The sequence below is a fragment of the Python bivittatus genome, unplaced genomic scaffold, assembly GCF_059951505.1.
Source record: "Python bivittatus isolate LINGU-HERP-01145 unplaced genomic scaffold, Pbiv_v1 ctg000270_np1212, whole genome shotgun sequence".
Classification (NCBI taxonomy): domain Eukaryota; kingdom Metazoa; phylum Chordata; class Lepidosauria; order Squamata; family Pythonidae; genus Python; species Python bivittatus.
The window spans coordinates 1,962,522-2,247,479 of NW_028277050.1; the positions used below are offsets into that span (position 1 = coordinate 1,962,522).

The following is a 284,958-nucleotide window of genomic DNA, read 5'->3' on the forward strand; positions in this document are numbered from 1 at the left end:
GGTAGTGTTAGGGCTTTCTATCTGAAAGCCTCCATTTTTGTTCCCAGCAATACATGACCCACTTATAATCATATTAGGTGTGCAAGGAGCCATCCTGCTTTTAATGCATGCCCAACATGCATAATAAGAAGTGGTGGCAACCGTGGTCATAAAATTTCCTGGAGCCAAATTTGACTAAGTGAACTTCTCCCACTGATACGTAGCAGAGGGTTTGCTGGCTTGCTTTGACCCAGAACTAGATTTACAGGAGGGTTTGGTGTGACACTCCATTCCTTTATGCCTTCTGTAATAAAGGGAGTTCAGCTGATTCACAAGATCTAAATTATTGGAAATATTGTCAACAGAAAAGAGCTAACATTTCACAGCCTTAGGGTTTTTCCTCTTTCTCCTTTGATCTCCACAGGGCCCAGGGGACTCCAAGTGAAGGCTGAAAACTAATCTGTCACGATGGGTGAAATAGAGCAGATGAAGCAGGAGACTGAGCAGCTGAAGAAGCAGATTGAGGTAATGCTGAGAACAAGAGGGAAATGGCTGAGACTGGGCAGTTTCCTCCACCTCAGATGAGGATAAAGGCTGCCTATGAAACCCTCGTTCATATTTCATCCATGAAATCATGAGCAGCCTTCTCGGCCTCAGCTCCCTACCTGCAGCCCTGAAAATGGTATCTCACACAATTATTTTAAAGATTATAATTCAGATAAAGCACATTAATCAGTGGTAGGTGAGATTAGACCTATAAGCACCATGTTCCTGAAGATACTTCCTTTGGGGCCTCCCAACCTCCCTCTGCAGCTCATCTGGCTGTCTTATTTTTAAAGGTAAAGCTTGCACACTGCAAGGCAAAAAGCCAGTATTATATTTCCACTATATCACTGTTAGGCACACGCCTTTGTTTATTTGTTTACCCAAGTTCCAAGAGCCAGATAGAACTTGAGACGAGGCTTTTTAGCTAACAGAAGTTTTATTGGCCAAGAAACATTCTGGATGGCTCATTCAACACCGTGGCAAAGTGTTGAGGAGAACCACATCTGGCAAAGCAAACAACAGAGATTTTATAGACGTTTACAAATGTAATCAGATCGTACATCCCCTCATGTCCATATAAGGGATTTTTGGGATGGTCTAAGGAGGAGTAAAGGTGGGCCCTAAAGAGGTGAATCTAAGTTTAACTTTTTTCTTCTGGTTACCATGTCAGTCCTTATCTCTTCTTTGTTCCTCTTTGGAATTTCAAGGTCTCTTCTGGCAACTTTCCTTTCCTGGCCCCAAGCTGATTTACAGCTTGCTTGGTTCAAAGACAGTCAGGCATCTAACGGCTAATTGCTTATTCGAAGACAATCAGGCATTCAACAAAGAGATAAGGTGGGGGGGAAGAAACGCTGTGCTCTTTACAAAGCAAGTTAACCCTTTATAAATAAGATAGAGTGCACTGTCACATGCATGTCCATACATTATGAGAGAGTATAAAATTGTGTATCAAAACAATGCCCTTCATCATAGAATGCCTCTGGGCTCACATGGGTTCCTTAGAAAACAAAATGGAGGTTGTTGCAATCTAGTGCTTTATTTATACCCTTCTACCCAGATACACACACACACACACACACACGAAAACGGAGGCGGAAGGAGCGACTGGAGGGTCTGAGGAAGTAATCAGTATTTTATTACTAGCTATACCCACCGTGGCAGCCACTTTGTGGTACCATATGGTCAAGGGTTCAGATGTGCTCATTAGCCTGAAAGGTTGTCTAGCCCAATGTGTATTTCCCATTTTGAATAGTAACAAGTATCCAGAATCAATATTATTTGGGCTTTCCTTAAATATTTTTACTGTATTTGAGTTGTATTTTTCTCTTTCTTCCCTAGTCCTGATAAACCAGTTAAATGGGCATATATGTCCCCAGAGGATACTGGGGTTGTAGTTTTCTCAACCTACAAGAAATCTACCTACTGAGAAATTTAGTTAGGATAAAAAACACTGCTAGACATTACCTGAATTCTGAGAATGGGGTTATTTGTTTCACAGCAAGGAAATGGGCTGCTCTGAAGACCTAGCTGTCTTTGGATTAGGAATATATTAAGCCCTTTCTGAAATTTCAACTTACAGTATATCCTAGAGAAAAAAAAAGTGAAAAACTCTTATAATTGGAAGTATTTAAAAAAGCATAGTATTTGTACCTCTGTAAGAAGTAAATCTGCTCACATCTGGCCTATAGTAAGAAGGCTTATGAGTAAATGGGCCCCACCACTGCTGGAAGTGATTTAACAAAATACAATGTTTCAGTTTAAATATTAAACTGTATGTACCTAAGATTTCTGCAGTTTTACACTGCTTATGTGCCTTGTAACTACAAAAAGAGTGAAATAGATGGAATCCTGGGTTTGAAAAACCCAAGTGTCTTCAAATCTTCAGCCAGTCCAGAAGTTAATTCAAGACCTTGGTCCAATTACATTTTCCCAGCCTAATCCTCCTCATAGGGCTGTTGTGAGAATAAATCATTTTAGCTACTTGGGAGGAAAGGTGGTGAAGAGATACACAATTTGGCAACAGGTGTGCTATGGATTGTTTTTTCAAGAATCCTGAGATAAGAGGAAATTGAACTGTTGGTTATTGAAGGCCAATTTCACCTAAGATTATACAGGAACCACAATTTGTGATGTGTCCTGCTTTCTTACTACACTTCCATTCCAAAAATCCAGGCATTTCCCCACATTCAGGACTGACTGTGAACTTTGACTGATCTCATGATGCTATTTCTTTCTGGGAGCAGACTTGATGTTTTCTGATTTTGTTCCAGCTTATTTGAAATCACAACAAAATATTACTTTCTTGGGAATTGCTACGGCTCTGCAAACCTTACAGACAGTTCATGTTTTCACTGGCAGGAACTGTTGCTTTACCCCACTTCTTAGCTGTTTGGCCCAAGTCATTATTCTCTCCCTGTACCCAGTTTACCATTCCTGCAGTCTGCCTCTTCCTAGATGCCTAGTTAAGAACTTATCCTCTTCCAGCCAAGGTAGCAATATGCAACTATTGTCACAGTTACTGCCAAAAGTGCATGGTAGTAAAATTGCCCATGTGCTATCATTTAGCCTTCCCAACTCACATGGGCTTTTAAAAGGCAGAATAATGGTGGCCAAGCAACTGGGAATTTGTGGGACTATTTTCAGTGCTTCTCAAGTCTTATTTGCAAACCATTAGACAAATGCACATCAGTGTATATACACAGTACTGAAAAACATGGTGGGGGGAGGGAGAGAAAACAATTACTTGTATTTTATTTTTGTAGGATTTGGGGTGAGGGTATTTTGTTACTCCAAGTCACTAATTAGTTGACATTCTTTCCACTCTCCTATTGATCAGCTGGAAGGAAAGAGGGTGAGTTCTGATAGAGTGGTGTTCTTTGCTCTTAAAGGTCAGGAGAAGTGAAGATGGTCACAGGTTAGTTTGAAACTACTTCATAAAGGATAGGGGGTAGAAATGCTGGGGTATAGAAATGTCATCTCTCTCCTTCTCTCTTTCAGGAAGCTCGAAAAGCTTGTGCTGACACTACACTTGCTCAGGTAGGAAATGCTAACAGTACATTACCCTGTTTGAATATAATTTGCCTGAGTGGGTAAGTCTGGCTTAAACTCAAGAGAGCAGCAGGTTCCCCAACTCACTTGATATGGCCCATTGGTGGAGGCCTTTTGGTAATAGGAGCTGCATTTCTTCTTTTCTGTACAGCTTGCTTCTGACATTGAAGTGGTTGGGCGCATACAGCTGCGGACACGGAGGACTCTGCGTGGACATCTGGCCAAGATCTATGCTTGTCACTGGTCCACAGATTCCAAGTAAGTAATGCTATAATGGTGTTTCTCAACCTTGGCAATTTTAAGAGGTGTGGACTTCAACTCCCAGAATTCCCCAGCCAGCAGGCAGGCTGGGGAATTCTGGAAGTTGAAGTCCACACCTCTTAAAGTTGCCAAGGTTGAGAGACACTGCTACGTACATAGAAAAAGGCAGGTGGCATTTTTCCTTGCTATCTTATTCCCTGAGTCCCTTCCCAGCAAGTCAGCCCAGCTACTCAGACAAATTACATAGCCAAAGGCTCTTGTTATCTGTGCTATCCAGAGAAGGGGAGAATCGCTGTCTGTTCTTTCCCATTTATCCCTTTTGAACACTTAGCAGCAAAATGGCTATACCAATCTCCTACAGATTATACTGCAGATTAACCACTTCTATGAATATAAAATAAGAAATGAAATCTCAGTGTAAAATAGCAACTTGGACTTGAATTTAATATGTTCTTATGTTGTTGCTAGATGTATAAAAGAACAGGACAGGGTTTTAATTTGTAAATAAATTTTGGGACAACTCATGCCTTTCATAAGGTCTTTTCCTTTAATTCTACTCATCTACAACTAAAATAAGGAATATTAATTAATTAATTAATTAATTGCATTTATATCTCAATTTTCCTGCAAGGAGCTCAAGGTAGCCTAACTCTTTTTGTGTGTACTCTTTCACATTCTATGGAGGCCCATGAAGATCTCCCATGCAATTTTCCTGGCTGCCCAGTTCAGGAAAATAATAGTACAGGCTCTAATGAACAGGGACATACAGTAGCTGTCTTTCTGCAAGAATCAGAGTCATGGGAATAAAGGTCTTCACTTCTCTTCAAGATCACCGTTTAGAACAGAAAAACAGCAATATTGCCCACATCAATGTCTATGGAAGGACTATAGTTAAAACTTCTTTCTTTCAGTGATCCTTAATCACTTAATTGAGGAATAAGGGAAGGGGAACAAAAAGTGAAAGAGAACAAGAAATAAGCCTGTGAGAATTGGCCTGTCCTAGCCTCTCCCACCATTACGCCACTCACCACCAAGCCCATATGCCTGTGGAGCCACCAAAGAGTTCATTCCAAAGAGATCAGCCCTCCACTTACAAAGTTGGCTACTCCTGGTGTCCTTTTCCATCATTTCAGTCACCCAACTACCTGGAAAGATTTATCAGAGTAAGAGATAGTGAAGAGCCTAAGATCATCTAGTAAGTTTCTTTCCAACTGTTTACAAAATGTACATGGTATATTTCATGATGTCTATACTGTAAATGTAAATTGTTATGATATAATAAGAGTAGCAGCAATATGAATAATTCTATATTCTGAACTATACCAAAGTGAAACATATACCCCCCCCCCCCACTTCTACTTTCCCATCCCTTGGCTATGAATACTGGACTGTCACTTTGTTATAAAATGGGGAAAAAATTCACCTTGAAGGTACTGGACCTCATATGAGAAGGCTGAGATTGGGCATGGGGTGGGTGGTGGACTTGGAGCAATTTGGCCTTCAGATCCCAGTTGAGCACCCATGCTAACACCCTTCCCTCTCTTATAGGCTCATGGTCAGTGCTTCACAAGATGGGAAACTCATTGTGTGGGACACCTATACAACCAACAAGGTAGGAGATATATAAGCAAATAGATGCTATGTCCACAGTCTGTTAGCAACGCTAGGAATGAAAAGTAGCTGCTAGCGTTTTGTCTCTGAGCCTGTTTCCTACTAGTGAAGCCTTTCCTACTAGTGTTTTTCTCGAAGTCCTTGATCACTTCTGACCAAGAAGGTAATGGTGGATTTCTGTTCTATCCTTTAATCCCAGGTTCATGCCATCCCTCTCCGGTCTTCTTGGGTCATGACCTGTGCCTATGCCCCATCAGGGAATTATGTGGCTTGTGGAGGTCTTGACAACATGTGCTCCATCTATAACCTCAAGAGTCGTGAAGGGAATGTGAAAGTGAGCAGGGAGCTCTCAGCTCACACAGGTGATCTTTTGCTTTAGGTCTTGGTGAAGCCTTAGCTGCACTCCATAAAACAAACCCAGGCAAAATACAGAATATTGCATCAGGGATAGCTGAGCAACTTTACAGCTTCCATTTAAAACAAACATGTTGTTATTGTTCTCCTGGTGAGGAATAAAAAAGAATTTGAGGATCTACACATTCTTGCTCCAACTGTGAAAAGTTGTTTGCAAGCTTATGGATGCTGAACTAAAATCTCAGAAGCCAAAGAGATTGCTGCATAGGATATCTGATGGCTCCATGTAACCAGCAGAAGCAGGCTAAAAGATAGTTATTTAAGTACTACTGTAATATCAGAATTATGCAAAATGAAAAATACTCCTTTTCTTATGCAGCATAATTAATATGTGCTGCAACAGTTTGACCCTGTTAGACCTGAGGAAGTGGACAGGGTCCTCCGGGCTGTAAATGCCACCACCTGTCAATTAGATCCATGCCCCTCCTGGCTGGTTAGGGCAGCTCAGGAGGTGACATGTGGGTGGGTCCAGGTGATGGTGAATTCATCCTTGAGAGAGGGAGTGTTTCCAGTGGCCTTTAAAGAGGTGCTGGTGCACCCCCTCCTCAAGAAACCATCACTGGATCCCACCGTACTGGACAATTTTCGTCCAGTCTCCCACCTTCCCTTTTTAGGGAAGGTGGTTGAGAAGGTGGTGGCGTTGCAGCTTCAGAGGATCCTGGATGAAACGGATTATCTGGACCCTTTCCACTCGGGTTTCAGGCCCGGATTTGGGACTGAAACAGCATTGGTTGCTCTCTTGGATGATCTCTGGGGGAGCGGGATGGGGGTAGTGTATCCATCCTTGCTCTTCTTGACCTCTCAGTGGCTTTTGATACCATCGACCATGGTATCCTTTTGGGTCGGCTTGGGGAGTTGGGGGTGGGTGACACAGTTTTGTGCTGGTTCACCTCCTTCCTCCAAGGCCGGTCCCAATCAGTGTTGATAGGGAGCGAGAGGTCCAGCCCGCGGCCCCTCCTTTGTGGGGTGCCGCAGAGTTCGGTACTCTCCCCGCTCCTTTTTAACATCTACATGAAACCACTGGGTGAGATCATCCACCACCATGGGATGAGGTATCATCAGTATGCAGATGATACCCAGTTATATATTTCCATCCCAGGTGATTTGAGTGATGCAGGCCTTTCACAGTGTCTGGAGGCTGTGGGGGTCTGGATGGGGAACAACAGGCTTCAGCTGAACCCTGGTAAGACGGAGTGGCTGTGGGCTGGGGGCTCCTCTGTATCCAGAAGTTTACCATCTTTGGTTCTGGATGGGGTCACACTACCCCAGACAGACCCAGTTCATAACCTGGGGGTCCTCCTGGACTCACGACTCCATCTCGAAGAGCAGGTGGCAGTCATGGCCAGGAGGGCCTTTGCTCAACTACGTGTTGTGTACCAGTTACGCCCTTTTCTGGATCAGGAGTCCAATCAGTCACTCAGGCCCTAGTCATCTCCCGTATAGACTATTGCAATGCGCTCTACAGGGGGATACCCTTGAAGAGTATCCGGAAGCTTCAGCTGGTTCAAAATGCAGCCGTGTGGGCAATTTTGGGTGCCCCAAGGATGGCACATGTTACACCTTCGCTACGTGAGCTGCATTGGGTCCCAGTCTGCTTCCGGGTCCAATTCAAGGTGTTGGTTATCACCTTTAAAGCTCTACATGGCATGGGACTGGGTTACCTGAGGGACCGTCTCACCCCCATTATATCTACCCATCCCACCCGGTCAGGCAGGGAGGGTATGCTGCGGATCCTGTTGATGAAAGAACGTCGACTGGCGGGGTCCAGAAAGAGAGCCTTCTCTGCCGTGGCCCCCGCCCTATGGAATACTCTCCCCCCAGAGGTGAGGCAGGCCCCAACTCTCTTGTCCTTCTGGAAAGCAGTCAAGACCTGGCTCTGCCAACTGGCATGGGGCGCAAAAAAGGACAACCAACCCTGGGGGTGGCTAGCACCCTGAAGATGCTCCCATGTGTTAACATCTTACTGGCATCAACATCTTGGAAGATATTGCTTGTGTATGTGTTTGGTTTTATTCTATTTTTACAGTATTTTATATTGTTTTATTGTATTTTAATATTTATTGCTGTTTTATTGTGAACCGCCCAGAGTCACTTTTTGTGAGATGGACGGTATCTAAATTTGAAATATATATATATATATATATATATATATATATATAAATAAATAAATAAATAAATAAATAAAATCCAGCTTCTGCTGACAGAAAAAAAAATCTTTGAAAAAGATAATAAAATATGTCCTGTGTTAGTCGTAGCCTCTTTCTTCCCTTCAACAATATTCCTATTCTCTTATTCCTGCTCTGCAGGCTACCTCTCCTGCTGTCGATTCCTGGATGACAATAACATTGTCACTAGCTCTGGGGACACCACCTGGTGAGTACATCTGTCCACTCATATGTGAGCTGGCCAACAGGCAACCATATGGGTACTCTACCAGGGAAAGATGTTGGCTCCTGTTTGTTTGTTTGTTTGTTTGTTTTTATTTCAGCACTGCCTAACTCAGTTGACTGCTCTTGTGCCCCAATCTAGTTTTAATACTCTTTAGCCTATCCCACCCTTCTCCCAAATTGAAGATCTTCAGATGTGCTCTACTCCCATCATCCTCAGCCAGGATGAGAAGGCCAGTCTGGGTTAGAGGAGGCAGCATCTACTGGGATAAGGAGAACCAGATGTCAGCATTTGATCCAGAACGTTAGGGTTTAACCAGACTCTGCTGGTGACGATGGGCTACAACGACTTCCTTGCCTCACCCATACTCTTCTTTTGAAGAGTATTCTAGCAACTGCGGTTTATTTTTTTTTTAAGTGTCATTTGCACACTCACTGCATGATGTCATCTCTATTTGGCCCTAAGGGATTCAATGGGAACAGCTGGTTTCATCAAGCTATGCAAACTCTCCCACTGCTACTTCCCTCTTACATCATCCCCTAGAACCGTGTTTCTCAACCTCAGCAACTTTAAGATATGTGGACTGGAGAATTCTGGGAGTTATCTGAAGTCCACATAAACTAAAGTTGCCAAGGCTGAGAAACACTGCCCTAGAAGGGTCTGCCAAACATAGAAACCCAACCCAGGCCCTGTGTTGTGAAAATCACTGAGGAGAAAGGTCTGCTGTGCTTTGCTGCATGAACAGGAAAAACTGGTGAAGAATGTTTAGCTCTGCTAGCTTCCACAGTCTTGTTGGGTTATTCTGCCTCTCAGTTGCTCACTCCCATTTGGTGCTGTCTGTGGGGTCTCAGACATCAACCCTGGTTCCATTATGTTGGTCTTCCAATGGTGGAGGAAGCCATTAAGAGATCTTTGCCTGCATTTGACCAAACCACATAATGAGAGGACAGTTAGGAGGCTGTTCTCCTAATTGTCCTCTCATTATGCAGTACTTTTTTTCCCCTGCATTCATAACAATTTCTTTATTAGATTATCTTTGAATGTAGCTGCCTAAATCTGTTAGTATTCCAAGCCTGTACTAGATGGGAAGATGATCAAACTAGCTTCCCACTGCAGTCTTCTTCTTCGCCTTACAGCATCCTCTGGGATATTGAAACAGGCCAGGCGAAGACCACATTCATAGGACACACTGGTGACTGCATGAGCCTGGCCGTCTCTCCAGACTTCAAGCTTTTCATTTCGGGAGCCTGCGATGCCACAGCCAAGCTGTGGGACCTCCGAGAAGGAACTTGCCGCCAGACATTTATAGGACATGAATCAGATATCAATGCCATTTCAGTAGGTTTCTGAAGCCATTCCTGGAACTGAGGGTGGAAGGTGGAAGTGGGCTGGAATGAAGGACCCTGAAACAGTGACAAAGGTTAGGGCAGAAATAATCTGCAGAAGAGAAGCAAATGATTTCTCTCTCTCTCTGTGCCTAGTTCTTCCCCAATGGGGATGCCATCTGCACTGGTTCTGATGATGCCTCTTGCCGCCTCTTTGACCTTCGGGCAGACCAAGAGCTAGTCACCTACGCTCACGAGAGCATTATTTGTGGAATTACCTCAGTCGCTTTCTCCCGCAGCGGGCGCCTCCTCCTGGCTGGATATGATGATTTTAATTGCAATATCTGGGATACTCTGAAAGCAGAGCGTGTGGGTGAGTTACAGCTACGGTTCTGAGGGTTTTCCTCTGACTTTTTATACGTTCACAGAAAAATGTGTACGGAGTAATGCATACCCCTTTGGGGGAAGATTTGCTGTGGTTTTTTTTAATCACAAAATGATATCGTCTAAAAATAGAAGAATGAGAGACTAAGCAAAATCAAACGTAACAGTTTCACTTATTCCAACATCAAAGTGTTCTTTTTTCCCGATCATTCTTTGCCCTTCAAGGCTGTGAAGTAGCACAGCTCAGTTCTACTCAGTTGTGGAGAATGGTGTGGGCATGGAGGCTGCATATTGCTCCTTTCTCACATCAGGAATGCAACACAAGTTACACACCACTGCAGACGGATTATGTCTTCACACATCCCCTCTCTGTACAGAGCCTTTGCTCTAGATAACTGTGCCATCAGAGGTCAGGTGAATGGCAGGTAAGAGCCACCTGTGCTTCCCAAAATTTTGAACTCTGCCCCAAGAGTTCTGCTAGGGTCAGGCAAAATGACTTTCCTGCAGACTAATCCACTGCCTCTCCAAAAATTGAGGATCTTTCTCTTTTTGTCACATTAATTCTTAGGGCTTTTTGATTTTCTGTTTTAAACATTACATTATCCATTTCAATCACCATAGCAGATCATGAACAAAGATTCCTATTATGGTTGGTCACACAGTCAGCCAGATGTTTAGACTGGATTTGGCATTTTTATCCACCTAGCAAGTCCTTCCCAAGGACCTGGGACAGGCAGATGTTGTTGTTTGATGGTGTTAAAGGTATCACCGCAGGATGTAACCTGTTCCAAGTAAAGCTGCCTTTTGCAATTGACTGATTGTATTATTGTTGTTGGTTTTGTTGTTATTATTATTATTATTATTATTATTATTTAAATCTACAGGCATCCTGTCTGGACATGACAATAGGGTGAGCTGTTTGGGAGTAACTGCAGATGGCATGGCTGTATCTACTGGCTCTTGGGACAGTTTCCTGAAAATTTGGAACTGAAGATGCCATGTGAGGAGAAGGGTGAATTTGGAGAGGCTTTTCCGACGTATCTTTGAGTACTACAGCTAAAATTTTTGTTCTATGCAGATATTGATTCACACTATATTTACCTCCCTAAGGAGAAGCTCAGGGAAAGAATCCACACAGGTCAATTCTTCTAATACTCTTTGATACCTTCCCCCAAACTCAGGGGTCCATTTCTGTGACTGCTTCAGGGTATGACATCAGCATGGTGGCAGTTCCTACTCATTCTACCTAAATTAAAGGCCCTCAAGAAATACCTAAATGCATCCCTTATTTCCCCTCCCCCAACTTATCTTCCATTTTATCCTCATGTCTACCCACAAGGACCTCAGACATATCCAATTATAGTTTGTCCTCAGATATGTCTTCAAGTGGTTTATCACACCAAGTATTCTACAATGAACTTTATTTACTTTTCTCTCAGATAATATATTAGCTGGTTGCTTTACTCTACACATTGCCTGGGGAGGAGTTTGCTGCCCCTATTTTGAGCCCTGGAGCCAGGAATGCTTAATGTAACCTTATTTATTGTCTACCTATAGTTATTCTTCTCATACCACTTAATTCCATATCTTTTATCCTTAACATTCCATCATTCTTTAGGCTCCTCCATCCAAGTCACTGCTTTATGATGTAATTATGATAAAGATGTTTTATAGCCCAGGCAAAATAAAAGTGACACATTGGATAGACTGGCTCAAGTTGCATTATTTGAGGTCAAGTTCTGGGGTTCAGGCTGAAACAGAATTGGGCCTGAACGAGGATATTGTTAAGGCACAACCAGGATGCAAAAATCTCAGAATTCAATAGTTTTAATGCAAGAATTAAGGATAAAGTACAGAACCTTAGAAACTGCAGTAGGAACCTCCAGCTGTCATTTATAAGTAAATCCATTAAGATGAATCTCTTTGAACATTTTGAATCTTCTTCCCCAGCTTTTTGCAGCCTGGACCGAGCTGCTGTTCATGAGATAAGATCCTGACAATCTCATCTCCCATCTGTTGGCTTTTATGTCTAACATTCTTCCTGTAACTTTCCCAGCCTTCTCACAATCTCTCTGATATATTACCATGGTGCCAGAGAATCTCAAACAGAGGATTAGATCATTTTAAGAGCAGATGAAGACATATCTTAATGTACTCACTCTTCTCTGGGTGGTAAGAAGTTCTAGAGGCACTGGTTTAGTTTCCTTTGGAATAGAGAACACTGGATAATGCCTTCTCTTTTTCTTTTATTCAGTCATATGGAAGCTTGACAGTATGTTTTAAATATCTGGTTAAAAGTATTCTTTCTAGTAAAGTTAGTCCCTTTAGTTCTATAGGATAATTTTCAATCTTTTTAGTAGAGGATCACAGAGAATAGGCTAATAGCCTATGGGTTTGCACCAGGGTTGCCTAATACCCCCTAAGGCTGTGCTTGAATTTCCAGAAGCATGCTTTATCAAATCTATTTTGGAGGTTGGGAAGAGCTGTCTACCCTTCACTAGAGAGACACCTTCTTCAAACTTTGATGGTTATATTCAGAAAGCAATGGGGTGGATTCACAGAACACTCTATGACATGATCATCATTTCCAAGCAAACTTTCACAGTAGCATGTGAACCAAAACTATGACTAATATTTTTTAAAAATGACATTTTCTGAAATTTGATTGACCCCATGATAGTCTTTTTGCAACTGTCTGAGACAGAGTGACAGTGACTTGCCTAAAGTCACCAATTGTTTGTGATTTTATGCAAGAATTGAAGAACTGCTTCCTGCTTCTCTTAAGCATGAATCAAAAGCCCATGTGCTACTTCTAACAGCGTCCCACTATCACTTGTTAGTTTGACTGTTGTCTCCCAATCACAAGTTTGTGGGAAGGTACCCCATTAGAAGACAGAAAGGACTGTCTCCTAACATTCATCTCACACTGTGCGATATTTGTAACTCCATGCAGCCAAGGACTTGATATGAATAGAAACAAAATATACCCCTCAGCCTAAATGAAAATATAGCATTCATTCAGAGAACTCAACACGGTTGGGTGGTACCTTTGATAGCCAGGAGCTATGCACTTGTCTCAACTTTGTATGCATTGCAGGATGCAGGATCATGTCTCAGAAAGTAGAACCCCCTCCCCCCCCCCCAAATATATAGGCTTTCATCTGGAAAAAGTTGTTTAAAGCATTAAAAATACAATCACGTTTAAGTTACTTGATATGCATCCCTTCTTTGCTTCTCTGCTGACATGCATATTATTAATTTATGTGTTACAACTTCAACACTAGCCTTGCACCAACTCATATGATTGCCCTGCATTATTCCATATTGCTCTGGTTCCCATGACCCCAAGTAACAAAAGGGCACAATTTATTCTATTGCCCAGAGACTCAAGGCAAATAGGATATTTGCCCACTGATTCCTCATTTCAGTCAGTGAGGCATATCAGCTAGCTATCACTTTTCTTTCCACATTCTGTTCTTCTGGATTGTGGATTTCCACATCCAGTATTAGCTTCTGCAAAGAACAGTTTCAGCCCCTCTCTCGCAAATATACTCTGGAAGAGTTTTCCAGCTGTACTGAAGGTTTAAAAATAATGCAGCAGGGAACCACAATCTCATTCTAAAGAGAGGTTTATTTTCCAGATACAGACATTTCAGACAAAGACTTTTTTTAAAAAAAGTAGTTACACAGAAGAATCTATACATGATAGAACCCAAATATGAAAACCAAAGACAGAGAAAAGTAGCAGGAGGGAAATGGGCAAGAAGCATATAGTCATGCCACTTCATGGTCTTCATGCTTGAGCCAGTCAAACCTCCATACTAAAGGCCAGTAATCCATGGAGCGCCTGAAGCTAATTTTCCACCCAACGACACTGTCGATTCTCCTTATTCATGGGATCCCAGCTACAGCTACCTGCTGTAAAGTTTAATCCAGAGCTTAAGGTTCCATCCTTTGGCTCTCCTTGATTGTCTGTCACTGATGAAGCCCTTTTACTCTGGAAAAAAAAGTGTCTTGTTAGGTTCAAGAAACACTAATATATTTGACTGTTCTGAGTGCAGCCAGACTTACAGGCTGTAAATTTCACAATATGATTAACTTGATTTACTCAAGTTTCCTGAATCTGCACAATGCAGAGGAAACTCATGGGCTGACTTCACCCAATACATGAAACTCAACTTTCAAGTGCAGCCACCCATTGGAACAGATAATTGTTACAAATTTTAAATTACATCTGTGCAACAAAAATGCCCATCAAGGCGCAAATCAAGAATACAGGTGTAAAAACATGTACATATACATCCTTTTGGTTTTCTCAAGAAACTGACATGCGAGATTTTATTGCATGCTAAAAATGGATTTTACTTTGTTCTTTAACACAATGAAGATTGATTGGAAAAAGAACTTCACTCTGACAAATAATCAATTACACAGCCCAAGAGACTCACAAACAGAATATTTTTATTAATTAATTGCCATTTATTTATTTTAAAGGGAAGATAAGGTGAGTTGGAAAGGCTAATCAACTTCTTACAAAGCTAGGAGATAAATTTATTTACTCTAAATGACAAGAAAACTAATTTATTCTGAGCACATCTACTATCTCTACTCACTATTTCTTTAATATTCTACAAATCTGAATATAGTTCTTGATCTGAAAAGTTTGGTCACACCTGAAGAACCGATGTTGAAAGTAATTCTCTGAAAGGCACTGGCAACAAAGCAGACATCATTAAGATAGAACCAAGTTGGGAAGGCAAAACAGGATGAGAAAGTACCAAGCAACCCATCCTGCTTACATTAAATTTGACTCTACCACTTTTCCAAATGCCTTGCTTTTCAGGAAAAAATGATAACTTGCTAAAAGCACCTTAAATAAAGCAGAGATTTGGGTGAGTCCTGAGTGGAATAATAACAATTCTCTTCCCATACGATCTGTTACCTGATGAGAAGCCAGGGAAATTGGAGAATTGTCATCGTGAAGGACACTAAGCGGGGAACGTCCAGTACCAGCTGGTATTGCCAGCATTTTGTTACTGACTCTGCGTCGTACTGGCTTGCTCCCTGGAGAGTAGGAGGGAAGAAAGAGAGTGCGTAGATTAATCACAGTATTTCTTATTTTTCAGAACAGAAGCTCAAGTACTAGGATACCTCCCACCTCTCCTTCCAAAGTAGGCATAGGTTTTTGTTATCCTTCTGTAGTAAAAACAACAAACATTAGAGGGTTTGGGTACATTTTGCTAATGTAGTCACAATATAATTACACTGCATTCCTTTTTCTCCTTAGCCACAACACAGTCCTCAAAGACTAAGCTGGCAAGAGGGATCACATACTCACAATGGCTGCTGAGACTATTACAGATAATCAACCTCGGTTCCAGTTTCCTGGGGACTGCAGATACTTTGCATAATGCAACCCGGTTCATGAGAGTTAGCAGCTTGGACTGCTGAGAATGTTATCACAAATATACATTTATATAGACTCATCAAATGTACTTGCTTTACTCAGATCACTGTTGCTTAGAGCGGGGTTCCTCAACCTTAGCAACTTTAAGATGGGTGGACTTCAACTCCCAGAATTCCCCAGCCAGCATGGGAATTCTGAGAGTTGAAGTCCACCCATCTTAAAATGGCTGAGGTTGAGGAACCCTGGCCTAGAGGACAGTGATGGAATAGCTGAACAGAACAACTACTGCTTTGGGCAATTAATCTCACCTGTAGGCTGAATGATGCAGGCAGGGTGAGTTGGTTTTGTTGCAGCTGCCACAGAAACCATGGAAAGCAACTGCTCATTTTTCCCCTCTTCTGCTTGCTGGGAACCCTCTGGGAAAATTTCCCCAGGAGAAATTGTGCTCCTTGCAGCCCTCTCCTCTATCCCAAAGGTGAGTTCAGATTTCTGATCTTGATGCTGAGATTCCTCTTGAGGTAGCTCTTCCTCTGTATTTCTTCCCATAAAGTTTTCACAGAACAGCTTCTCTGGGTAGTTTATGGTATCTGGACAGAAGACAGATTCCAAAACTGAAAACTTACACAACAGCACACACTAAAAGGAAATTTCAAAGACTGGAATATTTTCATCCCTGAGCCCTTTAATAGGGACTGCCTTAAATGGTGCATTAGTGCAGCCCTAGGATGTCATGGGACAGGTATAAGACAGTAGTGGCTGTTAAAATTTTGCATGTAATCTTCTCCCACCAGTCTGGGAATTCTTTTCCTACTCTTTGTGTATGGAAACTCTGCAAACATCACTGAAAGAAGAAGCTGCTGAGTATCCCCCCTTTTGCTCAAAACCTAGAGAAAGTCAAAAGTAGAAACCCTAGTAGATACCAGAGTCTCACACACAGAATACAAGTTCATGAACATGAGAATTTCACACTCCCAATAAGCACCCACCCAGCACCCCTCTTTCTTGCTCTGTGATGTCAAGAAGATGTATAGTACAAGAGAAAAGGTAGTGAGGAAAATCAAACAGAAGGCTGACCATTCAATCATCATTAACTGGAACCAAAACAGCATTGATCACACTCTTGGAGGATCTCTGGTGGCAGCGGGATGGGGATGGTGCATCCCTCCTCACTCTTCTTGACCTCTTAGTGGCTTTCGATACCATTGATCATGGTACCCTTCTGAACTGGCTCTGGGAGTTGGAGATGAGCGGCATGGTGTTGTGCTGGTTCTCTTCCTTCCTCCAGGGTTGGTTCCAGTCAGTGCTGATGGGGGTGCAGATCCTACTGGCGGCCCCTCCTTTGCAAGGGGCCACAGGATTCAGTACTCTCTCCCCTCCTGTTTAACATCTCCCCTCCAACAGTTTGGGGGGAGGTATCATCAGTACGGTGATGATACCCAGCTTTACAGCTCCACCCTAGGCCACCTGAGTGATGTTTTGGAGGTTCTGTGGGGGACCTGGATGGAGTGCAACAGACTTCAGCAAAACCCAAGGAAGACCGAGTGGCTCTGGGGTTTTGAATCTCTTGGTTCCGGGGACCTTCCATCCTTGCTTCTGGATGGGGTGGCACCGCTCCAGACAGACCTGGTGCGCAATCTGGGGGTCCTCCTGGATCTGCTGCCCCTGCTCAAAGAGCAAGTGGCAGCTGTGGCTAGGAGGATCTTTGCACAACTTCAGGTTATATGTCGGTTGTGCCTGTTCCTGGACTGGGGGGCCCTGCTCAAAGTCACACATGCCCTTGTGACCTCCAGACTGGACTACTGCGATGTGCTTTACATGGAGCTACTCTTGAAGAGTATTCAGCAGCTCCAACTGGTGCAGAATGCAGCAGCATGGGCAGTTACTGATGTCAGTGTGACACCACTGCTTCATGAGCTGCCTTGGCTTCCAGGTGCAATTCAAGGTGCTGGTTGTCATCTTTAAAGCTCTTCATGGCTTAGGACTGGGTTACTTATGGGACCATCTCTCCCCAATTGTTTCTATCCAAACTGCCAGGAAGGGCATGTTCCAGGTATTGTCAGCTAGAGAGTGTTGGCTGATGGGGCCCAGGAAAACCTTTTCTGCTATGGCACCTGCCCTTTGGAACATTATCCCCCTGAGATTAGATAGGCCCTGTCCCTGTTGGCCTTTTGTAAGGCTTTGAAAACTTGGCTTTATGCCCAAGCTTAGGGCCCTGGGTGTGGGAGAGAGCCCATCTCCTGGCTGTATGGAAGATTGGTTAGATAATGCCCGGCTGCTCTGTGTTTTATTTTTATTTTCATATTATGTGTTTTATGTATGCATTAAGCCACCCAGAGTCACATAAAAGTGAGATGAGTGGCTATATAAATCAAATAAATAAACAAACAAATGTAGGGTGAAAATTATCAAACGTGTTCACACAAAATGCTCATCATTGGTTAATTTAACTCATTGTTTTTGGTTTGCCTGACACATTAATCCATAAACTAACCACACCACTGGATTCATACAACATGCTAGGCTAAAATATGGTTAGTTTACTATTATTAGATTTTTATTCTGCATTTGGTCAATGCAAGGCAGTGTTAATACCTAATGCTCCCACCTCCTATTTCCTCACAACAACAACCCAGTGAGGTTGGTTGAGCTGAGAGACAGCGACTACCCCAAAGTCACCTAGCAGGCTTTCATGCCTAAGGGATGACTAGAACTTACAATCTCCTGCTTTCCAGTCCAGTTTATAGTTTGGAAAACTGTATTAAGACAGCTGAGATATAAGGGCACGCCATCAAGTGAATAGTAGACCCACCAGCACATTTATGGGAACAATGTTTTTTTTTAATTCATCCAGCTCAGCAAAGAGAAACAACAGCAAGCCTGGGAAAGTATGAGACTTTCCACATAGCAGTCCTCAGATTTAAAAGCAGATTAAGCCAGAAATATATCCCCACTTACCAGCTAACACAGCTTTTAGAGGGGTGCGTGAAATTCCTGGAGTTGGGGAACGAGGATCCCAGTTGTCATGTTGGCTTTTGGCTACCAAGTCCTTCTCTTTTGGAAAAGGTGTACTGTCTTTGGGGGAATTTTCTACCTAAAAACAAAGAAGAGTTTGGCTCAGCCTGTGCAAACAAAGTTAAAACAGCAGATCTATGGGAAAGGGAAGACGAAAAAGCAAGTCCTTCGGCCTGAAAGACAGGCTTCCAAGTCCCTGTACCTCAATGGGTGTTCTCAGGATCCCAGCGGTAGGTGATCTTGGGTCGCTGATGTGTCTCAGGTGTTTATTCAGCAAAGGTGTGCAGGTGGGCGTAGCTGGGAAACTCTCAGAAGCCCCCATGACAACTGTTAGGGAACGCAGGAATCCTGCAGAAACAAGAATCAGCCCGAAGTCTTACAATCCAAGGAAAAAGACAGCAAGACGCAGTGGAAGCCCCTGTTGTAGCAACTCAGACACTCTTCTACCTCTAGGGAGCAGCCATAAATTCGTCTCAACAACCTGCCCTCCTTCTTCCCACTCAATGCAAGCTTACATCCCCCGCAAAGCCACTCTCTCGCCTTTGTTGGACTCGCCCCAAGTTCACGCTCGCTTGGGCCGACTAGTGGTGATTCGAATCTCCCGCCTTCCCCCACCAGTCCCTCTACGACAGCCCTGATTGGAGCGAGTGGCTGCCAATCGCTCAGGCGGCTCTTCAGAAACTCTTTTCCCATGCTCATTTGAAAACGCGACATCCCGTTTGGTACCTTTCTGTCTCCCTGTCTTCTTTCAATTGGCTGGAAAGTAATTTCAGCTCCTCTATCTGATTTCTTATTGGATTATAATGCTGTCAATCCATTGGAAGGCCGAAACCACCGGCGTTACCTTATTGGCTAGTTCAGACAAATACAAACGCCCATCTCCCAACTTCTCATTTCGAAGACTAATAACATTGGGGCGGAGCTAAGAACATATCCAACGTTTCCATTTGCAGAACGGTTACCTACAATTCTGATTGGCTACAACGGCTGTCCATTTAAGAATAGACAGTGGAAGGACAAATCAAACAAAAATACCTTGCGTCCCTGAGGGTTTAAAGAGTAAACGCCTCCTTCCCTTTGTGTCCCCATTCATTGGCTGGAAAACCTTAGTGTATGTTGTCCTCTGATTGGTAGGGATTGACTGTGGGCGGTGTTGGAGAAAGCAGCTGTCATGGCGGAGCTGAGTGAGGCGCTACTTTCTGTGCTACCGTCTATCCGGGTGCCCAAGGCCGGGGACCGCGTCCATAAGGATGAGTGCGCCTTCTCTTTCGACACTCCGGTAAGGTCTCGTGTGAGAAAGACGGGATCTGGTGGGGATTCTGTTGTCTTCACAGTCTCCGACATACCGGGCGGGGAAGGTAATATGACCCGCGCAAGGCCTCACGGGACTTGTATTTTTCCAAGGAACGGCATCCACTTCAAATCCCCCATAAGGAACCAAGGTAACACTACAAATCCCAAGAGTTTCAGCGGCCAAATCGTTCTTTCGAAAAATACTTTGCTTTCTGGGGATTGTAGTTCTTCGGGATCACATCTCAAGAGGCCGGGCGGTGCTCTCATAGTCATCTTATTCCCTGGCCCGTATGCCTAGCCGTAGGGTCTCTCGGATACTGAGCTTTACTGTCCCATGATAGGGTAGCTTAAGTAGCACAAGGCGAGAGCAGCGTATGGCATGTTGGGCACTGTAGTTTTAGAGCCTGGCTCCCACTATGAGAATCTGCGAAAGGTTGTGCCCCGCCGCACTACTGAAGTCTCTGGAACTATCCAGGCATGCCTCGCGGAGCATGATGGGAAACGAAGTCCCTCTCCCGTTAGCTTCAGTGCCAGACCTTGCTCTCAGGAACTCCGAATCCCAAAGCCCTTTGGTGGAAGGGATGTGTCAGCCCTCTTGGTTTCGAATCACACATGAGCTGTACCATCTCGGTACCTCTCCATCTCCCGATTGTTCTTGTCTGCTTCTAATTTCAGGTTGTGTTATGAGTTCCCCACCCGGTTTCTTCTAATGTGTATGTGGGAATTGCTCCCATTGTTATGGGTAATGCTAGTGTATATAGCTGGTGTCCCCTGGCTGGGAGAGAAGCAATTCGGGACAGCCACGCCTTTCCCGAGGATGAAGCAAGCACGCTTGGTTAGGCTTCACACGAGTTTTAACGGAGGTTCACAGAGATTCATAAATGTGTGTGTATTTAGCAAATTTATATAGCCGCCCATCTCACCAAAAGCGACTCTGGGTGGTGTACAACAGTCAGATAAAAACACATACATAGAAACAACATAAAAAATATAAAAACCACATTAATAAATATCATAAAAACCAAGATACAAACCAGAGGGGAGGGAGAATAAAAATGGCCTTGCCAGTTTGCTTGGCTTGCTGATTCATTTATTCCTACTCTGCCTTTCTCCTAAGTCCTCTGTCATCCGTGAAGACAGCTGCCTTTTTCTTTTCTGGATATGAAGAGTGCAGAAACATCCTGTTTGTTGGGGGAGGGTTACCTTTCACAGAGTTCAGTATTAATTAGAATTCTGCTATCAGGATCAGTTGAGGGCACTGAATGGATTTTCTTTCCAGATAATAATTTTAAAACATTGATTGCTCCCTTTTTTGTTTTCTTTTGAAGTAGGCTGATCATTTGTCCTGTGGATTCAACGTGTCAGAGAGAGAGTGTATATTTTATGAACATTCACAATTTATATGGGGGCACTATAAATTCCTCTTGATAATATATACACAACAATGCTAGTTAGGAAAAGAGGAACATTTTCCTGCAAGAGTATGATGTTTTGACAACCCTACAATAGAAGTGCTGCTTTTATTAGAAATTTCTGCAACCTTCAAACCTATAACAAACACAATTTGTTAAAAGGTAGTGTAAGGAAGATAATGATTTAGAATAATTTCTTACAAGTGATAGGATCCTGCCTACCAGTTGGAGTGCTTCTGGTATAACTATAATATAGTCATAGTAATGCTGTATGCTCACAATCTATCCAAAGCAACTCTGATTTTGATTTAAAACAGTAAACAATCACCTCTTTTAAGGGACTAGGTGTATGCTCTTACAGAGGCAACCATATTTATTTTTAATTGAAGTTATTGTGTACCATAGTTCTGTTTAGCACAGGCATAGGTAGTGTGATGCCTGTGAACATTTTTCTTGCTACCTACCAGGTTCACTGATCTGTCTTGCCATTTTTCCTTCCAGGTGTCTTTTAATTAAAATGTATGGCAATGTCTCATACTGCTTTTATTTAAAGAAGTGCCTTTGGGTCTCACATGAACTTCATATGGAATTAGAAATGGTGGATGGCTCCCGCAGACCAGTGTCTAGTTTGGAAGGGAGTCCAATTGCTGAGGGGAAAAAAACAGACAAAAAATGGAGGAGTAGGGACCATGCTGAACAGAAGAGCAGGTTGCTTCAGAAGTGTGGGTGTTTTAAGATTAGCAGTGCCCACCATAGTAGCTTTTATGCTAGTGTGTGAATACTTCCTATGTTGTTATTTTGTGAGAGCATATGTGATACACCAGGGGTCCCCAGCCCCCAAGCTGCAGACCAGTACCGGTCCGTGGCCTGTTAGGAACTGGGCCACACAGGAGGTGAGCGGCAGGCGAGCAAGTGAAGCTTCATCTGTATTTACAGCCGCTCCCCATCACTCGCATTCCCGCCTGAGCTCCGTCTCCTGTCAGATCAGCGGCAGCATTAGATTCTCATAGGAGCGCCAACCCTACTGTGAATTGCGCATGCGAGGGATCTAGGTTGAATGCGCCTTGTGCGAATCTAATGCCTGATGATCTGAGGTGGAGCTGAGGCGGGGATGCTAGCACTGGGGAGTGGCTGCAAATACAGATTATCATTAGCAGAGAGGTTTGACTGCACAGAGCCCGTAATAAATCAGTCACTTGCAGACTCATATCAAAACCCTATCATGTAATGTGCTTGAATCATCCCGAAACTATCCCCACCCCGGTCCGTGGAAAAATTGTCTTCCACGAAACCGGTCCCTGGTGCCAAAAAGGTTAGAAACCGCTGTGATACACTCTCAGCATTTCAGCTGTGCTCAGTGGTCCTAACTACTTGCCGCCCACTGTTTAGCATTATTTCAGTACCTGTTCTGGCAGCTTATAAAAACTGAATATAGGATCTCAGATAACACCTGCTTCCCTGTCACAATATATTTTGTCCCATGGAGGAAGGATTGGGAAATATAACAAAGAAACAAGCAAACAAAAAATTATAATGTGTTCTCCAATGGGGTGTGGCCATACCACAATAAAAAGTTGACAAATAAGAAATAAATAGCAGTTAAAATTACACAAAAGGAATGAAATAAATATACATCATCATATATTTACAATCACAATGAAAATAACGCACAATCATAATAAAATCTTAAACCCACCTACCGTCTTACTTTGCGAATAAGATTTACAGTACTAATTTTCGGCTTTAGATGATTTTACAGTGCCTAATGACAGGAGGAGATGTTCAGAATATTTAGAATTGTGTCAACTGGCTTATTTTACTTTGATAATAGTTTTAGTTTACTGGATATTTCTGACATTCTGTTAAGCAAGTTGGGAAATCCTGTATTGTACTGTACTGTAGCTGCAGAACCCACTTCCCCTGTTCAGCCCCATCCATGGATTTTACTGAGAACAGATGCTAAGGCTGCTTCAAAATATCATGTACACGCAGTCTTTTGAAGTAAAGAACAGGTGATGTCTTAACTGTTTTCTGAGATAAATACTGTTTTATGGTTAATAAAACCAACTCAGGCTGCAAGATACAGGCAAGTATATCGCTACAGAATGAAGGCGAGATCTCTGTTAGCAATGCCGTTGTACTATGATGGGGAAACACTTTATAGAAAGCTCTTTCTCAGTATAAGACTGGGTTGCTAGCTTTGTCTTTTGCATTAGCTTAGGGTGAGTGTTTTGATGTTGGATGCTTTTTTAAAAAAATACTATAAATGGATATCATAGTATGAAGAAAAAGCTGTTCCATCTCTCTTGTGGTTCAGTTGCATTTCCTCAGCTTATTTGTAGGGTATTGCCACCACTTGATTTTATCCATATCAGCTATTGCTATTGCAGATGAGCAAAATCCTAGTCACCATCTGACATTGTTCAGAATTACTTTCCTTTTCCCTCCCTGTTAACTCAGTCTGTCTCATGAACAGTCATATTGTTGGTCAAAGCCAATAGCCATATAACATATTTATTCAGTTGAGGTGGAAGAAATGACCCACGTGTTGTACATTAGGGACATAGTTCTACACAAACCAACTTGAAATATGTCAGAAGTCTTGCATACAGGTTCAGGTGTTTTCTCTACATTGGGGTAGGGAACTTGTGCCCTTCAGATATTGAAACTCACAACCATACTAACCATTATAGCCACTGGGGATAAATGCTGGGAGTTGCAGTTCAGCAATGCTTGAAAGACCATAGTTTCCCCACATCTTTTCTAGATGGCAAAATGATACAGAAATGTGAATATTGCACTTGAGGTATGCTTCTGCTAAAATAAGTATTGCGCTTGTATGAAATATGTCATGGGCATCTAGAGTGGCCAAACAAGATCTGTGAACTGGATTACTGTAGTCACTTAGTTACTGGAAGAAAGAACACTAAGAATAGTTTATCTGGTGTAACTACAATAGCATTGATGCATAATTAAAATCGGGGAGCTGCAGAAAGAGGTTAGTAAATAGTAAAATTCATTTAATGAATCTATCTTCATATGAAATGATTATACAATGTGCCTATTGATAGGGGACCACTCGGACTCATTGCAACAAACTCTTTCATCCCCATTGCTGAGAACAGATTCAGTCAGTGGTGGGTGGGAGCATCAGGGAATACTTCCTGTCATCCTGAATGTCCAAACAAATTGTGGCCATAGCCAAAACAATCAGGAAAAAAATTTAAGTGGAAGTTTCTAGACTTCATGGCTGCAAACGTATATTTGAAGGTGTATTTTTCATCTTAACCTACTAAGATCTCAAAGGAAAGAGGTCTCACCAATACAAGATTCTCAGTGGGTAAGAGTGGAATTTCAGTGCCTGGCAGAGCTTGATAAAGTATGTACAAGGAGGGATTTTCATAAATTATGTTTATGAAATTATGTATTTGCATAATTTATTCAGGCCACAACTACATTATACACAGCCTTGAAAATTCGGTAATCCTGAGATTGGATGAGCTCCCTTTCTATTGAAGTAATGTCTTTTTTTGATTCTGCAGGAATCAGATGGAGGCTTATATATTTGTATGAACACATTCCTGGGATTTGGAAAGCAATATGTGGAGAAATATTATGAAAAAACAGGCCAGCGGGTCTATTTACATCTTAAGAAAACACGCAGATTGGTAAGAAGGGTAACCTTTTTGCCTTGGACAGAACTCTATTTAAATTTTAGAGCAGGGGAAGAAAGGTTGGGTCCAAATGAATGCTGCTATGTGCTTTCCTGCTGCCCAAGAGTCTGGACATTTGGAATGGCTGGCTGCTAATTAATTCTCTTTTGGTTCTTCTCTAGAAAGAAGAAGATAATAATTCCAGTGCTGGTGATCCTCCCCGGAAGAAACCAACCCGTCTAGCTATTGGTAAAGAATTAAATCTGCTCTTCTATTATGTTCTATTCTTGAACATAGATGGGCTCTAGTTTTCTTAAGACTGCAAGAAGATTTGAATTCATGTTCCCTCTTATGTTTTATCTGTACAGTACTAAGTTGGTGCAGAGTTTGCATAATTTGGTGTTTCCTTTAATTAGATTTCACAACACCCAGAGTTTATGATGCTGCTGCTGTTGCATATCTATTTTGATAGGTGTGGAAGGTGGATTTGACATCCCAGAGGAGAAATATGAATATGATGAACATGTCAAAATAGTTATTTTACCAGACCATTTGGATATCCCTCAGGATGGACTAGATGGTCTGCCAGATATGGTTAAGGACAGGGTAAGTTCTGTGTTTCATCTAGGAGAAAAAAATTATATGGTCTGGCTGGCTTTGCTTTAGAGGCAGAGTTGGGGTGATGGACCAGGCTTGAACATATGGGGAGATTTTTTGGCCAAATTGGTATGTGAGGCTTCAGATCTCTGTTGATAGTAGATGTTTTGGGCGGGGTTTGGTAGTCTCTGACTCTTCTTTTCTCCTTTGGCATTCCAGATTTCTAGTGCAATTGAAGCTATTCTGACAGCAGATTCTGCCTCCCGTAAACAGGAGGTGCAGGCTTGGGATGGGGAGGTTCGGCGTGTGTCCAGGCATGCCTTTTCACTTCAGCAGCTCGAGAATGGTGTGCGTATCCCTCCTTGGTGAGTTTGATGGTGTTCCTTAGCACTTTTTTCTTTTCTACATGTGGAGCTCCTTCATAACTTACTGTACTTTCCCTCCAGATTTTAATAGAAGCATATGAGCTGCTCCTTATGGTCACTCAACTGAGGATGTAGAGTGAAAGCCTGGAAATTTACCAAAAAGGAGTCAGACTTGAGAGTTGTTCAATGCATGATTGAGAGAAGATGTTTATAGTGCCTAACTGCTTCCATTGACAGCGGCTGGAAATGCAGCAAGTGTGACATGCGGGAGAACCTGTGGCTTAACATGACAGATGGCTCCATCTTGTGTGGACGGCGTTACTTTGATGGCAGTGGAGGCAACAACCATGCTGTAGAACATTACAGAGAAACTGGTTACCCCTTGGCTGTAAAGTTGGGAACCATCACTCCCGATGGAGCTGGTAAGACAGAACCTACTTGCAGCTGCAGCTGTTGAATATTTTCGTATTTCCAGTCAGACAATGCTGAATTTCTTTTCCCATCTTACACTCTGTGGCCACTGAGAGAGTCATTCCTTTCTGTTCAGCTGCACTGTGATCATAGGGATCTGGAAGAAGGAGGGAGAATAGTACAACTTTGCTGTCTAGGCTCAAATTCAGTCTTTCTGCCCTGGTTCATATTTCTCCCCACTTCCAACCCCAATCTCTTGCTTGCTTGTAAGGGAGGATCAATAAACCCACATAGTCATATTTTCCTGGGAGTGGTAGGCTTGTTAGGGCAGCTGGTTTGCTAAATGTGACAAACCTGGGTTCTTGGGAACAGGAAAGCCAGAGGTTTTGCTACTTGGGCTGGCCCACTTCTGAAGATGCTAGAAAAAGCACATGTATAAAATACATGTAATACACAATGTGCTCCCATACTAATATATATACAAAAATTCCCCTCTCACCCCTATGGGTGGTATGTGGCTTCCTCAAGCTCAGGTCCTCTACCAGAGGCTGGGAGTTTGAGGGTTCTGCGCAGTATCTTAGCTGTTCCTAGAGCTGCACTCTTCTGCACAGAGAGCTCTGAGGTTGTTCCTGGGATCTGCTGGAGCCCCTCTCCCAGCTTAGGAGTCAGCCCCAAGTGCTCCTACCACCACTGGGCCCACTTTGGCCTTCACTTTCCACATCCTCTCTAGTTCTTCCTTCAGGCCCTGGTACTTCTCCAGCTTCTCATACTCCTATATATATATACAGTGGTACCTCGGTTCATGAACTTAATTCGTTCCACGACTCTGGTCGCGAACCGAATTGGTTGTGAACCGAATCAAATTTTCCCATAAGGTTCAATGTAAATATGGTTAATCCGTTCTGAACCATATGTATTTTTTTTTAAAACCACAAAAATATGAAGCAAAGTACAGTACAGTACAGTATGAAGAGAGAGAACACTAACCTTGCTTGAGGCGACTTCTGGCGTGGAGGACAGGAAGGCAAGTGGGGAGGTGGTTATTGTTTGGAGGGAGAGTCCCCCTCCCTACAGGAAGCCACAACCACGTGTCACAGCAGGGAAAATGGCCGCGGGTCATGTTCGTCACCTGATGCAGAGTTCGCGAACAGAAGCAAAATTTTGCGAACGGTGCTGTTCGTGAACCGAATTGTTCGTGAACAGAAGCGTTCGTGAACCGAGGTATTACTGTACGTACGTACATATGTGTGTATGTATGTTTATATACACACACACACACATACACACACACATATATGTATGTATTAATATAATATAATACAATATAATAGATACACTAGACAAAAGCTAACTTTCAATATAAATACAGTGTAATATAACTGAGTTACTAACAGTTAAATCAGTTCATTTAAAAATAAAAATTAAGCATGTATACTAATATGCGTGGTTGGTTCTTTTACGTATCTTCAGATCAAGACTTTCTACAGGAGAAAGAGTAGTGAGGTCTTCAGACACTTGTCTGACTGAAAGAGAATGAGCAGAGATACATGAGAGACAATATCAGACACATTTTAAATGTTACTGATAAGATAAATTTTAGAAAAGTTAAAGTAGCCACCATTTTTCTTGATGCAGAAAAGGCTTTTGACAGTCTGGAATAGCCTCTCATGCTTGCAGTTTTGAAAAACATGAATGTGGCTTTTGTTTTTTTACTTGGATGCAGCATATTTATAAAGATCTAAAGCCAACATAATAGGAAATGGCTTTTTATTACAACAATGCACCATACCGAAGGGGACAAGAAAAGGTTGCCTCCTTTCCTCTTCTCTATTTTAATTGGCATTAGAGCCATCAGCAATGAAAATACATCAAGAAAAAAATTTCAGGAGTTAAACAGCAACTCAAGAACATTTGAAACTCTTACTTGACAAGAGTCCAGTTTACCTGATTGGTTTCATTATCTTGAAATGCATAGCATAGTATTAAAATAATTGTAAAAATCAAGGGGAATATTGAGAGACCTGCCTGAATTTGAAAATCCTATAATACAAAACTCTGGCCTTAGTTATTGAATGTGGATGTGTGACTCGTATGACTCAGAACCCGACCAGGTCAAATATTATATGATTAAATGGATGCAGAATTTGAATGCAACAATAGAGATGGAACAATGGGAATTTCAATTGAAGAACTTTGTATTTACTACGAACTTTATATTCAAGAGAAAATTGGTATCAGATGTTTTATCACTGGTATCTTACTCCAGTTTTGATTGCTAAAATGGATATTTTTTTTTAAAAAAATGCTGGAAATGCAATTAATGGATCAGATCATTTTTTCACAGGTAGAGGTGATGCTGTAGAGTGCAACAATTCTGGAAAACGATTCATAGTAGAATGAAACAAATCTTAAAAATTGAATTCTTATGTCAGTCTGTGATCTTTTTATTAGACTTTACTAAGCCATATGTTGCCTCAGAGTATACTAAATAAGCTTTGTATATGGTAACTGCTGCAAGGATATGACATGCTTCTTACTGGAAAGGTTGCCTGATCCCTTCAGTGGAAGAATGGCTAACCAAATTGTGGGAGTATGCTTTGATGTCTAGAATAACTGTGTACCTTAAAATACTCAGATTTGAATTCAGTCTAGAAACCATTCTTAGACTATAAACTAATACATGGTCCAAAATGTGGGTTTATCTATGCATAACATTTATATTTTAGTTTTATGAGTTATTTAAATCAGAGTAGATTCTAGTAATATGGATTGAACTGATTACAACATATAATTTTATTTGGTGATTTATATCATGGTAATTATGGTTCTTGATATTCATGTTTAGCTCAAGCTTAACAGTGATTCTTAGACATATCATGTTAAGAGACTAAGAATCACAACATGTTTAACTATTTACAACTAATGAATGATATATTGGAAACCTATAACCTCCGTGACATTTTTAAATCCCTGGTTTATTCATTTATATTATATATTGTAAATTCTTTATTCATGTTCCTTCTTATATTTGTTTATATATTTTCTTTAAAGTGTCCAATAAAAAGTAAACTCAAGAGAGGGAGAATGAGAATCCTTCCAGCCCAGTCTCTTTGCAATCATGAAAGCACTCCTTATCCATTTCCACTGTCCATCATTAGTTTCTTGGTCAACAATATATAATTCAAAAGAGCATCTACAAAAACAAATTAGTCTTCAAAAACAAAATTAATAGCTGCTGCCCCCAAAGTATTCACCAATAAAAAACATATCATATGGACCAATGCTTTATTTTGAGTGGGACCAATGCCAACAATTAGCTAAACCCACCCATTTCTTTCTTTAGAAGAGTATCCAAAATTAACAAAACAATATTTTTGCACTATCTGTAGTTTTAAATAGCTATAGGAGATCTAGATACACCACTAGTATTCTATAAGTATTTGTGTACCAGACAATCCAATTCTTTATTCCATACCTCCCTATATTTTGAAACATCTAATTTGATATATTCTAACAACTATGTATAAATAACTACTGTCAACTTACTGTTTTGTAAACAGTATGTTTAAAACTTGTAATGGTAGACATGATGTGGCACTTAAATCTGTCAGCATGTATGTAAATACCGAAAGATGTTTAAACTGAAGATACTTCCCCTCTACTTTTAACAAGTAACATTTAACACTGTAGTTTTTCAAATAACAAAAATTAATCCCCAAGATTAAATGTGGGAGGGCTGTAGGAACAGATTCCTGGCACTTCTGTATTTATCCTGCAAAATGCCATTTGGTCACCTTGGTTCTTGGGTGAATGATGGGGAGTTTAGGGGAAGTGGAATTGCTAGCGATGCAACGGCACTGAGACACAGGTTGTCAAATGTTGATTGATTTCTGCCATTGTTCCCTTCCTCTGTAGATGTCTACTCTTACGATGAGGATGATATGGTTCTAGACCCCAATCTGGCTGAGCACCTGGCTCATTTTGGGATTGATATGCTTAAAATGCAAAAGGTGAGAAGAGATAATAGAATGAAGGCTAGCTGTAGTGGATGCTGAATGAGCCTCATGGTAACTTATGGAACTGGGGCGGTTATCCATTATCTGCAAGTGGTATTACCACTGAGGATGGCTTCATCAGCTTCTATTAACTGTTTCTTCCTGTATTTTAAATTCTAGACTTTTTATTTAGGAATGTGAATTTCCAAGTAGGACAGAATGCAGAGAGCATTCAGATTTATGGTCATTGTTTATTGCCCTTTTTTAATCTTTCTGCTGAGAAATTATTTCAAAATTTTAGGCACACAATTCATCGGAATATTTTCTGTATCTCTCCTCCATGCAGACTGACAAGACAATGACCGAGCTAGAAATTGATATGAACCAGCGGATTGGAGAGTGGGAGTTAATTCAGGAGTCTGGGGTGCAGCTCAAACCACTCTATGGCCCTGGCTATACGGGTATCCGTAACCTTGGAAACAGTTGCTATCTCAACTCAGTAGTGCAGGTGTTGTTCAGCATACCAGACTTCCAGCGGAAGTAAGTAGGTCTCTATTGTCTGTAGCTGCAGAGAAAATAGAAATCTGCTTTCTAGTAGTCTAAATGGAAGCCACTTACATAGCAGTCAGAAACCACGGAGTGTCTTCTGTGCCTCAAAATGTCAAGATACACCATTTGTTTGCCCAGACCAGGTCTTTGCAATTTAAGGAGAACTGCATAAAAGTGATTAAGTACAAATTTTTAAGACCCTTTTTTGCAGCCAGCTTGAGCCCTGTCTCACTTCCTTAGCCTTTGAAATAGGCATCTATGTGAACTTTAAAACTCTATTATAGTGGTTTTATTGTCTCCCACATTGCTCTATATCCATCCATGAAGTATATTTGAACAAGAAAGACAAACGTGCCAAAACCAAAGAAAAATGACATTCATGAAGTGCCTTCTTGATTTGGTGCATAAATACAGCAAACATAGGAGAGCCTTTTTTAACATGAGAGACAAGTCAAGAAAGAGATTTTGTTATACTCTTCTGAGACCTTGATGTTTCTGTAAACTGCAAGTGACATTACTTGGATCCCAGACTCTGAATTCTGATCTTTCCAAGTGTGTAAAGCTGGCTGCTAAATTGTACTTTATTTCCTTCATAGGTATGTAGACAAAATAGAGAAAATATTCCAAAATGCTCCTGCAGATCCTACACAAGACTTCAGCACCCAGGTGTAAGTAGTGTCCTAAAGGGTTGAGCCTCCATCTCAGGGTACTAATGATGCTCTCTAACAGATGGGACTGTTCCCTATAGAGATACCCATCTGTCAGTTGGATTTTGCTCTGTTCTCATTTTTCCCAGTCCATTTTGTTTCCCTGTCAATTTGGATTTTTTTAAAAGGCACACACAAAGGTGCATTTTCCTACCCATTACAGTCTTTTGTTTTATGTAATATACACATTTTTGCAAGTAATATTTCCTCAATATAATTTTGGTGGGCACATGTTCCTTTGAAAGCTCTTTTTCAATTTTGAGTTACAGTGTAAGATTTAGAAGAGTGGATTATAGAATATAACTAATTTCTAGTTCAAAATGAGTTTGGGAAACCAGAACCAAACCAGTTTCTCACCATCCATACTTGTAGGTGAATTCACACCTCAAGATAATCCATCATGTTTTTTGGTTTTGCATTAATACATTGTATAATGCAAGTCATCAGGATTTGTAAATGGTAATCTTCATTATCAACTAGCCATTGAGGTTTATTCAACAAGCCATAGGTAAAAGAAGGCATGATTTAGCATAATATCATTATTTAACATTTAAGTATTCAAGTACTAGCAATCTGAATCCAGCAATGTATGTAGGCAAAGGCTGATTAGGCTGAAAAACACTCATAAAAATATTTTGTATGTTATAACTCAAAATGAAATGTCATCATGCATATTTCCTTAAAAAATTACCATCCCTTTGCTTATTTACTTTTCTCAAGCATATGTTTCCTGCATTTATATACTTCTACAAAATTTACTCCAGTAGGGTTCAATCTATCTATGTTCTGAGCTTTTTTCTCTCTAAACAAAAATGGAAAACATTACTTAACAATAACAAGCTGTTTAGATGTTCCACATGTTCTGTAGAGTGAAGTTTTAGAAATTCAACTGCCAAAATGAAATCTGAGATTTATTGGTATCTGTGTTTCTTAAAAAAAAAAAAAAAAAAAAAACTGAGTGAGGTGATCATCTTGTAGTTCCTTAGAGAGAAAACTAGCAAGTCTAGTGCAATAGAAAAGTGGACTACATCAGTTTTTATATTATACTGATTACCAAATTGCTTGAGATCCTTTGGAAATTGTTTGAGGCGTGGTAAGTCTTTCAGACTGGGATGGTTGTTTCTCTGGGTAAACTGGAGAGCTCCCTGGAGCTTCAGTGGACTGCAGTGTTCTTAGTCCCATCCTTACCGTCTATCTCAGAACTAATTTACATTTACCTGTTTTTCCAGAGCCAAGCTTGGTCATGGGCTTCTGTCTGGGGAATATTCAAAACCTGCTTCTTCAGGTGGAGAACAACAGTTGGACCAGAAGGTAGGGCTGAGGGATTAATTATCCTTGAGGATGGAAGTGGTGTTAACTATGGCTAACACTGACTGAGGGAAGAAGTTTCATTTTAGAGACTCATTTGAAATCTTCTGTTTTTTCAGGGCATACAAGACGGCATTGCGCCGCGTATGTTTAAATCTCTTGTTGGTAAAGGTCATCCAGAGTTTTCTACTAATCGGCAGCAAGATGCTCAAGAATTCTTCCTGCACTTCATTAACATGGTGGAGGTAACAAGGGTTTCATTGTTGGGTATTGTCTTTAGAATAGAAATAGGATGGTACTTACACTGATGACTTTGAAACGCTAGGACTTGTACAGAAGGCAAATGCTGACAGTGAAGGCTATTGACAGTGTTGCTAGTAAAATAAAATGTGGCTTGTTTATCTACAGGACAGCCTGTTTTAGGATCCCCTCTGGGGTTCAGAAAAAATAATTTTGGATGGTGAAATATCTGAAGAAAGCATAGCCATCCCACAGTGTATTTTATTCCAGAATAGATCCCTAAACTGTGTGTTGTGGCTAGCATGATGCGGTTCTTAGGAAAAGGTAGTGTGTAGCTCAGTAGGATTCCTTAGTGAAAAGTGTAACAGTCAGAGACAAGCTACTTTGGAAAACAGCTTGCATACTACTGCTTCTTTTCCCCTGAGATGTGCAGTGGTGGATAAATGTTGGATCAATACTGTATTAAGCTTGAGCATTTTCCAGGGTTAGAATAGCTGTATCAGGTGTTCCACTTTGCTCATGAGGCTTCAAGTGTTCCAATGTCTGTAATTATTTTTTAAAAATCTCCAAGCACTGGGGACTTGGAAGGTACTTTAGCTGATACAAGAGTTGCCTCCTGCTATTGGTTGAAGCTAGTGGCGGAGAGTAGGTCAAGAGACAATGCTACAAAGAAATTAGAATTCATGAGCATGTTGCTATCCATATATGTTCTCTGTGCATTGTATTTTGTTCAGGAAAGCCACTAAATAAATGCTCAAAATGTGTAAAAATAGACATAGCATAGGTCATTCCAGGTAATGTTATTAGGCAGTGTTGAAGGCCAGCATTGAAGTTTATCTTTTGTCATTTTTTCTTTGCTGAGATACTGTATGTTTTGTTGCTGTTTGTGCCAACAGCCTATAGAAATCATGCTTAACTTTGTTTCTATTTTTTTAATGATTCTGAGCCATTTTTTCCTGTAGGTTAGGTGGTAGATAGGATTTAGTATGAAATTAGAGAAGGGAGTACATTGTATACCACTTGAGCTCCTGGAGAAGGTGGAATATAACCAAAATAAATGAATAAATGAAGTATATATTTTTATAAATATATACTTCATTTATGTATATATACATATGCTTCATTATAAATAAATGAAGGTATATTTTTTCTTATTTTGAAATAGCCTTGTTTATATATTTTTACCTCCTGGATCATATGCATGGGAGTTGTTATGTTTTTGCTGCTCTAATTCCTTTCACTCCTTGTCAAATATTTTTCTTCCCCAGAGGAACTGCCGTAGCTCTGAAAACCCAAATGAGGTCTTTCGCTTCTTAGTGGAAGAGAAGCTCAAGTGCTTGGCCACAGAGAAAGTGAAATACACCCAGCGTGTTGATTACATTTTGCAGCTCCCAGTACCCATGGAAGCAGCCCTGAATAAAGGTTGGGCGTATTAGTGGGCAGTTACTGTTTCACCCATCCTTTTGAAACTTTTTTGGGGGGGGGGATTCCTTTGTTAAAACTGTGCTGGGGAAGTCTAGAGACCTTGTAGAAATGAATGTGTAAATGTGCTGATCGTCTCTTCCATACAGTATAAAACATGGCTGACGACCGCAGCAGCCATTCCTTTTCTCTTGCTCCACTTTAAAGCTAGAATTGTATATTAGACTAATTCATAATGTGGTCTGTTTCTTTATGGCTTAGCCTGTTCTAAGAACCTGACCATTGTGATTTAATCAATAAATGATAGCTAACCAACCATGCTTTGGTTCAATATGTGAACCAGACTGTTCCCCCATTATTATACCTTCAAACCACATAGTGCATTCCTTTTTTTATAATAATTTTTATTGAAAATTTTAATTACAATAGTAAAAACAAATACAAACTAAACTCAGAGAGAGAACAGGAAATAGAAAGAAAGAATAAAAAGTGCAAGGAAAGAAAAAAAAGAAAAAGTAAGATAAAGAAAAAGCGAAGAGAAGAAGTATTTAAAGAAGTGACTTCTGATCTTCATCACAACAAATATAAACAAACTTAATAACTCTTCACCCCCCCATAAACTTACAAATATCTCTTCTTTCCATAATGCATCCCTTATGTTCAGTTTATGCAAATCCATAAGTCTTCAACTTTTTAGTCCTGCTATTAGCAAAAAGTCTGTAAAGGGTTACTTTATAAAAACTTGTCCTATTTTAACCTTGGTCAAACAAACCAACTTCCTTTTGTTTCTAACAATCTTGATCTTTTAACTCATTCAGAGGTGGTCATAAGATTTGATCTCTCTTCAGTTTTTCTTTTTCCCATCTCAAAGGCTTCTTCGAGGCTTTAACAAACCTCTTTTGTAAATCCAATAAAAAGTAATTATTCAGGTCGTTCTCTTGGTTTATCATTTGTATTTCCACTTTAATTTTCAAAGCTTTAACCAACATCTTTTGTACATCCAGTAAAAAATCCTTATCTAGGCCATTCTCTTGGCTCGTCATTTGTGTTTCCACTTTAGCTACCTTCTCTGTCTTATAATCCACACTTCTCTATTTTATCATCCAGTATTTCTGGTTCTGATATTTCTACATCAGGCAAGATTTGTTTCACATCTGTCATTCCTTTGTTAACATCTTTTGGACATAGTCTATCCATAGAAGCAGACATCGTTGCTAGTTATTGTAGCTGCTATTTTCTGACCCTGTAATGGAAGGTATCTGTGAGGAGGAGACTGGTATGGGAGATCAAGGCTGTCAGGAGGGAGGTGGTGCATTCCAGAAAGGGGGACAAGGCAAGCGCTTTCTCAGTCCGCAGCAAGACCATGAGAAGAAGAAGAGGCTTAGACTAGCCCCTCCCTAGACTCTCACGGGGTATATCCTCTAGTTGCTGTAGTGTAGAGTTCATCTGGTGAGATTCTGTCTAGAGGGTGTAAGCAAATAAAGGAACTGGACTGGACTGAACTGTTTCATCGTTGTTCTTTGGCCGAGCCTGACAGATCCCATTCTTCAGAAGTCTCCTGGAGTGTTTCCAATGTCACGGTGTTTTCTGTCATTTTGTAAATTCAGTGCTAACTGAAAACAAAATGCAAGGTTTCACTGTTTTCTCCCTTTTCCTTATCTGTCTAGAATCTTTAGTCTCCTCTAGTGTCCAATTTCTGAAATCGTAAAGTCTCCAATTTCTGTTATGACTTAAGATAGCCAAAACATTTTAGTTTCCATGAAAAGTTTATTTATATAATTATTTCCAAAACTTGTAATAAAGTCTTAATATTCCACATTCATCTGGATCCTTAATTCTTTTATAACTTTCTTGAGTCAAAATCTTATTTCACTTTTTGCCATTTATTTCCAATTCTTTAAATTCCTAGGTGTGTAATTAATTTTTCTTTTGTTCAAGAATGACGGTAAACTCACCAGGTAGCTTTTTTAAACTTGTCATTCCGAAGATCTCTAATAGTCTTAAGGTAGTAAATAGGCAATTTCCGAAAGTGATTAGAAAGTGAGGTTAGTGAACTTGGTGTCCTTTAAAAGGCTCCGCCATGGTTGTGAGCATGATGGCTGTACCCCTCATCTCCCAGCACTCAAACCTGTGGAAGACCGCGGTCCTGTGGTCTCCTCGTGAGGAGCAGCCATCCGGAGCACATGTAATCTCCCATCCTCTCCTTACCCGGAGAGGTTCTGTAGAACTGGTATACTCACCATTTCTTTGGTCTTTGCCTCAGTCATTGTCTCCACTCGCTTGGAGACGGTTAGTTTGCCATGCCTGCCCGGAAGACTCCCCACTGCATAGCGCATTCCAAGAATATATTTGAACACCAGTTTACTGCAGAATTGTTGACATGCCCTTGCGCATGCAGGTCCTGTCTATGCCACAGGCAGGACAGCTGACACATAAGCAGGATTTGTCAGCAATGGACATTTCAGGAGAATTGCTTGCCAGACTTCTTTCCATGACTTGCAGCTCAACATGCTGCTGCTTCATATTGTACATCGACCTTCTTTCTGCAAACGACTTCGGAAGGAGTAGACCTTGTTCCCCTTTGCTTTCATTTGCAGATGAGTTGCTAGAATATGAAGAAAAGAAACGACAGGCAGAAGAAAAAAAGCAGCCACTGCCAGAACTGGTCCGTGCCAAGGTACCTTTCACCTCCTGTCTTGAGGCCTATGGAGCCCCAGAACAAGTTGACGACTTCTGGAGCACAGCCTTGCAAGCCAAGTCTGTGGCACTCAAGTGAGTGGAAAGAGCAGGGAGATGGGCTCGCCAGGAGGCAAGTATGGGTGTACAAGAAAAAAAAGTCAGGATTAAAATCAGCTTCTTGGGTAGAATTGATTTCTTTTCTAATGAAGCTTGTGTGCTTTTCATTCTAATACATTTTTTTATTTTTTTCCTGAATGAATGAAAATACCTGCCACGCTTCTGCCCATAACTGGGCTACTTGTCAGTCCACTGGCATAAAATCGCCATGGCATTCTATTATTCTCCCCAAGGAATCTGTCTCTGCCAACTTTCAGATAAAGAGGAAAAAAGTATTCTGCTTTCTCTGCCATTTGTAATAGATGCAAAAGGCATGGGGGTAAGCCATGTGAACTGGGCAGAAAGAGTCCACACCAAACTGGCTTGATGGAGGAGTAACAAACAGGTCCATTTGTCAGTTTTCAGAACAGGGGCGATAATTGAAAAGGGACAGCGAGGGGATCTGAGAAGCCACATGCTTCCAGAGTTAAAATTCTTGGACTAGCCCAAGTTGAATCTGTAGCTTAAATACATTTAAATAACTCTGAGTATAGTCTTGAAAACAAAACTTCAGAATGTAAAAAAAAAAAAAGGAAAACCTGCTTGGGCAAACCAAAGTGAGCAGGATTGTGAGCGAATAGAAACAGCATTATTTCATGTTAATTCGTTTTTTTTTAATTAGTTTCATAATAAATGAGTTTAATTCAATTTTATTTTTCGGTTTTCTAAAATAAATGAATCTACCCTCCCTTGTCTTATCATCTGCTTAGTTTTTTCCCCCTACATACTTATTTGGAAAAATAAGAGATTGTCATATCGACCTTTGTGTTGGGGGGTGGGGCATGTCCTGTTTAGTTTTGTCTAGCTGTAGCTTCTCCTGTGTAATTTCATTTAACGACATTTTGGTAATATGAGAATCTAGAAATATGTGGGAGATAAAGAATCATGCTAATGCTTCTTCTCTGATCCAGTTACTTTTAATTTATTTGTTTGGTTGTTTATTTTATTCAAATTTTATTCAACTGGATAGCTAACAACAGGTTAAAAAAACATACAAAATAACAACAAAAAACAACTAATATATAAAACTTATAATGACCACCAAGGTAAAATCCAATTCAGTAAACTAAAAATACCTCACGGGCTCCCATTTAACCTCGGATCCCCATGTCAGTCTGATACCACCACTTGGAACATGACAGCAGAACAGAACTCAGAATGTTTTGTTTACTCCATCCCTTTAGTTTTCACTCTAGTGCCACAAAAATCGTTAGGGTGGTAGTCCATGCTGAATACGCAAACACTCAATCTATAAAAAGGTTGGTCAATGGAATATAAAAAAATTATAGCAAACAGTGGAAGCAAGAAGAAGCATACATTTTGCATATTGTACTTAAATAGCCACCGAAAACTGAACTCAGCAAAAACCCCAAAACAGATTCAGTTTGGTGCAGCCTCATAAACAGCGTAAGTCCTTGACCATTGGCTTGAAGCTTTTTCTTAAAATACATTCAAACTACACATGTTTACATTTGGCAAGCTACTTGCACAGCTCAACAATAAGCAAAATAATATTGTGTCTGTAGTTGGCACCCTTTAAGCTCTACAGGATAGCAGTCACATTTGCAATACACATTCACAGTGCAGAGTTTTGCATCTGGCATCCAGCCTGAAAAAAATTGGACAAAATGTTTACATACCTATTTAAAAATGGTAATGAAGTTTGGTTACCAGGGAGGCATCAGTTATGTTCAAAATGGTTCTCCTTAATCTGAATATAGTATATGTTTAACAGACTCCTCCTTTCCCCCATTCCATTTTCACTCTTCCTTTCACCTAGCTGTATCTAGTGGCATCAGGGATGAAATCCAGGTCTACTGTTTTATTGACTAATGCACTTTTCAGGACTCCTTGGATAGGACAGTATTTTAAAAGCCAAGTATGTGAACCCAAAATAATATAAAACAATGTGTCCTATTTAGATCCAAATTTAGGATAAAACTTTAGGACTTGGAGTTTTTTGCTCCATGCTTCAGAATGTATGAAGCAGCCATATTGAGCCTAGAATATTCTAAGCTCAGAATGCTTTGTACAACCAGCCTATAAGAATTGGCCCCTTCCAGCCAATTGAAGATTTGATCCACAGAAACAAGAGGTCTTAGGTGGCATTCAGAATTGCTGGGACCCCTTAAGCTGGAAACTGTAAAGGACTTTTTCTGTATTCTCTTAAATGCAAATGAGACGCAACTTCAGTGTGTCAGTAATATCCTGATGTATTCATTACATCAAGTGTTTTATAATCTCTTCTATATGATTGCAAGCTTAGTATATACTTTTGCTTAATGTTTTAAAATTTGGAGCAATTAATGCAACTTTTACACCTTGGGTCCTACTTGGCCAAGTTCGCACCCTTGTATATACAACTTAGTTGTCCCTGAGCATCTGGGCTAGGAAAGTGTTCAGTGTAAAGGTTGAGGAATTTAACAAGAAGGCAATAACAAGTGCTTACTCCATTGCTAAATAAAGAGGACACCTGCTAGATCAGAAGCAGCGTGGGAGAGATTTGCACATTTTCAGTAAGTAGAAACAGGAGTAAGGGTTACAACAAATATGCTATTCTAGGGAATGAGCACATCTGGTTTAATAAGGTAATCCTGGCTTAATGATCATAATAAAAAAATTGGAAAATTGGTTGTTAAGTGGCGCAGTTACGCGAGTCACCACATGATCAGATCCAATTTTATGAACATTTTTACGACCGTTGTTAAGTGAATCACCATGGTTGTTCAGCGAATCATGTCATTAAGTGAATCTAGCTTCCCCGATGGACATTTTTGCCAGAATTTGCTTAACGGCTGCATAATTCGCTTAATGACCATCGTAAAAAAGGTTGCAAATTGCGATCACATGACCACGGGGGGGTGGTACTACGGTTTGCGATGGTTGTAAGTGCAAGTACAGGTTGTAAAGCACTTTTCCAAGGTCATCATAACTTTGAACCATCATTAAATGAATGGTTGTTAAGCAAGGACTACCTATATGCAGTTAATCCCAACTCTCCTGGTACTTTTTCCAAAGTAAGTTTTAAAAACAACACATTTCCATTAGAAATGCAGAAAATACTGTATAATCAAATCTGTAAATCTGATGTATTTCAAAAAAATGAAAAAGTTGAAGCTGCTTTTTAAAAAGTATTTGTAAAAACCTAAATATATCTGTACAGGAAGTGTAGATAATACAAACTAATAAGTATTAGCATACTAATAAACAGTATGCTACTATACTGTGCTCTGATTCTACCCACTGCAATCAGGCAAAGCTAACAAATCATGAGTAGCTCTCAGAACAAGCCAGAAGAAGAGCTGCTAATCAGAAGGTCAGAATTAAGCTTGAACTGTGGTCTGAATTGACGTGTAGTTCAATAAAAAGGGGAGCACTCAGAAGTACCCTAGACTAGGAAGTTGGTCAATAGAGTGTAATCCATCATGCCCAATTTTCCTTTAATACAAAGACCACCAACTGTTATCTTTAGTTTATTCAATTTTATTCATTTTATTGGTGTATCTTAACCATCCATGTTGATTTACATTGCCCTTGCAATTTGCTAGTTGTGCAGCTTACTGTCCTTATTTATTTGGTATGGAGGTGCATATACAGTATTTCCTGAATAACAAACAAAAAGTGGGGTGATTATGAGAAAGGAAAGAATTAAACCTGCAGTTACAGCTGTGTCTTGGAACATTTCTTGAGGAAGAACCATTTTCAGTTGGTTTTTCCTGAACTGTTGAGATAAAGTGCTTCAATGCTGCTTTCTCTTTTCAGAACAACCAGGTTTGCCTCCTTTCCAGATTATCTAGTGATCCAGATCAAGAAATTCACTTTTGGCCTAGATTGGGTACCCAAAAAACTTGGTAAGAGTGTCACTGAGAAATCATTGATGTTTTAGATTCTGGTGTGATTGCTGCTAATTCAAGCTTTCTGAGTCCAGTGCTTTACTGTGTATAAAGTGCTCATGAATTTCAAGTGCTGACTCAGTTATCTTCAAAGTTGCCTTGCTGGCTGGCAATATTATCTGCAGAAGCAAATAGGGGATGCTGAGGCTATGGGATAGTGGTTTGCCTAAAGTACCTGGAAGGTTGGTTGTCCACTCCACAGCATTTGTTCTTTAGAATACATCGTAACTTTGTTCTTTTCGTATCTGTAGATCATGTTCTTTAACAGACACAGTTCTTGCTAGCCAGTTCCTCTTGGCTTGGATGCAGTTCCTGATGTGCTCCCAGTATTTCTGTTTCTGTTGCTTGTGTTATCAGATGTGTCCATTGAAATGCCTGAAGAGCTGGACATCTCTGCACTTCAGGGGACAGGATTGCAACCTGAGGAGGAGGAGATGCCTGATATAGCACCCCCACTGGTGACACCAGATGAGCCCAAAGGTAGCCTGGGTTTCTATGGCAACGAGGACGACGACTCCTTCTGCTCCCCTCACTTCTCCTCTCCAACATGTTAGTGACTCTTCTCTGCTCTCCTCTCTTCTCTTCCTTGAGCATCACTCACTCACTCACTTATCCACCCACCCACCCCCTCCCTCCCTCCCTCCCTCTGTCTCGTGTCCTGTTACCTGCCTTAGTGCCTTTCCTCCTCCTGGCTTAGCCTGTCATTCTCTCATCTTACTACAGAATGGCCTTTGGGTCTTGTACCTGAGAATGTTTTCACCAGAACAGCTGTTGAATCAAGAAGATTTTAGTGATGGGGAGGGTAAAATGAAAACTCATCAACTGTATCCCTTGAGTATCTACTGATGATGCCTCTCTATTTATATCATTTTAAAATTTAATTTAACTTGGAATACTGCCAGTGCCTGAAGTCTCTTGGCAGGCAGAGAGACGGAGGCTCCCAAATCCTGTCTGTGATATATTTATATCAGGAGCCATGTTTCTGTCGCATTTTCTCTGATTGGGGCTATTTTATGAGGCTAGTGGAACTCAGAAGGTTCCAGAACATCTCATCAAGCTAAAGCCTTGGAGGAATATGCTGTTGTGAAATTCTATGTTTTAGGAAGCTTTTCAAATGAAAAAAATTGACAGTTTGAGTATCATTATAACCAGCTCTAGGAAGGAGGCAGTGGCAAACCATTTCTGAAATCTTGCCAAGAAAATTGCAGAGACTTGTCCAGGCAGTTGCCAGGAGTCAAAAACTGACTGAAAGGCACACACATAAGGCTGCTAGTGGGACTCGTGGATTATGTTTGACCTGATGGAGCACAACTGAGCCCTACTAATGTGTTATTTGTTTATTTCCTTTTGGTTTATTTACTCAATCCAAATCATAAAGACATTTGTTATCTTAGTATTACAATGTAAGTGAGAAAGAGGATTGATTGTACAGTAAGTTCATCTAGAATTGAGGGCATGGTTGCACTTTTCTTTCCTAACAGCTATTTGCTGTTAGGGTACAGCATTGGTATTAAATTTGGAAAATGTTAAGAATGCTAGCAGAAGCATGATCACATAAGGAACTAGTCAAAAGTGTTCTTCTTTGAGGATATTATAAATGTTTTTTTTCCTACTGCAGCCCCCATGTTGGATGAGTCTGTGGTTACTCAGTTAGTGGAGATGGGTTTTCCAATGGATGCCTGCCGCAAAGCTGTATATTACACAGGGAACAGTGGGGCTGAGGCAGCAATGAACTGGGTCATGTCCCACATGGATGATCCAGGTATGTTAACCAAATGGAACCTCATACTCAATCCCCATGGTCTAACTCCTGGCAAATGATAGTATCTTGGGGCACAATGTATAATCTATGAGTGAAATACAATTCAGAACGTGAACAAGTCAAAGATTGTAGGATTAAATGGATGCAAAATTTGAATATAGTTAGAGATGGAACAGTGGGAATTTGAATGGAAAAAAATATTAAGTTTACCTTGAAGATTAAACTTAGAACTGGTGTGTTTTATTGTTGGTACATTATTCCATGACTGCTAAAATGAGTAACTCCTTTTCCCCAAAATGCTGGAAAACAATGAACGTATTGGATCTTTCTTCCATATGTAGTGGCAATGTTGCAGAGCTCAACACTACTGGAATTTTTTTTTACCATAATTTTTATTAAAGTTTAAAAATACAAAGATAAAAAATGAATACAAACTAAGAAAAATATAAAAAGAAAAAGTACAGAGAAAAAGAGAAAGAAAAAAACATAGACAAGAAAAAAGATATATAAAGAAATGACTTCCCCATTCACCAAACAAGTACAGACAATTTCAATAACTTATTACCTTCTGTAACATTTCAACAAAAGATCTCTTCTTCCCATATCTCATCTCTTATCTATAAACAAATTATAAAGCCTTATCATTCAGCCCTAATCAGCAAAAGTCCATTAAGAGTTACTGGAAATAACAACATATATATTTTAACCTTAATCAAATAAATCAATTACATATTCCTTTCCTTTTAACGCAGTAACTTATCATTTTCTCTTAAAAAAACAAAACAAAAAAAAAAATCTTCCTCCCATATCTTATATCTTATCTATACACAAATCTTTAAAGCCTTATCATTCGAACCTAGTCAAGAAAAATCCATTCAGAGCTACCAGAAACAACATATTAAGAATCTTGATGTTTAATCCTTTCAAATACTGTCCCAAAAGTTAATTTCTTCTCATTTTCTCTTTATCTCCTCTCAGAAACTCCTTCACAAGTTTAACACATACCAGAACTAATGACATCTGTATTTTAACTTTAATCAAATATGCCTATTTTATAATCCTTTACTTTTAACACCATAACTTATTGCTTTCTCTGAAAATACAAAAAAAAATAAAAATCTCTTCTTCCCATATCTTACCTTTAAACAAATCTCTGAAGCCTCATCATTCAGTCTGGTCAAAAAAAACCCATTAAGAGCTACTGGAAAGAACATCATATATATTTTAACCTTGATCAAACAAGCCAACTTTATATTCCTTCTTTTTACTTTTAAAAATCTTGATGTTTATTCCCTATTTAGTGTCCCAGAAGCTGATTTCTTTTCATTTTCTCTTTGTCTTTTCTCAGGAACTCCTTCATGAGTATAACACATTTCTTTTGTAAGTCCAAGATAAGAGAGTTGTCCAAGTCACTCTTCTGATTTATTATTTGTGTATCCCTTTTGGTTATTAAAACATCAACCAGATTCATTTGTAAATCCAGTGTAACATCTTTTTCCATATCATTCTTGTAGCTTGTCATTTTCAAATCCAAATTCAAAACAGCCTGATTTTCAGTTGTATCCTATCTCCACTTTTAAACCCATTTTTATGGTAGCAGACAGTCTTAAAAGAAATTTCTGAGTGCATTGTTCCCAAATATCTTTGAATTCTTCTAAAGATAAAACACTTTTCTCCATTCTGTATTAGTGGGTCTCTTCTCCCTTAATTATAATCTTTAGTTCTTTCTGGTTGCCTCTAGTGTCCAGCCTTCAAAGTCTCCTCTTATCACGTTCGTCTGTAATCCACAACATTTTCCCATGGGAATATTTCTTACACTTAGATTCAAAATATTCATATATTTTTAATAGGATTTTAAACAACCCACAGGAAGGATTCTTATAATTAATTTCAAAATCTTATTTCCAATCCATCTAGCCCCTTAGTCTGTTTGTAACTTTCTGAAATCAATGTTCTAATCACCCTTTTGCTGTTTATTTCAGAATAATTTTTTTAAAGTTCTTAAACTTACATGAAGCTTCTTTTGCTGAGGATTGAAGGAGAATCACCCGGTGAGATGAAACTTGTCGTTCTGAAGGTTCTTAATGTCCAAAAGACAGTTAAGAAGCAATTTCCAAATGTAATTAAGAAAGGAAGTGGGCGAACCCAGTGTCAGTTTGAAGGCTCTGAACCACAGCCTGGGCAAAGCTGACTCTCCCTCGGCTCCCAGAGCTATTTTACGGTCTCCTTGCAGGGAGCTTCTGTATGGAGCACGTGTGGGCAATCTCAAGTCCTCCCCTTTATCTGGAAAGGGTTTTTGAGGTGCCAATCACTTCATCAGCCCTTGTTCTGCCATGGTTGTTGACTCTGCTGAAAGCAGAGCTGTCTTCAGTCTGCCATTCTTTCCCTGGAATTCAACACTATTAGAAATTAATTCATTACAGAATGAGGCATGTTTTGAAAGTTGTAATCCCATTTCAGCCTGAATTGCTTTTTTAAACCTCACTAAATCGTAGATTTCTTCAAAATACACTGGACTGGTGTTATATATGATAAAAGCTGCAAGGATCTTTATTGCAAAAGATCTTTGATCCCCTCTATGGAAGAATGATTAATTAAACTGAGAATATGCTTTGATGTCTAGAATAACTTCATATCTAGAAAGTAAATCTAATGTACAATTTAATCTTATTTGGATTTGTGCCACATTTCAAATTTGGGTTCTAAAGTTCATATTTGAATCTGACATACAATCTATACATTGTTTACAATATTTTTATATAATTTTTATTAAAGATTTTTAAAAAGAAAGCTAAAAACTAATACATACTAATATAAAGTAAGAAAAAGAAAAGAAAAAGAAATAAAAACTAAAAGTGCAAGAAAGAAAAAAGAAGTAGAAGAAAAATAGAAAAGAAAGAAAAAAATACAAAGAAATAGCTTTTAATTTTCTTTACAGCACTTATAATTATAAATTTATCTCTTAATCTATGGTTACAACATAACTCTCTTCTTTCTATAATCTGTCCTGTCTAATCATCAAAACCATAAATAACTTCATTTTTTTTTGTTTTACGCAAAAAGTTCATAAAGGGTTTCCAATCAGCAATAAATGTAGATATTGTCTTTTCTCTGATCAAAGAAGTCAATTTAGCCATCTCAGCAAGTTCCACCATCTTCACCAACCATTCCTCCATTGTGGGTAGTGCCAAATTTTTCCATATCTGTGCATACAATAATCTCGCTGCAGTTATCATGTACAAAAATAAAGTTCCATGACTTTTTTCCAACCGTTTGTCCATCAATCCCAAAAGAAAAACTTCTCGTCTCAATTGTATATTAATCTTTAAAATATTATTTACAATATTTTTCAATGTATTTATAGTTTTTCTTTTTCCTCTTGATTTTAATTGTGCTAATCAAATATTTTTAGAAATTAACATAAATTGATTAGAAATTGGGCATGAAATTTTAGATTTGCTGGTTATTCAAGATCTGTTAGTTATCTGCCTGCATTTTATTGATTATATTGGGGGGGTTTTCTTTCTCCCTTTTTACTATATTTTCTATATCTTTTAAATCAGTATTTGTATCAGTATTATTTCTTTTCCTTTTTCTTTGAAATTACAATAATAATAAATAAGAAAAGGATGGCAATATCTTGAAAAAAAAAAAAGGGGGAGGAGGAGACTATATGCATAGTTTGACCCTTTGTAAAGTATTGTTCTTGTTTTTCTTTAGATTTTGCAAATCCTCTAGTTCTTCCGGGATCCAGTGGGCCTGGTTCCACCATCACCTGCCCAGATCCCCCATCTGAAGATAGTGTGGCAACCATTGTCTCTATGGGCTTTTCCCGGGATCAGGCTATGAAAGCACTAAAAGCTACGGTGCGTTAAGAGAGAATGATTAGGCTTTAGAAAAACAGCTGTGGGGCTCCTGACTTGATTTTTTCTATCCTCTCATTTTTAGAATAACAGCCTTGAGCGGGCTGTGGACTGGATCTTCAGCCATATTGATGATCTAGATGCAGAAGCTGCCATGGACATCTCAGAGGGACGTTCAGCTGCAGAATCTATCTCTGAATCCATTCCCGTGGGGCCGAAAGTTCGTGATGGACCTGGAAGTAAGCTTGGAATGAAAAAAAAAAAAAAAGCTTGGTAGTTGAATAGCTTTATTTTTCCAATCCCGTAGCTCTTTTTAAGAATTCTTGTCTAATGTTACAGATGTCTGAGTGTTCTATTCTAGTCTTTCTTTCAGCTCAAAATTTGAAATATGCCCTCAGTGTTTGGGCTCAATGACACATTGCAGGATGATAAGCTATAGAGACACTATAGCTTGATAGTAGAGTATATGCTTCTCATATGTTCTTATCACATAATTAACTTAAGAGTTATATTCATAAGATATAAGAAGGATTTTGAAGCATTTATTAGACAGATTATGAAGGATTGGTCTATCAAGGTTTCTTACCCATGATATTGGCATACAACTTCCATGTTCATATGTGAATCCCTCTTGCTGAACAGAAAATGGAGGAGAATTATTGCCTTCTTGCTGCCCTTTCTTGGAAAGAAGGCATTAGTCTAAGTAGGTGTTGGTCTGATTCATTGGTCTGATATCTTTATGTAAGTTGGGCGTGTGTTTTTGTGCAACCACTTTCTAGGGGAATCTTTTTCCTTGATTCTCATGTATGTTTTCTACACTATCAATGGAGCTTTGCCTCCAATCTATACATATCAGTGGATCTCTTCAGTACAACTCTGTTTTCCTCCCAAGAGTTGTTGGGGAAGGCTCCACATGTTCATAATTCTGTCTTTTATTCCTTCAGAATACCAGCTTTTTGCTTTCATCAGTCACATGGGCACATCTACTATGTGTGGTCATTACGTCTGTCATATCAAGAAGGATAATAGGTAAGAAACGAACAAGGATGAGAGGATCTGGGAAGGCAAGTTACTTAACAGTAGTTACCGTTCCCTCTTCTGCAGTAGGATAGGTAATTGAAGGCAGGAATCTCCATCTGCCACTGTAAGAGAGACAAATGGGCTCCTGAGATTTCTGTGGCTTGCTTTTAAAACAGAGTTCTGCAACAAGAGAGCATAAATTATGTGAAGGGCAGTATATAAATTTACTTATTTTTGTTTCTTTGCTTCAAATAAGTAAAGTTTTTAATACATATTTTGATATAATTTATTCCACATTTGTTTGAAAGAGACTGTATGCAAGAGAGTGTTTTTAGCTCACTTCTGTAGCTTTAAGATTTTAGCAGGCTTTACCTATTCATAAGGATAGCTTTGCAACCTTAAGTGATTAAAAACAAGTTTTTAAAAAAAATAGGGTTGAGATCGAAGAATTCTATACCCAGTATTCTGATACTCTAGCAAAATTGCAATACAGGGTTCTTGTCTTGTTTTCTCTCCCTCTCCCCTGTCTCCCAGGTGGGTGATCTATAATGACCAGAAAGTTTGTGCCTCAGAGAAGCCCCCCAAAGATCTTGGGTACATCTACTTTTACCAGAGGATCCCCAGCTAGGACCTTCTCCTTCAGGGTGTGCAGCAAGAATCAGCTGATGTTGGGAGGACGGGAAATTACAGAGATGAAAATGAAGAAGAGGGACAACTTTCCATCCTTAGGTGTTCGTATACCACTGCTGCAGCCCCAGAGACAGGATTCCTTCACGTGGAAGCTGGAGTCTGGTGCCCCTGTGGACACTGATGGAGGGTTGGGGGGCTTGGGTGGATTTGAACCTCTGTGTAAAAGCAGGAAGAAAAATAGCATCTCACTGAACCAGTCATCCAAGGCTCATCCATGCACATGGTTTCTTCTTGGTGTAACTATAACACTCTGGGACAGTTTAGAGAATGGTGGGCATGAGAGGAAGCAGTTGAGTGTGTGTGGCTTTACGTACTAGATAGGATGGGTTCCCTCACCTGCCTGAAAACCATTCAGGAATAATCTGGCCATAAAGTAGAACCTGTTACTCATGTGCCTCTGAAATGCCAAAAACACACAGGATCAAATAAAAACCTTGTACCCTCCTTCAGTAATGGCTTGTTTGTATTGCTTCTAGTCCCTTCTGTTCTATGTCATAGACTATATAACTATATCATTCCTGGACTATTGTATTGCTGGGAAGAATGTGTACGTAAGCAAGAATATAACACATGATGCATTTTAGTAGAGGGTCATTCAGTAACTCCACGTTGCCATACTAGCACTTCAATGATACCCCCTTCTCTCCGTGCTTTTTCTAGCTTCCTCTTCCAAGGAAGAGATAAAAATCTATCCCTTGGAAGGTTCTATTGTTGCCTGAAGATGTCATGCTGTCTATGTATTGCTAAACTCCCCACCTTTTGCTTCCAAAGCTATATACAAATTACCAGTGGATCAATGTAAATGCAAAAATTCTTTTCACTGCAGAGATTCAGTGCCTTTATACAAAATGTACAATCCAAGGCTCCAGGGCAGTATTCTGTCTCAAAAGCCTTAAATGGAGTCTTCAAAAAAAATCCCAGACTGTTAACACAATTGTAATTCTTAAAGTGAGACAAAGGAAAAATATGAAATACATGAGAGTGATCTTTGTGACTGTCCCTACCCCCAGCTTTTTAGTGTATGGTACAAATATGCCATTGAAAAGTCCAAATGTGGTGGTCTGCACAAAAGTAGTTGTGCATCTCTGCCTTAATAATAAGGATCAAATGCACTAAGGTTGGTCTATTCCACTTGACAGCCCTATTTTGAGGATACATATTCAATTTGGCAGAATTTTAAAATTAAAAATCCATTAGAACATTTCCTGGATCGGCTCAGGGGAGGCAGAGGTTGTTCTTTATAAACAGATAAAGGTCCCCGGATTAGGAAATTTATTAAGATGAACCTTTGTACTTTTTTTGAAGTGGAACACACATATGTTGTACCTTTGTTTTTAGTAAAATGGGATGAAATTTGCATGTACTTTGGAGGCTTATGATGGAACAAAGAATGTGGGTTTTCACTGAAAATGACACAAGAGTTTAAAACCACACATCTTGGGCTTCATTTTCCCATAGATTAGCATAAAACCTCCCACACTTCACTTGTTTTCTGTTTTTCCCTCAGAATGGGATGAAATGTAACCTAAAGCATTATGAAAGCAGCCATATCTGCCAGTTTTCATTACAATTGATGTAGGTGTATAGAACTACGTATCTTAAAAATCTTGTGTTTAAAAATTGGGACATTTCCAAATGTTTCCTGTAGCCAACTAAAAATCTTTTCATTCCAGCTTTTAGATTTTGTTTTTCTTGCATGCATTTGAAACGTACCTCCAAATCAACCATGAAATACAGAAGAGAGAGATTAGGTTTTGGAATGCTTTTTATAGGTAAGTCTTGAAGATCCGGCTTTTTCCCCCCACATGGGGCCAGGAGAGAAATTGAGCCCTCATTGTTGACATATCGTGTCTTCAAGCAGCCACGTTTTGTTTAGCTGGTTTTGAAATATATGAGATAGGAGATAAGAGATGCACAATGTATGGGCTAGACCCTCCCAAGTCCAGATGGGAGATTCCACAGAAGGTCGTGGAGAATAATAGGGCTGAAACTTTGTTAACTACCCCAGACTTGCGTTAGTGAGATAAGCAGTCATATAAATCTATTTAAATAAATAAATGGAGATCAAAGGATGTATCTGGCCTGGAAGAGTAAGGAAGAAAAAAGTACTTACTGAAAGGTTGTCCCAGGTTTTGCATCTGTCATATTCACTGCTTTGTTATTTTGAATTTGCAAATAACTGCACATAAATAGTAAGTATGCATTCACATTTGCAGAAAGTTCTTGAGCTTAACTGTGTCCTATGCAGAGGTGGTATCAGTTCACTTAGGGGTTCAGTTGAAACACACTATTTGATTTGCATACAACTATATGAAGAGTTCTTCTTCTTCTCCTTAGCCAATAATCTTAAAAAAAAAACCCATTCTGTGTGCAAAAGAGGGGAAATGATGCTGTGGAAAATGTGAATCCTGCTCTTCCTCCCCACCGTGATATTTTGTGCCATGTAATGGCACGTAATCCCAGAAACATAAGAAAGAGCCCTTCCGAAGAGAGCAAGCATCTGTAAACGGACAAATGGAAAAGTGCAACTGCATCCATCCCCAACAGGCTTGTTTTTTTCCTATATGAAGAATGAACTCACCAGATGTATTCCCACCGTAGATGAATGAAATTCCTGAAATCCCTCCCACCAGGATCTCTAGCAGAATTTTTAAAAATCCATACTTGGGAAAACCAAGATTATCTTCAACTGCCTTTTTATGTGTCATTTCTAGATATGATGCCACTTTTCTGTGTTTCCCTAATTTGTATCAAAGGAGTAGGCTTAAGGTGACACTCCCAATATGTCAGAGATGAGAATTTCTCTCCCTCTCTGGAATTCCAAAGAAGCCTGTTAGAAGCACCGTAGACAAATATGCTGAATGGCTGAAATAATAAGTGCGGGAGTGTGTCTCGCGTAGGAGGAAGCAGTAGTTGGGATGCTTCGCATTGGTATACGCACGCACGTGTGCGCATACACACGGAGTGAGTAATGAATACGGATTTAAAAGTGCATCTCTCCTAGGCAGCAACAGATCAGAACCATATAAATGAAAGCTGCTTCTATTCTGCCTCAGTGTATAGCATCAATGAAATTCAGCAAACTTCCTCCAAAACGGCTAAATTATGGAAGTCAAATTCAGAAGAAAAAAAAAAAAACCTGGATTTTAAGGCAGGGATTTGAGCTGCGCATGCTCCTGAATTCAGACCCCTTCTACTCCAGGGCCGCCTTACAGAATATGCAATGCTGTCGCTCACAGTTTAACTAGTACAGCAAGCACGCATTTCAACAGAGGAACTACTTGGTTCTTCATAAACAAGTCGCCCGCTCAGGCTCGCTTCCCCAGACACAAAGCAGAACTCTCGCCATTACGCCACGGCAGGAAAACGCGGGCTCCGCCTCCCGCCTCGACTGGCCGAGCGAGAAGCCAGTCGTGGAAGCGCGCTCTTCGTGACGTCACTGGGGGGCGGGCTTTCCCGAGCTTTTATAAAAGCGCTTGGAGGAGGGCCGCGCTGCCGCTGCGCTCTTTGACCTTCTGGTCTCCTTTGAAACCTCTGAGCGTACGGCCCGGACGCCCCCATCATGGCACCGAGGAAATTCTTCGTCGGCGGGAACTGGAAAATGAATGGCGACAAGAAGAGCCTCGGGGACCTCATCCACACTCTCAACGAGGCTAAGGTCCCTGCAGAGACCGGTGAGGGGCGCTCCTGGCGCGGGAGGCTTCCTGCCGGCTGAATGGGAAGAGGAGGGAGTTGCCGTCCTTGGGGGGCCGCGAGCGCTGCGGAAAGGAGGCTCCCCCGCGTGAGCCCGGCCGGCCGGAAGCGCCGTGCGGCAGCAGCAGCCCCGTTTTCTTCGCTTGCACCCTGTCGCTGTCCCCCAATTTCAGGCGTACCGGCGGGGGCCTCGGGTGGGTTTCCTGGGCGCGGGGAAGGGGCCTCGCCTACCCCGAGAGCGCCTACCTGTCCCCTCTCGGATTGGCCGGGGAGGCGGCGTTGTCTTTCGGGCGGGCTATTGCTGAGCATCCCTCGCCTCGCAGAGGAGGTGCCCGCCGTTGCCGCGCTTCAGTGTGGAGCCCCTCCTCCTGTTGGTGTGGCTGCCTGCACGTACTCGCGAGCTGATCGGGCAGTCTCTTAGCGGAGTTGCACGAAGATGAATCAGCTGTCGGGGAAGGCAGGCTCGGGCTTGAAAGAGGGGCTATCTGTTTATTTCTTCGATTTATGTAGCCACCCACCTCGCAAAGCAACCATGGGTGAAAACTATATAAACCATTGTGTAAGTTTTGCTACATTGCTAGCTTTCGATCTCTTGCAGAAAATCAGGCTCTGCAGATCTTGGTGGGCCATGGGTCTCTGCTGCTTTTACATTTTTAGCCACTCATACAGAAGAGATGTTAGATTCAAGCACAAATATGAGGGACAATAAACTTAACTATTAAAGCTATATAATTTAAAGCCCTTTAAATAGGATACATGAATAACATATATAATCCACAATAACATTTCAAAGAGCCAGCTTAGAATATTATCTCCCTTGCTTCCTGTAATGGCAGTCCTATGATGACTAGGCCTATTTGCAGCCAGTTTGCCCGAATCACAGTAACGTCTGTGTTTAAAGAGAGTCCATCTGCTGTCTTTGGGAGTGAAGCAACAAGATAGGGATTGCCAAATTGGTCTGCTTATGAACCTCCCTTCAGTCCTTCCTGCTAAGTGAATCTAAGCAGTGTTTTAAGCGATCCTAAGTGAAACAGTTTGGTCAGCCGTCTTACAACAGTCATGCAGAGTAGCAAAAGAGGATGATACAACTGGTGTCTGTCTGCTGCCTCTTAACACCTGAGTCCTTTCCTTGCAGGAAGATAGCATCCTGGCATGTTGCAGAACAGGGACGAAGGTGTCTCTTAATGCTATTGGCATAACCCTCCCAGTAGGAATTCCTTGGGGAGCAGTGACTTGATAAAAAGTAATAGGCAGAGCCAAACTGCTCTGGCAAGTTTTCTGCTACCTCCATCAAATCAGAAAGGGCAAGGTGGATTGAGAAAGGATCACAGTTTCTGAAGTGGTATCCCGAAGGAAATGTCAAAGGCTGTGGAAGAGAGAGATTCCTAAAAATAGGTGCTAGGGTAGTGCTTAAAAATACCAGCTACTGTACTTGGAACTGGAAACTTTATCCCTATAGCCTGCTAAAGGTCAGGAGACGGGTTGAAGTACAAGAGATACAATTTATTGACCCAGATACTCCTTCTATTAATACCCTTTCTATATTGTGCTGCTGGCTTGATTTAGTTGGGTAAGCTACATTTGAATGGTTCTGTGTTTCCTGGTCTACATTACTAATGCTGTATTGAGCAGAATATCACTGCAGTATCACAAATAATGGGTAGTTTGTCCCTTTCCTATGTTTTTTTAGCCTGCTTTAAAAAAAACACTCAAGTATAGAATAAATATAGAAGAATCATTCACTGAAACAGAAGCACTCACCCCCAAAAATATTTTTCCTAAAATATTAGAAAAGGATCCCTTAAGACATACAGGAATGCCTATGTTAATTAGGAATGGTAGTTATTATCGTTCAATATTGTAAGGGGCTACTAGGCTTAACCCATGAGCTTACTTTTTTAATTTTTGACCTTCTTTCACTAAGTTTCCTTCTAGTTTTATAATTGCACGATACAAAGGTATGCAGCTACAGGCCATTTGCTCATCTAGCTAAGTGGTATCTGTTTTGATTGATGGTTATCCTTCAGGATCTTAAACAGAATGAAGTATTTTTCCCCAGCCCTAGTGCAACAATTCATTTAACTTCTTTCACTTGTCTGTAACTCCTTTCTGCACAAATGACAATCAAATTTATAGCCCTTCCAAAATGCAGCTGGCAAGTAGAGCCATACAGAACAACAAAAGCGTTGCTATAATTCTTCACTGCTAAGTACCTTTGTTTCTGTCTGCCTAAAAATTGTTAAGTGTACAGTTTTTAGGCAGACAAAAACAAAGGTAGTGACCACATGTGTAGTAGGGTGCATATAGCTTTTTAGTTGCTCAGACTGAAAACAGTAGAATGTAGTGTTTATGAAAAGGTTGCAAAGAAACATGTGTTTGATCAAAAAAATATTAAAAGATTGTTTAGAGTTCAGCATGAACAGGGCTTAGAAGTGGCTGATCAACATGCTATAATCCCTGCTTTCTAAAGATTTTTCCATAACATGTTCAAATGTGTTAATACTACTGTATTTGTAATAGATTTATATGCAGGTATTACCAGATGATAATTGTTTTCATGTTCTGATTAATATCACTTCCTAACTTCTTCAAACCAAGCCACTGTTAAATCTACAAGAATAGGCTAGGCTGGTATGAAACCTACATGAAAGCACCTCTGTCCAGTTCTGGCCTGTAACTGGCGGGCTGATGAGAGAAATGTGGGGAATATGTATTTGAACTACTGGTATGCACAAGATATGGATGTAACTCTTCTAAGTTGCTCCTCCACTTATTCTGTCTTGGCTACTTGAAAGTCCTTCCTATCTCAGTCTTAAATTGCCAGCCAACCTCCATGTAAAGACTGTTCCTGATGGCTTTTTCCACCTCCACCTCAAGCATGCAGCTTATGCATCTCCTGTACTAACAAATAGACTTCTGTGAATTTGCTTGAGAGACATCTGAATATGGTATTTTGTATAGCTGCTTTTCTCAATAGAGGATCTACTGTTGTATTGCAAATCGAGGTCATTTGAGTATATAGTATGCTTATGCACCAAATTGATTGAAACCCCTTTTTAGGATAATTTCAAAGAAGCTGTGATAATTAATATGCTGTGAGTAGAATAGATACAACAAAAATCTCTTCATCAGACTTCTCAAAGAGGAAAAGAGATAGGGCCCAAGCTTCAATCAAGTAGCATCCTGGTTACCCCCAGGCCAGCAGTATAGCAAAAATGTGACAGTAACTCTGTGCTTCTGTACAAAGGATGGTTGTACCTGTAGAAAGATGAGGGAGTGAACAGAGTTTCATTCAAATGAATGGATACAAGTACAGAGATTAGCATAGGGAGAGCAGCTTGTGCTGCTGCGATCTCATTCAATATATGAGGTTGCGGGGGTGGGGGAGGTTGGACCATCGTTTTCAAATCCCTGGATATATACAGGTGTTAAGGGGATATCAGTTCAAGTTGTATTGTCAAGCTGTAAATCAAATAGAACAGAAAACCTGGTGAGTGCTAAAGGATGTATTTATTCCTGTGTTGGTCAGTCATGATTGGGCTACTAAAGATGGGAGGGGAAAAAAAGCAATGAAGTAACTTGTTTTATGAAAGGGATGCTGGGATGTGAACAGAATTCAAGCTTAATAAACAGAATTAGAGCTTCAGACATTATTGGATGATATTTTTGGAGGTATTAGAAGATTAAATGAAAGCTTTGTTACATCACACTTAGATTTTTCATTGGTATTACAGGTGCTAGGACTAGCTGTAGCATATTCTGATTTAGTAGTCTTATGGGTTAGGCTGGACTGATAGTCTTACATCATGTTAAGCCATAATGCTCTGTTTGCATACCACAGCAGCTGAGTGCATAAAGCACCCTAAGCCTAAACAGACATTTATATTATAGAACAGTGCAATGTGTGAACCCAACCATTGACTTGAAATTCAGATCCAAGCTCTGGCTGTAAGGCCACATACGATCCTTGATCTAATTTCAAAAGTTTTCTGCAGGCCCTCCCCCTGTAGTCTGTTGTACAAAGATCAGGAAAAAAGGGGACAAGAGTGGCCCTACCCACTCCTGGTGGCGGTGCCTCTGCTGGTTCCAGTCCCTTGATTGATTGCCTTCAGACAAATATACTCAGTAACAAAGATGTTTAGTTTGCCTGTGCTTTAATTTGAATAGTAGTATCAGAGCATTAAGTGCAGGTGATGCTTTAGAACATAGAGCTCCATCAGTTATTAAGGTCAAGGGCCAATAAGGGATGGGATTTCTTGGCTCGCGTGTATCCTGTGAATATTATAACTGAGTACAGGATTTGGCTACAGCCTTTTCCTGCCTAGCGAATGAATGAGTCTAACTGTAAGGGCATTTTAGGTTTCTGCTTTATCCCAGATGTTCTTCTTTTTCTTGCCCCAGAGGTGGTTTGTGGTGCACCTTCCATCTACCTTGACTTTGCCCGTCAGAAGCTTGATGCTAAGATTGGGGTGGCTGCACAGAATTGTTACAAGTCATCTAAAGGAGCTTTCACAGGAGAAATCAGGTATGTCTGCCAGGACTTTCTTTTGGGCTAGGGAAGGCCGAAAGGTTTAGCTAGCAGTATGCTAAAAGGCCATTTTCTGCAATCTGCTTCCTTCATTTCCAGCCCAGCCATGATAAAAGATGTTGGTGTCACCTGGGTGATCTTAGGACACTCCGAGAGAAGGCATGTCTTTGGCGAGTCAGATGAGGTGGGTGATTTGCCTCTTTCAATTTTCTTTCCCTCTGCACTGCCATCTGTGAGAGGAGATGGGCGTTTTATACCCAAGATAAGTGCCAGGCTTTTATGGGTTCCTAACACTGTGTCTGCCTTTTTTCAGCTCATTGGACAGAAGGTGGCCCATGCCTTGTCTGAAGGGCTTGGGGTCATTGCTTGCATTGGGGAGAAACTTGATGAGCGAGAGGCTGGTATCACAGAGAAGGTGGTATTTGAACAGACCAAGGTTATTGCTGGTAAGAGGGAACTAAGGAAGGAGTTTCTCATCCCCCCTGCCCTTCCTGACATCTTCAGAAGAGCAAAGGCCTCTTATTTAAAAAAATGAAATTGCCACCAGCTAGGGAGATTGATAAACATAAAATATATAAATGTTTATTGCTGTAATAAAGGTAATTAGACAATAATTCTAGATTAGGCATAAATGTCATACAGGTCATGTTCAGAAAACTTTACATCTTAGTTAAAAGCCCTAGGCAAACCAGAGTATGTCCCTCATTGGGTTAGCTGCTGGATATACCGACGCCCCGTGTCAAAAGAAAGGGCTCCAGAGTTAAAGGCCCGATGCGATGGCTGATTTGTGATTACTTGGGGTAACTGTCCTTGAGTGTTTTGATTTGCACCACCCGTTTTCCGCCTTTGTTAGTAAGCCATGGAGATGCATGAAGGGAAGCTACAGCATAAGTGTTTACTTAAATGTTTATTGTCCTTGTTTTTGTTCCAAGACAACGTGAAGGACTGGAGTAAAGTGGTTCTTGCCTATGAGCCAGTTTGGGCCATTGGAACTGGTAAAACTGCAACTCCCCAGCAGGTATGGATGTTATTAGGGACACACTGGTTTAAAACTTTGGTTTTCTCTTGAGACACGCTATCTGGGGAGTCTCTAATCTGCACTTCAAGATGTCTGCTATGTGACAATTGTTGTTGTTGTTGTTTAGTCGTTAAGTCGTGTCCGACTCAGTTACTTAAATGCCCACTTTTTTTTTACCCACTTCCTGTTGCAGGCCCAGGAAGTTCATGAGAAGTTGAGGAACTGGCTGAAGACCCATGTTTCTGATGCTGTTGCACAGTCGACTCGAATCATCTATGGTGGTAAGTAGAATCTATTCTCATTGTTGCATAAAACTGATGTGGCAAGAGTTTGCCGTTTTGTCTACTGAATGCATAGCAAGCACCCAATTTTTGGTGTCTGTATATTGTTACTTGACTCATTCATCTTTGTAAACTATAGCCATGCATTGTGAGTATTGCTCAATGATATCCTGACCAGATGGATGACACCCCCCCCCCTCATCTGCACACTAATGATTAAAACTGGGGTGTGAAAAGTGCTTTTTAAAAGGAGATGAGATAGTTTTTATTGGGAAATATGCAGCTCAGAAGTGGTATACAGTAGGGCTGAACATGACTTCAAAAATGATTTGGAAGAAATGCTTCTGATCTCAGACAAGCACAGCACCTCTTTGGTATTTGTTAAAGCAACCCTGTTTCAGGTTAACGCAGCTCTTAAAACAGCATCATCTTGAAAACTTGGGGGAGAAAAATCTGGATGTTTTAATGAATAGAAGAATGCATGAAATGTGAAGCAGTTCTCTAAGTTATTTCTAAAGCATGACAGCCTAATGAATAGGTTTCTGATGAAGATTTATTTATTTAAAAGATTTACTAGGTTACCTATCCTATACAATGTAACACTGGGATGCCAAACCCATAAAATATATTAAGAAATACTCCCCTCCCCTATTAAAAACCATCATGCTCTAACCAAGCATCATAGCAGCCTCACACAAACTTCATGTGCTGGGTTCAATTCATGTCCTGGCCCAGAGTGGGGGGGAAAGCCAGGTCTTCACAGCCTTCCAGAAAGCCAGGAGGGGCCCTGTGGATCTCAGTGTGGAGGCTGTTTCTTAGGTTCACTGCTGCTACAAAGTAGGCCTTCCTCCTAGGTCCTGCCAGATGACATCATTTGATAGAGGGGACCTGAAGCATGCCCACCCTGTTGGATCTGGTGGGATGGGCAGATACCCTCAGGGAGAGACAAATAACCTGGCCCTGTGCCATTCAGGGTTTTAAAGATAATAACCAGCACCAGAAGGTAACTGAGAACCAGTGCAGTGCATGCGGTAGCAGTGTAACACAGGCAAACTTTGGAGCTGTCAGAACTGTGTGTGCCACTGCATTGTGGACCAGCTGAAGCTTCTGGATGGCCTTCAAGGGCAACCTCATATAGACTGCACTGCAGTATGTGTAGTCCTTGTTCACTGACCACTCATTCAGCAATCGTTTGGAGTTGCAGTGGCATTGAATGATACGACCGGTCCTCGAAGTTCTGGCCATTGTAATGTCCCTGCACTTGCATAATCGTGATTCAGGCGCTTGCCAACCAGCTCATACTTGTGATGGTTGCAGCATCCTGCAGTGATAGGATCACCATTTGTGACCTTCCCTGCCAGCTTCCCACAAGCAAAGTCAGTGAGGAAGCCAGCAGGGAAGGTTACAAGTCATTCTGGTAAGTCCTTCTGCCTTCTTTCGCACCACACCACGCCCTTTCTGTGCTCACACTGACCTGCACCCTCCTTCCCTTGGCCTCCCTCCATTTGCATGGACCCATGCCCTCCTTCCCTCGGCCTCCCTGTGTTCACGCCACACCACAGCACCCCCCTCGCCCAACTCACATGCAGCCTGCACTGGGCCTTCCAGGGCCTCCCCCACCACCCTGCGGCACCTCCACGCTCCTTACCTGGGACTCTCACCACTTCCTGCTTAATGACCCACACGTTTTGAGGTTACGACGACAACTGGGACCGCCTGGATTGCCATTGCTAAGTGATGTGGTCACATGACTTCACGCTTTACGACTACATTGCTTAGCGACAGCAATCCCAGTTCCAATAGCCATCATAACCTGAGGACTACCTGTACTCCAACTGGGAACTGACTAAAGCACGAGTGACCATGAGAAGGGCTTCTCAGTCCAGGAATCCACGCAATTGGGCACTAGATAGATTTATACAAAAGCCTCTCTAGCCACAGTTGCCACCTGCTCTTTAAACAGGAGCTGTGAGTTCAGGAGGATTCCTAAATTGTGCACCAGCTCTATCTGGGGGAGTGCTATCTCACTGAGAATTACAGAAGTCACATGTCCCAGAATTGTGTTTGTTAAAAGAAACAGGGTAGCACCTGATAAAGTAACTAATACTACATACAATGTTAGAATGAAAAACATATTTCCTCATGTTTGTAAATGCTAGAGTTAAAAAACACTTACACAGAATATAATAGATACTAGATTTAGGACCTATAAGTAGTAATCTTTTTCAATTTGTGAAAGGCAGTCGTTGGGGGGCGTTATTTTTTATATATAATAGGCATGTTATGCCTGTTGACAGCTTAACACAGCAATTAACTGTATTGAAATTTTCTTTATGGACCAGACATGGCACTAATAAATATTAGTATGAACTGGTGGGGAGGGGTGGCAAAAAAGGAGCCAAACAACTACACTGATCTTGAAGCACTGATCAAGAAGATACAATCTGAAGTGTAGATTTCATGTACTACTGTTGGTATTCTGTAGTACAGGCTTTCTAAAAATAACACAGATACATTGATGAGCATATTGCACACTTTCACTTTAATGGAAAAACTGCTTTAAGAGGACAGACTTTGGAGAATAGAGGAAAAAGGATGATTCGTCTTCCTCCACTGGGTAGGGGTCCTTCTGTAATAGAAAAACACTTGGGCAAGGAAAGGATTAGATATTCTCTGCCATCGCTACAGGTAGTCCTTGGCTTATGTCCATTTGTTCAGTGACCATTTCAAAGTTATGGCAGCACTGGAAAAATGGGCGTATGACCAGCCCCCAAACTTCCAGCCATCGTAGCACCCCTGTGATCACGTGATTACGATCTGGGCACTCTGGTGCCTGGTTTGCAATTAAGATGTCGCAGGGAGCTGCGGTCATGCGGTATGATAAGCAAAGTCAGTGGGGAAGCCAACAGGGAAGGTCACTCCCTCTGACAGCACACACCCCTGCCTGCCTGCGCACAGCCTTCCCTGGCCTCTCCCAACTCACATGTGGTCTGCGCTGGGCTTCCCAAGCCCTCTCCAAACTCAGACACAGCCTGTACCGGGCCTCCCCCAGCACCCCTGTGCTCCTTATCTGGGACCCCCACCACTTCCCACCTAACGACCTGCACGTCTTGGGGTTACAAAGGCTGCCGGGATTGCGGTCGCTAAGCGATGCAGTCATGTGATGTCACACTTTACGACTCCATTGCTTTGCAATGGCAATCCAGGTCCCAATTGCCATCATAACCCAAGCACTGGCTGTATATCTTTTTCAGGCAGCACTCTAGCACATGCCCGAGTGCAAGGCCCATTCATCTGATTATACTGTAAATTCCATCTTTCCCGAAGTCATTTTTGCTTTGCGTTGGGATTCTTTTAGGAACATTAGCTTTAAAAATCTAATGATAATTACATTAGATAATTGCATTTTCTGTTCTTACTTGCTGTATTTTTCTTTCTTTTTTTTAATGAGATTTTATTCTTTTCAGGTTCAGTTACTGGTGCCAACTGCAAAGAATTGGCCTCCCAGCATGATGTAGATGGCTTCCTTGTTGGTGGGGCTTCCCTGAAGCCTGAATTTGTAAACATCATCAATGCAAAACAGTGAAACCTACTCTAGAATCTGAAATTTTAAAAAGGGGGTGGAGGGAGAACCAACCCTAGTTGGAAGAGAAATACCGTAAAGATACACTGCACTCAAGTGAAATGGCCTCACCCTCGGTCCCTTTTCCCACCTTTGCTGTTAATCATTCAATTCTGCTGCTAAACATGGATGCCAATATATTCATATTGTGTTCCCTCATAAAAGCAATACTTCGCTTCCTCTGTACTTGTGAGTGGGACTTCCTGCCTTGCTTTTAGTCCCTATAAACTAGACAGAGGCCTGTTTTCTTTCCACTCTATAGTATCGCTCTAGAGGGCCACCTACCTTGGTAAGGAAGGGGTTCACTCATGGTTCATCTCATTTGGACTCAGTGCCTGGTGGCTTGTATTGCCTGTAAGTTGTATACTCCTTCCATGTCTCCTAGACCATCAGGAACAAAAATAAACAAATGGGAAGTACAGTGTGTCAGAACTATTGTTGCAATATGGGAGGAAAACATCTCAAAAGGGTATAGGCATACATAAATGTTCACACATTTCTAGAGAAAACATTGCTGTATTCTTATTCACTACTTCTATTCCAGTGAGTTAGCTCCACAAGGAATTGGAGCTGGGTATAAGATAAAAGAGTATGCTTAAGGGAAAATGTGCCTATAACACACTGAGGGCTCGGATTTCTCAAGATCTAATCAAGGCTCAATCCTTCCTTCCCTATGTCTGGCACATCAGTGGTTGCTAGTCAGTTCCTTACCACTGTTATGGAATGTCTTCAAGCTCCATCAAACAGGACCAGTTCTGTTTCTTCATCTTCCAAATTGCCCCTAACCTCAGAAGGCCAGGCAATTCTGTCAGTTATCGCTGCTCTCCCTGTGTTAAAAATGGAACTCTGCTTAAAAAGTGCCTCACGTCTGCCAAGAGTTACACTCAAGCATCATGAATTATTTGCAAGATGATTGTTAGAATTATGTAAAAGTCAAAAGGCATTCCCAGTTCTAAATGTTTTGTTGCCCTATTCTAAAATGAAGAATACAATATGGGATAGGATGGGAATATTTGCCATAGGCTGGTTTGTCCCTTTTTCTTTAAGTCTCTTGGCTTCCCATAAATGGTGCTGTAATGTTATACTGAGAACATGTCTAAAGTAAGTAATTTCATGTGTAAGCAACCATCCATGCTTATTGTGGATGTATATACAGGTTTACATTTATATCATTAGGCCACATTCAACTGGTTGGAAGTAGGGGTATGTCATCGCAACCAGAAGCAACCAGTTATAACCACAGATGAATAAGATAATTAAAAAAAAACCTGCAGACATGGAAAATAAAAATGAAATATAAAACCTGTTGCTTTAATTGTTTCAAGATTTAAGTTCTTTAAAATAAGAATTGTTTCTTCCAGGCAAAAAATATAGTTTGGAGAAATCTACAGCGGATCTTCATTCCCCATTTATTCTACCCCTGGCCACAGAACTTTTGCTAGAGGTAGAATGTGGATTGGTGAAGGGATGTGCGTGTATATTTTTTGCTTACTCCTTACTGAGATATAGTCATGGTCCAAATTGCCAGTCTAATTTCTAAATGTTGTATGATACACTCAAAACTAGGCAGAGTTGCAGTAGAAAATGTAACAGCTCAGGGTTGCCCTGGCAGTCCTTCAAGGTAGTCCATACAAGAACAGCAAACCATGAGTACTAATGCTACCTTTATTGTAAGGTTACAGTAATGGAATCTTGCAAGTCTGAAAGCACTTCTCCCCTCCTTTCCTCTTATTCTCCAGAAAACTAGGGAGGGTCTCTTCTGAGATACTTCCCATGCACTTTTTCCTTCTGTGGACTAAGATACCTTTTACATGGCAGTTGTCTAGGCTGTGGCTCTTCCTCCTGTCTCCCAAGGTCATTCCCACAAACCATTACATGCCCCTAACCTTCTCCTCACGTACATTTGAAAGCCTGTAGGACAGCATAACATGCAGATAGCAGAAGTGGTATCCTGTACTATTTTTTCATGACCCAACAAGGCAGTATTTGCTTATCCTGGAGCATTGCCCCTTTCCTCCTGGCAGGCAGAATCATCTGCAAAGGGCCTACAGTGAATTGCATGTTTCACTTTAAGACAAACATGATTAAGAGCTGGCTTTTATATTGCTAAAATTCAGAGATTAATCCAGCAACCCAAGGCTGTAGTTCCAGAACATTGTTCAAGTCTATTCTCTCCCACATGGCATCTGAAAACTGACCAAATGCTGCATATCTTTATGGCTATTAGTATCAGATTCAAGCCACCCTTTGTTTAAATTTAGCCAGAGTTCTTGAAAACCCCAAAAGTTTTGGGTTGTTTCTAAGAAAGCTGTCGACTAATTTTGGATTGTGGCTAAGTAGGAATTTCAGCCTGTATCTTCTATCAACATCTCCAAGTAGTTCCTGTGTTTTTGTAGGAAATAACTTGTTTGAACATCACAGGGGGAAATAAACTTACAGTACTCAATGGCTGGAAGCCCCATTGACTTCTTAATACCCTGTCTCATTTCTTCTTTTAAAAAAAAATTGTATTAAATATATTTTCAAACAATAAAAGACAAATTAAAAGAAAAAAATAATAAAGATAAAAGTACAGGGAAAAAAAACAAAAATCAGAAAAATAAGTGACTTAACTTTCTCTGCAACAGAAATTAACAAACTTATTATCTAACCTCCCTCATTAATATTACAAAAATCCCTCCAGCCCCTTGTTTAGTCCTTATTCCATCATCAGATTCATAATCACTTCACTTTTCTTTTCAGCAAAAAGTCCATAAAAGGTTTCCAGTCTTTTAAAAAGGTACTTACTGTTTTACCCCTGACCCACAGAGCTCAGTTTTTCTTCATTTCTGACAATCCTGACATCTTTACATCATCATTCCTCCATTGTTGTGCATATAAATCTTGTCTTTCATTTCTCATGCATATAGCAGAAATGTAAGCAAAAATATGTCAGTTATAGATATTCATTGAATTAAATGCTGAAATTGATAGCATTCAGGAGCTAATCCACAGGGTTAGTGATTAAAATCCTGGTAGAGGCAGCATTAGAAACTACTTTTAAGACACCCTGCCTTGTACAAATTTTATCAAGGTAACAAGGTGCTGGCTGGGGAATTCTGGGAGCTGAAGTCCACACATCTTAAAGTTGCCAAGTCTGAATAACACTGGTCTAGATGTTAGAGGTATGCATTTGTTCCACATCCAGATCAGGGGTATCGTCAAAAAATTAAAAGGTCCTGGTGCCACTTCTTGAACTCAGGCTGTGCTGTGATCCTGCCACATTCTTTGGACATTCTTTGGCTCCTGCCCCAGACCTGTTGAGTAGACCACAAAGAAGCTGGGAATACAGGCAGTGTGCTTCACACCTCAGTGTAGTTTTAATCCTTCAGAGAACAGGCTGCTGTGGTGCTGGATTTGTGTGGGGAGAGTTGCATGTGGGGAACTTTAGAAATGCAAGTCAGCTAAAGGATCTGTCAGTTCAATTTGTTGGATTCAGACTGCTCCATTAATACGTATGTGCATGTTCTGGAAAAAGTGAGATAACAACCCATGGCATTCTAAAAATTTCTCATGCCCTTTAAATATCTATTTCCTTTTTTTGTTTATTTTTGTGATTGTTCCACATGAAGAAAAACAAAGGCAAGTAGTACATTTCAGTAGTTAGATAGAAAAGTAGCTAGTGATAATTCCTTAAAATATTATAATTTAGATTATACACTCAGTGGTTGTTTTGTTTTTAACAAAAGTGCTACAAATTATTTCCTATATTTAACTCAGATTGGATCAGCTTTATTCACCAATCTAAGACTTGTTCTGCACTCATGTAATAAAATGCAGATCTGCATATTCATGCATCACATACCACTCCAGTTATTTGTCTAAAATAACACCCAAAGAGTTCAACCTGCTGGGTGATGGTTTTTTAAGTTAACATAATTAAGAGTTCGAACTTGAATATGTCCACCCAGTAATAAGCCCCACAGAGATCAATAGGATTTGCATATATAGGATTCCAGTATATATAGAAATATATGAAAAGGGCTAAGTGGAAGAAATTGGGTTATCTAACTATCTGGAACAAATAGTCTCTAACTGGGCATTCAAAAACACTCTTATTCTTAACCATAGCATTTACTAGATCAAAAGTGACACACATGATCAGGCAGGCATTTGAATTAGGGTATTTATCTACGCACTGCAAAGAATTTAAGAGGATATGAATGTGCCTGGATAGATATCTACATTCTGGAGCTATTAATCACAAGTGAATGGCATTTTTCTGGGGCAAGCCTTTTCCCTATTAATTTTGATTTGTTTTTCCCTACACATTGATTCTGTGAAGTAACAGTTTAGTCACATTCACAGAAAGAAATAGAGCAAGAGCTTTGCAGCCTTCAACTACTGCAGCACACTTAAAATAGTTGTAGCCTGATTTCTTAATATGTTCACACATAAGGGGAACGGTGTGGTTTCTAGAAACCCTGTAGCTGAATATTAAACAGATAAGTTATTTCATAAGTACCACTTTATTCAGCAGATTGCATAAAGGGAAGAATAGTGTGTTATATATTGGCAAACGTTTAGTTTGATCAATCCTATGCCTCATAATGATAGTATGTACAGGTAAGGATATATGACCTTGGACTTCAGACAGTATTACACACTGGCCATCAGAAGAACAAGGGCAAAGTTCATAAAAGAAGAATTGGAATTGACCATTTCCCAACTGAGTGCATGCTCATAGTAAGAGGAGACAAAGAAGAATATACTGAGATGAGATATGAAAGTCCTCTTGGCAAAAGAGATTGTATGGGATCTTAGCTTCTGCCAGGGAGGAGGAGATAATTTATTTATTTTTTTAAATTACTGGAACTCATTAAGACTGAAATAAATCTACAGTCTCAGTATGTACAGTAATTGGTAAGAACAAAAACTTTTACAGTATGAAATTATATAACCATGATTAGAGTAATCAGCATATAACCATGATTAGAGTAACCAACAACTTGCTGGGTTTACACAAGATACTAAATCATAAAACATGATGAGCAAACTGTAGTATGAGCTACCACATACAAGCCAACTACATTTTGATGTAACATGGTAAGTGAGCTCAGACTTACTCTTAAAATCCAATGCAACCCTAATCACAATGGACCTGTCCAGAATGTCACTCTAGTATTAAGAACCTTAATGCATAATGGAGTTGATTAAATTTTCATACTCCTTCAGGATTAAATCATGATCTCAGAAGCATCTTTGGTGGCGAGTGGTCTCAAGACATTCTACGTGGCTTTACAGAGCAGCCTGCCTGTTTCCCACTTTCCTTTGATGTCCCTCCATTTTACCATACCTAAAGTGTATCTTTGGAATGGGCCAACAGGATCCTTAACAGATAGCATTGTTTCCACACTGTCTTTCTGGAGATCTTATGTCTTATAGTAAATAACTCTTTTGTGAGTGTTGCCATCCACAGCCTACCAGTCCAAAAAGATTGCTTACCATGACTCATTAGTTGTGTTTACTGTGTATATGAAAAGTATTCAATGTTTTAAACCCTCTTTTAGACACAGAAAATTCACTAATGTAGTCTCTCCTTTAGAATCCATGCACAAAAGATTCCCAGCAGATTCTTTTTGTTCTCCAACCATGCTACACATTTTTTTTTTTAACTCTTGAGATGAATCTTCCATTTCATCAAGAGCTTCTAGATGGCAGTGGCCAGCCTTTACATCCCAAGGACTGGATAAAATGCCTAGTCAGCTCTCTAGAGTTACACCTGGAAGTGCCCAACATTTTATTTCCTTTGAGCTATATGTACTTAGCTGTTAGGAAGGATTTTTACTCGTGTTTGCAATTGGATCTGGCACACAGGTGTACCAGGTTCCGCAAGAGTGCAGTTACCTGTTGTGTATATGTAACTCTACTACATGTTTTATGTCTTCTGTTACTTCACTGACATGCCATTTGGGGCACTTGGCAAGATCCATTTTCATGTTAAAAGGGCAGGAGACAGACACCCTGTGATATTGTAGTGGAGGAATCCTCAAGATGCAGAAGTGTACACTACAGTCCATGGGCCATCAGCCACCACCAGGCTGATGTTTTTAGTCCCCAGACTATCCACCCTCCCCAGAAATTAGACTCCCTAATTTTAATGGCAAACAATCAGGAAATAGCTTTTTTTTTTTTTTACTTTTTGGCCAGAAAAACAGCATGTTTCTATTAGGAAGGCCCTCCCTCCCTGTTCCAAATGAACAAAATTAAGCCACAATTCTTTACCTGCCCATGTCAGTGATGTCACCATGTGATTTTTCACTTACTGTGGCCCTTGGCTGCTGTGAGAGGAGCAAAGCAAATGATTGGCTCTTGCTGGGCACATAGTTCCCAACCCACTTGCAATTTAATTAGCAACTGAGCTGGAGGAGATATTGGCCAGGAAGTGCTGCTTCAGTCAACTATGCTCTGTGCTGCACCAAACCCTCTGCATGCTGAAACCAAGAACAACTGCAATGATTTGTAGCCCAATGTGTGCATTATAAATTCATTAGACGCAGAGCCTCCTTCCTCACCCAACCCTCTGTGTCTAATTAAGTGCTCTTTATTTTACTCCTAATACAGGACACTTTTGCCAAGCGACAGGCATGTTAGAGAAGTCTATTGAGGTTATTTATTTACTTGATTCAGCTGAGTACTCAAGGTGGTTTTATGCATTACAATAAATGCAGAATACACAATTCAACAGCATTCATTAAAAGCAATACTAAAATGGATTAAAAGCCTGGCAAAAGTCCCTGTTGCAGTAAAAGCCACTCGAGCGCTGTGACTCCTTGGCTGCATTCGAAGGATTTGCTAGGCTGGTTCGGTCTGTGGTGTAAACTCCGACAGTTGGGGTGAAATCAGTCACTACAGCTTAGTATGTTCTGTCTACAGAGCCCCAGTTTATTATCACATAAGCCTTCATCGATGAGGGAGAGGCGATGGATCATGGTGAACCTCACTTGTCATGCATGTATAACAGAACTAGCCAGGCAGCCAAGGAATTTACTGGAGTCAAGTCAGAGGGAAATGAGACGGAGAAGGTGCAGGCAAAGAAAAGAACTGCAGAATAAATACAGTGACAGCATTAGTAAGAGATGATAATATCATGTTGGCATTACTGAGTAAATTTGACAAAAGTTCCGTGGTACGTAACTCAGTGACACAGAAATAAGTACATATGAAAAAGACTACTGTACCCTGAATGGAGAGCAAATGGGGAAAGGACACATGCGCCAGGATACCAGAAGCAAAGGAGAAAGCCGGATCAGCGTCCCACATCCACCCAAAGCCACAGCGTAGACATCCTGCTCTTTCTCTTTTGCATCCGATCACCTACCGTCGACCCCGCTCTGCTTTGCTCCTTCAGACTCTTTCCAGCCGTGCTTCTCAAGCTGAGCAACTTTAAGCCCGGCTGGAGAATTCTGGGAGTTGAAGTCCACGCCTCCTAAAGTTGCTCAGCTTGAGAAATGCGGCTTTAGAGGCTCCACTAGGACGCCTTATGCAAATCAGATGGCTCTTATCCAATCCGCTGCTCCCGCGCTTTCTTCCAGCCGGCCTTTGCCTGCAGCCGACTCCGCGGGGTGGGAAAAGCTGGCAGTCATTCGGCGGCTGTCGGAGCAACGACGCCCGTGAGGGACAGTGCCCGCCTCCTCCGTAGTGGCCCTAGCAACCGAGTAATCGACATTTAACTGCAAAGTCCTGCACCGGGTCAGCAGCTCGGAGTGGATTGTAGTTACCGTGTTAGGTACTGCTCCTTCTTTCTCCCGCGGCCCCAGTGGGAGAAAAGCAGATAATTGAAGAGTTGAAGGCAGCGCGAACTGGGCAGAAGGTGGAGCTACAGGGCTAGGGGTGGTCGCCTTGGAAGAACTCGAGAACAGGGACGTTAAAAGCACAGGTGGGCAAGTTATAGAATTTCAACCGGTGCAGCTTCCCCCCACGGTATGTAATAAATTGCATCTGTCCGTTTTCCCACTTTTAGGGGGAGCAGACGGGTGCAGGGCTTCTGTTTCTTCAAACACCCTTTTGCTGTTGGACTGTTGGAAACACGTCGCTGAAGCTCTTGTTAACGGTTTCATAACTGCATTCCTGTTTTGCAGCTGGCCTCACAGGAATTGTCACTTCAACCCCCCTAGTTGCTCTCCAATAGATTTTTCTGAGGCTTCTGACCAAGGTAAGATTCTAGTCCCCATGACAGCTGCCAGGAAGACGTTTTCGTTTTAAAATGTCTTCAAAAGGCTGGTATGCAAAAGGACCAGCTGAAATGCAGAAAATTTCCTAAAAGCATCTCCAGGCCACCTCCCATAATGGCATCCTGAGATGAGAACATTTTGCCCTTCACACCAGCACTGACACCAAATTCATATTCAACTGAAATGAGAAGACTCTGGCCAGTTGCTAAAATCCACTTTCAATCTATTTGTTATTTATAGCCTGAAAGCATTAACTTTGGAAAATGTCAGATGAGGAACCTGAAGATGCCAATGATACCGAAGAAGAAGTTGAAGAAAAGAAAGAAGAAGGGGAAGGGGAAGGGGAGGAAGAAGAGGAAGAGGTAAAGCATGTTAATATTTATTATCTTTTTTCAAAAAAATATATAAGGACAATTCCTTTATTTATTCATTTATGGAATTTATACAGCACCTCAGTCCAGGCAGGCAGTAGACAATTTGTTGAAGTTACATTAATACTAGAAAAAAAATTCCCTGCCCATTAAAATCAATGGGATTTAAAAGAACTTAATATAGCTCTTAATATAGCCTATGCAGGATGCTCTTTGCAAAAGATAAACAAGTTCCTTGCCTAAAGCAACTTCTGTTCTAAAATTTTTTTAAATAAATTCCTGAAAAAAAAAAAGAAACAGTGAAGAAGTTAACCCTTTATAGAAATAAAGTGTATGTATGTGGACAAGTAGAAACAGGTCTCAGAACACTTCTGAGTGAGATAACGGACCTTAATTTTAAATAAAATTGCCACGTTACAACCCATAGTTTAGTTTATTCATCTCCACCTGAACTTTTTGTCTCTACTCTCTCTCCCAAATCCCCAGCTTGTCTGCTGTAGTGAATATACTCCCACCACACACACACAAAGGAAAGACTGCAAAAGTGTAGAAGGGAGTGTGTGAGAAAAATAGCCATTGCCTCATCATTCACTCTACGGATACAAAAGGATTGCTGTGACTTGATAACATTTTCTTGTATCTTTTCTTGACTGTGCTCTCCGCCCCTCCCCAGCCCCAGGTTTCAAACCCTCTCACTGAGGAGATGTTGAAGGATGGCCTCTCACTTTTATGTAAAATTGGCAATGGCCTTGCTCACGCCTTTGTGAAGTTAGAGGTCAAAGAAAAGTAAGTATATAGATGTATCTAAGTCAAAACCTGATTCCATTTTCCAAGAGTTCTGTCGGCTTGCCACGGGCTGCTGATTTTTTACTCTACTTCCCGATGGAATAGAAATGTTCAGAGAAGGCACTGGAAAGCTGCCAACTGGGAAATAATATAATTTCCCTCCCTCATTTTGTGACAGAGAACTGACAGATATCACTCTCATCCAAAATTTCATCCATTTACGGTATGTAGACCTGTCAGACAACCTGCTCCGTGACCTCTCCCCATTGGCATTTCTCACACACTTGCTGTGGCTGAAAGTGGATAATAATCGGTTAATCAGCGCCATCATAGAAGAGTTGCCATACCTGCAGATTGCAAGCTTTGCCAACAACCACATCAAGGACTCTAATGGCATTGTGCACCCACGTTTGACCAGCCTTAACCTGAGAGGTGGGTGGGTATACATTCAAGGATTCCCCTGAACCTAGAGGAAAAGATCTCACTTTATGTTTTGTAGGAAAGGAATCCTGGACAAATTAATTCTCTTATAATTGCCTATTGTTCTGATATCCAGGTAATGCAATTGAGCTAATATCAGGACTGAATCCAAATATATTGTCAAATCTGCACACACTAGAGTTGCGAGGAAACGCTCTAAAGTCTACAGCTGGACTCTACTTGCCCAAGCTCAAAAACCTGTACCTGGTAAGAGAACTTGTCCTCAAACACCCTTGTCACTGTGTGTCAAAGTAGACATGGTAACTTCATAATTATACTGCAGAAAAACCTGAGAAACGCTGGTGGTATGGGAAGGTAGGGCACGTAAATGAAAATCTTCCCTTTTTTGCCTTATTAAAATCAATTTTTTCAAGTTGCTGTGGCTTCAAGGGAAGCCCCATCCCCAACAGAGATTTTCTTTGGAATGCAGATAGCTTCAGGGACACAATTTATGCTTGATTATGGCAGGGTAATATAGTTAAATAGAAGATGTGTTAAATTGCATACTCTGGTCTTTTGTATTTCAAAATGGATAAGATTTGAGCCATTAAAATGTAGAATTACGGTCCAATGTTAGTGCACAATCTCCCAGTCTTGACTCTGATTTCTATTGATGCACTGTGATGATTTTATAATGAGCTCAGAAGATCTGGATTCAGATTCCCATTCTAGCTCCCATGAAGCTCACTGAACAAAGCAGCCATATTCTCAGCAGTCTAACAGTGTTGTAGTGAGGATAAAAAAAAGGTGGGAGGACAGAAATCACACTGAGCTCCTTGAAGAAAGATACAGCATAATTGTGAAATTAAACTAACAACAACAAAATGCCAGTATTAAAATTGATCACTGGGGAATATAAAGGGGAGGAAACATTAGTGATGACTCAATTTGTGGCAAATCATGTGCCAAGAATGTGATTATGCTCTTGCATACTTATTCACATTAGGGCAATACTTTTATTACATTTTAGATCACAAAGATACACAAAGTGTCAAGATGTTCAGGTCTCTTAATTAGGCAAAATGTAACAAAAGGGTTTATGGGAGAGAGAGGCAAAATGCTGACTTGATTCTGAAGCCATAGAAGTAGAATTACTTCTACATTCCTACATTCCATCTATTCCTCAATTTTCCCCTAAACTGTTATAAAGCCAAGATGAACCTTTGGAAAAATATACCCCTAAAATTAATTAATTGCAAACAGATAACTAGTTTGTAGGGTCTCTTATTCCTCATTATTGGGTGAATGTACTCTCGATTGAAATCTAATATTCTGTTTTCTACAGCATACCATCCTCTTTTTTAGGCCCAGAATGCTATTTTTCACCTAGAGGACCTGGAAAATCTGGAGCAACTCACAACTCTACACCTACGTGACAATATGATTGAAGTGTTGGATGGCTTCTCAAACAACATGAAATCTCTTCAGTACCTCAACCTACGGTGGGTGGGCTTCTGTATAGAATGTCAAAGTCACCTTGGAAATAAAGAGTAAATGATATGAGAGGTTATGTTTAAACCAAGTCTTCACTGCAAATACCAGTCTTTGGGTTTTAAAAAAGCATTTCAGAACATTACTCCTATAACATTTGCTGTAATAGATCACAGCAACAGGGACAACCTTGCATGGTATAGTGGTTAAGTTATTGGACAAGAAATGGGGACACCAGATTCTAGTTTAACAATAATTCACTCTCTCTCAGCCCAACCTACCTCACAGGATTGTTGCATGGAAAAATAAGAGGGAGCTTTATATATGCCTTGAGTTCACCCCCCCCCCAAAAGGCAGGAGATGGGGCAAGGGCACAGAAGGGGCATCTGAATCATACAGCAAATATAAAAGTAATAATAAATGACATTTTTTTGTTCAAAATGAAATGTTAAGATCAATGAAATTCAAGAGATCAACTTGCCGTAATTCTCGTTTTGCATCTTAAAGCATAATCATAACATGTTCCCGCTAGTAACTTCTAACATATTCCTAGCATCACTCAGACATCATTGAGGCAATATGAAGCCTGTTCTCAGTACATTTACATCAGTACACCGACTGTTGGATGATTGTAGACAATGCTGTAGGTCACTAGTGGGATCTGATGTAAGATATTCTGGTGTGAAGATGAGAATGTTAGATTTATAGAAAATAAATAGCAGCAGCCAGCAGGTTTTTTAAGCTTCTAAAATATTTACCCTATCTGAATAGTGAGATTTGTAATTTAAACAGGTGCAGTTCACAATCATTATTTATTCATAGGTTGTTGTTGTTGTTGTTATTATTATTATTATTATTATTATTAATCAAAGCCTGTTCTGTGCATAGCTGTAATGGAAAGATTCTGACACCAGATGTCTTTCTGAAAGATTTTAAACAGGAACAGCTCAGAAAGAACTCTCTTCTTTTTTTAAAAAATATACCATTTATTCTTCACCTTTCTCTTTGGAATTATTGCTTCATTTAAATTATTATTTATTCTAATAGAGATATTTTGTAAGGCAGGTATCTCTTTCCCATTGCTACAGGGGAAATGCAGTTGTGCAAATCCAGGAACTGGAAAAGTTGCAAGTGCTACCTATGTTACGAGCCCTGATCATGTTAGACAATCCTTGTTCTGATGAGTCGGAATACCGTATAGAAGCCCTGGTACTCCTCCCACACCTTGAGCGCCTCGATAAAGATTTCTTTGAGGAAGAAGAACGGAATGAGGCTGCAGATATACGTCAGCGGCGAAAGGAAGAAGAGCTGGAATTAGAGAGAGAAAAAGAAAGAGAGAAGGAGCTTGAAGTGAGACAAGGAAAAATTAGGTTTTTTCTAATTAGAGGAATGAGCCCTCTAATTAATTAAATTAAATGATCCAGCCCCTATGTCTTTTGTTACAACTGCTTTACATATTCTCTTTTAAGTCCACAGTGGTGCTACGAGTGGACCACAACTGAGGGGTGGCATGGGGAGAATTTGTGGTGTCCCTTATGTTTTGAGCACTGGAGGTAGATGACGACTGTATGGATAACATGGATTCTCAACTATGTTGTTAAACTAATTTGATTTGCTGTTTTGATTTGCACTAATGGTGCATCTGGAGAACTCTCATTAACTAATACATTTTATATTACCTTAATCACTAACAATATTTCATTATGGCATAAATTTGTTGCAGTACAAATCTACTTTAATAGAAAACCTACATTTGATGAAGGGGACCTAGCCCACAAAAGTTTAATTTCATAGTAAATTATTTAGTCTTTAAAATTCTACAACATATTATGTTTTTCTGCAACATATTATGATTTTTCTGTGGAAATTTGTAAAAAAAAATGCAAAGTTGACAGAGGCACAGGTACAGAAAACTACCGTCCAATTTCAAAAATTACGAAGATACTGGAATTAAAAGATTCTGTTGATGGATGGGTAGAAATGTGGTTCTGCAATGTCACTAGCTCTAAAGGGGCCTTTGGAAAACAGAATAAATCATTCCGTAACAGAACTTCTGGACTGAAAGGAGGTAGCAGATGGTGCTGTCTGTACTACATAGCAGATTTACAGGAGCAGTTGTAAAAAAAAAAAAAAAAAGCATAGGAAACAAACATATTATTGGGAAACCACTGAAAATAAATCAGTAACTCCTAATGTCATTTTATAAAACTATGTGCAGCCACACTGAACAACGGGTTCAACCCTCTTTTCTGTAAAGAAGGCATTGGGGGTCTTTCTAAGTGAAGATGCCCCAGAAGTATACAAGGATGTGGGTTGAGTACAAAGAATCGACAGAGGTGATAAACAGTATGCTGAAAATAAAGCATGGTCAAGGAAGTTCTTCAGCACAGAATACATAATTGCCTATCGAATGCATAATTGCCTATCAAATACATTAAGATATGGAGACTGTCCCTATTTTACAAAATTTTGAAATTGTATTAAGGCAAATTTGTGGGAGATAGATGGATTATTCCATATTAGTCATGGTAACTGTCTTAACCAGTTTGTACACCTCTGATGTACAGATAAGTAAAACCATACCTGCTTAAAATACAGGTGCATTATCATTTATTATTTGTAAAATTCCCAATATGCCCTAGAATTGTACAAAAATAAAAGGCAAATAATTCTCTGGGAATATCTCCTTCATGGGCAATATCCAAATTAATAGGAGTTGATACTCTTGCTCATTTCAATTGAATTTGCCAAGGAGAATGCCCCTGAAGATTATGTTCCTCCTATCTACTCTCTGGGCTATTGTGGTAGTAGTAGTGGAAAATAACTCGCCCCTGATGCAGCCTTTATGCTTAGAGTGTGCCTGATGCTTTGCTACCTGAAAGATCCTCATCTGGAAAGACTCTGAGCTTGTTCTTTTTCCCCTTATTTTTCAGGAAGCAGAGGACACCACCCAAGAAGAGTTAACAGCCAAGTGACAAGTAGATGTCAGTTCCCAGGGAAGAGTAGGAGCTGTACGCTGCCTTCCAGAGTCTTCTTCCCTGTGTTGTTCAGCTCTGACCCAGATAGCACTAATCTTGGCATGTCACAAAGAAGGGTGTTGTATAGTTCCTGGATAGAAGCATAGTGGGTAGCATTTGTGGGTGGTTGTCTTTCTTTCAATAAGTTGTGATTGAAGCATTTGAATAAAAAAGAGTCTGGCGAAGCAAGGCAAAGCATGTTGCCTTTGGCATCCCATTTCTGCAGCACTATCCCCCCTCCCTTCCCCAGTCGCTCCATCCTCTACGTGCTGTTTGCAAAGCTCCCTAGAAATCCTGACTCATCGTCGGCTCTAGGTCACATGCTGCCATCCTGGCCCTATCAGGGGCGGCTCCATCCCACCACTGCTGCTGTTGCTGCTCATCCAGCTACTGGCTCAGAGGACACAGAAGCTCCCCTTCAAGTCCTGCATCTCTGAGCTCATCATCTAACTCCTCTTAGCAGCACTGCACTAGGAGGGTAAGTGCCGTCCCCTTGTCTCCACCCCCCCCACCCCCCGCAACTAGACCCTGGTTCTCAGCAATTACTTCCTTAAAATTGCTCCCTTAAGAGGCATTGAAAATAATGTCTTTGCCATTCTGGATTATTTTTTCATGTTATCTTCCTAACACATGACCTTCTGAGCTTTCTGTATCACCTTTAGCTGCTACAAATTCCTCTCTCTGGATCGTGTGTTTGTGATAGCTGATCAGGACACTGGAGTTGAGAGTTGGGGAGAAAAAAAGTGATGCAAATCCTTCCTTAACAGAGATGTGCAGGGAGTCTGGCAAGTCTTTGTCACCCTAGGGATCAAGCTGAGTTTTCCCATTACCACCATGTATAGGCAAGTATATGGTGCCATTGCAGACTGTACCACAACTATTATTGACAGAGTGTTATATCATACATTGGACTTCTGTGTTCCACTCTGGGATCCTGGAAGGAAAGTGATGGCAGCCTGATAATCTCTTACTGCACCATCTTAAGATAATGATGTGCTTTCCAGGGCAATGCTTTGGTGGCATCTGGGAGAAATGAAGGAGATGTAGGTGGGCTGCATGTTACCAGTGGCAGTGCCTTATCTGGAAAGACTGGAGCTGCAGTCCATGCAGACATAACCAACCTTCAAACAGCTTTCCATAGAAGCTTTTATCATCTTGATCCCTGTGGCTGTCTGGGGCTCCTCAGTTGTGTCTCCTTCTCCCCCTCCCCAGCCATTCCTTATCCCTGCTTATCTGAGCCTGACCTCCTTTCAGAACCAAGCTGCTCCTGCTGCCTCTGATTCTTCTCACTGCTGGTTTGGAAAGTATTTGTGTGGGAGAATGGGAAAGAGAGAGCAGGGATGGAAGGAACTGTAGAATGAGGATCAGTTGTGACGAGAGCAGGAAGACAGCTTGGATAAACCCAGTTTTTCTGGACCCAACCACCTTTGAAGGATGGGGTCAAAGCAGAAGATACACCAAACCACTCAAACGTTCTAACCTCACTCAGTACTGGAATGATTCAAATCTGCCAACAGGGTTGATGAATGGAGAATTCTAGATTGCTTGTAGTTTGGACTCTGCTAAAGAAATGCTGACACTGTTGGAATCCTCAGTATGGATGCCGATCAATATATGACAGAATGCAGAGGAGAAATAAATAGTCTCCTGATGCTTGAATAGAGAAGTTTCTGAGCTCCTAGTTGAATCTTGCCATCCCAGAGTGACAGTCTGGGATACCAGGTCAGAAGGTGATACAGCAAAGGGTAGGAGAGGAATATACTTGTAGGGGCTCCAGAAAATCCTAGCCTTAATGACTGAAACTCAAAGACACTGGAGGCTTTTCCTGCACAGTGACTGCTATTTTTATGGATTAAAATGAATGGGAGGCAAGAAAGCTTAATTCTGCCACAGCTTATATTGTATGCCTGGTCTTCTCATTTGCCTGTTCTGGGTCAGCCTTCATCCCCAGTGTCATTTCTCTCTCTCCTAGACCTATTGTGGCGTTCATTCCACTCTGTAGCCTGGCCTCTGCATCACTGTGGTGCAGGTAGAGAGATGTCCATAAATTTCTTCCTGATGACACCAAAAGGCAACATGGCTTCACCATTCTTATTCATTCTTCCTTTCAGATCACAGTCATTGCTAGAAAATTACAGTTTAGCACCAAGCAAGAAGGGGATGGTTGAGCAAGGAGGGAAGGAGACTTGGAAGGAGACTTCACTGGGAAGGAAGAGCTGAATTTTGCATTCCTTTTTGTACCTGCTTGCTTTCAAGGCTTTTGATAAGAATGGGTAGACTCCCTGCAAGACAGTAATACTGACGAAAGCAACTGGCTGTTTCTTTCCCTGAACACTTCATTTCTACCCTTGACATCTTATGTTCAGAATATCAGAGATGGTCAGAAGGCACATGACACAATCTTGTAGTGGCGTAAGAGCAGGCCTAGCTCTCTGTGATACCTGGATTGGAGACTTGAGAATTATGTGGGAGGTGTTCTGTGGTCCTTACAAAAAAATGCGTGCCTTTTTTAGGCATGAGCGCTCCTGTTTACTAGTACCTCTGGTCAAACACCTGCCTTGCATCTATAGCACATCAATTATTCAGATAAAATGCAACTAGCATGAGTGGTAAAGAAGACCTGTTTGGTCCCTTTTAAATTAGAAATAAGACATCCAGCAAGGACAAATTAATGTTTCCTTTATAGGAGGGCACTGATCCTGAGGAATTGCTTAGCTCTTCTAGTAATTTATTTGTACACATTTATTTACAATAACTATATTTGGCTCCTCCAAGGAGCTGAGAGAATAGTGGAACCTGTACAGATCTGCTCAAAAATAAAAATAGTTGAATTCAGTATGTCTTACTTCCAAACAAGTGTAATTAAAATTGCAGCCTGAAATGGCTAAAGAAAGAAACTCTGCTCTATAGCAAATAAATACTCACACTGAAAATAAGTTGTTAAATTTTTCACCTCCCCAGTAAAACTGCACATATTGGGACAGGAGGAATTGAGTCTTTATCAGAGGCAAGGCTATGAATATCTTGTCTATTCTATGGATGCAGAAGAAAAGGAGGAAATGCACACAGATCCCAGAGATAGCATTCATTAAGAAAGCAACTTTTTTCCCTAGTCTTTATTGTTCTAATTCTTAGCAGTTCAAAGCATGTACATCTTGTTCTGATCGCTCTCAGAATTCAGGAAAAACATTGCAGAGCTAAGGAGATGCCTGGCTCCTTGCTTCTTGAGAAGAAGCCATTGAGAACCAAATGTCTCAAATCGTAAACATGCTGAATAATGTACAATTATTCTTGGTATAGAATTTGGGATGCCTGGGAATATTTCAGTCCAAAGTACATACAATCCTGGTAAAGAGCATGCTCTGTTAAATGATGGTACAGATACACAACCACTCTGGGTACTATACAATAATGGCATTACCTGGAAAGGCAGCTGTTACCTCCACATCATTGCAATGAAGAAGTGTACATAGTATAAACTCAATCTGATGCCATTAAACTCAAGAATTATAAAACACAACAAAGGAGAGTATTATTTTTTCTTGTAAGGACGCTTCTACATATGACTTTGAAACTGCCTAGATGAGGGCCAAACTTACATTCTCGTGCCACCATCTGGTGCTAGGTAGCTGACCCAATTTACTTTCAGCTCACCTATGGCCCAGAAGAAACCAAAAATCTTGTGGTTCTCTGCAAGACACTCCAGATGTCTGCAGTTCTTGAAGATGGGTAGTTTCTCATTGATAAATACCCCCATCTTGTTCTCCCTCTCCAGCGTTTTTTAATGGGAACAATAGTTTTACACCATACAAATAGCATACAATATGGTTAGTAATATAATGGAGCAAAACTGTGGAAGATGAACAGTAGCAAGGTGAGACCCATCTGGGCCATACAACATCATTCATAGGAAAATCCTGATCAAATTCTACTTACCAAACCACTACTTTTCATATGGCATAGCTCCTCTTCCTTTTAATAGGATTTGTACAGGTGACTATCCTGAGTGGATTCCGGTGTGAAGGGCAAATCTGAATTTTCCATCTCTAATCCTCTCTGATATGTATCATTTTGGCTTAGTGCCATCTCTGATATTTTGGTCATGCCTCATACAGCATAATGCACCTTCATTTGTGAACTGCATGCATTTCTATGCTGCTAGAGTCCAGATATTTCACTGTTACTTCTTTGTTTATAAAAGTTGCACAGCACCGAGAGAGGAATTTTGACAAAGAATTTGCAGCTACTTCACCAAATTACAATTTCTACAATTCTTTGGAGAAATCACAGTGGCTAAATTTCTATTCCTTAGCTACTGGGGAACATGAACTGCAGGATACTATTGTGTTCAAATCCTACATTGAGGCTTCCCACAAGCATATAGCTGGCTACTGCGGGAACAGAGAACTTGGCACAACCATATTAGCTTTTAAATTAGTTTAAAATTTGCCTGGGTCCTATTATAGATGTGCCCTCAGTTTTAACACACTTCTCTTGCTTTGATAGGGAAGGGAAACATTTTGGAGGGCAAATTTTCCCAGTATGGAGAATTTATTGTGCTTTTTCAAGTTTTGGTTAGAAGTAGAAAGTGTCTTATCGATATCAGCCTCTGCCATGAGGCCTTAAGAACCTATCAATATGTGATCTGAGCAATTCATGACTAAATTTCCAGCTTTTTCTAAATCTTTTTCTAAAAGCAGTTGTAGGGTTGGAGGAGGTGGGGAATAGGAACGAGTTCACAGCAGGAGGAAGGAAATTATTTTTAAAGCCTTCTGAATCCTGAATTCAAATAAATCTACCCTCCCTGTCTTCAGTTGCCTATTGTTCTCTTTTCTGGGATGATATAAAAGTAGAAGAAAGGACATTCTACTAACAGAATAATATTTGGAAATATTAGCTGCAGTCAGTGATGAAGTAGAAATCAGCCATTTGTGGTAGACAACCAGCTGTCTGGTAAATCTTTGCATCTTTCCAGTCCTAAAAAAAAATGGTCTTTCCCACCATTGACTCAAAACACTATTCACCAGTACAGAAGAATATCAGCATGACATTTGCTCTACCCATTGCCAATCCCTATTCTGCCTTTGCATCTGTAACACATTACTGCCAGTCACCTGATTGCCCTCCAAGATGACAAAGCCTAACAGAATTCATGTAGTTTGAGGCTACCTTTGGATATGTCACAATAAGGTAAGAAATCCTACTTTAGCACCACGATCACTAACGACAACTTAAATTTGCCTCACTTATGAGCTAGGGGCAAGATGAAGACAATGTTATTGGGTCTAGCAGAAAAATAGATGTTGACAACACCTTTGTGCCATGGTGAGATGCAGAGGGAAATGCCCTCTGAAGAAAGCACAGTAGGGAGTTGAGGAAAGAGCAGGAATAGCTTAACCCTTTCCTTCCTGCCTTCCTGCCTTCCTTCTTCTTTCCCTGATGCCAAGATGGGACCTCCACCATTTCCATATCCAGACCAAAGGTCTCAAGGTTGGCAGTTCCATCTTGTTCTGCTGCAGATGGCAGAAGTCTAATTTAAGAAGCACAAGGCAGGCTGAATGACATTCCGCTGCTCCCCGTCTCTTGACGTTGGCGGCATGAAGTAGTTCCTTCCCCATATCTACCAGTAGGGCTCTGCCCCGTGACAGAGGATATAGCACCTTGCTCTATGCAAGGGATTCAGATCCATGTGGAGAGTGCAGGCCTCTGTCTTACTGTCATGGGACTGCAGCCCACAAAACAGGTGGGCACATATTATGGAGACAAGATGTTGGAAGGCAGGGCAGAAAAGAATGGGCACCTTAACTCTAGTGCCTCTTTGCACTGCTCCTTTTCTCCAAGGGGACAGACCGCCCCCACAAAAAAGCTTAAGTACCCCTAAGCACATATAAAATGTCTTTCCCTTGTGAAGAAATTGCTCTAGCCAAAGAGAATGCTACAAATCTGTGTGGCATACTTGGTTGTCTTAAGTGGGAGGACCCCCTCCCAAGTGCTGAACTGCTGGGAAAGAGACAGAGTCCTTAATTTGTGCCATTGCTCACAAAGGTGCAACTTCAGTGTGTCTGTTCAATGCCAGGAGCAAAACCCTGAAACATCTGAACAGACAGCCGTAAGGAGGTACAGACGGCATTTCTCTCCCAGGGAGTCCTTAAATGAAAGAATGAGAGAAAACACTTCTGGATGAGAGGGTCTTGTTACCAGAGAAGCAAATGACCTGCTGTAGCTTTTCCAAAATGAGATGGTAGGGAGTGAGTGTGTTCTACTTGGGCTGGCTGACTCATCTGCACAGCAGCTGCAAGATTGTGAGATACGCCTTCAGGCTAAATGCACCTTACAAAATTGCACCAGCTACTTTTAAGAGCCAGGGCTGTATGTCGTATTTGTATTCACAATGTAAGACTTTTATGGCATAACCAACTACCTCTGTTTCTCCTTCACACTTTTTACACTCCTTATACACTTAAATTCCATTCCTAGCTGAGGAGTCTTTTGATGGGAATAGAAATGTAAAAGATCAGAGGGTGAAGGTTTCAAAGCTAACTGTCTTCCATTCTCTTCTTGGACTCTCTGTCTTTATTCTCCCCCAGAAAATCCCGTTTCCACAATGTCTATTGAGGAGATTCGTGCTCGTGAGATCCTGGACTCTCGTGGGAATCCAACCGTTGAGGTGGATTTGCATACCTCAAAAGGTACAAATTGATAAGGGAGAAGTGGCTTGCATCTTCTTCTGCAGCCCATGCACTGAGCTAATGGATTTGTTCTACTGAAAGGGAGTGAGCTGGAAAGGCCAGGTGTCACCAACCCTAGATGACTGAAGCACTGAGCAGTACCTCCCTTTTCCTCCTGCCTCTAGCAAATGCCACACAGAGAATCTGGGCAATGCAGTTTTAGCTGTGCTCTCTTATTATTCCCACTGCTACAGCAGAGAGAGCAAGGAAAGGAAGATTCCTGCAATAGTGGGAATGTTTGAAGCAAAAAGTGATAAAACAAGAATGCTTACATTTACATACATTCTTAGATCTCTGGAATTGATCTGAAATTCATGGCTTTCATGCTTGGATGTTAGAAGTCAAGCTATTTCTTCTTTGGCCTGATGCTAATTTTGATGCTCAGGCCAGCCCATGTACCCATCAGATTGGCCAAGAGACACCAAGCCTACTCGAGCTTTCCTTCAAGCCCATAGGAATCTGGCAGAGGACTCTTAGTAATAGCAATCAAAAGACAAAAAGATGGAAGTGATGAAAAAACATAGAAAAGTAGGAGGATATTATTTATACTTCCAGTCAAATTTCATGAGCTTCCACTCAAATTTCATGAGCATGATACAGTAATAGTGTAAAAGCCTTACACTATTAGCAACTTAGATGAAATTTTCTGCCTCTACCTGTGCCATCAAGCCCTTCACATAACACTCCACCACTCATCTGGATGAAGAGAAGCAGAGATTACTTAGAGCAAAGGTAGGCAATGTGGTGCCTAGAGGCCTTAAGGAGCAATTTCACCAATTTGCCTTGTGATAAATTAGTGTTTTGTGATTGGCCATAGTCACTTAGGCAGCCATTTTGGGAACAGACAAGCCCTCCACAGCAGCCATTTTGTGACAGTGCCCATAACATGCCCATAAATTCCAAATGTGCCTACAGCCTAAAAAGATTGCCAGTCCCTGAGCCAGAGATAAAGATAAGAAACAGAAAGTAAAATGTCTGAAATAGGCATATGTAGTCACATAAAAAGGATAGTTATCTATAGAAGAGGTTAGAAAAGAAAGTAGAAAAGAAAGCCTGAAGGAAACCAGGACTAAGCTGATCCTCAGAACACCCTAGCATTCTGCAACTTCACAGCTGGAGGAGGGAGGAAGAGCCACAGAGGTGGACGATGCAGATTGGCAGGAGTTCTTATCAGCAGAGGACCATCCTAATCCCAAATCCCATTGAACTCCAGTGTCTTGAATTATAAAATAGAAATGTTACAATTTCAGCTGATTTGCAACCAAGTGAGAAGAAAATCATCTTGGTGATTTACAGAAAGCAAAATTATATGAACTCTAGAGCACCACCTGGAAGTGTACCAAAGCCCTCTATAAATGGGACCTCAGATTAAAAGAAATTAAAAGAAAGGAAGGGAAAGGAAGACAAGAATAGTAGTGAGAAAAACCAAACATAGTCTAGGTTTTGAAAAGAAGGAGAAATGGAATAACAGAATGAGAAAAAGGGAAGAAAGGAAGCAGAATATGATAGAAACAGTGCAGTGCTGTGCATGTTCATTTTTCCAACACCCCCCGCCCCCAACTATGATAAATAAGAATATAAAGAAAAGGAAGCAGAATAAGAAAATGCTCTTCAAACAAGTGATATGAAAGCTCTGCGTAAGAACCAAAATGAATGAAGTAGAAGATTGGGAGCTATAAAAACTAAATAAATAAGAAAAAGTAAGTAGAGGCCAAGCTGGTAAGTAGGAATGAATGAATGATTTTAAAGGAAAGAAAAAATGACCAAAGGCTTGAGTATATTTCTAAAGCCTATTTGCTGGTTGGTTAAGTTTATAAGATTCCTTTTCCAAAGACTCCAAAAGCCTGAGACAAACAGGGAGGAAGGCCTGTTTTCCAATTGCATCTTCTCAAAAGTATCTCTAAGGCATCTACTGGCCAGAGTCACAAAGAAAATGGTCCTTAGGTACTTATAAGGCTGCTAAAAGTGGCATAATTGATTCCTGGAAATAATAATTATTTTTTGATCTTGAGCCTTTATATGAGATCGGTACAGACTACTGCAGAAGCAATACATTTAACATCTTTTTTAAAATACAGACATTTTTACATTCATACTTTGCAAATGTTAGCCGGGACAGAGTTTAGGCAGGAACATTTGTTTAATGGGCCTAAAATGTTACATTGTGAAAGATATTCTCAAACCATTTTTAAAAGAAGACAGGTAGTTTGATACATGTTGAGTTATGTAGTTTAACAAATCATGACAATTACATTAATTACATGACAATTACATTAATGTAATGTAATTACATTTGCAACGTAGTTGTAGCCAATGACTACATGCTCACCATATGCCCAATTCTTTTTCAGTCAACGGCCATAACATTGGAAAATTGAAGCATGGCTATTTCTTACAGAGGAACTGGGTCAGTTATACTGACTGAATGATTTTCACTATGTACTTAAGAAATAAAGATACCCTTCAAGTTTTTTTTTTTTTTTTAAGAGGGCAGCTGTGTAACCAAAAGAGATAGTTCACTGCTTCGCTGGTTCAAACTATTATTATTAAACTACTGTTAAACTATTATGTCCATGAAAGTTTCCCATGTTCTGACTTCTTCTCAGGAATGTTCAGGGCAGCTGTACCAAGCGGCGCCTCCACTGGCATCTATGAAGCGTTGGAACTGCGGGACAATGATAAGTCCCGATTCCTTGGGAAAGGTAGGGGCATCCCAGCTTTTACTTACCAAACAATATGGAACAATTCTAGAGAGCGCTGGCTGTTTATGTGTACTGTGTGTCTGTGTGTACACATGGACTGCCACCTGCTTTTGGACTAGCAACAACAGCAGATGTTGTGGTGTAAAATTTCTGCAAGCTGAAGTGACTCAGAAAAGCTGATAGACTCACACGTGTCTCTGTGTTTATTTTTTCCTGTCTCTGTGTGACTCGGTGTCTTCTCCCTTTCTGTAGGGGTTCTGCAGGCAGTGGATCACATCAACAGCACTATTGCCCCTGCTCTTGTGAGCTCTGTAAGTTCCCCTTTATTCTTAATGTTGTCATATTCTGCTTGTATGCTCTCTCTTTTTCTTTTTCCTGGCACTTCCATACGAGGATTTTGGACTAGTTTGAAAGCAGCTCTGAATCTCTGGGCTCCCATGATATTGACAGCTCTGAAAACTGAATCGGATTCATTTTTGGCTTGGTGACGGGATAATTGAAATGTTGCAAAAGTAGGTGTGATGGTGGTGGTAGCTTGGCTTGGCTTGGCTTGGCTTGGTTGATTTTTGAGGAACAGACACTTCATTTCTCCATTAGAGGGAACTATTGCTTCATTTCTCCTCCTGAGCTTTGGGTCCTGTAAGGGAAACAGCTTGGCATTTTACCCTCAATAACTCAGGTAAAGTGAGTAGGATAAAATTACGAAGCACCAAGCAACTACTGTTTTCTTTCTTTCTTTCTTTCTTTCTTTCTTTCTTTCTTTCTTTCTTTCTTTCTTTCTTTCTTTCTTTCTTTCTTTCTTCCCTCCCTCCCTCCCTCCCTCCCTTCCTTCCTTCCTTCCTCTTCTCTCTTCTGTGAAGCAGGGGTAAAGAGTTTTATACTGCTTCTGAACCTGTAACATTTCAGGGCTGGGCGGTAGTTTTTGCTCATCATTCTTGGCATTGCAAGCTGAGAGAAGTGAAGACAACATGGATTGCATTCAAACTATTTCTGTAGATGTGGAGCATGAAAATGGTGGCAGTTGGAACTGCTTCCTCCCAGTCTTCCTCTCCCCTTTTTTTATTTACTGGCTGCTCAGGCATACCATGTTGTTAGGTGTATGAAAGACATAGGCATTACCAAAAAACAGAAGATCTTTTCCAGTGAAGTTCAATCATATAGTGAATGCTATGCTACAGGAATGAAATTTCAGTGAAACTGAAGGTAGTATACAAGGCAGTTTTATTCAGATTTCTTCAGTTTAAGAGATTAACCTTTTTTTCTTCAGGGCCTTTCGGTTGTAGAACAAGAGAAGATAGACAACCTCATGCTGGAACTGGATGGCACAGAGAATAAATGTAAACCCACCTTCTTTATTGATTAAAAAAATTGGGGAAAAGATCATGGAGGGAGGGAAAAGAGCAGCACAATCTGGTAAGACTAAGGCTGAACAGCTGACAATAGGGCAAGATGGGGGAACTGGAGTTTGAAATCTCAGCACTATTCCTTTTGATCCATATCCAAGAGCCAAGGTGAAGCAAAATCATGATTAATTGAAAGTAGGAGGTTTTTAGCAACACAGCCCACAAAAACCACTCCTTTCACATTATATTTTTCTGCTCCAGCAAGACGGCAAACTGAGACTAATAAATTGACAAAGATCCAAAAAGTAAAGCAGGAGAAGGAACTGAGACCAGCAAATAAACCCAGATTCCGAATGCAAGAGAAGGGATAGGGCTGAAGCGAGGCAGCACAACCCCCCCTCCTTAAATTCCTATATTTTCAGTTCTGCAAGAAATCTATTTATCGTTATGATAAACAGAGCCCAAGATCACAAATATAAGGTGGGAACAGGATGAAAAAGCAACACTTATTTGAAGCTTACTTGTCTAATCCCTCTATACTTTGTCCCAAAAGACACCATTACATCAAACATGCCATCATATTCTATCATTATCTATACTTCCTACATTAATCTATTCTTCCTTCTTAAGGCTGTCTACAGTTGGAGGCAAAACATTTATTTTTGTTTCTTTCTTATTTTATGTCCTTAAATACAAACATATACTGTATGCTATTTTGGGTTTGCTCTGGCGCCATCCATTTTCCCTTTTGACTCTACACATTTTTATCTGGCAACAGCAGTTTCTGTGTGCAGCTCTCACCGTGCCATGCGATGCTGAAAGTGATCTTGGTCCAAAAATAGATTCTTTCCCATGTTGGAGAATTAATGGGAAGAAGAATTCCTATTCAATTGAATGAGGCCGAATTCTAAATAGAGATACATAGAATTATTCTGCATTTCTTTTGATCTCTCACCCACGCATGAATCCCCTCAGTCCCTCTCACTGCAGTATAGCTGCTGAGGGAGCAAGGGAAATTTCTGGGAATTTCAAGAAAAAGAAAGGAGGAAAGGAGGAAAATCGAAAGAAATGAGTGAAGGAAAAGATGAGGAGAATGGGAAAAAAGGTAAGATTGAAAAGAAAAAGGAGGAAGGAATATGTATAATAATGAGTAAAAAGGGGGTGGACCCCTCCCACTTTACACACACGTTGGAATTAATGCAGTCTGTCTGTTGATTCTTTCCATTCTTCCTTAGCACACCCACTGTCTTGCTAGTCTTCTCCCTGCAAAGAGCACTGCAAACAGTTTATATCTGCATGATATAAAGCAACTGGGCAAACCCATATAAAGCTGCTTTGCTAAACTGATCTCTCTCTTTCTGGACACATGCTTCGAGGCTGGACTCCTTCTTATGGATTGTTTGTCTAGCAGTGCTTGGAGTGGAAATCAAATGTATTTTGGCAGGACCAGAAGCACAGACCTATCAGAATTGGCTTTGGAGATTCTTCATCAGTGTTTCTCAACCTTGGTTACTTGAAGATGTGTGGACTTCAACTATGCTGGCTGGGGAATTCTGGGAGTTGAAGTCCACACATCTTCAAGTGACCAAGGTTGAGAAACGTTATTCTACAGACTGGACCCAAAACAATACAGATACATGTATGAGTGTATATCCTGAGTAATTCAGGAGAATAAATAAGCCTACTCACAGGGGATGGGTCTTAGCAGCATCAGCCAGCAGAAGAGAGACCAACAGAATAAATTTCAGGTGATCTGTACATGAGGGGAAAATCCAGGGCACCAAGGGTGATCCCTAGTTGAAGAGCTCCAAACAAATGAACTGCTGCTGTTGCAGAGTATTCTTGAGTAGGAGGCCCAATGGAGAATGTTATGACAAAATTAAAAGCTATTATCAAAGCCATGCAGGGAGTCCCAGGCCAGATTAGTGGCAGATGCTATGGGGCAGCCAGATGTTGGTAAATCTTTGGGTCAGAGGTCTTTTGTTTTAATCTTTGATTATGCTATGTTCTAAGCAATTTTGAAATATTCACAGCTAAATTTGGAGCTAATGCCATCCTGGGTGTTTCCCTGGCTGTCTGCAAAGCTGCTGCTGCAGAGAAGGATGTCCCCCTGTACCGACATATTGCTGACCTGGCTGGAAATTCAGATCTCATTCTGCCAGTTCCTGTAAGAATCTGATGGTTTTCTTGATTTCACAAACATAAAACTGAGGTGTGGAGCAGAGAGTCAGGTGACAACAAACCGAACAAGGGTACAAAAGACCTGGATTTTCCCTTAATACAAGACACAACTTTATATTCCTTTGCATGCATGCTAGTTTTATTTCCATATTAAAAATATGAACTTTCAAAGCTGCTTATCTATAGCAGCTATCAACAAAAAGGAACTTGGTATTTTAGTTCTATGTAAAAACAAAGGACTTCTAACAAAATGTTCTCAGCATCTTTGTTCAATCACAGTTTCTAGGATATTTAGGGTTGGGAGAAGCCATTATAATTAAAACAGTTTCAAACCATCATTTACAGCCATTTTGTATGTGCTCTAATCCGCTTGTTGTTCTTGTTACTAAATTCTTCCAGGCTTTTAACGTGATCAATGGAGGTTCCCATGCTGGAAACAAATTGGCTATGCAAGAGTTTATGATTTTGCCTGTTGGAGCTGAAAGCTTCCGGGATGCCATGCGCATTGGTGCTGAAGTCTATCATAATCTCAAGAGTGTGATCAAAGACAAGTATGGTAAAGATGCCACCAATGTAGGAGATGAAGGGGGCTTTGCCCCAAATATCCTGGAGAACAGTGAAGGTGAGAAAAAAGTACAGTACTGAGAGATACAACACTTCTTCTGGTGGCTAGCAAAAGAACCTCATAACCCAAGAGGAAGAAATATTCTTCTACAGACCAGCTCATAAAGTAGATCCCATTGAGTTCATTAGGGGTTTACTTCTAGGAAAGTGCACTAAAAATTGTATTCCCAGCCTCTTACATACTCAGAAGTAGATCCTTTTTCTCCTACTCATTGGAATTTTTTTTCTTGATATGATAATTTTCCTTCCTTCCTTCCTTCCTTCCTTCCTTCCTTCCTTCCTTCCTTCCTTCCTTCCTTCCTTCCTTCCTTCCTTCCTTCCTTCCTTCCTTCCTTCCTTCCCAGCATAGCTTTATCTCATCTCCAATCCACTTCATGTTTATAAACAGAATGCCCTTAGGAGTACCAAAGTTCTGAGAAAAGGGAGTGCCTGAATGCAGGTTTTTAAGGCCAGAACCAGCAGCCTGAAGCAGATTAACAGCCAGAGAAAATTGACATAGTGCAATAGAATTGATACTGTATGATTCAACCTGCTGAGTCCTGACAATACCCTGACAGCTTCTTCAAGGACAGCCCTGTGTAAATGTATAACTGGCACTTAACCTGCAGAGGACTGGAACATAAGGATCTAGATCAGGTTATTTGAACACAGCATACCTGGTGGTGCTGGGAAAAATCTGTGTCCATATGTGTGTATTTTTATTTAAAGTATAGGAGAAAATACTTCATAAAATAATGAAAAAATACTTCAAAGAGAGAACTAATTTAAACCAAAAACATAACAACTAAACAAAGAGAAAGAGAGAGAGAGAGAGAGAGAGAGAGAGAGAGAGAGAGAGAATATCTACTGAGGGAAAGTACTGATTTAGGGATGGAATTCCATATAAAAGGCTGTGTTCTTTCCTGACCTTGAGATTACATGATCCATACTAGATCCCCAATAGCTAGTTTTCCTTCAGCATGAAATTGGCCAATTTTTTTAAAAAATGCATAGTTTGGCTCTGAAACTTAACTTTCAACATTTTCTTCAAACTCCCCTTAGCTTGGGAAGCCAAACTTCAAGTTACACAGAAATACACATAATAAAGGCTCAGTGGCTACTTCTTGGGAAAGCAACTTTGGGGGAGGAAATTCATACCAGAGAAACCACAGGAACTCTATGTTTAACCACCTTTCATCTGTTGTTTTATCATTGGAATCTACCTCCTGAAACATTCTTTCTTTAGTGAAGTTCCAAATGGGTAAGGTAAAGCTGCATCTGGAACTCCAGGGGGAAGGGTAGTATAGAGAACACAGGAGATGACCTTGACAGGAATATGCAAGAACCATTGCATAAACAAAGAGGGCTGGAACATTCTTTAAGTTCTAAGAAGCAAGATAGTATTCAGAAGTGACTCGGGCAGGCTCCTCCTTGATTCACTAGGGTATAAAAAGGAGGGAGGCAAAGCAGAATCAGGCTTGCAAGATTCTGTTATTGTAGCCAATCTCAATAAAGTGTAGTTCTAGTCTTCCTGTAGAGTTGATTTTCTGGTCTGGTACACCTGGTGGGGCTGACAGATGGCTAGGAGTAAAAAGGAAGTGTCCCATCCTTCACTTTCTTAACTACTCTGTTTCCTCTCTGAAGATGCTATGGGTTGTCTGGGTTTTCTTACATCAATCATGTGTAACACATTAAACATCTGTGTATTAGATTTACATCTGTTTTTCGTTTAAGAGCTCAAGATAGCATACCTAGCACTCCCTCCCCCAGATTTTCCCCCACTACAACAATTGTGTGACTGGTAGGTTGGGTTAAAAGAGGGCAACTGTTCCATAGTCACTCGATGAACTTCTCTGGCTGAGGGTGGCCTTGAACCTGGGTCTCTCTGGTGCCAGTCCACTAATTTGTGGGGTGGGAATTGCCCTTAATTGCTCTTTGAAAATCTCACTTAGAAGGGGTGTTCTAAATTCTTGAAAGACATATTCCCTTCCTAAGCAACCTGCCTCCATTTCTACCTCTCAGCTTTAGAACTACTCAAGGAAGCCATTGAGAAAGCTGGTTATACTGATAAGATTGTGATTGGCATGGATGTGGCTGCATCAGAGTTCTACAAAGATGGGAAGTATGACTTGGACTTCAAATCCCCTGATGATCCCAGCCGTTACATCTCTGCTGATGAATTGGGTGACCTCTATCAGAGCTTTGTACGGGACTATCCAGGTGAGTGACTATGGTTAAAGCCTTGCTACTGGAGCTAAAAACACTGAGACTTTCTCTATTTGCAATCTAGGGCGTATTGTAATTTTCTCATTTCCTTTTTTTTTTGCAGTGGTGTCCATTGAGGATCCTTTTGATCAGGATGACTGGGAAGCCTGGTCAAAGTTCACAGCTAATGTAGGGATTCAGATAGTGGGAGATGACTTGACAGTGACCAACCCCAAACGCATTGAGCGTGCGGTTGAGGAGAAGGCCTGCAACTGTCTCCTGCTTAAGGTCAACCAGATTGGATCAGTCACTGAAGCCATTCAAGCGTGAGTTCTCTTAAGCCACTCCACTCTCTGACAGCCCACGGGCTATCAAATACCTATTCACAGTTCCAAAGATTATCTGTCAGGAGGCAAATCCACTAAGTTTATTGTATTCACCCACAGCTGTAAACTGGCCCAAGAGAATGGCTGGGGAGTGATGGTGAGTCACCGATCAGGAGAGACTGAAGACACTTTCATTGCTGACCTGGTGGTAGGACTCTGTACTGGACAGGTAAGTTCTGGCTAGATGGAAATCATGTTGTTCTCCTCTTGGCAAGGGCTATGTAGAACATTGCCACTATGGAGACAGAATCTTCATAGACTGAATTGACTTGGTGTCTGATACAAAAGAACATTGTGGGAGAAAAATATACAAAAGTATTGTAAAAGTGTAGATATTTCAATAGATACACAAATTCTCAGTCACTCTAATAACCAGGAAGACAGTATGTGTAAGCAACTGCGAATGGTGGGGACTTAAATGCACTCCCAGCAGAACTGGGACCAAAATCAGGTGGAATATGGAACATATTCCTGTGAGCTGATTTTTATTCTTTCTTCCAATGTTTTCCATATCTACAGCCCTGTGTGATAGGTTGGGCTGAGAAATAGTGACCAGCCTAAAGTCACACAGTGAGATTTCATGGCTGAGGATAGGCTTGAACCTGGTACTCCTTAGTCCTAATCTAGCATCTTAAGCACTGTTTCTTTTTGTTCAGAAGAAAAGAATGATGATGTGGGTAAGGTAAAAGACTGGGAGAGAACAAGCAGTTCCATCAGGAGGGCTATACTCTTGGTCCTGAAACCTGGGGAGACATCCAGAAAAAGTGATAGATGATAAAAAGGGTAGAAACATGGCAGCAAATGGACTTGAGGTCAGCTCCTGGCATAGGAATAGCAGAATTGATGCCAGTAACCACAATATCCTACTTTAAAAGAATGCAGAAATGTGTCAGCTAGGCACACTGTGCAGTGAAGATCCAGTTGCACCCACCATCTCCATTTCTTCTGACATGCCTCTAGGCCAGTGTTTCTCAACCTTGGCAAGTTTAAGATGCGTGGACTTCAACTTCCAGAATTCTGGGAGTTGAAGTCTACCCATCTTAAACTTGCCAAGGTTGAGAAACACTGTTCTAGGCCATCTAACTTCGGGGGGGGGGCAGGGGGGAAGTAATCCATTTGCTTCCTGCTGCCCTAACAAGCTTAGGGCAGGAAGTTGGGAGGAGAGGAGAATAAACAGGCAAAGTGGTGGTAAGAAAAGAATGGGCCTTTTCTTCTCCCTCTCCCCACTTTTTTTAAACAAACCTTTTGCAGCAATTGGGCAGCTAACAAAAAAAAGTTTGTTTTAGATTTATTCCTCATCTCATAGACCTTTGATATCATGACAGAGCTCAGATAAGTACAGAAAACACGTACTCTTAGTGGGTTGCCTTTGCCCGTATTTGACATGTTTGTGTGAATCTCTATAAAATATTATGAAATTGACATTGACCTTTGCAGATAAAGACTGGAGCTCCATGTAGATCTGAGCGACTGGCCAAATATAATCAGCTAATGAGGTAAGAAATGTGAGGGAAGTGAAGTGTGTGCTCCTGTGTGTGTGAGAAAGAGAGTGAGTGAGTTTGGGGGAGGTAAGAACATCAACGTGCATCATTTTCCAGCAGGAGTCTGTCCCACTGGATTGGGCTAATATAACACAGAGGAACTTTTGTTTCTAGAGATTCATTGGATCCCATTGCCACTGTACAGCAATGCACAGCACAAACTTTTCTACATACACATGCTCTAGTGATTGACAACATCCTCAAAACAGCTTGGCATCCTCAATGTTACCTTTGTCTACATAACACCGGCCTTGCCTTGGCCCCAGGCCATCCCTAAAGCAGACTTGTCCTGCTGTTTCTTCATTGCTACAAACAGCCCCCAAATATAGAGAGCAGCCAAAGGAATAATGACTAGAGATCCTTATGTTGCAGGTCTTTCAGATGTCTCAACAAAGACTGAGTTCTTCTAAGGATCCCTCTGAAGGAGGGCTCTATGATGCAAACTGCAGGGAAGTTTAGAATCTCTTTCAGTTGCTATTCTAGGCCATATTCTTAGGGGAGTCCAGAGGGAGGCCTTCTAGTGGTACCCAACCAAACATTCTGCACTTCTGTTTTTCTCTCCTTACTGCATTTTTCATGGAAAACAAAAAGATGGAAAATTTGGGAGAGTGACAAAAGAAAGATGATGTGGAAACCCTACCATATGTGAAATTCCACAAATGAGTTAGGTCAATGAAAGGAAGCAAAAATCAGTGGCTGTATCTGCACTTGGCTCTCAAGTTTATCCATAAAACGATTTTGCTTTTCATACTGCTGAACGTGAATCCTTGAGCGTTTAGAAGTTTAATTTCCTCTGTACATCCAAGCAAAATTGTCAGCAATTACATGAGGCTGAACACACGTTCACCATCTGAAACGCTATATAATAGGTGCGTATACAGTGGAGTGCAAATGTTTGCCTGTGCATGTATGGCTTTGTGCACACTGGCTTCCATGTGAGTAAGAATTCTGTAGACATGTGGACGCCAATCCAGCTTTGCTACTACAGATGGTCATGTTGAATATGCAAGTGTCTGCAGCAGCCAACGTAACTGGACTGACATGGGCGGTGGTGGGGTGGTATGATTTGGAGTGCTCGTATGTTCCAAATAACAAATGGCTGAAAAGGGGTATGCCATATGAGAAGAATTTTATTAAGTGATATCAGTCATCAGTTGCAAATATATGTTTCCATGTAGACAGCTTTAGTAAGCCATATAGCAGTATTATAAGGTAGGCATATACAGTGGGATGAAAAGTATTCAACTTCTTTCAGATGTCTTGAATTTTTGCATATCTTTGAACGTTATCAGAGCTTCTTGTACGTCCAGCTGATATATAAAGGGAGGGCATGAAGAAGTAACACCAAAATGTGGTGCTTTTTTCATTTACTTCATGAAGTCATCCGACGTGCAATGTGCCAGTGTGAAAAATAATCACTCCCTGGTTCAATCAATTCAACTAAAGTGATCTGGTTGTATGAGTACTTTATTAAAGGGCTGATTTGGGCTAGTCCTGCCCTATATAAATCTCACCAATTTTGGCTCCCATAATCATGGTAAAATGCTCACCATACAGTTTCTAGAGGCACCTCATGCCCTGCTAAAAAGAAATTCCTGAAGGCTTCTGTAAAAAAACCCCAAAAACTTCTGCCTATCAGTCTAGAAAAGGTTATAAAATCATTTCTAAAGCTTTGGGGCTCCACCAACTCACAGGCAGAAAAATAGAGCTGATCTGCATGACTAGGTTCCTCTAGTTCAAGTAAGTTTCCTGAAGGCAGGAATGCACGATGTTTTCCTCTACCCACTACCTGCCCATCAGGAACGCTACCTGTCTCCTGCTACGTGTCAGGCAGTGCTTTTCAACCTGTCCCAGCTCAAGCAATGCTGTCCGGTTTGCCTTTTGCGTTAATGCCATTGTAGGCAAGCATCTCAAGTCCAATGAGCTATTCGGTGTGGGGGCAGGAACCCTGCCTTCCCTCCAATCATTGGTCACTACTTTTCCCAGCCAGTTTCTCATAGGCTGCCGGGCTGCTTGCCCCCTTCTGAAGTGCCCTCAGCCAAGGAACTTCTGTTTTTCTTCATTTAACCAATGGACAGCAGAAGTAGCGAATCACTGATTTCTTTCTTTTGATTTTTTCCCTTCATAAGCCTGGGAAAGGTGAGGAAAAAACAACAACATTACCAGTGGTGACTTTGGCTGTGGTATGATTGGTATGTGCAATTCCCATTGCTCATGCTTGAATGTACAGGGAGCCTTGATCCTGTTCTCCAAACTATACAAGAAAGAAAAAGAAAAAGAAAAAGAAAAAGAAAAAGAAAAAGAAAAAGAAAGAAAGAAAGAAAGAAAGAAAGAAAGAAAGAAAGAAAGAAAGAAAGAAAGAAAGAAAGAAAGAAAGAAAGAAAGAAAGGTGGGAGGGAGGGAAGGAAGGAGGGAGGGAGGGAAGCCAAGGTACTTGGCCTCATCCCTGGCTCGTAGTTGTACTATATCTCTGACTGCAAAACTTTGGCAGCCTTTCAACATTGTTCCTGGGCCTACCTCTCCTCCTTGCTTCTACTCCATGCAGCCATCTGACTACAGCATGTTGAATCCCATCAATTAATTATGAGTTTAGGCAGAAAGGAGCCAATGACGGAAAGAGAACAAGCTGGGCTGCTAGACTGGTGTAATGCTGGAATTGGTTTTTTTGCACTTTTTAAACAACCACCACCACCACAAATGGCAGTGTTTCCTTTTTGGGTGTGTGAATGTACCAGATAGGAAGATATGAGTAAGAGTGGGAGTCCACAGACAGAGGCTTGTACAAAAGATTTATCAGCGGAAATCACAAGTCCTCGAAGACCAACCCATGGAACGGGAAGCGATTAATGCTTTCTTTTCTGGCACAGGTAGTGGGGATAAAGAAGCAGGAGAATCAAGCAACAGGAGGTCATGGTAAGCATAGTCTGGACAGAACACCATGGCTAAAGTAGAAGAGGTTACAATCAAGAAATGCATTTCTTAAGCCAGCTTCATTTAAGCCAGTTTATGCACAGGAGTCCAGAGGTTTAAGGCCACTATGCAGAAAAACTGATAGTTGTGAAATAGAGAAGATTTGGAACAATAATTAATATTCACATGAGTGATTTTTCTGTCAAAAATCAGACTGAGAGCATAGCACAAAATCATCCAGGAGTGCCAAATAACACCAGGACAATAGCCTCTCTAACTATAGCCAAAACCAGTGTTCTTGATTTCATAATCAGAAGAGCCCAGAATAACATGAGCTTCATGGGAGAGTAGAATTGTCAGCAGACTCCACGGATGGGTCAAAACAGGCAAGATGGCACTTACAGCATTGTGACTGAAACCCCACTCTTTTGTACATGCATACAAAAGGGATGGGGCTTGAATTACGATGCCACAACTGCTATCTTGCCAATTTTGACCTCCCAGTGGATGCCTCAGAGCAAGGTGACAGTCATTGCTTGCTAAGAATATTGATGCTTGTGGAGGAATGTTCTGTGGACAGGTGAATTTAAAGGGGAACTTTTTAAAGTTACAAAGCTATCAGTATATCTGGTGGCAACTAAATATTCCAATACAAGCTGGCAACCTTGTATGAAGCACAGAGGTAGTGGTGTCATGGTTTGGAGATTTTGTTACTTCAGAACCTGAATGATTTGCCATCACTGAAGAAAGCATGGATTCTGCTTTGTGTCAGAGAAGAGTATCAGACAATCTATCAACCAAAGCTGAAGTAAAGTAGATGTTTGGTATCACTGAAAGTGATAGTAGAAAACTTGGCATCACTGTAGGACAGTGATACTAACCATAGAAACAAGTCTACAAAAGAGTGTATGAAGAAGAACAGAGTCAGTGTTTTGGAATAGCCAAATCAAAGTCCATAGCTAAATCCCATTGAAATATTGTGGCAGGATGCCTAAAATGAGCAGTTCATCCTACAAAAACCTCTAATGTTACTGACCTGCAGCAATTCACCATGGAGGAATGAGCCAATATACAGTACAGCAATATGAAAGACTGATCACCACTTACAGGAATTTTTTTCCCCCGGCACATCCTATGTAGGCCTATTTTATGAAATCAATGGAACAGTTACCAGACTTGGTTACTATTTGTTTCCCCAGATTCTCTTGATATATCAGACCCTCATTTTCTGATAACATTCAGTGACAACAACATGCAAAAATTCAAAAAATATAAACAGCAACATGTTTTTTTCCACATAACTGTATTCTCCTCACAGTTCAGTTACATTGCAGAACTGAGGGATGCCAAAGGCCATTAAGTGCTTTAAATGCAAAGACAAGACTTGAATGGAGACTGTTCCAGTTCATAGCCTGTTCTTTGATGGTACGCCATCATTCAGTGGATCCTACACAGTGAGGTTCTGACCTTAAATTTCAAGGGAAATTAACTTTTTTTGGATTGTATCCAATATGTGGCCTATACCCATAATGTGAGCTCCATTAACTATCTCTACGTCTGCATTCCACAGGATTGAGGAAGAACTTGGTGATGAAGCTCGCTTTGCTGGGCACAACTTCCGTAATCCAAGTGTCCTATAAATGCATCCTGGCATACTCTGAGCATGCCTGCTATTTCAGTGCACAGACTCTGAGTGCCCATTAGACCACATCTTCCATCGCCCTTGTTCCACCCTCTCCTGCTCCTGGTCTTCTCAGACCCACTCACTGGAATTACCCAAGATATGCAAAGACTGACGCTTCCCTTTGCCTGTCATGATGCAGTGCTGCAAGTCAGATTTGTGTGTGTTGCGCAGTGTCTGCTGTTTAGACCTGCTTGAGTCATCGTTATACCCAAGTACAAAATGGTGTCAGCATGTTTGCCTGGGTGTTTGGCCAGTATGTGCACATTTGAAGATTGTCTCTAAGTTGGAGTACAGGTTGTATTTGCTTATTGATACAAGACTGTGTTTTTGTGTTGTTGTCCCTTGCAATATCAGCATCTATGTTTTGCTCCCTGTGAGTTGTGTTTAAACCTGTGTGCTGCCAATTGTCAGTAACTGGTTGCTCTGTATGTGTGTGTGAGAGAGAGGGAGAGAGAGAACAAGAGTGAATGTATGTTCTTACCAGCCTCAAAATATAATTTAATGTTAAGCATTGTGTGTGTGTGTGTGTGTGTGTCTAGGTAGGTAGGTAGGTAGGTGGTATGGAAAAGAGATACAGAATCTGCATCTGGGGTTAGGCTCCATTTGATCCAAAAGTTGAGTTGCTTTATATTTTTCTGAACGTGAAAGGCAAGATGTGCTGCTATGATACACTGGATTACTGTGCCATGCTTTGTGGGGTGTTGTGGGTCAGTGCATTGTGGGCTTGTTCTTGCAACCAGCACTTTGCTCAGATCTCTCTCCCTCTCATTGCTGCCTGGATGTTTGGTCACATTCTACTCTCTGCCTCCTCATCCGTTTCCTTCTTGCTCTGCTATCATTTCTGCTTTAAGCACCAGAAGTTTCACCTTCAGCTGCCTCCTCACCCAATAACAAATAACAGAAGAAAAAAGAAAAGAGAAGAAAAACCAACATCCAGAAAAACAACCAACAAGCAAAACCTCAACTCAATTAAATTCTCTTTCAATCCTGAGTGTCCTGCCTCTGCTTGAATATCTGATATTTATTGTGGGAACTGAAAATGCTCTGAAAATGGAAGGGATGTGAGGTTGACGATTTCCAGGAATCTCAAGACACAAAGACTCAAGTTGGAGCTTGTTGGCAATACAGGTGGAGCTAGTGGGACCAGCAGAGGAAGGCTGGTCATGAGGAGAACCTGCCTGTACCTGTGCTTCAAAGGTGGAGCCTGCTAATCCCAGTATATGCAGGACAAATAAGTGAAAGACCTTACCAAGCCAAAGAGAAAATATTCTCTTCCCTCAGTTCTGCCTCCCTGTCCTACGATTGTTAGTTTTCCCTGCAAATCCTGAAAAGAAGGCCCACAAGATGTGGTGCTGGCTATCAGCTTGGCTGGCTTCAAAAAAAGAGTTGGACCAATTCATGGGAGATATGGGGGTCAGTGGCTATTAGCCTCGATGGCAATGTGACTACCTCTGAAGGCCATCTGCTGGGAGACTAGTGGGCTTCCTTGTGCACGTGGCTGACCACCATGATAACAGACTGATGGATTAGATGGGCCAGAGGTCTGATCCAGCAGGGTACTGCTTATGTTGTTATGTAAGGCTAAATTCCTGTGATAGTAACTTAGATCACAAGCCTTTGAGACCTTGAGGGATAAACGCAGCCTAAGGAAGTTGAGAGGGTTGGAATTATTAAAAAGAAAAAGTCCATTTCTGAGCGTGCTGGGGCCATTGACCTGTATAACTCAATACCACTTAAAGCCCAGAGCTGGAATCAAGTGCAAGACATTTAGGAGCAGATCACAGCTTGAATTTGCTTTAAACATTTCTATGAGTGTAATTCAATATTCCCCTTCAGAATTAGAAGTGATGGCTATTTTGACTGTAGCCAAGACAAAGTCCAGCTCTAAAAACAGTGTGCCCTTGCCTTAAAACACCTCAACAACAGGTCATAATTTTAAAAATCGGTGGCCCCCGGAGACTAAGAAATAGCCTTTTTCTTTTTAGTAATCCCAGAGCTCTCAACTTCTTTAGGTCTCAAGGGACTTGAGAATTTATTTCAATTTTCTCTTGGTGGCTTTGAACTTTATTTTTGGAAATGGCAGGTGGTGTAGCGCAATCATCTTCTGTTGCCTTTCCATTCCTCGGAAGCTCCCCTGACTGCCCATGTGTCCCAATCGGAAAAAGCCCTGGGGGAGATTGTCTCTTGGGATTAACCAAAGTGAGTCAAGCTAGGGAGACTGCAAAGTGCTGGACAGATGATTATACAGGGAAGGAAGGAGAGGACACACCCTGCAGAGATCTGATCTGATAAGTGGAGGAAGACACACTCCAGCATAAGCATTTCCCTGAATTTCTCTTCTTCTTGGAAATGATTTCTAAAGGAAGTTCTGCCATCAGGTTGAATGAGAACTGGTAGAAAAAATGCAGAACTTTCCTGCCCACACTAACTTGAATTTGACCTAATTTTTAAAATAGAAACATTGTTAAATGCGAAAACATTCTGTTATTTTTATCATTCAGTATGCCCCCTTTGATGTGTCTTTAAGCATCTACCAAGCAATCTGCAGAAAGAGAAAAACAAAAGAATCCTCAAAATGTCTTCCCTCCAAGAGATGTCTTGAGCTGAGTGTTGTTGCTTAGGAACAAAGCTGGGCCTGCAGTTTCTTTCAAGATCTCTTTTATCCAGAATAGCTTCCAATTCTGTCACTTTTGTGGAGGTGACTACTCATAAGGAATAGAAAAGGCCAATAGCCAATTTGTCGATTGGATACTAGTAAGTCACATTTGTTATATGTTAGTGAGAAAACTTTTTTTTAAAATGCCTTCGTTGAGTTGAACATATCCTATTCCTAGACTGAATACAGATTTTGGAATCAGTCACTCCAAGGTATACGTAGCTAAGATCCTTAAATATTTTAGCCAGTAGCAGTATATTGGAGAATAGGCAGTCGAGCACAAAGGAACCAAAAACTGGGTCCCAGCACCACAAAAGAGTGGAAAGGAAAGTTGGATCCATCTATAGAGAGGCAATGAAAATGTGCACATACTTGCAAATGAAGGTCAGGAATTGGGGAAAACATTCAATTACATATAAGATCAGAAGTCAGGCTGAGGGACTGCAGGCTGGAAATATGGAATAAACCCTCTAGGTCATGGCCAAGTGGACTCCAAGCCAGTGGGTTGTTTGGATAGGAAAAATATGACAGCAGAGACATGCTGGAGCCTGATAAAATAATACTAGTATGCTATTCCTCCATGTTTTATAACATCAAGAAACAGCACCAGCAAACAAAGAAGACTCTCCAGCTTGGACTTCAATGAGCACTGAAACTAGCTTTGTTGCTTGCTTTACAGGTGATTCAATAATATATGTTGCAAAAAGAATGGTCACAAATACAAATGGGGCTTGAAAAGAATTCAGACCAGTCCTTTGTATTGTTGAGGTTGCATCAGATAAGGCAATTAATTGAAGACTTGCATATATCTGAAGACACACACACACACGTACATTATATCTAGATATCATTTAATATCACAGAAATCTCATCAAAGTTATAGGAAAGCCCAATATAAAATACAATTGGTACTCTTGCAAGTCTAAAAATTCTGGAAGGATGGCTGAGTTTTGAACCTAAGGAGTCTCACTGATGGCATAGAGTTCCTTTTAAATCAATTTCAGCAAGCATCAAGAATAGCATTACACTCCATTAAAATTACATGATATAAATTGTAATTTTCTAGATGGTTTTAGGAGGAGTATAAATAAGTGGATAAATTTTACAGTCTCTAAGTTGGAGTTCTTTGTTGAAAGTGTTTGAAGAGAGTAGGAAAATTACCCCCAAATCTTTCACAATGAATCCCGCTGTCAGTTTCTTGGCTACATTTCCTAATGCATATAAATGGATAGGAATGGGATATAAAAACTAGAAACAGTTCTTCTTGTTAGTTGCTATCCTTGCTATTACAAAACTTTGGAAAATTAAAATTCATATTTTACTGGATCTGTGATATTCAAGTATGGGAAAATGCATTGTCAGAAAAGAATAACACAAAGGGTTATGCTCCAATGAAGGATAAATTTAACCAAATCTAGTCATCATATATTAATAATAATTTTCTTAACGGATTACTCTTGTCTGAACAAATGTTGTTTTGGATTTATTATGGATTATTAAATATGGATGACTGTGTTTTTCTCCCCAAGATTACAAATGTCTTATATATACTTCCAGTGATAATACACGCAATCACACACATCTTTCTATTGTTAATCTCTTGGTGTAAGTGCTGAATTTTAATTTTGTAAATATTTTCTAAAATTCTATTTTATGGTAAAATTTTGAGAGAGCATCACTTGGTATGGGCAGCTTTCTTACCAATTTTTAGACAGCTCTGACCATATTCTAATAATTTCATTAACCTTACTGAGAATAAATGTCACTAGGTTTTCATTAATACCTTCTTTAAAATGACTAATAAACTCTCCAAAAACATTAATAATTTCACCATTACAGTTTGCCTTCTCCCATCCTTCAGTATATATTCATACTAATTCAGCAACAAAACTCTGTGCAGAAGGAGATCAAGATTGCCTCATCAGGTGCTATGTACACAAAGAGTGTTGGAAGCAGGGTTTTCAGAAAATATGTTCTGTAACCAACACTTTAGCATTGCATGTGTAAGTCACTAAAGCTGGACAACATACATAACACTGAAGTGGTCAGCAAATGTTAAATTCAATGTATCCTTGATCTGAGCCAGCATGAGTCTTCTTTGGTGTACAAATGAGTTGCATATTTAGAACACATTTTCTACACATAACAGACATTTCCATTTGAAAGGTTCACTTTGGACTATGAAGTACGTTTGTAATTCAGTTATTGTAATCCACTGAACAAACATCTTGTTGCTTTCAAATCATGCTATCACAGTTGTGTCTGCTTAATCTTCCTCAATCATCCATACTCAAAAATTCTCTTCCCTCCTCTTCACATCTGTAACTCTCCATCACCTATATTCAGAAATGTCAGTGGATACAGAAAATGATCTTCAACAGTGGTTAAGAAAAATGAGGGCTCAGGGAGCTGTTGTGAAAAAAGAAGAGATATTAGCGAAAAGGAAGGGTTTTCTATGTGCATTCATAATGGGTTGACTGAAATGTTTATTTTCCTGCACTTTAAAATAAGTGCAAAGCCTATATTGGTATCAACCACAGTGCGTGGCATTTTCATTGTGTTATAATCCCCAATCCTATTTTGTTTTCCACATCACCAGACCCCAGATTCTCAGAGCCACCTGGCTTTATGCCAGGCACAGGGCCCCAACTTATTCTCTGTACAAATCCTTGAATGTAATCCTGAGAAACTCTCCAGACATTGCTGCCAAATTGTATTGTATAATGTGACAGAACAGAGACATTATTAAATATGTGGGGAGTAATCACACCAATTGTATTTAATTTAACTATGATTAAGTTGAAATTAAATTGAAACCCTACCAACTTTGCCCTTGCCCCACCCAAGTTTTGGCATGTGGCCCCCAACAGCCCTAAGAAACTGCAGACATAAAGATGTCACTGGCTCATTTTTGAACTAATATTGCCCAGTGGGCAATTCTGCTCTGTTTATAAGGTTTCACAAAGGGTAATAACAAGGAGCATTCTGGGAACTGTAGTTCAGAGAACCTTGTATAAAACTCCATTTTATTTCTGTCTCAGTCTTCTCGCTTCAAAATGTGATCCCTTCAACAGGTAAGGAAATGAGGAAGCGTCGTGGCAGAAGGCATGGGACCCTGTGCCTTCCACTAGAGGGCAGAGGCATGTAAGCACAAGGTCTTAAACATGACCTAATGAAAAAGGTGAAAGAGTTAATAAATGGATTGCTTTGTAATTGACAAACCTGAGAATAAGGGGGGTGGGCGGTGGGTGGGCGGTGGGTTTGAATAGTGTCCTAGAGAGGACTGCCAGCCTTTAGGGCCAACAGGCCAAATTTGAACAGTCCAAGCAGTTCCAATGGCTGTCGTTTTGAAAGAAACTAAGCTAAGGTGAGGTAACAAGTCAAAACAATCCATAGGGTTAAAGAGAAATGTTTAATACTGTTGTGGTATAATACTTGGGTATTCTTTGGCAATTTTTAGAACGGTTTTGCAGGCAATTATTTTTGCAACAGGGGTTCTTGTAAGGAGCAAAAGGCAACAACGGGTATAAGAGGGACAATTTCAAACGGTTCAAAATAGGGTTCCTTCCTGTAATACAAATGGATTTTCAGTTGTGCGCACATCTTTCTCTTCTCTCACTGTCCCCGTGGTTAAATAGGTTTTGTAGGCTTTTACAGAAGGCTAAACATGCTGTTAGCTCTGCTTGATCAGAGCAGATAATCAAAAATGAGGTAATCGCATGTACCAGAAAATGCAAGTCCTCCTTGACCTGCTCTTACTCTTACTCTTGAAAACTGTTTTATCTCCTAAAGCTTTTTGTGGAGCCTTTGGAAATGTAAAGGGGAAAGAGGAAGGTTGGGAGTGATTTGAATACTGTGAGAGTAATTATTACTTGCGATGTGATGCTCATCCTACTTTAGTATTTTGTAATTATTTAGGCTTTTGGATTGTCTAAACTCTGCAAAAGCTGTTTGATCACAGTCAACATTGGGACAATATTAATATATGTGCATATATCATGAAAATGTCTCTTTGAAAGCTGTTTCAGCATGTCTTCAAAACTATTGTGTCTCAGTCTGGCACGTGTACAGATAAACTGAAAGCACTCTTATTTGGAATTAGGTCCCTGAGTGGGTCATTTTCTTCAATAACTGCAGATTTATCATGTGGTATGTAAACAGGAAGATCAAATGCATCCTGAAGTCGATAACAGGAATGTGTTTTATTTTTAATGCAGGTGTTCTGGCAGAAGGAATTTTGATCGCAGGAATATTATTATTCAGAGTTTGTCTAAAACAGCATTGATAAATATTTAGATATGGCTTTTAGACACTTCCTGTAACCTGGAGAGTTTTAAATAATTAACATTATTCCTGCATTTTTCTACAACCATTTGCTCCAGATCTAGCAGCATCTAAGTTTGGTCTTAATGTTAATTCCACTTTACACACACTGATTATATGTATATATTTATGCATGCATGTACATGCACGTGCACACACACACAGAAATACACATAAACTAAATGTTCTTTAGCCGTTATTACACAGTTAATGTACAATAAAATAGAGTAAGGAGATGATAGTCCAAACACCTGAGGGACCTCAAGTTTTTCTGTGGATAAAATTAGAGTCACCCCATGTATGCTTTTTTATTGCCTCATGGGATGCAAATGTAACAACTAAAATCAACATTACATTAAGTGTGGGGTTATATTTAAAATTAAATTATTAAATACTATGATAATGACATCAAAAGGTCATTTGCTATGTTCACCTGGGAATACCGCGATTTTCATGGGAAGAAATGGTTATTTAAGGTGTTCTACAAGAAAACTACAGCAATACTAGAGTGAAAAGTGGTAGAAAAGCACAGTTCAACTGAAAGTAAATGTGACAGTGAACTGTCAGAACATTTTAAATACCTAATAGTGCCAAGTAGTGCATGTACACATGATTGTGTTCACACACACACACATACATGTTTTCCATCAATCTGCTTCTCTCTCTTTCTCTCCTTCCTTCCTGAACTCAAATTTGGAAACTTGTGAAGGCAAAAATCCATGTGAGAAAGTGTTTTTTATGCCACCATCTCTCCTGCTTCTCTTTTCTAAATGCCTCAGTCCTGAAACTTTACTTTTCTTTTTTTAGGGAGAGGATATATTAGCCAAGAATATATATTTTGCTCATTAGAGGCTTCTGAAAACTTTGTTTTTTGAACAAATTACCCAGAAGTAAATATACATTTTTAAATCTGAAGAGAAATGCAGTGTTACTGCTAACCACTTCCAGTTCTAAATGGGATTTAAACTAATTCAAAATAAAGAGGTATTCTAATACCATGATTACATCATTCTCAACCCTCAATTCTGCGCCTTCATTCTGCTCTTCTACAGATTTATTTATTTATTTATTTATTTATTTATTTATTTATTTATTTAATAGACTTGTCCCCGCCCATCTCCCCACAGTGGGGGACTCTGGCGGCTTACATGATTAAAAGTTATAAAAGAACCACACTTACAGAGATAAAAAGGCTAAAAAATCCAAGAGGCCGATAGAGGCCACACCAGGCTGCTAAGGGGCTAGCCAACCCCATTTCTGACATCCTCCTTCCCCGCCCCAGGCCAGATGGCAGAGCCAAGTCTTCAAATCCCTCCGAAAGGCCTGGAGTGAGGGGGCCTGTCTCACCCCCAGGGGCAAGATGTTCCAAGGGGCGGGGGCTACAGCAGAGAAGGCCCGCCTTCTGGACCCTGCTAATCGAAGTTCTTTTACTGTGGGGGTCCGGAGCATGCCTTCTCTGTGAGATCGGGTGGGACGGGTTAAAATCGTGGGGGCAAGGCAGTCCTTCAGGTTCCTGGTAGAACACATTCATTTCTAGCATTTTTTCCTCTTCACTGCATTTCTTGTGCCCTTTTTTTGTTTTCAGATTTTCTTTTTTTGTAGAGCAATATTATTTCCTGCCTCCTCCATTTTTTTCTCCTCATTGGAACTGTTTACAACTGAGCTTTTAATATCTCCTTCCTCAGGAATTCCCATCCATCTTGAGCTCCTTGAATTTATTATAACCTGCTTTTCTGAAATCCAAGACAATGTCATCTTTTGGGACCTCAAAAGCGTGCCTTCTCTGTAGCAATGCCTGCCTCTGGGATGAAGTTCTCCCCAAGATCAGATGGCACCCACTCTGCTGTTGTTCAGAAGAGTGGTGAAGACCTGGCTTTTGGTGAGAGAGAGTAACACCCCTCACTTCATTCCATCTGGTCTGTTACGCTTGCCATCTTCTATCTTTTATTGATTTTATTGTAATTTCTTTGATTGTTGTGAGCCAACCAGGGACGTTGGGAGGCATACAAAATTATTATTATTATTATTATTATTATTATTATTATTATTATTATTATTATGGTTGGTTGCACAGCCAGCCAGATGTTTAGACTGGATTTGGCATTTTTATCCACCTATCGAGTCCTCCCCAAGGACCTGGGATAGGCAGATGTGGTTGTTTGATGGTGTTAAAAGTATGATCATAGGATATAAGCTGTTCCAAGTAAAGCTGTCTTTTGCAGTTGACTGATGGTGACTTTGTCAATGCCAATGGTCTTCAAGTGGTGCTCCAGATGTTTTAGGATTGCACCTAAGGCACCTATAACTGTTGGTACTATCTTTGCTTTCTTTTGCCATAGTTGTTCTATTTCTGTTTGCAGGTCTTTTATACTGTATTTTGTGATTTTCTCCAGTTCTTTCTCTTCTCTTCTGCTGTCTCCAGGTATTGCAGTGTCCACTATCCAGACTTTTTTGTCTTTCTTATCAACAATTGTTAAGTCTGGGGTGTTGTGTGACAGGTGCTTGTCTGTTTGAATTCTAAAGTCCCAGAGCACTTTAGCTTCTTCATTTACTATTACTTTGTCTGTTTTGAGATCCCACCAGTTCTTGCTTGCAGGCAAATGGTATTTCTTGCAGTTATCCAAATGCACCATTGCTGCTACTTTGTCATGCCATTGTTTGTAGTCAGTCTGTGAGATCTTCTTGCAGCAACTAACTAGGTGGTCCACTGTTTCTTCAGCTTCTTTGCAGAGATGTCTGTTGCTGTCTTCTCAATTCTGGCTTTATATGAATTTTTTCATAAGGCTTAGTCTTGTGCAGCCAGAATTAGTCCCTCTCTTTCTTCAACTTTCCTGCTCTTAGCCATTGCCAGGTTTTGTTGTTATCTGCTTTGCCTGCTAGTGTTTTTTTGTGTACTGGCCATGTAAAACTTTGCCTTGCCATGTATCTTTCCTGTTTTCATTTGGTCTTTCTTATAGGCCAGTTTGGTCTGTTTGGTATTCAGTAAGCCTTCATGGTATACTAGCTTCAATGCATCTTCTTCACTTTCCTTCAGATATTTTTCCAATGCCCTTTTTTCTTCTTCAACTGTCTGGTGTACTTGCAACATTCCACGCCCACCTATGCTCCTTGGTAAGTAGAGTCTGTCAATGTCACTATGTGGATGAAGGGCATGATTCATTGTTGTTGTCATGATGATGATGATGATGATGAAGAAGAAGATGCATTTGAATACTCTCAGTTTAAGTGTCCCTTAAAATCTAGAACTTGAGCATTACGTGGTCATGTCAGTTTTCCTCAGTGTTTCTGCTATTTCTGCTAATTCAATAATTCTTCCTATTGAGTGATATCAACACTGCTGATCCTCTTATGTATTTCTGTACCCTCTTAAAAAGAAAATTGACAATAAGACAAATCAGGAATTATGTAGAGCTTGTTTCCCAGCAGATAGTAGAGTAATTAAAGTTTCCCCTTACTATTATTGCATGCTTCTATGAAAGATCTACAGTTTGCTTTAGGAAGGCATTATCTACATTTTGTCCTAAGCTAGGAGGGTGATAGTGAGCTCCAACAATATTGCTTTTATTTGTCCTTTCATTTAGTTTAACCCAGATACTCTCTACAAAGTTGCAAAATTCATTTATATGGATTTCTGAGCAGGAATTTATATTTTTAACATACTGTGTAACTCCTCTGTTGTTTCCTTTCCTTTGTACAAATGGTATCCTTCAGTTGCTGTATGCAATCATGGGATGTATATCATCAGATCTCCCTTACTAAATCATACTTGCCTTTCTGTATTTAGAGCTCAAACACATCATGTTTATTTCCCATTCTCTGAGCATTTGTATGGTGACAATGAAGGCCATGAACATAATGACCTAATTATCTTTTTGATTTTTATCTGAGTGATTTAAGGTGCCCAATTTCAGCAACACTCCAACTTTTTATAGTCCCAAGTCCTTATTTCATGGTTTTAATTTTTATTTCTCACCAGATTCAGTTTAAAGCCCTCCTAAACAAGTTTACCATGCTTTGGCCAAACACATTTTTTCTAGTCCCTGTGAGGTACAATTGTTCTCATGCCAGCACTCTATCAAGTTTATAATTCAGGCCATGGTCAGGAACCCAAATTTCTCCAATTGACCCCATTTGCATTGATCTACAGTATTTTCTTTCCATTTTCAGTCCTTTTTGGTAGAGTAGAAGGATGGATGAAATTCACGTGAGCCTTAAGTTTCTGTCTTCTGAGATGTTCAAAGTCTGGTGTTACAATTATTCTTTGTAGTATCATTTGTCCCCACATGTATCAGTGAGAAGGGATAATTTAGAGATTTACCATCATGTCTGCTATTCTGCATTATTTCTTTTTTTTCCCCTTTGAATGCTCAGAGCATTCACTGCTCAGACTCTTGTTAGCTCTCCCTCTTTACTCACTCAGTGACGTCACTCCCTGGAATCAATCTGCCTTCTATTCCTATTCCTATTACAGCAGGACACTGTCACCAATTACCCACAGTGTGCAATGACCAGCTCTCAGGACATATAGTACTTCTTGCAATCAGCAGTTATCCAGGACATAATCTTTTCAGCCCACAAAGCTCATTGCCATTTCCTCAGACTACACAGCTTCTTTAGTTACTCTTCTTTCCTCAGGGAAACTCCTGCTGGCTTTTTCTCTTTACTCACTTTGTCTCCTATATTTCATTTTCTTTTGACCCTTTCTTTAATTAATCTTCCCTCACTCCTTTCCCAAAATGGGTGAATTCTTCAGGATGTTCCAGGATGTTCCTCGAGACGTCTGTACCACGGGAATTGTATTGGCAAATGTGCCATTTGTTGGTCCATTTTGTATGGTTTGAGGTGGTGGTTCATGGTTATGAATGATGATGGGAGGCCTCAGGGATGCACAATTTTAGCTTGTTTTTCAGACTTTGGAGGTGGATTAAGGGTGGTAATAGGAGTGGTTTGCCTTTCTGAAACCCCATGCCCTTACTTTTGGGAAAAACTCACACACACTCAAAGGGAAAATATATGCTGCCTAATCTCAATTACTTTGTTACCAAATTTCATATGGCAGTCTGAGGTTATAAGAAAGATTGCTCATGGGCTGGCTATCTAATGTTGGTTTAGGACTAAAAAAGCAAATGAATCATACTTTCTGTTATATCTGACCAATCAGTTACACACTACTAAAGAGCTCTTGAAGGTGCCTGTTTTGCAGGCTATTCAGCAATCCAAATGAGGACTAGGTCTTGATATACAGTAGGTGCCTTGTCTTTAGAATTCCTTCCCTTTGCTGTCAGAGTTGTTGCAAATCTTATTCATTTATTTATCAATTTTATATGCTGTGTGACTTCTAACAACTCTGGGTGGCATATAATTTGTAATTTTGTAAAATCTTAGTATTAATTGAAAATCTATTTGTTTACCCCAAGTTTTGGCTTAATCTTTGCTACTGTGTTCCATCTCTTTGATTACTTGTTGCTGACTTGTTTTATGGTTTTAATCTGATAACATTTTATTTGGCTTCACTGTTATGTGAAGCCAAAGCCGCTCCCACATTGGGATGCATTTATAATAAAAAATAGATTTTAAATTGTATGAATAAATAAATAAAGTGCAGTTTATAAATTTACTAAATGTTAACATACAGTGGGGCAAAAAAGTATTTAGTCAGCCACCAATTGTGCAAGTTCTCCCACTTAAAAAGATGAGAGAGGCCTGTAATTTTCATCATAGGTATACCTCAACTATGAGAGACAAAATGGGGGAAAAAATCCAGAAAATCACATTGTCTGATTTTTAAAGAATTTATTTGCAAATCATGGTGGAAAATAAGTATTTGGTCACCTACAAACAAGCAAGATGTCTAGCTCTCACAGACCTGTAACTACTTCTTTAAGAGGCTCCTCTGTCCTCCACTCATTACCTGTAGTAATGGCACCCATTTGACCTTGTTATCAGTATAAAAGACACCTGTCCACAACCTCAAACAGTCACACTCCAAACTCCACTATGGCCAAGACCAAAGAGCTGTCGAAGGACACCAGAAACAAAATTGTAGACCTGCACCAGGCTGGGAAGACTGAATCTGCAATAGGCAAGCAGCTTGGTGTGAAGAAATCAACTGTGGGAGCAATAATTAGAAAATGGAAGACATACAAGACCACTGATAATCTCCCTCGATCTGGGGCTCCACGCAAGATCTCACCCTGTGGGGTCAAAATGAACACAAGAACGGTGAGCAAAAATCCCAGAACCACACGGGGGGACCTAGTGAATGACCTGCAGAGAGCTGGGACCAAAGTAACAAAGGCTACCATCAGTAACACACTATGCCGCCAGGGACTCAAATCCTGCAGTGCCAGATGTGTCCCCCTGCTTAAGCCAGTACATGTCTGGGCACGTCTGAAGTTTGCTAGAGAGCATTTGGATGATCCAGAAGAGGATTGGGAGAATGTCATATGGTCAGATGAAACCAAAGTAGAACGTTTTGGTCTAAACTCAACTCGTCGTGTTTGGAGGAGAGAGAATGCTGAGTTGCATCCAAAGAACACCATACCTACTGTGAAGCATGGGGGTGGAAACATCATGCTTTGGGGCTGTTTTTCTGCAAAGGGACCAGGACGACTGATCCGTGTAAAGGAAAGAATGAATGGGGCCATGTATCGTGAGATTTTGAGTGGACACCTCCTTCCATCAGCAAGGGCATTGAAGATGAAACGTGGTTGAGTCTTTCAGCATGACAATGATCCCAAACACATTACCCGGGCAACGAAGGAGTGGCTTCGTAAGAAGCATTTCAAGGTCCTGGAGTGGCCTAGCCAGTCTCCAGATCTCAACCCCATGGAAAACCTTTGGAGGGAGTTGAAAGTCCGTGTTGCCCAGCGACACCCCCAAAACATCACTGCTCTAGAGGAGATCTGCATGGAGGAATGGGCCAAAATACCAGCAACAGTGTGTGAAAACCCTGTGAAGACTTACAGAAAACGTTTGACCTCTGTCATTGCCAACAAAGGATATATAACAAAGTATTGAGATGAACTTTTGATATTGACCAAATACTTATTTTCCACCATGATTTGCAAATAAATTCTTTAAAAATCAGACAATGTGATTTTCTGGATTTTTTCCCCCATTTTGTCTCTCATAGTTGAGGTATACCTATGATGAAACTTACAGGCCTCTCTCATCTTTTTAAGTGGGAGAACCTGTACAATTGGTGGCTGACTAAATACTTTTTTGCCCCACTGTAAAGCATTGTGTATAAAAGTAGTTTCCTTAATTGTTCTATATTTATTGCCAGTCAGTTTAATTGGAGAATCTTATATAATAAAAGAAAAATAATCCATCCTCTCCATAATTCGATAAACATATTTTCCTTATCTCTAGTTATGCTTTTTTCTAAATTAAAAAGACTGAAACTTTTTATCCTTTATTTGTTGGAAGCAGAATATTAATCAAGGAAAACATGAAAAGTCTGAAATGATCTGGGTACAAAGCATAAAGTAAAAGAATTTGCTACTTTCCCATGTACTTTTTATTGGAAACTTGCTGTTACAAGAAATTAGCAACCAATTCGCTCAGGGCACAGCTATATGGACACTGGGTTTAACCTCCTGTAAAGGTGTCTAATTAACAGGTTGCAGGTGTGGAGATGCTCTGCACCTATGACCAGTCAGTCATAGTATTTCTGACACTAGACTAATGCTCTTTTGAAAGAGCACTAAAGCCATGTCCAAAAATAGCTTGGCTGACATGTTGCAGATACAGAAGTGATGTGTGCAATGAAGTGGGGGAAATGATTGATAACAAGCAAGCTCTGTCCTCAACTTGTGCTGCAAAAGAATGGCACTGTTGGCAGCAAGTGGCCATGGCCAGGGCATCTGGAGGTAGTTTCTGGAATAGCTTCTGCCACCACCACTCCAAACTAAAGACAACACATACACAGGCATACACACTAAAAAAGTATGGCTACACAAATCTCCTTGTTGGCAGAAGCAGTCAAAAGCCTATACAGTACCAATAGAAGAGAATATATGCAGCTCAGGGTTGAACTGTGGAGTCCTTGGGGTTCTCTGAGCTTGGTTGTTTTCTTGCAAACGTTTCATTACCCGACTAGGTAACATCTTCAGTGCTAGAATGGAGTGGGGTTTGCTCTCTGTTTACATACCTAACTCTAACCCTAACCCTAACCCTCTGTTGGTGGGGGTGCGGCTTTTTTTTTCTCCTTGGTAGTTCCTTGATTAGGATATTGTTTACTACTTGACTGTTTGTCTGGTGCTAATCTTGGTGTTAATCTCTGCTTATCTGGGTGATGATTGCTGGTGAGGAGATGTTCTGGTCTTTTGTCATCACCCAGATAATTAGAGATTAACACCAAGATTAACACCAGACAAACAATCAAGCAGTAAACAATGCCCTAATCAAGGAACTACCAAGGAGAGAAAAAAACCCTCACCCCCACCAACACTTGCAGGGCAAGCCACTGTATATAAACAGAGAGCAAACCCCACTCCATTCTAGCACTGAAGATGTTACCTAGCCGGGTAACAAAATGTTTGCAAGAAAACAGCCAAGCTCAGAGAACCCCAAGGACTCCACACCTATACGGTAGTGCTCTGATTAGTAACAGAATAGGTTAAACCTGTGTAAATAAGGAACCCAGGCAATATTTGAAAAAAACATATTTGGAAAGCACCATTGGGACACTCTGGAGAAGCCAGGTGTCTTGTCTGTCCTGTACCCCAAACCAAAATGATCATGGATGGTAGAGCCTAGCAACAGGAACATAGAGATAGCCACAGTAGCCTATGGTGGACAGATCCCAGGTTCTGACTGCATGAGTATTGTTGATTAATTGTGCTAGCACATGTCCATGGCAAACATTTTGTCAAGGAGGGAAAATGCTATTTTAACACTGGAACAGGTAAAGATGATTCTAAGCTGCCTCAACTGCAGCAACTTCATGAGGACTACAGTACATCATGTGGATAGGTTGCATGAAAATGGTTGCCAAGGCATGCTCATGCAGGAGCTAAGGGACCTGACAGTGAACCCACAGAAGCAGAGATTTGAAAAGCTATGCCAGAATAATACTAGTGTGACTCCAGTGCTGTAGCGTAATACCGGTAATTCTGTTGCAAACACTGATGGATATGCTGATACAAATATTCAGAGATTTAAGTTCTTAGTCCTGTATAAGGGCTGTCAATCCCATCAATAACAATGGAGTTGGCATCAGGATTTTCAGTACCGTAGAACCAAATTTGCTAACACACATATTTGAACATGGCTTAAATTGCTTGGGCTGAATTGGGAAATTGTCCTTGTAGATTATTAGGTGCTTATTAGCTGAACTAGGTCACTTCCCATTGGCAATGTGATTGTGGAATACAATATATGTCCTCTGGCTGGAGAAGATAATGATTTTACTAGATAATTTATGTGGTGAACATTATCTTTTTACACTGTTTGACTGCTGATAAATTGATTGGTGACAGTGTATATTTGACCAAGTTACATTGGTTACTTTTGAATGACATAAAGAGTACATCCTAGCAGAATGTTCACCTGCATACGTATCTTTGAGTTAAGGATTGTTTTTCATTGTACAGAACCATTTGTCACTGAACTATGTGCTGATTTTGGCGCAAAGTGCATCTCTACTGTCGGTTGTGAATTTGTCATTTCTAAAATGTGCTACTTTAAGACTTTCCTCATTAGCAATTTACAATATCATTGGAATGGTCTGCTGCTCCTGCTCACAAAGCAGTGATAATCTCCTGCTTGTTTGTTTGTTTGTTTAGAAAAGTTAATATGGCTGCCCATCTTAATTGCATAACTCTGGGTAACTAATGGTTGAGAGAGAGAGAGAGAGAGAGAGAGAGAACAACCAATAACCAAATGAAGTGAAAAAATCCAATGCAAAAACACACATAAGTCACCTTATCACAAATTCACAGACATGTGTATAAGGCTACCCAACATCCCAGCCCTATTGTCTGGGGGAAAAGCCAGGTTTTAGCAGCCTTCTGGAAGGCTGAAAGATTTTGGGCCCTCTGAATTTTGGGGGGAGGTTGTTCCATAGGGCAGGCACTATGACAGAGAAGGAACGCCTCCTCAGTCCTGCAAGATGAGACTGTTTAATAGAGGGGACTTAGACTATGCCACTCTATTGAATCTGATGTAATGGGCAGAAGCCCTTGGAGATAGGCAGTCCCATAAGTAAACTGGTCCATGCCATGACTTCAAAGGTGATAATCGGGACTTTGAATTGCACCCAGAAGCATATTGAAGTCAGTGTAGCTTGCACAGCAGTAGCATCACACAGTCAAATGGAGTGCCCAAACCTGCATGTGCTGCTGCATTCTGGACCAGTTGAAACTTCTGAGTGTTCTTCAAGGTCAGCCCCTGCTGCAGTAATCCAGCCAGGAAGTGACTAAGACATGAGTGTCATTGCCACTAGATAGACCAGACCAGGAAATCAATTCCACAGGAAGGCTAAAACTACTTTCATTGAGATTGGCTATAATATCAGAATCTTGCAAGTTTGATTGTGCTGTATCTCCTCCTCTTTCTTTTGGTTCAGTAAATTAGGGAGGTGTCTGCCTGAGCCGCTTCCAAAAGTTATCTCATTGTGGATTTAAAAAATACTTCAGCCCCTTTTGCCTAGGTAACTGAGCCCGCATATCTCCATCAAGGTCAGCTTCCTTACTCTACAATGAATGACGGCGAGCAGAGTGTCCCAGTCCAGGAACAGGCACAACTGGAAGACAAGAAAAATCTGTGCAAAGGCCCCTCTAGCCATGGCAGCCACCTGCTGTTTGAGTAGGAGCTATGAGTCTAGGAGGTGACATAGATAGTGCACCAACTTTGGGGGAGTGCAGACCCATCAAGAGTTGAAGATGAAAAATCACCCAGGGTCCCCCAAAACCCAGAGCCACTCAGTCTTGCCAGGCCCAAGTCATAACCTGTTCTCCCCATCCAGGCCCTCACAGCCTTCAGGTATCAGGTAAGAACTTTGACAGTATCGCTTGTATGGCCAGGGAGGGAAATATATAGCTGAGCGTCATCAGCATATTGATAGTAGTTTACTGTGTGCTGGCGGATGACTTCGCCCTGTGGTCTCATGTAGATGTTAAATAGGAGTGAAGAGAGAGTCGAGTCCTGAGGCACCCTGCATAACAGAGATCGAGGGTTGGACTTCTCTCCCCCTACCAACACTGACTGAAACTGACCTTGGAAGAAGGAGGAAAACTACTGTAAAACAGTGCCCCTTACTTCCAGCCCCAAAAGTGGTCCAGAAGGATACCATGTTCAATGATATTGAAAGTTGATGAGAGATCTAGGAGGGCAATGATGGATGTGCCCACTCCCATTGTGATCCCTCCAAAGGTCATCCACAAGCACCACCAGTGCTGTCTTGATACTAAAATCCAGCCTGGAACCCAACTGAAAAGGGTCCAGATAATCTACTTCTTTCAGGGCCCCCTGAAGCTGTGCATCTAACACCATCTGAATGACCCTCCCTAAAAAGGGAAAGTTGGAGACTGGATGAAAATTGTCCAGTACTCTGGGTCAAACAATGGCTTCTTGAGGAGGGGACAGACCACTGCCTCATTCAAAGCTGGTGAAACTATCCTCTCCTACAAAGAAGCATTCACCACCACTTGGATCCAACTAACATGCCATTTCCTGGCTGGCCTTGACAAACCAGGAAAGGGTATTGTTCCCAGACCATGATTTGCCCTGTATTATTTTGGTATTTTGTATACTACCAAACACCTAATTTTTTTTTCTCTTTAAGTCATTGTGGTTGGCTGCAACAACTTCATGGGAATAATTAATGGCACTTCCCATTTTTTTCCTGGAAGATGTTTGTATCTTAGAGAGATGATAGACATGCCATTGACTATTCATCAGCCAGAAATAATGTCAAAATATTCATCTCTCCATCTTTGAAGCAATGAATTTGATTAGCCAAGGAGAGTCAGGGCAGCAGGACACCTTATTTCTATAGCAAGGGTTGGGTGACACTAGTAAGGAAAGGCTCTTCATCTGCCTATCATGCTATTGTTATACCTTTACAATTCCATCGTAATATAATAGTAATGCTGTTAATTTTATTTTAATGCAATGGAAAGATTGCACCGTTACGTTTGTAATTATTCCACATCCAATTTTTTTTGGTTAGAGCAATAAACTTTAAAATCAACCTGTTACCCTAGAAAGTTCATTTTATATATCTTTATATGCTAGCATATTCCAATAGCAAGAACGTTAGTAGCATACAAAAAAGAAGTAAACTTTGCTACTAACCCTGTTTCTCCTCTCAGTAGCTTGGACTCCAATAACTAACACTCATTAATATGCAGTTAGGGCCAGCTATGGTGACACCTGCTTACTAACTTCTAGAAGAAGGGGCAGTCTGAAGAAGCAGTTTGAATTTGGGGGAAAAAGTGTTTTTTCCCAATCTATTGCCTTGGGGAAATCTGTTTGCTTTGGGGATCCTGTTATAGAGTCTAGTGACAAGCTTTCTTACTTTCTGTCAATTCAGCCTATAAACTTCTTAATAATATATACTAAAGGCACTATAAATCTAAAAAACGTGTAAGTTGCAACATGGAAACTGACCTAGGAATATATATACTTTATACCTTTATTTTTTAATGATGGGCAAGAATAGAACTCAGCAGGATGATGCTACACATGTTTTTAATGAATTTCTATCTTTTTGTTTACTCTGTTGTTAAAGATGTCACAGGTAGATTTCAGTCTGCTTTTATCAGTGAGTTCATTATGCTGACTATAGATAGCTCTTGCCATCTTCCTTTTTGTCATGAAGTTTACCATTTGTATAATACTAAGCTGTTGGTCATATCATCATAGATGGAAGTATTGGAACACACAATATATAACTTATATTCCTAATGTAGGGCCAAACTAAATATTACACACAGAAATATGTAATCACCTCACAACCCATTCTAAAAGCCACTTATTTATTTAATTATTAAGAACATTTATATATTGTCCTAATTTAATGACTCTAGCAGTGTGCAGAATAATCTCATATAAAAGTGATCTCTACCATGCATAATTACTATAACGGTAACTAAAATAAAACTCCTTCCCACTCATTAGGCATCAAGACCATCAATTGATTATGGTTGGTGTCAACTCTTAGTGACTACATAGATTTTCTCTGGGAGGATCTGTCTCCAACCTGGTCCTTTAAGTCTTCCAATGGTGCACCCGTTGCCACTGTTATTGAGATCAAGACCATCAAAGGCCCATTTAAAATCAGGAGCAAGGGAGCCAAGCATATCTCCAAGGGGCAGCATATTCCACAGCATCAGAATCAGGTCCACAGAAAACACCTGGCTTTGGACCCCTGCCCTTCTTACCTGACCTGGGACAAGACATTAAGCAGAGCCTCCCTGACCATCTGACAGGATAGGCAGAATCATTTTGATCAAGGTGGTCATTTTAGGACAAGGTCTTAAATTTAATAATGTGTTGGGTTTATAATCTTATGCAAGCAAAGTAAAAAGGGCCTAATGTAGTATTGGTCACAAAATGAAATCACAGTTTTAAGGTAGCTGACTAAGATTTTCAGTGATGAGGTTTCAGCGTCCTTCAAAGTTCCTCCCCTCTCCCTGTGAGCTTCAGTAGAAAAATAAATCAATGCATGTTAATAACATTTGGAATCTTTCTTAACTTGCATGGCTGCAGCTTTCAGCTTTTCTTTGTGTAAAAACTGAATTATCTTGGCATAAGTCCCACAGCTTAACCACAATGCCATGCTGAAGTAAGAGGCAGACTACTTCCAGAGATTCCCTATCTGTGGCTGCTTCCAGAAGAGCAATTGCCCTGCTTTCCTTGCCATTCCGGAAGAGCAATTGCCCTGCCATTTTACATCAGATCAGACATCATTGCCTTCCATTTGTAACTCCAGTCCATTTTCCTACCACTTCCATTTTTAATGAGGAAAAGAAGGAATAACAGCACAATGCCTTTTGATCAGTAGCACTAAGTGCCTGGGAGCATCCTTGGGATCATCCATCTGGAATTACCCTAAAAATTCTTCATAAACAGCTAACTCCTCTTTCAGGATCAATCAGCAGGAAACCTGTCCTTTTAAAGCAAAGCAGGAATATTCACATGAGTTGCCAGAGAAATGAGGCTCCAAAGAGATAGTCTCTGCAGAAGTTCCTGCAAAACCAGGCAGTTGGTTGGCACCATCATGCCTCAGTTGTGCTTGATGGAGCCCCATCTGGGACTCAAAGTACAGAGATTGCTGTACTGTAGCTCCACAGGGCTAGGACTTAGGGATATGCAAAGTGTTCCATGTACAAAGTGTTCTGTGCATGGAACTGCTAATTTTGGATGAGCTGTGGCCAACTCAAAACATGAATGTTTCTGCTGTTTTGGTCCATGCATAGTATGAAATGGGCAGAAGTGATTTGGGGTGGGGGATGCAGGGAAAAAAGCAAGGACATTGGTAACTGAGGGGAGACAGGGGAGAGAGGGACTGACAACTCTCGAAAATCAGGGCTGGGGCAATGAGATACTGGGATACGTTGTGCTGGGACATCAGTGGCAGTGTCTAAGAGAATCAAAAGTGTGTGGAAGATGGAGGTGGGTGGTCCAGAGAGGTTGGCCATGCTAGGAGCTGCTGAAGGGGAGAAAGGAAATAATACCATACTTACAACATCTGGATTTTTTTTAGTCCAAAACGTGGTACTCCTCGACATTCCTGTAAAAGGATTTAAAACTGGGGAAAGATATGAGAGAGCCAATAAGGAGAGACTTGGACAAGAGATTGTACCATCCAGAGATAGAAGCAACCATAAGAAACTCAAACCCTGCCTTGTTTTTGTTCAGTATAAGATGGGATAGAGGGAAACTTGGACAGGCTTTCAAGATTCTGTTATATATCCTATAATAATAAAATAGTATTTCTGGAATCCCCACAGTATTTGTTTCTTGACCTGAGCTACCTTGAAGAGCTGACAATTCCAGTATTCAGTCCTGCTGAACTGTGACTAGCCCTTAAACAGTCTGGCAGAACCTCCAGAACACAAGGTTTTTGTTCCAGGTTCCAAGCAAAATATTTTCCATTTTGTGTACACCTATTCTAGGCCTCCTTATGCAGTTGTTCCATTCCTGGCTTTTGGTTGGATACCTGTGGGTTAACAGATCCTTTGTGATATATTTGATAGTATCTTCTGTCTGCTGCTATAGCTGAGTGACTATTGAAGTGTAAAGGTCTTACACTTTAAAGGTAGTCCTCGCTTAACAACCCTAACCGGGACCACCAACTCCATTGCTAAGTGAAGCATTTGTTAAGCGAAACATCTTGTGACTGCCCTGCTTAGTGACGGCAGTTCCAGCAGTCCCAGTTGCGGTAGCTAAGCGAATCATTAAGCAAGACATCACTTGATTGCAATTTGCAACCTTCCTGTTGGCTTTCCCATTGACTTTGCTTGTCGGAAGCTGGCTGGGAAGGTTGCAAATGGTGATCATGTGACTGCAGGATGCTGCAACTGTCATAAATGCGTGACGGTTGCCAAATGCCCAAATCGTGACCTTGGGGATGCTGCAATGGTAGTAAGTGTGAGGATCTGTTATAAGTCACTTTTTTCAGCACCATTGTAACTTCCAACAGTTGCTAAACGAATGGTCGTTAAGCAAGAACTACCTGTATTTATATATTTATTTATCTGTGATCAATGACCAGCAAAATAAAAACACAGAAGCATTGACCAAATACAACAAACTTAGGTAGTATCAGTCATATACTACCTAAAAAGTTAAGAGTTAAAAAAAAGGATTAAATAAAATTGAAAACTTCATAATGTCACCACTCCAAGATTAGGACATCTTATGCCTTCTTATAGAAATCTCTGCAGATAAGAATGTAGCAACTCTTGGTGATAGTGGAGTTCTGATCTGAGGGTAGGAAATGAAGCTTCTCTCCCTCACAACACACGTTTTCTATTTCATTTTGTTTCATTTTATTTCAGTTACTTCTCTATTTCTATTTCTCTCATGTTTTGTTTTCTCATTTTTATTTTATTTAATCCCTTTTCCCCCTTTTTTTCCTTCTAAGTCTTAACTTTTTAGGTTGTCTTATAACTGATACACTACTTTTGTTGTATTTGGTCAATGTGCCTGTGGTTTTTTTTTTTTTATCTTGCTTGCCATTGCTGTAAATAAATCAATCAATCTGGAAGTTCTGATGGCCAGGGTTGCTTCATTTTGCTTTTTGTTTGTCCAAATTTTTATTCTGGAAATATGAAGGTTCTTGCCCAAGTTGTGTCAACTTCAAATCAAGATAAGCAGGCGATTAGAGTACTGGAATTATGAGGTTGCCCAGTCCAAGTGTACAGTGCAGCATGTTTTATTTGCTTGTTTATTTTTTGACTTTGCATACTTTCAGCTGCTTATGGTAGAAATGTATGGCATATGGATAAAAACATGTGTCAATAATTATTTAGTTATTGTTTATTTTTGTTGCCCATGTTCAGTCTTGATCTCTTGCTTCTAAGCTTGTTAAGTACATCATTTTTTTTTAACCATGATGAATTGGGTGCTAGGCATACCAGTACATTGATGAGGAGGGCTTAAATCAAGGAAATGGCAAAGACAGCTCTTTTTCCACCAAATACAGTGAAGCTTTGCTTTGAACCAGATTTTTGCGCATCATTGAAGGGCAGCAAATTGTCAATTATTTGATATTCATTTTAAAAGAGGAGCAAAGTGCGAGAGTCTGTATGTGGTTACAGTGGAGTATAAATATGATAAAAAAAGTAAGTTCTGGCAAGCCACAAAGAGTAAGTGATGTACAGATCCAAATACAGGTGTACCAAGCTCTTGTGATAATAGGTAACTCATTGCTGGGGATACTGGTGTCTGACTTTAGTACATTAACAAATTATCGTAAAATTTAATTGTTTAATTTTATTATTATTAAAAATAAATTAATAATTTAATACAGTATATGTGGAACAATTTCTTCTAAATCATAATTCAGTCTTTCTCAGGAGTTGTATTGTTTAATCTCTGGCTGATTTTGTTTTCCCTCCATGGAAATGAAGGTCCCAATTCATAGAATTCAAAATTTTAAAAATTGAGTTTTTAAGAAAAGAGGAACAACAGACGTTAGTGACTAGAAGTCTCCTTTTGAAGCACATAGGTTGATCAATTTCTTCTGATGCATAAGTATAATATTTAACTGGGAGTCATAGTTTCTCAGGTATGAAATATTAAGAGTTGAGCGATAGCAATGTTTTTCCAACAGAAGCACAAATTGGAAAAGTAGGGTGGACATCAATGCAACTGAGGAATTCAAACAGAAAAAAAGGAACTGAGATGTAAGCCCACATTTAGAGATTGTGACATTAGTTTCTGGTACCAACATATTTGTCAGGCAGATCTCTCGGCTTTCTGTACCCATCAGAAGGGAACGTACATCCCCACCAATATATACATATGGAAATCCTCCCTCTCTGTAGATGATTTTCAACATATGTTGGCCTTTACGCAAAACTGTAAAGACAGCAGGATATGTGGCCACCTGGTGTGGCAACAGGGACAGAGTTACTCTGTGGGACTTTACGATATTCCTTTTTCAAACGTTCCTCAAATGCATGGGGTGTGGGGGTGTTGCTGTCCTCTTTTGGGGCCCAAACCAAAGAAGTCCAAATGGTATCACTTCATTCACTGATTAACATGAGATACAATCTAGTAGGAGGTTTCCAATGCAACTACAGTATTTGGAAATGAAGGGTGCTTCCAGATGGAGAACTCCCAGTGTTACCAAAGTATGTTGTTTAGCTTTTCCATCTTTTCCTAATAAAAGGATGGGGGAGGGGTGGAAGAGAAAGAATAAACAGTAGGAAGACATAAAGTAGTAGTTATAGGTGGAAGGCAAAACAACCTGGATCCCTCCTCATACTTTAAACTCTGTGAATGAGCCAGAGTGATTGTACCATGAAAGCTTCATCTGGGAGCACAAGGTGTCCACAAGTTAGTTAGTAAACTAACGACGTTTACTGGGCTGATCATATGGGAACACCCCGGTCTCCTTCTGAGACTGGACTTCTTACATCCCCACCCTCACTAGCCTTGTAATGGTTGTTGCTTTTGCAAAATGTAGCCCTCTTTTCTCAAATTAACACTTCCATTGTAGAGATACAGCAGCTTATTTCCAGCTCTCAGAGCGCACTTACTTCTTTCTGGGAAAATGCTACAGTACAGTATTCTTCTAGCCAAGACAGGTGTAGAGCATGGCCACATACAAAAGCAATAATAGAATAGCGCAGTATCATTGGCACCTCCTTCCCAGGACCAGTTTGTAAACTTGTATTTTTACTTTGTAAGCTCATCTATATCTATATATCGATGGCTTTTTACTTAGCTGTGGAGTGCTTGACTAATCACCCAATGTTATTAAAAGAAAAAGAGTGAGAAAGAATCAGCCCCCTCCTTTCAGCTAACATTTAAATAATCTTTATAGAGTTTTAACAATATAATTTTAAAAGCAACTGACAGTGGTATAACTGCCACCAAAACAGCAAGAGTATTCACTCATGCACAACAACATGTACACTAGAGTAAGGCTTCAAATGAGGCTGAGATATCATATTGGAACTGATTGTGGCAAAGATAAATTTTGTATTGGGATGATGCCCAAGATGTTCTGCAGTTACATTCATTAAGTTTAAAATTCCCATTAATTTCACTGAGCCTTATGTAGAAGAAGTTTCTGGGGGATTGGGCATAAACCTTGCATTTAAATTTGAAAGTAAAGCAGAGTATCAACTTTTAGTAAGCTTCAGTTATGTGAACCAGAAGGCACTGTAACTTTTGTCTGTTTTCCTCTTGTAGGAAATATCTCTAGGCACCTCTAATAAATCATTGTGGTTAACACAGGCTTGGAGGAGAGAAGATATGGCTCCACAAGGTTCAAAGCAGAATTATTCTGTCCACTTTCAAACACTGCGTCTATGCAATGTATTTTTATAATTTTTAACCCTAGTGAAAAACTGATGGTTATTGCCATATACTGACCAATATGAGATCTAATTGTGGAATGAAAGTTTTATTTATGCTATAAATGTTAAATTAGATGCTTACTTGCACTGTTTTTGAAACAGTGTGAGGACGAATGACTATATTTTTAAAGAGGGCTGCTGTTAGAATTTGAGACTTCCTTGGAATCATGACATCTGATCATGAAAGGACCTTCTCGTTAATATCAGTATGTTGATAGTTTATTCAGTGGTGAGTGAATGCACCCTGTACATGTTCAGATGTGCTTGTGTTTATTAAGTAGCACTGTATTACACATTTCTAGTTAAGGATCTCAGATAGAGTGGGATGAAATTAAAAAGATGTGCAATGCTGGAGCATGACTAAGTGCTTTTACTGAAGATAACTCCCCCACCCCTCCATATATAAATTCAACGTGGCAATGGTTATGGCTGCTCCAAGGGAAAAAAAATTACACAGAAGACCCAACCAGAGTTTTCAATCACAAGCTAAAACACATGGCCAGCCACCTTTCCACAAGCTAAGCTTTTGTGCTGGGTGTCACCTGTGTTACCTTCATTCCAATTTAGTGGATGTTACTACTTGTTATTTTCTGCTACAGAATTTAGGCTGCTTGTCCTTTCTGCCCTTTGTATAACATGATCACTGGGTGTTCTTCTTTCCCCAACAGCCCCCCCTCCCCATTTCAACTTTCAATAGGTTTTGCTCTCAAATAATTCCATGCTTGCTTCGCTGGAGGAGGCTCCAATTGGGTTACATTACATTTTCTTCCATTCTTGCAAGGGCTCAGGGCCCTCTCTTGGCCTCCACACTAGTTCTTTCCCTTTGTGCCGTTGCCTGGTAACCAGGAAAAAAAGGGGGGATGGGACCGGCTCCAGGAGGGAAAGATGGAGAGAAGCAAAGTAAGGGGGGGGGTGGAGAGAGAAAGCAATTGAAGTGTGTGCAGTTTGTGTAATCCTTCAGGCAAGGCTCTGCATGTTGATTAGTTGCAGGCCGGTAAAACCAAAGACCAGGCATGGAGTCCTGACCTGTTTGCATGGAAGGCGCTGCACAAGCAAGTGATTGGAGGAATGCCACGGGGAGAACATGTGCAGGATGGCAGGCTATGGAGCAGGTGACTCAGTAGGGGGCACTCTCTCCCCTGAAAAGAAAGTTGACTCCATCATGATTCACAATGGCGCTTGAAGCAGTGCTATAGGTAGACTGCAGTTAAAAATCAATTGACATGTATTTGTTTTTATGCACACACACACAGAGATCATACATAAATCTTGGTCACATTTTTCACTTTATGGGATTTGGGAATTAGTAAAACAACCTGTTCTTCTATACTTTTAATTTGGGTGTCATATACTATATGCTTCTCTTCAACTTCCCTCTTTTTTTTCTCAGCACTTGGCATTAGGGGCCAAATGGAGCCACTTAGTGCTCATCCAGATGACCATGGTAATGTACTGTCCACCACCCTTGAGCTGGCAGAAAAGTATCCCTGCATAAATTGTGCTGCTTCCATTGCTAGTTCCTAATGTGCAACAGTAGTGGGGCTGGTGAAGAATGCTGTCCTTATGCATGTATTGCAGGCCAAATTAAGGGAAGTTTGGTGAATTTCCCTGACTTTGTTTCCCCTCCTGCCTGTTGGAGAGAAAACAACCACCAAAGACTATCTAACATGGGCAGAAGCGTGTGGTTGGGCAAGTATATGTTGAGCCACCTATGAAATTGCACAACTAGCCAGATGGGTGAAGCAGTAGGGAGCAGCTTCTGTGCTCCCATTTGATGCAACTCTGCCATGCCTGTGAACTGTCAGTTGGTCTATTTCTGAGCATGGGTGTAGCATTCTTCCAGGGCAGGGTGAAGCACAAGGTTAGCACAACAAGTTTTGCCAAGTGGTGCAAGAGAATGGCTATGAGTAACCAAGGAGTCCAGATCTGAACTTGTGGCTGATAGTGCTTGGTACAGCCAAAGCCAGGATGGAATAGGCAAAATGGCGCTGCCCAACTTTCCCCAAGATTCTGAAAACAGTAAAAATTACAGCTATGTGGATCCTCTTGTTGGCAGATGGAGCAGAAAACCTGAGATGTACCTACAGTGGTGACAACTTGCAACTCACAGTTGGCAGAAGCAGACTCTTCCCAGTTTAAATCAATCATCTCTGCAGCACGGACTTAGTCCTGTTCTTTAAATGTAGGTGTGAGTGCTCTCTCAAAAGAGTGCTAAACCTGTTTTTATAAGGAGAGCATGTAAGATCAAACAGATACAATGGAAAGCACCAGTCAGGTTTGTGCAGCCAGATGCCATGGTGGATGCCAGGTGTAGGTTTCTCCTGCAGCCCAAGCCAAATGGGGTTAGGGTTATGGAAGGGCAATTCCACCAACCAGAAAAGAGAGGGTTGCCCATTGATCCTAAAGTGGCAATAACTGGGCCGATCCCAGCCTTGACTGTGTCGGCAACCATATTGTTAGCGAAGCCCAATTATATGCATGGCCAAAATTATGTTGGGATCAGAGGGAAAACACTACCTTAAAACTGGAAAAACTAAGGATGACTTTAAGTGCCTCATCTGTGGGCTGGGGATGAGATGAGGACAATGGCATGAGGACATGGTAGAAAAAAGCAGTTACCAGGGCAGATTTGGGCTGTGACTAGGGAATATGTTAGAGGAGGAAAGATGTGGCAAGAGAAATCATAGTTGCTGAATCCTAACACAAAGTGAAGCTGCAAATAGTGGCATACTTACTAAACATACATTGAACACACAGTAAGAGTTACTCATACTTAGGCTTTTATTCTATTGGAGTAAAGCTCCATTGAAAGAGGAGCATAAGCTTTTTAAACTATGAAGTGTGCTTTACATGTATTTCATGTATTACATGTGTGTTAGCTATTAGTTGGGAATTGGTTCTTTTTGGGTAGGCACAAGCCTAGTATTTTGTTTTTCAACCCCATCCCATTTACAAATGGGAAACTGACATTGATCTGTTAGTGATCTCTTCCAATTCAAATCCATCTATTGACAAACTGTAGGCAAGGGCAATTTCATTGACTAGATATTCTCTGTAATTCTTGGCCTTGCTTTAAGCACCTTAAACACATAGGTATCCAAGCATCTCCCATTCCTTCTTTTGCAACCTCCAACTAGTCTTAAGTAGCACTACTATATGTAGACTTGCAGTAATCTAGATGACCACAACATGGAAGTAAAGTTTTCTGTATCTCTTTGCAACATCTAGTGAATATTCAGATTTTTGCAGCCCAGATATGATAGCCCTAGTATCATCACATTCTGTAATGGCCTTTGGAAAGAGCACAAGACCTGGCTTTAAAAAAAAAAAAAAAAGGACTAGCACTCCAATCAATTTAAACCAGGAAAGAAAACCACATTCTGGTAGTTGTTTGTTGCTGGTTCTATCCCAAATGAGGGCATGACAGATTTTCCATGGCTTGTGCCAATGGGAGGTGGGGTGTCATATGGTCATACTTTCTATTGATTTTATTTGGTGGGAAGAAACCATTTGGCCAACTGCAATACCATTTTGTGAACTCCATGGACTACTTCTGGTGCTGCCAGCTGTGGCTACTTGCTGCAATCACTGGCATTCCCTTGTGGCCCTTCTGATTTAGGAAATATAGGAGCTGAGCTAAAATTTAATAAGAATTCTGCCTGTTTCTTTTAGCCCAATTGATAGGTCAGAGGCACAGCCAAGGTGCATGGTGTGAATCAGGAGGCAGCACCTCTGATACTCCTAACAATCCCTCTACCACTTTTGTAACCAATTACTGTAGCTGGTCTATATCCGAACCATGCCTAGTGATCTTCTGGAAGAGCTCTAATCTCATGTCCAAAAATAGCCCAAGTGAGAAGGTCACATGCGCAGTAGAGGGTTGCAGGATGAAAAGGGAGGCAGCTCCCCAAACTCTATTTTACTTCATTCCATGTCCCTCCGCAGTATGAGAAACTCTCAACTGGGGCATTTTTTGGACATGAGTTTAGCGTTCTTCCAGAACAGCACTAGACACACATTAAACAAACAGGTCTAATATTCCTTCAGCAGTGTTCAGAAAGAGCCTGGCTGACAGGCCACAGGTACATACTACTTCTGGACAACTTGGCATACTATTTCTGGACCACAGCTTTCATGGTTTAACCCTCTCTCCAAAGCACCAGCTTAGCTCAGCCCCATCCCAGTCCACAATGTGATAAAGAGAAAGGTTTTGAGTTGTTTTTCCTGCTGGCAGGTGATACTCAATGGGAGGGAAATGAACAGCAATAATAACAACAGGGAGGAAAATGAAGCTGGGAAATCCACCAATCATTGCTCCTTAAATTACTCCCCATTTAAGGTGCAAGGACAGTGTTATCCTCAAGCCTTGTTGTTGGGGCAGAGTAGAGCTTGGCTGTTGATGCACTGCAATTTATGTCAGCATGCTTTTTTGGCAACTCAAGGATGGAAGAAATGCATGATAATACAACAGGGAAGAGCATCCCTCAGATTGCATGAGGGTTTCTTGTCTAAAACAGTGTAACCATCTTTGGAAAGATCTTCAAGTTTATGTGTAAGTCTGTCAGTCTCTCCTGTTTTCTACAGCAGTGGAGATAGCAGAAAAGCTGTGAGTTGGAGCCCTTGAGTTCTTGTCAGGAAGAAGGCAAAAATGGGGTAGCAGAGAATGAGTGAAGAGGAAAAGAGGGAGAGAGAAGAGATAGAATGGAATAGTATATGAAAAAGTGAGAAAAGATGAGATGATATATATTTCCAAGAAAGTGCATGAGTGCAGGGAGGGTATTATTTAAATTCAAGACCAAGGTACTTGAGATTAGAAGAAAAAGAATACTTCTCCATGGCCCTGGATGGAGTATATTCTCATTGCTCTCAATACTTGAAATAGGGTTACGAAATCTTGTCTGCAAAAATCCCAACAGCCACTAAATAAATTAAGCTCATATATTGAGGTTGTTTTCAAATTATTAACCATCACATACACCTTTGTTAGTATTTGCATTGTACTTCTGAAGCCCCAATTCTGGTGCAGGTATTGTATTTTGTGTCCTGCCTTTTGATGGGTTGGTCGTTTTACTGTGTCACAGCAGGTAGCTGCACTTTGCTGACCTCAGCTAACCCTGGAAAAGCTAAGTGGCATCAGACCTGGTTAGTCCTTGGAAAACTAGCAAATCTGAAGGTTATCAACTATACTGGGAAGTTGAGAAAACATTCTGTAAAAAGGCAGTGGCAAAGCCACTTATGTGCTCAAGGTGAATTACAAGAAAAACTAGCTGTCAGAATTACTTTCTGGAGGAGGATACTACAATTTGGCACAACAAATAATTAACAATTGTATGTTTGTTATCCAAAAAAAATCATGAAATGCCCTATACAGTGTTGGATAAGCAGATAGAGTTTGATGACTAAAATGCATTTTATTTTAGGTCGTAAGTAGAGGGGAAGGGATATTAAATTACTCTGGACCTTATGACCATCAGAAATCTTAGGATGCATGGATTCAAATAGTTATGTGACTATTGGAACCTACTATGTTAGATTATGACCTGGCTTAACATAAATTGCAACAGGAGAAATACTACCATACAAGCATATGAGAGGAACTGAGTCAAATCAAAGTACATTTGTTGCAAGGAAATAATTATTATATAGGTATTATGTAAATATACATATAATTTAAATATATATGTGAAAAACTGCAAGGTAAATTGGTGCAGATAGAGACAAATATTTCCATTTCATCTGTAGCTAAATTTACTCTATCAATACAGCTAACTGAAATGACTGAATTTTGAAGTTTCAGTTGCATCAATTCAAATTGAAATAGCACATTCAGTAAATCTCACAAGTTCAAAATAAGAACAGCAGGAAGCAAGCTGAGTTAAACTCTTTTTCTGGGATATGCCATTTATTTTACTTTGCAGAACATCTCTTTGATTATATTGGTTGACTGCAATAGCATTCAGAAATTACAATGCTATCTCAACTGGAACAATCCACTACAGGTAGTCCTCATTTAATGACCATTTGTTTAGTGACTGTTCAAAGTTACAGTGGTGCTAAACAAAAGAATTTATAACCAGTCCTCGCACTTACAACCATCGCAGCACCCCCGTGGTCACGTGATCGTGATCCAGGTGCTTGGCAACCAGCTTGCACTTATGATGGTTGCAGCATCCCGGGGTTGTATGATGCCATTTACGACCTTCCCAGCCGGCTTCTGGCAAGCAAAATCAATGGGGAACCACGTGATTTGCTTAATGACCATGTGATTCGCTTAATGACTGCTGCAAAAAAGTTTGTAAAATCGGGCACAATTCACTTAACAATCGCCCTGCTTAACAACAAATTTTCTGGTCCCTATTGTGGTTGTTAAGCAAGGACTACCTGTATCTCAAACTGAGGATTCTACCATTTAATTCCTCTGTATGTATAGCCCTTTTAAGAAGGGCTAGCAAATCTGGGCTGCAAAATTCCAGGTGACCACTAGAGAGATACAGAAAATTTCAGAGAGATACAAAGAGACCACTAGAGAGATTCAGAAATTTCTAGCCATCTGTCAAAAGTGCTGAGAGATGGCAGATGGCTTCCTACTAGCTAGTGATATTTAGCAAAGTGGAGAACAGTAAAATCTGAGGATTTAGTTAATAGTTTTGCTTAAAATGGACTGCATATCCAGATCAGGAGACCCTCCATTCAGTGACAAGCAGAATAGAGGCTTTAAGGGCAGAATAAGATGAGAAGGGGGTAGGAAATTTTACGAAGAGAACATTTTCTTCCAAATCAAGAACAGGTAGACAGCGTTCAGCTGAGCTATGGGGAAAAGCTTTTAGTCTACCAGCTGCACCACTTCCACTGTTCATGGTTTAGCAATTACAGTATAAAACAAAATTATGGATTGAGATAGATTGTAAACCATGTGGGAATATACACATATTATTAAGAGATACGTACATCACAGTGTTTGATTTATAGGTACATATATCAGAATTCATTTTCAACATTTGTGCAGCACTTTCAAGTACAGCTATGATATCTGGGCTGCCCAATAAAATAGAGCATCCATGGAAGAGTCTGGTTCTTCCCAACCTGTCACCAGCCAGCGGCTGCGAGGTAGCTGATCCATGAGGTATAGGAGGTGATGGATATAGTGGGAGAGACCATTGCTTTTCAACCTGCCATCTACTCAAGTCCACTGGACAATTGAAATGTGAACTCTGGGAGACTCTGAGAGCCAATCAGTCTAACTTCTAAAACATTATGGCCTTGGAGGAGAGTTCCCAAGGCCTGGAGGGGAGGGGAGGGAATATGTTTGAACTAGCTTGAAATGGCTGATAAGAGTTCCATCACTAACAACAAAATGCATCAAATTCTGCACATCTTGGAAGTATTTTGGTTTGCTGTTGGTTTAAGGGGAAATCACCAGTTTAATGCTGGAACAGCTAAGGAGAATTCAGATACAGTTTTGGGGGGAGGGGAAACAAAGATAGCATCATGGGGACATAGCAGAAAAAAGAGACTGGCAGGGCATGTTTGTCCTGTGTTTAGGTGCAAGTGAGGTGTAAACCTGCAAGACAGGCGGTATCAGCCTTGGTTCTCTATTTGTGAAATGGGATTTAACTCTTATTCCCAGAGCTGCTGTAAAAATAACATTATTTTCCCATAGTAGTGAGGCTGACAAATGGTGCTGTCCTTATTTAACGTAGGCTAAGGAAAGGCCCTGCCTTTTCTCCCCTGCCCACCAAGCACTGCCTGCTGGTGGGAAAAAACAACCACCAGTCACTCTAATATAAGCTGGGGCTTAGTAGGACAACTACATGGGTGCTAGGAACAGCATGTCTAGTCCCCTGTCATCTGATGAACAGGTAGCAGTGGAAGGCGCTAAGGTGGAACTGTAATGAAATGGAAGGAAGAAGCTCTCCAGATGCTCCTCACAAACCCTGCTCTGTGACTATAACCTATTGGTCAGGCCATTTCTGAATATGAGTAGTGTTCTTCTGGAAGAGGCTAAACCCATATTCAACAATAATTGAGCCGATAGTCACAAGAATGGGGCACAAACTGAAACAGGAGGAAGTAACTGATAATGAGGAAGCTTCATCCTGTATTAACACTGCTAGAGAATGTCAGTGCTTTTGGCACTGCCCACTTCTGACCTCATGGTGGCAGAATCCAGAAGTAACAGGACAGCCAATAGAGAACATGCTGTTATTACTGGCCCACCTATAATAAAAACATCATGGCACTTAAAGCTGCCAGGGCCAGAATGGAATACTGTAGTAGGCAAAATGACACTGCACCCCATCACTATACTGCATAAATAGCCATAGGAACTGCAGCCACGTGATACTGATCCCAAGATTGTTGACAGTTAGAGTGACATATGTAGCACTCATCTGTGAATCCTAGGAAATAAGAACAACAGTAAAACTATTAAAAGGTATGCCATGCTAAACTCCTTGTCAGCAGAAAAAGTGGAAAACCTGTAATGCAGACAGTGGTGATAAAATTAGCAAGACACAAGTGCCAGAACCTGGCTCTCTTTCCAGTTTAAATTGGAAACACTAAACGCTACTATTGTTCTTTGAAGATCTAGTGAAGGTCCAGTGGGGTTTTTTTTTCTCTCAAAAGAACAAGGAACCCATGTAAGACTTTACATGGGCCTTTGTGGAGGCCAGGTGTCCGATCTGACTTGCAGCCTAAGCCCAAATAACTATGGGAAAACAGGTCACGATGACTGAAAGGAAGAGGCTGTGCCCACAACAACCTAAAATAGCCAGTAAGAGCTGGTCTCAAATACTGACCGCATCAGCAATTAAATTGTTGGCAAAATATAATAGATCATATCAATGGAAAAATGTTTTGGGAGAAGGCATCGTCATGAGAGCATGGTAACAAAGAGTGGATACCAGGACATCTTTGTCCCATGGTTAGGGACATGTGTGGAGGAGCCCCAAGACAAAAGGTCTTATCTGCAAACTTCTGAACAACTACTGGATGGCAGGGACAACTTTTTGCTGTGGTCATTAGGATTTTTGCAGTCCAATTTTGGTAGCCCTAATTAAGCCTTTCTCTAGACATGTAGAATGAAAGGGTAGAATCCTGAGGAGAGAAGGTGGACTCAGGGGTGTGATTGGATGATCAAAGTTTTGCCCTTTTCTATGTGCATGCAACATGTGAAACACATGTTAAAAAAGGCCGGACTCTACCATTTTCCAGAACCTTTTATCAATTTCCCAGTCTAGTTGACAGCCTTAGGATTTGCTGGTTTTCCATTAATTTCTTGTTTAATGTTCCTTCTTCTTTTACACATTTTCCGTTAATTACATTCTTTATGCCTGACTTAGAGAAACTCTACCTTCTTATCCTGAATTTTATAGGGCCTTTCAAGATGGTCATGTTTTTGGAAAATAAATGTACAATTATTAATTATTTGTTGTGGCAAATCCTCCTCCAGAAAGTAATTCTGACAGCTACTTCATATGATCATTCACCTTGTCAAAAATATCGTTCTTCCCCCAGCTAGCCCTTGTTTTATGGCTGTCAAGTGAAATGTGATTAAGTATCATTGGTACTTACTGAATACAACTCATTGCTTGTAATGTTACATACTGTAAATAGTACTATCACACATGAGGTATGGTTTCATAATTGGTCATGTTGTTTTCACTAATGTGATTGTTTGCTAACATTCTATTATTAGAACATTTTATTATTATCACTGGGGGGTTGTCTTTTGCTTTAATTGTAATTATTTATAGTTTGTGAGTCACCTAGAGTTGTGCTTGCACTTGAGATGGTGTGTAATTGACTCAAATGGCTGAAGGATGGGAGCAGATTTCTTAATTCAGACTTTCTGAATTAACAGAATCAGAACAGTGGACCAACTAGTGCCCGTTCTTTATTTTTCTCTTATTCCATACTAATGAATGAAAGCTAGTCAGTCAAATATGTCCCAGAAGTGCTTGCCAGTGTCAAACTGTCCACACCCCTTTGGCACATCGACAAACTATTACCATCACATCTTAATAGTTGGCCGTGATAAAAGGAGACATAAAAATGCATTCTAAATTCATGGCTGAATTAGTTCAAGGTATCCATTCCCTTTACACTTTTGTGCCAGCCATCATTACTTCAGCAAAGGCTGGATTATTCGTTCCTTCCTCTTTGCCTCGATTTTAAAAAATCACGAATTTGCTCATGAATCCAGTTCCTTACGGGATCCGATCCGTCTCTTCCTTTTTTTAATTTTTTCCTCCCAGATTCTGTTGCTCCTGAGTCTTGCCTTGCCAAAAAAAGCTCCAGGCATCTCCCATTCCTTTGTACTGGGGATTGGGAGGGGAGAAGAAATTGGAGGAAAGCTGGAAAGAGAAAGGGGAGAGCGAAGGGGTAGGGGCTGGCGAGGAAGACGGGACCTCAATTCAGACCGCAGCTTTTCTGAGTGGCTGAAGCTCGCCGTAGACAAATTAATATTCTTCCCCCATTTTTAGCCTGTCTTCCTTGCCAGCTCCTTTCTTGTTCTCAGACATTTTAAGGGCCTACGTAGTTTCTCTTTAAATACCCGCCTCCCCGATTTCAGCGAATGCGCTGGAGAGGAGGGGGCGATAACAAAAACAGCCATTATTACTCGAAAGAGAAGGACTGGGGGCGAGAGCCCGTGCAGTTCCGATTTTTACACGGCTTCGAGAGATTTGGTGATAAATACATTAAAAGTAAGGGAGGCGATTCCCAAGTAAACACGCCTGAATGCAAGGGGACCTGCAAAACACAACGGCTGCTGGGTCCGGCTGTTTTCGCGCGCAAGGCAAATTTCACGGAGGCGAAGGCCTGGGGTGGCGGTGGGGGGGGGGAGGTTCATTTTTCCTTACGCCTCTCCTTCCCCACATTCGCCTCCATTTCTCTCCCGTGCCTTTAGGCCGCCTTGTTCACGATCAGTCCTGCCCCCACCCCTCGCCTTTTTAAAAGCGTTATATAATGTGTCCGGGCTTCTGCGTCCTCCCCACCATTTTCCTTTAAGGAGCCAAGACATTCTGGCCAGCGCCGTCGCCCGGTGCAATCGATGCGCTCTTGCGCGGGGGGCGTCGTTGGCAGAAGAGGGGCGGGGGAGGGGGAAGGGAAGAGAGGGGAGGGGGCTACTTGTGCGTCCTGAGCTCTTCGGAAATGGGAGGTGGCCAAGGCGGCAGGCGGCGGGAGGGCGCTGCGATGGGCGAACGCACAGGCACGGGCGGCGGCGCCTGAACCCGGGGGCGCTGGGGGGGGGACGCCGCTGACAGACACCGCTTGGATCGCGGCTCTATTTTCCCGCTCCCCAGTCTTTGAAGTCCCGGGGAGAAGAAGGAAGAGGAGGAGGAAAGGAAGGAGGAGTTGCTGGTTGCCACAGCTGGCTCTCTGAGTCTCTCCTCCACTCCTTCTCCTTCATTCCCCCCTTCATTCGACCTCCCTTCCGGAGCCCGGTAAGTGCAACTCCTGGTGCCTTCTCCCTCGCCTGCTCGGTATCCATTCTCTGCTCAAGGCAGTCCTCGATGGGGGGGCGGAGATCTGTTCTCCATCTCTGTGTACGAGGATTAGCTGAAGGGGAGGCGTGAGGGTGAGCCCGAGGAAGGAAAGGGGACTGTCAGAAAACTGGATGAGGTGGGCTTAATTAACACGACGCACCGGTGAGAAGGTTTGACCCCCTTCATGTCGTCCTATAAAGGCATTCGCACGCCGACACTCGCACAAATCTCTCGCTCTATCTGGGAGAAATACGACCTCCTCGTCCACATAGAGCGCTCTGCGGAAGACATGGGAGATCTTAGAAAATCCGAGGAGAGTATCTCGCGAACAGCTTCTTAAAGCAGGGGTGGCCAACTCCAGGGAGCCCTGCAGAACAAGTCCATCCCTACCTATCGTGGGGCCTCACAAAACAAGACACCTTCCATCTGTTTACTAGAACCTCAGTCAAGAGAAACTCCTGGCGCTGTAGAACCTGCTCGGTGGTATAAACGTCCGATGTCTGAAGCCCTCAATGCTCTTGGAGGCCATGTAGCTTCATAGAACCAGTAATCCAACCCTTAGAATATCTTTTCTAAAGATTTAGGTCTAACAGCCCTAGTCAAATGGTAGGGAGAAAGGGAGGGTAAGCTCTGATAGCTCACAAATCCCACAGGCTCCGTGGAACTTGCTAAAACCCTTGTGGAGCACATGATGAAACAGAAGACAGACACCCAAGCTTGGGAATGCATATGTGTTCTTCTCTAGGAAGGAGGTTTACTCTAGATTTGAATGAGGGTAGGATGGCCTCTCCGTCTCTGTTTCAGAAAGGTTTCTGGTTTCATAGAAGAGACACTGACTAGAATCACAGTGCAGACACTCCTCTCTAAAGCTATTTTCTGCTGTTTCTTTCCTCTTCATTTGCCTTTTGAAAGCCTAGCAGATACCTTCTCAACTCTGAATACTTAGCATATTATATAGCATGTTAGTATTCAGGTTATTTCACATATTGCAGCCCAGAGGAGCACACCAGTTTTCTTCTGAATTGCCTATTGCACGTAGAAGGTAAAGACTGTTGTTTCATAAGTGAATGAATGGCTAAGGTTAAATTTGAGCTATGAGTTTCCTGGCTCAGAGTCCATACTCTTCCCTAATAAACTACACAACCAAAAAGTTCCATCGTAGGGTAGAATGGACTGATATGATGATTCCCATTGTCTACTGACTCTTGGAAAGGTCACCTCCACAAAACCACAAGGAAGAGTCCACATTGCTCCAAAAGAAGTCAATGTCTCCACCTCTGGTCCCTTGAGCTCCTTCATTTTTCTCATAAAATAAGAACAGTTTTAACAAACCTGAGTAGGGGATGGGGGAGTAAATCTTCTACTAGGTCATAATAACTGTCAGATGGTATGTTCATCTTTAAAATGGTTGTGTATTTTATTCTCTTTGCTGTGTGTATCTGTGTCTAGATAGAGTACATTGTGCATGATGATCAGATCTGCTTTATGATCTGTTTCTCTATGTATTTTCTTGTTGCTCTTCTGCTTTTCTAGTAAAAACTTCCATGTTACAGCATAATTACAGCATAATTTAGAGAATGGTAGAGAGAAAAAACAGGGATGAGGTGAAACTAAAGGAAAACAAGGGAAGGAATAGAGCTAGTCAAATGTGTTTTGGTGCTTTAAGCAGAAAATCCAAATGATGCTCATCAGTGATGGTAAAAATATAATAATTAAGGATTGTTTGTGCTCTGATAATAGTTTGAACTCTATTACCCAAGTTGGAGTTCTTTACCTTTCCTTAATGGTGGTCTTGGTCTTTGGAATGGAGCATTTCAGTGGGTCCTCATAGAATCAAGGGATATAAGTATATGGATTTATTCCTGAGTTGATGCTGTATGGCAAAGAAACTAGAATAAAGGAGTAAGAGAAATTCAGACTTTTCATTGTACATGTTGGGAGCAACTGCCAGAGGGATGGAACTGAGCTAGGCTGTAGATATGCTGTGAGGTAAAGATTACTCAGTGAATTTTGGGTCCCAAAAAAGGATTTGCCCTGCTCTTATTCATTTCAATGGGATATGTGCAAGTGATTTCTCACTGGATTGTGTTATTGAGAGGGAGACTAGTGTAAGGATTTTCTGCCCTGTATATCAGAATGTCGTGGATGGATCCTGGTTGATCCATCCACGACAATATTGACTTCCCCAATTTTTTATTTAAGGAAATTTCCTCCTAACGGCGCAGGGTTGGGTTGGTTTCCTTTTCATTGGTTGCCTCTTACGATCCCTTCTGGTACCACTAGAGGTGCTCCTGGGTTAGTGGGATCATAGAGCTACCAATGGGAAGAAAAATCCCAAAACATTGTGCAGCTATTTCTATCTTAATGTGTTTTTTTGTGTAAGAAACAAGCCAGAGGTAGTCAGAAGACAGAAGAGCAGGTGGAGCTTGTAATGAAAACCACTCCCTTATCCTTTAAAATTCTGTGAACAAGGCAGATCAATTGTACAATAAAAGTCTTGCCTGGAAGCTTTATAGACACATGTAAGGAAATAATATTCAGGCTTTTAGTGTTCATATTTGAATTCTGTAAGCAAGAAAAAAGATCAAGAAAGCTAAGCTTTAGACATTTTGTACATTTGTAAAATACCAATTCCAAAAAGGATGAAAAATGCTAATCAGAATCAGTTGAGTGGATGGTAAGATCCATGTTTATCTAGAAGTGGCCTAACAATTTGTGATATGCCAAACATAGTTTGCCCACTGCCATATATGGTGATCTATAAATTTCATATTTGGATTTTCTAATTTAGACTATGAGAACAGAAGAGTTGCCAAGCACTTGCTTACAGTTCATAAGTCATACAGGTCAGAGTTAGAGAAGAAAAACAGGCAAGCCATCCAGAAGATATTATGGTTTCCTTTCTGAAATTTGTTCAAGAACAGAAATGTTGGCTATGCTAGAATAAACCATAGTTTTCCTCAGACCAAAGATGACTGACTGGATTTTTTCTTCATCTCAGGTTCTTCATGAATAAAGATTTTCCCCCCCATATGCCTTGTCACTGAGTAGTTCCCATTGTTCATTCAGTCTCCAGAAGGGCTTTAAGAAGTAAGAATGAAAAAGAATATGCCTTGATTTCTAGTAATTTTGGGAGTGTGTATGTTTATTTCATCTGGCCATAGTATGCTTTTTAATATATATAAATGAGCTGAAATATTTATAAAAGTTAGTGTTCGGTAATGTTAAAATTGTTGAGCTGGTAGCTTGGAGACTCAGGTTGAAGTCTGTCCTCAACCATGAAAGCTAACTTGGTGCTTTTGGGCCAGTTGTATGCTCTCAGCCTACCCTACTCTACAGGGTTGTTGATTTGGGGGAAAAAGTGAAAAAAAATGGATGTTTCTTTTTCTTAGTCTCTAGAAAAAAGGTAATTTTGTTGAATTTCCTCTTAATATTTTATTTTTTGTCTGTGTATCTGTTGGCCACTTCCCCCAAGGTCTGGAACAACCCAAACTCTTAAGAAATAGCGAAGGATGCAGAATAGTTGATAGTTGACAGAAGACTGGTGAAAAAAGAAAAGTTTTTTTTTGCTGGTGGAACCTCCTTTGTTGGAAAATTTCTCTCTCCTGGTGACGCTTGTTGAAATGTTGCTTCTAATTGTTCCAGGGTGAAAAATTTTGAAGTGCCATTTATACTCAGCAATATAATTTGTGTCAGTAAGACCAGTCTCAGCACACTTAGCTACTGTAGGAAGAGCATTGCTACATTTGTGTCAAACCATGTGTTTTATGTATACTACACCTCAGTCAGTCTCTGTCATCTTTAAACAATGGGACGCAATCTGGAATGAAGAATCACTTGTCTGAGGCCCTAGAATGAAGTACTATTGGTGGATCAGTGCCATATATAAGTGAAGACCTTGTATTATGAATATTGGAATATGAATGTTATTGTTCTAATTCAGGGGTAGGCAGTGAATGCTCTGGTTTAATATTTAAAAACATTAAAACAGGAAACTATATTCCAGAGAAGGCCAAACGTAATGGAGGCCCCAGGAGAATTTTGAGCTACCATACTGGCCACTAGTATATTATTGTTTTTTCTCTGATTACTGTATTCCAGTTGCACTGTAGTAGAAGCTCATTTCCTTTTGGGAAAAGAGTTCCACAAAAGTTGACTTAGAAATAAGTATCATTTATTTTCCTTTAGCTTCTTAAGACTAGTGATGCTTTTTGTATTCTCTATAATTTTTTCTACTTCTGAAGGAATGTTCATGCCTCAAATTAGTAATTCTTTCTTCAAAGTACCTTCAACGTGTATTGCATGATGCCTTCTTGAAAGGAAAAAGGGTATTATTGTGGCATTATTATTTATTTCTTGTTCACATTTTAATTTTATCTTATACAGTAGAGCCATTGCAATTCTTAAGACATCTCATAAAACAACATGAAAATCACAGTACAGGTATTTAAATTAACAGTCTCAAAGCCATTCTGAAAACAGTGTGGCATACAATTTATAAATTAGGTACAAAGTGGTGGTAGTAACATTATTTTATTTATTACATATGCTGTATTTTTTTCTTCCTAAAAGGAGCTAGGGGCAGTATATGTAATTTTATTCTCCAAACAATCCTATAAGGTAGATTAGGGAGAATAATTACTTCCTCAAGGTCACCCAATGAGCTTCATGACACGAATAACAATTTGAATTCCAGATTATTTCAAATACATTTTGAAATATATAATAAACAGATTTTAAGCAAAAAAAAAAAAAAAGGCAGAGGAAATTGGAACGCTGAATACAAGGGAAAGTTGATGTAACTGTTGAGCTGAGAGAAATAGAAATCCTTTAAAGAATATGTGTTTCACTTTGTGTGGAAAAGGTACATGGAACTAAATAATTTACATTGAGTTTAGGGTGAATTGTGATTTTCCAGATACACTGTATTTGAATTTCCCATTTCAAAAATCGTCTTCTAGAAATTATCTTGTCAGAGTGTGGCCACTTTGTATCGGGTAAATTTACCAAACAGCTAATTTTGCAGACCCTTGAGAATGCTTTATTAATCTATATTTGGGGTTGAAGGGCACTAAATGAAATGTAGGAATCCAGATGTACTTCATGACAGACTGCATGGAATCTCCCTTCACTGAAGACCAAATACCTCAAACTGAAAATCATTCTGACACCAGTACTTCTCCAGAACCCTTGCCTTTCAGTTTAATTTATATGAGGGCTGTACAACTAGTGACCCACTAAACTGAATGAAGCTTTTTCTGCTGCCTGCCTGCAACTGTGGGAACTTGTGTCCAAAATATGCCAAGGTGATTTGTTGGGTCACAAAGTGTGCCATTTTGATCTTAGTTATCTGATACTTTCATTGTCCCAAATCTTTTTGCTAGGCCCAACATGTCTTCAGGCATAGGCCCACCCCAATCAACTCTAGTATCAGTTTGTCTCCATACTAGAGTGGGTGGAGGGTGTAATTAACCCTAATTTCATCCCTCATGTTATCTGTGCATTTTAGTTCCTCACAACTCTTTCCTTCTAGCCAAGATAATTTTCGCTATTGGACCCCAGTTTTGCAATTATACCATCCTTTCTTTAAAAAAAAACCCAAAACATGGCAGTCTGTATTTATAAACTCAAATCTGGCATTGTCCTGCAATTTTGGCCTCAGAAACCACACAAATAGCACCTGGCTACAACATCCTGAATGAATGTGTAAAATAACAAATTTGTGTTAAGACAGGATGTGAAGGCAGCAACTACACATTTTCAAACTAAGCCCTCAATCCTACTACATTAAGTGTTGCCATGCTGCATATATTTAATCAATTACTCCAATGTGATGGCTCTGTACTGAATTGTGATGTGAAACCCATCTGTGCTATCTAATCTGCTTTGGCTCACGCACACATTCTTGTTTCTATGGCTCATGATGCCTACCCCTACCTATATCCCACACAGAATTTCTGATTGTGAATTTACAGTGGGATCCCGTAACCATGGAGCCATAAGTCCTAGGCACATTGGCTTGAAACAGTTTTCCATTCCTGTTAAAAAGGTTTCCTGCAGCAGCTTTCCAATTTCAGGGTTTCTTGGGACCTCAACGGGCATGTAATTACAGCCATAATGAATTTGCTATCAAAATGTAAAGTTACATTCAAGTTTCTTTTCATGGATTTATAGCATTGAGGAGGATATGCTTTAATAGCCTACAAATTTGGGGAAGAATCTTTTCCGTATGATTAGCTGTCGACATAGCTTTCTGGTATAGGCTTTGATTGCAACTCAAGAGCCTCCAAGTCAAATCTAGACACTCTTAACTTAATAAAGCAAATAAATAGAGGGGTTAGATTTTACTTTGAGCAATATGGTTTCACAACATGAGTCAGTGATGGCTTTAAAAACGGTAAAGCAAATTCATATAAATCAGATCTACTGTATCATAATTACCAGTCATAGATAAATGAAAGGTTTATACATAGAGAAAGTGCACCTCTGAACATCAGATGCTAAGGATAGGCGAAAATAAAGTAATATGGCCTTCTTGTTCTGCTTGTACTTTCCAGACATAAGTATCTTGCTCCTGATGGAAACGGAGTTAGCCTAGGTGTGCCTTGAACTAATACTGAAGCAGTTGTTGTGTTTAATGTTAAGATAGGGTTTGGGGAATAACTAAAGTTTCAAAATTAGAAAATATTTCTAAAATAATAAATGCTCATTAATATCCTTTTGAAACTATCTTGGCCAATTTCAAAGCAGGGTTAGATTTGGCTAGTACTTGAATAGGAAACCATCAGGAGACCATAAGTCTGTAGGTTAACTGGGCAGCAAAAATAAAAATAAAAATCCCACTTTCAAATTGTTGCCAGGAAAACTACATGGACATGTCTGTGAAGTTCTCAGAAGCTGAATTTGACTTGAAGAAGACCTTAGCTGCTCAGAGTTTTTAACATATGCTATAATATGTTATAATCCTGTCAAGTTAAATATTGATATTATCTCCAAGACAGATCAGCATTATCACATCCATTCCATATCACAAATGACCTACCAAATGAATTTGTGGTGTAGATAAATCTTGACTTAGGGATATTCCTTATAGCTACCAAAAGATAGAAGGCTCTCCTTGTTATATTAATGCTTGCATTCCTCTGCCATGCCAACCACGTTGGCACTGAATTGATGTTGCATAACATGGAGAAACATTTCATAGCCAGGAGAGCACACCAGCCCAGTGTTTGGATGTATTCTAGCATGCATCACAATTACTGAGACCTGTGCAGAAGCAAAGGTCTCACAGAAGTGTATACAATTGCCTACAATTTTACATGGTAGTATAGTACTCCATACAAAAAAGTTAACTGGAGAATTTGACTGGAAACCTTAGGCAAATAGAATGTGTAAGGTGAAAAGGTGTTTTGTAAGTTATAGGAAGTAAAACTGACATTAGAAATGGAACCTTATCTTTCTTGCTCAGTTCTAATCCTGTGTTGAATTTTTGAAGGTGTGCATTTTTAGTGTGAAAAAAGGAAATTTGGAGTGTGAGGGAGCATGAAATGTTTCACTGTCCACTTTTTTTTTTGCTGAGTACTACAAGAAGTAGCATGCTGTTGTGTACAATCTGTACCTGTTTTCATCTCTTAATGTTTTGCCTGGTGCAAGTGAATCATTCTTAAAGCATAGGCCTATGCATGTTTACTTAAATGTAATTGGGTTTGGTGGTGTTTCCTTCAAAGGGCCCTATGAGAAGTAAGGCAGGCTAGAAATAGTAAATTGAAGAGTGGTCATAGGATAGCACCCTCAGTTAATTTTTAATTGAATAAATTTATACTATCCTTCTATTTCAAATCTTCCAGGACTTTCTTTCAGGCAGCTGATATTAGGACATGCTTGTGGTTCAGTTCAGTTGGAGATTCTTTGGTGCAAGTTATATTAAAAGGAAATGGAGAAAAACTATACAGCAGTACTATTGTGCTCTAGTTAGACTCCATTTACATCAGTGAGACTTGTGCAGGAGAATTTCTTATTGTATTATGCTGTTGTTTATTGGATTATTTTGCAGATCCATTAGGTTGTAAATATTGAGGATCAATAATAAAAGTTTCATAGCTTAAATGAGCAGTATTCCACTTTTAAAATGAATTCTTCCCAAAGAATAACAAGCAACTTGCAAGATTCAACTGATGATCCTCCTGCTTCTTTAACTGTGTTATCAAAATTTAAAAAAAAAGGCAGAGAAAAATGTCTGTTCCAGAATTCACAAGGGATGGTAATTAGATCCATAAGTTCTGTATTTTAATCTGTATTTTATGATATAGAGTAATAATGAAGTAAGATTATTGGATTGCTTGAAGAGAAGTCAAATATAATACAGTAGGTGTTTTAAACTACAGATTTTTCATCTGATGTGACAGTTGTCTGGACTTTTAACATTTTGCCAGTAAAAAGATCTTGGAACCCTGAAAGCTTGCCGCTTTGTGTGAAATTTCCATTGGCCTAATAAAATCATTGCCTCCATAGGGGGGTCAGTATTACTAGAGTTCTCCCTGCACCTACAGACTTCAGCAAAATTGTGACCACTCTACAAGATAAGCATTTGTTTTCAGAATTCCTCATCCCATTCTCACTTTCTTTCATTTTAGCTATCCTGTATTGGCACTGATAGCTACTACTCTTTTACAAATATGTTACAATACATAATTGATTTTGTGTTATATTCAAGTGTTTATTGGAAAACAATTAATCAAAGACTCTTCAGCTTTATTTGAGTATCATCACTGTCTTGCACAAACAGCCTAATTGCTGAGTCTTTTTGTGCTTGGAAATCCCATCGTGGACAGCTTTACACTACCTCTGTCTTCATTCAGCCCTCCCTTAAAAACCATAATTGAAACCCTTGGTCTTCATCTGTTAGTCTTCAACCTCAGCAAAACCTAATTAGATAGAATTAGATGTGTCCATACTCATATCTTCTTCCTTCTTTTGCTTTTTGTCTTTGTCATTGTAAAAAAGCAGATTGCTGTTGTACCAAGTAGGAAAAGTCAATTGTAGTGAAATAGATAAATTATGCACCCTCAGAGGGAATACAGTTTCTGTCTGGTACTGTAAATCTTCTTTCTCCTGTGTATGATCTCACAGCTAAATGGCTAAATATTTTCCAAGTCACATAAAACCCCAGCACCAGCTATATTGGCATTAGGAAAGAAAGCCCAGATCCACATTGAGGTAACTTGACTAATACTAGACCAACTGAAGGTTCATGAATTAGGTCCAAATATCCCAGAGTTCTTCATTTGGCAATACGACATTATTAGAGCACTATCAATGTTGCCACGAAAGCTGTATGTGTGAAGTAATATCCAAATTGTTTGGGTCAACTTAAGTCATGTGAACACAAACCTCATTTTAAATGGCTTCATTGGTATAGTTGGATTTGACCCAAGCCACATAGGCAGCACTTCTCATAAGTAATATGCCATGTAAAAGTACTTAACTGTATCATAGCTCACCATATGATTAAATAAAAGAGTCAGAAAAGAGCATGAAAGGTCTTGGTTTGGGCAAACCTGGATCTTGCAATTGGTGCAAAAGCTTCATTCCCTTGATTCTGAGATACATTTGTGGACAATTTGAATGTCCATAAAGGTGCACCAGATTAATATTTATTGTTTTCTCTATCACAGGACTAACATGGTGTCTGTTGATGGAGTCAGGGTTATTTAGGAATTCACAAGGCTATATGTAACATGGATTAAACAAATGTTAAAGCAACTACTTTTTATTGAAATTGTGTATTCAGAATGGTATTGAACAAGGCAATATAATTAGTCTGCAAACGGCTGTTACAGTAAAAGCTGCAAAATAAACATGCAGAAACCATCATAATTAGACTGTCAGCATCTCTTGGTATTTTAAACCATTAATAGAGTTTAATGTTATCAATTCTGGAGAAAATGAATTCCAACTAAATATTCTGGTTTTCATCCATTACTGTAGAAATATGTCATTTGGTGATTTTTCAGAGAGAAGCTTTAATATGCTATCTAATATGCATTTTTAAGTTCTAAATAGTTTTATTGAAGAGTCTGAGGCATAGTAAGGAAAACGTTTAATTCATATAACATTTCTTAGCCTCTTATCCTTTTCTCTAACAAATTCTCTGTTTTTGAAATTGTCAGGAACTCATTGCATACCTGGATAAAGTTTCTTGCTGACTTTTTTCCTGAGGAGTGTAATTCTTTGAGGCTCATACCTCAGTCTCTCAAGGAATAGCAGCGTGGGAAAAGGTATAAAAGTTAATGTTTTCTTCTACCCGGACAAAGGAGAATGGGGACCCTACACCCAAAAGAATGAAGACTCGACAGAATAAAGATTCTGTAAGTACAGATTAATGGGGGTTAAGAAAATAAAAGTCCCTGGTGTTAGACCAGGTGGCTGTTGTTGGGCAACACCGAGGGAGAATACATTTAGAGGACAACAGAGGCATTATATAGAAATGTTGACAATCTTCAGAAATACATTGGGACTCCTAAATTTAAATAATTGGGGAACTACTGAATTGTGATCACTTCGTTCATGGGTACCTGATAATGGGGCCTGGGGGGTGGATTGCCATGGTTCAATCATGAAAACATGGTGGATGAGTTTTTCCAAGTGAGGAAAAGTTTCAAGACATTCTGGATTAATATGTATATATTTGATTGTGAGTGATTTATGGGTTCCAGATGGAAATAAGCATTAAAATGTCCTGTCCCTGTCATTTCCAGAATAGCAGAAGAAAAATAGTAAGAAAATAAAAAAGAGTAATTACAGAATTTTGATTAAGTAATCATTCACCTTTGAACTACAGATTTAATAAAATGAAAAGCATATTCTAGAGTTCAGTATAAATGAATTTTAAATATGAAAAATAATGCTATTTAGTAATTGCCACAAACAATAATTATTAATCATTCCTAGAAAGAAAGTTTTTAAAAAATATATATTTCTTATTCCTTTCATCTTGTATTAGTAGCCCTGAACTAAAATTACCTTAAAAAAGAAAGGAGTATGTCCTTAAATTTTTGCCATACTTATTTTATTAACAAACTTTGGGTTCCACCAATTAATGAATGGATGCTTTAGCCATCCTCAAATATTTTAGATCTTGCTATTTGGTCTCTTGGCACTGGAGAAGACTCTGGAGTTTATGGATTGGCCAGGTTTGATGACCTCCCTTACGGTACACCTAGAACGTGCAAAGACATATATTGTTAGATTCTGCAAGGAAAAGAGCAAGAGTGGGAAGGACACCTTCCAGGAAAGCTTCTCTGCCATTACTGATTTTTATATTGAGGAACTATGAGCACGTTTCATGAACCCCAAGGGTTCCTGGAACACAGGATCAAAACCAAACCTTTAATGTTAATCAACAATTTAAATCTGGTTAAAGTCGACAATTTAAGGTAATTTGTCCTTTTGGTTACTTTAGGCCATCCTATACAGCTTACAGTATAAACTTCCAAGCCTGTCCTTTGGAGTACTAACTACTTAACGATATACTGTTTTTGCAGTTTCACAAAGACAGCATAACCAGGAAATAACTCTACATGGATTGTAATCATATCTGCTCAGTTTAGCGGATCACTTGTTGTATGTTACCAAGACAGAGAAAGGAAAATATAGGGGATAAAAAATGTTCTACACTGAATCAGTGGAAAAATGTAAAGGGAGGAAGTGGTTGTTTGTAAGGCAGTTTGCATTTTTGATGCACTCTGGAGCTACAAAATTCCATGCAGGTATTTTTATTTTAAATCTACAGTACATGCAATGTACAGTATTTTGCTATTATTAATGTATATCCTAAAGTCTTCCACTTGCCTCACCCTGCAAAGAATGCTTTAGGTTGACAAACACTTGTAAAGACAAAATCATTGTAAACAGTAACACTGAATAGTTGTATCTAGAGATTGTGAATGCAGATATTGAGATTTTTTTTTATAGCTCTACATATAATGTAAATCAAAACTGAGAAAAGTCAGAGAAGTTCAGACTAGGAAACATGGAAGAATTGGAAGGAGATGTAAAAACCTGAAATAAATAATTGTCTGTTTTCTCAACAGATGTCAATGCGGAGTGGTCGAAAGAAGGAGACTCCAGGGCCCCGAGAGGAGCTCAGGACACGGGGTCGAGCATCTCCAGGTGGTGTCAGCACTTCCAGCAGCGATGGCAAAGCTGAGAAATCCCGACAAACTACCAAGGTAGATTTTTTTATTTATATATTACCCATTAAAGGTCATTTATACACAAAGGAAAATTGGTAATAATGCTATAGAAACCAATACATATTGCAATATATGTTTAGAGCTGCATTAAATATTCTCCAGTTTGGGTTTTTAATAGAAAACAGCAGTTTCAGCAAAGTAGAAAATTATCCTAAAAATGCTTAAGCTGTAAAACTGTTATTTCCCCTACCAGCTGATTCTTTAGCGCCATTTTTCCCTAGCTGTGGCTGATTCCTCCTTCCTGCATTTGATCATGAACAGGAAAACATCATCATGATTGCAGCCAATCAGATTTTGTTATTTCATGATATCACATACAGTAAGTGAGGGCAATAAGGACAAAGATAAATCAATACATGAGCAATAATTATCCCATATATGAAATGCCTTCTAACATTTGCAGCTGTTTGCAGGAACATTTATTAGAGTTTGAAGGTCCTTCCTCTTTAAGACAATTATTGTTTATTTATTAATCTACATAGCCTTCACCATCACTTGCCCTAATTTGCCCTAAATCTGATTGGGTGTGTAGCAGTCTGATCCTTTCTCACCCATGACATTATCCGTGTGATAATGGAATTTCCTGTTTGACTAATACAAGAAGTAGTTTTAAGTAACCTCACTTGCACGTGAATTACGTTGCATTTTCTGTAGCTAAAAAAAAATTGAAAACGTATTCTTTGAATAAATGCTATTCAAAGTTTTTGCTCTGGAATATGTCCCCTCTCCTATCTATTTGTCCTGCAGAAAGGTCGTGTGGAGGAATCGATGGCTCCTAAAGGAAGCAAGCAGAGTCGATCAGAGGAGATTTCAGAGAGTGAAGGAGAAGACACCAATGCTGCAAAGAAAACTAAAACAGAAGTAGGTTTTCCCTACAACTCTTCTTGCTCAGTATTGCTCAGCTCCAAACATCCCCAGAATGGTCCTTTTCGTTGAAGAAATTTTTCCTGCTTTTCCTAAGCTCATCTAGCCAAGTACTCACCTGTGTTATATCACAGTGTCTAACAGTTGTGGTTGTACTATCCATTGTCAAGACAGAATGACTGCTGATCATTCACACACAAATGAGGCAGCTTTTTCCTATACCTAATTGCAATTCTTCTTTTAACATAATTCCCAAACTTGCCTAGAGAGGTCTCTTTTAACGTCCCTGAAAGAGCATTTGCTCAGTATTCCTTGTTTTTCTTAAATCCTAGGAGCTGCCAAGACCACAGTCTCCTTCTGATGTGGACAGCCTAGATGGTCACAGCTTCAATGATGAGACAAGCAGTGACCCACGAGACATTGACCAAGATAATCGAAGCACCTCTCCCAGTGTCTATAGCCCTGGCAGTGTGGAGAATGATTCCGATTCCTCCTCTGTGCTTTCACAAGGACCCTCTCGCTCTTATCATCACCCCCCACTCTTTCCCCAGAGCCCCTCACCAGCTCCCCTGACGGAGGGCCTAGCACGTCCAGCAGAATCCAACTTCAGCTTAACAGGGGAGGTTCATCCTCAGGGCCCCACGAGTGGCTACCAATCTCAGCTTGAAGCCCAGGCTTCAAGGATTTTCCAGGCGCAGGCCCAAGCCCCCCCAGTTCCCACTCCATCCACCAACTCATCCTCCTCCCCCTCTTCTTCATCCTCTTCCTCCTGCACTATGCATGCTTCTCTGTACCCGAATGCTAATGTAGTCCAACTGGGGCCCAAAGTTGTGAGCGCAGGGGTGGGAATTCCAGCACCAAGTGTGCGTGAGCAGTCCCTGGGTACTAAGCATAACCCACCCCCAACTACTCCTATTTCATTAGCCTCTGTGGCAGGTGGCTTGCCTCCTCAGAAGACACCTCCAAACAATTCCCCATCAATAATTCCTTCTGCTGCTGCCACCTTTCCCCATGTGCTGGCCAATCTGCCTCCCCCTCCAGCTCTGCGCCCTCTAAATAACATGTCTGTGACTTCCAGCTCACCAGGGGTGGTGGGGCAAGCATTAAGTGGACATCTTTCATCACCCCATGCAATAGGGCAGGATAAGTCACCTGCCCCTTCTCGTTATCCCTATGCTCCCCCTCCTCCTCCACCCCCCAGCTCTTCTGCTCAGTATCCCCTTCCTCCTCCTTCCCAGGCACTACCCAGCTACAGTTCATCATATGGCCACTCCTTTCCACCACCCAGCAGCCTCTCTGTATCCAGCCAACCACCCAAGTACACTCAGCCCTCCATGCCCTCCCAGCCTGTGTGGAGTCAAGGCCCACCACCATACAGCCGCCCACTAGGGAACACCAACTCCCACCCTCCTGCCTCCTTTCCTGGTCAATCCACTCATCACCAGCAGCACCATCACAACCACAGCAGTGGTGCTGGTCTCTCTCCAGCAGCAGTTGCCACACCACAAACATCTGGTAGTTATTCCCACCCACTAGAAGCAGGTCCACATCACCCTTCTCATGCTGCCTATGGGCTACGCCTCTACCCACCTCATAGCCATGCTACATACAGCCAGGCTCCTTCTGCATCCTCCTCCTCCTCCTCTTCCTCTTCCTCCTCCTCTTCCTCCTCCTCGTCCTCCTCCTCATCCCAGGGGACATACCCCGGACTCTGTAGCCATCCCCAAGGGCAGAGCACAGCCACTTATGCCTTTCCTCCCCCACCTCCACCTTCACCTGCACATGGGGCTGGACCCCCAGTCACTTCTGCTTCAGTTACCCTCTCCACTGTCATAACCACAATGGCCTCTTCTTCTACAGCCCCGTATAAGACAGCATCACCTCCAGTAGGACCGCCAACGACAGCCCCTTATGGAAAGCGTACAGCTTCCCCATCTCCTACTTTCCAGCCGCCAACCTCGTACAAGCCAGGCTCTCCTCCTGCATCCTCAGCATCCTCATTCCGGGTAGCCACACCACCAGGATACAGACTAAGCTCTTCTCCGGCAGCTGGGGGCTACAAGGCCTCCTCACCAGCCCCCATGGCTCCTCCCGCCTCTGGAAGTATGGCTGCCCCTGCCCCACCCTTGCCTCCCCTGCCACTCAGTGCTGCACAAATCAAACAAGAGCCTTCAGAGGAATATGAGACCCCCGATAGCCCAATGCCTCCAATTCGGAGTCCTTCCCCAGCCCCCAAAGTGGTGGATGTACCAAGTCATGCCAGCCAATCAGCCAGGTAAGGAACGCAAGGAAACGGAGAGGGTGGGGAGAGGAGATCAAGTGGGTGGGGGGAGGGAATGCCTCCTTTGACAAACTGAACTTCCAGAATTCAGCAGAACAGAATGATGATGTAGAAGGCTTCTTTAAGGAGTGCTGAAAAATCAGCAAGTGGGCTTGGAATATCCCTACAGGGACAGATTTCCCCCATTGCCCTATGGCTATACATATTTGATTGATTTTTATTTGTATAACACCCATTTCTAAAGGCTCTGCATATGACAGAGCCTGTTAAAATCTCAAAAGTTAGGGTTGCTGTTGCAAAGGAATTCTTGATGGACTTTATAGAGGACAGTCTTAATGTTTTGTACAGCTTCTGTGTCTTAGCCCTCTGTTCAAGAAATAGAAATGGAATAAACAATCCAAAGTTAAAACTGTTGTGTCGATTGACTTAATGTATGTAATTTTCACAGGTTAAATAATCTTTTACTGTTTTTCTTGAAGAATTTGGGTTTCCCCAGAGCAGACTTTGGAGTTTGTTTTTCTTAAAAGAGTTTCTTAGGAGAATTCATATGGAGGCTGAGATATTGGGGCTTCTTTCTCACCCAGGTTCAACAAACATCTGGATCGTGGCTTCAATTCCTGTTCACGGACTGATCTCTACTTTGTGCCCCTGGATGGCTCCAAACTGGCCAAGAAAAGGGCTGATCTTGTTGAGAAAGTGCGCAGAGAGGCTGAACAGAAGGCCAGGGAAGAGAAAGAGCGGGAAAGAGAGCGAGAACGAGAGAAGGAGCGGGAAAGGGAGAAGGAAAGGGAACTGGAACGAAGTGTGGTAAGTGCCAGTTGCACACACAGGCTCCTCCTTTGGTTCCTGGCTTTCCCCTTTAAAAGAATAATAGAGTTGCAGAATCAGAAATATCTCTGCCAGAGGTTTTCAAGGAGCTGTTGCCAGTTAGAGTTGACTGTGCTAACCCATATATATTAACTGCCCAGTTTGTCAGAAGGCAGTATCCCTGGCAGTCAGGACACATCTTGCTGAATGACCCATTCTCTGTTCTCTTGCAGAAGGTTGCCCAAGAGGGCCGGCCAGTGGATTGTCCATCTCTTGGCCCTGTTCCTCATCGTCCATCTTTTGAGCAAGGCAGTGCTGTAGCAACTGTCCCACCCTATCTGGGTCCTGACACGCCAGCCCTTCGCACCCTCAGCGAGTATGCCCGGCCTCATGTCATGTCTCCGAGCAACCGGAATCACCCCTTCTATGTCCCATTGGGTGCAGTTGATCCAGGACTGCTCGGTTACAACGTGCCAGCCATCTACAGCAGTGACCCAGCCACGCGGGAGAGAGAATTGCGAGAACGGGAAGCCCGTGAACGAGACCTCAGGGATCGTGATCTGCGTGAGCGTCTTAAGCCTGGCTTTGAAGTTAAACCAGCTGAGTTGGAGCAGCTCCATGCCGTGCCCAGTGCTGCAATGGATCCTTTTCCACGGCATGGGGGGCTGGCTCTCCAGGCAGGTCCAGGCCTCCACCCTGCTTTTCCCTTCCATCCAGGGCTGGGCCACCTGGAACGAGAACGGCTAGCCCTGGCGGCTGGCCCAGCCTTGCGCCCTGACATGTCTTATGCCGAGCGATTAGCAGCTGAACGACAGCATGCCGAGAGAGTGGCTGCTCTGAGCAACGACCCCTTGGCTCGGCTGCAGATGCTCAATGTGACCCCCCATCATCACCAGCACTCCCACATCCACTCCCACCTCCATCTCCACCAGCAGGACGCCATCCATGCAGGTGAGGAGATCCCATGGCCTCCAGCACAGTCTAGAAATGTGTTGCAAATGTCTCTTTGGAACTGCTGAATTCTCATTAGGATGACTGCCTTTGGAATCTCACCTGATTGAACACTTTCAGTAGAAGAAGGATAGGATTTCTATACAAGGGAAAACTAGCATATCAGGGAGAACTCTGGGATTGATCCATTCTCCTTGATACACTAATTTTCAACTTGCATGAAATGTTGGTGGACAGAGGATCTTTTAGTCATATAACACCTTTCCCCTTAAAAGCTCAGCAACGGGTTTGCTTATCTCAGTGAGAATTAAGTCTCAGCAACTGTGCTAGACCTATCACCCAGAAATGTCAATGAATTAATTATGAATCTCTGTGTTTGTAACCCATGATTGGTAACTAAAAATTGAATTCTGATTACCTCAAGAGAGCTTTCAAGCTCCCTCCCTCCCTCCCTTTTCTGCTTTTGATGAAATCATGATTAGGACTGTGTACTCTATCTAAATCACTAATCAAATGGACTAAACTATTGAATATTTACATATAAGCATGAATATGAATGTTTGCACAAACAAAAGAATGGCCTTATCTTAGCTATTATAGTCTGGTTGTGGAGGTAAGTAACTATTCTTTCAGAATTGGCCTCTTACATAGAAAACAATGTTTTCATACCATATTGGTGGGTTGTAAGATTATAGAAAGAATGTTATATAATGCTACATATAATTAATGTGAATACAAGGAACTAGAAGTAAAGTTCATTCAAATTCCTTATATACTGCACAAAAAGAATGTTTCCCCACCTACTCTTCCTCCTGTATTTAAAAACTAATCTCTGCTTTGCAGCTTCTGCCTCTGTTCACCCTCTTATCGATCCACTGGCTTCTGGGTCACATCTCACCCGAATACCCTACCCAGCGGGCACTATACCTAATCCACTTCTGCCTCACCCACTCCATGAAAATGAAGTGCTGCGCCACCAGCTTTTTGGTAAGAACTTTAAGGAGTGGGGAGAATATTACATCAACCAAGACAAAAAGGCATCTAAAAGATGGGGGGTGGGGGGTGAAGGGAAAGGAATAGCAGTGGAGAAAATGGACTCTGTCTGAGAAAATGGATGGGTGGGGAGAACATGGGGAGCAGTGCCCAAGTCTGGAACAGAAGGAAGGATAAAGAGGAGGAGCTTGTGGGCTGGCTTTCTCAGATATATTACTTCTTCACAAGGTATCTAACTTTTAGAATAAGTCAAATCTGTCACCTGTTTATTTTTAATTATTTATAAGGTTATATAGCTGCCCATCTCAAGCCTCTGGGTGGCTCACTACACAAATCAGAAGCAAGAAATAACAAAACAATATTGCAACAAAGCTGAGGCTCCTAAAAACGATAATCCAATCAAACTATACATGTCAGGCTCTACTAACAGCCTGGTCTCAGTGTCTTGAGAAAAATCCAGGTCTTTAAGGGTTTCCAGAAAGCAAACAGGGTCAGGACTGTCTGGATTTCAGGAGGGAGGTTGCTCCATAAGGCAGGTGCCACAACAGAGGAGGGACACTGCCTAGGTCCCAGTAAATAACATTGTTTAATTGAAGGGACCTGGACTGTGCCCACCCTGTCAGATCTGGTGGGACAGGCAGAAATAATCAGAGGCAGGCAGTCCCATTAATAATCTGACTTTATGTCTGGGAGTACAAGGGAAAAGAGGGTAGTATTTTCCCCCCAATTGCTTTCTGAGAATTAAACTGCTATGAGCTTATGCTGGTCCAGAAATGAAAAGCTAATTGACACCAGAACTGGTTTATTCAACTGTATTAAAATGAACATTAGGTTTATTAAAACGATGTAGTAAAGGCATTTAAAATTGTGAGCCTATTGTGTAGGTGGTCTGGGAACAAGTACACCCAGAGAGACTCAAGACAGACATTCCCCAGGTCTGGATTAGAGCATAGATGTAGTTCTTGAGGGAAGATCAAAAATAGGGTCAAATGCAAAGAGAACAGCAGAGCATCTTTGCCTTGGAGTGAGACGCAGAAGATAACTTTTTTGCAGACGTACCTTTTCTTTGTGAAAATTAGCCAATGCTGACATTTACTCTTCTTTGCCCTATGAAAGGTAAAGCAATCTGCAATTCCTCTTTATATTGGGTTTTCCCAAACAATGATCCCACGACCCCTGAATTACTTAGCAGTTGCAATTTATTGTTCTGTCTTTTTGCTTTCATCTGCAGCTGCCCCCTACAGAGACCTGCCTGGCTCTCTTTCTGCCCCAATGTCTGCAGCACACCAGCTCCAAGCCATGCATGCACAGTCGGCAGAGCTGCAGCGCTTGGCCCTGGAACAGCAGCAATGGCTGCATGCCCATCACCCTCTGCATGGAGTGCCACTTCCCACACAAGAGGATTACTACAGGTCTGTTGCTTTTTAAGATGTGCAGATATCCTATTGCTTTTTCACAGGGTGGAAGGAGTCAGTTCAGGCCAGGAATTAGTGACTCAGAAAATGCTTTAAGATATAGCTTCCTATCTCTGCCTAATCTGGCAGAGATTGGAGAGAGATGAAATATTGAATTTAAGGGTTTCCTAGAAACGTATTTGGCATTCCTTAGTCAGACTGGTAATAGTGGACAAGCTTCTCTAAAAGAGAGCCAGAATAGTATCTCCTATACAATGTGCCCATATCCTGTTATTACATGAGAAATTAGTCATATTAATTGAGCAACCTAGAACATTCTCCACAATTTTCTGCAATGTGCTATTATTTCTCGGCAGATGAATTCATGTGGATTTGCTGAAAGAAATCTTTTGAAAAATATAACTCTGGAACATGATTCCATTATGGTATTTCTTCCTCAGAGGACACTTCCATTGGTTGGTTGGTTGCTGCTTATTACCCAGAATCAGTTTGTAAGGCTGTGCTCTGCTTCTTCTTTTCAGGAAGAAGGCAGCCCATTGCACAGTATGAGAAGTAACTGGTAACTTCAACTAATGTGGAATACGATCATTGGATTGTAAACGGATTCTTATTTCCATGATAATATTGAGTTAGTGTTAACAGAGCTGTAGTGTCTTTTAGATTGTTTCCTAGCACCGTTCAAGATGCTGATCTGACTTTCAAAGTTTTAAATATCCTGATGTCTAAAGCAGCCTTCTCTGAACTTGTGCCCACCAGTTATGTTGGACCACAATTCCCACAATTCCTAGCCAGCCTTTGGTCATATGAGATAGAGATTGTAGTCCAATGTTTCTGGAGGGCACCAGAAGGGGGAAGAGTGTATTTTTCTTATACTAGCCTGTAACTTGGTGGAGATCATCTTTTTGACCCCTTCCTTCATATATCCATTTGCAGAAGTTAGATGAGTGCCAGAGCAAGGCCCTTTTCTCCTAATGCCCATCCTTGGAATTTCACTTCCTGGGCAAGTGTAAAGATGGGAAACTTTGCTGCTAATCTACAGTTTCCAACATGCCCAGCCATCACAGTTAATAATGAACAATGCTGGTTTCTGCAGTTTAGAACATCTGGGGAGCCACTGGTTCTTTACCCCTATTCTAATGTCTTCACTGTTACCTTTTAGGCAACAAGCAAAGTCTATCCTGTTCTCAGGAGTATTTAAGCTTTTTTTTTAAAGTAGCTACTATTTTACCTTTTTCTCATTTGTTGCTTTATCCTTTTTACGCTACTTAGGTTTTTGTTTGGATTTGTTTTGTAAGCTGTTTTCAGGGTTTTGTCAGGGTGTAAATCCCCCAAATGAAGTACTATAGTGTTTTAATGATTTTGCACTATTGTAATTGTAACTTGTAAGCCACCTTTTCAGAGGTGAAGAAAAAACCAACTAACCAGGAACTAAATTGACAAGAACTGACTCCAAATGACTATTAATACTCCCCTTTCCATTAAAGGTCCTCCCAATACTAGTGAGGCCAAGACTGTTTTGTTTTATATGGCAGTTGGTGCTGCAGGAAGAGGAAAGAACTGAAAGTTGCAGGTTTGGGGCACAATTAAGATTGGTAGAATGATGGCACCTGACACTAATCCATAAAAACAATCTAGTAGGACATTCTTCTTAGCAGCTTCATACTGGTTCCCACTGATGGGTTTAGCCCCCAGCGCAGTGGTCAGGAGTACGGCTTCCTCAGTCACTGTGCAAAAATTACAGAAGTCTCCCCCAGTAGGTATTGGACTGATCCTTACACTATCTTATTTCATGCCACAGTTGAAAGCATGCCTGTTCATCCAGGTGTTTATGGAGTAACTATCTTAGGATCAGAATAGTTCATCTGTTATTTAATTTGCTTTCCCAAAAAATTGCTGGTTTTTGTTGTTTGTGGGTTTGTCATTTATTGTTTTCTCAACACTGAGCAGTCAATTAGATTACCTAGGTGTTTTTAAACTCTACAACTTAGTGATGTTATGTTCACTCTTTTCCCTACCTTCTTCCTTGTTCTTACAGTCATCTGAAAAAAGAAAGTGACAAGCCCCTTTAAATGGACCCCATTCCCCATGATGATGTCATTATCCCTTGTTGCTGCTGCTTCTTCTTGGAGAGGAAAATCAACTCACCAAACCTGGATGAGGGAGAAGCTACCTAGTGACACAGTTCCTTAAGTCATTCCACAAACCCAAACAACTGTGGTGGGAGGGAAGAGGGTAGTACAAGGGAAAATATGAAAGATCAACAAGGACTTTGGACAAGTGGCTCACCATTCCCTTGCTTCAGTAAGAAAAGGTATGAATTGTCATGCCTGCCTTCTCTTCCTTCCATGTCCCCCCATCACCACTCCCCAGCCCTAGGGTGGATGTCACTAAAAGCATAATGGGGCTAAACATGCCTGTTTTTTTGCACCTTGACAACCAAATGGTTTTGAGGAGCACTGCATTATGGGACTTTCAAGAAGGCACTGTCATGTTCCTGTTCAGCCCTTGAAAGACTGGGCCAAGTCAAGAGGTGCATAGCACCACAGGATGGTTTCAAGAGAACAGCTGCCTTTTATCCATGCCTTGAGGGAACTTTGGTGGTTCTGGAGAATGCTCTGGAATGACAATAGTACATTTTCCTCTCATTTCATTGGTGAGGCAGATTAATATGGCCAAACAGTGCAAAGCATAGTGAAACTGTCCCTGGTGGCAACTGCCCCTTTTCCCTTCACCCATTCCAATTGATGTACTCATGCACATCCCATTAGACGTGGCAGTTTTGCGTAGCAATTCGTGAATCCTTGATCTCCCCATGTGTGTGTGTGTCTAATTTCACAGTTGTATATCTTGATCTGTTCTCATATATATATTTACATAAGAACATTAAAAGATAGCCAATTATGGGAGAAGAATCTCCCTACACAACCAATTCTACCCAGCACACACATGGGTGTGCACATGCACACACACGCGCACACACACACTAATTTATATATGAATGCAGCTCTTAAAGAAAAAGCCAGCCAAGTAGCCAAAAAAGAAGCCTTCCAAAATGTTTTAATGTTTGCTTTCTGCATGCCCAGGGGCTATTATTATCAAATGATCACGATTTTAAAACTACACCCCCTGCTATTTTGTTACAAAGCAGGGAAGTGGAAAAGGATGCCTCAAAATCTGGATCTGTTATTCTCTGCTGGAATGGAAGATACTTTAATAGATGTCCTTTTTCCACTATTTTTGCAGCTTGGTAGGTCCTTGTGTTTTGGCAATTGCATGGAGTTCTTGAAATTAGCACCTTGGATAATTGCAGCACCTTGTGAGTTTATCAAGGATTCATTATATCCAGTCTGTGTAGTAGAGGAGGGTATGTGTGAGAGCATGACTTGGTCAGCTGTACACAGACAGGCTGGACTTGTGGGATCCTGTTCCTGAATCATAGCATCCTGAGCAGAGATTTATGCAGATGGGACACTCTTCCATCATGTAGAGAAAATCCTTGCCCACGTGAGAGAATTAAGCACCAGAAATGATAAATAGGAATTACTAGCTTTCTTTCCAAATAGTACCTCTTAACAACCGTGTTTAGTATATACGTCCCCAAGAAAGATTTATGAAATGCTGATCACCTTAGCAGGGTCTTGAAGACAGCAAGAATTGGGGAAAGACATTGGTATTAGGCATTTTCTCCATTGCTAGCAGAGTAGGAGGGCAGGAGATAAAGTGGAAGTAAACCATACTTAATTCCTCTTGCCCTTAATGTCAGGGTGTCTTCAAGATGCTTGGCTGGAATCACATTCTTTGGAGTGCAAGTAGCTTCTCTTTGGAGGCTTAGTTCCTCCATGGTATAAACATAAGCTTCAATTGCAGGCCTGAGCTAGGGGGATGAATGTGTCAAAGGTAGTCTGTCCTTCAACAGGAGTAAGTATGCAGTTGCGATGGCACCTCTGGGCAAAGCAAGAGGTTGGCATGAAGTCAAGCTGGTACTTTGTGCCACCTGCCTTCATTGTGCAGCTCCTTGGGCTCAGAGGATTAGAAAACTCCAGACACAGCAGTCGTGTATGTAAAACTGCGCATGCTACAGCAGTACTTATATACAAATTCCCTAGCGCGAAGCGCCCGTTCAAGCACCTCAACCTACTAGATTTCCAGTAACGATTTCGCTGCTTCCCCGTCCCTCCCTCGCTCCGCTTGACGTCAGATACCAAAGGGGGAACGACATCGCCAGAGCAGCCCGGCATCCTCACGGAAGGAGCCAAACTGCAACGCCTTCCGGCCGCTTCCAAATTTGGAGTTCCCTTTCCGGCTTCCCCCTCCTACCATTTCGTCATTGGCAGGGCGCGGTCTTCAACCGTGACCAATGGAAGCGATCTCTTTAGCATACGGCTTTTACGATGCCCAAAGCTTCATTTTAAGGAATATAAATACGTAACTCCCGCAGGAAATACGGTGGGGCCTTGTTTTTTTTTTATATAATCGCTCCTTTTATACTGCCAGCGTGGGATAGAATGCGCCGTCGTATTTTAGTCACCAACACCTGAAACGTGCTCTGTTCTCCTTGGGTGAATGACGCGCGCTCGTACATCTCAGTGACTTCAGCTCTTTTTGTATTTGTCTAGAAGGCTTTCTGCTGTGGCGGAGAGCCTCCCAAACTTCGTCAAAGTAAGTTATGTACCTATGTAAGTAATTAAAAGGCTGCGAATAGCTTTTTCTGGTAGTTTTCTGTGTTGCAGCGCTCCTGCCCCGGAGAGTTCGAGAAGAGGGGCGTCGCTTTTACACTGGCGGTCACGTGTGACAGCCGTGGCTGTATAAAAGGGGAAGTTAACTTCGTCGAGCGCACTTAACAGAGGGGAACGCGGTGGTGATTGTGAGGGAACCTCCCTTAACACAGAACACGACGGTCATCGTTAGCGAACTCCGCTTAACCCAGGAGAACGCGGCGGTACCAACCGACATTGTGCATACTACGGATACCTTGGAAAGGCCCACCGGCCTTCTATTGTTACTGGAAGGCCTATTTCGACCCGCAGGTCACTTGCTGGGCGAGGTTCAATTTCAACTCGCAGGCGACTCCCTGCGGGTGGGGTCGATTCCCGCCCGAAGTTGACGTCCTGTGGAAGCCAGGAGAACGCCTGAAAGTGAACCTGCAAATCACCAGCGGTGAACCTTGACTCGTAGGCCCTTAATTATATCAGTAATATACCAACAATAGCCAATATTCACGAGGTGTCGGACACGACTGAACAATACTGGTCAACATCTTAGACCAAGCTAAATCCAAAAATGCGACCGAATGCTTGGAAACCCCAAGGGCGCCACAACAACAACATTCCAATAAAAGACACGTGTAGCTCTGGTTTGACCGTCGAGTTCTTGTTGCTCTAAAACTTTTTTACAGGCAGTCCTCGCCTAATGACCACCGTCGGGACCGGACTCTCGATCGCTGAGCGAAGCGGCCGGCCGCTTGGCTGCGTCCTTAAGCGGACGGAGCGGAGGAGCTGCGTGCCGAAGGACTTCAGCTCCGGGCAGAGCTGCAGTCCTTCCGGCACGCAACCCTCTCGCTCTCGAACTTTCCCGAAGCCCGCCGAAGGGCTCGCCCGCGGGCGGAGGGAGAGGAAGTCCCCCGTGGGGGCGGAGGGACGGCGCTCCGGTCTTCCGGGCGGGGCGGGGAAGCCGGTCCCGCCTGAGGCGCGAGAGCCGCCTGGCGGGTGCGGGGCCAGCCGCTCGCCCTCAGTCAGGCTCGGGCCCGGCCCGCTCCTCTCGCGACCGGCGGATCAACGTTCGCCCGATGCGGGATAGCGGGAAAACGCCAGGAGGGACGGTTTAAAATGATCTCTGCCGCAGCCAACTTGTTTCTTTCCACAGCGGCCGCGGTCCACGGGAGGGCGCTGGAGAGGAGACTCGTCCTCCCCGCCCGGGAATCACCCCGAAATACCATCCTCCGAGATACGACCGCCCAGCGAAGGCCTTCCCCGGCTATTCCGCTTTGCGCTCGTCCTCCCTGACTTTGTTCTCCTAACCCGGATTGAAAAGAGAGGCCGGCGCAGCCGCAAGAAGCGCGCTCCCGCCCCTCCGCTTTGTAGCCCGGAAGTGGGAAGGCGGAGACGCGGATTCCCGAGCCGGGAGGGCTCTCTCGTCTCTCTGCGGGACTCGGGCGAGAAGGGGCGCCTCTCTGCCGGGGTGGGCTGCGGGAGCGCGAGCGGGAGTCCTTGCCGGCAGGCAGCGCAGGAGAGGGCGCCGCCCGCGCCGCCGTCAGAGCCCCCGCCGCTTCCCCCTCTCTGTCCGCCGCATGTCCAGCCTGCAGCGCCCCGTGGCTGCTGCGGCCCAGGCCCAGTCGGTTTCCCTGAGCGCGGAGCAGGCCAAAGGTGAGCCGGCAAATCGGGGCAGCTTCCGTGGGGGCGTCAGGGTGGAGAGGGCTGGAGAGAGAAAGGGCGGTGCGACCGCAGGGGCGCCCGTGCCTCGGAAAGGGCTCTCTTCTTCGCCTGCTCCAAAGCCACGTCCCCCCAAAGCGCTGGCCCAGCTCTTTGCCGCTGTCGTCGACGCTGGGGCTGGGGCTGGGGCTGAGCCCCGGCCCAAGTCAACAGCCCTGCCCGTCAGACAAGCTGACAGGCGGGAGGAAAGTGCATCAGGGGTCCGTGGCCCCCTAAAGTGAGGTTTGTGCGACCCCGCCCATAAAAAGGATGATTTCATTGGGGGCAAGAAATGGGCCACTTCTAATATTTAAGGTTTAAATCTATAAATCATGGGCTCTAATCTGGGTACCAGAACTGCCCCCTGTGGTTTGTGGAGGACCACAGCCTTGAGCAAGTTTTGCAGAGGGGGCTCCTACTCTGCCTGTGCAACCTAATCAATTTTTTTAAAATGGTGAGTCTCCAGGTCCCTTGTCTTGGAGTTCTGACCACAGTTTGAGAAATAGCTGATTGCCAGTTCCTATGAAAATACATTTTCCCAAAGGAGTTCTGTAGCCTTCTTCCCTTCAGAAGTCCATTTGTGAGGGCATTGTGTTTCTGTTCTTGATTAAAGGAAAGTACTTTAAGTGAACAACCAGACATGGATTTTGGCCCTAAAGGTCTCTCGTAAATGAGGCTTGCTTGCTTGTCTGTCTGTCTGTCTGTCTGTCTAGCACCTTTGTATAGCTGCCCATCTCACATAGTGACTCTAAGCTTCAAAGTGAAGTTTTGAATAACACGTTATTATTTTGCACGTAACAAATTTCAGGTCAGTGAACCCTGTTGTACAGGCCTGGACAGGACAGTTTTAACTCTTCAGTTTAAGGCGGGGGGGGGGATGTTGGAGAGGTACATTATCTCTTCAGCTGCACACTTTTGAAAACATTTACATTTTTTGAGAAAAGTGAAATAGTGAACAGAATTTCTTTTATGTCTTGACCAAGCTTAGGTCATTCTAGCCCACAAGGTATTGTTTTGTGAACCACATTGTGGCCAATTTCTTCCTAATAATGTATAGCATCTTCTAGTGTTCCCCGGCAGTGCTTGTCCTTGACAGTGTTCTATTGGCACAACAGTGGCTGGATGCTGTGGCTCAGCAGATGCTACGAGTGACTTCTGATGAAATGGCCTTAGACCAGTATTTTTCAAACATGGGCAAGTTTAAGATGTGTGGACTTCAACTCAATTCTGGGAGTTGAAGTCCACACATCTTAAACTTGGCAAGTTTGAAAAACACTGCTTTAGACTACCCCTGGCTGTCTTAAGATGGCTGTTTGCATTTCATTCCCCTTTGAGCAAAGGTTGCAATTCAAATATTGCACTTCTTAGGGAGAGAAACAAGCTGCTTTTCTTAAGGCTCACAGACTTCAACTGGTGGGAATTGTCTTACAGCATGTCTGTTTTCTGTTTAGTTGTTTTGGCAGAAGTGATCAAGGCATTTGGATCTCCGGAAAATGCTCAGCGACTGGAGGAGGCCAGGGACAATGCCTGCAATGACATGGGGAAGATGCTTCAGTTTCTGCTTCCTGTGGCTACCCAGATACAACAGGATGTGATCAAAGCCTATGGTTTTAGTAATGATGGGGAAGGTAAGTTCAGGGCTGAATTATTGGGCAGTGGCAGGGAAAAGCTGGTTTTAGCTGTTGTGCCTGGTTGGTTACCCAGCATACCCAATGACCTGGGCCATGGAAGGCAACTGTTGCATTAGTAATGGCCAACTCATGGGCTGCCAACAGCCACAGACCTGTTTTTTTTCCTACTCTTGGACCCTCTCCATGATCAAGTCAAGAAAATTAACAGCAAGAAGGCAAGATGGTGTTTCTGTATTTTCTTTTAATAAATAATGAAAAAATTCCTGGCAGAGAAAAAGAATCAGAGGAAAGTTACCCACCCTGGGTTGTATTGCCCAGTCCACAGAGATAATAAGAAAAGCTATATGGCATCAGTGCTATCTTACCAATGCTGTTTTTCTTTTCTAGGGGTCCTAAAGTTTGCCAGAATGATAAAATCATACGAATCTCAGGATCCAGAAATTGCAAGCATGTCTGGGAAGCTGAAGTCTATGTTTCTGCCTCCAATGACTCTGCCTCCCCATGGGGCTGGGACAGGAGGTGGGGTGGCAACATCATGAAGTAGGCAGCCCCTGGTGGGACTGCTTGTCCTTACTGTTTTTAGGTTATCACATCAGTCTTACTTGGATGGAACTTGGGCATTGTTTTCTTTCATTTTCATGGAAGAGGGGTTTTGACTTTTGTCTATAGTCCTTGATTTGAATTTTTTGTTTTGTATTTGGTGCTTGTGAATAAAAACATCTTGTAAATATGTCCCATCATATTTCTGACTCAGAAATATTAATATGGTATTAGATTGTTTTTATGAAATTGAAATGGCCAGAAGGCTAATGAATAAAGACTGACTGACTGACTGACTGACTGACTGACTGACTCAGAGTGTGAGCGAGCGTGCTGGCTGGGGAATTCTGGGAGTTGAAATCCAGACATCTTAAAGTTGCTAAGTTTAAGTTGAGAAACACGGCTTTAGAGAGAGAATAGTCATTGGTCGTGTTCTTGATTGATTGGGCAGGGATGCCAAGATGGCAGCTGCCACCGGGCAATTGAAGCCCTGCTTTTCTTGGCCTGTGATACTGCACAGTCACAATTTGACTTTTTTGCCCCTGAGTGGTTAGATCCCTTCTAAAGCTGGCCAAGTTAGTATCACTCTAACTGATATTGTTTAGCCATAGTTTATTCAATAAACCACAACTGGGTGGGTTTATAAAGCCCATTTGAGCCATAAATCATGGCAGTTAGAATCAAAACCACAAACTTATGTTTTGTCATGAGAATCAAAATCACTATCAAGTTCTGTCATGTCTAAATTCATAGTGAATTCTATGATAGTGGCATGCTCATTGAACAAAAATTTCCTTTACCCAGGAAATTGAGAATTCTGTCATGGGGCAGCGTGTCATCTAGAGTGGCATCTAGATTCAATTTTTTAAAAATAAGAATTACATGGCTGAAATCTGAGGTAGACAAAACTCTGTGATCCCTCAAGAATTCACAATACTGGGGGCACTGAGTTTGGGGTATCCACCCATCGTATGAAATGACGCCATGGTGCCTGTCCCCTGAAAAAATTCTGACCAATGCTACAGCTAATTCCTGTCAACAATAATTTGATCCTGTATATACTCATGGATAAGCTGAGAATTTTAGGTTCAAAAACATACCCCCAAAATTGGGGGTATATCTGGATGGGCTTATCTACGCATATATACGATATATCACTTTGTCTGCACTTGGGGGCTAACATTGCTAAAGGCCTCAAAAATCAAAGATTTTTCAACATTCTCTCTGCATTGACAACTACAGATCATTTATACGATTGCATTTCTGCAGGTGTTCAGGATCGCATCATGTGCTCGGACCTGTGGAATGGTGGGGAATACACCGTAAAAATTCAATCCCAAGAAATACATTTTAAAAAGAACTCAGTAGTTCTGCACAGCACAACCAAGACAGCTGCTCTATCATTAGAGTACAGAAGGCAGATTGATAACTGCTCAGAAGAGTGTGTGCTAGATTATAATCGATTTAAGTAGAACACAAAGGATGCCCTCCTGTCCTTAGTCCAAGCTGGCAATACAGCCTTGCGCACCCTCCTGTATGCCAAGAGATAAAAAGAAGTTTAATGAAAAGAACCCCCCTCCCTGTTGTAAGTAAGTTTGAGCCAAAGGTAGTAGATGAGCTTCTAAATACAAGAGCACACCTACAACGGGGCGGAAACAGCGAAAGTCCTCTGGGTTTAAAAGGGCCGAAACTCCGACGTTTTGAGGAGGGTAAGACTCGCAGTTGATGAGGCAGCGGGCTCAGGGACGAAGAGAGGCGTCTTTCGCGCCTCCCAGGTCTACCCCGGGAGGGCCTCCCCTGCAGGTCGATGGGGCGGGGACAGCAGACCGCCCCTCCCTTGGTTACCTGCTGCTTGTCTCAGACTCAGCCTCTTCCTCCCGAGGTGTTTATTAACTCCAGCTCAGGAAGACCTTGAGCGGGGGAAAGAATGGAGTCTTTTGTATCGGGATCAGCCTTTTGAATTCGCCTTCCTTCCACCGCACCTATTCACTAGGGCAGAGGCGTCTAGCTCGGGCAGGTAACTTTCAGGTCTCCGCCTCTTCTGTTTCAGTGTAAGGCGGGCGCATCAGCGAAGGTTTGTCCGTTTTAGGCTTCTCTTTTTATCGTATCTGTAACTGTAGCAAGAATTAAGGATGCATACAGTGCTTTCCCCGACTGGTGTTGACATGCAAATGGTTACGGGCAGGTGTTCATTTTCCTCTTCGAGCAATATAGTAGCCCAGCTGCTTAGCTATGCTAGGGCTACAAATGCATACGGACTTTCCTGGAGGTAAGCCCCACTGGACGTGCTTTAAGACGTAAGGCATGAATAGGATGTGGTGGCAATGTGATTAGAACAATGTCAGGGTATAAAGCTGATTTTTACAATGGGTCAGCTTAACTCATTATTGACAAGGACTGTAAAAGGGAAGCACAGAGTTTGTGGATTGCTTGTTAGTAAATAGTAGTGATAGCAAAAACTCAATAAACAATGTTGACAGAGAAGGTGAAGATGTAGGTGTAAATAAAATAGGCTTACTATATCTTGATGTTTTAGAAGAATAGGGAAATTTGGTGATGTCTTGAAATGTAAGAGCCCTCATAGCAATGCTGTTTAGTAGTCTAGTACAGTCAAGAGAGCAAAGACTATCAAATAAGAGATGTGGATAACTTAACCTTACACAGTACTGTTTTCATTTCTAAAGCAGCCAGATGAATTGATTGAAATAATATTAACTTTTAAAAGCATTAAGACAAATACTAAAAAAAGAGCTGGAGGGTGATTTGCATATTTATCCATGGATCCTTGCATCTGCTGCCTGTCCTCTCTGTTTACCTTCCTCCCTGAAGGACCGTAGCCTCCAGTAACTTGTCTTCCCAGGCTTCCTTAGTTAAGACTCCATCATGTAGGTCTGCCTTACCCAGCAGTGACTGTTCATTTGGCCCTAAGCAAGTTGAAGAGTAGACTTCTCCACAGGAGAGAGAATGTGTGAAGAGAAGCAGAAACTTTGAAGAATTGCCTCTTGAAGTTCCGAAGATGGGTTCAGTCACAGTTGCTTTCAGATAGCTTTCCCTAACCCAGTTTCTCAACCTTGACAACTTCAGGATGTGTGGACTTGAATTCCCCAGCCAGCATGCTGGCTGGGAAATTCTGGGAGTTGAAGTCCACACATCTTGAAGTTGTTAAAGTTGAGAAACACTGCCCCAAGTGGCCTGATATCGAAAAATGCAGCTCAGCATCTCTCTTAGTACCTACCAAGAGAACTTGCTTGATTCTTTACATCAAAACTTTCGTTTACCTTTTGAAAAAGATGCTGCCAAGCAAAGCACCAATCTCTAGCAACATTTTTAGTCCCAAAAATTCCCCCGGAACGTAAATGGGCCTCATAAGCTTCCTAGAAAACCAATTTTAATGCTGTGGCTCCATGCTTTTGCTGGGTGAATGCTTGCTTGCTGGCAGTGAGCAGAGCATCCTGCTGGACTGAAGAGGAGAGGGTATAGTGTGGTAAGGAGTACGGGTGTAACTGGTTATAGTCAGCCATCTACTGTGAGTCGGCAAACTCACCCATAGTCATTTTTACCAATGCACCGAAAAGTCTCAGGCCCCAAACCCTGGAAAACTCTGCCTTGGTGTCTTTCATCCAATGAACTTAGGTAGCTAAATCTAGGAAAGACTTTGCATTGTGGACTTGCACTGCTGCCAGACCGAGCCGGTTGGAGCAGTAATTGAATGCAGTGCCCTGCAGCCTCATAAGTCTTTCCCCTACTTTCTATTCTTGTTTTGTCTTTACTATCAAGTGTTAACTTCCAGCTGGGGAAAGCCAAAGGTAAGAGTAGCCAATAAGTTCAACCCTCATTTTTTTCCCTTCTTCCCTCTCTCCAAATTTCCCCACCAAGTGCCACTCTGCAAAAGAGCAGTGCAGGTCAAAGGCAGGGAACACACAGCTCCTCCCTAGGTTTCCTGCAGTGGTTTGACCTGGGCTGATCCAAATATTTTTGTTTTTGCAAAAAAAGTGTGCTGATCAACAAGCACTCATTGCAGTATTGTAGAGCTCTGAGAGTGTCCATGGCTGAGAGCATTGCATTCCCCACATCCCTCAAACAGTACAAGAAATCTTTGGAATGCCGCTGGGGGGGGGGGTCGCTAATCGAGAAGCTGAATTATGTATGTAGCTGGCAGCTGCCTGTCTGGTTATTTTTTCATTTGTGAAAATGTGTGGAGGGGATCTACAGCACATAGGGTGGGGACAGGAAACTAAAACCTCCCACTCTTGCATAGCTTTTTTTTTCTTTTTTGATCTCGATTGACATTAATGGAATCTTCAAAGAAAACATCTCTATGGCAATTTGAAAAACAAATGATTGGGCTGAGAATTTAAGCTCCCTTCACCTGTATGTGGTCATCGTGATCAGGACCGGACCCACACACACTTCAATCACTGTAAACACAAATCAGAAGACCAGCTGCACGCTATGGAGTTATTATATCTTGCAGTTAGCCATCAGAACTCACACTGCTTTATTATCAGTGCTAAAAATATCTGCTGGTGGAGTTAAATATTATCTCTGTTAGGATCAAAGTTTAGAATACAATCCCCAGGCTTTTACGTTCAACAAAAATATTTTTCAGTTTTCAGATGAAAACAATAATCATATAAAAGAGTAACCATTTTGACGTCTCATCTTATCCTATTCTAGGAACATTGTTTTCCTTTTTTTTTAACTGTCCAGATAGAAGATTCTGTGTAACCAGAAAGCAGGCATATGATGTGAAAGTGGTTAGCAATACCAAACCACATGTATACACACATTTTTAATTGTTCTCCTTTTATTTTAAGGTCAACCTGTTTGAGAATTCTGTACTTGAAACCTGTACTGTGGACACTTTTGTGATAAGGGCATCCTTTTTCCATCTATGAATTCTGTTCTACAGCTTCAAGTGGAGACCATTATTTGATCTTGAAGTATTTACTTAGGTTGCTTGGGCAGTCTTGCCTAAAGATATGCTAAAAATGCTAGCTATTTGAGCCAAATCTTATTCTTAAGTTCCCTTCAAGGTAGGGAGGTGCATTTTTTCCCCCTTTTCATTTCGTTTCACTTTTAGAGTAAAGTATTTCTTCTTGGAGGAGAAATCAGTAATTAAAACTTTCTCCTGCCAGGGGATGAGGCCATCTGAAGGCCATTCAAGGGGCTGGGAGCATTCAAGTACCCAAATGAGAAGAACGAGCAGGTCCTGCAAAAGGACATGTTATATTAACATCAGGGAAAAACACCTTTGCTGGGCTTAAATTGGACTAGATCTAATAGACAGTTTCTTGGCTGGGGGGAAGGATATTATTACTGCATAATATAGCAGTAGGCTAAGTCTTGTGGGGAACCTCTCTATAAATTCTACCTCATTCCACTGAATGAGAAAAAATAATGCAGCATGGTAAAGGGATTTCCTATGGAAGCAACAAGTACCCTGCAGCATTAAGAAACTGGGACTTGACATATTTAAAGTTGGTTCTTTCTCTGTTGAAGGCCTGATTTCCACCAAATCCTTTTGTATTTACTACATTTCGTACATTTATTACATACTCTTGGGATATCATTGCTTTTAATCATGTTCCATTTAGTGCTGGTGTTGGTTCTCCACTAGTGATAATTAAATGGACTGCCTTGTGCTCATTTCTCGTGAATTCTTCCCTCCCCCCTGCAAGAAAGCAAGAAACACAGAAATAGTTGTGAACAAAGAGGATAGGACAGAAGGAGAAAAAGGATCCAAAAGCAGAAGCAGAAGTGCACACATTGCAACTTGCAGTGAAGAACAACGATGTTAGATATGCTTCCTGTTCCTGTAACAGTGCACAGCAACTTGGAACTGTCTGTTTGCCTCAGTTCTTTCTGTCCATACCTATCAACACGGACTGATTGTGGAGCAGACTATGAAAGCGTGATGGGCAGAGGAAATGCATGAGGTAGATGGGTAGAGGCAAGAACGGAGAATTCACAGTTGGAAAGTCTCGCTGAGAGATTAAGCACCCATTTCTCCTTTATTGTCATCTTCAAAGGCACTTCGTCAGTTAATTTTTTCATTTTTTTTTACTGGACTTTTGATTTTGCCACTGGTCCCCTGGAAAATAATGAGGTAAGGAAAAAATTTAGGATTGCCTATCCCAGATTAATGTTTTCTCTCTAAGCAGGTTTTGAAATGTTTTCTTGAACTGGGAGGGACTGTCTTCTGCAGGAGCATGTGTGTGATGCGGAAGACAGAGTGAGTTGCTGGAAGAGATCGTTGTGTTGCATCTGGCTGTATCGATTTGGGGGTTGGGGCTACATCTTCAAGCATCACTGCCTAACAGTTTTCTTTTCCTGAGTAAAGTTGACAGTTCCCGCATGAATTATACAGTCACTTTTTAAGAAAACTAAAAACTGCTACTGAATCTTTAGGATCTAGCAGAAATGTAACCAGTAGAGCTTCTTCCACTACTGTTATTAGCTTAGGAAGAGCTTCACTAGCTGCATATCTGTTTGGCTGCTGCTCAGTTAGAAAGGTGGCAACCCGCTCTCTACGTAGAGAGATGATTTGGTTACTTACCACTCTATTATTTAATGCTTAATGACCGAGCATGGAATGTGCAAACTGATTACACCTGAAAGTGCTGTGTTCAAGATGAAGCGAAGGTTCTGTCTACCTGGGTTGATCTGCGCTGGCTCATCGACTTGTTGCTGATTCTAAATTATGAACATGCCAGTGGGAGCCACCGCTGTGCTGAATGTAGGGGCAGGGGAGAGAATGAAAAAAACAAAACAAAAACCCAGCGTCTACTTTCTGATCATTCTTGGATTGTGGCAGAGGTTTGAGGTATCTGCCTTGTGAGGTCTGGACCACGCAGACACGGTCTACCCTGTTTTTCCCCCATTTGTGATGTCCTTCTTTTCTACTTTCCTCCCTTCCTTCCACCAACCAGGTGGTTTCATCGTGACCTGAGTGGCATAGATGCTGAGGCCTTACTCAAAGCACGAGGAATTCATGGCAGCTTTCTGGCCCGGCCCAGCCGGAAGAACAAAGGGGACTTTTCCCTTTCTGTCAGGTAATTGACACCCACCCTCTTCCAATCCTTTGATAATATTCCATTGTTCTCCTTGAGTCTCATGTTACCTTCCACCTCTTCAATCTTCCCTCTCTAAAAGTACTCCATGTCGGTATATACTCAAAGACTTTCCACTCTGTAATATATGGAGGCAATGTCATACCAGGATGGTTCCCATGGTTGATTGTTAAAAACATGTATCACTCCCAGAGTCTATGGGAGTGGGCAGCTATAATACATTTAAAATAATAATAATAATAATAATAATAATAATAATAATAATAATAATAATATCCCAAGACACATTGGAATTGAAGTGTCAAAGGCCAGGATGGAAGAGAAAAGGAGGAATGGAAAGACTGCAAGTGAAGCTGGCTCTTGTGGAGCTTATTACTTTCCAAAGTTTGCCAAACAAACTTGAGGACGGATTCCTCTTTCTCTGAGGTTTTGCCCAGAGTAGGACCAATGATGAAGCCTTTTGCTTTTTTTTTTTTTTGAGTTTGGAAGAGAGGCTTGGTGGTAAGTTCAGAGGCTGAGTCTCCCTACAACCTTCCCTGAAATAAATCTGCTGGTGGCACATTACTGACTTTTCTGGGAACAGGCCTCAAAACAAAACAAGCCGCTCACAAGGCTAATGGCATCCATGCTTTTACTCTTTGAAAAAATGTTCATGGTTTGGGGAAGTCATCAGACATTGGAGCAGGAAGACTTCCTTCCACATCTTCTGGCTCCCGTGTTAATTTTCAAGCTGGCTTCCGTTTAAGTAAAGTGACTTCACTTCTCACTCTCTTTCAAAATGGTATTTCCACTCACTTGCCTATTAATCTTAAATAATAAACCTTCCTCTGAAGAATAGTACTACTTAAAAATTTGCAGTAAGTAAAAATGTCATTGGTGCTTCTAATGCCTTAGCGTCTGCCTGCTTTCACATAGAAAGCATGAAAAAATCTCTCCAGTGAAATGACAATTGGAAAAATGCCATGGGGAGCCAAGCATACAATCTTTTAGCTATCTTTCCACAAAACTCGATATTATTTATTTAGTTCTTTATTTAAAAGAGAAATATGGCCACCCTTCTTATGTGCCACAATTCTGTGCGGCTTACAAAAGCAGCAGTAAAAGCCAAAGAACAATGTCCCTCCCCCCAAAAAACAAACAACCCCAAATCCCAGCACCCTAAACAACACTCCCCAGTACATCAACAATTAGAATCACTAGGCTCCATATTCAATTAATATGTCATGGGATTGAGGATAAGCCCTGGTCGGTACAAGGACCAGTAAACCCATCCAGTTCCCTGAGGGCCTTTATTTCTGCCTAGAATTCCTGTCAGGAGAAATGGTGAAAAGAACCTCTTTCTTCTTTGCTCTTCCCTTCCTATTTCTTAGCGCCGTCAACTGATGAGAAGCTTCTGCCTCTCTCTTTTAGGGTTGGCGATCAAGTAACTCACATCCGTATCCAGAATACTGGGGATTTTTATGACCTCTATGGAGGAGAGAAGTTTGCCACTTTATCAGAACTGGTGGAATATTATACGCAGCAACAGGGATCCCTGCAGGATAAAGATGGAACCATCATAGACTTGAGGTATCCCCTCAACTGCTCCGATCCCACCACAGAAAGGTACGAAGAAAGCCCGCCTGTTTTTGCCTCTAGCTGCACCCCCATTCTGACTTTCCTATCCACGTTGAGCCTCAGCTGAGGGGTGTTGGCACTGCGTGCAGTATGTTTACTGGTGGTTTCTTTGCATGCGGGGTCTGGATAGTCATCTAGTGGGGATGGTGCAGTGAATTCTGCAGTCTGCAGGGGACTGGATTCTATGACCACTTAGGTCCCTAGCATCTCTAGGATTCTTTAGGACCCTCTAGGGTTTTCTGAATGATAGTCTGAATACTTTTGCCCTTACAAAGACATTCCTTCATCTGGAGCATATGAAAGAACGTTATGTGTTGCTCCAAAATCTGTACAGTATGCAAGCTTTTTTTGCTCTAAAATATTTTCATTCTCTTGTGTTTCTACTTAAAAAGAAAACAAAGCAGTTAACCAAATAATTAAAAAGAGAGGTAAAAATATGGCTGGCATTTAAGATCACAAAAAGAACCAACATACACATCTTAGATAGCTTGAATGTGGGCTTCTTCTTAGAGAAGTCTTTCTCAGGCAAAATGGTAAATAAAGCCAAACATTGTGTGTGTGTGTGTGTGTGTGTGTGTGTTCAAGTCATGCAATTGTCTTTAGTTGCAAGTGATGGCTTGCAGGAAGAGTCTGAAGATGTTTAAAAGAGGCCATATCAACTAGTGGTGTTTTGGGGCTGCTAAGGTGAAAGAGCAGTAGTTAACTGCCTAGCTTGAAATATATAGATATTCAGTTTTTGGACAGAAAGATTTTAAGCTTAAGAATTTGGGGGAGCTTGCATGAATGGGTCACTTAAACATGGCTCATAAAATAATGGCTGCTTCTCTATGCAGAAATAAGCCCTGGTGCATTCAGTGGGGAATGCATAGCTCTTTAATGTCTGGAAAAGTGACTACGTCCGCATAAACCATTATACATATAAATAGTGCAGAGATTCTTTTTTGAAATTAAAATGTTACCTGCAAAAAAATAGCTTCAGGAAGCCTTATGCATTAAAATGCTAATGAGAATTTTAAAGATACTGGAAATGATTGAGTTATTAAAGAGATAGAAAGAGGGAAGGAACTAGTATGAACTATTTGGGCAATTGTAAGGAAAGTCCTAAATGTAAAAAAGAAGAAAAGAGAGATGGAGTCCCCAAAAGGTAATTATCCAGAGGTGGGCAATCAGAGTCTCTTATTCCTGGCTTTTGCTGCTACAGTTGTGGGATGCTGAACCAGAGCGTTTGGCTAAGTTTTTTTCTACTGTTGTCATCTCTAGCTGCAGCTATTTTTCTTCACTTTCCATACGATAACTCCAGTCTTCCTCATTAACATTGTGGAAGCTTCTCAAGACTAAAAAGGTCTATGTTCCAGTTATCCAGCAAGAGACTAAACTTTACATATTTATATACTACTAATATGTACCCATCAAGGCACACCATTGCGTGTCCATTCATTCCACTCCCACCTACAGTTGAACTGCTTAAGTAGAAAACCTCTTCAGGCCCTCTTAAAAACAGGGTGATTCTATTCACGTTCGGAAGAGTCAGGGTCCGGTATGCTACTCCTGGTCCTCCGTGTGGGCCTTTGTAGGGCAGAACCTCCTCTCTCAGTGCCAGCTTTTTATCCATGTCAGGAGGAGCCTGGAAAATCAGGATCTTCACTCAGGAGGAAAGCCTCCACAGATCCTGTTTCTGAATGGGGGTAGAATGTGGTCCCTTTTCATAACACCTGAAGAGAGCTAGAGTATCACCATTGTCTAGAAGCATGTAAATAAATATGTGTCCCATCTAATGTATGCTGACAGGTCCTTTGTTCTTTTAGTCCGGGATCTAATGAACGATTAACTTTTCTCGCAGGATTGTTCCCCTTTTACTTTTCAAGCTTTCTTAAACTGAGAGATTCCCCAAGGCAGCAGGTTATAGCACACATATTGCGTTTTGTCATGTGATAAAGTTTCAATATTGGTGTGACTTATATTAGGAAACTAGATTTCCTTTGTTTCTCTGATTTGCTATTTTTGGCACATTGTTAAAAGCAAAGATTGTGGTGTCAATAAGAAGCAGGTAACTTGCGAAAAAAATACCAACAGATTACTTGTCCAGGGTCAAACTCTTTGTTCTTGCAGGTTTATTTAATATTCTTTCTCCTTTTGTTGCACGCTTGTGCGCCTGCAACAAAATTTCTGTGTCAAAACATCAAGGGGCTTCTTAAGCACAAAAAGAAAATGGGTTTGTCACTAAAATGCCCTATGGCTCTTTGTTCTTTTGCTGGCACCCATCTGGAAATCGTATTACAATGCGTGGCTTTGGTTCACGCTGGAGCTGGTATGCTAAGCCATTCGTGAGACCGAGCTGGGTTTCTCCTGTTCCGGAACAAACTGCTGTCCCCTTGCAAGGAATCAGTCTATGTGTCCTTTCTGGGTTATCTGTGTGCAGGCCTGCTCACATCCAAAGGCAGCAGTTGGCCAGGGAACCTGCTGCTTCCTCCCTTGCGGTTGGAAAGTTCTGTCCTCCAGGCTCTTACAAAACTCAGCCTCCCCCCCCACCAACCACCCAAGATTTTCCATCACGTGGCTTCCTCTCCGCTTGGTCCACTGAGTTTAACTGTTTCCTCTCTGAGAGGGAAAGAGGCTCGCTTAGCAAATGATAGCTCTCTTCATTTCCTACCCTGCAGTTCCATATTTCTGAACATCTTTTGGAACGGTGGTAGTGTGACTCCCAGAAGTTGTTGAGATACAGTTTCCAGCTTCCCTCATCATTGCTCAGGCTGGTTGAGTTTGCTGGGACATGTAGTTTAGCCTCTTCTGCAGGAGTGCAGATTCCCTCCTTCTGTTTTAAGGAAAAGATTCTAAAACAAAGGCAGTATGATCTCTAAAAGTCCCCACAATAATAAAAACCTTAGTAATTGTATTTATTGCATTATTCCCTTCAACTAAATTCATTTGATTTGACCCTAATCAGGACTGCATGAACTATAGTCCAGCAAGTTGAATGTGAAGCCTGGTGAGTGCATTAAATGGCCATTTATCAAACTCTTCTTAGGCTATCACATAATGATCAGAGTTGTCCACAAATATGTACAGGATTGATCCAATCTCTCAATCTTTTAACAGTATGATTATGGTATAATAGCATAATTTGGCCAGGATGAACTACTCTCTTAATACTACCCAATGTTCATTCTTCTTTATGTCAAGGTCTCTACAGTCCATCTCAGAATTGTAAAAGTGAAAAATCTAATCAACGTGACCGTCTTTTACTTGCTCTTCTGTTTCTTTTAAAAATAATTAAAATAATGGATGTAAACTCAAAATAGTAATTGTACTAGACCTGCATCTACAACAGTTACATTTTCCCCAGCAGAAAGTGGCAAACATTACAACGTGAGCTTTAGCTTGTCATATTTCAGTAGTTCAAGCTAGTAAATTTAACCTCTCTGAGGACCCCTCCCAATTCCATGACTCCTGCATTTTGCCTTGGAATATTTAAAAATGGTTTTGCTTCCCACTCTGGCTCAGCCCAAGAACTCTGTATTTAGAAATCAAAATTGATTTCTTCATTGTCTAAGAAACATGTAAAAATAAAACAGAAGTCACAGAAATGCTGTGGCCTACATAACTTGATTTCCAAACGTTGTTACTCAGATCATACTGTAAGTTAGAGGTGTAAGTTGAAAAAATTCAAAAATAATTCAAAACAGTATTTAAAAATAAACCAGCTCTTTAAAACCAATATTAAATGCAATATATACAGCTAAAACCACAGTGTAGAAAGGTCAGACTCAGAGGCCATTAGAAAATGGATTAAATAAAACCATTCAAAACTGTGGAGATAGGAACCAGAGGATACATCCTACAACGGAAGTGAGTGGGTCATCAGGAAGACTCACTTTGGGTGGATATCAAACTAGCTTGAAAGGAAGATTTCCAGCTTTTTTACAGAGTAGGCAGAGTTGTGCAGGAGCAACTAATCTTTTAAGTAAATTAACCGCAAGCTGTTTAGTACCTTAAATGATATCCCTAAGCAAATTGGTAATCAATGTAGCAGGAATAAGAGCAGTTATAAAGTCCTGATCTTTTAGAGCCTGTAAAATCCTAGTTGTCATATTGTGGACTATTTGAAGCCTCTCAAGAACCTTGCCAGGTCAACATGCTGCCGAAATCGCCACAGTTGGTATAACAGTTTAAGAACAACTATGTCTATGTTTACAGATTTCAGCATTTTGCTATAATGCCTTTGGAAATATTGGAACAATTGCAAGATAACAAAAGCAATATAATTTAAGCTGGGGAGCAGGGTGGGGAGCTATCGTTACTTTAGAACAATTTAGAAAGTATATTTAAATGAGATTTTCTATTGCAATAATACATCACAACTAAAAAAGCCGTAGAAGCAAATGTTTTATTAGCGTATTTCACATCTAATTAATCAAGATAAGCTTTAGCAGTTGACCCAATTACTTGTTAAAATGTATTGCGCAATTTAAAAATTAATTTCAGATTTAAGACTTTTTAGTCAAAGTGAGAATAAGGCACAATATATGAAATACGTCTTACTTTATACGTCATATAAAACAGCTTGCCCTTTGCAGAACCTCTCTAGCAAAACAACTGCAAAATAAACATTTGCTGAAGTAAAAATATATTCCACATATAAGATAAAGAAGAGGGTCTTAATCCAGGGGACTGGTAGCAATTAGACAAATTGGACTGCCCCATCACTCTTGTAGGTCCCACAGTTCCAGGAGCTGAGGTGATCCGTGGAACTGGTTTCAGTATCAACTGAAAAATGTCCATTCAGGAGCATACATTTCTGTGCAATGTTTGTTCTACCTCCTTGCAATTTTTAACATTTTGTTTTTGAAGAAATACAATGATAGCTACATATAATGGCTCTATCAGACTGTGATATTATTTATGTAATCAAAAAAGTACATGCCATACTGTACTAAATAATAATAATGACTTATCGTTATTATTTAAAATCTGGAAGAAAAATAAGCTCCGATAATGAATTGAGAAAGCTGCTATTGAGAAAAGCACATTCTAAGATTCTGGTTCATCTCCTAGAAGGATATTGCAAGATGATTAATACCTCCTTTATAAAGTAGTTATTTTTCCACATGAAGAAGTCTAGAGGTAGAATTCTGTAATCTGGTGGCTTGAGGTTTTAGGTGGCACTGATTCACTTGCAGCATGTTAAGAAATACCTTTAATAGCATTCTGTAGACCAGTGTTTCTCAACCTTGGCAACTTGAAGACGTGTGGACTTCAACTCCCATGCTGGCTGGGGAATTCTGGGAGTTGAAGTCCACATGTCTTCAAGTTGCCAAGGTCAAGAAATTGTGATGGAATGGGCCTGACAGAAACACTGCTATAGACAGAGAGCAGTTGATGGTTCAGCTACCTCCAGCATTTACCTGACAAACGTAAGTCCCTCATAGCAGCTATGAGCTCTGGCCTGGGAAACCACCTGTTCAACTCTTACTTTGGCCATGAATGCCCAGTTGAGAGCTTCTGGCCAGTCCTGGCCAGGAGGACCCAGAGCAACTGCATTTGGACCACAGCATGATGCCCAAGGCATAGCGCTTCCTCCTCCTTCCCACTCCCCCCTACCCCAGATGCCATGGTCCTGATCGAATTTGAGTTGTGCCCTCCGAGCTAGGATTCATTTGATGCTTCTTGCTTTCTACATTTGTTGCCCTATATTCTTCCCTGCCCGCTGGGAAGTTTCATTCTGTTACTATTTTTTTCTGTTTAGAATTTGAGCTTATGTTTTATTTGTATGGATTTAATTTTTATTATGAGCAATTTTTAATGAGGGATGCTGTGCCCATGAATTAGGACGGGACTGTACAGGGTTCTTGTATATTGGGCCACATGCTTCTTTAGGTCAGTACTTGTGATGGAATGGTTTGGTGAAGGCCGCGCTCGGGGAGATAAGCATTTCCTTAGCCCCCAGAAAGAGCGTGGGAAGGTGAAGAGGATGAGACTGGCACCACCCTAAGGAATTCACAATGTTTGTTTGCTGGCTTGGGAAGTTTAGATTCAGTCTGGCAAGATTCTGTCTTGTAGGTGAAAGCTAATAAATGCTATAGAACTGTATCTGCACTGTCTCGTGGAGTTCTTTGGGCTGAACCTGACAGTCCTGGATTTTAATGTGCTGGTTAAAACAACACAGCCAGATTGCTCAAAAGCAGTAGTTCACCCTTTCTGTGTGTCTCTGTGTGTGTGTATGTGTTTTACCGAAAGAAATCACTCAATTATGTTTTTACAAATGGAACTGAATAAACTAAGTAAATGTGGGTGAATACTGTAACACACTGCAGTATTTTTTTTTTTCCACTGTGGCCAAAATAGTACCTCCCATTTAAGCCAACTCAGATTGCTTTAGCACATAAGGAAATGAATCAGGAATATTACTTTTCTAACAGGGTGAGAGAAGTCACTTCTGTGTTTCATGAACACCTGTACTTCTGGCTGGTTCAATCTTTTTTGCAGCTATATGGTTCTGTGTACCAGCTGGTGTATCATACAGAAATTGATCAATGGACAACATAAAGCTGAAGGCAGTAGCAAAGAATGCAATTATTTAATTTATTTATAAGACTAAAATCAAAAGAAAAATAATAGGCAAAAATAAATATGCAAGCTTAGATTTCTCTGAATTTTTCAGCCAGTGGTCTTCTGTATAAAAGACAGTTGAGCCAAATTTTGCAGCCTGCACTGATACATATGGAAACATATCAGAGACACATTTTCCATCTCCAGCCTACCTGGGTATATAACAATGAGTGGTTGCATTAAATCATTTTTGTAGAATGGACAACAGAGGAATCTCTTGTTTCCATTTCTTTTAATGTACATGGACACATTTGCTCTCCTCTTCTAATACCAAAATATTTTCCTTCCACTAATACAGTGGGCATGTGTTTAGTCAGACTCCAATGCCTATTGTAAGTGAGATTTATCAGACAATTTGTAGAGGTGAAGGGTCTCTTGTTAATCCCACATTGAAGTGGGAGAAGAATAAAGTTCATGCCCGTTTGATGGTCAGTATTCAACACTCAACCCCTGAATTCAGCCTTAGCTTTCTTTAACCCCAAGACTGTCCACTGGAATGAAAACCCCCAATGCCACATATCTTCTTTCATTTTTTTTTCAGGATGAAAGAACATAATTGCTTATACTGAATTTGTGAATGATCAAGGGGGAAAACATCTAGTGACATTAGGCTTTTGTAAAAAATTACAAAGTCGTCTGATTTCATTGACAGATTTTCTAAATGCCAAGAGAGTGAGAAGTAAGCACAACTCCAGAAGCAGCACGCTCCACCATGGGAGCAACCCAGAAGAAGGCCTTCTTTCATGTGCCAGATAAATATTCCTAGGAGAGGCCTCTTCAAATTAGCCTGTCTTGCACATCTGAACAGCTTGACAATTTCACAACAGGAGAGGTGGTCCTTTAGATAGTATTTTAATCATGTCAGCCTTTAAAGATTAATACTTTAAATTAAACAGTTGGCAACCAGAGTAGATCTTCCAGGATAAGCATCCTGTCATCTCCGTATCTTGTACTGATTAGCAGGTTAGCTGCCATTTTTAGCACCACCCCCTACCTGGTCTTATTTAAGCAAGCCCTTAAAACCTGGTTTTTCCCCCAAGCCTCAGGCTAGAGTGGGTGGCGGACCCCTTGTGATTTATGTGATTTTTCCAGATGTCTGCTTTTCATATTGTGTGTACTGCATTGTTTTAAACGGTTTTCTATTGTATGCCTCCTATAGACAGAATGGAGTTGGGTGACATATAAATGTAATAAGCAAACAAATTAATAATGGGGGGGGGGAATCCCGTCCGTAAGAGGATTTTTTTCCCACCTTTTTGCCAATAAATGATGCTGTGCTTTTATCTGATTTTGGATATTGTAACCTTCTGATTCATCCTGAGGCAACTGATTCAAGTGTATGGATGTGCACTAAGAAAGACAGAGTCAAAATGCGTTTAACAAAATCAACAATGCCTTAATGGAAATGGTGTTACAGTATATAAATATTGAACTTCTAATTTCATTTTAAAATAGTGCTCAAATTTTGAAGTTCAGAAAAGCTATTCTTTTGATATAGTCTGATCGGTAACTATAGATACAAAATCTTCATACTCTTTATTTTTCTTATACATGATTCTTTAATAAGGAATAATTATTTTGCTATAGATTTTTGAAGGAATACAGTGCTTACATATACAAATATACATAATAATTTATTCAAGTGTGAGACATTAAGGTTTGCTGAGAAGAATTTTGATTCTCTCCTTCATTCCAAAGTGTCACCTTCGTCTAGAAAAGCCCTATAATTAATCATGGAGTGTGTTTTCTTTTTAGCGCCAAGATAGTGTGTAATTTGTTGGGGCTCATTACGTTAAATTCCTGAGCACCTTAATTTCAGAGAAGGGCCCAACGTTTTCATTTTGCAGATACACTTCATGCTTGGGGAAAGTTCATGTAATTCAGACTCAGGTATGCGTTGATGCTAAATGAGCTTGAGGGAAAATATAAAAAGGGTTGTATATGTTAGGATTTGGTCGAATCCACTGAAGCTTCTGGTAACTGACCATGTGGAAACCTAAGGTCGTGGATGAACCAGCACAACTTTGTTTGTGGCATGTCTATATTGGCAGAAAAACCCAACGGTGTGAAATTGGGGTTTTCTTCTCCTCATTGCATTGCGTCGTGACAAATAACATATTACTGAAAGGAGATTGACAGTCATGCCATTATATGATGAGTTTCACACGTAGTGTTTCCAGAGACCCCAGAAAAGGAAGATGCAGAGGGAACTGAGTTGAAACCTCCCCCCCCCCTGCCCACTTCCAGTGGTGTCCCTGGGGATATTCCATTGGGCAAAGTCCTGTTTTCTCCCTGCTGGCCTGGCAGTTTTGTATGAACAAGTTATCTTGGTTGACTTTGCATAGTCCTGGTAAACATGGATTTGGGAGTGCTGGCATCAGCAGCTCATCCCCAGTAAGGGAACAGATACATTGTTGTGCTAAGAACTGGTGAGGTATCCTATAGGAAGCAGCTAGAATGCTGCTTCCTATATGCTGGCTAAATGCTAAAAATGTCGTGCCCTAGTACCATTTGTTATTACCTTTAAAATAATCTCTAATATTACAACTGAAAATCTAAACATTTTTTTTTAAATTTTAAGATCTAATTCTGTGAAAGTTGTTTTTTGTAGTCCCTCTGGCTAGTTCTAGGCAGAAAAATGAAACTCAGATATATTGTACAATATATTAATATTGCCAAAGAAAAGGGAGGCAAATCCAATTAAAGAGTTTTCCCCCCAACTTTGAACTGAGCTGATCTTTTATGAACTGGATCCCTGCCATCACCGCTACCCCCCTCCAAACCCCAATTTTAGCTTTTGGTAGATCATATTGTTTTATTACCTCCATGTAGTTTTACGGTGTCCTTAATACTTGCTGCATTGATTCTTTTTCTTATAATGAAGTTTTTCTGCTTTTTCATGGACAGGCTGTTTTTTTGTTTTTTAACTTGCTGAGATTGGGTAGAAGCAGATGTTAAGATAATTTTACTGAATGCTGAAAGATAAAGCAGACAATTGCATGTATACAATAAAAACAAAACCAGTCCCTATTAATGAACGTTTTAAAATGTGTACATGTATGTTTATCATATCAAGGAGGAGAATAATTAGTACAAATAAGAACTATGGCTAGATTTGTTTCAATGCTCATACAAAACAAAGTAAAAACAAAACTTCACATCCAATGTTGATTCAGGTGGCTTTCTTAATCACTGTCTTTCCTCTCTGTCCCTTGGACATGACCCACGTTTTCCATTAGCCTAATTACATTCTAGTCACTCTTATTCTCTTTACCCACCCCACAAATCTGTTGTTTATCTCACCTCTCCTTTTCTTCAGGTGGTACCATGGACATCTTTCTGGTCCAGCAGCTGAGGCTTTACTCCAAGCCAAGACTGCACCATGGACCTTCTTGGTGCGTGAAAGCCTTAGCAAGCCTGGTGATTTTGTGCTGTCTGTCCTGACTGACCAGCCTAAACCTAGGACTGATGCTACTGGAGCCCACAGCCAAGAACGACTTAAAGTTACCCATATCAAGATCATGTGTGAGGTGAGAAGGTGGGAGAGAGGGCAAAGGAGGAGATAGAGAGCTCTTTCCTCCCTGCAAGATGGTATGCAAATCACTTCTTACATGGTTTCACATGAAAATCCAGTTGGGAAGCTGGTGACCCTTAACATTTTATCTACTGATTTGTAATATTTCACATTTATATCCATACATTATATCTTCACCAATGAAAAGATAGTTGCACTTCAAACGAAAAGGGAATCGGGTTCCCAAAAGAACCTTGTTGGGCCATAGAAGATGACAACGATAGCTGTAGTCAAGTTTCCTGAGGTTCAGGAGCTGGATCCTGAGAAGTAAGGGGGCATCATGTGCACCAAGAAGTGGGCCTGGTGAAGCAGGGAAGGAATGTAACTTGGGCCTAGTCAAGGTAGAAACTGATAGCCTGACTTGGGTCTCTGTGTTTCGTCTGTGCTCAAATGGAAGCCAATGAAGTTTCCAAGCCAAAACCACATTTAAATATAGATTTAAAAGGGTCAAGATAATCCCAGTTTCCCAGGGAATCTTCGATCTTTTCCCCACCTTGGCTAAATATGGAAAATATCTAAATCACTTGTAACCATAGCACTGTTATCTAGTTCCCATTTGGAATTGTACAGATGTTATAAAATTAAAATTATTGAGTGCTCATTTATGCAGAGTGCTGTCCTAGGCCGCATTTTTATATGATGCTCATCCCCAAAACCAATTTCCTTCTAAGCACAAAAGCTGATCTTCCACCCTGTGGTTTGTCACAACTTTAATTCATTTCTCTGACAGGTTCACAGGAAGACCCTGGGATGGACTAATGTTTCCATGTTCAATTAATCATAAGTATTAAAATACTATAATTCTGATCACTTGGCAACAGAAAGTCTTGAAACTGTCTTTTTTTTAAAGCCCATCTGGCTTGCTATACCCAACAAGGGCAGTAACAATTGTTTTCAGCTGGTATTCACCATCCTTTTCTTCCCTCAAGCAGGGTTATAGGAGCAAAATTAAAAGGAGTAACATAGCTTCCTCTTTCTGTTAGCTAAGGAACACTAGGACATCTTAATTCCAGTATCTGGTAGTCAACTAAAGAGGCCTGGGTCTCCTGAGGCATACTATCAATTTAAAACTCTACAGTTATAAACTGACATAAAAAATGTCTATTTAGAATAGTATTGAGCATTTATTAGGAACACACAACAGCAACATCTTCTAGCAAAGAAAGTATTGGTGTGTGTTTGGTTTAGGTTTGATTTAATTTCAGGAGAGGTCGGATAAACAAAGGAACAATATGGTGATTAGGCCTTAGGGAAGAATAGCTTGGAAAGAAACTGGCTCTTTGCCTTGAGGACACACAAAATAAAAGCAACCCTCACATCCCAGAACCTCTCTCTATCTCAGTTTTTGCTGCGCATAGAAATCTGGGTTGGATTATATCTGTCCTGGGTCTTGAAAGATTTCACCCCACATCTTGGAGTGGGCTTAGGATTCCTTCTTCTCCTTCCCAACAGCCAACTGCTGCTCCCGAGGAGATTCCAAGAACGAAAGCTTCCTGCAAACTTCTCCCTTTCTATTTAGCCTCAAAGGGAGGGAAGTTGTCCCTTTGCTCAGGGATGCTCTTCATCAGCCTTCGTTAGGCTTCCTTAGTCGCGGGGATGAGTTTACATGGCTCTTGTGTCCGTGTGGTCTCATCTAACAGGAATCATGAAGAGTGTGCATTGCTAGAGGCGCCCATCAACAAAACATCCAAAATTAAGCAACGTAAGAACAACAGCAACAATGAAAAGCAGGAAATAGAAACTTCGGGGGCTATGTAAAACATTTGAAAGGACATTGTGCAGAGTCAATCTGTGTGAGCAAAGCCCCCGTCCTCAAAATGACAGTGTTAAAGAAGCTGTGCCTTGTGGAAGGTGCGCGTGGCTGCTTCAGAAGTTGTCCCCAAACGTGCACTGCGTGGAATTCATGGGATTGTCAGCAAAGCTTCCACAGGCGCCCTCTCCTGGATGGATACCCTTTGAAGCTGCTGTACCAAGTCTTCCAGTGCTGTCCTGCGCTGTGTTAATGCTTCAAGGAAGAGTGCTGCGCTTGTGCTAACATGCTTTGCAAAGCACCCCTTTGGAACGTTTTGCACAACCCAACACAAAAATACAACAAAAAGTCCCCTTAAGAAGAGACCCCAAATTTTAACGATCTCCTTTTTCTGTCTAAAAATACATTGGTATAGACAGAGACGATCACTTTGTTAATACAAAACCAGAGGCCAAATGTGAATAAAAGAATACTTAACTGTTTTAATTCAAGTGGCGGTGATTAGCTTTCCACAGCATTGAAAAGATAGCAGTTTAGTAAAAAAATAAAACATGGGAGCAAGATTAGGTGTAGATACACAGGCATAAAGTCACCTACATATATGAGGGACAGGAATAATAATGCTTTTTGTTTTCTCCATTTTTCCAGAAAGGGCAGTACACAATTGGGGGTGCAGAAAAATTCAGCAGTTTGGCTGACTTAGTGGAACATTTTAAGAAGATAGGAATTGAGGAGGCATCTGGATATTCTGTGTATTTGAAACAGGTAAATATGGATATAAACTATTACTTATGAAATTTACAAAGTCTCCCTGAATTATTCATTCTGTTGTCTAATACAGTTTATAGAAAGTGATGTAGATGTGTAAATTCAGAGCTGATCATATATTATTATATAAATATAAATTTATATAAATATAAATATATATATATTTATATTATTAATAGCAACAATATTATTCAACATTATTCTTAAAATTAAAGACAACCTGTTCATAATAATCACAAAGCCAATCATGCTAATAAGATGGGCATATACAAGGTATATTGATGAATTCTAAACTACTTCTGAAATTTAACATCAGATACATCCATAAGTCTTAACTTCATGTCCTTGATATTTTCCATTTGTCAACTTCTTTTCTCAGGCTCTAATGCCTTTCAGTACTTGGCCTTAACATCCTGTACAGAGATACAAGTTAGATTTTCACAAAATGATAATGTGATTTGTTTCATTTTGACTTTGCATGTTCTGTATAGACAGTCATTGTGGTTTATAGTTTAGTAAGATGTATGAGCCCAGTCGTAGTAATGTATTCAACAAAACATGGTTAAAGCAAACCATAGCTTAATGTGATGTGTAAACCTGGATTCTTTTTTCAAGTATTTTGCTGTCAAAATTTGGAACAAAACTCCTATCATTCGTATGATGTCTTAGTGGGCATGTCCAATTATAAAATGTCCATTTTCCAAAAGTCGAATTGCTATGGTTGCTCCCTGCCACTTTTTTTTATCTCCCTCCGCTTTCCAATGGTCCCTGCAATCTTAGTCTATCTGCACAGGTTATCACATTTGCAAACAAATTTTGGGGGTGGCTGCAACTATGGATCATGTTCCGTTTCTAAGAATCTTACAGACCATCTGCAGGCCAGAGATGTTCTTGGAAATATAGCTTGTCCTGGAAGCTGATGCTTTGCTTGTAGCCTGCTAGCTTCCCATTCTTCACTTGTTTTATAAATTAAAAATATATATACCAAGCAAAATTTAATTAGGATGGAGTAGGAATCTGATCAGTGACAAGTGAAATATCCATAGGCATCTTACTTGATGGTCTCTGTCTCACACATTCCATTTTCCCCCTCTTTCATTTCATTCTCCCGACACCTTCTCCAAGCCTTTCAATGCCACACGAGTGAATGCAGCTGACATTGAAAACAGGGTGGAAATGCTCAAAAGGAGGAGTCAAGCAGAAGAGGCAAACAAAGGTGGTTTCTGGGAGGAGTTTGATGTAAGTAGAGTTTTCTACAGTGAGTTATTCCTTATATTTTTGCCTCTGGATTCAATGTTGCAATCCAAAGATTCATACACTATTTCTGGAACCTCTAGCAGCCCCAGTGAAGACGGCTCTAGGGAGCTGTAATTCAGCAACATCTGAAAGCCAGAATTTCCTTACCCGCAATACAGTTGTGGAGGAAATTCGGACTCAGACCAATGGTGTCTCAAGCTGAAATTCATTTCCTTATCTTAGAAACCACCAGTTCCTATGCTTTGCTGATGCGAGGTGGCCTTACCCAACAGGCACATAATCAATAGCCATACTGTAATTGTGAACTGTAACAAGTCCACTAATTGAACAATTTAAATATTTGAAGATCTATTTTGGTTTTTTTCCCCTTCTTTTTTTTAATATGGATTAGCCTCTTTTCTTCAGCTTTTAATTATATCTGCCTTATTAAAAACTTCTCTTCATTTCTTCCTTCAGAGCCTGCAGAAGCAAGAGACAAAGAACCTGTATGATCGACATGAGGGTCAAAGACCAGAAAATAAGGGCAAGAACCGCTATAAGAATATCTTGCCATGTGAGTTTGGTATTCAACCTTGCTTAACCTATGTATATAATATAATACAGTCAGATGACTAAGGGGTAATATTTCAACTGCAGGAGGAGGATTTTATTTACAAGTACATCTCTGCTTTTTGAAACAACTAGTTCCATAAAAATATACAGTTAGCATTAAAGCAAAAGTCTAGTTAGAACTTTATTACATGTTGCACAACCTTTTGTAGATACATATGAGCTAACTTTCCACTCTATAGTTCCTGATGGGTAGTCAAGTCAATTTTCTTCCAGCTTGGGTGCCCCAAAATTCAAAAGAAAAATGTCAATTTTTCAACCTGAGCAACTTTTGGTAATTAGCAAGGTTATTTAATTTTCTATAAAATTTGACATATAATAATGAAAAAATGCCGCGTATCAGAAGCATATACAAAAAATACAAAACTAGCAAATACCATTACACGATTAAAACAAGACTACATATTAAAATCTAAAACAAAAACTGATAAGCCAAGATAAATGTGAGAAAATAATAGAATATGACTAAAACTAGAGGGGGAAGAGCGATAGTGCAACTCAAGCACCTTGAGTTCTTCCATGGGATTGATGAGTGGTGGCCTTTTTCTCATGAAAGAAATTCCTGCCAATCTCTGCTTCCCAGTTCTGTGGTTCTCCCATTCCCTTCCCTTCAGCTGTGAAGTCACCTGAGTGTTGCGGTTACAGTGGCTTTCCTCAGCTTTGTTTACCTGTTGTTCTTTTTCCTCACTGCCAAGACCATGGGTTGCCTGCTGAGGGATGTTTTTTACTCTCTCTCTCCCTGGTTGGAGAAAGGGAATGCAGATTACCCCTTGGCCTTGCTGCAGTGGCTGTAGCTAGGACAATCATGGGCCATTGTGGGAATGGCCCAGAGTGGTCCCTTCCTACCCTATGATTTTATTGATGGTTCTGTGAGTTTACTTTGGGAACGGGGTGGTCTTGGTCATGTTATATATATATAATGATATATAAGATGCAGGCAGGAACAGTATACACTGAATGGCACAACCAAGTAGCTGGCATTGTGTACAGGAACATCTGCACAGTGTATGGGCTAGACCCTCTCAAGTCCAGATGGGAGATTCCACAGAAGATTGTAGAAAATAACAGGGCTAAGATCCTGTGGGACTTCCAGATTCAGATGGGCAGGCAGGGACTGGCCAATCAACCAGACATCATGATAGTAGAGTAGGACCAGAAGACAGCAGTGGTGATAGATGTAGTAGTGCCAAGTGATAACAACATCAGGAAGAAGGAGTATGAGAAGCTGGAGAAGTACCAGGGCCTGAAGGAGGAACTAGAGAGGATATGGAAAATAAAGGCCAAAGTGGTCCCATTGGTGGTAGGAACACTCCTAAGCTGGGAGAGTGGCTCCAGCAGATCCCAGGAACAACCTCAGAGCTCTTTGTCCAGAAGAGTGCAGTGCTAGGAACTGCTAAGATACTGCGCAGAACCCTCAGACTCTCAGGCCTCTGGTAGAAGACCTGAGACCGAGGAAGGCATATACCATAGGGGTAAGAGGGGATTTTTAAAAAATATATATACCATCACTACCCCCATTCCACCTCTGTGATTTGGGAAGTTTCATTCCAGTTGATTTCTGTCTGTCTGTTTTTTGGATGTGTCTGTAGACTGTTATGAAAATGTGCTTCTCTAAATAAAGATGTTAGAATCCCCTTGCAAAGAAGGAAGTGGAGGAAGTGAGGAATAATATTTTGCATTTCAACTATGTAGTGTTGTTGAGATTGGGATAGGACAGAGCATTTGCCAGTGCTATCTTGGAAATAAGAACTTCAGCACTGTTTCCAGATGCTTCAGATAGGTCATAAAAAATAAAAGCTGTCTCCTGCCATTTGTATCTAGAAAAGTTACCAAAATCCTCTCACAAAAGGTGTGATTCTTCAGTGACATGTTACTTGTCTGATCTTCTAGTTGACCACTCCCGAGTCATCCTTCAAGACAGAGATGTGAATGTTCCTGGGTCAGATTATATCAATGCCAACTACATCAAGGTGAGGATTAGTTTACCCTGTAATATCTGGAGGAAAAAGGAATGGGGTGGATTTTTTTCTTGGGTTTTTTATTTCATCTCTTTATTCCTTGGTAGAACCAGCTGTTCAGCCCTGAGGAATGCAGTAAAACCTACATTGCCAGCCAAGGTTGCCTGGATGCCACCATTAATGATTTCTGGCAGATGGTATGGCAAGAAAATTCACGCATCATTGTGATGACCACTCGGGAGGTGGAGAAAGGAAGGGTAAGTAGATTCCCCTGAAAATCTCCAAGAATATACCTTTTTATCCAACTTTCTATCTTTACAGGGTACTGTGTCTTTTGTTTCTAATTTAGTCTATCTCCTGTAAGAAAAGATCCCTTAAGGTATGTTGCTAATCTCCAACGACATGAGCCAAACATGAAGCACAAAAGCTCAGCATAAACTATCTGTGCTGATGAGAGAAACTCAGGGAGAGGATCAAATGGGGCAGAGAAATGCTTAATCATAATTCTTCTCCTGAAGAAATGTGCTGTTGCACCTAACGTTGAGTTGGCCTTCTACTAAAATCACTTTGGCTACTGAAAACATTCCAAAGTTGCATTTGAGGAGGAACCTGTAAACTTGTTTCATTTCTTTAAATGAAGATTTAAATTTAAATTTAAATAAAGTTCCAATGTTGCTCTTCCAGTCCCTCCCCCTTATCATCTTTCTGTTTCCTAACAGAACAAATGTGTTCCCTACTGGCCAGAAGTAGGAAGCAGCAAGGAGTATGGACCATATATCGTGGAAAATAATGGAGACCATGATGCCCTAGAATATAAACTCCGACACCTTCGTCTTTCACCAATCAATAATGTGAGTACCTGAAGCCTTAGAATATATTGTTGCAAAAATTAGTTCCTGGTCTCCTGAGGGATAAAGCTGACAGAAACTCCTCTTGCATGAGAAGGCAGTACTAATGGAAGACTTCAACCAGACTCTGGACAGAAGTATTTCCTCAGTCTTTGCAATGTTTTTTAGAGATGCACAGTGTTCCCCACCCCGCTTTGAATTCAAACCTTGGTGGGAACTAACCAATGAAAAGAAAAGGAGACAGAAGAAGAATAATCTTTTTTCTAGTTTGGTCTGTCTGAATAGAAGAGGAGTCCTTTTGATGATGATTTCACCCAAAGGACTTTGGTTGGATAGACACCTTTTGATCTCCTTCCAAGGGTTGATTGAAAGCCTTCATTCCCAATGGTGTTTGGCATCTCAGTGCAAGCTCTCCTAGAGGTTTACTTCCTCCCCCCCCCCCCAATTGCAACGGCTGAGTATAGTGACAAATGTCTGCTAGAGTTTTGGTTATGGAGGATCCTAATGCAGTCAACAGCCTCAGAAGAGCAGAGACATAGCACAGGAAACCATACCCACATCCCTGATATGTCATCTGGATGACCACTTAGCTATATCAACAGAGTGGTCTTGGTGATGAGAAGGCTTCATTTTGGGAAGAAGCAGCACCCCCCGGGAATCCACCTTTTTCTCCTCAGACCTAGTGACAGTAGCGTCTCTGGCACACCATTTAACTTCTTCTAATTATACTTCATGGTCCTTCACCTCATGATTTCCTCCCAGGCAATGATGGGATTCAAGCTAGGTAATCTCTTTCATAGTTCAAAATATAATTGAAGTCACCACAGAAACAGCCAGGGAAGCCAAGAGGTGCTGTGGCAATCCTACATGCCAGGATGGTTCCCTTCTTCTGAACTGGTTCCAATAACAGGAGTGTTTGAACTTAAATTTAACACTTAAGACAACCCTGAATGGGCTGGCCATGAAGGAAAGTATCAGGGAAGAAACCGTCAGTGTGACTCCTTTCTTCCTGAAGCTGAAGGTAACTTAGAAGAATTCTAACACAACTGGAAGATCAGTTCCTTCAACCAACGGGTGGTGGACACCATCTGAAAATGTTCTTGATTTCTTGCATCTGCCAGGAGACAAATTCATTTCCTCACCAGTTGCAAAGATTGCCTTTCTGGTTTACAGGAAAATTGTACTTTTAAACACTAATTATTCTTGAAAGAAAGGGTGAGAAGCAAGCCATTGCTTTGTTCAGTTGGGGTTTGTTTTTAATTGGCTCACCCAAGAAACACAACTAGATAAAAATCTGAAAGATTTTGTCTGAAGGATAAAACGCATGATGATCAGGTTCCTCTGGTTGGTTAGTAAAATGATGGAAGCTGCTTATGGCAAGCAAGATAAGATAATAGCGTATCATCATAAGGATAGATCTGCGATGGGAGGAGCAATAGTGAATGTCAGCTCTGAAAAGTTAAGTTAAGATGTCAGGGATATTCCTAATGGGAAAGAAACAAAGAAAGTACTTTGTCCATAGCGTAACATGGCATTCACCACCATATCATGTGATGAGATGGGTACTACAGCAGTGCAGGGAAGCCATTACAGAGGAGGGGAAACAATATCCCCGTGTTTAATCTCCCTCCCAATCTTAGTAACTTTTTTAAAAAAAAGGAACACTACCACAAAGAAAAAGAAAAAAACAAAACTCTGCTGTGATGGGAGGTATCTTTCCTTTTAGCCCTCTTGGACAATGAGGGTAGAAAACCAATTTTAAACAGCATCAGTGGCCAGGCTGGGGCCAAGTGTCCTGTTTTTCTTCAAGCTGGAGAGGTATATTAAAGAAGAGAGAGGGAAGAGAACATGAAGGTTTAAAGATCTAAAGAAAGCATCTATTCTTTAGCCATTGCTGACCAAATCTGCTTATTTTGGGTGCACATATCCACTTGGATGCATAAAGAGGTAGATGGGAATAAAATGGACAGAGCTAACATGAAGGTGTGTGTAAGTGTAGAAACAGGCAATGCAAAGAAGTGGGGTTTTACATTTACCACCTCATAAACTGGAATAATGATGGAATATCATCTCAGGAAAATAGAGAACTGTAAGTTTTTAAAAAGTCAGAAAATAATGAAGCAAAATTGATCTGTGCACAAAAATGAACAATACTTTTCCCTTAGTTCTATGTTCAGCTTAATACAGGATCAATTGTTCAGTGTTACAAGTGCCAGCTGGATGTTTAAGAGACAGAGAAGAAACAATTATTCCTCTTCCTTGCATCTTCTAGCGTCATTTAAAAATCGAGTATGCTTGATTCAGAATACTTTGGGAGAACTGTCATCAAGATTGCAAGCACTATCCTTTTGCAGAGGTATTCTGCCAATTTTTTAGGGAAAGTGGATCTCAAGACACCCTCTTTCACTTGTTTGCTCCTTGGCACTTTCTTTGCTCCACAACTTTATCAGAGAACCTGATATAGCATTTGAGATGCAGTATTAGATGAAGCCAAGGTCACTGGGAATGAACTAAGCCACAATGATGCCTAACGCATGACGTCCAAATGTACCAGTTCTTTAATGGGACTCACAGAGGAAAACTTCTTTGTCCGCATGGAGTTTCCAGATGGCTGGCTGGCAGGAAAGGGGAACTATGCTGATCTTCCACTGTCAGTACTGGGAGCCTGGTGGGTGTATTTTTTAGTTACTGCAAGCAGGATGGAAGAGCTGGAGCAGTGTAGGATAGAAGAAAGAGTAGCAAACATGTGGGTGTGCTTTGTGTTCACATACTAGGGTGAGGCTGTGAGAGACATCTGGCACTACCAGTACCTGAGCTGGCCAGACCATGGAGTGCCCAGTGAGCCTGGAGGAGTTCTTGGCTTCCTTGATCAAGTCAATCGGATGCAGGAGGGCGTCCCAAGGGCTGGACCCATCATAGTGCATTGCAGGTGAGTGTTATGCTGCTAATGAGTGCATATTGTGAGATAAGCCACAAAGAAAACTCTGCACACTAATGGAGAAGTCATTAATCTGGGATCCAGCAAAACTGACTAAGTTTTAATTATTATATTCTTTTATTAAAAGTTTTAAAAAGAAGATAAAAACGAATACAAACTAGTATAAAGTAAGAAAGAAAAAAGAAAAAGAAAAAGCTAAAAGTGCAAAAAAGTAAAAGAAAAATAGAAAAGAAAGAAAAAAGATACAAAGAAGTGGCTTCCGATCTTCTTTACAGCAATTATAAGTACAACTATAAATTTACCTCTTTCTCTAAAGTTACAACATGTCTCTCTCCTTTCTATAATTTATTCTGTCTAATCATCAAAACCATAAATCATAAGTTCATTTTTTTCTGTTTTCCACAAAACGTCTATTAAAAAGGCCTTGAAAAGTATTCGGAAGCTGCAACTGGTGCAGAATGTGGTGGCACGGGCAGTTACGGGTGCCTCTAGGACTGCGCCTGTAACACTTCTGCTGCGCAAGCTGCATTGGGTGCCGGTCTGCTTCTGAGTCCAATTCAAGGTGTTGGTTATGACTTTTAAAGTCTTTCACGGCACGGGCCCAGGTTACCTGAAGAACCATCTCGTTCTGGTTACATCGGCCCATCCCACCCAGTCCAATAGGAAGAGTATGTTACGGACCGCATCACCTAGAGAGTTTTAGCTGGTGGGGTCCAGGAGGAGAGCCTTTTCTGCCGTAGCTCCCGCCCTCTGGACTGTCTCGCCCACTGAGGTGAGATCAGCCCTCGCTCTTCCAATCAGCCTTCTGAAAGGGCGTCAAGCCTGGCTCTGCCAACTTGCAGGGGGACTCAACAGGGTTGGCAGCACTGGGGGTGGTTGGTAGCTTGAGGACACTCTCTCTGCCTTTTTAATTTGTAGTTTTAACTTTTTAGTTTTTATTTTAACCCTTTGTAGTTTTTAACTTGTATATTTTCTCTAAGATTTTATAGTTTTTTTTACTTGTAATGCTGTCTAGAGTCACTTGTACGGTGAGATGGGCAGCAGGTATAAATTTGAAAATGAATGAATGAATGAATGAATGAATGAATGAATGAATGAATGAATGAATGCTTTCCAGTCAGCAATAAATGTAGATATTGTCTTTTCACTAATCAAATAAGTCAATTTGGCCATCTCAGTGAGTTCTATCATCTTCACCAAGATTCCACCATTATAGGTATTGCCAAGTACAAAAACAAAGTTCCATGATTTTTTTTCGTCCATCAGACCCAAAAGAAAGACCTCTGGTCTCAGTTGTATATTAATCTTTAAAATCCTCTGAATCAGTGTATGTATTTGAATCCAAAATTTTCTAGCTTTTTTACATGTCCATTCAACGTGATAAAATGTCCCTTCTTCTTGTTCACATTTCCAACATGTATGTATGTATGTATGTATGTATGTATGTATGAAATGTATATGCTGCCCATCTCCCCCAGAGTATCTGAAGTGCCTTTATACATTCTAGAGAATTTCTCTGGTGACATATCCCAGCGGTACATCATTTTGTAAAAATGGTCTAAGATTATAACATAGTGTAAATTTCAACCCTTTCAACCATTTGTCCCATTATTCCATCTCTATATAATAACCAAAAAATTTAGCCCACTTTATCATACACTCTTTCACTTGTTCTTCTGTTTTGAATTTCAATAGAAGTTTATACACTTTAGCAATTACATGTTCATCATTTGTACATAATTCCACTTCAACTCAGTCTTACAATGTTTAAAACCATAAATTCTTTTTTCTACTTTAAATCTTTCTAATAACGGTAAATAAGAAAACCATTGGCAACTATGTTCTTCTGCCACCAGTCCTTCTCTTGATTTTATTTCGTATTCCCCTTGACAAAATTCTAGTATCTCACAATAAGTTAGCTATTTGTATTTGCCTATTGTCTATAAAATGCTATTTGTTTTAAAGGTGTTTTTGGGCACAACCTGGATTTGTATCTATTCCATATTCTCAATATGGCACATCTAACAATGATTTCTAAAATCCACATTAACCTTGACTTTATTGTACCACAAATATCCATGCCACCCAAAACTCAGATCATGTCCTAACTCCAAAAGCCTTCTGTTTCTCAGCAGCACCCACTTTTTCATCCAAACCAAACAGCAAACTGCAAAATACAATTTAAAATCAAGTAAACCCAATCCTCCTCTTTCTTTTGACCCTGTAACACCTTATATTTAATGTGTGTGTTTTTCCCGTCACATAAATTTAGATATATCCTTTTGCCATTGTTTAAATGGTGCATCAGTTGTCAAAACAGGTATTCTCTGAAACAAAAACATCATTCTAGGTAGTATATTCACTTTTATTACAGAAATTCTCCCCAGCAATGACAGTTGTAGTTTCTCCCATCTTAACATATCTATTTTAACTTCATTCCATATTTTATTTTGAAATACTATACAGATAGTCCTCACTTAACTATCGTTCATTTAATGATGGTTCAAAGTTACAAGGCCTCATAAAGGGTTCTTTATGGCCCATAAAGAACTTCTGGCTGTCATAAAACGTTGCCCCCCCCATGGTCATGTGGCCACATTTCAGGCGCTTAGCAACCAGCTCACATTTATGACCAGTTGCCAAGCGCCTAGCGATTGTGTGATTGCCATTTGCAATCTTCTCTGCTGGCTTCCCCAGAAAGTCAGTGCAGGGAAGATTGTAAGTGGAAGGGACAGAGGGAAATCTCTCAGTGGTGTGCAGGAATGGAGCACAAATCCTGAAGATTTGAGCTCCATTCCTGCACACTGCTGAGAGAGGGGAGGGGAAAGAGGATGGAGTGAAAGAGCTATCTGCTGAAGGATTTCAATTCCGTGCAGAGCTGAAATACTTCAGCAGACAACTTTTTCACTTAGTCTGCTTAACCACCCAGGAGATTGCTTAATGACCGCAACTGGGAGTGCCCGGATTGTGGTTGTTGAGTGAAGCAATCATGTGGGTATCTTGTCTGCCATAGATCTTCACGCAGAAGCTGATTATATTTTTGATAAGAATGAACATGGCTGGGGAAACCTCAGCAGAGTGTTTTCACCTCCCTAAATACAACATGTCAGTGGTTCTCTATCACCTCATTGGGCCCCATGCATGAATAATACTGCCCTGTCTCATACTCAGGAAGGTAGTTGGGTATATATTGTGAGCTAGTACTAGGATACTAATTGGGCTAATATGTAATGCTAATCAGTTTTAGCCCTGAAGGGAAGGCTGAAAGCAATTTGCATGCAGAAGGTGAGGAGTAGCAGCAAACAAGTTCATAAAATTCATTCATCAATCCATGGAGATCTGGTAACATTAGTATTGCCCAGTTGTTAGAGACTGATGGGCGTGAATGCAAAGTCTGTGACTTGGGAGCATATCAAGCTACTAAGATTGAAGGTTGGTCTGCCTACCTCAGAAGTGTCTACATACAAAGTACACTCTTCAATTGAGCTATACCCCCTTCCAGGGCATGGCCCTGCTGAATAATTGGTGGGACACCAGTTTTGCTTTCATTCCTGGTGGGAAAAAAATCTCCAAGCTAATGAAAAGTTGGCACAGTGTCTAGGTTTCTATATATTCACAGAGCTCAGTAGCAAGTTTTGAGTTTCTCTACTTTCTCCCATCTTACCTGCTTGTCCATATTGAATCTTGTCCAGATTTGTGGGATCAGTTTTAGGTTTGGGGGCAGTGAATATTCTCTTGATTCTTTCCCATCATGGCTCATTCAAGGGAATTTAATGAATGGGACCTTGGGATGCATAATTATGGAAAGGGTAGTTCCACCTGCCATTAAGAAGATGGCAATCCAACCACAGTTGAAAAAAAATCCTCTGTGGACCTAGATTAAAATAAGGAGTGCCCAGTGGCAATTGTTCTTGATGAAGTGACTGAGTCACTAGACAGTAGCTAGTATAGGTGGTCACACAACTGTACTGGAAAGATACTGATCAACTAGATTAATTTCAGATCTGGTGAAGGGGGGAAATCAGTTGCCTGATTGATTATCTTTGCTAGAAGAGAGATAACAGAAATCTCACTCTGCCATTCACATTAGATATCACCACTTACAAAATTCTACTGGCCTAGTATTCCAGCTACAATTATCGGAAGTTGGAGGCCTCAACAACTTCTTAGTCACTTACCCTCAAAATTATTGCACTGGACAATCACAATCACTGGAATTATTCCCAATAAATGGCAATGGTAATTCCTTTAGACAAGTTTTTAAAAGTATTAGATTCATAGTGGATGACAAATCAACAACTTCTCCTCCTTCTCTAAACCTGCATAAATAAAGGCAATATACACCTGGAAGGATTTGAATGTTTGGGAGAATTCTGAAATAGCAGGTTCTAGGTGGTTTTTAGAATGTTTTGGAAGTGGTTTGAGTAGTGATGGAAGGTGTGGGAGAAGTGCGAACCCCCACTGGGACTGTTGATGGTGGTAGCAAGTGAGTGGATGTCAGTGCCAGTGGAGATTGCTAGGGGTTGGTGGAAGAGTTAAAGTGGAGGCTGGCTCAGAAAAGCCTGGTGTGAAGTGGATTGTTAGATGGAGGGGCCAGGTCTTGGTTGGTGAAGGTTACTTGGCTTGCTGGGCTGGTGGTCTATCAGACTGGTTGGTTGTTGAGGGAAGCTGTCTTGGCCTGGTGTCTGCTTGTGGTCACTGGCGATGGAAAAGCAGAGGTCTGTCTGGTGGATTTCCTTCCTTGAAAACACGTAGACCAGATGGAGCTGCAGTGTTGATAATCCTACTTTGGAGGTTTGTCAGACCTTGGGTGGAGAGCAGTGGGCAGACATATGACAGTAGGGAGCCAGAGCAGTGGGAGCATGGTCAAGCTGATGGATCTGTTTGCTGCTGGCCTGAGCCCTGCAGCCACCTAGGCATAGCCTGTGGCACTTAGACTATTCTCGTCATGGAGAAGGTAGCTGATCTGGCATATATAACTGAGAACTAAGGGGGTCCAGAGATGTTGCAACCCAAGGCAGGGATATGGTGTGTTATCATCTAGGAAGACTTGTCAGCTCTCAGAGGTCCTGCACTACAGATAACTGGGGGGTGGCATCTATGGAGCAACTGGGTTTGTTGCTGCTGTAGTGACTTTCCTGCTGCATAGTGACATCCATTGCCAATTGATTTCATTGCCAGGTTGGTGATGGAGTCCCCAAGGCTGATAGTTCTTGGAATCTCAACCTGCCCTGAGACAGCGTTGAGTCTGGTGTAGCTCAGGAGTCTGTGGATACCATGACAACATTTGACCAGGTGTTACATACCAGGTGTTGCACATCAGACCTGGTTTTTGTCTTGGGGCAGGCACAACATAATCTGCAGGTGACGGATCACTCTGCTTTTTGGCTTCCTGATGCTGCCCAGTCCCCAGAAGGTAAACCATTTTGCCCCAGGTGACTAATGTATCCAGTCGGGTTCAAAAGGGAGCTTGGGGTTTTTGCCAAGAATCTAGTGGACATTTGATTGAGGCCATAGTCCTGGCTTATGCAGCATTTCCCTGTGCATCAAACTTGGGCTGTTCCTTAGTTTTCTGAGGAGCTCTGGGAGATGAAATGACTAAAGAGAGGGCTAGATTGCCTTTGAAGGAAAAGTGAATCTTGTGGAGCACATACAAAAGCCCATATTGGGGATTATATCATGGAAATAAGAGTGGCAAAACATAGCTATTTTTCTGCTCTTATTGCATCCACAGAAAGCTAGCCAGTGGCCCTTTCAAGGCGACCCATTTGTTGCTGGGAGCATCTATTGCACTGCTGTGAAGAATATTCTAGGCATCTAGCATATAACATTGCTCAGATTCAAAGTGATGGAGGGGTGGTCTTGCTTGGTTAGCTGGAATGAGTCTAACTATGTGGCTCCTGAGGAAACAGACAGGATCCTCCAGTCTGTTAACCTGTTCACCTGTTGGTTAGGTCCATGCCCTTCCTGGTTGGTGAAGGCCTCCTGGGAGGTGACATGGTTCATGCGGTAGTGACAGCTTCATTGAAGAAGGGGGTGCTCCCACCTGTCTTGAAGGAGGTGGTTGGTATATTTCCTCAAGAAGTCATCATTGGACCCAATGGTCCTGGACAATTTTCATCCAGTTTCCAACCTCCCCTTTTTGGAAAAGGTAGTTTAGAAGATGGTTGCACTGCAGTTTCAGAGGCCCCAGAGGAAACCAAGTATCTAGACCTTTTCTGGTCAGGTTTCAGGCCAGGATGTACTATGGAGACAGCATTGACCACACTTGTTGATGACCTCTGGAGGAAAGAGAATGAAATGGCCCCTATCCTGCTCTTCTTCAATTGGCCCTGAAGACCTGGCTCTTCCCTAGGCTTTGGGCTAAGATGAGTGGAGGATTTCTTTGGGTTGGTGTGTATGCAAGGTTGGTCGTGGTCTAGGAGAGCCACTGTTCTTTCCTTGATTCATTTTTTTTAATATTCTATTATTTTTGCCACCCAAAGTTGTCTAGAATTGGGCAACCTAACTAGCGTGATTAATAAATAAATTCTCCTGAGCTTTTCTTTGAAATGCTCCAGAAGTATCTTGTCAGACAAAAAATCTAGGCATAATCCAATAAGGCTATTCTCTCCTCTACTCTCCTGTTAACATCCTTTGGGAACACTGGCTTTGGCTACTGTGCCCGCTGGTTCACTAGAGTGGAGAGTACAAGGAGCACTGCTTTCTCTGTGATAGCCCCTCCATATTTGTTAGATTTTTGGTGCCGATCTCTAGGAAAATGTAAGACACTTATTTGTTTAAATTGTCTGTTCCTGAGTTATGACCATTTGTGCATTCTGCTCTCAAGAATGTCATAGTTGGCTCAGTTCTGTTAGTGCTTTTAATATATTTATATAGTTTGGATCAGACCCCACTATTGTTTGTGGAAGAGTCATAAAATGATATAAATGTGCTGAAATTTGTCTACTTTGTGCCCAGAATGCACTCCCGTGCCCATAATCCCCATTTCTGCCTTTCTCTACAGTGCTGGGATTGGACGCACTGGGACCATCATTGTCATTGATATGATCGTGGATATGATCTCCACCAAAGGTGAGTCCAGTTTTGTATCTGACCTTGGACTGGTTTAAGCGTCCATTGCTGCTTCCCCCTGGTGACCTGCAAACCAGCAGTGGAGGCTGAGAACAAAAACAGCCAAATATTAAAGGGTCTGAGAGAAAAGGACAGTTTGCAAGAGGACTGTTGGGGGTGCCTCCCCTGTGCTTTGAAGTGCTTTCTGCCCATCCTTGAGACAGCAGAAAACTGGACCAGTGTGACATTTGCAGTCCTCATTGCTGATCCCTATCCTGCCTCTCTTGCCTCTGTTTCAAGTCACTGCAGCCCCATGGCTTCCTCCCAAGGCAATGGGTGACAAAGGCCAATAGATTTTGCACACCTTGAGAGAGTGTCAGAATAAGCAGGAAAACACTACCCAGGGATAGCCACGGATCATTTAAGGCTGGCTCCCTCATGGGCTGGGAGACACAGCAGGAAACAGAGGTTGGCAGAGCCTGTTAGGGATAAGTGGGGAAAGGCCCTTGATTAGCCATGATGGGGAAGTTGCTACCTCTACCTTTCGGGTGACACCAATCATGGGCATTCAGAGCCAAACACTGCATGAGGATAGGTCCAATGAAATTTAAACCCTGACCAAGTAAATACTGACTGTACTGAGGTTGAAATCCCACGGAAGTTAAGAAGGTTACTCCAGGTATCTTTAATCCTATTTACATCTGTTAATGAACTTAAGCAGGGCATTTTTGCCACTATAATCAGTGGGATTTAAAAGTGCTTAAATGTTGCTGGATTGTATCCTTTGTTATGAATTAGTAATTAAATCTTTTATTATAGAAAGTTACCTTTTCATATTTAACCATTCATAAATGTCCTTAAATGCTACCGAAAAACAGCCTAGAAATTCTGAACAACATGCATACTTCATCAGAGGGAACTATCTTAGTGCTTCTGTGTAAACATGCCAAAAAGTCTGCACATTTTTAACCTGTTTTCCTTTTCTCTTTCTCACTGTGTCCCAGGACTGGACTGTGACATAGATATTCCAAAGGCCATTCAAATGGTCCGGTCCCAGCGCTCAGGAATGGTGCAGACTGAAGCTCAGTACAAGTTCATCTATATGGCCATATGCCAATTTATAGAGACCACCAAAAAGAAGCTGGACATTATGCAGGTATAGGATTGGAGGAGGCATGCAAATGCCACTCTGTTATTTTGTGTGATGGTTATATTTTCCTCTAGAGAAGCAGATGGCGCCCACCAAGATATAGTTAGCTCCCTAGCAAAGGGACGGTAGCTATGGCACGCTCACCTTCTAGCAGCCATGTTAGAGACACTTGTTAGAAAAGCAAGCTGGTTTATCCCCATTGGTTTAGCCCTTGTCGTCTGCATTGGCTGTGTAGTAAGCAGCGGATCTTGGTTGAAAGACTTGCCAGTCAGTGTCGCGGCAAAGGAGAGATTTCAAGTTCCTTCAAAGTCAGGCCAGAGAATGGAAGAAGAATGGCTTTGCTTCTCATACAATAAGAGAGTGAACAACTAACACCCATCTAGCCATACTCTTACCCCTTTTCTCCTTGCTGCAGTCTCAGAAAGGAAGACCAAATGAGTCTGAATATGGGAATATCACCTACCCACCTGCCCAGAAGTCCTCACACCCCAAAGCTTCTAGAAAATCCTCCAGGTAAGAATGCTATCACCGCAGCAGCATCATCATCTCCTGTATTCGTGACCATCTCAAAGCAAATAGTAACATTTATGAAGGCAATCCAATGTTCTGAAAGTGGTAGAGATTAGATAATTAACATTTGTCTTTCCTGGAGCAAATTCTAAACAGGCAAGTTTCATGTCTAAAAAATGTTCAGCAACGTTAACTTTAAACTGGATGGAAGAGGAAGAAACTAGCAATAATGAACGTTTTTCTGGTTTTATCAGTGACATAAGTAACACCATCCCAAGCTTTCTTTCTTTCTTTCTTTTTTTGGTACTATCATTGAAAACAAATCTCTATGTGAATCAAAACCTGGAAACCACATCCTAAGAGATAGGCTGAAAGATCTGGGTATGTTTAGCCTAGAGAAGGAAGGATGAAAGGGAGTCATGATGGCAGTCTACAAATCCTGTCTACAAATCCTGTCACACGCAAGAGAGATTACTTGTCCTTTGTTGCTCTAAAATTTAGAATTAACGCCAGTTGATGGAAGTTGCAGGAAAATCACTTTCAGCTTAATATGATCAGAACCTTCTAAAACTATGAGGTGTTCAACAGGCTGCCTTAGGAGCAACCTTCTTTGCTGATGCTATTTAAGCAGAAACTAGGCAACTTGATGAACTGAAGGGACTCTGAAATTTGATCCTGCGTATATGTGAAAGTGGACAATTGAGCTCCAAAGTCCATTCTAATAATATGATTCTATGCCATATACATGCTGCATTAAAAGGCCACCTTTAAGAACATTACATAACCTGCTCTATGTATGAAGAATACACAGGAGTCAACATATTTCAGTAGAGCAGAAAGCATCTCTCTTTGACTAACTGGTATGGCTGTCTATCCTACTGGTATAAAATTGGATTTAAGTAAGAGTTGTCACATGTTCTCAGAATGTGAATGTGAGTCTGGACCTAGAGACTAGTATGTTCTCATTTATTCTTTCCACCCCACCTCAACCCATTTTGCTTAGTGAATAACTTCCTTATTTTTTCATGTAAATCAAATCATACTTGGTTTGTTTATGCAAACTGGTTAAGTGTGATTTGCCAAAAAAAAACAAAACAGGCTTGAAAACCATAATTTGATTGTTGCTTTCTTGTTGGTCATCTGACAAACAGAAAGCAGCAATGTTTTTCCTTAAAGCAAGAAAGAGAGGAATATGAGAAGTTGCATGAGGTTCATGCACATAACAAGCCCAAGCTATGATTCAGGATTATCTCTAAACCTTGCTTGCCTTCTTTTGCTCCTTTTCTCGTATACAGGCAAAGGGAGGAACCCACCCTCTATGAGAATTTAGAGAACATGAAAGGGAAAAAAGAAGAGAAGGGTCAAAAACAGTGGCCTTCAGGGAAGGAAAAGAAACCTAAAGGCTCTTTGAAGAAAAAGTAATGCTTGCTGGCTCCATTCACAGTAAACATGTGGCCTTGTTCCCTGCTAGCAACTTTCTCTAGAGGTTTACAGAATTGTAGAGGGCTGTCCAAGATACTTTGGTCCTTGCATGGAAAACCCAGATGGTACTTTCTCCTTTCCTCAGCTCATTCATTTTCTCTCCTCCTGTGGTCCCTTACCTATATTATTTCAAACTCTCTTAGACATCTCTGTTTGGATGTTTATTTCATTTGCATGTGGCATCTTTAACACGTTGCCCTTGTGCAGATGGGGGTTCTCAGCCACCAGCTTATGCCTTCTCCTTCCTTACCTCTTAAATCTCCCCATCTTCCAGCACATCTACTAGCTAGGTCTGCTTTCAAGTCTCGGCTATTTTTGAGTCCGTGCCAAGTACCTTGCTCTTCAGTCTAGATGCTAAAACTTCTGCTTGTTCTCTGAATTCCCTAGACCTCTCCAAAAGGGCCTTGTCCTTCTCATTTTTTGGAATGCAGCCCTTGCTAGATGGTTCCAAGCCTAGAATGGATCCAGAGCTGGCAAACTCTGCACTTCCGCTTTGGGCCATTCCAGTTACTGTATTGGACCAAGAAGCTGGATACACTGCTTTTAAATAAGCATTGCTTCCATAGCTTTACCTTTACAATCCAGTTTTTCCTACTGCCTGTTTGAAACTTCATCAGATCAAAGCTGACCGGGTTCCATTTACAGCTGGGAACCATAAGCTCAACAGCAATCTGTCTAGTCACCAACCATTTGCAATTGCACTCTGTAAATAAACCAGATATTTGTTTGGTATGTGCCCCCTCTCACTCTCTGAGTATATGTATTTAATATATTAACTGGAATTTGAAGCAGAGGTTCCATGGGGACTCTTGGATAAGCGTGTGCGTCACGGAGGGATCCGTATGTGTTGGCAGACAAGTAACCAATCTGTCACTGGCAAAATACAGGTATTTGCTCCTTCCAGTGTCTAAGACTGCACGTTTTGGATTTTTAAGCTTGCTTCTTTTTTTGTTTTGCAAAAATATGTGTAAAACTAATGAACACTGAAATCAGCATGCGGCATACAGTTCAGCACCCGATAGAACTGTTGCATGGATGTAGGCTATAAATATTTCAGGCTGCCCTGGGATGTACCACGTAATATGTAATATTAAAAATGAAACATTACTGTACTTTTAATTTATTCTGAAATCATTTAGTTTTCCACATGAGTTTAAAGGGAGAGCAAAAATCAAAAGACACTTGGATTAAAATGGGCTGGGGGAATGCTAGGGATCAGAGAAATGCTTTGCAGCCATATTCAGGCTATGTTTTGTATTTGTTACCCATCCAGAGTCTGTTAGGATTGGGGCAGACTATAAATATTGGAAATTTTTAAATAAACAGTTGATTTTCTCTGCAGATTCACTGATTTGGTAGATTTCCCACTGATCCGCTGTCCTCTTTTGCGTTACAATTCCTGAACTACAGAACCCCGCAAAAAAAGATATGGTAATTCCTTATTCCTTGAGAGGTTTTTCTATCACAACACTGCCCTCTTGTGCTGCACATCAGATTATTATTTGAAACTGCTGCAAAAAGTAGTGGGTTATTGTAATCAGAGCCAGTTTGGTGTAGTGGCTAAGGCATCAGGCTAGAAACCGGGAGACTGTGAGTTCTGCCTTGGGTACAAAGCCAGCTGGGCCACCTTGGGCCAGTCCCTCTCTCTCAGCCCTAGGAAGGAGGCAAGGGCAAGCCACTTCCAAAAAACCTTGCCAAGAAAACTGCAGAGACTTGAAGACTGACTCAAAGCACCCCCGAAAGAAACCCTTTCAAAGTGGTTGAAATGTTTAAGACAGCCACCACTAGCTTGTAATAAAAGCACAATTAACAGAAAACAATTACAAACTACTGTATACTGAAATGTTGCACAAAAGCTTAACATTCAGCATACCTGAGAAAATAAAAAATCATCAACTTGGTAGCAGGGGAGCATATCAAGATAAGACACTCCTGAAGAAGTCTTTTTTGTGAGCTGGAAAGCAAGACCAGCAGAACATTTAAAACTTCTTGAGCATATAAGACCAGAGCACCCAGCGTGACCATGAACCTTCAAGGCGATTGTATAAGCCCTACTAGAACAACCCAACTGTATCTCCTGGCACTGCTGAACCACTAAGAAAGAATCCCTGTTTTCTTCGAAACAGCTTTCAGTTAATCTATTCATTCTGTATTATTTCAGAGATCAGTTCAGCACTTCTGTGTTTTATCTGACTTCACTCTGCTTTATGCAAATGTTTGATGGAAAGAAATCTGTATCGTGCCATCACCTACTGTAATGTCTGTAGAGGAGAGTAAGAGGCCGTCCCTGTCTTCCTCTGCTGCCTGTTGGAATTCACCATCAAGGAACAGAGCCACTGCAACACAAGCATTCACTTTCACACTCACATTTCCACACCAGATGTTAGTCATTCAAGGCTACATGAGTTGCCCGTGCCAAAAGTTCTACAGAGAAGGCAGGTTTGCTTGCTTATCCTTCTCCAAGCATCCATAAGGAAGATGGATGCCATTCTTAAGGCTGGAAAACAAGTTGAAATGGATCTTGCTAATTGATGTCAGTCAAATGTGCTGAGATTTATAGAAAACCAGCTTTATTGCCTTCTTCAAAAAGAGGCATGCTTATATTCAGCTTTGAAATAATCCTGCTGATTCAAAGAACTTCTATTGAGTTTTAGAATGAAGTCTTTCATTTCCTGCTTAATGTTGTGAGTGAAAAGGGATGAACGTATCTGAAGTTGGGGACGATGCAGCAGCACTTTATATTCAAAGACAGAGGTGCTTTGCACTGCATAGGGACAGTTACATAGCACCTGTCAGTAACTTCTTAAAACAGTTGCATCTTTCCAGGATCACATGGCCGCCCTCACCAGCTGCAGCACGAACCTGGGAAAAGATGCAGTTGATGTGGCTTAAGGAGTTGCAGACAGGTGGTGCGCTCTGAAGCCCCTTTTTGCCTTTGAAGCTGTAGTGCCCCACAGCCCTATTGAAAGCCATCCACTGTCTCATAAAATGGTGTTAAGATTGCTACAAATGAAGAGGGTTTTTTGTTTAAGGATGCTTAGGAGGAAAGTCATATTGTATTTCCAAAGGTTAGGCAGCACTCACTAATTGACCAGACCTGACACCAGCATCAGGTTGCAAAATTCTTTTAACTAGCCCTGTAGAATCAAATATGGGAAGAGAAATGGTGCTTTACCAGAGTAGATACTGAACTTTTACTTGAGAAAAGCTTCAAGGCATTTTTACGTGTTCACCTACAGCTACTAGTATTGTAGATTGAGTTGAATAAGCACTACCCAGTGGAAGAGGGCCTTTTCCGTTTTTATCTACTATAATCATTTCAATTTCCCCTATTGTGAAATTGTATGATTGATGCTATTATCTGGCTTGAACGGGTAATTTTTTTAAAATTGCCATTGCTTTACTGACATTTTGGTACACAATCTAGGGTGTTTTTTTATCCTTGAAGGTGTTTTTCTTCCTTTTTCTGTTTTAAAAAGGTAACAGTTCCCTCAGCTTAAGCTCCGCTCTCAGTGACTATGTGGACTACACGTAGTTGTCTTGGCAGCAACAGGAAAGTCGCCTGCCATTGCCTGTTAGGAGATAGAGAATGACTTCCCACTCTACCCTACAGCCTTGGATTTTTCTGGTAGTCTGCTATTCACATCTGAGCAAGATCCAATCCTGCCCAGCTCTCTCAAGATCAGTCATAGTCCGGGAGAAGCTGTCACCTACTATGGCAAAACACAGCCTTTAAACAAAATACACTCAGAAATTGTTAACACCAGTTGTGAGATCAGTATTTATTAAATCTGCATGCTGCCTTACTTCCAACAACTCTGGGTGGGTAATTGCCACTCCAATAGAAGCAATCTTGACTCAACCGCAAGGGTGCTAAAAAGCTGGAAACTTCTGTTCCCATCTGCACATCTCTAGTTCTGAATTGTAAGAACTGTGGTTGATCATAATCTGGCATACCAAGGGCATCTCGCTTATGTGCCAACAGGTATAATCAGGGTGGGAGTTCTAGTTCACATTTTAGCTCCTGCCATTTAGATTTTGTTGATGGTGCACTGAGAATCCAGGTAGGCTTGGGATCTAGCAAAGCACCTTCCAGCATCTTTATTTGCAAGAAAATCTCTGGGCCTCAAACAAACCCTGCATTAAAAAAAAAAAAGGAAAATGTGTCCACCTTCTTGTGGGGGGAACAAAAGGTAAGCTAGGGAACTTCCTGGGGGCAACAAAAAGCAATTCAGTTTGCCTTCTGGTAAAACGTTTGTTCTGACCTGTCATGCCCATTACACCATTTTATGATGGGGCATCTCCTCACAGCAGCCATATTGTGAGAGTGCCCTTTACATGCTTTAAAAATCTCAAGTGTGCCCAACAGCTCAAATTACTATATTAGCTTATTCCATTGCACAGATAGACCAGCAGGTATTACTCATATACTGTTTTCATTTGAAGAAAATAATATATTTTAAAATAAAAATTCTGAAACTAAGTGATTAGCTATCTTCATTATTTTTAAATAATCATCCCTAGTTTTCTTCTCCATTGGAGCAATCAAACTGGGTATGCTCTGATCCCAAGGAAAATCCTCATGTGAAACTATCTGCCACCAAAGATTATTTTTCTCTCAATACAGCTTTAGGAAGAACTGTCCCCAAGGTAACAGCAAAAGAAAGAAGTTAAACCAGCTATCCAGACATTCAACTATTCTTCCCCCCAATATCTTGGACGTTACTGCCCATATAGGACTTTTAATAAAGTCTGTGGTAGGACACGAAGCATGATTGATCAGCTTTACTTCTGTGGGTTGTAAGTTAATGTAGTTTGGTTAAGCATCACTCAAGAACCAGTTTGGTGTAGTAGTTAAAGGCACCAAATTATAAATTGGGAGACTGTGAATTCAGCCTTAGGCCCCCAAGCCAGCTGGGTGACTTTGGGCTGGTCTCTTGCTCTTAACCCTAGGAAGGAGGCAATGGCAAACCACTTCCAAATAGAACAGCAAAAACTGATAAAAAGAAAATATTATTGTGTGGAAGACGGAAAATGCAGGTACTCTGAAAGAAGATGGGGAAAACCCCAGTGGTCTACTGAGAACTACAGCAACGCATTGCCACCTGCCTTCCATTTCCTCCCCACTACACACATGCTTTAACACAAGTAGATGTTACAGTGAAGTGATCTTTAAAAGCAGATGGATGGGTAATTTTTCTCCTTTTTGCATAAGTACTCTCTGATGTGAAAAATCCATCCCCTTAAAAATGAAAATAAATATATCAGAATCTTCTATCAGAAGATTTTTGGACCTGATTTTATTTTTATAAAGATGTGAATCACAAGGCAACAGAAGTTACATAGATAAAATATCACAGCACTTGCAAAAGTCCTGTGACCCATCTATTCCTGAGATGAGATGTTCAGTGGGGAACAGTGAAGGGAAAGGTCAGCCAGAAATGACAAATGGAAGAGCCAGGGATTTTATATATAAGGCATGACACCAACCCATCAGGAACTATCAAAGACAATTTGATCTACTTAAAAATCAGCCCAGATAGAGAAAATTGCATAACGCAACCCCTTTGCTTCCCCCAGCCAACATCTGATCCTTCAGGATGGGATTAAGTATCTAAGGGAACTCCATTGCAGCATGAAATCAAATTCTGTAGCTGATTCCTACTGCTGATATTCTCAGAAAAATGGAACCACATTAGCCAGAAAGGGTCCATTAGTGAGGGACGAGTTGGGAAGTTGACAAGGGTGAAAATGACAACTGAAAGGAAATCCCAAAAGGATATCTGTGGACCCCAAAGATGTGCGCTATCCAAACAGCCCAGTATCCCCATTCTGTCAGTCATCTGTGTGGTTCAAGGAGACAACGGCTACTTCATTTCTTTGTCTGTTTGATCAGGAGACTGTCGCTGGAAGAGAAACAAAGATACAGCAAAGGACTGTGAGAAATGTGCCACAATATGGGCTTGGGGACCAAGCATGGAGCAAGCCTTAATTTCTATGGTTAACACACAGCATGAGTAATTAATGGTTCACACATATAAACATGGATTTGGTAGCTTAATTCCTAGAGGCCGAAAAGCAGGTTTGTCCTTATGCTGTTGTTTAGTTTCTACAACATCTTTTTTCGTTGTTTGGATATAGAAATTTTCTATTTTTTTCTGCTATTTTTCTTCACCTAGCTTCATGAGAATAAAAGTAAGTCAAGTCATAACTTTGGGTAACTGATTTTGTTAAGGGAAGACAACCAATGATATCCAATGCCTAACTCAGAAATTTACTCTGAATCTCTTATTATTAGACCAAACCTTTAAAAATTTGCCTGACTGACCCATAAAATAATAGTCATTTAAATGAAAAGTCCTAAGAATGGAACCACTAGAAGGCCTTCCCTTTCTTTCATACTTCCTTATGGGAAGACTATAATGAGCTGTTCTTGATCACACACTTTCCCACTTTTCCAACATTTTGTTATAATGTCATAATCATTACGTCATCATCATTATTAAATTTATATGCCACTTGACTCACAACAACTCTGGGTGGTTTACAAATTTTAACAATTTAACAATTAAAAACAAAGAACCCCTCCCCAAAAAACCCAAAACAAAAGAATAAAGGTAGCAGTTTACTAAAGAATAAATATTTCATACAAAATATTCTACTTAAATATAGTAAGGGCACATAACATTTCAAACTAAATTCTAAACTGTATAGCCTTTAAGATTCTAGATCAGTGTTTGTCAACCTTGGCAACTTTAAGATATGTGGGCTCCAACTCCCAGAATTCTGGGAGCTGAAGTCCACATATCTTAAAGTTGCCAAGGTTGATAAACACTATTCTAAATAAACCGACATTCAGATGAAATTTGCTCAGTTGATACAAATATGCCAAATCGTGTCACTGACAAACTACAGCACTGTCCTCTTTACTTTTATAAACTCCTAGTTGCTATGACTATGAACATAACTGGAGCACCACCTAAATCATGCTGTAGGCTTCTGTCACAGATGTTCTGGGAAGCTATACATAGTTCGTTCATTTTGGCATTTTGTTTTCTACAGCTTGAAAATAAGTACAACAACTTTGTAATAAAATTAGCCCGGAGAGAACACAGCCCTGAATTTCCAGACAAACTTATCCTACTTTGGAGATGACAATGACAATACTTTGTACTCTGGATGGAGTGCTTGGCCAAGCTTGACAAAGGAACAACTTTCCATCCTGTTTCAGCTGAAAAACACCAGCAATTTGCTATTTTCAGCAGACGAAAATGGAAGAGTGGTGGCTTAATCTCCACTTGACCTCACTGTTTGTCCACTCAAGATTTCGCCACAGAAACAAAAAAGCACATGGAGGATAAATATTCACATAACACTGAATCTTTTTACTAGGAATCAAGAATTTTGATCAGAAAAATATCCTGCCTCCCCCTCGCTCAAAAAAGTGGGTGGGAAAAAACTAAGCAAGCACCCATCCAAACCATTCTTATCAAATTCACAACCCCCGTGGCTGCCTATGAGCTAAAAACAAGCATCTGTGGGAAGACTGTTCATACATCGGGGTAGTTTAACCTAACAAGGTTCCACAGATCTGCAAAGATGAGGCCAAACTTATTCCTATGCAGCTTCTTTTTCAATGAGTAAAATTCCATCAAACAACTTTTCACATGTATTGCTCAGGAGAAGCAGAAGCCAAAGCCCAAGTCTTAACCCTTCTGCGGGCCTCTCTCCTCACCACTAATATTCCCAGCACTCTAAATCTGCTGCTAATGATTCCACTTTTGCCATACTCGTTTTTACATCTATCAGAATCGAGGAAGATGATTCATCAAGACTTTTAATTAACTACCATTTGTGCATGGCTAATATAATGATGAAAGTTGAAAAGAAAAAGCAGCATTTCAGTTGATGCCATCTCAGAACAAGAACTTTCCTTTCACTCTCACATGAGGGGATTGTGTATTCAAAACAGCCTATGCTGTAATATCTACCACCTACAGCTTCTATAAATATATCGTGTGGTGTTACCAAACTAATCAGAAATAACTTTTAAGTCAATTAATTTTTTTCTCAATTAAACACTGTATGAAATGGATTTTGTGCCTTACCTTCCTCTGGATCCGGAGCAACACATAATAGCAGCAGAGGGGAGAGGAAGAGAAAAAAAGGATTAGAAAAATCTGAGAAGCCTGCTACACCTATGTTTATGGCACATGCTTTGGGAGCTAGATCTATGCTATATCCAGAAAGCAAGATATATTGTTACATTTATACTCTCTGCTCTTCTTCAAAGAAACTTAAAGCAGCATAAGATAAACAGCTTGTTAGGGGTCTCCATCCCACCACTGCTCCAGAGAGGAATTGCAGTCTTCTGAACTTTCCCTAAATCATCTTATGCTACAGTTCAGGCAATCCATCATGGGAAATCAAAATCCTGCAGAAGAGCTATTTGGATATCCACAAGCCACTCACCTAGTAAAACCTTCATCCTGTAGATTAAGCACTAAATTGTCAGCTGTAAGATACACACGGTTTTGAGATGCTGCAATCTGTAAGAGTTCAGGATAGTGGATAAAAAAAGCAGTTAGCAGAGATCCTGAAACACATGGGGGTTTGGTAGCAATATACTCAAGTACAGGTTTTTTCAACATTTAGGGGATCTTTCCTGAACCTTGCTCCCTCCAGAGGTTTGCGGCTTTAATTCATATGATCTCCTTCAAGTGTGCATGGAAATTATAGGAACTGAATGCAATATATCTGGAAGGAAGTAGGTTGGAAAAGACTGATTTGGAGATAAAAGCTTTTATACCATGGGTTGAGATTCACCACGTAAAAGAAAAAAGCAAGGCCCCTACAGAAGCATGCTATGAAATCTGTAGACAAAACTCTCTCTTCCCTTTTGAAAACTGATTTATTCTTCTGATGTCATCAGTCATGGGCTCTGCTTTATCAGATTCCAGAACACAGACAACAGGTGTGGAATTTCAATTTGTCACAGAAAACAAGAATTAAATTCCAGATAGTTCCAGGTCCATCAGTCTTCTAAATGCCTGAATTCATTCTGCTTCTCCACCTGATTTTGTTCCTGCTGTGAGCCTTTTCCTGGTCCATGGCACACTATACTCTGCAAGTGACCATGGCTGGGTGTGGCCCACTGAAATGATGTGAGCCTGCTCTTACAACAAAAGTCAAATGTTTCTTGGCTCTTGTTAAGATGGGGAGATGGCCTCAATAAGCAGGCACTGCTGGTGAAGACAGACACTAGGAGAAGCATATCATATTCGCCTTGGATTCATCACTTGGCCTGGTACAGTGTGAAAGCAACAACTGAGGGTGTACATGTATACATATATGTAAAAGCAACCCCCCTAGACTAACACTCACCGTTTTGGAGATATTTTGGGCAGCACGGATCTTGCGCAGCTTGATATAACCTGGGTTCTTGCTGAGGGCTTCTCCAATGTGAGCAATCAGTTAAGGTTGCATTTCTTAAAGGTTTTGAACTTGGGCACCATCTTTGGCCACCCCTTCAGCGACGATTAAGCTGCATCACTTACTCAAAACCATATTTTGTGCTGGATCACTGTGCCCCTGCATTCTACTGCCACACCCAAAGCATCTGGAACCAATAGCAAACTTTCTCCCTCACATCAAAGCAAGGATATCATTTTAGCAGCTGTGGCTTCTCCTTCTGCCTGAACGATCTTCTGCCTTTGCTCCTGCTTTGCTTTTTCCACAAGGAATTGTGCTCGCTGAGCCTCCTGTTGGGCTAGAGAAGTAAACAACTCATGATAATATACACACACAATTTTCTTGAACAATAGTTTTAAGAGCACTTAGCTCTTTTTACAATTCAGTATTATACGTATGGATTCAACAGTTTTTATTATATCCAGCCAAGGTTACTCAAGAATATGTACACTGTGCAGCATTCCTTCATGCTGCTGTTGGAGGCAAGCAATCAAAGCTCTAAACAGGTTTTCAGTTTTGTGGTAAATTTTGCATCTGGGCAGAACTACTTCAGGCTGCAGAGAAAGTATGACAAGGTAGGATGGGCTACCATATTCCTACATCTAAAAAACAAGCACCTCTGGGAGAATGCTTCTATCTCAGATTTTTCATCCCCAACATGGTACCTGTATGCATGGATATTTTTTTTAAAGATATGAAAGAGTACAGACAAATATTAGTACAGTGGTACTTCGGGTTACGAACTTAATCCGTTCCGTGACTCTGGTCGCAACCCGAATTGGTCGCAACCCGAAGCAAATTACTTTCTTTGGAGCCATGCTGACAAGCACACCAAAAACCTTCCAAAACGCCACAAAACACACCACAAGCCTCACCGAACGTCTCCTTGCTACCGTGATCTCGCCCACAGGAAGCCGTGACCGCGTGGCAGCAGGGAAAATGGCCGCGGATCCGGTTCGTAACCTGAGGCGGAGTTCGCAAACCAAGGTAAATTTTTGCGGCCGGAGCTGGTCGTAACCCGAAAAGTTCGTTAACAGAGGCGTTTGTAACCCGAGGTACCACTGTATCTTGGCAAGAACCAGACCCATGTAATACACATGTGAAAGCGCCAGCATGTTGCTAATTACTTCTTGCATTTATAAGTAACATGCACTCACAAACAAATCCCTGGACTTTTCAGCGTGGGAAAGCCAGCAGTAAATCTCCAGCTTTTTAGACAGTATTACAATGAATAAGCATTTATTCTTTATTTAAAACAGGGCTCCCCAAACTCTTCAGCTCATCAACCCCTTCATGAAGTTTCAGATTGTTCACTGACCCCCAAACATTTATTATACGAAAATAATTTAATAAATACTACTTTAATTAATAGTACTACAAATAATAACAGCAACAACAAAATGGATAGTTCCATTGACCCTTGGGGGTCAATACTGACCACTTTGGAGAACCCTGATTTAAAACAAGAGCACAATTTTTTTTTCAGGCAGTGGGCTAATATAGTATTTGAGTAATGCACTGTAGGAAACCTCATTTTAAAAAGTGGGATCTGAACACTAAATAAAATAGTTATTTAATTCTCCTTTCTCCCAATTCACTCTAGTGACTTACATTAAACTGATCTCACTTTAAAATTACTTTTATAATAACCAGCGTTGAAATTAACTGATTCATTGCTACACTCTGTCTACACTCTGTCTTACACAAAAATTATGTGGGAAGTAAATTCAATTAATTTAATGGCCCTACTATTCCACCCTAGTCCATCTTCAAGTTAAATTGATTTCTTACGAAACAAAATGGAAAAAAAAAAATCACTGAGTGATCTGACATTAAATCACAGATGGTCTCCTGTGGATACTCTAGAATCCAACCTCAGGAGAAATGAAAAGCAGGAAATGGGGGCAGAGGGGGAAAGAGCGGCTGCAACAGAAAGCAAAAGACATGGGGCAAGAGAGGGTCAGGGGCTCTTCTCTGTGGCAGAAAATGATAGGAACTGGCATCATGCTCAGTGGCAATGTGGGTGGTTTCTGCTGCTGCCTGCGGCAAGAGAAAAAGCGATGGTCCAAATTACTACAGAGACTTGCAGCAAAACAAGGCAGAGAGGATTCTCATCTAAAATGTCAATGATGTATGTGAATCATGGAGTACGCACCCCTCCTTCAGAACAACAGACAATAAAAAACAAAGCTGAAAAACGATGCAAAGTGTCCTCTAGCTTTCTTGCTCTCTCGATCACTTTACCAGCAGCAGCCAGAGGTAGTGTCTGTTCCTGTGTAACAAAGTAACACGCGACATAGATATATGCTGGTGTGTTTCTGATCTCTCCTGTTACAACTGTGTGCAGATGTGCCCTCAGAAACATAAGGTGAACTACATACTCCCTGCTCTGGATCATATCACGGGAGGGGGAAGTTACCAATATTCTGAGCAGCTGCCCATCTGCCTCTCACCTAGGAGTGTGTTGGGGGAACTCTTTTGGAACGTTTTTCTCTGCAGCCCTTTGCCAGGTTGATTCCGTTTTCAAACCCAATATTCCTTTTGCTGATTTCTCCAGCTGTAACAGTTTCCTCTAAATTTAAACATCAACTCACCCACTTGCTTGGCCTCAACCGCTGCCGTGTATTCTCGGCTAAAGCTCAGCTCTGTGATGGCTACATCATCTAGTATAAGGCTAAAATCCTTTGCTCGCTCTGTCAGTTCCCGTCGGATAAGCAAAGATACCTGAAAAAATAAACCCACAGTTCTTGCTCAGCATCTCAGTGCTGCAGATAAGCGATTTTCCTTTTCCGGAAAAGTTCACAAACTCATAAGAGTCACAGAATCATGGAGCTAAAGGGGGCCATTTAAGTCCCTGCACCTACCCCCTTGCTGGGTGCAAGAATCCATTAGAACATAACTGACAAATAGCTACCCAAACTCTTGCTCCAACTTTGTCTTCCTGGCCTTCGAAACTGCACTGGCTCTGTCTTCTTTCACTCCCCACCCCCCTTGTTAAGAATGGCAGAAACAAAGCAAGCAAAACATTTACTACTCTAAAACAGACATTTACTACTCTAATAAAACAGGCCTCTAGTTGATTAATATTTTGATTGCTGCAGGTTCTGACAGCAACAGGAGCAACAAGATTGGCCATAATTCTTCTTAAGAACTGGGCTTAACATTCAAGGTGAGATCTGAGTAAAGCAGAATAAAAAACACCCTAAAACTACATTTGCTTTGTTTGCAGCCGCATCACACTACTTGTTCATATTTTTCTTGTAATCAATTACACGCACACCTGCTATCAAGCAAGGTTATTTCCCATTTCATTTCTGGTCCAGAGGAAATTTCCAAAACATTCCATTTGTTCCCTAGACAATTTCTTAATATACGAGTCATCTGCAACCAGCAAATTATTGGGAACTCCTGTGAAAGTAGGATTAAGTGATGAAAGATGGTCTATATCAGAAAAGGACAAACCTGAGCTCTTTGGGTAATGAGCTGTGAGGCATTAAACTTTGCTACCACACTTTTGAGTACTTCATTGACAATGGAAGGAAGAACCCGTTCTTCATAGTCTAGTCCAAGTCGCTGATATAAGCTGGGCAATTCTGCAGCATTGGGCCGTGATAGAACACGCAAGGAGATATTCACCATCTGCAGATCTAGAGTCAAAATCGAGTCAACCACAATCTCTGAAGTGCATTCTATTTTTCTTCTCTAGTCTGATTATATACCAGTTGTACCCTCCCAAATGGGCCAGTAACCCCCTTAATTTATGCTCTGGCCAGAGAACTGTATGCTTTTCTGTGAAATAACAACAGAAGGATGTAAAAGTTTATACGAAGATAGAGTGCAGAACTCAGAATTATGGAAAAACAATCCGTATCTATTCCACAATGCTCAGTTATAGATCTCAATGATTTTGGGACACCACTCTTAGTATAAACTTCACTGCAGCATTGTTATAAAAACAAAAGATGGAGAAATATCTATACACATTATCCTGACTTCTTAGGAGGTAAAAACTCTGTGCATCTCTGTTCTTACCTTTGGATCCTGTTGGTGAGGAAATTTTGCGGGGCCGGGCTCGAATATCGTAAATTACTGGATACTGGAACCAGGGAATTCTGTGGAGATTAGCAATGATTATACTCAATATGAGATGTAAAAAAGAAATAAAAGCCTATCCCTCTCCTTACTTGGATAAAGATTAAATATTATCATATAACTTTCAGCATACTTTTTAGGGCTTACTTTTTAATGAAAAAATATTTCTGTAGCTTTTAGGAATGCTATTTTAACAAAAACAAAAATTATATCACCATGAGGCTTTTCTTTAATAGCTGACAAGAAAGCTTTGAGGAGAATTTAAAAAAAAATCTTGCCACACTGAAATAATGTCAAATTAAATTTGGGGGAAAATAGGATCTCTTTGGAAACTTTGGTGTGAGGATATTACCTTGAGATTATCTGGTAGATTCTAAACCTTTTTCTACTACACAGTCTCTAAATGAATACCTGAAATGCAGTCCCTCCGAAAGAATAGTATCCTGCTGAACTCCACCAATGCGGTTGAAGAATATTGCTCTTTGACCACCTTCCACTGTGGAAATCAAAAGCGTTCTGCTGTTATCACCAATAGTTGAACAAAACAGATTGAAGAATTAGAAAAATAGAAGCTACCTACCTGTAAAGACAGATTCACGGATACCATAGGCTGCAGCACCAGCACCCAGCAGCAACTTTAAAGCGGTGCTCATCCCACGTGGGCCAGTAGGCAGGCGGCCAGCAAAGTCCTTCAGGCTCTGAGCCATGGCAACCTGGATATGGAAACAGGTCCCCAAACCAATAAATCAATATATCAATAAATAAACTGTACAATTCTGCAAATTTTCTTACTGAAATTGTGATAAAGCTTGGAGGGAGAGGGGAACTGTGCATGAAGCATTTTATGTATGCAATTATCTCCGGGTGAGGAATTCTGTGCTACTGAGAACTACACCAACAGGAGTGCCGAGGCTTGCTAAGCCCTGATCAAAATATGATGAATGTACTTCCCATATACACTTTTTAAACGGGATGTTATTGTGAAGTAGCCATTCTTTACTGCTGAGACACCAAGAGCGAAAGATGAATTCTTATTAAGGAACATCACCCCGCTCAGAAGTGCGATATTACACCACGCGCATGGGGTAAGACACGAACTCAGTCCCACTACTTGTTCCGCACGGTTGCTGAATCATTAATAACATTCTCCTATTCCGCGCCCTCCCTCAACGGGCTCATTAAAGCATGGAATCAATCAGCCGCTCCCTTCCCCAACTTGCCCATCGCCCCTTCACTAAGGAGAATTCACCCTCGGAGAAGCAGGCGGAGGCTCTAAAACGCTTCAGCTCCTCAGCAGAAACATAAACCCTCACAGCAACCACCTCCGGGGATAACCGCCGCTCTCCCTCGTTCTCCAGCCACGCCGCCGCGCCAGAGAGAAGGACACAGGAAACGGCGGGCTCTGGGTAACGCTTCCGGGTCAGGAGGCGGGCGCCTCGGAAGGACTTTTCCCCCTTGCGGAAGCGCGGCGTTCGAGCGCCGCAAGGCGGGTAATGGTTCCTGAGCTCTTGAAGCCTTAGCGGTGCTTCGTGATTTGCGGCTCGGCCCATCTGGAAATGCAAGGCGTGTCTGCACGAACGAGGCGGGGGTATGTTTCCATCCGCGGCTCAAATGCCTTGAAGCGAAAGCACAATTTAGGAACAGGAAGTGGCTGACCCTGGAAGAGGAAACCGCTGCCCCCGTGAGAGAAAACCGCGAGCTCGCCGTTTTTAAGATGGCGGCGGCCCCCACGAGGAAGCGTCCCCATGCGGAGGGAGACTCTGCTGACGGAGGGAGCTTTGATGCCCGCCGCGCCGGGAAGAGGCGACTGGTGGTGATCCTGGAGGGGGCGTCGCTGGAGAGCGTGAAGGTGCAGGAAGGCGCCGCCGGGCAGCCGGAGAGAGCATTCGGCAAACTTTAAGCCTTGGAGAGCACGGAGGAGGGTCCGGGAGACCTTGCGGGAGGAGAAGCGGATTTCACTTCCCTTCCCAAACAGCCGCCAAAGTCAAAAGCTGCTTCGGGGTGGGTGGGGGTGGCCCTTCCACTTCTCTCTGAAATATATTGTATTTAACCTGCGTGCGGAACAAAGATAATGATCCTCGCTTCTGGCGGCAGAATGTCTCGGTCAGCCTTTCCCAACCTGGTTATATCCAGGTGTGGGGTGACAGCAACCACCAGAATCCTCACCCTGGACGAGAATTTTGGAAATTGTAATCCCAACATATTTGGACGGCTTTAAAAAAAAACCGTCGGGAAGAAGAACCGAGGGAGGAAACGGTTATTGTATGGAGCCCCTGTTATCAGAGAGAATATATTTAACATGGGTGTCTTCAGGGCCATAATTTAGTTTGGGATGCAGAGAGGTCTTAGCTGGTTCCTGAAAATATGATAGATTAAGATCACTGCTACTCTAAGAGAAATTCTGTTGAAAAATAAAATTGTCATTTCCCCCCACAAACTCAACTTATGGAGTTTAGTGCTGTAAGATGTGTCATACAGAACATAAATGTTTCTCACTCACGAATCATTACCTTTAGATGGTATAGAATTAGAGTGTTCAGAAGCCATATGGAAGAGTTTATCTAGGAGTATGGGCAGATTTCCCTAATTTGGCACTGTTTTATTGTTTTACGAGTTTTGTAAATTTTTTTACATTAAAATGCACACGTATAAAACAAACAATTCATTCCAGGTTGGGAAAACATATGAATTGCTGAATTGTGACAAGCATAAATCCTTGCTTCTGAGGAATGGCAGAGACCCCGGAGCAGTTCGACCGGACATCACCCACCAGGTATTCTATGCAGATTTAAATCCAGTTTCTGGCCTGCCTTTGTTCCTGAAATATTGACTGGGAAATTGCATTCATAGAAAACCTAGAAACTAATGCTGGCAATTCTGTTTTGAATCAAGCCACAAATGATCCTCAACATTTTAATTTTTTTCACAATTCCTAGTTGTGCATATGCTAATACTGTCTTCAGGCACTGCTCTTTCTCAAGTATTCTCTAAAACAGCCTTGAAATATTTTGAGAGACATTACCATAGAATTTATTTTGCTTTTTAAATAGCTTATGTTTTTCATTTTTAATTTAGAGCCTCTTGATGCTGATGGATAGTCCTTTGAACCGAGCTGGCCTTCTCCAGGTATACATCCATACAGAAAAGAATGTTCTTATTGAAGTCAACCCACAGACAAGAATTCCTCGCACTTTTGATCGTTTCTGTGGCCTCATGGGTAAGAAATGCAACTAAGATTCCCCACCCTACCCCAAACTGAGTATGTAACGGTCTGAGCAATGTTTGCCTGTATGTCTCTGTAGACTATTAAACTAGTCTAGTTTGGAATCTCTTACTGATATAGGTGCACATTACATTGCAGAATGTTTATATATGGTGGCCTGAGTAGTTATTATATTTCCAGGTACTGCAACCTGTCCATCATATTAGCGTAACATACTAAAACTATGGGTTTTCCCATACTGTTTCTAGAACTTATTTGCCCTTTTCCTGCGCCTGGAAGTATAAGATATTTTGTATTCAGTAGACAGAAGGGAAGATCTGAAAGGGGAGCAAACATAGAAGTTGAAACTATTATGCTGGGGGCTGAACTATTAAAAAGTTGGTGAAGTTCACTGTAGTTTAAATGTAATTATAATTTAATGAAGTACATGGATATGATTATTCTCCATCTATTTTACAATTCGCCATTTATATCACATTAACAATTACCGTGTGGCACCATTTTTGAAAGGCTCCAAGAACCATATATGGTCCTGAGACTTACAGTCCCGTGCTTTACATTGCAAATGTGAATCCATTCAATCTCCCTCTAAAACAGGGGTAGAGAACCTGGCTTCCTGCATGGTTTTGGATTCCAGCCATCAGTCCGCTGGTCTGGTAGGAAGGCTAGAGATTCATCATGTGAGTTTTAAAATAATTGTACAGGTAGTCCTTGACTTATGACCACAATTGGAACCGGAACTTCCATCACTAAGTGACCCAGTGGTTAAGTGAGTCACGCCCAATTTTATGACCTTTTTTGCCACAGTCCTTAAGCAAATCACCACAGTTAAGCAAATCCAGCTTCCCCCACTGACTTTACTTGTTGGAAGCCCCTCAGGAAGGTTGCAAATGGCGATCAAGTGACCCCAGGACACTGACAGTTATAAGTGTGAGGACTGGTCACAAGTAACGTTTTTCAGTGCCATCATAACTTCAAACGGTTGTTAAACAAATGGTCATTACGTCAAGGATTACCTGTACATTATGCATACCAAATTAAATCAGCTTCCCTTTCCAGGGCTGACAAATGAACATTAGCTTTCCCTGTCAGGCCACATTTAGGTCTTAAATTGTGTACGTCTGTGGAAAAAGAAAAGATTCTGAAAACCACTACTTATATAGGATTGTTGCAAGCAACTAACACTACATGCTTCTGTGTTAACGTTTCTTTCTCTCTCCTTAGTTCAGCTGCTGCATAAGTTTAGTGTCAGAGCTGCTGATGGCCCTCAAAAGCTGTTAAAGGTAATAATTCTACTATGATTCTCTGCAAGATTGTGCTTCTACTACCAGGTTAATCCAGTTTTTCTTTTGCAGGTGATTAAGAATCCAGTGACAGATCACCTTCCTGTGGGCTGCACAAAAATAGGCACCTCTTTCTCAGCCCCTCATGTGACAGACATGCGCGACCTAGTCCCTGCTGCAGATCCTATAGCCATAATTGTGGGAGCTTTTGCCCATGGCTCGGTAAGGAGTGTATGTGTTCTTAGACTGTCTTTCTCTTATTTGCAAGCCAGTTATCTCACCTCCATCTTAATTGCAGTTCAGGCAGCAAGCAGTACTCAAAGGTATTATGTACTCATACAGCTTCCTACAAAATAATGGCCTATGTTATAGAACTGGATTAAGCGTCTTAAGAACACATGCTGTAAACTTGCTATGTTTCTATAAAAAGGGGTAGAAATACTGGTAGGGTAGTGCTAGTAGCCTCCTGCATTGACTTACAACTTAAAGAGGGCAACCTTAATTGTTAGCTGAGATTATGGAGCTGATTTTTTAATATAGCCAGTGGGCACCAAATTAGGGAGAGCTGTAGGCACAGAAATCTGCTTGCATTGTCCATCTAGCTTGCATTGTCTGTTCAGTAATTGATTGGAGTATTAATCACTTAAATATTAAACAATGTGGCACATATATATAATTTAGAAGCTTGACTAGCTGCCATTTTTTTCCTCCAGCTTAATGTTGACTACACAGAAAAGACCATCTCTATCAGCAACTATCCACTCTCTGCTGCTTTGACTTGTGCTAAAATCACCACAGCTTTTGAAGAAATGTGGGGAGTAGTATGAGCCTACTGTTGTGTTCATAGATTCACAGAATATGGTATTTTGGTCTAATAGGGCCCTGTGTATATTGTAAATGTTATGTACTGTATCCCTTATTTATGGGAAATACACCCTTAATTACTTTTTTGTGATAAAGAATCTTTGTATATAGCATAAGTTGCTCTGTGATAGCTGGTGTGGGTCTTCCGGGCTGTGTGGCCGTGGTCTTGAAGTCTTGTTTCCTAACGTTTCGCCAGCACCTGTGACCGGCATCTTCAGAGTGCAGGAGCACAGACAGGAGCAGTTCTCTCTGTGCCCCTGTCTGCGCTCCTGCACTCTGAAGATGCCAGTCACAGGTGCTGGCGAAACGTTAGGAAACAAGACTTCAAGACCACGGCCACACAGCCCGGAAGACCCACACCAGCCATCGTATGCCGGCCGTGAAAGCCTTCGACAATACATTGCTCTGTGATACTTAAGCTTAAATAATGGTCAGTGATAGTTGCTGTGTATGTCCCCCCCCCAGATTATTTTAATAAAATAAATAAATAAACTGGTACAGCACAAAGCCCTAGCTCCTAGCATCATATTTGCTTGTATCAATGTCTTTGGGCCCTTTAAAGTTTCCTCTGGGATTACAGAAAGCTTCCTGGGAGACTAATTTTCCTTTTGTGATTAGTTGTGCTTGCCACGACAGTCATATATAGCTGGCAAGTCTCATGACAATCATTTCACATGTATCTTCAGTCCAAAAAAATATTTCCCTGCTTTCCCGTGAACTGTAGCAAGTCAGTTGGATAATTTTGGAGGCTATTTAGTAAGAGACCATGGACTAACAGCAGTACCATCACTGTTTCCAGAGGTAGCCTTGGTTAGCCCCAGTGATGCCAAAATGACAAGACATGCCATCTTTTGTCATTTGCTCTCCTGCAGATGCCTGTGACTCTTTCTTATCTCTTCCAAGTGATCAGGAAAAATAGAATTATCTGAGCAAACACTTTGGCCAAAGTCTACTCACCACTGCTGAAAGTGTATCAGGATTGCTATTATATGTAAACAGTTACCTGTACAAAGAAGAAAAGCCTACTCAGTTGCTGTGGTGCACATCGTTAAAGGCACAAGAACAAGGTGTGAAGATAAAGTTGGGTAGCCTTCATGTGCACACAGAAGACAGGGTCAACCTCTGAAGAATCACCTAGCATACCACATTTAACCATGTTCCTCATTCTTTGCCATAAGCTACAAATAACACTAGTCTGCCCTCACAAAGAAAATCCAGGTAGGAGTAGAAAAATAGTACCAGCTCCAAAATCTGGTGAAAAGAAGCAGCTCAAGCATGAATGAAAAACCAACTGGGACCAATTTTATCTAGTGGAATTGGAAAGTAAAAAAGTCAGGCAGGTGCTCCATTCCTAGATGGCAGCTGTATCAAGTGCTTTACAATCATCTGACATTGCAGAGATGGAAGTGTCAGTGGGGAGAGATAAGGCAACCTGTAGAAAGGGTAGAGAGGTTTACAGTCTGTTCCCCTCAGTTTGGGGTCTTAACCCCTGTGCTCTTTCACCCCAGTCACTCTGTAAGTTTGTCCACAGCAAGTTTGGCAGGTGATGCTTCAACCATCCCATAATAAATGCACGCATGGTACAATCTGAAAGAGGAAAAGCAGCATAAATCAGCTAGATATCACCTGAGACCACTGTGCTCTAGTGACTAGTCAGAAAGATTTCTCTCACCTTTTGGTTCTTACTCAGCTTTCTTTAACTTTTCTTTTCGTGACACAAATACTTTCCGGAAAAAAGGCAGTGTAAACAACAACGTCAAGAACAACACATGACCGATGAAATAAATAGACTTGTATACCTGCAAAAGAGTATGAGGAAGTCAGTGTGCTATTTCTTTCTCCAGCCAGTAAATAGAGGGGAAATGCCCTCTTTTCTAGAGAATCTCGCTGCTTTGGTACCTTAATCCACTTTTCCCAGCTAAAGAGGCAAAATGGTACTAGAGAATATCCCATGAACATCCAGTGAATAGTTTGCTGAATCACATAGAAGAAAGGCCGCAAGATGATGCTTGAAGCCAAAGCAGCCAGAAATGGACTGTTGTTTATCAGGCTGATAGTCTGCAATTACACAAACAACAAAACCATAATAAGCTTTAAGATTCCAGATGAACAAACAAAACATGGCTCTGTGCTGCTTACCCATTTTTGCTTTTCTTCCTCTGAGAAAAATCTCTTTGTTGAGCTTATTGCCATCTCTCTAGAGCAAGGGTTGCTTCAACCATTGTTTGAATTCAAATTATCACAAGTTGGCAATCAGCCTCACAAACTGCTTGGCTTGACACTGTTTTGGGTTCATCAAGGTAAGAGAGTCTTTTCCTAAGCCAATGTATTACAGCTGTCAACCACTTTAAATAATGTAACCTGCATTAGCTTGAGTCATTTCTTTTCCTGCAGGGATTTATATTTACTAACTTCTTCAGGACACTGAAATGCACAGACTTAAATTTTCTTTCATTCTCTAAAGAGTTCAACTTAACAACTTAGCAGAAAAGTGTCACCGAGGAAGCCCAAAAGCAACCCTCAGCGTTTAAAAATTCTTGCATATTCTAATAATTGCTGGGTTCATCCATGGTGCTAAGATGTAATTTGAAACAGCCTGATTCAACAAGCTATGGATCAACAAAATACAGCTTCAGGGGCTCCTGCTCTTACTCCTTTCACCAGAATGAAAGCATTGTTGCACCGCATATTCCATTCCTTTGGAGCATAAGTGCAATGCTGCACATAAAAAAGAGGTGGAGTTCGCGGCACAACACTGATTTTGTCAGTTTGACCCTTCTTACTCCCCCATGGATGCCACTATACAATTTTGTCACTCAATCTATCATTCATTCAATCTGACCAGTTTTTTTTTAAGTGGATCGAGATATTAAATATTATCTAGAATAATGCTGGCATCATTTCTTTAAAAGTTCCTTACCTGCCTCTCCACAATGACAATCAGGAACTCCATTTGGAAGCAAATTAGATACCCACAGTGTAGCCCATGCCAGACTGCCAGGAAAAGTAAAGATACTGCTTGCGATAGCAACTTGTTTCCCAGGAATTTCAGTCGTTTGTAGATATAGCTAAGAATGGAGAACAAAATGTAACACGGTCAGGGCAACTGACAACATCATTAGTTTGTTTCTCCAGAAAGGCACGCCAACAAAGTCCAAGAAACTGTCAACATTTTATCTTTCTTTAACTTCAGGCTGCTCAAAGAATATAGGCCAAATACTTAAAATTTAGCAGGCTCTAGCTTTGAATAGTGTGAGAATACAAGTGATGCTTACTAAAACTTCCAAGTATAAAAGGCACCTAGTGGAAACACCAGTAATCAGGGTATTTCTGAGTAGCTCCTTGCTATCAGCCAAAATAATTCCCAAAGTCTCATTGATTTTTTTTTTTTTCTGGAGGTGGGGGAAGGTTATAGCTGCCTTTCATCATGGAACAAGGCAACATACATTGAATTCTTATTCCCATTCTAGGCATTCACTAGCCTAAGTGTCTTAGTCTCAAGCTGTGTATCCTCTGCCTTTCGAATCAAACAGGGAGGCTTAACAATTTTCTTTTTCTTCCTTTCTTTCCTTCTTTCTTTCTTTCTCTTTCTTTCTTTCTTTCTTTCTTTCTTTCTTTCTTTCTTTCTTTCTTTCTTTCTTTTTCTTTTTTCTTTCTTTCTTACTTTCTCTCTCTCTCTCTTTCCTATCTATCTATCTATCTATCTATCTATCTATCTATCTATCTATCTATCTATCTATCTATCTATGTATGGCTGCCCTTCTCACAAGAGTGTGACCACAGCTGCTCTTTTTGGAAGACTGCAGTGGGTTGGGCAATGATACAAAGGGGACAGGGCTTGGGAGTTTTCTCTGTTTCTGTCTTATGTGTTATGTTGCTCAAAGTGGTTGGGAGCCATGCAGCTGATTTTCTGCAGTAGTGGTCAGAAGCACTCTGGGATCTGCAAATGGTTCACCTCTTGCAAATGGCCTCTTGCACACAAAGATCACCTAATCTCTGCAAGCATAGTCTCATCCCTACCCCCATCCCATCCGGGTCCTATGACCACTCTTGCTCTCATTGCTTGAGGCTGACTCAAGCTGTTCTGCAGAAAACAGCCAAGTTCTGCTCACCGGGCTACCCAGGTATTGGTGTTAGTATTGAAGGAGGCAATTGTTCCTGTAAAATAAGGAGTTGTCTCAAACAACCAGACTTTCATGTTGGCACAAGCATCCCACTGTGGTATCCCCTTTTCATCCCTTCCATTGTAGCCTAGCCCAGTTAGGATGCAAACTCCTTCCTGAAACAAAAATGACAAAGGATTAATAAGGTATGCCAGTTAGATATTATTCTACCCAACCTAATTAGCAAAACAGATTTGCAGGGCCACTTCAATGCCTGGATTGGTGACTAAACACAATAATGGGCTAGATGAGGGAGAACAAGCTAAAATTAAATCCAGTGTTGGTCAGTAGCGAAGTGGGCTCAAGATGGGACTTAGCCTATCTCCCGGAAAGAAGAGACCTCCAGCTTGATCTGGATTCCCAGGTGGCAGCTGTGGCAAGGAATGTACATTTGAACAATTACCGCAAACCCACCAGCTACAATGATTCCTGAACTGGTCACATTTAGCAATCTTTTCCCCACCTTGGTCACACCCTGAATTGGTTATTGTAACACATTCTATGTGGGAGTAATCGTGAAAAGTAAACCCAAATTGCTTTTTGGATACAGTTTAAAGGGTTGATGACAATTTTTAAACTAACAGACTACCTGAGAACTGCCTCTCCTGCCCAGCTAAGAGAGGCCTAACTATCATTTGGGAATTTGTCTGTGTGTGTCTCTCTCTAGATGCATCTCTCTTGCCAGGGCCTTTGAAGATTAACAGTTCTATTATCTATGTTCTAGTTACTTGTTTTTATCTTTTTCTATTCAGTATGTATTTGTCTGTTGTTTTAGTAGCTGGATCGGCCCTTTTCAAAAGAAAGCTGACCCCAAATCAAGAAAACAAATAAATTGGCCAACTTCCAGACTTACCGTCACTAGCCAACAGGTAACATACTTGTAAAGCATTATCTTTCCCCAGATCAATATATAAAAGCAGCGAAACCAGAAGGGCTGTTCCTGCAGTGTAAGAGGACATTTGTGAGATCAGAAGCCAAAGAAAAAACTTGTATGAATAAATTCCTAGCACTGACCATGTTTTAAATTTTAGTTTCCTAAGGGGGCTTATAGTATTAAAAAATACAATTCAATATCATAAGCCAATCATAACAGTATTTTATAGTTAGAGCTATTTTTGAAATATCAAAATAAAAGCACATAGTAAATACAAAAATGTTTTTGTTTAAAAGCCAGAAGGAGCAAGTTTGTTTGTAATAGTCCAACATTTAATCACAGGGTTCATCTTAGGCACAAATAAGCCCAACTTCAGAATTTGATGGTATCTCAAATAGACCATTCTCAGAAATATCTTTCCCTGGTCCCAAACCTGGGAACACTATTAGCATACAGAAGAAACCATGGCAGACAAAATGTGAGAAATTGTCAGGGGCGTGTAAACCCAAGTATTTGTGTGCGTGTATTCCCACAGAGAACATCTGAGAATTTCACAGAGGTGACTCATGAAATGGGTTTGCTGCTGTAGACATTAGCAATGCATGTGCTATTGCTCTTCTTCATTCTTAGAAGAAACCACACCATATACCACTTATAAACAATGTAAACTTTCTAAAGCGGAGGGAGGATGTGTGCATGTGTGACAAAGCAAAGAGCGGAAAAAAATTAGCGTTTGGTGGTAGAAGAACTGATACTAAATGATTTTTTTGGTGCTGTTTTAGATAGAAGGGATGTTTCATTTGTACTCGCAGATGACTAGAGCAACCTGCTCAATCTGATGCCCTCCAGATTGGTTGCATTTCAAAGCTTGCATTGGCTTGAAATTCTGGGAATTTAAATTCAGCACATCTGGATGACACCAAATGGGGGAAGAGTAGTTCAGACAGCTATGGATTCTTATGCAAGAGATAATTGTTATAAAGTTTCTTGTGAGCTAAACTGTCATCCTAGTATATCCAAATGCTGTTTTTATCTTTAATTTTATTCTCCATAATATGAAGTTATAGATCCCTCCAGCCCTACTTACCAGATAGTCATCAGAGATAAGGTATTCCTCAGATATATAAGGTGATGCTACAGTGTAGATTATCATGAAGGAAACGCCCAGAAGTAGACGCTTAAGAGCAGGAACAAAGCTGTAACAAGTGACAGAAAATTCAGACTCCCTGTAGTGTCATATTTCAAAACGAAGGGAATGTGTGGTTTGGCTGAAATGGATCACAAAACATCAGCATTTCGCAACTAAAAAGTACCCCTATAAAGAAGCTAGAATCCCCAAATGGTTCCCAATGTAAATGGTATTAATGTTGGACTACTTTGGGAATTGTTCAGATGTATCTTCAACCAGAGATACTTTGGGAGTTGGTGCACAGAAGCCTCAGCATGGAAGTTTACCTGTTGGGTCTTTGGCCTGGAACATCAGTCAGCTCACCCTTTACCAACTTCTGATATCGTGTCATGGAGAACTGAGGGCCCACCATGAAGGCACCATAGAAATAGGAGAAACCAGAGACCTCAAGCAAAGTAGGAACTCCCCGAACAGCAAACTGTTGTTGTTCAGGGGTTAGGGATTCCTGCACCATGGTAAGAAAAACACCAACATTAGAACTCTTAAGTTAAACCTTTCCTGTAAGGTTTTGAATCTCAAAGGAACTTGGTTTCCTACACCTAGACTTTATTCAGAGTTCCAACTGCTTGACATAATGAAAACTATGTTAGGAGAAAAAAAGTAATTGCTTTGAATGTTATTGTAAAGTGCTTCAAGATGTTTTTTTAATGGGAAGTGGTATATAAAAAGAAATAGAACTCCATTGTACAAAGGTGGTGTATAGAATTGTAAAATTAAAAATAAGATGAAAAAAATATTTCCTTTCCTGTTGCACCCTTGATGCAATAGGCATTTCGAGTGCTTGCCAATTACACAGTTTTATCAGTTTAGTCTTTGGTACTACAGCAACAGACATGGAGGTAGAGATAACCACAGCAGAACCCATGATAAGCTGAAGGTTGCAGCATCTGGGAAGGTTACCAATATCCCTTTTCAAATACTGCCCTTGTAGCAGTTTAACAGGCGACATGTTCCAAATGGGTAAGAAACCACTCCCTGCACAAAACATGGATACAGACAGACACCCTCCCATTGTCCTGACCCAAAAGTGCCCGACAGAGCTGGAGGTTCTACGGATGCCAGCAGAGAGAGCTCACACAAATTTTCTATGTTACTTTCTTCTTACGCCATTGCTATCTGTAGTCTTTAGCCAGATACCTGAAGGTAAGCTGATGGAAAATTAATCTAAGCAAGTTAAATAAGCGAATGTAGTATATTCAAAATAAAAATTCTAAATTGCAATATTCCCATCAAGTCAACAATTTTTTAAAGAATAATTGCAAACATGTTTATTACAACGTGTAACAAGGCTAAACATTTAAAATTGGAAAAGGAGAAAATAAAGGTATTATTTTGTATATTGAGTTTAATTTCCTTATTTCAGCTGTTATTGTTTTCACAAGGTCAACATTTGGAAAAAGCCTGTTTCCATCACTCTGAAGCAACATACTGCACCAATAAAGGTGATTTTCCTAGAATTTGGCCTCAATTAGTAGGACTGCCTAATTTGGTTTTGAAAGAGAATTGGGAGCAATTCCATTATCTTCAGATCTGGGACTTCAGAGACTGCTCAATGAATTCTGTTCCATTGTCTCTGAGTATATCACATAGGATGGGGAAGTGGGGGCTTTAGCTGCTGGTATTTGTACTCATACAGTCGAGTCAGCTTAAATGAAGCAGCATAATAGGTTAATAAACAAACAAAATAAATACATTTACAAAAATAGAGACTTTAATTAATCTTAATGTGCCTGCCTCTCAACATTCTCATGAAGAACCTTTGCTATAATTTAAATATCTCTGTACTGGCTAACATTCAAGTTGCATTCCTGCAGGATCATTCACTTCCATTTAGGAATGAATCTGTACAATAATGGTTTCAGCCACAAAAAAAAAATCTCACCCTTTCTTTAATTTTAGTTTAATGTAGGACTTCGAAAAGCCCGAATGCGTGCAACTATTCAAATAAATGTGGTTAGCCTCTACCTTGGAAGCTTTCACTTTGAGTTCTTTTAAGGTCAGAAGTGATACTATTGTCTTTAATGCAGAAGAGATGGTGAACCAACTTTAAAGTTCCAATTCACAAGGAGGGTTACTACCCTCATTGGTCTAATTTGTAGATCTTCATCTAAATGGAATACAATGATATTTCTGACTGGTCAATGATGCAATGTTCTTTCTTGCTTTAATCTTCCATATATATTTAATGGAAGCAAAAAGAAGTGATAAAGAAAGTTTGCACCGTTTTATATTAAGGAGTGAGGGTGCCACCACCTAAGATCTGTGAGATGCAGGAACGTTTCTCTCTGCTTGAGACTTTTTGAAAGAGAGTACAATAAAAACAAATGTCTGTAAGTTTTCCTTCCCTTAATAAACACATAATTTTAGACCAAAAGTTTATAGCTAAAGAGATATAGGTCTGCTCACCAGCCTGACATCTATCTAAGCTTCAGTTGCTACAAAATTTCTTTCTCCTTGACCGTAAATTCCCAGTAAGTATCTACATTTCATTTTGAGGTTTCAATCTGAATGTGTGATGATTTCTACCTTATAAAGAATATTCTGGAGATGTCTTTACATTCACAGGTGATCTGGCATGACTCACAGAAGTGCTTTTAATTTCTCTTCTAAATCCAATTCATGTTTAGAGAATAATGGAGGGAAAAAATTGATTATACTCACCTCTTCCTTCCTGCCTTCGTAGTAATCAATAACCAAACCTACAAAAAATATACATTGTCAAACAAGAGATATGCCTATTGAACACTTTGGGGGATCTATTATTATAGAACTACTCTGGATCTAGTCATAGCTGAGCTAAGACACTACTGGGTGTCAGTAGTCAATTGTGTTTGTTAAAAATACAAGAACTCTGGGATCTCCAGGGCAATAAACTAAAACAGCAAGACTGAATATAAAGGGACCAGATGGAAATGTGTGGGTCAGAAACTGTGTGGAATGAAATTACTTACCAATCAGCTTGAGAGTCAAGACACAATGTGGCATGGTCCATTTGATGTCATAGTGCTCTGTGGCCGTGAAATAATAGCCAGCCATCAAATATGTCTGAAAAACATTAGCTAAAATCACATGCTATTGCACAGATTCTATTTTCTCTACCCCAAGTTCCTTCATAGTGCTTGTTGAGCCCATCAGACCCAGACAAAATCAGAATTCCACAGAAAAGCATGAAGGGAGAGAATATGTTCATTGGAGTTGGGCGGCTAATACGTTTAAATAAATAAATCAATTCTTTACCATCTGAAAGCAGAAGGTAGTGGCAATGGCAGTGACTGTGCGACCCATGAGCCTCAAGATGAGAAACTGAACGAAGACACATATGAGAGAGTGACAGAACTGTGGCCCTAAGAAGGTAAACAGAAGTGATTACAAACCATACAGACAAGCAGCATTGCACACCCTCCCAGACTCTGGTGCTCACTAGTAGAGTAGTCCGTTTCTCAGCCCCCTTACCAAAGTTGAAGTAGGCAAGTGAAAGTCCCATTATTGTATTATAGAGGTGAATGAGGTAGTCATTTTTCTGGAAAAGGAAGTAGCGCTGGAACAAGGCAAAAGGGTACCCTAAAGAGAGAAAACAACTGAAATCAATACAGCACATTTGTACTTTCATAAAGGCTAAATTATACACAGTCCTATATTTTGCTCTTCTATCCAAGAAGTAGGCCACTCTTTGATAATCGAGGGCCACAGCTAATGTTTTGGGGAAACAATAAGCTATAAAATGGGTAAAGTGACCTCACACAAATGGGCTGCATTTTTGGAAGGAATGCTGGGATTTAAAAAAATGTGATAGAGGCTTATTCAATATCTTTCAGGTGTTTCTCATCTCAGCATGGTAGAGACCTCTGCTATCAGTTTTCAGAAATAATAGTCAGAAGAAGCTAGAGAGGGTGCTAAAGTGGGGCTAAGGTCCATTTGTGTAATAGATGACTGTGAGGACTGAAACGAACGCAGTATGAGCGTTTACTTATGTCAGTAGTTCTACTCAAAGATATAAATCTACAGTATAAAACTGGAAACAAATGTAAATCTAGCAGTTGCAGAAGATAATTGCTTACTGTCCTATATTTCCAGTAGCAAGCTCTTCATTACAGTGGAGGCAAATACAGAAGCCTTCTAACACCACCAGATATTTTCTTTTTATTATTTTCAATTGGAAAAAATATTCAGTTTTATTATTACAACTGTGAATTTCTAATAACTAAGGAACCATATTTCTTTTCCACCATATTGGAGACCACAGTTATTATAGCTTTCTATAGTTAAATACATTTAAATGAATTTTATCTATCCAAATCTCCCTGAACTGATTGTTAGAAACTGAGGAAGATGATCATTCAAACAGTATGAGTGACTTCAAATATTATGAATGACTTCAAATACAGTATTAAGGGTAACAGAACTCAGGAAGAAACAGCTAATAAACCTTGCTTTGACCCTCTAATGATAAGTACTGGTGTAATCCTTCACTTTCTTTTCTGCCTTCCATACTGATGTTGGATAGCTAGAGCCTTACAGAACTGCAGTGCACCCCAGCACATATAGTCCAAGTTCCTGTTTCAAATAAGCAGCACAAATTCCACATTTCACTCTAAAATAGCCATAGGAAAGCTTCTGGTAGAACTGCAAAAGGATTTCCTGAATTACTTCCGCTGAAGATATAGTCCCCAATTAAGACAGTTATCTTGTCTGTTTGATCACAATATTTTCCTATGTTTTATAAAGAGATATAAAATATTCGTAACCTAGCCTAGGGTACTAATATTTCATATCTTTTTATATAACATTTTATCTTTCTCAAATGCAGCATGAGCTTCAAGAAGAGAAGACACCTCAGCTCACTTCTGCTTTTTTTGTCTTTGGCCAGGTTACACATGCAGTTTCACAAACTGAGCTTTTGAAACAAGACTCGCCACATTTTGTAATATGTACATTTTTCTCTCCACTAGAATAGGCTCTGTTGGAAATATGGCTACCCAGCTGTCATATAATGTAGAAGCAATATCATAACTGGATTTCACACTCTTCTCCCCCTCTGAATCAACATGCCTATCTCAAGCTTTCTGGATTTTAATACTCAGTTATGAATGAATATACAGTGGGGCAAAAAAGTATTTAGTCAGCCACCAATTGTGCAAGTTCTCCCACTTAAAAAGATGAGAGAGGCCTGTAATTTTCATCATAGGTATACCTCAACTATGAGAGACAAAATGGGGAAAAAAATCCAGAAAATCACATTGTCTGATTTTTTAAAGAATTTATTTGCAAATCATGGTGGAAAATAAGTATTTGGTCAATATCAAAAGTTCATCTCAATACTTTGTTATATATCCTTTGTTGGCAATGACAGAGGTCAAACGTTTTCTGTAAGTCTTCACAAGGTTTTCACACACTGTTGCTGGTATTTTGGCCCATTCCTCCATGCAGATCTCCTCTAGAGCAGTGATGTTTTGGGGCTGTCGCTGGGCAACACGGACTTTCAACTCCCTCCAAAGGTTTTCCATGCGGTTGAGATCTGGAGACTGGCTAGGCCACTCCAGGACCTTGAAATGCTTCTTACGAAGCCACTCCTCCGTTGCCCGGGCAGTGTGTTTGGGATCATTGTCATGCTGAAAGACCCAGCCACGTTTCATCTTCAATGCCCTTGCTGATGGAAGGAGGTGTTCACTCAAAATCTCACGATACATGGCCCCATTCATTCTTTCCTTTACACAGATCAGTCGTCCTGGTCCCTTTGCAGACAAACAGCCCCAAAGCATGATGTTTCCACCCCCATGCTTCACAGTAGGTATGGTGTTCTTTGGATGCAACTCAGCATTCTCTCTCCTCCAAACACAACGAGTTGAGTTTAGACCAAAACGTTCTACTTTGGTTTCATCTGACCATATGACATTCTCCCAATCCTCTTCTGGATCATCCAAATGCTCTCTAGCAAACTTCAGATGGGCCCAGACATGTACTGGCTTAAGCAGGGGGACACGCCTGGCACTGCAGGATTTGAGTCCCTGGCGGCATAGTGTGTTACTGATGATAGCCTTTGTTACTTTGGTCCCAGCTCTCTGCAGATCATTCACTAGGTCCCCCCGTGTGGTTCTGGGATTTTTGCTCACCGTTCTTGTGATCATTTTGACCCCATGGGGTGAGATCTTGCGTGGAGCCCCAGATCGAGGGAGATTATCAGTGGTCTTGTATGTCTTCCATTTTCTAATTATTGCTCCCACAGTTGATTTCTTCACACCAAGCTGCTTGCCTATTGCAGATTCAGTCTTCCCAGCCTGGTGCAGGTCTACAATTTTGTTTCTGGTGTCCTTCGACAGCTCTTTGGTCTTGGCCATAGTGGAGTTTGGAGTGTGACTGTTTGAGGTTGTGGACAGGTGTCCTTTATACTGATAACAAGGTCAAACAGGTGCCATTACTACAGGTAACGAGTGGAGGACAGAGGAGCCTCTTAAAGAAGTAGTTACAGGTCTGTGAGAGCCAGACATCTTGCTTGTTTGTAGGTGACCAAATACTTATTTTCCATCATGATTTGCAAATAAATTCTTTAAAAATCAGACAATGTGATTTTCTGGATTTTTTTTCCCATTTTGTGTCTCATAGTTGAGGCATACCTATCATGAAAATTACAAGCCTCTCTCATCTTTTTAAGTGGGAGAACTTGCACAATTGGTGGCTGACTAAATACTTTTTTGCCCCACTGTATAACTTCTACAAACTTCCTTCTCACTTACAATTCCACAAAGGGACACTCTAAATTTGTACATTTAGTCTGGAATTTTAGGAAATTTATTCTCTAGCTTTTGCAGAATTCATCCCAAAAAGCTTCCAGGTAGCTCCAACGGCTCAAACCCATATTACCTATAAGCTACTTTATATATTAGGTTTAATGATTTCCTGAGGGAATCAAAGGTGTTAAACTCATCGGGTTTGTCTAATTTTCCATAGCACTATTAGCAATACTGTAGCTCAAGAACTTGGGAACATTTATGTAGAAAATGAAAAACAACACTGCAATCCATTGCCTCTGATTTGCTTGTTTACACCTCCGGCTAAATACATTTATGAAGATTATAAATTTATAAGACTCAGTTCCCAAAAGCAGCACCGGGACAAAACAAATGCATACTGTACAATGTATTCGCATGTGTGTTATTTACCACTTTCTCTCTTTTGCCTCTCAGAACAATGCCAGGCTTAGAAAATGTATACTCCTGTTTCAAATAAACAAGCAATTCTAATGGCAAATGTGTATTTTTAAGGACCAAGTTCATGCAACATTCTGTACATTATGATTGGAATCATGATGCTCATATCTCTTGCAAAGACAGCACAAATACTGTCTCTTATATCTCCAAATTTATCTATGTAGCCAGAGAAGCAAAGGATGCCAAAGAAAAATGCTGATTCTCACAATCCAAAATGATACAAACTTTAGGAAGTATACATACTTTGAAAGCTACTTATGTGGAACTGCCCTAAAATGAGAGCCTCTAAACCTTGTAAGGCTGTCAGTCAAAACACTGCATATTGTCTAGGCTCATGTAGAAATAATGGCCCACTCTGAATATGCATTTATTTATTTAAAAGATTATATGGCAGCCCATCTTAAGCAACTCTGGGCAGCTCACAACACTACTTTAGTTAATATCCCATCCCCACCAATGTATTTTTGTGCATTATAAACTTTGGAAGAAGCCCTTCTCTTTGTTCTCTGCCAACAAAACTGACAGGCAGAGACCATGGATTATGATTCTCCAAGAGAGGAGGGTTTCTTTGCACGTCTACTTTAATCTATATTATTTGTTCAGTATATGTATGCTTTAGTTCAGAGATACACTCGTATTTTTCAGCTTTTTAATTTAAATCAGAAGTGCTTTATCTCTGTTATGCTGCTTTCATAATGTTTTATCCTTTTTTGTATGTATGCTTTACATGCTTTTGTTTTATTTGGATTTTTGGCACTACAAACCATCTTAGAAATCTGAGCAACAGGTTTGTAATTCTTCTAATAACATTAGCAATAGATCCAAACTGTTTGAAAGTTCCTTCCATGAAAGCTGCATTGAAATGAATTATTACTGAGCAAATGAACAAGGACTAGGGAAAGATACCAATGGAATCTGCAAGACTATTTCCTGATTCCACGTGTGCAACAGTTTTATCCATTGTTCTTTTATTATTGCTCCCCATTCATCAATAAGTGCCACCTTCTCCCTTCAGGTTATACCTGCCTTCAAACTGCATTACAAACAATCAACACACTATTTTTGCTACAGTTACACAGTCCACATTAACAAGAGCAAAATCATCACCATTACTATAATCTAGTCTACTCAGACTGCCTGAGGCTTGGGGCCTCCAAGGTTTCTCTATGAAGGACCACAACACAGTAACAGAGCTTATGCTTTGCATGCAAACATTTCTATCCCAGCACCTACAGATAAGATTTTACCCTGCTTACTTAAGATATTACAAAGTGCTGCCAATCACAGAAGGCAGGACTGAACTGCATGACCCGGGGTCCTGACTTGGAGGTTGGACTGCAGAACATTCTTCTCAGAAACAGGCTATGGAACAGATTTCAGAACACAAGTGAGATCTGATGGCACAAGTGAGAATTCATGGCAATGTAGCAAACTTTCTTCAGTATGGTGTCAAATGGTACAGCAATATTGCTATACCAACAAGAAAATGTATATAAGCATAAGAACTCAAAAAATCTGAATGTTAAGGCTAGTGACAATTGACATATAGACATACTAGACATATAGACATACATCAGATACTGTATGCTTCTTATATATAATTACATTTGTGTGTTAAAAGCTAATAGAGAAAAATCTGAGAAGCAAGCAATGGGAAAGCTGACGTGAAAAGGTAAAAACTTCTATTCCATATAAACTTGAGAATCATGACAAGCCACAATGCTGAATACATGTTCCAAACACAGTCATTCTGAAGATCTTACACAATACCCTTGGAAACCTGTAATTAAGCACACATCTGAAATGAGAAAATATCTACAAACTGCAGTAGTCCAACACATACATCTGCCATACAATCACCTTGGCGTTGCCTTAAAATAGCTGCCACTGAGGTGCGGGAGCACACAGAAGAAAAATGGAAGGTGCAGCAGCAGTCACCTCCTCAACATACAAGTCCTAGATTAATAGAAACAATGAATGTAAACACAAGTACATCCCGTATTTGATCTTCAAAAACTGGCAGAAATACATTAAACTAGCACTGCTCTGTTGTGAGATTTGTAGAGAGGTTCTTCCCATATTAAAGGAGAAGTTTGGGAGACAACTGAGTAGATACTTTTAGCTACAGGAGAGAGAAGAACAACTCCCTCGACAGAAAAGCTAAGATTTCTATAAGAGATATAGAGCTAATGACTATTGGTTCAAATGGCTTTTGTGACTTTGAGATGAAGTAAGATGCTGAGATCTTCTGTATAAATAAGTGGACCCTACCTTTATGTATAAATATCAAGTTCCTCTTAATTTGCTCTTCAAGGGTACTCTTGACCATCAGGAATAGGAAATGGAAGGAATTATGTAGTTCAAATAGGTAGCATTCCCTTGGCAAGATGTGCTGGATTTTGTCAGTATCTGATCTCCAGAGTTTTCAATTGAGAAAGCATCACAATAACTAACCAAAAAATCAGCAGATTTCCCTTCCTCAAAAAATAATCAGTTATGATCCTACATTCCCACACTCTTCTACTTAATAACTTAGCCACTCCTATGTGTTACAAAAATCTTTCACTTGTATGGGCGTGTGAGCGACTATGAGAAACAATAGATATATAGGATAAGCATTGATTAGTTTAGAGATAGCATTCCTTATATACAGCTAATATTTCTAACATCCCAGTTTTGAATATATTAGGCAGAATTAATTTTCAGAGATCAAACAAAGCTTATATGCCATGTTGCTGAGCTCAGGATCATTGTGATTTAACTTCCTCTGGTATACATTACCATCTTTGCAAGTGATAATATGGTTTTCTTTATAGAAAATGAGAAATTCCCACTGATCCCAGAAAGATTCAGAATCGCTGTTCTCGACTTAAACACATAGAATAATAACTTCTAGTGTAGCATGGTAACTAATATAAGCAAATGATACCTGTGTTTTTTTTCTTACTAGTACAAACACTCACAAAAATATTTCCTCTCTCCTGTTTTGTAAGAACACAATATAGCAGTAGTTCCATCTGGAACTATAATTACCACCTTCTCATGTTTCAGCATCAGAGATATTTTCAGATATCCAGGCCTAGTGTTAATTTTCGCAATTTAGATTAACACACTGAGATAGAATGTAAGCAGTCATCTTCCTTTTCCTAAATATGCATTTAGGAAAAGGAAGACATCTACAAGCTGTAACATTTTAAAGTTTTGCCAAGCCTTGAGATTATGATTCATGTTCATTTCACATATTTAACCAACAGATCTCCTAAGAAAAACAATTCCTCATTCAAGCAACTATTGCCAGCTGCTAACTACTGATGCAAAAGGCAGATAGAAAGGCTCATGTATTCTTAAGAAACGTCTATGAGTGGAAGCTGGAGTGAAAAAGTTGCTGTTCCCGCAAAATAGCTTTGCTATCCCTTCTCTTGCCCTTTTTTCAATCAGAGTTTACTATTCTAAATTTTAATGGGAGAATGCAACCAGTGGGGGATCACAGACACAGAGAAGTGTGGTCAACTCCTGGCTATGATAAAGAGGAAAAACAAAGCCCTGTAACACTTTAAAGACACTTCCCCAAAAGATTTTGCAGACACCCCTGGGGGCATATAAACGAGAAGAGTCAGTAGGTGCAACTTGTCATGCAGAGCAAGGCTGCTCGCTTATCCAGTTCCCTGTACTACACAACCATTAACGGGGTACAGGAGCCCCTACTGCCCCCTCCCTCGTCGAGTGTCATTCAGAAGAGTCTGCTGCTCCAGAGCTTTATGACAAACCGGGACTGACGCCAGACATCTGTAAGGCAATAAGGATGACTATAAATGCAAAAAAGGTCTGTCCTGGAGATCATCGTGTCAGATCAGGCGTGAAGGGTCGCCGAGCCCAGCAGGATCCAGTTTCACGAGGGCCGCCCCAACCCTAGTGAGAAGCCCAGTCGCCCACCCCGACCCCTGCCTCAACTTGCCCCCGGGAAGACAGGAAGAAGCGGGGCTTTTCAGGCATAAGGGGGGCCAGGGCAGGCTCGATCCTTCCCTCGTGGCCCCACACTGCACCGCTCGTCCCTCCCCCTCGCCCTGTTACTCACCCAGGAAGATTGAGAGGATGAGACGAAGTGCCTGCTCCGAACTGCCCAACGACTTCGCTATCTCCGCCAGGCTTATGCCGAACCAGAGCCGCACCTCGGCGGCGATGGCGCTCCCAGGGTATTCCGCCATCTTCTCCGCCGGGCCACCCAAGCGAACCCACGCCGTTACCCCTTTCGAACCCGGTAACAACCGCGGTAGTAGTACCGCCGCGGCGGCCCCCGCACCTAAACCACGCCCCTGCCGACTTTTCCCTCGCACCGATTGGTTTCAAGACTCCCGGCTCCCACCTTTCATTGGCTAACAGGTGGCTGAAGGGTGGAGCAAGAACTTCAACGCTTAACTGAGGCAAAGGTTAGCCACACCCCCTTTGCCCCCCCCTTACGCACACACGTGAAGGGGCATCTAGCTTGTTGAGAGTTGAGGGAAGCCATTTCTATTGGGAAGGAAGGGTGGCGTCCAGAGCGTGAGGCGGTTCTCAGCTTTTCATTGGCTGTCCTAAGACAGGAGAGAGCCAGAAAGGGAGGGGGTCAGGAGGAGGAGGTGTTGCCGAGGTTACTGTCGGACACAAGGAGGCAGACTGGAGGGAGTGGGCGTGTTCCCCGCCGGAGGTCTGAGGGTTCCTCTCGTGGTTCTAGACCTGTCAGTAGTGAAATAGACCCCGCCCATTCATGAATAGTCAAGTAAGTGGAGGCGCGCAACTTTGCCCGGCTTGCAACGTGAACATCTATTTTTCCCTTCATTGTTCTTTACACTATTGTGTACGTATGCAAATTTATTCCTTGAAAATAAATACTTAACTTTGTACAGTATTTGCTTAGAATGAATGCACTACCTGTTACTATCTGAAAAATTGAACAGGCATATATGCTCTTCTTGGGGTTTTTTTTTGTTTTTTTCAATATTTTATTTTATATTTAAGGAGGCAGAACTGAGGAAAGAAATTTTCCTTCATATCCTGTTACTTTAAAAGCAAAGGGGCAACTTTTTTGGATTATTTAATAATTTTCTTAGCCAAATAGAACATTATTAATAATAATAATTATTATTATTATTATTTGCCTAGCCAAAGAAGCATTTTAAAAAGTCTTGGATGTTTTTATAGAGAATAGAGATGAATTCAAAATTTAAAATTATTTGTTATTGTTATTAAAATAATATTTTAGCATTCTCTAAAACCACATCAAAGATTAGAGCAATTATTCAACATTATTATGTTATTCTAAATTATTTCTGAATGATTTTTATTACACTTATATTTTATGAAATATTTTACTTATGCCACTGGATTGGAAATTAAATTTAACGTGGATTACCTCTGGGTTTTGTGTATACAGTATGCCACTCTGCACTGTTGGGAGCAAAGCCGCATAGAGATGTTAGCAATAAAATACGCCCTGGTAAATAAAGATTTTATTTGGAAAAATTTAGAATAAATCTACAATATTTACGTCCTGCTTTTTGATTACTCATCAAAAATCACAAATCTCAGACAATGAAATTACCCTTAGAATATGCAAACACAAGGAAGCAAACAATTTCACAAAACCTGAACAAAATTATTTTGCATTGGTTGCCTAAGGGTGCAATCCTACACCTTGAAGTTGAGAAACAGAAAGTGAAATTTGCCAGTCATAAATATATGCTGGTGCCATCCTTGGACACACCATGGTGCAATAGACTGATGCTGCCCTGAGGCAGTTCTCATTACACAGTAGTCAAAATAGGTCAGAGACTTAGCTGGCAGGTGAGTGGTGCTAAGAAGGAGCAGACTTACACAACTTTGCATACTTTATGTTCCTTATGAAAAAAAATAGGATGCCAGAACTGGCACAGTGAAAATGGACTTGCTGGAGAGGAAAAATAACCAAAGGCATTGCCACAAAATAATAGGATATAGTAGAAGTTTGCCCCAGGTTACAACACCTCTGTAGGAGCTCCAGGCAGGAAGCCTGTAATTCAGATGACGGAGCTGTTAGGCGTTTTTAAAAGTGTGTGTGGGGGGGGAATGACAGCAATTGCCCTGATGCCCTATGCAGAGAAGGCCCCATCCAGTATTTGAATTGATCTGTTGAATCAACAGTTTTTTCATTAGGGCAGAAAAACTAATCTGGCAAAACGTAATGGCAAATGTTATTTCAGTTATTTCCCTACCGACTCCCAACTATTGGGTAAAAAAGAATGGAGGAAAAAGGATACTGATGTAGGATGTAAGAAAAGTGGGAGAGAGAGGGGGCCAATACAGATATTCTGTCACTGAGATTCTCAGAACCTGAAAAAGGCCCTGTGGGGTGAAAACACTCTGACCTGATTTTAGTACATGATTTCACTACTACAGTGTTATGTTCACATATTATGTTTAATGCAACCACTAATCAAGTCATAGCGCTCCACTGTCGGATCTGGCACCACACAATCAAAGTAACCAGCTTAAGGGAATATGCAATCTTCCTCTACCTCCTCCCATCTTGCCTGCTAGTATCCAATGAGCTCTTGTGCTGAAGAATATGGGCAAAGGTTAATTATATCAATAGTCTTTTCCACGTTGGCTAGGTTTAAGCACTACAGACAATCCGTGTTTGAGAGACTTATTTTATGACTTCCACTTCTTGACAGTAAATTTTGTAATTGAATGTCTTGAATTTTCAGCTGATGTGAACCTCCATCTCTTCCTAAAAGATTGGGCTGGGTGGGCTTGGACCTTGCCCTAGGGTTGACCCCTAGGACTTGGGGTCCCCATAACTTGACTTTGAGAAGTGTAATTTGAAATCACAATTGTCCCAGCACCTTTGCATTAAAACTGTTCTCCTCCTTCCCAGTATTGCCTGGGCTATTGGATTCATACAGCAGACAGTCCCCAAATTTGACCCGCTTAAGTGTATTATATAGACATGACCATTGTGTTCCATGGTGTGTTCCATAGCTCTCTTGTCTAGCCCTAGCTCTGTAATGAAATGATGTGGCTCAGGGAGGAGATCTTTTCCAAAGTTCAGAAGAAATGCTCAAAGCTTGGCAAGCTTGTTAGCCAGACCTATTTGCCCACTGAAAAGATAACTGGCTCAGTGGGACAATAGATGCAAGGGTGGCATTCAAAAGAATGCTGCATTTCTCTAAACTTGCACTTTTTTGGTGGGGGGAGCTAGTAGCTAGGGCCTGTTCCACATCTGGCTAACACCAAACATTTCTCCCAAAGTCCTACTCATTGGAAACTACCTTTCCTTTCTTTCCACAAGTAAAGGAAAGGTACAGTCTCCTTTCTAAACTGGATGTTTGCAAAAAGTAACATCAGAGCCCTTCTGCTACATTTGTCCATCTGTCCATCCATCCATCCATCCATCCATCCATCCATTTTATAAAGCTGCCCAACTCCCTAACAATTTAGGATGAATTACAACAATAAAAATAATCCAGAAACAACAATCAAAGAGAAAAATAGTGCACATCCATTACATTCTGAAAACCTGATTGGTAGGGAGAAGAATCATGCTCTTTTGCCTTCCTTTGTGGGAAAAATGGGAGATATTCACACACAGGTCATGAGGGTTTTTTAAACTATAGTTTATTGAAGAACACATTTATTGTGTTCAACTGTTAACATAGTACCTAAAACCAAATGTTTCACATTATAACTTAGTGCTACCTGTGTACTCTCTTCCCTTAATTTTCTGCAGATGCCACAGGGCCCTGAAGAGGAAAGGACCATGCAAATTAAGGGAAGAGAGTTTCCCACAGATGGGCTGTAGCTTCCTACTGCTCTTCCCTTATCAGTCTTTCAGGAGACAAACAGATCTCTTCTCCTGCAATAGAGGGGGATTCTGAATGCTTTTCTTACCTGCAAGTTAGGCTTTCAAAGACACAGAACATACAGCCTGTACTGCTGCTTCCAGACTGAACTGAATGAGAGGAGGAGAAGAAAGTTGGCTACACAGGTAGCGCTAAGTTATAATGTATAATGTGTTGGCATGGCAATGGTTATGGCTTCTTTTCTCTTGTCCAAAGTCCCTGTTGGGTGCTCCTTCAAGGGGACATTTTAAGCAACTGACTTCCCTGCCACTGCTGATTAGACACAACATTACTAAGAGAGAGCACTGGTAGTTCAACGTGACACAGTGATTTTCAGGCCTGAAGTGGTATTTGAACTACCCCAATCAAGGCAGCATCCGTACGATTTGCCATATTTCTCTAACCTCTTGTGATAGGTGAACAGAGTCAAATGTAGGAAGTGGGATTAATGTAGCACTTATAGGCTGGGGGTGGGAGCTCACATCTTCCCCTCTAGTTCCTATGCACTACTTTACAGAGCTATTCTGGTTTGGGGAGTAGGAGAATTCAGTTCTTTCAAACTGACCTTCTCCCCTGTACCTCCCAGTGCAGAGATCTGAGGCTGAAAGAGGGACTAACAGGTGAGAGGGGCTGAGATGGTGTGTGGTACAGCAAAATGAAGGCTCCTGTAGCACTATGTAACCCCATGCTGTCAGATGTTAATCAGGCTATTTTTAAACACTGGTTTACTGCTTTTCAGATGAGCACTAAACATATTTAAAAAGCCTAAATTAACAGCTGACATATTCTGAGGAGATGCCCTGTGGCAGACAGGAGACTTGCATCACACTGCACAATCTCATCTTCTCAGCACTAATTTCTGTTAGATGACAGGTGTGCAGGGCGGGTGCACAGGGCTGCAGGAATCTCCCTACTACCCCATCACATAGCCTCCCAGCACATGTCAGCAGTTACACCACTAGGAGATACAGGCAGTGTACTGTCACACTCACAGGATACAAAATGTACCTATAACTGCCATAGTTGGTTGCCCGCATAAAAGACAAATGTAACACTAGAACAGCTAAGGATGATATAAGGATGCCACAGGTATTGACTGAGTGATGAGATGAAGGCAAAGTCTTGAGGACATGGCAAAAAAGGAAGTTTGCCAGAGCATGTTTGTGTCATGATTGGATGGAGGTGGGGAAAGACCCCGGGCCTCCATCTGTTAGAATTCTTAAAGAATTTTATATACCTGCATTTGAAGTAAACAAGGCTTAAGGTACTATATGGAAATAATACATAATGTTTAGGAACAACCTAAGTACTTCTTATAGTTTCTGTTTCAGCTTATGGAAGGGTATGGGAACAGTCAAAACAGACACAGTAGAGGGAAGGCAGGGATGGGAAATGTGGGCATCAAATTTCATGCCAGTAGTGCTCAAGGGTAGACAGAGAGCACTTCAACTTGGCCACAGAATAACACTGACATCATGTCAGAAGAAGTGGCAAAAAGAGAGCTGTTAACATTGAGGACAACAAAATTGTGTAAATAAGTCAAGATGATTGTACAATGAAATCCTCATCTGGAAGCACCTAGAAGGACCAAGTTATAGTGCTAGTCACCCATCCTTGAGTTGGCAGAAAATTATACTGGTGTGTTATTGGTTGATTCCTATCTTGCCTCTGTTCTGAATAATGTAGTCACCACACTTTTCACCATGTTAAGGAATGATAAAGCCTAACATGATGTATATGTTCTGAAACCGTCCTTGGAAAGTATCAGAAAAACAGGGAAAATATTCTTTTAACTACAGGATAGTTAAGGACAAGTCTACCTCACTCATGGGCTAGTCTAGAGGTGAAGGGAACATTATGGGGACATAACAGAAAAAATACGTTGCCAGGGCATGTTTGTGGCATGGTTGGGTACAAGTGGTGACATGGCTATAGGACAGAAGCTGCCCAATACAGTTGATCCTCCAAATTTTAGGGTGCTGCCAGATAGTAAAACATTATAATGTGTCATTTTCCCACTATAAAATACTAAAAGAATTGCAAGTCACCATCCAGATTTCAGGGAATCAACTTCTTTTGGGTCTGAAATTTTTTACTATATTCTACCCACATAACAAGGAGGATATAACTAAGCTGCCAATGTAAAGTTCACCTTTTCCCCACCTTACCAGTTTGAAGAATGGAGAGCCAGTTTGGTGTAGTGGTTAAGGCATCAGACTAGAAACTGGGAGACTGTGAGTTGTAGTCCTGCCTTAGGCACAAAGCTAGTTGGGTGACTTTGGGCCAATCACTCTCTCTCAGCCCTAGGAAGCAGGCAATGGCAAACCACTCCCAAAAATGTTGCCAAGAAAACTGCAGGACTTGTATAGGCAGTCGCCAGGAGTCATCAACTTTAGTGCAAATGTCTGGCATGAGATCAAATCAAATTTTTATTACAGTCAAGACCAGCATAAGGAGGGTGAGGTATAGTCAATTAAAAAGCATAAAATATACATCAGAGTTTACTAAAAAAAAGTTTTGAAAGCTAAAAGATATAAAACAGAAAGTAGATATTAAAAAATATAATCTAAAAGGATCTAAAAAGGGGGTGGTAGGAGCATTAGATGGGTGTGTGGGAGCATAAAGGTTAGTATATGGCAGAATATATCAAATTACAGAGCACTCTAGTATGACAAACTGTATGCTCATTAAGTCTAGTTTATGACACAGGTCATCATCTGAGGAAATTTAATCACTGCTGTGCAAAACCTGGCAATATTATATGTTGTAGCAGGGTTGGTATCTGAAAGCAGGGAGGGGTAGAATTGTCCTGTGTGCCCTGGATATTTATGCAGTAATGGTGAGATGAGGCTTGGACGAATGTCTCTGTAATACAGGTACTGGAGAAGCACATGCTCTTTGCTTCCATGCGTCCAGAGACACAGGGGCATTGTCTCTCGGGGTAAGGGATCTTCCTGTATCAACCTTCAAGGACAGCTGAGGGGAGGGCATGGCATCGTGCCAGAGTAAAGGCCCTCCGGTGTTTAGGTACTTCGAGTTTAGTTAGGTATGCCATAGGGGAAGCAGAGTACCTGTTGGATTCACTGGCAATAAAGGTTGGGGACCTGGCTAGATCCAATTGGCGCTCTGTGTCTGCTACACACTGTTTAATGAGTGCTTTGGCCTGATCATATCCCATGCTGAGTAGAAGACCTGGAGAGAAGCCCAAGGATGAGATTTCGGTTGCCACTGCCTGTTTCCATCTGGACTGAAAATCATCCCTCATAGTTAATGGGGCAAGGCCAAGGAGAAAAAAGGATAGTCTGAGCCAATAGTTGTGTATGGTCATCCACACTCTAGCCTCCACTTTCATGAGGCCTGTCTCTAGTCTCAGGGTGACATTAGAGACACTTGAAGGGCCGATCCTAGAAATTTGGATTGTACAAGTTCTAATGGTGCAAAATTGAAGAAGGGGCCCAGCTGGGCACCATAAAGAAGTTGAGCTATTGGCTTGGCTTCAAATAATTTGAGTGCTGCAGGTGTGTAATGGCCACCTCTTGTCTTATTTAATTTTTATAGCTCCCCATCTCAACCAAGTGACTCTAGGCAGCAAACAATGCTAAAACAATAAAAACAGTTAAGAATAATACAAAAAATAATATATTTTACTTTCTTACTCTTTCTTACTCTTAATTTTCAGCTTACTTTATTTATCTACTTAACACCATTGACTGCTCCAATTTAAAGCAACTTTGAAACATAAACTAATGAAGGAAAGAAAGGAAAATAGATGGGCAAGTCCTATGATTGAGGCACAAAAACCTAAACGTGCCTTTCAAAAATCTGTCATTCCTTAATTTCATTATTCCAAAATTATTTTTAAAAAACTAAAGTTTCAAATAAACTTTGAAAAGGTGGTTATGACATAGGGCTAGAGGGCTGCAGTAAAATGATTTATGAATAAACATGGATTTAAGATGGCTTGGAAATTCATTTGATTTCCCTTGAGAAATACCCTTTCTGTAGTCTAATTCACATCAGAGAACCCAGTCTAGTAAATTTCATAACCCCCTCTGGTCAGTTTCATCACAAGGATGCAGATGTCTGCCTGGTTTTCTCTGCTCATGTATGTCATATGCATTCTCCCTGCTCTTTTATTAATCGTCCAGGGACATGAACAGAGTTCCATTATGCACTGGTTGGGGAGGATTAATCCTTCCCTCATTAAGTTGCTTTATTTATAGTATGGGTGTCAGGAGGGAGTCTCTACTTCTGTGGTTCTGTGCTGTTATCTCTAGCATGCTAAGCACACCAACCAATCAAAGTTGGTCCTTCCCACCTCCAACCTGGAGAATAGAAGCATGACCTTTGTACCGACTCAGAGGTCCCTTCCAAGACCTTTGGAAGGCCAATCAGTGAAAGACCCACGTGGGCAACTATTCTCTGCATGAAACAGAAATGACATGGTGAGGCCTTGAAGAAGCATGGATAAATCAGAAATGAGTGCTATTTTCTTCTCTTCCCCTAACCTGGATAGTTCTTTTCTCTCTCTCTCTCTCTCTCTCTCTCTCTCTCTCTCTCACTCACTCTCTCTCTCTCTCTCTCTCTCACACACACACACACACACACACACACAAACACACAGAAGCTTTGTGAAACTAGTGAGACAGTTGAATAAATCCTTAGCTGGAGATAGTTGAACTGCCTGTGTGGCAGAAATTATGTAGTGGGGTCTCAAGAAAATAATTTGAGAGGCAGAGAAACGGCCCCCTTATAAAAAACACGAATGAAAGTCTGCCCTGAAGGCCAAGAGAAGTGTCCTGAAAGATCCTGATATTGAAATGACTGTATAAGTGGGGTAAGTTTCCAAAGAAAAAACTGACTTTCTGTGGTGAAAGTAAAAAAGTCACTGGGGCACAAAACAAATACCCCCCCCCCCATTGCACTATTCTCCCTAGATTCAGCATGATGAGAATAGCAGAGGCTTGAACTACACCAGTATGTGAGAGAAGGCAATTATCCTGAAAGCCTTTTGGAGCACAAAGCACCATTAAAAAAAATTTTTTTTTTCATAAAAAATGCCAAAAGGAGATGCAGGGGTGGGGGGAGTAACAAAGTAATAAAGAGAGAAAAAAATCTTATCCACATCCCTCACTCCTCCCACTTTGCCTCAGTTATGCCTTTCGCTACAAACAAAATACAGTGGTACCTCGGGATACGAACTTAATCCGTTCCGTGACTCTGGTTGCAACTCGAGTTGGTCTCAAGTCGAGGTAAAGTTTCCCATAAGGTTCAATGTAAATCCGGTTAATCCGTTCCGCCCTCCGAATTTGGTCGCAACCCGAGGCAAATTTCCCCATAGGGTTCAATGTAAATCCGGTTAATCCGTTCCGCCCTCCGCCTGAATTTGGTCGCAACCCGAGGCAATTTTCTCTTCAGAGCCTTACTCCTGCCAAGCCTGCTCTGCATTTTCTTTGGAGCCATGCTAACACGCATACCAAAAACCTTCGCAAAACACCACAAAACACACCACAAGCCTCACCGAACGTCTCCTTGCTACCGTGACCTCGCCCACAGGAAGCCGCGACCACGTGCCAGCAGGGAAAATGGCCGCGGATCCGGTTTGTAAGTCGAGGCGAGTTTGTAACCCGAGGTAAATTTTTCCTGCCGAAGCTGGTCGTAACCCGAAATGTTCGTTAGTAGAGGCGTTCATAACCCGAGGTACCACTGTATGTTACTATTCCAATCTTCTTTTTCTTAAAGGATTTCCTCCCATGAGAAACATGGTGGGAATGGACTTCTAGGGAAGAAATGGTGAACTGAAGCGGAGCCAACCACCATGGCGGAATGAAGAGCGGGCAAGTAGACCAGCTCTTCATAATTCCTCTCCAGACAAGGAGAGGACTTGAGATCGCCCAGAAGTGCTCCAGACAGTTGCTCCTTGGGAGGAGACCTCAAGACAGCAGTCTCTGGCTGGTTTAGAGCTCTGGGAGATGAGGGAATGCCATCTTAGCCCAAACTGTGGTCGGCACCTTTATGGATACAGGGTTCACGTAGTCCCTTTTCTAACCACTTTTGGAAATTGCTTGTTAACTGCTTTTCAGCTATTAGGAACCTTTGGATCGACAAGTCTGAAAACACCAGGTGAGTTTTCTTCAATCCTTAGTGAAAGAAGCTTTAAACAGAAGTTAAAGGACTTTAAAAAAATGGGAGGGGGGAATAAACAGCAAAAGGTTGATAAGAACGTTGATTTTGGAAAGTTACAAATGGATCAAGAGTCCAGATGGATTTGAAATAAAATTTTGGAATTAATTATAAGCATCCTTCCTGTGGGAAAATGCTTTTGTTTTGAATTCTTTAAAAAAAAATGATAGAATGGGACTTTGAAAGTTGGACACTAGAGGGAATTAGAAGGAAGTAAAAATTACAATTAAAGGAGAAGAACACTTAAATTTGACTTACTAATACAGAATGGAGCAAAATATTTTAACATTGGACATACCGAATGATATTTTTGAACAATGGACCCAGAAGTTAATTTTAAGAGTGTCTGCCTCTATAGATATACTGTGCCTAAAAGATGTTATGGAAGAGGAACAAGTTTTACTGAATGAGACTGAGACTGATCTGAAAGTGGATTTAAAAATGACAGGCTACAAGAATGATATGGAAAAAGATGTTACACTGGACATACAAAAGAAACCAGCTGATATCTTAATAATTACAAGGCATATACAAATAACAAACCAAGTGAGTGACCTGGATTATTTTCCTATATGGGATTTACAAAAGAGGCTTGTTAAAGTTCTGAAGAATTTTGTGAGACGGGCCAAAGAAAAAATGAAAAGAAATCAAGTTCTAGGACATTATTTGAAAGGACTAAAGATCAAGATTGTTAAAAGTAAAACGAGGGGCTATAAAGTTGGCTTATCTGATCAAAGTGAAAATTGATACGTCGTTATCTTTGGTAATCTTAATGGACTTTTGCTGACATCAGGACTGAAATGACAAGGTTTTAAGGATTTGTTTATAGATAAGAGATGGGATATGAGAAGAAGAAATCATTTCCTGTATTTTAAGAGAAGGTAATAAGTTACTAAAATTGTTTATGCTGTACTTGTGATGAAGGGAGTGTCATTTCTTTTCTTTTTCTTTACTATATTCTTATTTTTTTTTCTTTTCTTTTTTTTCCTGTTTTCTTTTTTCTGCACCTATTTTTTCTTTTCCTTTTTTTTAGTTTGTATTAGTTTTTTATCTTTCTAATTATAATTTTAATAAAATTAGTGTTAAAAAAAAGAAATATGGTGGGAACAAATTAGAGGATTATAAATGGTAAGCTATATCATCTCTAAACATTCTGTGAAGCATTTGGCTGACCCATTTGCATTGAATCAAACCACATATTTATGCAATAAAGGGCTTATCTTGACACAGCCTAATCTAAAATTCCCTTCATTTGTCTGTATGTGTGCGTGTGTGTGTGTGTTCCAGCAGGGAACAACAGGACACAACTTAAAGGAAACTATCTATATTGTTCAGTTCATTTTAGACCCAAATATTTCTCTAACCTTATAGAATCACAGCTGGAAGGGTTAAGAGTTTGCTGAATTCTTTGTAACTCCCAAGCACAGGCAACAAAAACTGGAAGAGAGATTAAACCAACTCTACTAATATGTAACTGTAAGGGCTTTGATTAACTCTTAGTGACAAATGCTTTTGCACTAGGATAAAATCTGCATTAGAGCCCCTTTTGTTTCTAGATATAGCTATGCTGGGTATTCTTTTCAAACGCAATGGCTGCTCTGGGTGCGCAGGCTACCGAACGTAGGAGTTTCTAACATGATTGATGTGCAGTGTTTAATATGAGAGGATTCACACAGAATACGGGCAATTCACTAGGCCTTAAAGTGACTCACTAGGCCTTAAACTGCAAACGTTCAGATGTGATCTTGCAAACGGGAAGCCTTTTGGAGTCGGATGACTGAAGTGGCATAATAGCATTTGTAAGAAGCAAGGAGTAGCTCTGTCTTTGTATTATGTAAAATTTTGGCACGAAGCTGCCCTGAGTTGTTACATTTGGTAAGGATAATTTTTCCCTCATTGTGATATATCTCACAAGGCCAATTTTTGCCCAGAAAGTGAAGGACAAAGTACAGAATAACCAGCTTCTTGTCCCAATGCAAAGGGCTGAGCGTCCTCAGAAAGACTGGAGGGGAGAACAATGTTGTTTTTTTAAAATTCAGGATGCTTTAGTCGGTATTTTTATCTCTGCTCATTATTACTAGTGTGATATATATTCTGTTATTTATCTGTGGGCTTACAGTCACAGGCTTGTGCTTAGTTGAAATGAATGGAAAGAATTTCACATCAGAGCCTGGAATGATTTGAAAGATGACTGTGTGCCCCACAATCTCCAGAACCTGCTGGTTGCAGCATCATTTGTCTGATGTAAAATAGTTCAAAGAAAAAGCATCTGGGTCAGGTACAACAGCTCACTGCTTGGATGTCCTTTCCACCTTGTTATCAGGTGAGGAGGAAACATCCAGGCAGAGCTGGTGGGTGGGGAAGAGACCGAGAGCCCTTCCACACGGCCAACTTATGCGCCAGTCCTTGAGCCTCCAGAAACGTCTGCTGGCATCAACTGTACTGCTCCCATTGCCAATCCCTATTTCTGCTACAGTAGCAAGGCTGGCAAATCCTGCTGTCGTTAAAAGGGTTTGGGGATTTGCAGAACTTCATTTCCCCTCCCACCAAGTGTGACCTGCTGGCAGGGCATTGAGCACCCATCGCTCTTCCTGTCTCCAGGTGAGGCGGTGTGAGATGAGTTTGGGTTGTGCTTAGAATGACAGCTTTATCAGGTGGCCCCAAACAAGTGACAGGCCCTGAGGAGGGGGACAGAGTGAAGCAGAAAGGTGCTGTCAGGCTGCTCCTGAACACAGCTCTCACACTCGTCCAAAAGAGCACAAAACCCGGGTTTAGAAAAAACCTGTCCAACAAGTAGGTGGTGCTGGGTGAAGAAGGAAAAAGCAAATGGTGATTCATTTTATGCTATAAGGGAATGATGGTGCTGCCAGCCATTGACCAAGGGTTCAGTTCTGACCTTGTGGGTGGCAGCACCTGGAAGTAGCTGTTTGCCAGCCCTTTGAGGTAGGCCAGGTCAAGAAACAGACACTGCAGAGAATCCAGGAACGCTACATTAATGTGGATATTTATTTTGACAGAATCTTGAAAGCTTGTCCAAAACCTTCGCTGCCCTCCTTTTAAGGACAACGTGGTCAAGGCAGGACTGTTCTGAGTCTCTTTCTCATGCTTTTTTCACTTTCCCAGAGCTAAGCGATCATTTCACCTCTCCCGCTTCCTTCTCAGGACCAGAGCTAAATTCCTTGACACTGCTGACTGCCACGGAGAACACTGCTAGAACAGGCTTCTGGATTCACGCAATTGTGACTGGCCCGCATATAACAACAACAGTCATCACTGTGGCACATGGGGCTGCCAAACAGGGATGTTGTAGGCACAATGGCATACCTCCCCCTCAACAAACATGACACAACCACGGTGCATGGTACACAGAGCCCTGGGAACTGCAGCTGCAAAGCACAACCATTGGATAGCCTGTAGGTGAGTCACTTTCCCAGCCTAATGCAGTAGCACAGGATTATTGTGGTGGGGAAAATAAGAGGCAGGACAGCAACGTAACCACCTTAAACTTCTGAATGAAAGATGGGTTATAAATTTAATAAATAACATCGATAAAAGTAATAAAAACAGTAACAAATGGGGCCACGTGAAACCTCTTGTTGGCAAAAACAATGGGAAATCTGTAACGCACATGTTGCTTTCGAAAAAAGTATTAAACTTTTTTATGAAAGGAGCCCATCTAAGATCTGACAAGTGCTTGGGAAAGTGCCGCTCAGGCGTTACGGTGCAAGCCTCCAGAAGTATCTGTCCTGCCCTGCAGCTTATGCCAAAAAGGCCGTGGAGAGTAGTGCCCAGCAACTGGTGTGAGGGCCATGCTTGCGACAGCCTAAAATGGCCAATACGAGCTGGACAGATCCCGACCCCTGGCTGTGTCATCAACCAAGTGGCCAGAGAAGCGTGCTGATCATTTCCACAGCAAAGACTACGTGAGAAGAAGATAGACAACATTACTTTAAATTGTAATTTAAAATAAACAGAAAAAAACAGTGACTGGGTCATGTTTGTGCCATAGCGGTAGGCAAATGAGGAAGAGTACTAATTTAAAAGATCAGATGTTGTAAGTTTTATGCTCATCAGCTTATATGTGCTACAAACTTCCTATTATGCTGCAATTGCGCAGGAGAATGGGAAGTTGTACCATTGTTTTAGCTTGCTTTTCTAAAAAAGAAATGCCATGTACTCCTGTGCAATTGTGCACAAGTGGTGATTTTTAAAAAGCTGTATGGTACCACATCACTGCTGCTCCAGCTTGTTTTGTTTTAAGCTTTATGGTTGCATGCACATTTGAGCAGTTGAGTTGAAATTTGCTTTCTAGTCTTAAAGCATAGAGTGTCAGCCGAATAAATTTTCAGTATAACTTAAATACCACAGCTTAGCTTCTTTCCCATTCCTATGATTAGAAGGAACAGATGTTATATCCAGCTCTTACGTCCCTCATGAAATTAACTTGGAGATGCAAAAACAATACAGAGAAGCAGATGGATACAGATTTTCTTAAGGAACTTGTTGCCCAGTTCAGCTTACCATGACACAGAGTTGCGGGGGGGAATGTCTCCTCTAAAGAGGGATAGATGGCATTCTTGTTAGATGCATCTTCCTTTCAGATCTGTGCTTGCTCTGTTTACAGCCCTCCTCTTCTTCCTCTTGCAGAGGCTAGACAGGGAACCATTCCCCAGCCAGCAATTCTGGGAGTTGAAGTCCGCACATCTTAAAGTTGCCAAGGTTGAAAAACATTGTTCTAAACCATACTGAGACAACCTCATGGTTACCTGAATTTCAGTTGTGCCAAAGGAATAGAGAGTGAAACTGAAGTACGGGCAGCTCAATTTGGAGCCCCCTGGGATGAGCAAAGCCTGAGGTGCAGAGGAGGTGGTTGACATTACAACTGGAGCTCCTGAAGGAGGGAGAGACATTAAAAAACTGAATTTCCAAAGGTGACCTGGAACCTCTGTTTTCTCTGTTTGCAATGCTTTACCATTAGTTTGTGGGTGGTCATTGTGTTGGGTTAGGGTGTATACAGCAGCAAAGGCATGGGAAAATCTTTTTATGGTTTGTTAAGCAGTGCTGTCAGCTGCCTTGAGAAGAGTAACCCCCCCAACACAGAAATAATTAATGTTAATTGCTCAAGCACAGATAGCTTTTCTCCTTGATTCCAAGTTAATGACAGTAATTTTTCATCTAGACCCAACATCTCACAAGTCTGAGCTAATACTGAGTTACACCTATATAACTCTTGCATAATTTTGCCAGCAAGTTTAGCCGGAAAAGCTTAGGTAGGACTAGAACTCACAGTCTCCTAGTTTTTAGTCTGGCACCTTAACCACTGTACCATGCTGGCTTTTTAGACTCGATTGTGGGATTCAGTTTTGTTGACATTCAGAATAATGATACTTTCTTCTGAAAGTCCTAGCAGCTTCAGACCCTCCAAGAAATGTCTCAATATGTTCCCTGAAGTGTCTGAATTCCTAGCTCATTCCTCCATGGATTGCTTCCAATTTACCACAGACGTTTTTTGTTTTAGGCATGGAGGACCTAAGGCTCAAATAATCCAAAACTAATCTCCCCAACAAATCCTTCCTCAGGGGAGAGATGTTTACAGAGGAAGGGCATGTTTGGGGTATAAACAAATGATGTGTGACTCCTGATGGCATTATGAATGTAGCAGATATTCCACTGGATTCCTTAACATGTTACTTGCACGGCAATGCTCAGAATGAAAGGTTTCTTGGAATAGAGGCTAGCCTGGCACAATATCAGCCATCATTGTGGTTAACCTTAACCATTATCCGTTTATTTAAAAAATCCTCTTTTTGTAAATCATTGGCAAACAGTTACCCAACTTTACATTTTAACCTTTTCCATTTGATCAACATATGTATATTTGTAGACATGTTTTAATCTTTCTGTTCTTACCTCTTCTTTGAGCTTGGAAGATATAACAAGATTTCAATACAATCTGGAGATTGTTTGCTTTAGGGAGGGAGGGTTAGTCCATGGCCATTGACAGGGAAGAGAGAGAGAGTGCGGGCCTGGATTTCTTTAAGCTGTGCTCTGCTGCCCTCTGCTGTTTCCATATATAAGGTGGGAAGGATATTTTAGAATTTGATTGAAGAAAACCAGCTGGGTTGGGTGAGTCTTCATTCTGGAGGGGTTCCAGATGGAAGACTTACCAGCAAGAGACATTGTGCATCTTGTTCTTTCTTAATTGATTTTATCTGGGAAACAAGTAGGAAAAAAAACAGTGTTGGGAAAGACTAGAAGAACATGATTATGACTTATTATTTACTGTATTAGTAAAATTTAACAAAGATAAACCTGATGGAACAATGATAACATGTATATTAGATAGAGAGAGAGAGTGTGTATGGTTGCCCATTTCAATCTTGAACATCAAATAGCAATTAAAAACATAAAATAATAATAACATCACAGTAAATAAATACAAATCAGCAGCCAAGGTAAAAATCATCACAACCATCAACATAACCATCCCATAGGCTGTGTGTGTGTGTAGATACTATATACATACTGTTTAGAGAAACATACTGTTCCATTTCCTCATTTCTAAATATAAAGCATTTCAAAAATCCACGAAGAATACACCTTTTGAACACACTTTTTGAACAGAGGATTAAGAGTGGAGGATGGTGTCTGGGGCCTCTCTTGAAAGTTCACAAATAAAGGCCAAGCGATCATGCAGTAAACGCCTCCCTTGGACAAAGCTTTGGGGCACTGCATGGCATTGCCACTCTTATTCACTCCCGTTTTGCTGAGTGATTGTATGCTTCCCCTGTTACGTTTCTGCCTTTTCTCAAGCTATGGAAAGCGGGACTGGAATAGCAGTGCAAGCTCTGCAAAGCATGCAGAATATAAACTGAGCTGGGTGGGTGGAAGAGACTTTGTCAAGATTGTTGTTCCTTTGTTGTTCCTTAGCAGTGAGAAATGATAATTTTCTTTGGATTGGATAATAGAGGAGGGAGCAAGGTTGTACCTTCATTTTCCTCCCCACAACCCTGAAAGTGGAGATGCATGTGAGAGAGACAGAGAATCTGTGCAGGTGTGTGCTGGGGCATGAACTGATGTGTGAATGTGATGAGTCACTCACAAGAGTAATCTTCAGATGTTTCACAAAGGCAGCACAGCCCTAATCCAGAGGTGTTTCCCACTTTAAAGGAGAGCACAGATTACTCTAAGGAAGCAAGAATTTTAGAGGCTGTGAGCCTGAGTTCACTGAATGATCTCTTGCTACATTTTGATCTAAGAACCTTTCCCCACAGGATTTAACCATGGCACAAAAGCCCCTGGCGATATCTTTTTTCTGTTGGGTCCTCAAAATGTTGCTGACATTTTGCCTCCACTCCATGAGTGAGGGCACAGCCAAAGTGCTGCGCTCCAGTCCAGAACCAACAGAAAGTAACCTGACATACTGTAAATGGTACTGCCTTCATTACCGATCCCTCTTTTGTCTCAGTGATCAGGCTGACAAGTGGTGTTGCCTTACTATTGTAATGCAGGACAAGTAGAGGAAAGTGCATTCCTCTAGCTTTATTTCCCCTCCCACTCAGTGTCACCTCCCAGCTGGAAAATCCACCTCTCCCTCTCCTTAACATGTGGTGGGACAGAGATGAATGAGCTTAGGTGGGTGCTGAGAATGGCTGGTTTAGCACCCTGTTTGTCTGAGTAAAAGGCTGCAGGCACAGAGGGTGGTTTTTTTCTCAGTTGGGCTATTTCTGAACACAGATCTAGCACTCTTCTGAAAGAGTGCTAAACCCATGTTCCAAAGTAGCCCATCTGCCAGGTCACAGGTCAGGAGGGGGGAGTAGGAAGGAGTTATGGATAATGAATAAACTCCATCCTCAGCACTGCAAGAAAATGACAGCATCATGAAACAATAAAAATTATAGTCACATGAAGGCAAAAGCAGCAGAAACCCTGTGATGCATTCATTGATGACAGAACCATCAACACACAGCTGGCAGAACCCACCTGTCTTTCCCAGTCTTGATTTTTAAATATAAGTCTAAACAGTATGCTGGTCTGTGATCATAATAAAGATTGATTTGATGTAAGCCCATATACATAAGGAGCCCAAGTATGTCCTGATAAGCATTTCAGAAAGCACCATTGTTACTTAGGTAGATCTACTGTAACCAGGGGCAAAGTAGTGTTTCCCCCCTTATTCTGACACTGCCTCAAGGTGGGCAAAATCTATTGGTCTTTGTCACCCATTGCCCTGGAAGGAAGCCATGGGGCTATGGTGATTTGAAACAGAGGCAAGACAGGCAGGATAGAGATCAGAAATGAGGACAGCAAATATCATGGTTCAACAGTTTTGGGCCAACTCACGGATGTGTAGGGAGTGCATCAGCTCAAGGATGTTCAGTTCAAGGATGAACTCAAGGATGTTCAGATATTTGCCCCTCCATACTCACAGTCCCCAGTCAATAATCAATCTGTTGATTGGCATGCGGGCAGGTCATTGGCCGATGCCTTCCTCAATACAGTAGCACCCTCTCCCAGCAGCCAGCAGGCGTCACATTAGAGAAAGATGGTGTTTGCAGCACAGAGCATGCTGTCCTCCAGCAGCTCATCATTGTTTGGCAGTCTGCTGGGAACCCCACATAGTCTCCATGGGAAGGATTGTTCCCCATTGTGAAATCTGGGAAGGATCTAGGAAACCCTCAACCCTTGATTTAGCACTGCCTGTGGACCTCAGAATTGAAAAGGTTGCCAAGATCTGATTTACACTATTAATCTTGCAGTCTCCCCCTGCAGAGTGAATTGTACCCATGCTAGTAAGAATTCATTCAGTGGATTGCATTTGGTATGCATTCTCCATAACACTTGGATAAATCTGCTGCAAATATTTGCATTAATTGACCTTTCTGTAGTATTCTTTCTTTATTGCTTTTGTATCTTGGATGCTTGTTTTATTTACTTACTTTGAAGCTGAAATACAATTGTGTGTGTGTGTGTGTGTTTAATAAGTTTAAGCCAAAAGTCAATAAATGACAAAGTCAGTGATTTAAGCTTGCAAAAGCAATCAGGCTCTGTAATTGCGTAATACTGTAACTTTGTTTTCAAACGGGAACTTGGAATTTCCTCACCCAGTCTCTTCACAGAAGTCACCTGATTTTCTTGGAAAAAAAAATTAGCCTTCCCTCTTTCGTTGATCTAGAGCTAGCAAAAATAGGACTTGTGCAACTGAATTATTTGAACAAGTTTTTCTTTGGGGTGAATTATTTAGGGCTGTGAGAAATGAAGGATACAACTTTTGAACAGCAGAGGGAGACAGAATTCTGCAACGAAGTTCCATTGTTCCTGATTAGAAATGTTGCTCTGTGCTGGTAGAGAAGCAGAAGAGGCAAACAGAGAGAGAGATACAGCTGCAGAGACAAGGAGTTAAAGGTAAATTGCTCTCAAGTTCTTTTTTAGAAATAGGTATCCTGAGTATTTGGATTTGGATTAAGTTCCCTGGCAAAGATCTGCTCTAGGTTTACATTAGGAAGGCAGGTGATGCTTTTTCCAAGAGATCCTGCTGTTTGGAGGTGGGGTGATACTTTTTTAGAAAGTCAGAAGTAGTTTTACGGCATCTATGGCTCTGGGGAGTCTCCTGTTACATTGTGCACACGCGTGCACCTTATCAAATACAACTGCCTATAGGACATGGTTTTACTTGCTAGATGAAGGTAAGAAATAATAAGTGGACAATGAATTCACGCTAGTTCCATTCTTTGAGAGCTGTATTTTCACTTGATTATTCTGTTCACCCACCAGGCACACTTCAGGGGAGGAAACATCCCATTGAGCAGGGCATTGTGTTCTCCTAAATCTAATGATCCCCGTGGCTTTGCTGAAGGAATAAGGATGGTGCTTTTACAGATATGGTAAGTTACTGAATGCACAGAAAAATGTTGAACAAATAACTTGGGACTCTCGGTAGACACTTCCTTTGCTGGAAGACTACTTCCAGAACAAGGTGGGGGTGGCAGGAGATGGCCCACAACCCACTTGGGTAACTGCATCTTGCCGGGGCTCCCAGCTACTCTAATCTCGCGTGTAGGATCTCTGCTGCACCCCCTCACTTAATAGTGTGACTTTCTTGGCATCTCTATCTCATCTGGGTCAATAGAAAGGTCCAGAAAGACTCTATTATCCTTTGGGGGCTCCAAACCAAGTGAATGCGACTGTTTCTGCCTTTAGTGTATGGGATGTGTGCAGCCTCCTGTGGCTTTCTGTGGGTGAGCCATTTGTAGGGTCATTCCTGTTCTGTACTCAAGGCAAGCAGCAGATTCCTCCTCATGGTTGGTTCTTTGGTTTTTGCACTGAGAAGGAGAGTGCAAGAACGTTCCTCTCTTGCCTTCTCCACTATGGTTTTTGGGGAGGCTGCCTATGCCTTCAGATTGCACATGTGTGTGTCTTACCACACACGCATTTGAGCTGAACTAGCTAGGGCTTAAACAATGGGGTGTTGTTAACTCTGGACATCTGGCTAAAATCCAGGATGTCCAAGCTGGAGCATCTCCCAAATACATCATAATGGCAGTTGCTTCTAAGTGCCTGTGCTTTTAACAGAGGTGAGGTGGTGTCCAGAGATGTGGTTGTGATGCACTGTAAGAGTGAAGCTTCAGTCACAACTGCTACCTTTCTTGGTCCAGAATGCCACCAGGCACACACACACCCTTCACCATATGGATTCAAAGATGCTGACAGAGACCAATTCAGCTTGATTCTGCTTCATGTTTCATTTCCAATGTCTTTTCTGTAGAACCTTTTTAAAAATGACACTGTCACCACCTTGCAGGTGTTGGGTAGAATAGTGTTTCTCAACCTCAGCAATTTTAAGATGTGTGGACTTCAACTCCCAGAATTCTGGGAGTTGAAGTCCACACATTTTAAAGTTGCCAAGGTTGAGAAACACTGGGGTAGAAGACCAACTTGCTTGGCAGTGGAGACAAAGGGCCAAAGAGATCTCTTCTTGATTTTCTTTTTCTTTTTCTCTTTTTAAACACTACTTGCCAGGCATACTGCACAGTAAAGCATTATTCTACCCAGTGAGCTCTGTAAAATGTTTTGGGAAAGGAAAGGGAAGGGAAGGGAAGGGAAGGGAAGGGAAGGGAAGGGAAGGGAAGGGAAGGGAAGGGAAGGGAAGGGAAGGGAAGGGAAGGGGATCTGTTTGTTTGCATTCCAGTAGGGGGTGAATGGGGAAGAAGGAAGGACCAGGTGTTGGAATCTTTTTTCTCTGTTTTGGGGTTGAGAAAAAAAGAAAAGGGGGCCTTCTTTCCTAGCACCTGGGATGAAAGGAGGGAGAGAAAGCTAGAGGACCCCAGTAGACATTTTGTCCAGGGGCTGAGTGTGAGTTTGGCAGCCCTGCCCAATATTGATCTTTCCTCTTTTAGGAGCTTCATTGCCTTCCTCCTCCTCTCTTGTACTGAGGCAACGTCCATGTATGGAGAAATCCTGTCTCCAAATTATCCTCAAGCATATCCCAATGATGCTCTGGAATCTTGGAAAGTAGAAGTTCCTCCTGGTTATGGCATTCATCTCTATTTCACCCACCTGGATATAGAGCCATCTCAAAACTGCCAGTATGACTTTGTGAAGGTACAGAGACACATCCCTCTGTTGGGAACTGGAGAGTGGAGATGTGTGCAGGCTGAGGTTTGCCAGGCTGTGCTGCTGAGACACACAGCAGGAAACTATTTCGTGCAAGATATAAATCTGCTCTGGTGTTGTGCAAAAGGTTAAGGATAATGATGGTTTAAAGAGAACTGAATATCTAGATCACATCTGTGCTACAAATAATGAATTAAGTACTAGTTTTTTAAAAATATTAGCTATGAATTTTTATTTTGCCTGCTCCTGTATAATTCCCCTAATGGAAACGCATAGAGATTTCTGATAAACACTTAACACCTTAAAATAATAATAATAATAATAATAATAATAATAATAATAATTATTATTATTATTATTATTATTATTATTCAGTTGACATCCTGCAATGATTGCAAAAGGCAGCTTTACTTGGAACAGCTTACATCCTGCGACAATACCTTTAACACCATCAGACAACAACATCTGCCTATCCCAGGTCCTTGGAAAGGATTCGATAGGTGGATAAAGATGCCAAATCCAGTCTAAACAACTGGCTGGCTATGCGACCAACATTAACGTAATAATAATATAAGTATAGATACCAATTAAGTACATGAATCTCAAATAGAAAGTTTCCAGGACATGAATCCTCATGCCAGGTTGTTCTTCTCTGGCTATGCTCATACTTGGCACACAACCCAAACTGGGCAGAACCCTTCCAGACTAGTGAGCTTACCTAATTCACAATATTCCCAGGACAGGACATTCACCCCCAAGCTTCTCATCTTGTCACACTCTACTTTTGGCTTCTTGTTCCTCACCCCAGCATTACAGTATCTGGACGCCGGTCCAGCCTTTGCACAGCTCCCCCTGACCAAAAGCCTTCTGCGTTTCGCCTCCTAGCAGGAGCGGCCTCATCCCTCAAGGAGGGCCTGCTTGTGCTCCCCCTCAGCCCTATTCACATTATTTTGCTCCTAATTGCTTTTTTTTTTTTTTTTTAAGGCTATAATATTTTTCTCTGTGGCCCAGCCAACATCTCACTCCTTTTTTCATTACTGTACTTAGTGGCAGCAGCAGGAGACACGAATCCTTATTTGATGGGTCTCCAACTGCCATCTTAGTTTCCCTACAATCAATGAAGAATGAGGGGTAGTAATATAAGATCTTAGTATCTGCTGCTATCCTTAGATAGCAAGAACTTTTAAAATAAATGTCAGAAAAATGGTGAGAAACCATCCAGTACCGCTGTTATCACTATGCTGGCATAGTGTAGCGCACATCTGAAGGGGGTAGAGGGGAAGAGTGATTGAACGATAAACTGAAGGCATGAAGTAATTCCTGGACATCTGTCCCAGCCTTCAGGAAAGGAGCAGCTTCTGAAATGCCTGGACCTTTGAATGCATTTCTATCCACAGGCATGGGGAAGTGGAAGCAAGTGATGAATTGTGTGTTCTAATGTTGCAACACAAATTCTACCCCTTATGAACTTGTAGGCAATCTCATGATGCAAGTAAGAATGAGTGGAGCTTGTGTTGTGATGTCACAGTGCCTGTTTCATCATTTGGATATCCCTGTGGGTTAGGAGCAGAGGCCTTTGCTTCAATGATTCTACAAAGGCAGCCATTTTCTGAGAAAATTAAGCTTTGGACAATATGAAGATAATAGGGGAAGAAGGGACAAATACTGATGGAAGATATTTGCTGGATGATATTCACATCATTCAGATGACTGATACGTTTGGTGTAAATGAGCCGCTTTGAAGTCATGGTAAATGAGGTCCAGAAAGGCAATTTTTACCTTAAACCTCCTCAAAGCATACAAAAAAGGGGCAACGTTTTTGGCTCTACCTGCTCTGAGGGCCAGAAAAGGGGAGTTGATGGGCTACACCTTTTGCATCCTGGCAATAGAGCATTGAGGGAGAGCTGGAAAGGGTGGCTGCCACGAATCACAGAGATGACCTGGGACAGTCTCTGCAACAGCATTACTGTAGAAGAACATGTTTGAAGCCCAGAACAGGGGGGAAAAACTTAAAATGACTCTGCCTTGACTCTGTTGGGTATAAGAGGGAGGGAAAGGAAAACTCAGCCAGGCTTTCGTGGTTCTGTTACTAGATCCTACATCAGTCACATGTACTTCCAGTCAATCGTGTGGAGTCTGTTTCCTAAGCTGGTCTACCTTGAAGGGCTGACATGGAAGTATGAAGGATACAATGTTCTGGATAGAAATATAGTTAAACATAAGCCCCAATCTTGTTCATCTGATCCTTCCAGGTCCTGTCTGGTGAGCAGGTGGAAGGCCAGTTCTGTGGGCAGAAAACGAGGCGTACGCCAGGCTCGCCCATCCTGGACGAACTTCACGTGCCCTACAATAGCTTGACTGTCCTCTTTCAGTCTGACTTTTCCAATGAGGAGAGATACACTGGATTTGCTGCCTATTACATTGCAGTGGGTAAGCCCTTGGCCGGCTCTTCTGAGCAGGTAAACGTGTGTGCCTTGAGAAGAGGTAGCCACCAAAAATAATAATTTTTAAAAAGGCACCATGTCTGATTCCTTTGAAAGAGGAACCAAAACTCTCCACGCCATTCAAGAGGTCAGATCTGTTCGTGATTATGTTGCAAAAGAGCAGTATTTTCAAAGCATTTCTCATGTGGATGGTTTTTTAAACAAGCCAAATATTACTTTCCCCAACTCCCCCCTCCCCCCACCACAACATGTAAGTCTTTGGAAAGTATATCTGGTTCATAGGCTCATGTAGTTATTACCATGATTTATCCAGGTTACAAATTAGGAGTGGCCAGAAATGTTCTTTTGTTGCATATGATCTGATAGGTCCCTAGAGGTGGGATGCAGAAAGGATCCCAGCTTTCTCTCAGTGGTGTCCCTAGATGACAAGTGAGAATGGGAGTTGGTTAGTGATAAAGTGGCCTATCACTGTTTCATCAATCAAACTGATTAAACCAACCATGTTTTAAAGCAGAGCTAGTCTCTGTTGGACTTGATAACATGAAGATTTCTAGAGAAAAGCCATCTTTCATTTGCAGGGCATTGCAGACTGACGATGAAAGTACCCACAGGCTCATAAACCAAGAAGCTTCTTAGTACCCCTGTCCTCATATCCTGGATAAATGACCAGCTGCCTTTTCTAGTCCTCCTCCCTATCCCATCCAACTGCTCATGTAAAAATAGAGACATTTGATTTAGTATAATGGAGTCTGAAATGCTGCTAACTACTAGAAAAACCAGGAAGATAAATAATGTGTCTGTGTGTGTGTGTGTGATAGGGTGGTACCATCTGGGGTTGTACCACCTAATTTTTCTGTAAATGAGGGCTCTGGATTTGGGAAATGCACTACTGTGATTCCCCAGGAGACCAAGACAGGCTGGTAAAGATCCAAGAGAAGCTTGTGCCTTGGAGTGGTAAATTATGTCATCATCTCTGCCATCTTTGCTCCTGTTCCACTGAGGATTTTTCTACATCTCTTTTCCTTTCTTACAGATGTGAATGAGTGCACAGACTTCGTGGAAGAGGCCTGTAGCCATTACTGCAATAACTATATTGGTGGTTACTTTTGCTCTTGTCCTCCTGAATATTTCTTGCATGAGGATATGAAGACATGTGGAGGTATGATTGATTGACTGATAGATTTTCATTGGCATCTGCAGGGGATGGAGTGAGTGACAAAATGTACATTGTGATGTTAATAATAATAATATCTTAAACTTGTATACCGCCTGACTCCCAACGATTATGGCAGCTCATAACAATCAAAGAAATCACAATAAAATCAATAGAAGATAAAAGATGGCAAGCATAACAGACTAGATGGAATGAAGTGGGAGGGGTCTCCCTCTCCCTTGCCAAAAGCCAGGGCTTCATGGCTTTTCTAAACAATAGCAGAGTGGGGGCCATCTGGATCTCGGCAGGAACCTCATTCCAGATGGCAGGTGCTGCTACAGAGAAGGTGTGCTTCTGGGGTCCTGATAGATGACATTGTTTAATCAAAGGTACCCAGAAAGCGCCAACCCTGCAAGATCAAATTGGCCGGGCAAGCGGTCCCTCAAATAACCGGTCCCTCTCTGTAACTAGAACCACTCTGCTTCTTACATATGTGAGTAGAGAAGGATAAGGCTTGTGCTGTTGACATCACAATGCACATTTTGTAGTTTTGTCATCATTATGATTAAGAATAGGTATCAATTTTGATTTGATTTGTATCTGCTTTTCTGCCCATAGGGCACTTAAGGGGAAGGCTAACAATAAAAGCATAAAGAGTTAAAATCTGAAAAATTAATTAAAATTGCTGTTAATTTAAAATGAAAAGAGCTGGCTGCATAGGAAAGTTTCCTAAAAATATAAAGTATAGGATTAACCACAACTCCTAAGGGGATGGTTTTACTACCAGACCAACATAAGAGGCTTTCTCCTGTGAGCCTGGCAAACAGACCACAGAAAGTTGAAGAAGGCATCTTTTGCTGACCCTAATTTCCAAACACCCTCATATAGAGATAGGTGGGCTTTCAGATTTGGTAGATGATAGATAGATAGATAGATAGATAGATAGATAGATAGATAGATAGATAGATAGATAATAGATGAGAGAGAGAGAGAGAGAGAGAACTATATGGCTACCCATCTCACTACAATGACTCTGTTAGGCCGCAAGCTGTTTAGGTTTTAAAAATCAAGGATATGCAAATTTACATCCTTACACTCTGCCCCAATACAGTTTCTATCAAACTGTGGTAGAACCAAGTAACTTTATCTACAAAATATGCTGCAGCATTTTCAGAATGGGCCACTGCTGACCTCAGCTTCCTGAGTTTTCATCCATTTGTACTCAAGATGACTTCCCTTCTGCTTCATCAGTTTTGCTCTCCATTAAAGAAGGGAATTGAGCAGCCGTGTGGGACCAAGAGTGTCACTGATAGAAGAGCAGGAAAATTCCCAAGTGCATTCAGGAAACAGTTTGGATCCATGAAATGTCTGAGATGGACCTTTTAATTGGTCCTCCAACTCTGGAAACATTCCTATCAGCATCCAACTTAAAGCTCATAAGAGCTCCTTCAGTCTCAGATCACCATGTTCACTTGAACAGAATACCAAATCTAGAGCATGCCCTGATGCATATGAGGGTCCATATATCAGTTAGGACAGGTGCCTGTTCCCATGGTAGACCTGAACTTCTAAGACACTTCCCATTTAGAAATTTTACATGGACATTTATTGCTGTATTAAGATACACACACACACACACACGCAGGATTTGCTGAAAAGGTTTTCCTTAAAACTTAGACAAGAGTTAATTTTTTTTTAAGGAAAAAAAAATAATTTCTGAATTTGTACGGGTCATTGTCTTGTGAGCCTCTTTCAGAAATGAGTGAGATGGGAAGTTGCAGGAAATACAAAGTTAACCAAGGAAGTTAATATCAGAAAATATTCTCTTCTGATAAACCATCTCCAGTTTTCCTGAGACAGTGCCTTGACTAGAAAAAGCCCAAGAGCTTTAAATGCCGAAACCTCAAATAGCACATGTAAAATATGTGGTGGTAAAAATATAACTGCATCCCTTTCATGTTACCCAAAACCTCAGCCTGCCTGCTAGTAGGCCTTTGAACCACATGGACAGCCGAATAGTAATCACGAACATCTGTTAACGTTATTGCTGTTCTCTTTGCCCTCACCTTTCTTCTAAACTCTAGTCAACTGCAGTGGGAATGTGTTTACTGAGCTGTCTGGGGAAATCACCAGCCCCAACTATCCCAGGCCGTATCCTGAGAACTCGCGCTGTGATTATCGTGTCATCCTGGAGCCAGGATACCAGGTGGTCCTGAACATTGGGCAGAAGGACTTCGATGTCGAGCCAAGCGACTCAGAAGGAAATTGCCCAGATACCTTGAGAGTAAGTGGCCGTGATCGCTTCTAAATGTATGTATGCTCCTCCTCCTTGGATTGTATTTTAACTCTATTCCCTATGAAAATGAGTGGCCGATCTGACTTTCACAATCCATTCAAGTCCCAGAATGTGTGCATTGTAACATTGTTGGGCAGGAACATAATGAATTTGGTCCTGACATACAACTCTTCCTTTGCTCTCCTGCTCAGTAAAACTAAAAGGGAACAAGGAGGTCTGTATGCAGTAAGTGGACTGAACTTCAAAATGTGCAACAGAAAGACACTTGTGTACACCTGACCTTGTTGGAAAGATTTGCTTCTGTTGCCTTAGAAATTCCCTTTCTTCTCCTGTTCATTTTTCTTCTGGACTCTTTAATGCTCTTCTGTAAATACAGACAGTTTTCATTTATGATGCTAAAAATATCATCTCTGGACCTCTGTTCAAAAGCAAATAGATTGTAGCGAAATCAAATAAGTACTCTAATAACTAGTAGCAAAATCAGCTAAAAAGCATCACACTTTGAGAGAACCACAGCTGAAGCTCTCCCTCCTACATGTTTAGTTAATTCCAGCAAAGTCTCAGATTTCTCCTTTCCAAATTCAGTGAATAATGGATTTTTTCAAATCTAGCTCAAATATAATATCTATATTTCAGTAATACTCAGCTTAAAAATACCAGGAAAAAAATAGAAGTTTTCAGGCATTTTAGAAAAAAAAGAAAGATCTAAGCAGTATTTCATATCTAGTTGTTCAGTAAGAAGTTTATCAGTGGTGTTCTATTTTTATATTAAGGTCTGTTTTTCTTGCATTCTGTGCTAATACTTAATCAGGGAAAAGAAAATAGGAAAGAAAACTGTTGTTTGGTGCCCCTCTTTATTTGATTTAAAAAATCAATAAAGAGTTCAGGGATGGTAATTGCAGATTGGGCCAGGGAGTATAGTTGATTCATTATGGAAATGAAGCGATGCCATCAACATTCTTCTCTACCAAATATTTAAAGACATCTTGGGACAGCAAGGTGAGTGGAATATTGATATCTTATACTTAATACTCTTCCATTACATTTCTAATTGAAATAGCAATCTTTCTTTTAGGACCAAATCCAGGTTAATCAATATTTCATATCCAGTTATTGAGTAGGAAGATGATTGTTCTGAAAGTTCTGTGTTCTTTCAGTCTCTGGGAGGATTGACAAATGCTTAGCACATTCTTACATTATATGTCATTAAATGTATTTAATAACATCAGTAACCTGCTTCTATTTGGGTTTTGCTGCTCTGCATTAATATTGAACACTTCTGCAGTTGTATCTTAAATTCTTCAGCCAACGACCCTTGTGCTTACATATGTCACTTTACATCTTGAATGCCTGCCCCAGTCTTTGGCTATTATGGATGCTTCCCCCCCTTTTTTTTTTAACTTTTCCCCAATACTCCTGCTGGTTGTTTTGTAGTTTTTGGCAGGTGGCCAGCATTTTGGTCCTTACTGTGGCAATACATTTCCTGGGCCTTCTGAAATCAAGACCAAAAGCAATATTGTGGACATTTTCTTCCAAACGGACCACGCTGAACAAATGAAAGGCTGGAAAATCCGCTACTTTGGGGACCGTGAGTAGATCTCTTCTGAGGAAAACATGGGGGGTATTCAAGTAAGCACTGAAGCAGAGAACTGGATTGTTGTAACAAGACAAGGGTTTGCTTTCAAGGAGCAAACAGAAAAGATGATATTTGCAGAGCAATGGGTGAGTTACTCTCAGCAAAAGGAATGCTGTTTGCAAGAATTCTGTTTGCTAGAGTGAATTAGGTAATCCCCCAGATAAATTGTGAATTGATAGATTAGGGGGACTAGGAATTTCTTTGGCTGTGGGCAGAAGAACCTTTGAGTTGCTGGCTGGTTTGAGGTAGTTAACTAGCACTCAGCCCCACTAAAACCAGAAGCAGAGGCAAAATGCAGTGGAGTGACTAGAATCAAAATGCACACTGTTTATTGTGCACTGTTTAGGAAATACATGGATTTTCCATCAGAATTTGAACATGCAGAGCAGAGTGTTTTATCATCCTTTGCCATTACTACTTCATTTTCAGTTCCTTCCCCATTTTACATGAAGTTATGAAAAATAAAACAAAACCATCTCAAGGAAAAAAAAATAGGCAATGTTATATAAAGAGGGGGCATCTTCGGGGTCAGTGTGGGAGGCAAGAGGGTGTCAGCAGAAAGCTTTGCAGTCCTGGTGGAGTGAAATAATCCGTATTGACAAATGCTAGAGCAAAAAAGGCACAGTTGGCCTGAGTGAAGAAAGGATAAAATATGCACTAAACTCATGACTTTTTTTGGTCCTGATTCTGACCATGGAGGATGGAAAGGGGGATTTGTGTTTGTGCGTGTATATGTTTGTGTTTGTGCGTGTATATGTTTGTATGGGATTAGGTGATTGATTTGATACCTTTTCTCTTTCCAAAGCAATGCCCTGCCCACAGACTGTTATTTCAAAATCTGTTCAGCATCCCCTAAGAGACCATTATGTCTTTAAGGATTCTGTGAAGGTGACTTGCATAGAAGGCTATGAGATTGTGATGGTAAGTAGTCTGTGCTTTCAATTGAAGGCTCTCCCTATGGTTCCTGGGGATCCTGTTGGTACTACAGTGTCACTTGATTTATTCAAGTAATAAACAGCCAACCATGGATTAGCATGTTATGTGAGCATAATCATAGTCTGTGCAAAGTCATGTAAACAACAGCATGCTATTTTCCTGAATGACAATAACAGATATTCCATAGTTCTGCAAAAGGGTTGGTTCTGCATTTTGATCATGTGTTAGGACCAGAAAGCAAGAGGGCATCCTCATGATGGGCAGGCCAAAGATCAACTGCAGGAAGCCTGGCTCAGCCACTTGACCATGAAAGTCTCACCTGCCATTTCAAGACAGGAGAATCAGAACTACCATTAGCAATCTCCCAGATGGACCTACCAACACTACACCTTTCTAGCCAGAAGTGGGGAAATGGAGGGAGACGAATGTTACACACGCTGCTCCCAAGTTTGGCTTATGATCACTCACTCACACACTCACAGCCTGTTGAGGCACACGGATCTTGTCAGCCCCCCTTGCTTTCTACCTGGGTTTCCAGATAGGTGCGGCTGGAGCAGACAGACACACAGCCCTGGTCAACAGCGGGGAAATGATTAGGGATACACACAAATCACTTCCAACCGAACACTGGGGCACAAGAGGTTCTTTGTAATACACGGAGACCCAGTGAATTTAAAGTAACAGCAAAACTTTACTGGTTGCAAGGTACATTTGCTCTTTCTCATACACACACACACACATGTGCTCATCCACACTTACCCACGTCCTTCCCAACTAGGCTGCCAGGCACTAGCTAGAGGGACGGAAGCCGCCAAGTCTGGATGACTCAGATGACTAAGACTCAGATGACTCAGAGTGGGCAGGCTTTGGGACCCCTTTTATCCCCAAAAGGACAAGTTGATGGGATTGGGGTGAGGGCCTCCATGTGCTCAGGCCCAACCTCCTCTTTCTGGTTCAGGTCATGTGCTCAGGCCCAACTTCCTCTTTCTGGTTCAGGTCCTTTGTTTTTTTCCTTAATTTTCCTTAACGACTTGCTTCCTTCTTATCTACCTCCCTGAAGGGATCTCATAGATAAGATTCCTGGCTTTTGTCCTCTCTGCTTATGTGCCTGCTTCATCTTTAGGTTATGGCAGCTTCAGCCTAGTCTCACACCAGCACCTGCAAGGATGCTGATGTTGGTGAAGATCAGGGGAAGCCCTTATGACAGATAAGAGAGAGAAAGAAAGAGTCCATAACAAATTGCGATGATACCAAAGTGATGCTGTGGGTGCAATGATATCATCACAGAAATGCCACAGTTGTCATAATTGCACACTTGCATTAGAATCTCTGACACAAGTACAAAAACTGAAACATTTGTGTGGTGATGTCATCAAACATGTGCATTATTTGCTCCCAACTTGCCCTCCCTCCTTCTGTAGATGCCCATGGGCAGAATCAAAGATGAATAAAGCATACGAAAAAGTTTCAAAGAAATGAGGATTCCTAGCATCATCAGTTAAAAGACAGGTTTCAGTTATTCAATCTTTCAACCCTTAATGGGTTTTTCCCCCAGTGTTAAGGGGAAACACGTGGTGGGAAACCATGGTGGGAACACATAGATAGAACACATGGTGGGAAACTTGCAAGCAGGGAGAGAGAGTCATCTACCACCATAATACTTTGTGAATGAGGAAGGGTAATAGAAGCTTCATCCAAAACCTTATTCATTTTTGTCTCAGGAGAGGATAAAATACCAACATCGTTATTTCATACCCCATCTCCTTAATGTGGTTTCCCCTCGTTCCCACCCACTGTCTACAAGAATGGTGGTCATGCCTGAGGGCTTTTCCCCATGGCTAAAAAGAAGTGCTATACATCTCTTGAGCTGACGAAAACTTCACCAGCATAAAATTTGCGTCTCCACTGGGGATCCTTAAACTGCCTCAATACCATCTATTCTGGTGTGTGTGTGTGTGTGGGGGGGTGATTTTGGATGTGCAGGACATTTTAAGTAAAAACACTGGTTTTGCTTCCCTTCCCCTTTCTCAACATTTCCACACAGCAAGAAATCATCTGCCAGTTACAGTAAGGCTATGATTGGGGGATGGTTTTGACAGATGTCTAGATTTGTGAACTTTGCCATCTTTCAACAAAGGTATCTCCCCAGCTTGCCAGATCTGCTGATCATCAGGCTGCGGCAGCTGCCCAGTGAAGTGGGAGAGCCTCATGGGTAGAGCTTATTTTACAGTGGATTAAGTGCAGTGAGGAGAGCTGCTCTGGGGCAGGGGGCTGGGGGATCTGTTCAGAGTCTCTGCTGTTTTACTGGCCAGCTCTGACAATCAGTTTTGAAAGTATGTTTAATGCAGTGCTCAGCCCTTTGTGAGATGGGGGGGGGTGCCTCTCCCTCTTCTGCTTGACAAGGCAGCCCTAAACTCCACAGATCACTTCTCCAGCTGTTTTCAGCATGCCTTCAGTGCTCTTTCTCTCCTGGAGCCTACCATCTGTAGACCCCGGGAAATGGTTGGTAGTGGGAGAGTCCAGTTTGAAAGAGCCAGACTCTCCAGCTCCCCAAAAAAGAATGGCCCTGGAGGAGAGTCCCCAGGGACCAGAGGGGAGGGGGTTTGCTTGTCCCAGCCTGAACCCACCTCCTATGTGCTGACCCACCTCTTATGGCTGTCTGATCACACTTCTGATAGCAACATGAATTAAACCCTGCGTGCCTCGGAAGTGCTGTGAATTGCTTGGGCTTAAGGGGAAAATACCACTTTAACACAAGGACAAGTCAGGATGATTTAAGGCTGCCTCTGGTATGGGGTGGGGATGAGATGAACTTGCATCATGGAGACATGGCAGAAAAAAATGAGGTCGCCATTACATGTTTATCTTGTAGCTAGGTGTGAGGGGGAAGGGCCCTGGGATCCCTCTAGAGGAATGAGGAAGAAGAGATAAATTTCTTAGTCACTGAATTAAGCTCTGCTATTTCTTTTTATACATATATCATTTTTATTAAATAATACATTTTAAAAGAATAAAAACAATACAAATTTTGAAAGCGTAAGGAAGTAAGGAAAAAAGTAAGGAAAGTAAAGAAAAAAGTAAGGAAAGTAAAGAAAAGTGAAAAAGTGAAAAAGGTGCAAAGAAAGAAATAGAAAGGAGAAAGGGAAGGGAAGGGAAGGGAAGGGAAGGGAAGGGAAGGGAAGGGAAGGGAAGGGAAGGGAAGGGAAGGGAAGGGAAGGGAAGGGAAGGGAAGGGAAGGTTATAAGGAAATGGCTTTTGGTCTTCTTGACAGCAGTTACAAATGCATTTATATTTTACCCTCTCTCTAAGGTTACAACATAATTTCCTTCTTTCCATAATCTATCTTTTCTAATCATCAAATCCATAAATCACCAGTTCTTTCTCTAATCAGACAAGTCAGTTTTGCCATCCCTGCTAATTCTGTCATCTTCACAAGCTCTGCTATTTCTGAATTCTTCTTTCAGCCACGAGGCAGTACAACATCCTTTTACTCTATCTGTCAAAGCAACGGAAAGTGGAGCAACTCTGCATACAGATGTGTCCGTAAGTGATCTACTCATGGCCTCTAGTGTGCTTTCTAATGGTCTCAGGATGATAAGGACCAAAAAGGTGAGAAGCAGAAACAGAGATGTCCACAAAATCTGGAGGCTTCATCAAAATATCAAAATATGCATTGTGATGTCAGAAGACAAGCTCCATCCCTTACAGGTGATAATGTTGTGGCGCAACATACAGAAGGGGCAGGGTTTGTTTTGTGACACTGTGATGCACATTTTGTCATTTGCCCCCCTACAGATGCCCATAGACAGGAGAATCATAGTTTTGACTGCACACAAAAGGCCAAGCAACTGCTCAGATCTGATTTTAAACTGGAAAGCACCTGGCTTCTTACCAAAGCAGTGAAAGTATAGTAGATGTATTCCAGACCTAAGAGAAACTTTAAAGAAACATCCCGCTATATATAATTTTCCTCACACCTATGTTGAATGAATCACAGAGCATGAGTGTTATCCTTGATGGCTGCTCTAAAGTCAAAAACTATGGAAGTTGACAAGGATTCAACCATTTAATGCAGTAAAGTTTGAAAATCTTCATGTGACATGAAATACTCACATATGGAAGTTTTCTCTGGGGAGGGCCATTCTAAACAAATAATGCAATGGGGGGTGGATGATAATGTATGCCACATAAAGAAAAATGAAAACGGAAAGGTGAACCACTCTAATCCTCCCCCACCCCATTCTTCTTTTTCCTTGCAGCTGTAGACTGTGGTGTGCCGGATCCCATTAAACATGGAGATGTCGTTTACCTATCAGGATTGGAGGAGACACAGTATCAAACCACTATCCGTTATGCGTGCCACAAACCTTATTATACCCTGAAGGGCAAAGGTGTGTCCTTTCTTCCCCCCACTGAAAACTTCCAATCTGGGAATTAAGAAGAACATCATTCTGTTCATTTCACAGTGGCTGCCCTTAGGAGGGCAGAATTGGGGTAGGAAGTTTCAGTAGGCTTGGGAGCCACCAAATTGTCATTGGGAAGGTGGTTTGAGATGGGAAGTCAAAAATTGGAGCACCCACGTTTAACAACAAGCTTAGTGATATAAAGAAACAAGATTATCATGAACCTAACAATTTTCCTCTCTTCCTCACTCTTTCCCTTGGCCTTTCTGATCTTTCTGAAGCCTAGGCTGTTGTGTATTACATAATGGAGGCTGCAACCTGAAGTATCTGCAGGCTATGTGACTCTTTCCCTGAGCCTCCACACAGCAGATCTTCTCTTTCTACCTGCCCCTTACAGCCATTCTGTTCCCTGGAACCCCTTTTTTCATTTTTTTAAAACTCAACTGCTTATTCCTTCAGTTGTTTCCTCTCTGAGTTTCTATTATCTCCTTGTATTATCTAACACCTCATTCACCACATTCCAGTTTTCTAACCTTTGTTTAGTTAGTATACCATACCTATTAATACATTTTGTCTTTAATATTTTTGAAAGAAAAGGGGTTTTTTTTGGTGAAAGTGTTGCTTAAAATATTTGGTAAGTCAGTTCCAGGGGTTACCAAATTCCTTCTATAATTATTACTTTTTTTTTTTTAGCACAACTTTGTTGGGTTGACAGTAAGTTGTAATTGAATCTGTTTTGGAGTTTGTGATACGTATTTTGGTCTCTTAATCAACATTAACGGTAGCATTGTACTTACAAATAATTACTTTATTTCCAAAGAAATGTATCAGTGTTCAGCCAGTGGAAAATGGGTGGACGAAGAAGGGAAAACGGAGCTTCCAGTTTGTGTCCCAGGTATAGTCTACCTACTATATAACTCTCTGTGCTTTTCTCTGAAGGTGGATATCATGATCAAGTTGCAATTACAAAATAACAGTGTTGCTTCTCTTTAATTTTCAAAATAACACTATTTTCCCTGATAACTCTTTTGCCAGAGAAAATTCATAAATTGCCTCCCCAGTTCAAAATTATTTAAAATTGGAATGATCTGCCAAGCTCTGAATCTTACTGGTTTAACTTGTTTTGGAAGATTTAAACCTTCCTCCAACATCAACCCTACCAGAAGTTCTAAAATAGGAATCATTTTGGGAATCCTGATTAAGACACTGGAAAGAACAATTGAACTGTAAGGAATGACCCAGAGGGGAACCAAAGGAAGAACCTGAAGCTTGCTTGGATATCCCTGGGCCTAATATTCTCTATACAGGCCAAGGCCCCTTGTTTTGGATTGTAGGTTTATTGGGCTGTGCCTATAGAGGAGCAGAACCTACACTGTTTTTGCCTTCTCTCCCATGTTAATTGAATATACATATTTCTGATATTTATTCTGCTTTCTGTCTAAAAGGATACACAAACACAAACATACACACACACATTTAATTTTTTTTTCTTCTGTTCTTGCTTTAGTTTGTGGAATTCCCAGTAGACGTATGGAAGAAGTAGGGAGGATTTTTGGAGGCACGTTTGCTAATGAAGGAAATTTCCCTTGGCAAATCTACTTTGATGACCCACGAGCTGGTGGAGCCCTCATTTCCGACCAGTGGATACTTACTGCTGCTCATGTGCTGGACGGTGTTTCAAGCCCAATTCTGTATGCTGGGTTGCTCAATATTGGTCCAAAGGCCAAGAGTACTACTGAGCCATTGGAGGTAGAGGCTTCATTCATTCATCCTAAATGGGCAAAAAGTGGATCAGACTCCAGGACAAACTTTGATCATGACATTGCTCTGTTAAGGTTAAAAGACCCTTTGACGATGGGTCCCACTATTTCACCAATTTGCCTACCTGGTGCATCTTCAGAATACGATCCACAGATAGGGTCCTTGGGCTACATAGCTGGCTGGGGCAGGACCAATACTTCTCTACGTTCGGTGAGACTCAGAGCAGCTTGGATCCCCGTGGTGAATATGGATATGTGCCGAAAAGTTAGGCCAGATCCTCCTGCCAACACCTTAACTTACGTGTTCACAGACAATATGATTTGTGCTGGGGATGGCCGGCAGGACAGTTGTCAGGGAGACAGTGGTGGGGCATATGCTATCAAAGATCCCCAAAATGAGGCACGCTACTATGTTGCTGGACTGGTTTCATGGGGGCCAAAATGTGGCACTTATGGTCTCTACACTAAAGTGGCAAATTATGTGGATTGGATTAGAAAAGTCATGAATCAGTATGAAGAACCTGAAGAGTAGATGTTTCCTCTCCTTGCGCACTGTCTGTTCCCCAGGCATCTACTGACTCACAATGTTTTGACCCGTCCAGAAGTCTAACATACAAAAAATGAAGTTTGCAGCTAATATTATTGCAAGTTGCTTTAAATTGCCTGACCTCCTCTGTTTTCAGAAGAAGTAAAGTATTAGCAGCCAGATAATATTTTTCTTGTTTTTAATCGCCTTGTCTTCTCTTTCTTTAATTAGGCTTCATTTATTTTCTTCTTTCTTTCTTTCTTTCTTTCTTTCTTTCTTTCTTTCTTTCTTTCTTTCTTTCTTTCTTTCTTTCTTTCTTTCTTTCTTTCTTTCTTTCTTTCTTTCTTTCTTTCTTTCTTTCTTTCTTTCTTTCTTTCTTTCTTTCTTTCTTTCTTTCTTTCTTTCTTTCTTTCTTTCTTTCTTTCTTTCTTTCTTTCTTTCTTTCTTTCTTTCTTTCTTTCTTTCTTTCTTTCTTTCTTTCTTTCTTTCTTTCTTTCTTTTGGAAGCTGCTATATGCCAGTTGTGCAAATTCCTGTTAATTCATGCAAGAGTATTGCATTTTTAGACTCCCAAGGTTCAGTCATTGGAGAAGGAATAGCTAGCTGCATCATAGGTCTGGAGCACACAGCCACTGTGGGCAACAGAAAATCATAGAGCATGATATGCCAAAATGTTCTTTTGTATTGAAATGAATGGCAGCCCGCCTTCATCTTCTCTATTGCTTGCAAGTAGGCTTTTGCTGATGGATTGTGTCCAGAGTAGCTCCTCATACCCTTATTGCATAAAAACCAATTTACACTCATGAAGACAAGAATATTCCATTTTTAGTTTTCCATTTTACCAGTCTTTGTAGGAAACAGCTGCTTCAGGGCATCAACAGGTAGTGTCAGCGTCAGTGGGAATATCTTCTTTCCTACAGGCCATGAGTGTAATTTCAGTCCAGCTCCCGTAATGTAATACAGAAGACCAGAAGCAAAAAGAGGCACCAAACTTTGTTCAGTAGGAAGAAGGCTATTTAAATGAAATTTATACACATCGTCAAGGGTTGGAGAGTGTGTCCATCTGAGATAGCAGTGGGAAGACCTTCTGATAATTGTGCTCCAATTATCCAAGTCCAGAATATGTGATTGTGCTATTCTAATGCTCTTCATCATCATGTGCTCTTATTGAATAGCTTTGAAATGTACTAAGCCAGGCTACACCAACGCACTGCTAGGGAGGCAGTCCTGGCTGTCCTCTCATGCTACAGCTTCAAACACCTGGGTCATCTAAAATAAAGTTGTCTTTTTTTTTTTTTTAATGGAGAGACATTTCTGCTTGAGAGAGAAGAAAAGCAGGCACCCAGTTAATTAAAGGTTTCCATGAAGGAAAAGTGGGTCATTGCCTGAAAAAGCCCTTGTCGGCTACCGGAGAATCTTCACAGAATCTTCATTTGCAGGTTGGACTTAAAAAGGGGGGGGGGGCAGGAAGGAGCTATTTTAAATATGAAAATAATGCTCCCTGTAAGCCAAACTCTGCTTTTATTAAAAAGAACGTCATTTGCAGAATGATGAGTACAGTCTTGTTCTTTGCCTGATGCAGAATCCGAGAATGAAGCAAAATATTGCCAACTGCCAAATATTTTTGTGCAAGAATTCAGAAAGTCAATTGTGTTACATTAGTTGCACGTAAGCCAATGACTTATTTACCCCCTTGTGGATCCTTGTGTATTTATTTATCATCCACTTCCCAGAACAGAACTTTGTGTACTCTGGCCCTCAGTTCTTTTCTCCTGAAAATATATATCAGAATACTTTTATCTATTTTAGATTGAAACCTTGTCCTCTTCAGGGATTGCAATGTTCAGTGACGTTTTCTCTGTTTCAAAGTCCCACAATCCCAATTTAACATGTTCCTGGTGTTCCAGTTACTTTTACGAGGAAAATCTTTCTCCCTTTTCTCAAAATCTTAAGGTCACCAATACCTTTACAAAGGATTAGGCACATTTGGAAAACAGATCTCCTTCCAGACACAGAAACAATACACATAGTTCTGGGAGATGTAGCCAAAAGAAGTTTTCTTGTCCTGTTTATAAGCTTCCCAAAAGCTTTCTTCCAGATTCTGCCAGGGACAGACCTTCAATCTGATGTTGTAAGCAACTGCTATGGACTCCTATAACTTAAACATCTCTACACATTCTTACATCTTCTTCTCTTTCTACATATTGTAAAATATTGACAGGTTTAATGGCCAATTTGCATCTACTCAGTCCTCCTAATTTGGATTATAAACAACTACAAGACTATAAATATCCACCAGACTATGGAATAAGGCAGCATCTGGAGTCCTTAGCATCAAAATGTCCTGACTTTTTTTTTTAAATGTAAGTTTCTGCCCTTATGATCTCAAATGCAAGTTATGGAGGAATAATCCTCTGGTGGAATGAAATCTGACAGTGGATAGCCAATACTGAAGGGAGGCAGATGGGACTATGCCTTCAGAGTTGGTCCATACATTTCCTTTCTAGGCCATCAGTTCTCAAAATCAACAATTCGGATGAGAAGATTAAAAAAAAAAAAACTTGGAGAAGGCCAGAGGTAGGATTTTCTTATTTATACACTGGAATCTTGCAAAATCGGATCCACAGCTTTAGCAGCTTAATTTTGCAGCTTAAATAGCAGCAGCAGCATTTTGAGAAACTGACTAAGCTAGCTGGGTTTTCCCCATCTGGGTTAAATAAAAACTCAAGGGGTAAAAAAGAGATACACAGCATTTTTGTCCACATTCTTTATGGCCAAAGAGTAATATTACTTAATTGTGTAAAAGTCCCAGATTTCTGCCTTTTGGAGATTTTTTTTTTTTTAAAGATATAGAGGAGTCCAAAAGCAACAACTTTGAGGATGAGGATTTAGGGGTGCCTGGCAGTTCCATTCTGTCAGCTGTTTTACAGTAAATATATTATGAACCTGCCTTTCTAATTTTTTTTGGTTTAGTTTAAGCATGTGAGCGACTGAGTCCTGTTCAAGATCAGCATGTATACAGAGGAAATGGAAACTTTCTTCCCTAGTCACTTACAGAAAACAAATATACCTATACGCAAGAAGATGGAAAGAGAAGATTAAGGTCTTCTCCACTTGTGGAAGGTGGTCTCTATCAGGATCTAGTCCTTGCACTTGTATGCTACTATTATTAAAAAAAAAAAAAATTAAGACTGCCACATGCTGGTATTCAGCTGCAGGGTAGATTATCCCCCTGGAACTGTGTGCTTTTTCCCCAGGTCTGTGAATGTCTGGGTTAAAAAAAATCTGCTTATTTTGTATGCTATTTTATTGCATACATCCATGCACTTGCTAGTAGTCGACTCCAATTCTGTGGCACCTATTTTTAATTGCTGTTATAGGTAATTGTTATATAGTTTTTATGCTGCTGTTCTAGCTGTATTTTCTGAGGATTTTGATTGTAAGCCACTTCGGTGGGTTGAAAATCAGGGCATGAAATTAGTCCAATGAAATCTTCCCATCCTTCCACTAACTTTCAAGCCCACTGGCCAAGGAAGCTAACTTTAGGAGAAAGGGAGAGAGAGGGGGGCTAAAAGTACCCGAGAAGGATTGTCCAGAGGCAGCAGCTGTGTGTCTACCAGAACATCTGGCCCATTGCTGTCTTTTGCTACCAGAACATCAGCCCATTGCAAGGGCTGAAAATGTTGGGACTAGGGCAATCTGAACTAGGCATTGTTGCTAGTGGTGGTTCATCTACCTTTTAAGGAAAAAGGAGCTAGATGGCTTCCTTGTTTTTTTATGCCTTGAAAACATTCACTGGACAATACAACCTGAATGGAACAGTGTGTAGCCAAGTTTGCAGTGAAGATGAAATGATTCAGACTTATGCACGGACCAACAGAATCCCATAAGGACTTCTGTAGACTAATGTACAGGCCACAACATGACCAGTGTAGAAGAGGGGCAAGCAAGACATCCTTTCAGGATGAGTATTTCTAGGTGTTAATTTGTCCTAGCATTAGCTTCGTGATAAGGTTAAAAATTTTAAATGAATTTTAATGGTTTTAATTTTTCTGTTGCATGATATGTTTTGTAATTTTGTTTTATTGTTGTAAGCTGCCTTGAGTGCTTATGTGTGCAGAAAGGCAGGGTGAAAACTTGAAACTGCTTGAGAATTCAGCCATCTACTGTATATGATTCCTATTATTGTCAAGGGGGGACACTATGCTTCCTCCATGAATCTGGGCAGTTCCCAAAGAAGCCTAGAATGTGGTTGGTCCAAAGATAACCATTCTCACAACTTCTCTGTTTGTGGATCTCTCCCCCTGCTATTTGACTGCCTTCCCTACCCTTCCCCCACAATCCAATTGCCTTAGCTGGTTGCCTGTTTTCAAATGAAAAAGCCTATTCAGCTGGACAGTAGGTGAGGAGAAAACTTAGCTAGTATTCCTCTTCCCTTTGTCTATTGGTCTGCAATAAACATCATACAAGTCATCAGGACCTTGCCTTTATCAGCTGGCTAGAGGGGAGCTGAGAAGAAGTCTGGGGAGCTGAGCTAGTTAAACAAATGGCTTTGAAATGTAGTTAATTCCAAAGGGTGTTTAGTGGGAAAGCTTGCTTGACAGAGAGAATACTGTCAGGAGTGGCATTGAAAGGTGAGAACTTGCAACACTATGAAGACTGTGGAAGGATCAGGGAAACTATTCCCCTTGGAGTCCAAAGAAACCCAACTCATTGGGCCTCAGCTTACAGAAGGACCGTATACAACAGGAAAAGAGAAGCATTTAAGATGTCTGAACCTTTGAATGATGAAGAATACAGCATTTTGCAGAGGAAAAAATGGCTTTGACAGAATTCTTAATCCCAGATTAAGCATCATACATCCATAGTGCAAAATTGGGCTTAACCAGGCGCTCTGATGCTCTTAAGGTCCATTTCTGTTAAGAAACTCCTAGCAAGCTGTGTTGGAAATAAATAAACAGGAATGCAGAGATGCATGGACTTTTGATAAGTATATTTACTGTAGAGAAGTTTAAAAAGCCATTACAGAAGAATTCCAGTAACCTTTGAATGTCACTATTAATCGTGAAATCAAGGTTTAAATGCTTGCACCTCACTCTCCGACACAGAATATTATGGGCATGAAGCCATTCTCTTTTGGGTGAAAGACAGAGTTTCCATCTGGCACCCACTACTTGTTTGGGTAACAGATTGATCAGGCCCCTGGCTGTTTGCTTGTGACCGCATGAAGCCTCTCCCCGTTGCACTTACTGGAACAGGGCTCTCAAAACACTCCAGGTCATTGTAGTCCACTAACTGATAATCACAGGCCAAATCAAGACAATGTGTACACACACATAGCTTGAATGCTTCTTCCATTCAAAAGCTGTCTTCGCACAACATTCTAAGCCAGGTTTATTTAACATCGCTAGCTGAACAAAATGGAATTGGCTGAGTTTACATAGTAATCTAAGCCAGAAAGAGAGAGCTATGTTTTATGTGGGGAAGTACACTTTTTTATCCTTTAGAGGGGAGCATTAAAGCATGCAGTGAAACCATTTGTACCTTAAACTTAACAGGAAAAGGGGAAAAAAGCATTAACATTTCTGCTGCCAAAACCTGACCATTTTGCCAGAATGTTGTGAGTGCTCCCAGAGCCACAAACTGGGAGCGGGAGCTGTGGACATCCCATAGACTTCCCACAACTCTGCTTAGCCATAATTTACAAACCAGAGTGGCTGGGTTGATACACTATGCTAAGCCACACAGACAAACTGCATTTTGCCTTAATGTGCAGGTTAAAACTAGCTTGAGTTTGGTGATTTTGAGACAAAGACTTGCCGGGGTTAAATTCTAGTCTCTGGTAGATGCCTCATGTTCCTTCGGAAGACAATATAATTCTGCCTTGAATTACATGCTCCATAATCCATTTGTGCTCCAGAGAGTTTATTATTATACTATTATGTACCAGGAAAATGTCTCTGTATGTCTGGGAGGAACAAGTCTTGGAGACCGGAGGTCTGTTGAACTGCAACAGGGCTTCACAATTGCAACACTCTGGTTTCGTTCAATCAAGTGAATGGTGGTGTCTTTACCTCTCTCTTGGCCATGGTGACCAGAGAGTGTGTCAAACATCTCTAAGTGACAATGTCCCAATTCTTTATTTGCATAGCTTGTAATATTTCAAAGGGTCTTTCCCCACTGCTGTTTTGAAATGCTATTCACCAATCGTTGAGTCAGCAGAAAATACTAGCTTGGAATTAATTAAATTTGCTGCCACCATTGCCATACCCTATTCTCCCTCTATTGCCTCAGTCCCTACTCACTGGTGGTCATCTCACCTTCCTCCATGGTAAGGGGTATCAAAGCCAAGCAGATTTTACACATTTTGAGACTGCCTTCAATACCAGTAGAGCTATGGACAACTTCATGTCTTGCTTGTGAGCTGAGAGGCCTCATGGAGAGGTGGCAGAAAAACTATGTTGCTAAGACATGTGTTGTACTTTAGGCCAGGCCTATCTATAAATTTACCCAAGCCTGCATTCGGGAACTACATGACAGCAGAAGCTTCTTAGACTTGATAGTGTTAGATAGGTTGCTTTATTGCAGACAAGAAGGAAGTCATATAGACCCAGAAGATCTGCCTGTTGCAGAACACAAAAATCAAGAGGCACAAAAATGTCAGCACCAGGTTTAAACCTCCCACCCTTTTGGTTCAATAGACTTGGGTCAGTTCTTTTCCCAGCCTTGTAATTGGAATACCCCTGCTCCAGGTTTACATGTGGTTTTGCATGTTCTTAGCAACAAAGTTTATCACACACGACTTTCTTCGCCATAAACAATTGTTCTTGACATGTTTTGATTTATTGATAACTTGCTCCGATGTTTATTAATCACAAAAAATACATTTTTTCTGAGATTGTGTTATAGCAATATAATAAGTTTGTATCAGAAGTTCTGTCCACTGTTAATGCAAATAATATACAAATCTTTTTGAGATGGTTATAATTGTTTGACTTAGCTGTTTTAGTTTATTTTGTTAACCAACTAAGGATTTGATAGAGGAGGTATCAGTAGAAGCTGTTAGTTAAACCAACACTGGCTTATTCTAGGAGGAGATGAAGGGCTCTCTCACTTATTGCAACAAAAAATGGAAAAAAAATAAAAGGTGCCATTTTTTCCTAAAAAAAATATGGTAGCAATCTTTTGGTCCTGAGGGCTGCATCTAGTGGCATATTCTGGAGCCAGATGCTTAAAGATACACTCATATTCACAAAATTATACAACGTGCAGTCATTCCCCATCTCAGAGGCCCCACTGAGGATAGAAAGAAACCAACACTTTTGAGCCAAGATGCTGAGGGGAATGAAAAGGAAGAAATGACACGTCTTTTTCCTGTTCAGGAATCTTTCCCTGTTCAGGAACCTTTCTCTCTGCTAATGGCACTGGGGGATGAGAAGAGAAATCTGGGCAAGAGGAATTGTCCCCCCACCTCTCCCAGCCAATAAAAGACACAACTATCCATTTATTTGGTATCAAAGAAAAGGGCAGCAGGAATAGTGGAAGCTACATGAGAAGTATGTCTTTTCCATTCATGCATGAAATCATAATTTAGTTTATGCTTCTTCAGTAGATTAATGAGTCATTTGCATAGACACCCAGTCCTTCCCAACAATGCCCTTGATCCAATCCAAGTAGCTGATGATTTTGGTATAAAAGCCATACCCTTTGCCACACTCAAGGCCCCAAGAAACAATGCCTGTGGCCACCCAACGCTGAGTCTCCATGTCACGCACAGCTAAGGCCCCTCCACTGTCACCCTGACAAGTGTCTTTTCCTCCATAAGGGGAACCGGCACAAAACATGTTGGCAGAGAAGACTGGATCCTTCCCAGAGATCTTCTTTCCTCGCAACCACTCCCGACACTCTTCCTGGTTGCCCACTGGGATGGGGGCATATTTCAGTCTGCTAGCAAGAATGTTTTTTTCTACTCCAAAGCCACTGGCATACCCCATCCAACCTGGATGATAATAGGTGGTGTTTCCTGAGTCAGGGAGACAGACAGGCAGCATGTCGTGGCCGAGGGTCACCGGATCCCTCAACTCAATGAGCGCAATGTCTCCATCAAAGTTATGCTCATCCTTTGGATTGTAGGCTGGATGCACAAACAGTCTGCGGACCGGCCGATTGCCTACTTTGTACAGTTCGGTGACCTCTGTGTGACCCAGGAAGATTTCAGCCTTCTCAGCCACCTGTTCAGGGCTCTGCGTCTCCGTGGAATTCTGTTGCCCTTTTGGGTACACAACATGGGCAGCCGTCAGGATCCAGCGATCACCCAGCAGTGCCCCACCTGCTCGTCCAGAGATGACCGTCATAGCTTGCCATGGGAAACTGCCTCGTGGGGCATCCTTTCCACCAATAACTCGCTGGACTTCTACGACAGGGTTGTCTGGCTTTCCACACACTGCAAAAAGAAGGAGAACGCTCAGGAAGACAGTAGAACCCCATCTCCCAGCCCTATTGGCCTCCTCAGCAAACTTTCCTTATTTGGACACCTTATCTTTCCTTTAACTAACTATATCAGACCTGGACTCTGTAATCGCTTTCTTCTTTAGTTCTTGTTGATCCATTAGCTCACTACTGTCCCCTCTTTGGGCTAAAAATGTCAGGGGTTGATATCTCTCTCATTACACTACCAGAGGAGGAAACAGAAGGTAATTCAGTAGATTCCTACTATACTTGGCAATGGACAGCCATCAGAACTGGGCACCTAAAGCCTGCCAACTTTTCCTGCTAATCGGTTGCATGGCTCGTTCTTCTTTCTCCAAGCATGCCTGGCACCTATGG

The 284,958-nt window shown here is 41.0% G+C and overlaps 14 protein-coding genes and 1 non-coding gene across 33 annotated transcripts in view; 11 read left to right on the top strand and 4 right to left on the bottom strand.

The window, feature by feature from the left end:
• Positions 1-447: 447 nt before the first annotated feature.
• GNB3 (G protein subunit beta 3) lies at positions 448-10,947 on the top strand. The gene is made up of 9 exons (XM_007420428.1): positions 448-504; positions 3,523-3,561; positions 3,725-3,831; positions 5,383-5,446; positions 5,645-5,807; positions 8,166-8,232; positions 9,384-9,585; positions 9,729-9,945; positions 10,841-10,947. Exons 1-9 carry the CDS (start codon positions 448-450, stop codon positions 10,945-10,947), a joined length of 1,023 nt encoding a protein of 340 aa, XP_007420490.1.
• Positions 10,948-13,573: 2,626 nt separating this feature from the next.
• Positions 13,574-19,067, bottom strand: CDCA3 (cell division cycle associated 3). 2 transcript variants are annotated; one of them, XM_015887678.3, is made up of 6 exons: positions 18,891-19,067; positions 18,578-18,723; positions 18,319-18,454; positions 15,672-15,950; positions 14,899-15,020; positions 13,574-13,953 (listed from the first exon to the last, which is right to left on the bottom strand). In XM_015887678.3, exons 2-6 carry the CDS (start codon positions 18,695-18,697, stop codon positions 13,810-13,812), a joined length of 801 nt encoding a protein of 266 aa, XP_015743164.1. In that variant the 5' UTR covers positions 18,698-18,723; positions 18,891-19,067; the 3' UTR covers positions 13,574-13,809. The 2 variants fall into 2 exon arrangements, with proteins under 2 accessions (XP_015743164.1, XP_007420488.1); XM_007420426.4 differs by having other exon boundaries at positions 18,823-19,067.
• A 432-nt stretch (positions 19,068-19,499) lies between these two features.
• USP5 (ubiquitin specific peptidase 5) lies at positions 19,500-48,839 on the top strand. 2 transcript variants are annotated; one of them, XM_007420423.3, is made up of 20 exons: positions 19,500-19,654; positions 24,623-24,748; positions 24,916-24,982; positions 25,206-25,339; positions 25,550-25,695; positions 25,933-26,117; positions 30,022-30,116; positions 30,448-30,641; positions 31,247-31,318; positions 32,587-32,668; positions 32,785-32,910; positions 34,174-34,327; positions 36,925-37,099; positions 40,925-41,013; positions 41,413-41,604; positions 42,674-42,817; positions 46,538-46,683; positions 46,766-46,919; positions 47,625-47,709; positions 48,235-48,839. In XM_007420423.3, exons 1-20 carry the CDS (start codon positions 19,547-19,549, stop codon positions 48,326-48,328), a joined length of 2,568 nt encoding a protein of 855 aa, XP_007420485.1. In that variant the 5' UTR covers positions 19,500-19,546; the 3' UTR covers positions 48,329-48,839. The 2 variants fall into 2 exon arrangements, with proteins under 2 accessions (XP_007420485.1, XP_007420486.1); XM_007420424.3 differs by having other exon boundaries at positions 41,413-41,535.
• Positions 48,840-51,873: 3,034 nt separating this feature from the next.
• Positions 51,874-61,951, top strand: TPI1 (triosephosphate isomerase 1). Its single transcript, XM_007420422.3, has 7 exons — positions 51,874-52,064; positions 56,485-56,608; positions 56,711-56,795; positions 56,925-57,057; positions 57,544-57,629; positions 57,823-57,910; positions 61,378-61,951. Exons 1-7 carry the CDS (start codon positions 51,953-51,955, stop codon positions 61,494-61,496), a joined length of 747 nt encoding a protein of 248 aa, XP_007420484.1. The 5' UTR covers positions 51,874-51,952; the 3' UTR covers positions 61,497-61,951.
• A 7,159-nt stretch (positions 61,952-69,110) lies between these two features.
• LRRC23 (leucine rich repeat containing 23) lies at positions 69,111-76,033 on the top strand. Of its 5 annotated transcripts, none has more exons than XM_025165102.2 (9): positions 69,112-69,494; positions 69,653-69,726; positions 69,986-70,107; positions 70,790-70,902; positions 71,081-71,334; positions 71,459-71,589; positions 72,688-72,824; positions 73,902-74,163; positions 75,747-76,033. In XM_025165102.2, exons 3-9 carry the CDS (start codon positions 70,009-70,011, stop codon positions 75,786-75,788), a joined length of 1,038 nt encoding a protein of 345 aa, XP_025020870.1. In that variant the 5' UTR covers positions 69,112-69,494; positions 69,653-69,726; positions 69,986-70,008; the 3' UTR covers positions 75,789-76,033. The 5 variants fall into 5 exon arrangements, with proteins under 5 accessions (XP_087994718.1, XP_087994720.1, XP_025020870.1 ...); XM_088138593.1 differs by having other exon boundaries at positions 69,112-69,450; XM_025165107.2 differs by having other exon boundaries at positions 69,112-69,300.
• Positions 76,034-76,174: 141 nt separating this feature from the next.
• On the top strand, positions 76,175-99,104 carry ENO2 (enolase 2). Its single transcript, XM_007420419.4, has 12 exons — positions 76,175-76,308; positions 82,418-82,519; positions 85,165-85,260; positions 85,513-85,571; positions 86,528-86,597; positions 88,637-88,770; positions 89,184-89,406; positions 91,410-91,607; positions 91,717-91,918; positions 92,039-92,147; positions 93,416-93,474; positions 98,000-99,104. The coding sequence occupies exons 2-12, from the start codon at positions 82,435-82,437 to the stop codon at positions 98,067-98,069; spliced, it is 1,305 nt and encodes a 434-aa protein (XP_007420481.1). The 5' UTR covers positions 76,175-76,308; positions 82,418-82,434; the 3' UTR covers positions 98,070-99,104.
• Positions 99,105-103,818: 4,714 nt separating this feature from the next.
• Positions 103,819-157,472, top strand: ATN1 (atrophin 1). Of its 7 annotated transcripts, none has more exons than XR_015795788.1 (11): positions 135,299-135,585; positions 145,797-145,994; positions 147,720-147,857; positions 148,629-148,742; positions 149,078-151,020; positions 151,611-151,833; positions 152,067-152,784; positions 153,628-153,771; positions 155,009-155,189; positions 155,714-155,820; positions 157,228-157,472. XR_015795788.1 is itself a non-coding variant. In XM_025165237.2 (11 exons), the coding sequence occupies exons 2-10, from the start codon at positions 145,917-145,919 to the stop codon at positions 155,739-155,741; spliced, it is 3,567 nt and encodes a 1,188-aa protein (XP_025021005.1). In that variant the 5' UTR covers positions 135,300-135,585; positions 145,797-145,916; the 3' UTR covers positions 155,742-155,751; positions 157,228-157,472. The 7 variants fall into 7 exon arrangements, 6 of the variants coding, with proteins under 6 accessions (XP_025021001.1, XP_087994722.1, XP_025020996.1 ...); XM_025165237.2 differs by having other exon boundaries at positions 135,300-135,585; positions 155,714-155,751; XM_025165233.2 differs by lacking the exons at positions 135,299-135,585; positions 155,714-155,820 and adding an exon at positions 103,819-103,843.
• A 2,304-nt stretch (positions 157,473-159,776) lies between these two features.
• LOC112540403 (U7 small nuclear RNA) lies at positions 159,777-159,837 on the top strand. The gene has a single exon (XR_003084486.1). It is a non-coding gene; the product is annotated as a U7 small nuclear RNA (small nuclear RNA).
• Positions 159,838-160,875: 1,038 nt separating this feature from the next.
• Positions 160,876-163,972, top strand: CUNH12orf57 (chromosome unknown C12orf57 homolog). Its single transcript, XM_007420415.4, has 3 exons — positions 160,876-161,554; positions 163,051-163,227; positions 163,618-163,972. The coding sequence occupies exons 1-3, from the start codon at positions 161,479-161,481 to the stop codon at positions 163,767-163,769; spliced, it is 405 nt and encodes a 134-aa protein (XP_007420477.1). The 5' UTR covers positions 160,876-161,478; the 3' UTR covers positions 163,770-163,972.
• A 1,645-nt stretch (positions 163,973-165,617) lies between these two features.
• On the top strand, positions 165,618-204,304 carry PTPN6 (protein tyrosine phosphatase non-receptor type 6). Of its 7 annotated transcripts, none has more exons than XM_015887700.3 (16): positions 165,618-165,844; positions 168,588-169,879; positions 170,703-170,825; positions 172,254-172,448; positions 182,386-182,596; positions 185,039-185,155; positions 186,284-186,397; positions 186,872-186,968; positions 188,915-188,994; positions 189,090-189,239; positions 189,702-189,833; positions 192,605-192,759; positions 199,775-199,842; positions 200,826-200,977; positions 201,387-201,484; positions 202,777-204,304. In XM_015887700.3, exons 2-16 carry the CDS (start codon positions 169,875-169,877, stop codon positions 202,901-202,903), a joined length of 1,824 nt encoding a protein of 607 aa, XP_015743186.1. In that variant the 5' UTR covers positions 165,618-165,844; positions 168,588-169,874; the 3' UTR covers positions 202,904-204,304. The 7 variants fall into 7 exon arrangements, with proteins under 7 accessions (XP_015743186.1, XP_007420476.1, XP_025020985.1 ...); XM_007420414.4 differs by having other exon boundaries at positions 169,452-169,879; XM_025165217.2 differs by having other exon boundaries at positions 169,456-169,879.
• Positions 204,305-208,245: 3,941 nt separating this feature from the next.
• Positions 208,246-217,939, bottom strand: PHB2 (prohibitin 2). Its single transcript, XM_088138597.1, has 9 exons — positions 217,776-217,939; positions 217,107-217,239; positions 216,938-217,022; positions 216,467-216,546; positions 215,897-216,081; positions 215,029-215,158; positions 212,627-212,732; positions 212,348-212,423; positions 208,246-211,512 (listed from the first exon to the last, which is right to left on the bottom strand). The coding sequence occupies exons 2-9, from the start codon at positions 217,231-217,233 to the stop codon at positions 211,432-211,434; spliced, it is 870 nt and encodes a 289-aa protein (XP_087994723.1). The 5' UTR covers positions 217,234-217,239; positions 217,776-217,939; the 3' UTR covers positions 208,246-211,431.
• Positions 217,940-218,120: 181 nt separating this feature from the next.
• On the top strand, positions 218,121-222,116 carry EMG1 (EMG1 N1-specific pseudouridine methyltransferase). Its single transcript, XM_007420411.3, has 6 exons — positions 218,121-218,375; positions 219,198-219,299; positions 219,602-219,743; positions 220,974-221,032; positions 221,105-221,254; positions 221,746-222,116. The coding sequence occupies exons 1-6, from the start codon at positions 218,241-218,243 to the stop codon at positions 221,857-221,859; spliced, it is 702 nt and encodes a 233-aa protein (XP_007420473.1). The 5' UTR covers positions 218,121-218,240; the 3' UTR covers positions 221,860-222,116.
• A 1,060-nt stretch (positions 222,117-223,176) lies between these two features.
• On the bottom strand, positions 223,177-239,709 carry LPCAT3 (lysophosphatidylcholine acyltransferase 3). Its single transcript, XM_007420407.4, has 13 exons — positions 239,403-239,709; positions 231,576-231,683; positions 231,360-231,466; positions 231,074-231,167; positions 230,784-230,821; positions 228,389-228,567; positions 228,021-228,129; positions 226,913-226,999; positions 226,009-226,175; positions 224,817-224,964; positions 223,796-223,954; positions 223,569-223,695; positions 223,177-223,483 (listed from the first exon to the last, which is right to left on the bottom strand). Exons 1-12 carry the CDS (start codon positions 239,530-239,532, stop codon positions 223,579-223,581), a joined length of 1,443 nt encoding a protein of 480 aa, XP_007420469.1. The 5' UTR covers positions 239,533-239,709; the 3' UTR covers positions 223,177-223,483; positions 223,569-223,578.
• Positions 239,710-258,592: 18,883 nt separating this feature from the next.
• On the top strand, positions 258,593-276,318 carry C1S (complement C1s). Its single transcript, XM_007420406.4, has 12 exons — positions 258,593-258,771; positions 259,141-259,250; positions 260,763-260,967; positions 263,232-263,409; positions 264,457-264,582; positions 266,661-266,860; positions 268,307-268,460; positions 269,314-269,429; positions 272,909-272,987; positions 273,704-273,835; positions 274,668-274,742; positions 275,355-276,318. The coding sequence occupies exons 2-12, from the start codon at positions 259,231-259,233 to the stop codon at positions 276,137-276,139; spliced, it is 2,070 nt and encodes a 689-aa protein (XP_007420468.1). The 5' UTR covers positions 258,593-258,771; positions 259,141-259,230; the 3' UTR covers positions 276,140-276,318.
• A 6,464-nt stretch (positions 276,319-282,782) lies between these two features.
• The window catches only part of C1R (complement C1r), a 16,760-nt gene continuing 14,584 nt past the window's right edge, over positions 282,783-284,958 (bottom strand). The window contains exon 11 of the mRNA XM_007420402.4: positions 282,783-284,575. Coding sequence (XP_007420464.2) covers positions 283,746-284,575 — 830 coding nt within the window. The 3' untranslated portion in view covers positions 282,783-283,745. The remainder of the gene's footprint in view (positions 284,576-284,958) is intronic.

Excerpts from the sequence above, each read along its gene's own strand:
- LRRC23 (XM_088138592.1), top strand. The coding sequence starts at position 70,009 with ATGTCAGATGAGGAACCTGAAGATGCCAATGATACCGAAGAAGAAGTT. Across the intron at positions 70,108-70,789 it reads GGGAGGAAGAAGAGGAAGAG|CCCCAGGTTTCAAACCCTCT; the intron begins GTAAAGCATGTT and ends GCCCCTCCCCAG. Across the intron at positions 71,590-72,687 it reads AGCTCAAAAACCTGTACCTG|GCCCAGAATGCTATTTTTCA; the intron begins GTAAGAGAACTT and ends CCTCTTTTTTAG.
- PTPN6 (XM_015887700.3), top strand. Across the intron at positions 172,449-182,385 it reads TCCGATCCCACCACAGAAAG|GTGGTACCATGGACATCTTT; the intron begins GTACGAAGAAAG and ends CCTTTTCTTCAG. Across the intron at positions 189,834-192,604 it reads GTCTTTCACCAATCAATAAT|GGTGAGGCTGTGAGAGACAT; the intron begins GTGAGTACCTGA and ends TTCACATACTAG.
- ENO2 (XM_007420419.4), top strand. The coding sequence starts at position 82,435 with ATGTCTATTGAGGAGATTCGTGCTCGTGAGATCCTGGACTCTCGTGGG. Across the intron at positions 88,771-89,183 it reads ATCTCATTCTGCCAGTTCCT|GCTTTTAACGTGATCAATGG; the intron begins GTAAGAATCTGA and ends AAATTCTTCCAG. Across the intron at positions 93,475-97,999 it reads AAATATAATCAGCTAATGAG|GATTGAGGAAGAACTTGGTG; the intron begins GTAAGAAATGTG and ends TGCATTCCACAG.
- C1S (XM_007420406.4), top strand. The coding sequence starts at position 259,231 with ATGGTGCTTTTACAGATATG. Across the intron at positions 263,410-264,456 it reads TGCCTATTACATTGCAGTGG|ATGTGAATGAGTGCACAGAC; the intron begins GTAAGCCCTTGG and ends CCTTTCTTACAG. Across the intron at positions 272,988-273,703 it reads CTCTGCATACAGATGTGTCC|CTGTAGACTGTGGTGTGCCG; the intron begins GTAAGTGATCTA and ends TTTTCCTTGCAG.
- EMG1 (XM_007420411.3), top strand. The coding sequence starts at position 218,241 with ATGGCGGCGGCCCCCACGAGGAAGCGTCCCCATGCGGAGGGAGACTCT. Across the intron at positions 218,376-219,197 it reads CGTCGCTGGAGAGCGTGAAG|GTTGGGAAAACATATGAATT; the intron begins GTGCAGGAAGGC and ends AATTCATTCCAG. Across the intron at positions 221,033-221,104 it reads GCCCTCAAAAGCTGTTAAAG|GTGATTAAGAATCCAGTGAC; the intron begins GTAATAATTCTA and ends TTTCTTTTGCAG.
- LPCAT3 (XM_007420407.4), bottom strand. The coding sequence starts at position 239,532 with ATGGCGGAATACCCTGGGAGCGCCATCGCCGCCGAGGTGCGGCTCTGG. Across the intron at positions 231,467-231,575 it reads ACTTGCCTACTTCAACTTTG|GGCCACAGTTCTGTCACTCT; the intron begins GTAAGGGGGCTG and ends TTACCTTCTTAG. Across the intron at positions 230,822-231,073 it reads CTTGACTCTCAAGCTGATTG|GTTTGGTTATTGATTACTAC; the intron begins GTAAGTAATTTC and ends TATTTTTTGTAG.
- USP5 (XM_007420423.3), top strand. The coding sequence starts at position 19,547 with ATGGCGGAGCTGAGTGAGGCGCTACTTTCTGTGCTACCGTCTATCCGG. Across the intron at positions 26,118-30,021 it reads CATCACTCCCGATGGAGCTG|ATGTCTACTCTTACGATGAG; the intron begins GTAAGACAGAAC and ends CTTCCTCTGTAG. Across the intron at positions 32,911-34,173 it reads ACTTCATTAACATGGTGGAG|AGGAACTGCCGTAGCTCTGA; the intron begins GTAACAAGGGTT and ends TTTCTTCCCCAG.
- PHB2 (XM_088138597.1), bottom strand. The coding sequence starts at position 217,233 with ATGGCTCAGAGCCTGAAGGACTTTGCTGGCCGCCTGCCTACTGGCCCA. Across the intron at positions 215,159-215,896 it reads TCATTACCCAAAGAGCTCAG|GTATCTTTGCTTATCCGACG; the intron begins GTTTGTCCTTTT and ends TTATTTTTTCAG. Across the intron at positions 212,733-215,028 it reads GGTTGAGGCCAAGCAAGTGG|CCCAACAGGAGGCTCAGCGA; the intron begins GTGAGTTGATGT and ends TTACTTCTCTAG.
- ATN1 (XM_025165233.2), top strand. The coding sequence starts at position 145,917 with ATGTTTTCTTCTACCCGGACAAAGGAGAATGGGGACCCTACACCCAAA. Across the intron at positions 147,858-148,628 it reads AATCCCGACAAACTACCAAG|AAAGGTCGTGTGGAGGAATC; the intron begins GTAGATTTTTTT and ends TTTGTCCTGCAG. Across the intron at positions 153,772-155,008 it reads GCTGCGCCACCAGCTTTTTG|CTGCCCCCTACAGAGACCTG; the intron begins GTAAGAACTTTA and ends TTTCATCTGCAG.
- CUNH12orf57 (XM_007420415.4), top strand. The coding sequence starts at position 161,479 with ATGTCCAGCCTGCAGCGCCCCGTGGCTGCTGCGGCCCAGGCCCAGTCG. Across the intron at positions 161,555-163,050 it reads GAGCGCGGAGCAGGCCAAAG|TTGTTTTGGCAGAAGTGATC; the intron begins GTGAGCCGGCAA and ends TTTTCTGTTTAG. Across the intron at positions 163,228-163,617 it reads TTTTAGTAATGATGGGGAAG|GGGTCCTAAAGTTTGCCAGA; the intron begins GTAAGTTCAGGG and ends TTTCTTTTCTAG.
- TPI1 (XM_007420422.3), top strand. The coding sequence starts at position 51,953 with ATGGCACCGAGGAAATTCTTCGTCGGCGGGAACTGGAAAATGAATGGC. Across the intron at positions 52,065-56,484 it reads TAAGGTCCCTGCAGAGACCG|AGGTGGTTTGTGGTGCACCT; the intron begins GTGAGGGGCGCT and ends TTCTTGCCCCAG. Across the intron at positions 56,609-56,710 it reads GCTTTCACAGGAGAAATCAG|CCCAGCCATGATAAAAGATG; the intron begins GTATGTCTGCCA and ends CTTCATTTCCAG.
- GNB3 (XM_007420428.1), top strand. The coding sequence starts at position 448 with ATGGGTGAAATAGAGCAGATGAAGCAGGAGACTGAGCAGCTGAAGAAG. Across the intron at positions 9,586-9,728 it reads CAGATATCAATGCCATTTCA|TTCTTCCCCAATGGGGATGC; the intron begins GTAGGTTTCTGA and ends CTCTGTGCCTAG. Across the intron at positions 9,946-10,840 it reads TCTGAAAGCAGAGCGTGTGG|GCATCCTGTCTGGACATGAC; the intron begins GTGAGTTACAGC and ends TTAAATCTACAG.
- CDCA3 (XM_015887678.3), bottom strand. The coding sequence starts at position 18,697 with ATGGGGGCTTCTGAGAGTTTCCCAGCTACGCCCACCTGCACACCTTTG. Across the intron at positions 15,021-15,671 it reads CTGCATCATTCAGCCTACAG|GGAGCAAGCCAGTACGACGC; the intron begins GTGAGATTAATT and ends CCTACTCTCCAG. Across the intron at positions 13,954-14,898 it reads TTTCCCTGGCTTCTCATCAG|AGTAAAAGGGCTTCATCAGT; the intron begins GTAACAGATCGT and ends TTTTTTTTCCAG.